At 39.2% G+C, this 268,513-nt stretch overlaps 4 protein-coding genes across 9 annotated transcripts; 3 read left to right on the forward strand and 1 right to left on the reverse strand.

Annotated features, from left to right (window-relative positions):
- Positions 1 to 2,522: 2,522 nt before the first annotated feature.
- Positions 2,523 to 123,147, forward strand: LOC124137081 (protein trachealess-like). 2 transcript variants are annotated; one of them, XM_046503233.2, is made up of 14 exons: positions 41,935 to 42,209; positions 42,342 to 42,407; positions 51,237 to 51,344; positions 79,279 to 79,517; positions 88,528 to 88,604; positions 100,400 to 100,489; positions 107,482 to 107,572; positions 109,620 to 109,721; positions 111,979 to 112,088; positions 112,530 to 112,723; positions 113,480 to 113,586; positions 115,411 to 115,558; positions 115,944 to 116,056; positions 119,931 to 123,147. In XM_046503233.2, exons 1-14 carry the CDS (start codon positions 42,181 to 42,183, stop codon positions 121,331 to 121,333), a joined length of 2,877 nt encoding a protein of 958 aa, XP_046359189.1. In that variant the 5' UTR covers positions 41,935 to 42,180; the 3' UTR covers positions 121,334 to 123,147. The 2 variants fall into 2 exon arrangements, with proteins under 2 accessions (XP_046359190.1, XP_046359189.1); XM_046503234.2 differs by lacking the exons at positions 41,935 to 42,209; positions 42,342 to 42,407 and adding an exon at positions 2,523 to 2,835.
- Positions 123,148 to 141,025: 17,878 nt separating this feature from the next.
- On the forward strand, positions 141,026 to 150,276 carry LOC124137082 (U11/U12 small nuclear ribonucleoprotein 48 kDa protein-like). Of its 2 annotated transcripts, none has more exons than XM_046503236.2 (9): positions 141,026 to 141,097; positions 141,960 to 142,106; positions 143,124 to 143,240; positions 144,452 to 144,515; positions 144,891 to 144,923; positions 145,645 to 145,824; positions 147,055 to 147,179; positions 147,828 to 147,949; positions 148,687 to 150,276. In XM_046503236.2, exons 2-9 carry the CDS (start codon positions 141,963 to 141,965, stop codon positions 149,348 to 149,350), a joined length of 1,449 nt encoding a protein of 482 aa, XP_046359192.2. In that variant the 5' UTR covers positions 141,026 to 141,097; positions 141,960 to 141,962; the 3' UTR covers positions 149,351 to 150,276. The 2 variants fall into 2 exon arrangements, with proteins under 2 accessions (XP_046359192.2, XP_046359191.2); XM_046503235.2 differs by lacking the exon at positions 141,026 to 141,097 and adding an exon at positions 141,144 to 141,272.
- A 7,962-nt stretch (positions 150,277 to 158,238) lies between these two features.
- Positions 158,239 to 209,962, reverse strand: LOC124137013 (mitogen-activated protein kinase kinase kinase 11-like). The gene is made up of 8 exons (XM_048403896.1): positions 208,745 to 209,962; positions 180,815 to 180,995; positions 173,104 to 173,252; positions 171,810 to 171,985; positions 171,394 to 171,631; positions 169,225 to 169,368; positions 168,819 to 168,998; positions 158,239 to 165,895 (listed from the first exon to the last, which is right to left on the reverse strand). The coding sequence occupies exons 1-8, from the start codon at positions 209,445 to 209,447 to the stop codon at positions 164,685 to 164,687; spliced, it is 2,982 nt and encodes a 993-aa protein (XP_048259853.1). The 5' UTR covers positions 209,448 to 209,962; the 3' UTR covers positions 158,239 to 164,684.
- Positions 209,963 to 209,977: 15 nt separating this feature from the next.
- Positions 209,978 to 260,659, forward strand: LOC124123943 (pecanex-like protein 1). Of its 4 annotated transcripts, XM_048403895.1 has the most exons (38): positions 209,978 to 210,239; positions 220,148 to 220,338; positions 220,662 to 220,807; positions 221,367 to 221,480; positions 222,352 to 223,527; positions 224,776 to 224,916; positions 226,172 to 226,237; positions 227,321 to 227,525; positions 228,777 to 228,934; positions 229,619 to 229,727; positions 231,083 to 231,418; positions 231,624 to 231,777; positions 232,492 to 232,524; positions 233,086 to 233,257; positions 233,981 to 234,091; positions 234,723 to 234,814; positions 235,798 to 235,937; positions 237,402 to 237,516; positions 238,317 to 238,415; positions 239,308 to 239,458; positions 240,270 to 240,405; positions 241,294 to 241,471; positions 242,537 to 242,645; positions 243,420 to 243,549; positions 244,112 to 244,170; positions 245,051 to 245,266; positions 245,938 to 245,997; positions 246,417 to 246,610; positions 247,279 to 247,509; positions 248,762 to 248,898; positions 250,563 to 250,710; positions 252,137 to 252,288; positions 253,466 to 253,544; positions 254,021 to 254,295; positions 254,648 to 254,757; positions 255,826 to 256,016; positions 256,644 to 256,720; positions 257,016 to 257,151. In XM_048403895.1, the coding sequence occupies exons 1-37, from the start codon at positions 210,087 to 210,089 to the stop codon at positions 256,671 to 256,673; spliced, it is 6,297 nt and encodes a 2,098-aa protein (XP_048259852.1). In that variant the 5' UTR covers positions 209,978 to 210,086; the 3' UTR covers positions 256,674 to 256,720; positions 257,016 to 257,151. The 4 variants fall into 4 exon arrangements, with proteins under 4 accessions (XP_048259852.1, XP_048259849.1, XP_048259850.1 ...); XM_048403892.1 differs by lacking the exon at positions 256,644 to 256,720 and having other exon boundaries at positions 257,016 to 260,659; XM_048403893.1 differs by lacking the exon at positions 256,644 to 256,720 and having other exon boundaries at positions 248,762 to 248,868; positions 257,016 to 260,659.
- The last annotated feature ends 7,854 nt before the right edge of the window (positions 260,660 to 268,513 follow it).

Here is a 268,513-nt window from a genome sequence, read left to right on the forward strand (position 1 = left end):
GCAATAATCTTGGACGCGACGTTAAACCCCATTTCACCTCACCTCTTCTTCACATCCATTGAGAACATCATCCTGAACATCTTGCAACATGGAAATCGGCGCTTACATACCATATACCACTGGATACAAGACGCAACGTAATTGTTGTAGTCCACGCTGTAGGTTTACAGCGGTCGTCGTTTATTCGATGCTCTTGAATCTGGAGTGCCGATTCTATGGATGTTGCCATATTTCTATGGACATACGACTCTTGCTCAAAAGTTGTTTTATCAGGGTTACAACATTCAAGGTCTCAGTAAAGGTACCAAAAGAGCGCCCGATGCAATCCTTGACTTGTACCATACGTTCCCGTGTTATTTTTAGGTGAACAGTTGACTTGATTTTGCATGACTTTTGTTTTGTGTTTGTGGCGGGTGCCACCGATGGGCAGGCTACGCTGACCTTTTCGCGAACACCTGGTGTCATCACTATTTGATAGGGATGCATGGACACGTGTTCATGACATGGTCGGAATTGTACAATCGACCCTGCTTTTGGCAGAAACATCTTATGATTTGTTTGTTTGATGTTTAACGCCACACTCAGCAATATTCCTGCTATGTGACGGCGGTTTGTAAATAATCGAGTTTGGAACAGACAATTCTCTGATTGATATCATAAGCATCGATCCACGCAATTGGGTACGATGACATGCGTCAACCAAGTCAGCGAGCCTGACCATCCGATCCCGTTAGTCGCCTCTCGCGACAAGCACAGTCGCCTTCTAGGGCAAGCATGGGTTGCTGAAGACCTATTCTAACCTCGGATCTTCACGGGTTGAATTCTAATGGATATGGAAGAGCCTGTTATTTCTATGGAGTTAGCCAATACGTATAACTGAGGGAGAGACCGTAAACTCACTGCAACATTACAAACAATGCATGTACGTTTGTATTAATATACACGTGGGGGTGTAGCGTATGTCTTTATTTTATCCTAAATATCGATGTCATTGCCAGAGATGTTAGATTCTCGCACATCATATGGCATAACACATTACCAAAACCAATAGAAACGCGTAATTGAAAACTGAAGTGGCATATTAAGACATAATCCATTTGAAATCACGTTACATAATATGAATGACAGAAGGCGTCCCTGCGTTCTGGTGCAAAGCATTGTTGTCCTCTTCAAATGTAAAAAGAAAATTATGAATTTTTCAAAATATATTGCAATCTTGGATTATAAAACTAGCTGTTCTTAATGATTCCTCCCATCTTAATGCTGACTGCATTGGTTGAACAAAGTAAATGTTCTTGTACCATGGTTCGTGGGTCAATTAGAAAAGATTAATCTGATCCAATCCGCAGGTTTTGGCTATGGTATTGCAATACGTTTAGACGTCACAATGGCAGTAGAACGGGACCTATCTTTGAACATTTCTTTGGGGCCAGCGGTGGAACAGGATACGCTCGCCATTTCGCGAACACCTGGTATCATCATAGAAAGTGATTCATGGTCATATGCTCTGCTTTTAGCAGAGATTTCTTGTGAATATGGAAAGGGTTTTGTCGTTTCTATTTAAACCTATATTCTCTACTGAAAACTTACAGAAATGAGTAACTTTGGGAATATTTAGCTATGACATTGATCCCCGTTTTAAAAATGTCTAAGATACTACCCATACCTCTTGGGAAGTTGAGTCATACCATATGATGCTAAGAAGCAATGGGGAGAGGGTTCAAACAACTATTGCCGTGAAACAGCTACAAAACATGTCATTAGATTATCGATTTCGGGTTTTTTATTTCAATAGAGGTATGTCATTTTGTAAACAACATTAAATGTGTCATAAACATTCAGAACTGATACGATTTAGAAAATGACTATTTTATATGGAAATATATGATAAACGATGCTTAGGTTTTCGTCAGGTGTATACATGGTTAACGCCAATCACACACTTATATATTATTATTAATATTATCGATCAACCTTACAGGTGTCAGTACCAACGCAACGTCGTTTATCTTTATTCAACAAAATAGAGTAGACAACGTTCGGTGAATGTATTTTATCTCTAATATTTAGCTGAAATACAACACTGTTATACCTATAAACAAAACTTGCCATTGCAACAGTACCAAGATAGTTGCAGATGAAACAGTTTCTTAACACTTTAATAATCAACTCACCTTGCAGCAAGTTCGGTTGGGATTTATGAACAATATTATGAGGTTCACAAAGACGACAATTCCACTACTGTCATGGAGTGAGATACACATGTTTAATGCGTCTTTAACATGTTAAACAGTTACTACCGAAAGGCAGCTGTCAGTTGGCAGACGAGGGTAAAATCTAATTTCCAGCATCGCGATACAACGCCCAACAGCCAATGAAAAATATATTCCTTGAGGGAGGCGGGCACACCGCTCAAGTGGGTTGAGTACAATTGCCGATAGGTGTCGCTGGCAACAGTAGCAGACGGCTCTCTCTGACAGCGATACAATGTGTTGTGTTCTGAGCTCTACCAATGGAGGGACCGTGTCAACTACGGGATAACGCTTTTAATAGGTGTTTGTGAAATAATTAGTGACGATTGTATCGATCATGGGGTCATGATTCGTTTAATCGCACTTGTTTCAGTCGCTGCCGAAGCGAGCAGTGTGTGATATACCCGCGTGGTAGCAGACAGTCGCAGTTTGTTTACACTTTCCAACTTTTAAAACTTTTACCTCGCTGTTTAGAATCCAACTTGACCATGAATGAACAGTCATATTTCCACTGGGAGTTGCTACGTCAGCCTATCCAGGCACCTGGTTTCGGGATGGGCTCTGGCTTTTTCGACGTTGGGAGGTAAGTTAGTTTAGCATTTGTCAAAATTCACCTCGAGGAACATGTCAACTGCTGTCTGTTCACAGATGTTATAAGCATAATAATGCCATGCAACACGTTAAAACACTAGTTTTACTGAATACAATCTATGGATAAAACAAATATGTTTATATAAATATTTTGGATACCTTATTATGATAAAAGTTAAGTATACATTATCCTTGTATTCAACTATCAAATAATTAGTGGGTATTCATTTTTGTGTGAAAGAGGACATGTTAAAAATATGACTCCCCAAAATAACAACTCGACTCGGTCTGTTAGCTGGATATAATAACTCATATATTGTTCACCTCCTTATACAATGTACGTAATGGTAAGTAGTTTCATAAGGGGCGTTTTTCTTACTGATTACGACACTAATCGACACCATCGATTACTTCAAGAAATCGCATGTATTTCGTTCTGTCATAACTGTCTTCTATGAAGTGAACGCGAGTACAGTATGTCAGAATTAATAACTGATTTATATTCTTTTAAGTATCAGTTTTTAAGTAAAGGGGATATTTAATTCTTTAGTAACTTTTCAAATACGTGTGTATTTGTTATATTTTACATATTAATTAAGCATATATACAAAAGTTAAAACATCTGTAATATTTAATCATGAACCATTTAACAACGCCGCTCAATACAATCGCCTGTGGGCAGAAGTCATATATTATCTTGAATAATGAGGATTCTTTTGATGTAGCAAGTGCCAGCTTCCGAGAATGTCATCACATGTATGTTACTTATAAAAATGTAGGACAGCCTAGGGCTAATTTTGCTGACGTTTTAATATCTTAACATCCAGGGAAATATCTGTATGAAATTCTATGTAAGTTAAACATTGTTGTTGGACAACCCTTTAAAGATATCACGCCTATGTGTTCTGATAATGGCATTTTCGGTGAAACCTGTCCACAGACGAAATAGCAACAGTGACTCAAGAACAAGATCTAATAAAATTATCAAGAGAAAACCAACGTATCACCAAACTCCACTTGGCGTTACAATATTTTGTTCTTTCATTTCTCTATTAGAATTAACACAGAAACGTATTGCTAATGAAGGCGTTTAAGGTACAAATTCAACAGGGCTGTTAAGAATTGATATATAAAAAAAGGTGCAATGAAAATAAAAATGACAACGTGTTATTTGAACACATTTAAGAATGTTATATTTCGGGTAACACCTTCTTAGTTAAGTACGGATGCTCGTACTTTTTTTGGTTGAGTCCCCTCGGGGGTTCGACGTGTTATTTCTGATGTAAATTTCCTTGCTGCCCAGGGTAAAAAAAGTAAATTAATATCCTTTTAATGCATTTTTCACTTAAAGCAATGATGATGTGTCAGCACACCTGTGAGATGGAGGTTCTCTGCTGTGATAAATGTAAACACAATGTGAGTTATTACTACATGCACGTGATGGGTTCGTTATGAATCACATGCAAGATAGGACACATGTGTGTGACTTTCACACTTTCTTTGTCACTTCTGCAGTAGAACCCATGGACATCTATCGCCATAACGCTGTGCAATGCAACAAAATTATGCATTTTACGAACAAACTGACATATATCCTCATAATATGTCACATTTCAACAAAATTATGCATTTGCATTGAAATGTGAAGTATTATGGAGATGGATATCAGTAGTTTTCTCCACAGGGGCGACAAAGGCGGTGTGAAAGTCACATCGCAGGACAAGATATAGCGGGGACAAGGGGAGGAGGTGACACAGGGGAGACTCCGAGAAACATCTCAAGTCACCTTACATATATTCTCATACATGCGACACATTGTTACTGTATTGCCGAGACGCCGGTAACTGTTAAACCTGTAAGAAGCAAACACACTAGCAACGTTTGTCAGTTATAAAATCAACCACGGAGAAATAATAGTACTTTTACAATTACTCTGGTTTCTGAAAATAAGATAGGTGAATTAATAGGGTAAACCTATAACACATCATTTTCAAAATATATATATATATATATATATAAGTAAACAGTAACAAAAATGTATACACGTCAGTATATTACACACATTAAATTTTAGATTTATTTCAGGAACATATTGAGGAAAAACCGTTTGCATTCAAATTTATTAATGACATTCTACAGAATATATATGCAGGTAAAAAGCTGCTTCCGCCGGGTTATGAGCAAAACTGTCAGTGTCAGGTTATATGTAAATCAATAAACAATTTCCCGATTGTTTCTAAATCCCGCCTTTAGTTACTTAACAAGTATTGTTTCGTATGAGAAAAATGTAACATGTATTGCGGAAACTAAAAATTATTAAAGTCATATGTCATCCTCACACGGTCCTCAAAAACAAATGATTCCATATGAACAGCACACTTGTTGTTTACTGTAATTATACAAGGGGTGCCCGGAGGGGCTAAACGTTAAGGTATAAAACGAGAGCTCCAAGAAAATTTATCACCTGTTTCACTAGCATATCTTAACATGTTAAATGGTTTCGTTTTGAAAAGAAATGAATCATATGGTTTAAAATGTAGTATTAGGAACTGACGCCAGCAACACGGGAGCAGTTGTTTTGTGTAAACTCTTAGGTTAATTAATTCAAATTGTCTCAGATCTCAACGGGATAATTATACCTGTGTTTGATCATTAAATTTAATAATCCCTCCACGTGCATTAATCACAGCGTTACCGCGATAATTGGACGACGTGCAATGCTCAGTATAAGATGTCAGCACTTTATATACAACTATAGATATCTGCATTTATTAATTTTCCTGACTATCTTAAAAGGTTTGATTTAAAAAATAAACTGTTTGCAAGTTTTAATTTATGATTTTCTGCTAGTTAAGAAAGATAATATGTTATTGCAGTGACTGACAAAAAGAGGATATATACATACTATTTAGTATGTATATAGTTATGGAATAAAAGAGGATATATACTAGTAGGTATATAGTTATGGAATAACAGAGGATATATACTATAATGTATATAGTTATGGAATAAAAGAGAATATATACTAGTATGTATATAATTATGGGATAAAACGTATCTATAGGAAGCAATAACCAAGAACCGCTAACATAGTGAAAGCATTAACATGACAATATATAATTTATTCTATGATGCCTTTTTTGTGAATGTATATGAATAGATTTGACAGTGTTATATTTATTTGATTGATCATCCATCAATAAGGCTTTAGCAGCATGTTACATCTCATCACGTGTATCACTGCTTATATGATCCAATAGATTTGAAACAAATCTGCCGTGTCTCTCTTACCATGTAACCGTACGAAACTCGTACCCAAAGTTTTATTTAATAGAAAGTGGTATATTTATATATCATGTACCAACATCATATATTGAGAAGTTATTAACACCAAATAAAACAAGCATGCAGAAACAAAGTAAGGCCCGACTGCCAGGAGTATTGCTCAGGGCATGGTTTATGATAAATCACTTGCATTCTCACACACGTTTCTGAAGGTAATATAATGAAACCTTGTATTTAAAAAGAAAGAACGGTTATGAGAACTTATTGCTGATTGATTGCAATTGACTCGATGGTAAGTAATGCTGTTCCGTTAAATATATGATAATGTATAACCTATAATTTGTCACATTTCATCGGAAACAAAACGCGTCAAACACTATGAGTAACTATGCAAAAACTCAGGCGCTTGGGAGTTTCCAAATTGTCAACCTATTCCGATGTGGAGTTTGGAGTATAAAATGCGAAACTTTGTGTTTACTGAGCGCGGGTTTGCAAATAGTGTCGTGATTCCGTGAGCGGTTGACATGTCGGCGTTGAGCTCCCTCTCAGCGAGGCTCCGTCCCCGCTCTCCGTGGAGGGACGACGAGGGCTTCAGTCGCCTTTGGTTGTAAGACACTTGGTCGTCCACCGTCCGCTCTGTCTCTCCTCTTCTATCCCCCCCCCCCCCCCCCCCCCCCACACACACACACCGCAAACCTTCTCTCTCTCTCTCTCTCTCTCTCTCTCTCTCTCTCTCTCTCTCTCTCTCTCTCTCTCTCTCTCTCTCTCACCGATGGTGGTATCCTGGAGGCCTCATTACCTTACAGGCATCATAGCTTGTCGAAGAAATAATACAATTAGGGAAAGAAATTCGGAAAAGTGAGGCGGCGTATTTGTTTGAAGGAAGAAAATTGTAATTTAAATTTGCATTTTTATCAGATAAAGTTAATGTCAGGCTGTTATTTCAGATAAAAAGTATTATTGTATTTAAAAATGTAAAAAAGGGAGCAAAACATCTCCACATTTATTAGGTGTAATTTCACATCAACAAAAATACACACATTTACATACATTACCTAAAACGGTGTAAATATTTTCGTGACGCACAATGAAAGTGCATATGCGTAAAAATGAAACAAGCTGTAAAAACGAGACATTTTTCATATTATTATCTAGCGTTTCGTAAATATATGTTTTGCTTTAAATATGTTGAGTAATGTTCAGTGTTTCAGGAGATTAAGTCAGTCATGTATTTTGTTATACGATGTATAAAATAATTAGAAATGTATTAAATCATCACAAAAACACACACTGTAGGTCGACACAACCTGTTCTCGTACACATATGTTTGCAGAGTTCACAAAGCTAGGACAACCAGCTTATTATATAGTATTCAAATATGCTAATCTCTCGTATCTCTTGTCTTTGTGTCCGTCCGACCTTCCCACTGTCCCCTGTCATGCCTGACATACAATGTGTGTCCTTCCGCCAAGATATATAGTCCCATCAGTAGATTTTATTGCCGTCCATGTCTACAGTGGTGGTTTTGAAACGCGGCATCCGCCTCGATGAAACACTAGCTATCTGTCTGAGAGCAACGTCATGGTCCATTTAGACCGTTTCGCTGATACCTACGTCCAGAGAGACCCCACAAGTACTGTGAGATATGGCCGTTCTGCCAGAATACAATCTTCAACCTCGACTGCAATTCCTTTTTTCCTAAAATAGTAGGAATTAATTTTGTTAATTTACATGTCAGAGTAGATTATGAACAGGTTAGTTCACATGTTGAAGGTCGCTCTCACTGGCTCACCCACTCGTCGTGCACCTATACGCGTTATGTCATTAACGTGGACAAACAACCAATGTTAACATTAAAATGAAATGCAAACAACATATTAAAACGTGTATATTGATATGTTATATGACCAATGTGGATTAACAATATGAGAACTTTATTCATACTGAACATGATCTTTGTCATCTTCTGATTCGGACCTTTTCGGAATTGCCCTTTCTTCATAAACATTCTATAAACTATAACTTTCCAATACAGTAATTTATTACATTATTTCTCTAAACATCGGTCCATTAAAGACCGGACACTGGGCTAATCTTTTCAAATAACATGTCTAACACATCAAATTGTCGCTTGGGCCTTTCATTTTAAACCTCATGCCTAGATATGTGATTTAGGTATTTCTAATTGTTTTCACACCCTCACCTACACACCATTGGAGTCCGTTGTTTTTATACCATACGTTTTTATGTCGAAAAGCCAAGAAGTTGCTTCCGATTATCGTCTTTGTTAGAATGAGAAAGTTTACAGCCCTTGTATTTCAGTTATATGACAGTTTGTCAGCTCGATGTGTGAGGAAAACCTGAAGTGATGTTAATTTTTGACGTTTACCACTTTAGTGTAACCCACGAGCACGCGTTGTTGCTAACAAACCAGGATTCTTAATGAGGTCGAAACTGGGTTTCACATCATATCCTATCATAGAATTCTGGCATTCCTAAGGGACGCAACTCTGTACAGAAAAAATGTTGTGTCTTGGGCCACTGGGCCACCCTTGCGCCCTACTAAGCTAGACACTCATTATGTTGATCATAGTTTATTTCGAACATGTTTATCAAAATGTTAGAAATAGACAATATTTTACGGGGACATTAATGTAAGAGGCACACCCTCAACCTACTATTGTTCATCAATTATTTAGTGCAATTTAAAGGCAAAACACGTTCTGTATTCACTTGTTGTATACAAATTGGTAATTTTATATTCCATATGCGTTTGGTCTTGTGTTCTATACGACGATGCTGTCAGAATAACAATACGGTTGTATGAACGTTGAACAAAATATAAGTGCAATCAAGCAATGCCAAACTGAATGTTAGAAGTCTTCTGTTATGAACTAACACACGTGTTTGATCAAAGTTATGGTTACTGCAGCTTACGTCACTGCGGTTGGCCGTCACATTCACAGTGGCATCGTCGTTTCTTCATTATTGTATTCAGAGTAAGGAGACATGCCCTAGGAAGCAATGCCTTTTGTTATACGTTTTAGTAGAAACTATATACTGGTAACATATTTACATCAGTCCGCCTGACTGATCACAGATCACCTTTTCGCGAACACCTGGTACAATCATTATATGATAGGCATCCATAAACACATGCTCATGATATAGTCGGAATCGTACAATCGACTCTATGCAGAGATTTCCTTTGGATATGGAAAGGGTTTTGTCTCTTTTGTTAACACATCTGTCCCGCCGCTTGCTGCCCTTCGATATAGAACATGACAAGTGTCTGCGATCTTAACGCTTCTATTTTTCCTGAGGCTTGGGACGATACACCAAATGTGCGACCCAGTAGGTATCACGATACCTTACTTACGATCAGATATGTATCATGATCCTTGCATATGCTCTTATCTGGGGTCCCTAAGCCATCTTTTTCATAGACAGGATGGCCAAATACCTGATTTACACTCGGCAGTGTGAAGCATGGGACAACGGATGAAAATATTTACGTTTTCACTATAAACTTTCATTACAAATTAGCGTTTAGTATAACAGTTATTAAAGCAAACATTTAAGGTAAGAATCGCACTTAGTGTGCGACTGTGATCGATACTTGTATTGAGAAGTAAACATAGCGAGCCCCCGATGCATCGGTGTATCGTCCTAGCACTACTTTTCCTCATGTTAATTAACTGTGAATTTGCAGGTCTGGACTTCTGTTTATGTAAACCACGTGTACTACCACCCTTTCCATAATCATAAGATATCTCGACTAACAGCTGAGTCCATTGTATGATTCCGACCACATCATTAGCGCGTGTGTATTGATCATTATGAAATAGTGATGATACCAAGTGTTTACGAAAGGCGGGCGGATCCTGCCCAACGGTGGTACGCGTCATAAACACATTAAAGGCAAGTCAAGTATTCACCTGATGTTAGTGTCCTTGATCTTCATCATCATTCTACATTGTAACCATATAGAGTCAGGTCCCGTTAATCCGACATTGTTGATTGCATATGATTGTGTCGGATTAACGAGTATGTCGGATAAACGAAATTAAGTAGTATCAACGTTTGTGATCGAAAATCTATATTCATATTGTTATGTTACATTGTCAGCGGAATATATTTCTAACCATGCAACCTCTAAAGTTTATCACAAAACTACGGTTACGGGCTGTATGACTGATTCAAAATACTTTAAAAAGCATCGCCTGCAATGGAATGGAAGTCGCCAGTTTGTAACCAGTGCCGCAAAGCTCAAGAAAGCTGCTTTCTTAGTGGCTAATGTCGACTTCCTCCTTGTCATTTCATTGGTCGGTCAAAGTTCGCGAGAGGTCGGTCTGACGTGACCTGTACGTATCATATAATGATAATGATGATAAGGTAGTTAACGTTCTATGCATTATCAAGTCATGTACACTCTTTGCATACATTGTAAATTGTAGCCACGTTTGGGTAGGTTTTTGTTAAACTCAGGGTGAATGCTGTTTTGAAAGTTAATATCACGCACTGCTATAGTTATATGATTAATAGGCTCACAGTACGATGTGATTCTAGCAAATCACGATTATATTGGAGCAATAAAATCCAGGTTCATGTGAACAGTGTTTTATACACAAATTAGTTTCAGAATCTTATTCAAATGAATATTTATCATATGAGAAAAGGAATACATTGTTATAATAACTGACAGAATAATAAAATTCTATCATATCTAACATTGTTTTTGGGAATGTGATTGTAATATATATAAATCAGTCTCAATTAACTGCCGAGACAGATTCTATTGGGCATTAAAATGCAACATAGCTGTTAAAGGTATATAACTTGACCACTGGGAAAAAATCAGTGATGACACCAGGTGTTCGCGGAAAGGGTAAGCATTTCAGTCCTACCGCGTGCATCCGCATTCGCACAATTTGCATACGAAAGTAAGTGTAAACAAACTAGACAATTTAGTGATAGATTAGAAAACCCAACGCATTTACTGATTTTGCTGAAACTGGAAAGAATATTTGTGAGTTTTGAGTTACGTCTTCAGTGTACAAGTGCAGATATTCGGCTGCTTACAAAAGAAATATGTTTAAGATATATGTTCGTAACTAACCTGGTGTTTGGATGATATGTCACATACGACAATGTAATCCCTTTTAGATTTATTAACAAGTCGCAACAAATACTATAACATGACATGTATGGTAATTTTACACCATATATATTCTTTCTTAATGGGTAAATAAAAGCGACACAGCCCTTTACATAACCATAAGATATATCTTCTAAAAGCAGAGTCCATTGTATGATTCAGACTACATCATGTGTTTATGAATCACCATCAAGTAGTGATGATTCATGGTGTTTGCAAAAAGGTTAGCGTATCCTGCCACACTGGTGGCACCCGTCATAAACACATACAAAGGCAACTCAGTTAATGCAGGCTTTGCTGTTTGGACGAGGTCATTTTGATACTGGCGTGAAACACATAAATATAATGATTTCAATGGGGAAATTGATCCGATTGGAAAGGACGGGTATAGTCGGAATGAGAGCAGTGAACCATCTCTTATATCATACAGCACCAGTCGTACATTATATATATATATATCCCTACTTAATTATAATCAGGCCGTGTATTACGTTTACTTCCGTTTGATGTATTTCTATTGCCTTCCTTAAGCATGTTGAAAAAAATGTTGACCTATGTAACGTGGTACTTCTTATGACTTCGTTAAAAGATATCGCAGGTAGCAAGTAAAGAAACTAATGCTAACATAAAACGTCAACAACTGAGAATTATCAGTCTCGATTACCTGCCCAAACAGATTTCATTGGGCGTAAAAGACAAAAGAGCTTTGAAAATTGCATGAATGGACCACTTAAATCTCTGATGGTACCAGATGTTCGCAAAAATGGTAAGCGTGTCCTGCTCAATAAACCTAGAAGCATAATCGGAGCGAATCAGGATTCGAAGCCACAATTATAGGTTTCTGGCGTGAGCAAGGGACACAACTCTGCACAGCGAATTGCAGCGACTTAGACTGGTCCACCCGTGCGCCTCTCTATAAAGACACCATGACAACTCAGATATACTCTGTCTGAATTAGGATTTTTTAGTGGAAACCAAAGCTTCATCCGTAGACAGGATGGATGTTTGGCTGATTTCTATTCTTAAACTGTTGTGTCTTGTAACGTGTATTTTAATGGTCAATATAAAGCGTTCTTGGGTTGCTCATGAAGGTAAAGGCAGGAGGCGTTCCGACATGGGAGGGGATGATCACAAGTGGCACGGTGGATGTTCAATAATAACAGGTTACAAACAAATGAAATCTTCTTTAGACACATCCATTATTTATGTTTGCCAGAAGAGGCAAAGCACAACACGAATATATTTTTTATCGAACAATATTGAAAACCTTTTCTTGTTTATATTTCGGAGGTAAACTGGTCGGCACGTTCCTCTCATTCTGCATGCTTAAGCGAGAAAATCTTATCTTCTATGTGTTTATATGGTGTTGCGTTTACTCATTCATATATTCATTCATTTACGGTTTCTTCTGATCATGAGCATCAAACCCTAGCCACAGGTCGGGTCGAGATTTAACGTTTAGTTACCCATACCTGTAAATATCAACTGTGCCTAACATAAGTTGACTTACACAAAACAAACATTCGCTAGATGACAAATGCCATTGCTTAAGCGGGTCGTGTGTTGTACAGTACTGTTTGTTTGTTTGTTTGATGTTTAACGCCGCACACCAGCTATATGGCGGCGATCTGTAAATAATCGAGTCTGGACCAGACAATCCAGTGACTGACAGAATATATATCCGCGTCTTGTGATGCAAACTGCTTAGTTAGTTGGTTAAACCTTTTATGAATTCTTAGTACAGTAGGTTCAATTCAGGCATGAAATTAGTGCAAACGTTAATTACAGTGTTAGTATTTTGTAATTGAAAGAATACATATACAATGTACTTCTCAAAATAAGTTTAAGATTGGATGGAAGGCTTGTGTTGCAATACCTATTATCTGTGACTGATTTACTACATATAATAGTAATCATATACGAAAGTTATTTAAATTCCTTTGAGTGTTATACCATGACAACATAGATAGTGGCTTTTTGTCAAACATTTGAACATGTCTGATATTTTTCATACCACTACTTCAAACCTTTCCGGAGCTTTTTAGAATTTACGTTTCCAATGGGCCAATAAGATACGTTAACACAAGAACTTAGGTACGACTGTAACATACATTAACATAAGAACATAGGTACCACTCCCGTAACATACGTTAACACAAGAACATACGTACCACTGCCGTAACATACGTTAACACAAGAGCATACGTACCACTGCCGTAACATACGTTAACACAGGAACATAGGTACGACTGCCGTAACTAGGTTAACACAAGAACATAGATACCACTGTAACATACGTTAACACAAGAGCATAAGTACGACTCCCGTAACATACGTTAACAAAAGAACATAGGTACAACAGCCGTAACATACGTTAACACAAGAACATAGGTACGACTGCCGTAACATACGTTAACACATGAACAAAGATACAACAGCCGTAACATACGTTAACACAAGAACATAGGTACCACTCCCGTAACATACGTTAACACAAGAACATAGGTACAACAGCCGTAACATACGTTAACACAAGACTATAGGTACGACAGCCGTTACATACGTTAACACAAGAACATAGGTACAACAGCCGTAACATACGTTAACACAAGAACATAGGTACCACTGTTGTAGTCCCATTTAACAAAAGTAAAATACGTTACCACATGATGATGGTACCATTGGTATTGGGTTTGTTTTTTAAGATGAATGTAATATAAGTTAACACTGACAAAAATGATGCTTGATAGCTTATTGAAGGTGGAAAGATAGTTTAACACGGTGGTGAATGAGTGGTGATCAATACTGTTCATCACGCTTTAGCAGCGCTCACGTAACATTAGGTGAGGTGACATCGGGCCTATTTTCGCCAACGATGCTTTCCTACAATAAAACGTTCAACAATGCTGTAGGTTTTAACATGCATTGTGATTGCTCAGATTTGTTGCAATTTATTCTCTATGGTAGGTCTGTTTGTATAAAAAGTTAACCCAAAAGGAAAGTAACGGTGTCCAAGGGTTGACATGTAAAAGATACCAAAGCTTGGGGCATCGGCTGAACCCCGTTAAACCCGACAGTATCATTCCTGGTGACGTCATTTCGGACATGCTGCAACACTGGAATTTCTGCAACAATTAAGACAGTCTGCGACAGATTACATCATCACAATAGTTTCATAATTATACATATCTACTATTGCTACCATATTACTCACCCTAAAATGAGGTGAGTTGATCTGAAATTGGGTTTAACGTCGCAACCAAGATTATTATATATATATATATATATATATGTGTGTGTGTGTGTGTGTGTGTGTGTGTGTGTGTGTGTGTGTTCGGCGTGCGTGTGTGTGCGCGCGTGCGTGCGTGTGTGTGTGTGTTCGTCCTGATGCCGATATATTGCTATATTGCACTGAGATACCATGCCGCAATGTGACATGAATACCCCACTCAGACACACTATACTGACCCAGACAAGACTAGTCCTTGTTTTAGCCCCTTAATGCCGAGCCCCAGACAGGGTTACAACAAGTACCATCTTTTAACGTCTTTTGGTATGAACCTATAGTTGTTCACTGTCTGCTTAGTAAACACGTAGTAAATACGTCTAGCTATCTCCTATATGGTTTGTATTCAAGGCTTATTAAGAAATGTTTTAATGACTATTTCTCAATGAAGCGAGTACCAGGTTCTGTTTACACTAACTGTATATTCTCAGTGGTGTCAGGCGGTTTTGAAACCCTGGAAAATTACTGCTAATACTACACAACGCAAAGCTATGTTAAACTATTTATAACATCTTTGGGGACACAAAGTAGGTTAAATAAAAACAAAAACCGACATGTCCAAAAGTACTTGTGCTATCTTGTGGTATGTATGTAAGGCGTAAACCCGGAACAAGTGTACATCGGGGATACTTAAACAGCATCACCGCTCGATGCGCCGACTTGACAGTTGATGGTACACATATGCCGACCAGGAGACTGCAAAGGTGTCAACAGCCTAGCTGTCCTGAATAGACACAGAATTGTTGAGAGGCGATCCGAGCTTTTTCAATACCTAAAAAACTATTTTATGTAGAGGGGAATGTCCGAGTAACTCTCCATTGCTTAAAAATAATGGAGCAGAGGCCCATTATTTTTAAGGAATGGAGAGTTACGAGGATATTCCCCTGCTTAAAACTCATCCCAACTTTTCCACTTTGACAAAATATTCTGTAGTTGAAAATATTTGAAAAATTCAAATGCTGCTTCAAGATAATGTACAGTTGACAAGCAACTCTCCATTCCTGAAAAATAATGGAGCGTTCAAAATATAGAATGACGTCACAGATGTGTTTTAATGGTAAAAAAATGTATTTCCATATGCGGACACTAGGTGTCCTGGCCCTGACTATATCACAGCATGTCTTTGATTATTTACTTAAGTGAAATATATTCATCTGAGGTTACATTTCTGGCAACCTCGGTCGAGTCTAGTTAACCATTGTTAATCAAGCATACCTTGGGGCAGAAACTGAAATGAAACACATTAAATGCTGCCTTCGACATAATACAAACATGCTGCCAGAAGCATCTTCATTCGGACCCCGTTATCTCGAATGTATAGGAGTCTCAAACCTATTCTCCGGTCCCGACCGCACCACTATGTAGATACATGTACATATATATTTGACAGCTTCTCTCGTATATCTTGGACATGCATTGCTATAACAGGATGTAAACCAGTGTTTTATTGCTTAATAACGTTGTCATTGTACCGTTTCTGTTTGTTGTATTATAAAAGGACAGCAAAATTCAAAATAACGCGTAGAACGTCAAACATACATATGCAAAATCAACATCAGTTGCATTTTAGGATTTCTTCTGGACCCGCCGTGATATTGCTGGAATATTGCTAAAAGCGGCGTAAAATCAAACTCACTCACTCAATTCCTTCTGGATGTGTCTGGGGTATCTACATGGCATTTGCCTTCAATGATCTGGACAATGGTTTCAGAAAAAGAAAAAAAACTGTTCTGTATTAAAAACAGAACATGTCTTCAACTTTATTGTACTCTTCTCTGGCTGAATTTATTTAAAACATTAACCTTCCGGATGGGGAGGTAACTCATCTATCGGCTTCCACTGTGTATACATCTACGTTTCTGCACCATGTTTAACCGCTCAAGATCGTATCTTCAGATCATCCCTTATAGATCTACACATATTTTTAACTCTTGATATTTCTATAAAGCCACTGAATATATAGTTGTGAAGTAGGACGTGTACATGTATTCTTCACTACTGTAGTGTAATTTGTTGTATGCATCAGGATTTGTTTGTTGATATTTTGTTTATAATGCATTTGTGACTGACAAACATTTTTCTAAATTCTAGTCATTTGATAATTTCAATAATTTTATTTAAAACAGACAGTGGGAAATTAACATACTCTTATACAATATGCTCTTATACAATAAGTAGTAAGTATAAATGTGATATTTATAACTTGGGAATGTAAAACATATTTAATTCTGATTATTGTAACACCTTATTTCAATATGCATTATACATGTTATAGATAGTTGCCCATTGATATGCACTTTCTATAAACGCGTTTGGATTATTATAATACACAACGAAATGCACTTCGCCGTAAACATGCTTAAATTCTAAACATGTTTAGATTATTGGGATGTTATGTTTAGATGGTCTTTTGGCGGTGAGACGATAGCTCATTTCATTCTGGACGTGTTTAGATACAACACACCAAATGTGGATTTCGTTTGGGATTTTAACACATTCCTAAACATGTTCAGATCTGAACATGTCTTGTATGAGCTTTCATTCTAAACACATTTTATTGTGTATTTATTGTCGCTTATTGTGGGAGGATATCCGACGTTGAACAAATACTTCAAGTCCTTGTCTTCGAATTAAATAGATTCATTAGAACGCGAAGGTAAACCGTCCCTACATGTTATAAGTGCATAAAGTACTGGCAATCAGACTACCCGGTATATAAAAAGTCTACATTGCCCAGAGTGACGGTGTCGCTGTGCTCTCGGGAACGAGGTATCGGTGTGTGGAGTTTGGAGATTTTAGCGTGCACACAGTCTTGCGAAGTTTCGTTGTTAGCGCACGTCATTGAACGAGTGTGATGCTGCTTAGCGTAACACATACTGTGGTCGTACAGACAACCGTTAATACAGGTTTCGAAGCAATCTCATTGATATCAGATATTATACTCCGATACTATACCTGTCTATGAGAACAGAGAGTTATCGTATCGATCTTCAAAGATCCGATTTGAATGGTTTTCGGTCATGCTTTTATGAAGAGACAACCAACTGGCAGAATCACAATGATTGCTAAGATCTTTTATCTGAACATACACAGTTTTAGATATGTTTAACTTGTCACCTTTGCTGATGCCATCAATTTAAATCTCCCCTCTCTACCTAGTCATGCACCCTGTACCTTAAACCACCACTAGAAATGTATTAAATAGATGAATTGTTCGTATTGTATTTAAGGACAGGGTATATCAATAATTTCCAGTCAAATTATGAACGGGCTAGTTTTGCAAATATGCACCAGTGACATGTGATGCGCGGTTTCCTGTGTGGTGGCGCACCAATACACGGGAATTAATATCAACAATACAACTTTGTTTAGTTAACAAATGTTGTACAATGTCCACGCACTCACTCATACGCACTCAATATATGCAGCGTTAGAAATTGGCACCAGTCCTGTCGTCCTTACCAGACTGCCCAATAGTAAAGGTATCCTAAGGACTAGTAGAAATTGGCCCATTTTAAGGGGTTTTCCTTTATGTTATCATTATAAGGACTAGTGGACAAAAACTGTTAGTTTCTAACCCTGTATATGCTAGTATAGATCGAACTGGCACACAGGTTAAATGTGCAAGCATCGTTCATCATATAATGTGAATATGTCTTCATAATCATCTTTTCTGCATACACATGTCCTATGTAAATATAAACACAGGGGTAGTCAATGCCAACAGAAAAGCGTCGGAAACAACCAAAGGCCGCAAATTCAAATGGCTTCCCGTTGGGTACACAATGAATATCTCTCTACAATGTATAGTTAGAATATGCTTAGGATATGTCCATAACATCGTACTGTTCATTCATTTTCAGGATGACACGACGTTGATTTTAATTTTCAGATATCTTTAAACTTTGTTAATATATGAACTGCTGGACAAAAGAATGTATACACCTGTGTGTGATGCTGGCTCAAAATCAAACAAACATGAAATGATTATTCGATGGTGATATATTTAATACGAGTATTAGTTGCAGTTGTCTTGGAACTTAATTTGCAATGTTTCGGCGAATGCTTTTGCCTAGTTTGGTGTCAAATCCAATTTTTAGACTTTCTTTTGTCCGTCAGTTTAAGTAACGCTAGCCTTTTTCCGAGATAAGTGCCTGTATTCACTCGTAGTACGGGTCATGAACGATGTTGGGAATGACTGAAGTTTCAGTTTCATCGCTATTTCATTGTTTTTTTATATCACGGACATGCGTTTAGATGTTATATCACATATACTTCATTCCTTGTCATGCCCTATTGGCGAATAATGATTACGTTTCCAATAATCAAGTTTGAACAGGGCGGACCAGTGATGAATAGTATTAGTATGTCCAACGCCATCAGGGTACGATGATGCGTAATTATTGTTCTGTTACATTGTTGTTTGCGCCGTACTCAGCACTATTCCAGCAATATACCAGCACATGCCTTCAGGGAATAGAAGATGTCAATACCGTACAAAGATAAAATGTACAAGGGTGTAACACCCATAATGCGCCGTGTAATAACATCTATAACTACCATGAATATAAGGATATCTGCACATCACCTGACATCACACACACTGAACACTATATTCTTGCCAGCGGAAATACCATATGTGATAACATATATACAACATACCAATACTATCAGTACGGGGACACCTTCACGTTGCCATGTTTCAAGCATGAGCGCGGTATTGTAACGAGCCAATTAGTTGGTGCACTCTTCGTGTTGACAACCGGCATACACACACGCTTTAATGTCTCCTCACCATATTTGTAAAGCTGACATTAAGTGTTGACGAAACCACTCACTCAGTACAAAAAATGTCCACCAATTCCTTACCCCAGCACATTGCTATATTTCCTCAAACCACAACTCACTCACCGGAGGGGATGACAATTTGACAGCCTCTATATACACTACGGATGAAATTATTTCCAATAAACAAAACCGATGTTCCTCGATCTTATTTCAAATAAAACATAGCCATGCATATAGATGGGTTTTATTCGAATCAATCTGTATTTCATAGCCAATAGGATAATGTGAGCGTTTACTCCAAAACAAGCACTGAGACTCCTCGAAGATAGACGAATACTGTTCTTATTACGTGTATGGTTAACCTGTATTTTTTGTTGAACTGTAAATGTACATAAGTATGTGCGATAAATACTCAATATAAGTTTCACTTCAAGCACCTATCGAATATATTTTTAATTAACTATTTACATGCATTTTCGCCTGTTAAATATGTTTTGCGTTAAACTATTTCGGTATGCCCTAAAAATGGTATACAAATAAATGTGACATGGGAAAGAATAAAGTATTTTCTTTACGTAACTCTCTTAAAGTCTAGCGAGTGAAGTAGCAATATTCGCATAAAAAACAATCGAATATAAATACATCTCACATATTTGTTCTGTTCATTATACCTTTGTTGAACGCTGGAAAACAGTAATACTTTCTAAACATGAAATACACATTAGCATACATGCCCTCATTAAATGGTGCTGTTTTGATCTAGTTATTTTGTTACTGGTTTAATAGACCTGTACACATATGAAATACTGAATGATATGACATTACATGTGGATGCTACATTGTATAATTTAATACCCGATTTTTTCTCTCTTTCTCTCTTTCTCTCTCTCTCTCTCTCTCTCTCTCTCTCTCTCTCTCTCTCTCTCTATATATATATATATATATATATATATATATATCTCTCTCTCTCTTCTTAAAATAATTTCTTTTCACTTATTACAAATAAAATGACTTGCAGGTGGAACTCTCATTTAAGGAAAGAACTAAGAAGAACATAAAATCAAGTCGTGGTTGTTCTTTTCTGTACGGTGCATGTACCGGTGGTGTATGTGTAACATTCGATGAAGGATTAGTGGACTCCAGCATGGGATAACGGATAAGTAGAAGGTCACACCTCAGCCTTAACTACATGCATAACGTTTACCTGAACAAACTGCGTTCTAAATGCACGGACAGATACAGTCAGGGTTAGTCCGGGATAAGATGGTTTTACATAAACATGTTAAAAAAGACATGTACTCTGTTTAGTATTAAATATTGAGAAAACGAGTAACAATTTATCTTACCCTCTGGCTTAAATATACAGTTTTATCCATTTCATTGTTGATTGTTGTACCGCGTGAACCTACGATAGTCCTGCGTTATTGACTCAGGTGGAATAAGACTACTTTTAACTCAGAGTTCCGCGAATTCTAATTAGCTAGATTCGCGCAGATTTACACCTCTCAGTCTCTGTGATGTGCTGACGATTTCGCCCGATTATGCAATGTATTTGCCGTCCCCACTAAATCCAAGACCGTCAGCTCAAGCTGCAGCATACGCCAACAGCTGCACGTGCATATACGATGCCGAAGAAGGGGGGAATGGGAAGGGCTGCATTTGGGATATACTCGCTGGAATCTGGTTCTTCATATAATGTCGGCGGTATTGTCCATAGATTTGGCTATACATATTCGATTGTAACGAATTCAAAGGTTCCTTTGAAATTCTCACTATAACGAGTTCCTATGGGCCTTTGATATTCGGCTACAGCAAACTCCAACGCGACTTTGATATTCGGTTATAGCGAAGTCCAGTTGGCCTTTGATATTCGGTTATAGCGAACTCCAAGGGGGCCTCTGGTATTCGGTTCTAACAAATTCCAAGGGGGCTTTGAAATTGATAACTCCACATTTGAACTAAGCTCGTTGTTAATGACAGAATATACTATTTCTTGTCACTGAATCAAGTCATACATTTCCTTGGCAAACGGCATTTTCAATTTTCATTCTGAAATACCTGAGGCTAAATATTTGTCAGTATTTTCTGGGACAAATTATCCTTTGTTTTATTTTTAAATCCCACTCCCAAAGAATATCAAATGGTCGGTGCCTGAGGCAGTGGAGGACGGCTCGCCTTTAAACATCTAAACATATCTGTTAAACATTCAAAGAAATCCCTGTCAGGGTACATTAATTATGTGCACACATAAACAAATAAGCTTGAATGGTATTACTGCTTGTTTTCCCGTGAACCATCTTTGGGAAGCTTAATACAATGTAGTTTATCTCAAAGTTATAAATAACCTTTCCACCACACTGGCAATAAGATAATAGGCCCCAAGAAGAAGTAGTCAGAAAATAATAATTCAATATTTCAACTTTATTGCATCGCAGGATTACAATGAATATAAGAGGCCTTGGTATCAATATATACGTATGTATGTTCTTTGTTTCATTTCCTTCTCTATAGCAAGATGAACATTTGCTCGATTCTGTTCTCATTGTGTGCTGTATAAGGATCAATGACTGAAATGAAAGGTGCAAATATAGTCTCGATTATCCACAAAAACAGATAAAGGGCAAAAAAGCGATGAACATTATATGAATGGATCACTGAAAAGGTGGGGTGAAGTGAAATGGAGCTTAACGTCGCGTCCAAGATGATTGCACTTATATATCACGTGCATACACGTGCGCATGCGTATGTGTGGCTGCTTGTACTAGTCCGAACAAATGCCGATTTTATAGTGCTAGCCTACTGAGATAACATGCCGCTGTGTAACATGAATACCACACTCAGACACAGTATACTGACTCCGATCCGACTAGTCCGTGTTTAAGCCCCTTAATGCCGAGCGTCAAGCCAGGTAACAACAAGTACCATCTTTTAACGTCTTTTGGTATGACGCGGCCGGGGATCTGGGCGGACGCGCTACCACTAGACCACGGAGGCGATCGGAGTACTGAAAAAGCTATTTACAAAGTTTTGATGTCTCTCTGAAAACATTTTTCTCAAAGGTGAGCCGGGAAGTAGGACCTTTTATTGTTTTTTTTATTGAGAAAAGAATGTTGAGGGAGGAACACTTTTTATATTTTCCCCAAAAAAATACCAACATACACAACTGGGAACTATTGAACTCTTTAATACAATGTCAGTTGTCAGTCATAGATAACAGTCTCTGCTTCATATGATGGGGAACATTAAGAATGTTTTTCATTGGCAATACAAAGTGAATGACGCTCAGGATTTAAAGGGACACGTCGATTCCCGAGAAACCTTTCCTTTTTACAGCCTAAACAAGGTGCGTCCATATACATGTAGGTGTGACCACCATGTTAAAATTGTTTATATTTAGCTATTTTGAAGACTAAATATAGCATGGCCTAGCGATGAATGGCTTTTCGCCGTTTCGCGACTTGGGATTCGAAAAATGGGCTTGACATTCTACCCGTATTGGGCGATCGAACCCAGGTTTTTGCTGTAACGAACCAGCACTTTAACCACAAGGCTACCCACCGGGCCTAGGGCTGTCACTTGAGTGCCTGCTCAAGAGTGCCGCCAAAGAACAATGAGGTAATGTATCATAAGTTCTGCCCGGTCAAACCTTCCCTTTAACCATAGTGTTGGCAGTGGCAGTCAAGCATTTTCTTACAACCATCAAATAAACGTATCGTACTGCATATCGTATGAATACTCTGTGACACTGATTATCGTATGAATATTCTGTGACAGTGTTTACTTTATGAAAAATTCTGTGACATTTCTTACTGCATGAATACTCTGTGACATTGCTTATTGTGACAACGAAAATGCTCGCTGCTGTATATGTACATGTAAACTGGGAAAATAAATAAAATAATTAAATCAGACGGTTACCTTTTCAGAAAATCGGTATTTTCATTCTTCTGCTTCCTTAATGATGCTTTCCCCGTGATGGTATCCGTTAGCGACTCGCGAATATACACGTGTGTATAAACCGTTCTTTATGAGCTGCATGTACATTGACATCAAAATTTGAATCGGACTTAAAATGCCCTCGGCTTGTATATTACTGAGCATCAATAAACCTTGTAAATGTGATCGCTGTGCCGACATGCGTCTCTGTGTGTCGCAGGTCGGTGTGGTGGGGACGATGTTGAACGAAACACAGCTTCAGACGCAACATTTCCATATTGCATAGCGTTAGTGTACAAACGTCAGAGGAACTTGGGTATTAAACAAATATTAATCCATCAATTTAGAAAGCTATGTTACGTCTCTACACACACATACATACGTGTGAGCACACATACACCACCGACGCATGCACACACACACACTAGTTCCATTTTCTCCACATAAAATCACTGGGATAGATATTTCTCTGATAAATACTGTTATGGGTCAATGAATCAATGAATAGATGTAACATAATCAAACAACACGCACACAGACACAGACACAGACACACACACACACACACAAACACACACAGACACACACACACGGACACAGACACACACACGGACACAGACACACACACAGACAGACAGACACACGGACACAGACACACACACACGGACACAGACACACACACTCAGACACAGACACACACAGGCACAGACACACACACAGACACACACACACACACGGACACAAACACACACACAGACACAGACACACGGACACACACACAGACACACACGGACACAGACACACACACACACACACACACACAGGCACAGACACGGACACAGACACACACACACAGACACAGACACACAGACAGACAGACACACACACAGAGACACACACAGGCACAGACACACACACAGACACACACAGACACAGAGACACACACAGACACAGAGACACACACAGACAGACACACACACACACACACACACACACACACACACACATTCATTTGGTTATCAACTAGACCGCCTCCGTGGTCTAGTGGTAGAGCGTCCGCCCGGAGAGCGGAAGGTCCGGGGTTCGATCCTCGGCCGCGTCATACCAAAAGACTTGTTGTTACCCTGTCTGGTGCTCGGCATTAAGGGGCTAAAACAAGGACTGGTCGGCTCGGAGTCAGTATACTGTGTCTGAGTGGGGTGTTCATGTTAAACTGCGGCATGGTATCTCAGTGTGCTAGCACTATAAATCGGCATCAGTCCGAACTAGTACAAGCAGCCACACACACACACACACACACACACACACACACACACACACACACACACACACTGAATGATAGATATGTCATGCTCAAACCATCGACGGAGTGCCTTGGGGAAACGTTATAGGGTGGTTATCGCATGTCACTTTGAATACAAACCTTTGATCGCTGTGAAAAGTCATATAATATTTAATTCAGCCTAGCCTATATACAATTGTGCTTTTGGGTCACTGGGTTGCATTGAAAAGTGTGTAAATGTGATACATACAAAAAGTAGCATCACGTTACCAGTTGACAATGTTTATTATGAGCATTATACAGCAACCGAGATGCTCCTTTCATAAAATCGGTATTTGCAGTTGATAACAATCTTTTTAATGTAACCATAATAACAACTTTACGGAAATGATCTGAAAGATATAACTACGTCAGTTCGTTTTTGGTAGAACAAAGAAACACTAAATGAGTTTTATTTTTCTATTCTATTTTCACTAATTTGGCGTAATCTTAGGGCAGTATCAATTGCCAATCTACCTTCATTCTACTTCATTATACATAAGCTAAAAAGACCAGGCCTGGGTCGAATGAATACGTTGCGAGGTGGTCCATGTAACGTTGAACACACAGCATTGAAGGACTGGTCACGTGTAACGTTGAACACAACATTGAAGGACTGGTCACGTGTAACGTTGAACACAACATTGATGAACTGGTCACGTGTAATGATGGACACACAACATTGAAGGACTGGTCACGTGTAACGTTGAACACAACATTGAAGGACTGGTCACGTGTAACGTTGAACACACAACATTGATGAACTGGTCACATGTAATGATGGACACACAACATTGAAGGACTGGTCACGTGTAATGATGGACACACAACATTGAAGGACTAGTCACGTGTAATGATGGACACACAACATTGAAGGACTGGTCACGTGTAATGATGGACACACAACATTGAAGGACTAGTCACGTGTAATGATGGATACACAAGATTGAAGGACTTGTCACGTGTAATGATGGATACACAACATTGAAGGAACTGGTCACGTGTAATGATGGATACACAACATTGAAGGACTAGTCACGTGTAATGATGGATACACAAGATTGAAGGACTGGTCACGTGTAATGATGGACACACTACATTGAAGGACTGGTCACGTGTAATGATGGACACACAACATTGAAGGACTCGTCACGTGTAATGATGGATACACAACATTGAAGGACTGGTCACGTGTAATGATGGACACACAACATTGAAGGACTAGTCACGTGTAATGATGGATACACAAGATTGAAGGACTTGTCACGTGTAATGATGGACACACAACATTAAAGGACTTGTCACGTGTAATGATGGATACACAACATTGAAGGACTGGTCACGTGTTATGATGGACACACAACATTGAAGGACTAGTCACGTGTAATGATGGAACTGGTCACGTGTAATGATGGATACAAAAGATTGAAGGAACCGGTCACGTGTAATGAAGGATTAACAATATGAAGGACTAGTCACGTGTAAGGATGGATGCACAACATTGAAGGACTGGTCACGTGTAATGATGGACACACAACATTGAAGGATTAGTCACGTGTAATGATGGACACACAACATTGAAGGACTGGTCACGTGTAATGATGGACACACAACATTGAAGGACTTGTCACGTGTAATGATGGATACACAAGATTGAAGGACTGGTCACGTGTAATGATTGACACACAACATTGAAGGACTTGTCACGTGTAATGATGGATACACAGCATTGAAGGACTGGTCACGTGTAACGTTGAACACAACATTGAAGGACTGGTCACGTGTAACGTTGAACACAACATTGATGAACTGGTCACGTGTAATGATGGACACACAACATTGAAGGACTGGTCACGTGTAACGTTGAACACAACATTGAAGGACTGGTCACGTGTAACGTTGAACACACAACATTGATGAACTGGTCACATGTAATGATGGACACACAACATTGAAGGACTGGTCACATGTAATGATGGACACACAACATTGAAGGACTAGTCACGTGTAATGATGGACACACAACATTGAAGGACTGGTCACGTGTAATGATGGACACACAACATTGAAGGACTAGTCACGTGTAATGATGGATACACAAGATTGAAGGACTTGTCACGTGTAATGATGGATACACAACATTGAAGGAACTGGTCACGTGTAATGATGGATACACAACATTGAAGGACTAGTCACGTGTAATGATGGATACACAAGATTGAAGGACTGGTCACGTGTAATGATGGATACACAACATTGAAGGACTGGTCACGTGTAATGATGGATACACAACATTGAAGGACTAGTCACGTGTAATGATGGAACTGGTCACGTGTAATGATGGATACAAAACATTGAAGGAACCGGTCACGTGTAATGAAGGATTAACAACATTGAAGGACTAGTCACGTGCAATGATGGATACACAACATTGAAGGATTGGTCACGTGTAATGATGGATACACAACATTGAAGGACTTGTCACGTGTAATGATGGATACACAACATTGAAGGACTGGTCACGTGTAATGATGGACACACAACATTGAAGGACTGGTCACGTGTAATGATGGACACACAACATTGAAGGAACTGGTCACGTTTAATGATGGATACACAACATTGAAGGACTGGTCACGTGTAATGATGGATACACAACATTGAAGGACTGGTCACGTGTAATGATGGACACACAACATTGAAGGACTGGTCACGTGTAATGATGGACACACAACATTGATGAACTGGTCACGTGTAATGATGGATACACAACATTGAAGGAACTGGTCACGTGTAATGATGGATACACAAGATTGAAGGAACTGGTCACGTGTAACGATGGACACACAACATTGAAGGACTGGTCACGTGTAATGATGGACACACAACATTGAAGGACTCGTCACGTGTAATGATGGACACACAACATTGAAGGAACTGGTCACGTGTAATGATGGATACACAACATTGAAGGACTGGTCACGTGTAATGATGGATACACAACATTGAAGGACTGGTCACGTGTAATGATGGACACACAACATTGATGAACTGGTCACGTGTAATGATGGATACACAGCATTGAAGGAACTGGTCACGTGTAATGATGGATACACAAGATTGAAGGAACTGGTCACGTGTAACGATGGACACACAACATTGAAGGACTGGTCACGTGTAATGATGGACACACAACATTGAGGACTGGTCACGTGTAATGATGGACACACAACATTGAAGGAACTGGTCACGTGTAATGATGGATACACAACATTGAAGGACTGGTCACGTGTAATGATGGACACACAACATTGATGAACTGGTCACGTGTAATGATGGATACACAACATTGAAGGAACTGGTCACGTGTAATGATGGATACACAACATTGAAGGACTGGTCACGTGTAATGATGGACACACAACATTGAAGGAATTGTCACGTGTAATGGGGGATACAAAATACAACAAAGGGACACCTTTCAACCGTGTACGTCATGTAAATACAAAATTGCATTATAGTTTTACGATTCATTTGAAATGAATGTTATTAATTGGATTAAGATATAATTTCAGATGATTAGCATCTTGTCATTTCTTTCGTTTAATAACTGTCTATCGTAATTTATGTATGAACGATTTGTTATCTCGTAGTTCTTGCTTGTCCTTTTCGGACCAAAAAGGCAGGTGCTGAAGTACTAATTTCAGTTTTAATTGACTAGGAGCTAGGTGGCAAATCTAATGAAGAATCGAACAGGCCCCTGGTAAGCAAACGAAGTTGGTAGAAAAAGTCCGGCCGTTAACTTTGAAGTTAGGAATGGGATTGGAGCGGCCTAGGGGCCGGTATTGACACGCACCTTACACCACACGTGAACAAAGCGAGAAAATAAGCTGGGCAATTTTCTACCGTGTGCCTTCGCATTCCAAAGTAGTCCATCTAATCAGGGCTTTTAATCCGTGTATCAGCATCAGAAATGATGCAAAACTGTGTAGATACAATCTAGGAGCCGTGTGCAAATTCTGGGAGAGATTTTTGGGAATTAAACTGAGATGTGTGGTATGTGTCCGCGACTTGTTAAATTGTTTTAGAAATTTACTAACACGTCCATTTGATTTCGATTTTCTTTGAAATGAAAACTGTCTGAGACGGCTGGCGTTGAATGCCAATGCGCGGCAGTACCTGTCGGAGCGGGCCGCCACCTCGAGATCTGTCACAGGTGGAAACGACCGGAACACACCTACAACACAAGAATACGTCGCAAAACAAACGAAACAATTAGTCGCTAGAAGGACTCGCAGTTAAGTAGGATGAGAAACAACTACCTAATGGTGTAGTGGCATTAATTCCTTCGGTAGTAAACTTCCTCAGCTGTCCCTAAAAGCATGAGTAATTCTTTCGAGATTGACAGGTTCAAGTCATTCCAACCGTGTACTGTCTACAATTACGGTTTAACACTGAAAATGTGTAATATTCTCTACTGGTACTTTTCCAACAGGCACAGATTTATGTCTTTATTATCCATTTGCACATAATGGTCAAGGATATAAATTAAGAATAACCTGACACATTGGATCTGGAGGCAATTTAACACCAAGCAAAAGATATAGCTGTATTACTGCCTCAAACACTCGCATAAGACGTCATAATGGAACGCACAAGAAAGGATAACAAAAATGTTATGATGATCTATTGCCTGGCTTTGGCTAAACAATGTAACATAATTTCAAATGAAATGTGAGTTTTATTGCCCAAGGCATATAGAAACTTATTCGAATTATTAAAAGGTTATAAATATATTGTAACAAATGTATTTGCTGTGTGTGCATGTGTGTGTGTACGTATGTGTGCGTGCGTGTGCGTGTGTGTGTGACAAGCATTATATTGCTACATTACTACGCAAACAGGTATCACATTTCTACACAACTAGCAAATAATTTTATATATCGTTTTATGACCTCTCAGTTTTGAATAATATGACTAGTAAAGTCGCTCTACAGTCATAGTAATTATGTGGTATACATTAGCGTTATATAGTCGGATTATAAAAATTTACAATGAAGCGTTGACGGTAGCCGTGGTATTTATGTGTGTTAATTAACATAAATGTTGATACTTTCCAACAACGCAAAAGGGACTGGAGTGAATATACAATTTGATCAACAAAATATGATTGTGGGATAAATATGAAATAGGGTAAACTTAATCGCAGTGTTGGCGAGGATGAAAGCGGAATATTAAAATACATTTGTTACCCAGATACTACAATGTTATCAAATTTCTGCTGCAATGTTTAGAATTCAGAGAAAGACATGGTCGAGGCGAAAAAATAGACATTACCAGGCAGACAATACATGTTGATTGAAAATCATATCTTGGTAAAGGGGTGTTTCTGTACACAGTGATATACGATGTATAAGCAACGAGGTCAGAAAATTATATGTTTTGTGCTATAAAGCGTTTTCGACCATATCGTGAAGTATATGTTAAAGCCTTAAGAAATCGATAGCTCCTGATAAGCTCCATGTTAGATAGTGCCATGTGTATTCAGGTCACCCATTTATGCAACTTAATTACTTACTGAAGACCGAATGTCTTTGTAGCGTTGGAAATCGAAGGCATGTTCTGATGGCCTTTTGAAATTGCAAGCGTGTCGTATCGTGTAATAATAACTAACCTTCGAACACAAGAGGCACACCATACTCATCTGCCGATAAAACTATACGACTAAGAAATTTAAGATGCCGTTAAGGTCTCTATGGAGCCTGCGTCACAGACAGACATTTCACTCGCCGAAGGTTGGTATATAATGATGTTTAAGGGCGTGCAATATAAGATGTTATAGCACCCTGGTTGCACTGTATGATGAACGCATGTTCAGGGCATGCATTTGCATAAAAAGTAAGTGTTTATTGCCTAACCCAGCACAGCGGTACTCCAGTATTAAACCAAGTGGCGTGCAGGAGGAAAGTCACATTTATTTACATCGAGATTTTCAAATGTCCACAAAGAGTGCATTGGGCATCGCTGCGCCCCTGAAGACTATTTCAATAAATGTATACGTGATGAAAAACACTGTGTCTACGGACCATATTTTGTTGATTATGTGGAAGGGCCTTATTCACTAGATAACGGCCTAGAAATTGCAGTGTATACTGAAATGTATGCAGAAAAATGATGTGGTGCCATGACACATGTAGTTTCAGGTTTAGCGTTTGAGTGGGTGTGTGTAGTGTTGCCATTTCTACAACTCAGCGCATATTTACAAAAATATATGTTAGTAGGGACATTATCACTTTGGTTAAAAGAGGTTACAGGAAAAATGTCACATAACACCGCTTATGATCCCCAGGGCTATGTAAGCAGTTTTCCGGGAAACAAATTCAAGTGGTTTAGAGTCCGCATGTCAACTAAAACTAAAACAGGACACAGACCATTTTTGGTATTAAAAAAAACTAAAGCTAAAAATTGAGTTGACACAAGACATGTTGTTTGGCCACAATTAAATTTATGCTATTGGATAGGTCTGCCAAATGTATGGATGAGTAACTGAACCATATTTTAACTCAGTGCAGGGCTGCAGTTTTAAAGTTCTTCAGTATGTAATAAATTCTGAATTTAAGAAGCGATCCATTGGTCAGTTTATTGCCGCGGAAACAAGTTTGCATGTGTAGTTTAAGGACAGTTCTTTGTCCATATATCAAAGTAGTTGTGGGTACTATGTACTGATTAATAAGAAGATATGATTTTGAACCAAGTCGGGCGTTTTGAATTGCGGTCCATGCTTTAGGTCTACTTTAGACATTTGAGTGACACACAAGGCTAAATTGTTGGGTCACAATCTATAGAACGTTTTTTCTTGTGTTAGTTTACAATGATCAACGTTCAATTCGGTGACGGAAATACACACACATGTGTCCCACTAAGATGTGATAACCTGTGAAGATCCGGGTTAGAATTGATCTTCAGCAACCCATGCTTGTCGTTAGAGGCAACTAACGGGATCGGATGGCCAGGTTCGCTGACTAGGTTGACGCAGTCCTCGTGTCCCATTTGGGTAGATCGGTGTCTACCCAATGTGCCTACAGTAAAATCATGAAATGATCGGGTCTGATGCTCAGATAGAGATGCACGACTGAAGATGACTATTACCTGTTTCACCTGTGATGGGAGATAAACTTGTCCACACTGAGACAACGAAAACAATGAAGGTATAATACTGTAATATTGCTGAATGCGGCTTTAAACAACAAACAAAAGAAAGATGTGATAATGTGTATTTGTTTGTTGTTTAACGCCGCACTCAGCAATGTTCCAGCTTTATGACGGCGGTCTGTAAACAATCGAGTCTAAACCAGACAACCCAGTGATTGACATCATGAGCATCGATCCACGCAATTTGGATCGATGACATGCATCAACCAAGTCAGCGAGCCTGACCAGCCGATCCCGTTAGTGACCTTTTACAATAAGCATAGTCGTCATTTACGGCAAGCATGGTTGCTGAAGACCTATTCTACCCCGAATCTTCACGGGTCAGATGTGATAATGAAGGCTATGTTGATTCATTAGGAAGAAGATCAGTTTATGTTAGTGTCACATTCTGGTATACGCGTTAAACAGAGTTTGATGCCATGAAATGCATTAAATTAATTAAAATAACACTGAATACAAAACACATATGAAAAATATATTACACAGTAGAGTACCAACGATACCAGCCCACGGCATACCATTCTGCACACACAGCAAATTGTACACAATGTAACATAATGTCCAGCTATATATAACGTATGGCCCAATATACAACAAGTACCATACATACATGTATGTTATAGAGGTCATGTATCGTGGATATATATATGGAACAACAAACAATATGGTGTCACACATGTGGAATATATGATCAATTCGTCAATTTACCTACCAACAAATCAAACAGCGTGACTTTATTACATACCTCAGTCACTGAGCAATAACATGTAGCCTCACGCTAGTGATATATGCATCTCCTTTAAATTGTATATTATTACCTCCTGTTTCATTTATAACAATAATTATTAAATATATCCTGATCATTCATAAATTTACTTGATTTAGGAGAGGCGTGCATACTTTGTTTATATTGTCTATTTCTCCGATGTGTTGTATTTACTTATTTATCATTGGTATATGCAAAATAAAATAAATCAAGCATACCCTATTGTGTTGACAGATACGCATGAACAGCAGTCTGTCCTTGCTGTTTTAGTCACGCATGCAACACGTGTATATTCGCCAGGCTACTGACCTGTTCATAACCGTGTCTGTGTCACACGATTGGGATCAAGTCAAACAGCGGCAACAACAAAGCCAAATATCAACATCTACAATTCTTTGGCAATGAGAAGGGTAACGTGAAATACATAGATAGTGTTACTAACGTTTTGTGATACATACTTAATTGAAACAAATATGATTGATTGGAAAAATAAGTTTCTTTGTGAAATATGTTTCGTAAAAAATATTATTTAACACAAATTCTCACAAACAGTGAAATATCAATTACTACGGGATTTGACATGCAATTAAAAGCAGTCACCCGGTATATTATAAATACTTTAGTCAAATTCGGAATCTATATATAGCAATACCTTACCCTTGCATAATGTATTGTATGTGTAATTTATAAAATTAACCGGTGTCTGCAAAGCCAGCATATAACAAAGTGACCCAGCTCTTTCGAGCATAGTGTTACACACACCCATACAGTGGAATGCAAAATGTTTCCGGTGCGATTTTTTTTTTATGTATATACATTAAAATTGATAGATTAAAGTTCAGTTCAAATTCTAGAGTCAAGCGATGCGCTATGATCTGGTTAGTGGTAGCCTACGATCATGATGTGATAGTGATAGGATTAACTGGGGTTATTATGAGACATTAAAGCCCGGAGGACTATCCCTCAATAGACATCCGGCTGGTATTGTATATGTGTGTACATGTCTATAGAGCAACTGAGCAATATATGCTGCTGTCAACCGTCGCCGCCCGTTCAGGTCATCGTGACCTAGCGCTGTTTTCCGGGACTTCTCAGTAGCAGGAAGTTGGACATATTCGACGATGTTAGCAAGTGAACGACACATTTGCAAAACGCTTGTCGGACTAAAAACAGATTAGTAGCTTTGGCCTAACGTCTCGTTACCTTATTTAGGCTACACGTGACACAGTCACCGACATCTTGATCGCTTATGTTATTTATAGCAAATGGGTCTGCTTTATTTTAGAAGTTAATGGTGATGAAGGCATGTGGTAATTAAATAGGGAATGTAATGAAAAGATTATAGAAGCTTGATTACCATACAACTTAAGAACGTAACTAGAAGATGTTCATATGATTACATTGAATTATGTGTAGACAACATTTTACCAAACAAAATTATAACTTCTTTGAGTGGCATTTAGAAGTTGGAATGGTAACTAAGACAAAATTGTTATGGATGAGCAACTTCTTAATTACAATTGGGCGACGTTTCGGTGTAGATTCTAACACCGTTATCAAGCAAATGATGTACAAACTAGGTATGAGCATGATATATATACATAACAATAGATAGATGTTTATATAACAGATAAGGTTGATGTACACTGATTGATATGTAGTTATGATAAACAAGTTTATACAAGAGATAGGGTTGATGTACAGTGATTGATGGGTATGGGGTATATCAATTATACACTGCCGGGCAAAAGAAAGAATACACCCATGTTTGATGGTGGCTCTAAATGAAACAAACAAGAAACGTTTATTCGATGGTGATGTATTTGATACGGGACGGGTAACATAGTTATGTTTTGGACCATAGTTTGCAGTGTGTCGGCGATTGTTAGTAACGTTTGTATAACGATTATAACATTTTGGTCTAATCCAATTTTCTAGGGTATATACTTCTGCCCGACATTTTAGCCTCATCCGGGTATTTAGTTCGTGCCTCCGTTATGTCTCATATTAGTGATCTGCACGAACAATAACGTTTTTTTACATCTCTCAGGAAGAAGTTTTATAAAAATAGTAATTATTGTCCAAATGAAAAACACGCGTTGTGGAATTTACATGTTCCTCTCCAATATAACGTGCGTTTTGTGTACAACATGACAGATATAGAAAGAGGAAAAAGGAGTATAGCAGACAGCACCACAGATGATAAACACAATTATATCATGTCATGTTGCATTGATATTACCTAGACTGACATTTAGTCCCAGAATTACGGTTATCCTATTAAAAAATATATATCCTTAAACGTCCAAATAAAATACAGATTGAGCCAAGAACAATGCTTGATTTCAGCTAGAGCTGCGGAAACCTAGATTTGCCACGTTATTCTTGCCTTGAGTTGGATTCTGTTTCAATTTATTCGCTAGGGTCTGGAAGACAGACCATGATATTACCTTGTTCTTGAATGGTGTAAAAGTCCTTTCACTGAAAGACTTACCTTTGTCATGTTATCGGCCTTGTGCTCCACACAGATTTCTAATGTACACTGTATTTGATTTGAAAAATATGAATACAAAGTGTATGATGCATGTACTCACTACAGTCTTTTCTTCAGGCTTACAGCTATAGAATCTAACATTTTGTGTACACTATTCCTTATAATGATAACATATAGCAAAACACTTACAAATGGCAAAACTTCTACTGGTCCTAATGATGCCTGAACTATTGGACAGTTTGGCAAGGACGATAGGACTTGTGCCAATTTCTATAGCTGCATTATCTCGTGGATCTAACTGTACGACTTGCACGTGTTCTGTTCCAAAATGCATGTGAAAATGTAAGAACAGATCTAATTCATTCCTTTAAAAATCAACAACAAAAAGTTACTGGTATGAATTTCATATTGTCTTAACAATTTTTTTGTTTCTAGAATTGGAAGCACAAAAAGATATTTCAGAAAGTGGGAAAAGTTTAGAACTGTTTAGAGCCTTTGTTTATTCTGCATGTATTAATATTTTGTATTTTACGTGATTGTGATGTCATACTTTCTGTACTGCGGACGGCAGGCAAATATGTTTCAATGAAATTGAACTCGTCATTACTCGTTTGTTTGTCTTAGACATTAGTTTTTCACAGATGATTTGCTTTTAATTAGATAGAAATATATTAATATTGGGTCAGAATCAAATTTACGATTGGTTAGGTCCGTCTTTTATCTCTTAGGAGAATGTAAGTAAAGCATCTAAATGCACTTTAATACACACACGGACGAATTCACACCTGCCAAGCCGCATTATAATGTAGTAGTAGTGTGAGTATCGTTCAATCTTTAAATTACCTTTATGTCAACACGATTCTCAGCGTTGTGTGAGTGAGTTATTTTTGTTTAACGCTGCTTTGACTAGTCGTTCAGTTATATAGCGGCGCGTCAGCTTGATGCGGGACATGACGCACGTTTAGACATTTACAAGTTTGTTGAAACTCACGAGCAAGAATATGGTGCTGACTAACCTAGAAAAATAATTACGGTGAATCGAGGATCCAAAAGACGAAGATAGGTTTCCTTGCACACCGAAGGGACCTAACTCCGCACATTTGCGGCGACTCATAGACTGGACCGCCCGTGCCACAAAATAGTTCATATTTGTTTGTTTGTTTGTTTGATGTTTAACGCCGCACTCAGCAATATTCCAGCTATATGACGGCGGTCTGTAAATAATCGAGTCTGGAACAGACAATCCAGTGATTGACATCATGAGCATCGGTCCACGCAACTGGGATACGATGACATGCATCAACCAAATCAGCGAGCCTGACCACCCGATCCCGTTAGTCGCCTCGTGCAACAAGCAAAATCGCCTTTTACGGCAAGCATGGGTTACTGAAGACCTATTCTACCTCGGATCTTCACGGGTCTAATAGTTCATAAAGCGTGACATAAACATGTATGTGAAGCTGTGACGGTGGTAGATCCGATACGTTCAGTGAATAACATACAGGCGAGATTTATTTACCATTTAACTGAAATGGTGCAAGCTCAAAAGCAACCCTTCATCACACGGTGGCCCAAAATGTCAGACCCTATCTAATCCCACCACGATCGACACATGTTTCTACCAACGGAGTTAAACATAGATAAACAGGCGAACAAATCGGCAAGGTAGTACAAGACGGGTCGACGATAGGTATAGACTGGCAAAGTTTTAATTAGTTTATTTTTTAAATCCGACGCCGTATCACCGCGTTCTTTTTAACTATCATTAAGTGAATATTTATGAAAAATGAAAAGTTATTATGAAAGGGAGTATTTTTCTTGACGTACTTAGGGGATGTGGGTAGTTTGTTTGGTTGTTTGTTGTTTAACGCCGCACTCAGCAATATTCCATCTATATGACGGCGGTCTGTAAATAATCGAGTCTGGACCTGGCAACCCAGTGCTTGACATCATGAGCATCGATTCACGCAATTGTGAGTGATGACATGCATCAACCAAGTCAGCTAGCCTGACCACCTGATCCCGTTAGTCGCTTCTTACGACAAGCAAAGTCGCCTTTTGCGGCAAGCATGGGTTGCTGAAGACCTATTCTGTACCCGGATCTTCACAGGTGGATGTGGAGTGTGGGTGTCTGAAGGTGTACTGTAGCACACCACAGCAGACAGCTCTTCACATGTTGCCACTCATGCATCTACTGGGTACTGCATCCCAATCTTGTGCCAATAACACGGAATGCAGACAGCTATTTATACCATTACCCAAGTGTACTCCTGATCAGGTAACATGATGAACCATTCTACCCGGGCCACTAACGCCCTCCTCCCTTGTAGATCAGGTAACATGATGAACCATTCTACCCGGGCCACTAACGCGCTCCACCGTTGAAGGTCAGGTATCACGATGAACCATTCTACCCGGGCCACTAACGCGCTCCACCCTTGAAGGTCAGGTATCACGATGAACCGTTCTACCCGGGCCACTAACGCGCTCCTCCCTTGTAGATCAGGTAACATGATGAACCATTCTACCCGGGCCATTAACGCCCTCCTCCCTTGATGATCAGGAATCATGATGAACCATTCTACCCGGGCCATTAACGCCCTCCTCCCTTGAAGATCAGGTAACATGATGAACCATTCTACCCGGGCCACTAACGCCCTCCACCCTTGTAGATCAGGTAACATGATGAACCATTCTACCCGGGCCACTAACGCCCTCCTCCCTTGTAGATCAGGTAACATGATGAACCATTCTACCCGGGCCACTAACGCCCTCCTCCCTTGTAGATCAGGTAACATGATGAACCATTCTACCCGGGCCACTAACGCCCTCCTCCCTTGATGATCAGGTCACATGATGAACCATTCTACCCGGGCCACTAACGCCCTCCACCCTTGTAGATCAGGTAACATGATGAACCATTCTACCCGGGCCACTAACGCCCTCCTCCCTTGAATGTCAGGTATCACGATAAACCATTCTACCCGGGCCACTAACGCCCTCCACCCTTGATGATCAGGTAACATGATGAACCATTCTACCCGGGCCATTAACGCCCTCCTCCCTTGAATGTCAGGTATCACGATGAACCATTCTACCCGGGCCACTAACGCCCTCCTCCCTTGAATGTCAGGTATCACGATGAACCATTCTACCCGGGCCACTAACGCCCTCCACCCTTGATGATCAGGTAACATGATGAACCATTCTACCCGGGCCATTAACGCCCTCCTCCCTTGTAGATCAGGTAACATGATGAACCATTCTACCCGGGCCACTAACGCCCTCCTCCCTTGTAGATCAGGTAAAATGATGAACCACTCTACCCGGGCCACTAACGCCCTCCTCCCTTGAAGACCAGGTAACATGATGAACCATTCTACCCGGGCCACTAACGCCCTCCACCCTTGTAGATCAGGTAACATGATGAACCATTCTACCCGGGCCACTAACGCCCTCCACCCTTGAAGGTCAGGTATCATGATGAACCACTCTACCCGGGCCACTAACGCCCTCCATCCTTGATGATCAGGTAACATGATGAACCACTCTACCCGGGCCACTAACGCCCTCCTCCCTTGAAGATCAGGTAACATGATGAACCATTCTACCCGGGCCATTAACGCCCTCCATCCTTGATGATCAGGTAACATGATGAACCATTCTACCCTGGCCACTAACGCCCTCCTCCCTTGAAGATCAGGTAACATGATGAACCATTCTACCCGGGCCACTAACGCCCTCCATCCTTGATGATCAGGTATCACGATGAACCATTCTACCCGGGGCACTAACGCCCTCCTCCCTTGAAGATCAGGTAACATGATGAACCATTCTACCCGGGCCACTAACGCCCTCCTCCCTTGAAGATCAGGTAACATGATGAACCACTCTACCCGGGCCACTAACGCCCTCCTCCCTTGAAGACCAGGTAACATGATGAACCATTCTACCCGGGGCACTAACGCCCTTCTCCCTTGTAGATCAGGTATCATGATGAACCATTCTACCCGGGCCACTAACGCCCTCCTCCCTTGTAGATCAGGTAACATGATGAACCATTCTACCCGGGCCACTAACGCCCTCCTCCCTTGTAGATCAGGTAACATGATGAACCACTCTACCCGGGCCACTAACGCCCTCCTCCCTTGTAGATCAGGTAACATGATGAACCATTCTACCCGGGCCACTAACGCCCTCCTCCCTTGTAGATCAGGTAACATGATGAACCACTCTACCCGGGCCACTAACGCCCTCCTCCCTTGAAGACCAGGTAACATGATGAACCATTCTACCCGGGCCACTAACGCCCTCCTCCCTTGATGATCAGGTAACATGATGAACCATTCTACCCGGGCCACTAACGCCCTCCACCCTTGATGATCAGGTAACATGATGAACCACTCTACCCGGGCCACTAACGCCCTCCACCCTTGAAGACCAGGTAACATGATGAACCATTCTACCCGGGCCACTAACGCGCTCCTCCCTTGAAGATCAGGTAACATGATGAACCACTCTACCCGGGGCACTAACGCCCTCCACCCTTCAAGATCAGGTAACATGATGAACCATTCAGTGTCTCGCCAGTAATACGGCGAGTTTGAAAAAAAACCAGTTTGTAGGATTCTCCAGAGTCTTAGTGTAAATTAATTTAATATACGAACTTCGATGACACGACTATGACATTGAAATCTAAATACAGTTATATGAGGCTGTAGTTACCACTCACTCAAACATTGAATATTTTTAGTTTCTCAAAAAGGACAAAATAAATGAAAACAGGTTCACATTAATGCCAAGCATATTTCACCTCTATCCCATTCTACTGGTGCAGACTGAAAGGGGTAAAACACTTGACATGTACTCTTAAAACAAAATAGGGGATATAACTTAACATTTCCAAAAGTGTAAGGGATACCAGATTCTAGGCATAGTTGTATGATGATAATGAACGAATTGGGAACACATAACAACCGGAAGTGAAGTATGACAGTAGATGTTGTGACCGAATGTTCTGATTCTTGGAATTAACATTTATATTTCATGACCCCTTACCTTTTTCAAGAGTATACTTGCTCTGCGCTACAGTTAAAAAAGAGAATTATTTTAGCAGCGTGAAATTAGATCTATAAGAGCATGCAAATTAAAGATAATGCTTTTTCTAAAACTCTCAGTGAAAGCCAGAAGGTACTTTCATATACTTTGTAATAAGACTTTGTGATGAAAGTATTGAATATGGATAGATTTTGATTGATGGTATCAACTGTAAGCCATGAGAGAGAGAGAGAGAGAGAGAGAGAGAGAGAGAGAGAGAGAGAGAGAGAGACGCTTATTTAACTGAATTGTTACCCGAGTTATTGCTCATGTTCCTATCCCTGTCAACTAGACGTTTATTTTTCTATTATTAGAACTTATAACATGATCAAGTACAAACGTAAGGCACAAAATGTATATTGAGCATATCTGTGACACAGGTTGAACTTTTCACATGGTAGAACCATCTTTACCTTTATCTATACTAATACCAGCTCGGATCATAGACTGAAATATTAGAATTGCATTTCCCGAAGCCCCCAAATCAGAGTTCTGACACGTTTACCTTAATTCTGCATCAGTTTTGTCATAGATGACAAATTTGGAAATATAACAAACAACATATGTACACTTGTTTTAATTTTAATAATACATTTTTAAAGTTTTTAATGTTTTTTTCTTATTATAGTTATATTTAGTTGTTCAATGAGTAGAGACCAGCCCATGCATTGAAAATTAATATTATCACATGTTTTGATTTTTTTCAATTAAATTAAGCTATCTATGTTATAGTAAAATTCTCACGTGTTAAAGGGAATTTTTAGTCAAATATTTAAACTGGATGCAAACGGCCAAACGGTGAATTTACTCCAACAATTTAACTTTGAATCCTTGCGAGGTAAAGGGTCAATAAAAATATGTAAAAAAAAACACCAACCAGTTTGTGTGCTTTATCATTACATCGTAATATTTTAATTACGTGACGAAAGAAAAACGATGGCGGCAAAATAACGTGTCACCGTGAGGAGCACCCCCAAAAATCAATTCTTAGGTTAAACTGTAAGCTTTGGGACAATGACAGGTGCGCTGAAAGCTGGGTTGCCGTTACGTGTTTTGCTCGCCCACAATGCTGAGTGCGATTTACGGTACACTCAGGCTGTCGGTCCGGCCTACAAATAACTGACCCAGTTTTTCCACAGACATACACTCTATGCAACAGTCTCGTCGCCGGGAAACAGCCGTTACGGTCCGTTACGCATCAATTACGTAACATGACATGGCACAGGCGACCTCGCGCGACCGCAGCAAGCGTAACACACGCCCCTCAGAGAATGACCCGAAGTGAACTTTAAAGATCTGCTTTTACCCTGGAGCTTGAATTTCAGTGATGAACATTCGTCGTTGTAGATAACACATGCATTGTACCCATAGCCTGTTTAAATTGACATTCGAAAAGGAGTTTTCATAAAATTGCAATAAAACTGTTAAAGTGACTTTAGAAGACAAAACTTGACGTTGTTTCCTGGATGTGGATAATTGTCACCTAACACATTCTCGTCACCGTAAACAAATAATTTTCGGTAAAAAGTTACATTAGCAATACTGTAGTCCACTTCCTCGTCTCTTAAGGCAGTGATGTAACACGTGATTCAAGATAGGGTCGTGATAGTGGCTACCCTACATTTTCCGTGTCCTCGGGTTCGCAATCTGGAAAAGTACTTGTAATGACACGATAAACCTAAACGTGATTTCGTCACCACCAATTATCTACACTGGCAGATTTCTTGTCTATTTCGAATCTGGTGAAGGATTAATTATTAATAGGAAGTTATCCAATAGTGCAGCTTTAAATCAAGCTCTTCTCCAATCGAAACTGGTCGGTATCGCAACGTCTGTTCGCTTCGCTGCATGACATCGGTTGTGCGATGCGGACAGATTGTTTTGATCTGTTTTTGCCTTGATTGACCCCCCCAGGAACTGTCAGTGCCTTGGTCGATGGCGTGGGACCCCACGGAATCGTGTGGCACCCCCGGGAGTAGAGTTGGTGCCCACTGATGTCCTCTAAGACCGAGAAAGGGGACGGGTAAGATCGCGACTCGCCTTCATCTTGCCATATCACTGCGTCGCTTTTGACAGTAGTGTCGGGAGGACACGCATGACAAGCCCCTTAGACTTGTGTCCCTCTGGTAACAGTAAAATTTATGGTATATTGCAGGCACAGGGACACAGACATTGATCAGGGGGAGGGCATGTCCGTGGTCCATGATCGCGTCCATACACGGTAAGTTTGTTTACACTAACCCACTCACACTAAAGCGCGCCATTTTTGGGATTCCGGTAAACGCATGCTCCTTCCTTCCCACGTGGGACGTGAAGCACGCGAGGTGTACGCGACACCAGTGCTTAATTACCGGCTCCCTGCTTGTTATGTAACCGAACGATACAAAGTGGTACAAAGTGGAACGAGACACGCCATTACCCCCACCATGTGTAGCTTGACATACTGAACTAACACAATGTTAAACTAATGATGACCTATAAACAAATTGCTGGAGATGTGACGTAATAATCAACAATAAACAACAATCACCCTTTCAGATGTGTGCAGTTATTATATAGTCACCTTAATAAAACATTCTTCGAAGACAATAATGTTGACAATAAGAAAATGACTGTGATGTAATAGCGATGTGTACATATTGTATTACATAATGATACACTCACTGACAGCACGTGCATGGGGGTTAGAGGTAACAAGTAATTATGAAACATAAGGATATGATATTGATTTTATCTCCCACATACATGATACTGACTATTATAAACATCTGGTGTTTATTTAGTTGTATATATATAAATATCATTTACAGTATTGAATGTGAAATGTAAGTACAGTTCATGAAAATGATCATTTCTTATAGTAATGGAGAATAAAATATTATGTTTGAAAATAAATTTAAAAAATTGAATTTCATTAATATATGTGATGTTTGAATGTATCAGTAAATGAAGAAAATCAGATAAGAGCAATTTAATTTGAAATTCAATTACTATGTGTTTTAAACTTGTTTTATTAAACATATAAACTGAAGATATAAGCTATGGTGTGTTTCACAGTATCATGAGTAATGTTTCTTTTAGTATATCTTTATCGCTTATCACACATACAGATGTCATATGATACAGAATCAATGATAATGATATGGAATTGTGATAGTGGACTAGTTTGCTCCTTTGTTGTGTTGATGTGGGAAAACTATGTCATAATGGCTTGTCGCATATCACTGAAGAAAATTTAAGTGTATAAGGGAAGGGTGGGGTAGCCTTGTGGTTAAAGTGTTCGTTTATCACACTGAAGGCCTGTGATTTCTCAAATGGGTCCAGTGTGTGAATCCCAATGTGATATTGCAGGAATATTGCTGAAAGTGGCCTAAAACCATACTCACTCACTCACTTATTCACACAGTAAGTTCATAATTCCTTTGAAATATGTTACAACCAAGGATAAATTTAAACAAGCCTGCAATCACTTATGGTTTGGGACCATGGATAATGTTTTGAAAAAACAAGGGGAGCCTGGAGGTCCTTTAAAATGATACCTTATAACATTTGATTATGCCAAGGACCCCTCGATGTTGTGGTTATTTTTCGCACACTGTTTTGTATTTAATATTTAAGTGGAAAAAGACAAATTGTTCATCTCATGCACATACCGGTATGTGAGGTATATAAGAGACTGTAATTACAACCAGATACATTCTGTTATTACATATTAAAAACTCAGGGATTTACCGGATGCAAAATACTGCATAATGTACACATAAAAACTGAAAATGGACATAAAACAAATACTGGGACACAGAAAATATGTTTGAGAATGAATGCTGCTATTTTATCATTTAGTTCCACTTAAAATTTATTTCCGTACGGAAACTTGAAAAAGACAATACACAGTGGAACGCATCACAATCTTCTAGCTCTAGCTTCGCTTCAGTTGGGGAACTTGTATCTGTTTTTAAATAGCAGCTGGGGTAGTCTAGTGGTTAAAGCGTTTGCTCGTCACGCAGAAGACCCAGGTTCAATTCCCCACATGGGTACAATGTGTGAAGCCCAGTTCTGGTGGTCCCGGCCATGATATTGCTGGAATATTGCTAAAAGCGGTGTAAAACCAAACCTCACTCAAATAGCAGCCGCTGAGCATGCACAGTCCTATGTCACTTGTGGTAGAGTACTCTGGGACCTTTATTTTGTAGCTTGGGACTCCAATGTTTTTACCTTGGACCCCCAACAATTAAAGGCTTTGAGTCCCCTTCACCCTCAAAATACATAACCCATGTAAATCCCTCCAAACCTATCTCAAACTGTTACCCACATGTGACAGAGAGTTGCATGGGTAACATTTGGTGTACACAGGTTGTGAAAATGTTGTGTTTTTGCCCAATAAACAGTTACCATCTGTACATCTTCATACTGAAGGCAATATCAATGTGTGTGGGCTAGATGTTTGACAGGGTTATAGTGACATGGCTGCTGGTCCACTCAAACTTAGGCCATCTATCACAGAGGTAAACAAACCTCTTTGGTGCAGATTTCTGAGAGTGTGTGTTATAGTACCTAGTGTGACATAAGAGTTCCTGTGATATATTCAGTGTGATATAGGGTCAACGTTTGCTTTGTAGTGTAGTGTGACATAAGGGTCACTGTTTACTACATAGTGTGACATGAGGGTCACTGTTTGCTACCTATTTGATTAAGGGCCAGTGTTTTCACATTGTGTGACATAAGGTCAGTGTTTGCTACATAGTGTGACATAAGGTCAGTGTTTGCTACATAGTGTGACATAAGGTTAGTGTTTGCTACATACTGTGACTTAAGGTCAGTGTTTTCTACATAGTGTGACGTAAGGTAAGTGTTTGCTACATAGTGTGACATAAGGTTAGTGTTTGCTACATAGTGTGACTTAAGGTCAGTGTTTTCTACATAGTGTGACTTAAGGTCAGTGTTTTCTACATAGTGTGACTTAAGGTCAGTGTTTGCTACATAGTGTGACTTAAGGTCAGTGTTTGCTACATAGTGTGACATAAGGTTAGTGTTTGCTACATAGTGTGACTTAAGGTTAGTGTTTGCTACATAGTGTGACTTAAGGTTAGTGTTTGCTACATAGTGTGACTTAAGGTTAGTGTTTGCTACATAGTGTGATGTATAGGTCAGTGTTTGCTACATAGTGTGACTTAAGGTTAGTGTTTGCTACATAGTGTGATGTATAGGTCAGTGTTTGCTACATAGTGTGACTTAAGGTTAGCGTTTGCTACATAGTGTGATGTATAGGTCAGTGTTTGCTACATAGTGTGACATAGGTCAGTGTTTGTTACATAGTGTGATGTATGGGTCAGTGTTTGTTACATAGTTTGACATAAGGTCAGTGTTTGCTACATAGTGTGATGTATAGGTCAGTGTTTACTACACAGTGTGATGTATAGGTCAGTGTTTGCTACATAGTGTGATGTATAGGTCAGTGTTTGCTACACAGTGTGATGTATAGGTCACTGTTTACTACACAGTGTGATGTATAGGTCAGTGTTTACTACACAGTGTGATGTATAGGTCAGTGTTTGCTACACAGTGTGATGTATAGGTCACTGCTTACTACATACTCTGATATAAGGTTACTGATTACTATATAGTGGGACGTATAGGACATTGTTTACTACATAGTGTGATGTATAAGTAAAGGTTTGCTACATAATGTGATGTATATGACATTGTTTACAACATAGTGTGATGTAAAGGTCAGTGTTTACTACATAATGTGATGTATAGGTCAGTGTTTTCTACATAACGTGGCAAGTGTTATATGAGTTCAGTGTTTGCTACATAGTGTGAAGTAAGGTTAGTGTTAGCTACATAGTGTGACATAAGGTCAGTGTTTTCTACATAGTGTGACATAAGGTCAGTGTTTGCTACATAGTGTGATGTATAGGTCACTGTTTACTACATAGTATGATGTATTGGCCACTGTTTACTACATAGTGTGATGTATAGGTCATTGTTTACTACATAGTCTGATGTATAGGTCACTGTTTACTAAATCGTGTGATGTATAGGTCATTGTTTACTACATAGTGTGGTGTGTAGGTCACTGTTTACTACATAGTGTGATGTATAGGTCCCTGTTAGCTTTATAGTTTGATATGAGGTCACTGTTTGTTACATAGCGTCACCTTAGCTCACTGTTTACTACAGTGTGTCACATTAGGTCAATGTTTTCCTACATAGTGTGATGTATAGGTCACTGTTTGCTACATAGTGTGATGTATAGGTCACTGTTTTGCTACATAGTGTGATGTATTGGTCATTTTTTGCTACATAGTTGTATGTATAGGTCACTGTTTTGCTACAAAGTGTGATGTATAGGTCATTGTTTACTATATAGTGTGATGTATGGGCCACCGTTTTGCTACATAATGTGATGTACAGGTCACTATTTGCTACATAGTGTTATGTATAGGTCATTGTTTACTACATAGTGTGGCGTATAGGTCACTGTTTACTACATAGTATGATGTATAGGTCACTGTTTACTTCATACCGTGGCGTATAGGTCACTGTTTGGTACATAGTGTGATGTATAGATCACTGTTTACTACATAGTGTGATGTATAGATCACTGTTTGGTACATAGTGTGATGTATAGATCACTGTTTACTACATAGTGTGATATAAAGGTCTTTGCTACATACTGTTGTTATGTTACTCTTTGCAACTATTTGTAACACTTAGGTTGCTTTTTCCTGCATGTCAGAAGATCAATGTTTGCCACATATCATTTATAGGTGTTTGTGTTCACTACACATTGCAATAGGAGGGCCGCTGTTAGCTACTGTTTGTGATATACATCCCTTTCATTGTATCAATTCATTGTTTTGCCCTGAACAGGTATACCAAGACACAGAGGCCATGAGTTAGTGAAGTGCATTGAAGAGTGAAGACCTATACATCACACTATGTAGTTTGGTTTAAAGCAGCTTTCAACAGTATTTAAGTCATAGTATGATCCGAAAAAATATGTGTCATACATTCACAAATTTATTTTTTCTCAGTTGCTCTTTTTTCAAATCTTTATCTAAATAATACTGATAAAGTCATGGACATAAATAGTGTTTTGGTTCATGCCAGGTCAAGGTATTCATAATACAGCACTATCAGTAGGACCAACAATGCTAAGATAATGTTACTAGTGCAGATACTTTCCAACATGGGTCATACATGTGACACGTTGGAATGAAGGTGTGTCCATGTGGCGTTCATGCTTAATCAGAGGACAAGAGATAGGTAATGTGTTTCGCCTTTTCTGACAAAACAGTGTTACTGTCATGGGCGGATACAGCTTTTTTGAAAAGGAGGGGTGCACAATTAAGATTTATTTATTGTCTTTGGTGGTAATTTATACAGAAATAAAGATTATTTTAGAAATAAAAAGGGGGGGGAGGGTGCGCACCCCCGCACCCCACCTCTGTATCCGCCCATGACTGTGTAGGCAGTGCTGGTGTGTCCATGTGTAATAGTGAGTGAGTGAGTGAGTGTGTTTGGTCTAATGTCTCTTAGAGCAGTATCTCAGTTACATCACAGCATATCAGCTTGATGTGGGAGGAAAGTCAGATATATACAGGTGTCAGACATTTACCTCTTTGATGAAACAGTGTGTAATAAGACAATGACTGTCACTGAGTTAAGAATAAATGATATACATGTTGTGGTTCTATTTATGTGGTCACTACTAATTTCTAGTACCAGCTATAACAATCAGGGGTGGTCGGGTATCCTAGTGGTTTAAGCGTTTGCTCGACAAGCTGCAGACCCAGGTTCGAATCCTGACATGGGTACAGTGTATGAAGCCCATTTCTGGTGTCCCCTGCCCTGATATTGCTGGAACATTGCTAAAAGCGGCGTAAAACCATACTCACTCACTATAACAATTGGTTTTGGTTTTTATTATTTAAATCAACATTCATATGAAGAACAAGTTTTATCATACTTCTTGAAAATATTAAATATTTACAACAATTCCTAACCGGCGAAAGAACCAAACGTTTTTAGTCCACTTGTCCTTTTAATGATAACATATAGCAAGCCTCTTAAAAATGGCAATTTTCTACTAGTCTTTGATATACCTTACTATTGGGCAGTTTGCCAAGGACTATAGGACTAATGCCGATGTCTATTGCTGCTTACCAGCAGTAATATAGCTATATTACACTCACTCACTCGGGCGGTCGGGTAGCCTAGTGGTTAAAGCGTTCGCTCGTCACGCCGAAGACCCGGGTTCGATTCCCGACATGGGTGCAATGTGTGAAGCCCATTTCTGGTGTCCCCCACCGAGATAATGCTGGAATATTGCTAAAAGTGGCGTAAAACCACACTCACTCACTCACTCACTCACTCAAAGGCACTGTGTCGTGAGAAACCATTTCCAAAACAACTCTGTGGAATATGACCTTTGCTGTGGGTTCTTGGTCTCCATGACCTCCCCAGGTACCACTCAGTGGAGTGGTGGACACTTTAGTGATTCAAACTAGCTGTGTCATGTTGTTCTAGGGTATTCACATTGTCACCAAGATAAGGTTCTGGGCTTTTATGTTTCATATCTTACAGCAATTTAGGTTTTCAGGATGTAGAATGATTATGTTGCAAATATTATGTAAAGTTTTCATGCCGATGCCAGTTCAACTAGTCCTAAGGGATACACATAGTATGTTGGCACCACAATCATAGGAAATCTCTTCTAAAAGCAGTCCATTGTATGATTCCGACATGACTATATCATAAGCAAAATCATTTGTCAAAGTAGGCTATTGCAATTTCGACTTGAATGAATAGAGCTAACATGAACCAAATTGGTTCAAAGTTTACTTTCTCCTGTGCACACGCAAACACACACTTCACACACTACAAACATGCACAACACACACAGACACTTGCACATGTACATGAATAATCATTTTGTCGTAAAAGGTGACTATGTTTGTCATAAGAGGCGACTATGCTTGTCGTAAAAGGCGACTATGCTTGTCGTAAGAGGCAACCAACAGGATCGACTGGTCGATCTTGCTGACTTGGTTGATATATGTCATCATATGCCAATTGCGTTGATCGATGCTCATGATATCAATCATTGGATTGTCTGGTCCAGACTCGATTATTTACGGACCGCTGTCATATAGCTGAAAATTGTGGCGTTAAACAACAAGCAAAAAAAAACAAAAAAACATGAACGCGTAGTTAATAACACATACACAAACCACACCCACACGTACATGTACATGCGCATTGCTATATAAGTGCAATAATCATGAACGTGTAGATAATCACACACATACACACATCTCACACATGTACATGCACATTGCCGTCATAGAGCTGGAATATTGCTGAGTGCGGCATTAAACAACAAACAAACCAACATGCACATTGCTATACACATGCAGTTATCTTGAACGCAACGTTACACACCAATTCACCTCGATCAGCTGTGATGCAAGTTATGCAAGAGGACATGTGATCAAAATCAACAGATATCCCATGAGCCACTGAACTGTCAACCAAGCACTGGTATTGCTACAGGTGTATGCTCTACATTAAACTTTGTTTTAAATATTGAACTGAACCGCTTTTGTGTTCAGTGTCTGTGACCTAGTCAGTGTTGTTGGATAGGCTCAAGCTTCATCCACTATGCAAGGGTATATCAGGTATGTTGTCAAAATCTCTTCATACTGCAATGGACTCTTTGTATCTTTTTGACAACAAAACTGAAAATTATTTATTTTCATATTCTTTTTAATAATAGTCATTCGTTGGAATATGTGATATTTGACGTGGAGATATACTTTTTGAATTCATTACATATTCAGTTGTATTTGTATTATTTCACAGAAAAGCTTAAACATTGTTGCTTTTCCAGAGGGATGTCAAAGCCGTTTTTCTAGCAGAGTACTGCCGAAGTTTCCTTTTGTTTTGTATTCTACTTAAAACAGTTACAGAATGTTTGTTTGTTTGTCTATTTGTTTGTTTAACATCGCACTCACCAATACTCCAGCAATATGACAGCTGTCTGTAAATAATGGATTTAGACCAGATTTCCTAGTGACTGACCTTGTGAGCATCCATGAACGTAACTGGAATACGAGGACATGCATCAACCGTTAATTGCCTCTTACAAGCCTTTGTTAATATGATTGGAAACAAACATTGTTTCTTCAAAATATTTCTTTTCCAAGCCCCACTTTCTGTCAGTGTTAACATGTATACTCAGAGCAAAAAATCAAAATAGTTAATGCAAATAAGAAAAACTGGGGAAATATTATCTTATTGGAAGAATATAACTTTATTTGACAGAGATTGCTTAAATTTGACATTATCTTGCGTATGAATAGACACAATCGTTTCTTGTCAATAATGATTGAAAATCCCTTAGCAGGAATGCATTATATTAATGCAAATATGCTGTTGAATGTTCATATTGTAACCATGATTTAACATGACATCATTGATTTTTATATGAGGTCCTATTTTATTAAGAAGGACATGTCTGTAGTATGTACTGGAAAAAACCTAGAAGCGTGTGTAGTAGAGAGTCACAGCTTGGCTTCATGGCAGTGGTTAGTTGGCCCCATGGTGGGTGCTGTAGTTTATTGTGGCCTGCGTCCTGGTGGAAGAAAGTCCAAAGCACCAAAGCAAAAGTGTTCTTGAAATCAAATAATAGGAGCTTGAGCGATGATCCGTTGAATTATTTAAGTTGTATCTCTGGTGGTACGCTTTCACGCCAAGTGCAACCAGCCAAGGGGAGAAAAGGTGGATAATGGCATCTATCCTGTCTCACTGCATGGGTAGCTTTTTAAATGTATTTTATTGGTGCCTGGTGAGTATATGATAAGATCTTGTTGGTTGATATGTGAGTTATTACATGTTGGTACTAGTATTGGTTCATCTATACCTGTCGCGGATGGTGAAATGTGCTCTCTGTTTGTGTTGAATTATATAGTTCCTGTTACCATTATGAAATTTGCTGGGTTCCCTATTCACATGGTCTTACATCAATTTTTTGTATTTTCAGTGGTCACCAGTCGAATGCTCAGTCTCAATTATTTGCCACTGCTGGTTGTTCACCTACTTCCTATAAGGATGCCTGGATCTTTGACATGGCCAACCCAGCCAAGCACAGGTAGGTCCACACCTACGTTATATACCAATACTGCCAAGCACAGGTAGGTCCACACCTATGTTATATACCAATACTGCCAAGCACAGGTAGGTCCACACCTACGTTATATACCAATACTGCCAAGCACAGGTAGGTCCACACTTATGTTATGTACCGATACTGCCAAGCACAGGTAGGTCCACACCTATGTTATGTACCAATACTGCCAAGCACAGGTAGGTCCACACCTATGTTATGTACCAATACTGCCAAGCTCAGGTGGGTCCACACCTATGTTATGTACCAATACTGCCAAGCACAGGTAGGTCCACACCTATGTTATGTACCAATACTGCCAAGCACAGGTAGGTCCACACTCTCATTATGAATGATACATATCCACTGCACCTCCAAACCGGGTTCAAACGTAATTCGGACCATAATGCATTTGGGGCTGGTCACGTGACCCCTTTTGGAAACCATACCATGTGTTATAGATATATGGAAAGCTTTTGGAAATGTGCATTTGACACTATCACTAAATATGTCAAAACTACCAAAATAAAAACTTTATAGCCATTTGAAGTTATGAAAAATAAAAATTCCCAGGGATTTTTAACTGTGTATCAGTTAACGCCTCATAATTAAAGACCAAGGGCGAAAAGCCCTTAACAGTATGGCATCAGCAGAAAGAGCAGATCCTGGGCACTAATATCAATACAGACAAAGAAATGCCAGGGGGAATAAATGGTACAAAGAGTTTTTTAAAAAAAGGAATAAAAAGGAAGAAGTCTACTCACATACATATAACGTGGCAGAAGTCTATGCAGAACATTTCCCCAAATTACAGATACATTTTTGAGATCCCTAGGGTATCCCTGTGAGTGTGTAAAAGAAACTAGTAATTTGACCTACATGTAATTCAAGGGATTTACCTGGCTTATTCCGATATGACCCTAATTCTAAAAATAGTTGTTGTAACCCCAGGCTGTTATAAGGATATACCAACTGTGCAATGATTCCACACACTAACATACTGGAAATGTCAATGATGTGTCAAAATGAGATTTAGCAAGGTCTTTAAATGTTTAAAACAGCAGTTCTGGGTCTCAAACAAAGACCCCCGATTATTTTCAATAGAATGTGTTTCAACTGTTTGTTAATGAAATTATCAAGTTCTGTGCTTGATATTATTAAAGTTAATCACTTTATCAACAATACTTCTTTTAACAACAGTTGTCAGTACTGTGGTCCAAATATGGTGCTACAGTTTTTACTTAACCTCAGGTGTGATAATCATAACGTGGCCTAGTGGTTAAAGTATTTGGTCGTTGCACCAAAGACCTGGGTTCAATTCCCGACATGTGCACAATGGTATCCCCTGCCGTGATATTGCCTCACCAGTGTAATGCCTTTTGAAGAGCGGCAGTCATGCAACTCTAAGTGTTCATGGTAAGGGCTGCGAGCCAGGCACTGTGACATCACTCACTCACTCACTCACTCACTCACTCACTCACTCACTCACTCACTCACTCACTCACTCACTCACTCACTCACTCACTCACTCACTCACTCACTCACTCACTCACTCACTCACTCACCAGTGTAATGCCTCTTTAAGAGCACCAGTCATGCAGCTCCAAGTGTTCATGGTAAGGGCTGCGTGCCAGGAACTGTGACATCACTCACTCACTCAATCCTAACACCTCAACAGTGTAATACCTCTTTAAGAGCGCCAGTCATGCAGCTCCAAGTGTTCATGGTAAGGGCTGTGTGCCAGGCACTGTGACATCACTCACTCACTCAACCCCAACACCTCACCAGTGTAATGCCTCTTTAAGCTTTAAGAGCGCCAGTCATGCAGCTCTAAGTGTTCATGGTAAGGGTTTTGTGTTAGGAACTGTGACATCACTCACTCACTCACTCCCTCAACAGTGAAATGCCTCTTTAAGAGCGCCATTCATGCAGCTCCAAGTGTTCATGGTAAGGGCTGTGTGCCAGGCACTGTGACATCACTCACTCACTCAATCCCAACACCTCAACAGTGTAATGCCTCTTTAAGAGCGCCAGTCATGCAGCTCCAAGTGTTCATGGTAAGGGCTGTGTGCCAGGCACTGTGACATCACTCACTCACTCAACCCCAACACCTCAACAGTGTAATGCCTCTTTAAGAGCGCCAGTCATGCAGCTCTAAGTGTTCATGGTAAGGGCTTCGTGCCAGGAACTGTGACACACTGTCTAATTCTCTGATGCTGCCTGCTTGAATCGATCCGTCACACACAGATGAAAATGTTGAGGTTTGCAGCAGTCAGTTAAGGCTCTTTAAGTGGTTAAACTCCAAGTGTGCCTTGAATTAACAAAGAGCAGAAAATTCAATTTCTGGAGATTGTCCCCTCGTCGTAGCATCTATCTTGAAGTGGTGGCAGGAGTAATCAGCCGAGATCGTGTTGCCTGGTTACCTCTATATTCCTGCTAATCTTTTGGATCCATTGTTAACTCCTTTGTAGAGTGTGTGACCCATGTTTGACATTTTTTGGGCGACTGCATGAAAATTTCGAAAGGTTAACTAGGATGTTCTTTGAATATTGGGTTATCAAGGTCAGGGTCAATAAACTACGGCCTGATTAACAACTGCCGGCAGTTTTATTTCAAGGGAGGATGATGTGTCTCCTTGGACAAATTTCAAGATCATCATCACTGAAATAAAATTTTAATGCTTTCTTGGATGAGTGAAAAAGAAGATTTCAAAGAACCATTTTATGTTATAATAGTGAATGAGGAAGTGATTGATGATGTTGACAAAAAGTGATAGATTATCATGATCAAAGTCTACCCATGGTGCTGATTTTCATGATAGTCAGTGACCGATCTTTTGGTATTCTGGAGGGGGCATGGAATTTTGTATGGAGACTAGATATATTTTTCATTATAACTATGAGCCAAAATATATATATATATATATTTATTTATTTTAAACAACTTGCAACAGTGTATATTTTGTGGCTGACAATCTCATTTTTTTCAACAGTCTGAAACAAAATTATTTTTTGATAAAACCCCAGCCCCCCCGATTTTCAAATGGTTGGTCCCAAGTAACAAAATTTAATTACAGTGAAGGTTACGTACATGTGTAAGACCAGTAAGAAGACCTGGTATCAAAATCATGATAACACGAAAATGGTAAGATAATGATAACAATGTCATTTGTGTTAATCATAATGAAACTTGAAACAACAGTAATGGAGTATGTAAGGTTTCCCCTTGAAACACATAAGGTTCAGAGTCCAAAATAATTTGTTTTTTTGTTTTTCATATCTAGACTTACAATTAGTCTCTGAAATGAAAATATTTTACAGAATAAACAGTTGTTAAATTATCTTTATAAAATATAATAAATAGGAACCAGGAGACTCTCTTCATTTTCTGAAACTGCAGTAATCTAGACTTGCTAACTACTATAGACTTGCTTCGGATCATTGGATATATTTGTTTCACAAACCTTCATGTAAAATATTTTATATGTATGTCTCATTTTGCAAATGTTAAGTTGTCGGTAGTAAATTATATTACAGATTTAAGACAGTCACTGATAATATATAAATATGCAAAGAAACAATATCTCTACCTTGACAGGTTATTAACTGATCTGCAAATTTAAAACATTATTTGACGTATAATTTGGAAGACGGGTAGTCCCTGACCACATGGACTTCTGTGGTTATGTATACCGTGGTTGAACATCATGTGACTAAAATAGAATATTTTTAAAAAAACTTGTTTCAGGGTTTGTATGACAGATATCTCATATCCTACTGACCCTACTGACCCAGCAATCAAACAGGTCAAACAATTCTTGACCATATTTGTTTATAAACCAACAAAATGTCGATGATGATGGGTATCACTCCATAGTGTGTCCCTATCATTTCATCTATAAGGCCTTATTTTGTCGGTTGGCTTACAAAACAGACCAACCCAAAAAATGACATTAGAAAAATGACTTTTTACAAAAATATTTTAGTTAGGTAAAAAGAAAATAAGTGCTGTTCATAAGAATATGTGTAAAAATCTTAATTCTAACCAAAAAAACAACCAGTTATCTTTTGCAATCGTTTTGCAATCATAATTGTGTGATGGTTTGACCTGCAAGTTCATTGGTAGCAGTTCTAGGCTAGAAGGGGCGGTCAGGTAGCCTAGTGGTTAAAACGTTCGTTCGTCACACCGAAGACCTGGGTTCGATTTCCGACATGGGTACAATGTGTGAAGCCCATTTCTGGTGTCCCCCGCCGTGATGTTGCACTCATTCACTCTAGGCTAGAAATGGGATTTTAAAAATATATTTTGCTCGACCACCTACACTGAATTTTAGATATTCAAAAAATATTTTGTAGTCCAGCTAATAAGAATAAAAAGCCTAATGAATGTTGACTATAGTTTGATCTGCAAAGATCAGTGTGCCTACTCTACCCAGTTCTGAAATGTCATGTCCGGTATGGACAAGCTAATATATTTTTAAGGATTATCTGATCTATGCTTGTTGTCCCTATATGACAACACGTAACATCATTAAACTGATTTGAATATCAGTATTCTTCTAATCAGCCATACTGATTCTGCCAATAGGTAATATATCCAATATACTGATTCACATGTTGGTTTTCCCCTTATCTTACTACTACTACTACTACTACTACTACTAGTACTACTACTACTAATAATAATAATTACCAACGGGATCAGGTGGTGAGGCTCGCTGACTTGGTTGATGCATGTCATCGTATCCTAATTGCGTATCAATCTCTAGTTTGTCTGGTCCAGACTTGATTATTTACAGACATCCGTCGTATAGATGGAATATTCCTGAGTGTGGTGTTAAAACAACAAAGAAAATAATATCAAATATACTGATTTATATTTAATTATCCTCATCATTAATGGTTCTAATTCACATATCAGTTTATTTCTATTTAAGAAATAATATCAAATATACTTATTTATATATGTTCCCCACATGAATAAGCAGCATTAAGGGCTCCCATTAACATGTGAGCTTTTCCTATTTCACAAGGATTATTAATGGTAAAGACTGCCCCTTGATGCCACTAGGTACCATATAACCCCTCCATATTGTGGGCAGTTGCTTCCAGTAAGGACTATAAGACTTCCATTTCAAGTGATGATAAATGTACTGTGGGTGTAGACTCCTGTCAGCCATTAAAACCCAGGTTCTGCTTGACATTTATGGTGGCAGGGTTACCAAGTGAGATTGTCCAGACAGTGAACCAGTAGCCTTGAAACAACTGTAGTAGCTTATGGATGCCTTATGGCTGATGAGAAGAACTTGCCAACATGGGAGACATCTTTCAGTCTTACAGTTTTCCTACTCTTTATGTTTGGAAGTGGGTTATCTTTGGATGAGTGGTGTCGATTTTACTACAGTCTCATTAAAATCAGATCTTAGTTCTCACTACTGCTGAGCAATGACCTGAGGACATCCCAGTACAGGTCACTTCAGCACGACACTTTTGCGAACATTGACCGACCAATGAAATTACTGACAAGAAAACGATATTAGCCAATCGGAAAACAGCTTTACCAAGCTATAATCGGCAATAGTTGCAAACTGGTGACTTCCTCTCCAGACTATGCTTTATCAATATTTTGACAAAGTTCTCAATTCAAAACTTGAAAACTGAACAAAAGGACATTCTGGAATGTCTAACAGATGGCCGACAGTACTTCCCACATCTCTGTTGCTCAAATGTTTATCCAACTGAAGTGAGTGATAGACGATGATTTTGACGGAATCAGTCGTACAGTCCATAATTGTCATTCGGAATGCCCCATGTTAACCTTTTAGAGGTTACATGATTAGAAAACACATTCTGACTGTCAGTTTCTCGATCTGTTAAGTAACGCTCTGATTGGTCGGATGAAAGGTCGTTCTGACATGACTCGTAATGGGATGTCCTCAGGTCTTTGTGTAGCGATAGCGAGAACTAAGAACTGATTTTAATGAGATTGATTTTACTGTGGAAGAATATTTCCTAAGAAAATCTTCATTTCTATAATTCAGCTATGACATTTTGAGTTGTACACCAAAAAACATTCTGTCCCCAAGACCCAAGAGAATAAATGAAAAAAGGAATCCAATTCAAGTCTAGAAAGACTTAGCAAGTCTAGATTGCCTCAGCTCTAACTTAAGCATTGTTCTGATATTCATTTAGATTTTATTTTTATTTTGAAGATATATATATTTGTAAATAAGATGACACATTATTTCTGGGACTAAATGTTAGTCTAACCAGAAATATACACTGTAGGTTTAACACTGTACCCATGTGGGAATAGAGCCCAGGCTTTGGCTACAACCTGCTCCAGTTGCCTTTTGAAGTATGTAAATCACACACATATGTAAATGTCAAGGTTAACCACCCCCAAGTACCAGATAGGCTAAATGTTTAGGACCCTGTATTCTCTGTATTTAATACTCTGTCAGTAAAGTGTCTGTCCATTTTTTATGACCTTCCTAAAACTGTACGCTGATTCTCTTCCACCCATTGACTGTAGTTGGCCATAATGAGATCCTACACTAAAGTTCCTAATTGTGGCTCTTGTTTATTTGTTTGTTGTTTAATGCCACACTCAGCAATATTCCAGCTATATGACGGCGGTCTGTAAATAATCTTGTCTGGACCAGACAATCCAGTCATTGACATCATGAGCATTGATCCACGCAATTTGGATACGATGATGTGCATCAACCAAGTCAGTGAGCCTGACCACCCGATCCCGTTAGTTGCCTCTTACGACAAGCATAGTCACTTTTTACGGCAAGCATGGGTTGCTGAAGACCTATTCTAACCCTTGTGAAGTTTCAGAAGCATGACTTATAGTCATTCCCCACTGCTCATCATGCAGATTACACATGAATTAGAGGCCCTCAATGGCTGCTTGGTACTGATATAGTAATTCCGTCGGAGGACATCTTAGCCTTCTCATCTATGAAGGTGCTGATCTGTAATAGCACAGTCTAGGAGGTTTCAACTTTTATCGACTCGTGTTGAAGATGTTGATGTATTTCATATCAAAGGAAATGAGGGTGAGATTTTATTCATAATCCAAAATCATTCAGCCAACTTTTTTCAGTTCATAAATAGTAATAACCAGTGTGAAAAGTATAGCTAATCAGCTTCAGTGGCAGAGAGTTAAGTGATGTTATTTGATTGTGATGTTATGGTAATCAATATTCGACAAAATGGTCTGCAAAGTATTGTGACTTCATTGTAGCAACATCTCCTAGGAGAACCTAACGGCTAATATGCTGACTCCACCTAGCATTATCCAGATACCCATGAACATAGTTTTCAAACCTAGGGCCATTCTGTTCAGAATAGGTCCCCAGCACTCGCTCACTCGCTCGCCCACCCTCCTGCCTGCTTGCATGGTTGCTCCCCCAAACACTGATTAGCCCACCCACCCACTCATTCACCCGCCACCCACACACTCCCTCACACCCATCTTTAGGTATACTTCTTAATGAAAAACCATTTAAGGTTGTCATTTTCATGAATTCTTACATTGCCCATTAAGTTGTATGCAGAATCCTTTGATGTGTTTTACAACATCTATCATATAGGTTTGAGAATTCCCCCTGACAAAGCCTGTATGAAAAGTGAAGGCTCATTTATCACAGGGGGACGTAAATGTCGACAGGAGGATTGTAATGCACCTCAGACTATGGCCAACACAATTTATGTTTCTGATTGAGATAAGGAGTAAGTATGGTTTTACGCCGCTTTTAGCAATGTTCCAGCAATTCCACGGTTGGGAACACCAGAAATGGGCTTCACACATTGTACCCGTGTTGGGAATTGAACCCACGGCTTCGGCCCTCCGCCCAATTTTCTGATTGCGACTAATAATTAATATATGTTCCAACTTATCTTTACAGTTTCAGATAGATAAAAACATTTTACTCAGAAGCCAATTATTACAATGATTACCATTGAATAGTGTGGAAAAGATATGGAAGATAAAGCCTTAATGTTTAAGGCTTGTTACATAGATTTGTTATCATTTTTATGAAGGTTCAAGTAACAGCACATGCATGATTTTACCTTCATCCATCACTTATTTTCTGAAAGAGCCACCCAAAATATTGTTGTTCTTTCTTTGTTTTCCAATATATTCTAATCAATAAATAGGTGTTAGCTGAAAAAACTTGAAATATCGAATAAATTCAATATACTGCCAAAATAAAATATTAGATTTTCGGCCTATTTTTCCATAAATGTGAGGCTGGAGGCCTTATCTGTACTGTATAGATGTGTATTGTTAAACAATCTGTTCAAGGCATCTGTGCATGTCAGATGTCGACATATGTCATGCAGCATGGATGTTTTCTGAAGTAAAAAAAGAAGTTGACTCGCACAGTATTTTGCTTTGTCTGTAGGTACATTGGGACAGTAAAATGGTGATATTGGTTGTTTGGTAGTTAGATGAGCAGGGATGAATATCTTATTATTTATTTTTACGACCTAGACAACTAAATTTGTAAAATATTAACTCCAATTTAATAACACATCTCGTTGACGTCACGACTTATTAACGACACAACCCAACAAATGATAGACTGCCTGAACAGTTTTGTTTAGTTTACAAAAATCAGTACTTCTTATTCATTCATATTTCCTATGAATAAATTCCTCTTATGAATTATTGTGACATTTTGTCCTTTGTGCCAAATATTTTGATTGAAATTCATTGTTTTTCAGCAAATTATCTCCAAGATGTGATTTGCTTGAATATTCATCACTGGAAAATGAGAGCAATTATTTCGCTTCATTAGTCCATATGTTGGGGGTAAATCCAAGCAGATCAAAGTGACTTAATAAAACTGTGAGCAGTTAACCCCCAAAGTTGGCAAGGGGAACTACGGGGTTAAATTGACTAGCTCTTAATAATAATCAATGAATGATTTGTTGTGTAGCTAGGCTGACTGACCGTTGGGAGGGGAAAATCCAATTAACCCAAGAGGCGTCTCTCTTTGGCAGTGATGATTACTTTCTACAGAAAATAACCACTGATGACATCGTGTGATTTAATAATGATAGGGACAAGCCTGTCGCTCAACTTCTTATGTCCTCGATGTCCCTAGAGCCGCAGCGGCCCCCGAACAAATTCACGTCTTTGTGTGTGAAATTAGTTTATCAACATACAAACTATCTGAATAATCTAATTACTCAATTATTGAAATAGAGTGGAAATAAATTACCAGCTTGTTAGAGACCATACTAATCTAATCAGGACCTGAAAATGAAGTGAACGCTCCAACCCTTCTGTTTCTGGTGTGGTAATGGAGTGAAATACAGATAGATATTGTGGAGAATATGGCAGCATTTATTCTGAGTAATGGCATCACTTGATTAGGGCTTAGGTCGAAAATACTTCCCAACACTTAAATTTGTGAATTAAGTAAGAAAACGAACACTAATCAAGTGTTGTTGGATCTTGGAGTCATCCGAGGCGAATTTATCACATGAATGACCGGAGGGATTTTGTCCATAAGCATATAAGTTAAGAGCGGATGGGAATGTCATTTTGGGGAAGGCGGTTTATGTTGTGATGATGGTAAGCAGGTCAGAATTGTCTGTCAACCAGAGCGGTGGTACCGAGTATGTTTCATGTGTTGGCTGCCTACACCGCTTCAGCACACGTTGAACCAAAATTTCAACATTCCTGGTGAGTTCCGTTTCAAATTGGTTTATAATAACAGATTAGTTTTGAAATACGGTTTTAGTTGAAATTTAATCTAAAGCCATTTATGGTCGTGCTGATGACGTTGTTGTTTTGTTTGGTGTTTATTAGACTTTATTAGTTTTGGTGGTACCTAGTCTTCATATTTTCATTCTTTGGGGATGCTTTCAAAATATGTAATCTTGGGATATTCTTAGGGACTTTATTGAATAGTTTGTCATGGTAGTATTTCTAAAAGAGGAAATGTTTTGAGCGTATCCAGGTTTGTACATTGAATTTCACTGTATGTTTATTAATTACAGAAACTTTGGTTGGTATGAACAAGAATGGAAAACAAAATGATGTAGCTCACTATTTATTTTCAAGCAAGCATCTAGTTTACGTTTGGTTGGGGGGGTGGGGGTGATGTCGGGTGTGTGTGCAAAATAGTGCTGAATCTGTTTAAATTGCAGGATGTTTGCTATTTTTGCAGTACAAGTACAATGGGATGTCATTGATTGAACATTTTAATAATGATGTACAGATTAAGAAGTATCATGATACATTGATATCTCAATTAATAATCATATTAATTATTCTGTATAAATGAATTAAGTAAATCTGCACTTTAATGCTTAATTTGGACTGGGCTGACCCATTTCATGTTTAAAATTGAATTTTCTGCTTCCTCACTGTCCATCTTAACCATGGTAATCTGGATAAATTACACCGTTTCTGGGGCAGTGAATTATAAATTTAATGTCAATATTTTTGAATTTGTATGAGCACAGTCTCGATATTTATTATTTTGTATTAATACAGTATCTATATTCATAATTTGTGTCAATACTTTATCAGCATTAAAAAGTTCCTAATACATCAAGTCCCGTGAAGATTCCGGGGTAGAATAGTTCTTCAGCAACCCATGCTAGCCATAAAAGGTGACTATGCTTGTCTTAAGAGGCGACTAACAGAATCGGGTGGTCAGGCTCGCTGTCATGGTATCCCAATTATTTACAGACTGCCTTCATATAGCTGGAATATTGCTGAGTGCGGAGTTAAACAACCAACCAATATACTTTGACATCCCTACAAGTACAGGTATATGTTGTTTCCTTCTTATGCGTTGCAGACAAAGTGGCAGAGGCAAGTTTAAATACTTATAGATGTATCTATTTTTCTAATTCATCAAACATTAAATTGTAATAAAGATAGAGCTAAATTAGATCACATTTGAATTATGCTTACCTATTAAACTGTAGAAAATTGAAACCGTTCTTTAATCATTTAAGTAATAGTTAGTTTCATTTTGAATGGAGCGTGTTTCTCGTACTGACAAGAAGGAATACTGTAAAGCCAACCAGAATGTATAATTAAGGTTTTCGATATGCCCTTTCACATTAGATGTGTCCAGATTTAAGGAATATAAGAACTGAATTCTAAGAACATAGGTTTGTCTGCTACTATTGTGACATCATATAACTGTTGACAACAATGACAGATGTGTTATTATATCAGTTATCACTTTGTTAACATACAGAATGCTGTTCAATCACTGAAATCATTGTTATCCCCCCCCACGTAGAGTGGGTTGGTGGATATAGGAACTGAGTTCATCCGTCCGTTTTTCCATCCGTCCATCTGCATCTTAAAGGGGACAAATTTATGGCCCTTGCTCCATGCTTTTCAACCTGGTGCATACTGTGTAAAATGGGGAAACGTTTTCTCTTAAACTACGAAAACTACATGCATGGAAGTTTGCATGCTTTTATAAAAGATACTTATCAAGATTCAGTTAGAAAATTGGTGCCGTAAATTATTATTTTACAGAGTTATGGCCCTTGCTCCATGCTTTTCAACTTCGTGCATACTGCGTGAAATGGGGACAAGTTTTCTCAGGAACTACAAAAATTACATGAATGAAAGTTTGCATGTTTATAGAAGAGAAACTTGTCAAGACTGAGTTTGAAAATTGGCATCTTCCCGAGGCAAGGGCGTTAACTGACTGTCAAAGTCCAGTTTCCACCCTTGCTGAGCTAGGCTGGAATTTCTGGACTCGATCGTAGAGCCACCAGTGGCTATTACAAGTAATGTCCCTTCTACGTCCTTTCTATTGACCAATCAGATTCCACCTCTCATATCACTTACACTGGCGCCCAGTCAAGATGATCTGATTGATCATCAAGATGTAAATTGTAATAAAACGGGTCTTAGTTCACAAAGTGCATCAAAACACATTAGAACCATGATCAAAAACATGAAAAGATTTATAAAATATCTGTTAACACCGAATTGACAGCATGCATGCTTTGCAAATCCTGCAATCGACCAAAATCTGCACGGCAGTTTGCGAACTGGATGTCGAGTTCATTACACACTTTTGATTGGACTATGCATAGACTCGTTAGTACAGCCAAAATGTAACTCCATAATTCCAACCTAGTTCGGCAAGGGTTGAAAAGGGACTTTTATAGTCAGTTAACTCCCTTGCCTCGGGAAGATGGAAAATTGGTGAAAAGCTGATCAGTTGAAAAGCATGGAGGACAAGTCTTCTCAGAAACTACTGAAGTGACATGAAGGAAAGTTTGCATGCATATCTAAGAGATACTTGTCAAGAACGAATCTGATGACATAAGTGACGCTAGTGCCTCTTCCTTGTAGGAGTCTTCTTTTTTAGTTTATATTCACTACTATTTGAACAAATAAAATTCTAATGTGCCCCATGGCGGGGGATAGTGATAACACTGTTTTCTTGTTGCATGTGTGCTTCATATATACTTTAATTTACTTGAACTATTGGGATAATGATTGTTGATATGTCATATGATGTGGGAATTGCATGTAACACACAGATCCCAAACTGCATGAATGGCAAGGACAGTAATTATGTTTGTTTGAATCATTACAACATTGGCTGTTGTAGAAGAAGTTTCTCTTGACTATTTCGCCATGTACAAAAAGTTTTTGTCACAATTAAACCCTGAAATGTTAAAATTCAAACTTGCAATGCATATTTTTTGGGGGGTCAGTTCGTTGACAGGTAGGACATGTGAAATTCCCCATGAAGATCTGCTGCTTATTTAATTATTATTGAAACTTAGAAAAGACTCAAATTAAATAGTTATTTTCTAAAAGTTTTTCTTAGAAGAAACAAGACCCAGCAAGTTGGAACGTTTTCAAAAAAACATCCAAATTTTGTGTTGCTGTATGGTAGCTTGAATGTTTATCTGGTACTCATAAGTTTTTGCAGAGAAAAATGGGGAAAATCCATGTGGGGGTAGTTAAAAAAGAAGATCAGCATATTTAGTTCTTTTCTGTTTTTTAATCTTGATTAAACTTAATGGTTTTGACCATATCACTTCTTCTCACAGTACAGTCTGCAGAAGTTGTGTGATTTAGAATGGAATCATTTTTGTCCTGATGATAAAACATCCAACTGGCTGCCATGACTTCATTTGACATTTGCCCTTGACCATGCCCTAAAAGGCCGGGGGTATATAGTTATACCAAGGTTCCGTCCGTCCGTCGGTCCGTCCGTCCAAAAACTTTGTCCGTGCAATTTCTCTTAATTATTCAGTGGATTCATCTCAAAAAGAAAAGAAAAAAATTGATTAATTTTCCATTTTTTAATGAATTTTTCAAACCCTAACCCTATCCATTATTTAATTTGAAACTACTGACACACTAGGCGGGTCGGGGGTATTAGTGAGCCACGCTCACTTTTGCCCTTGTTTCTTGAATTATTGTGACAGCCATAAAGCTAAAAACCTTGATGCTATTAGAATAATAAAAAATTAAATGAATACTTATAAGATGTGTGTTTGTGTGTGTGCAACACACATAAGCAAGTTTATTCTTCAATCTCTGAACTTGTAAGTTAGTTTATTAGGCTTTGTATGTATGTCCGTGTGTATAAACAGCAGAGGAAGATTGTTACATAGATGCTGTCGTCTATTCTTGTTAAATAAGTTCATCTCATAGCGACCTCTCAGACGTGGTACTTTCATGATGTGAACATGTCATTTGGTCAGTAAAATCAAACGTTCTTCTTCACATTATGTGAGTGAGTTTGGTTTTACACCGCTCTTCTAGCAATATTCCAGCAATATCACGGCGAAGGACATCAGAAATGGGCTTCACTCATTGTACCCATGTCATTAATCGAACCCGGGTCCTTGGCGTGATGAGCTAACGCTTTAACCACTAGGCTACCTGACTGCCCCTTCATAAAGATGTAATTTCTCAATTGTCTAAAAACCACAGTGTCATTGAAGTAGACCGACAGTAGTTCTCTAAGGGACCCCCAGTAATTAATCTTAAGGATCCTTTTAAGTAATGAAATGGTGTAGTGTACTGTACCTTTTGATAATTACTTTAGAGCCTGGAATGAATCAATGATAGTGTGGACAGTGGTCATGATTGATGGATGAAATAACAGACATCCATAACTGCTCTTGATGCGCTGTAGGTACAATGAATATTGTTGTAGTATATTCTTTTCTGTGTTCAATCTCAACATTTGTGCGTACTGGATGCACATTTGTGTGCCGCGTAAATCCCTGGTTCTCTCATAAGGAGTTAATTAATTTTTCACTTGAGTGAAATAACAATTTTATATTTTCAGGTAAAATATGGTCCAGGTAAATACATTGAAAGTAGCAGCATCGTAGGCACAAAAGCTCACACACAAACACACACACAAGCCCCCATGCAAGTAAACACACAAAAATAAGCATATATGATATAAGTGGCAACACTCTAACCCCACCAGAGATATATTAACATCAAAAGGAATTTTTGGAATGAGAATGTTATTCTGTGGCGTCTTGTGGTTGTAAAAGGTTGACCTGATCTATCATAGCTACTTCCAGGGATTGTGGGAACAGAGAGAGTGTGTTGTGTACTGTCATCAAGCTGTGCAGAAACTTCTTGTGGTACACAGCATGTCATGGTGGTAGAAAATAAACACAAGTTCAACATGCACACTGAAAATCTTAAACCTGGTATGAAAAATGATCTGTGTAAACATCTGTTTATGTTTTCTTGACTGGGTAAACAGGGGGTAAAAGTGTTACGTAACTGGTGGCCAGATGACTGACGTTTCATGCAGTTTTTGTGACATGTTCGTCCTTCTTATGTTAATGAATTGTTTATTGGCCAGAGATGTTACAGAACCTGTAATCTAAAGTTATAACAAGTGGTATGGGAGATGAGGTTCCCGCTGAACGCTGGGAAAATCTGTCAGTGTTCTAAAGGGACATGCTTTGTATTGTTGTTCTTGGTTTAATGCAGTCTGTGATGTATCCATGCCCTGTCTCGTGCTGTGTGTCTTCATGCAGTCTTTGGACCCGTAAAGGTCCGGGGTAGGAGGCGACTAACGGGATCGGGTGGTCAGTCTTGCTGACTTGGTTGATGCATGTCATCGATCCCAACTGCATGGTTCGATGCTCATGATATCAATCACTTGATTGTCTGGTCCAGACTCGATTATTTACAGACCACCATCATATATCTGTAATATTGCTGAGTGCGGCATTAAACAAAAAACAACAACATTCTTGTTTTCTAAAAATAATTAAAATATGCTTAAATGTCTTGCACAGAGAAGGTTTTCTAAGAAAAACAAGTTTATAAATGTGTAAAGTTTCTATGTAGAGAGTTTCTTTCATAAAGCACTCCCTGAATGTGAAAATTATTTTTGGACTTTTCAATTTGGATGCATTTAGGTGCATGTCTAACAGAGAGAGGTCTATTTTGAAACCAAGTGATGATTTGTTAATGAATATGTTGTATGGAGTAAGCCTTGATTGAGGATAATTTTGATTTTGGAAAAAAGAATAGTTTACTTCAACTAACATCTCCTGAACCAATGTAGCCTATGATGCTTAAACATTGCATGGATGGTCCTACCAAAAGTGTCTCAAATATTTCTGATAAAATTCAGATTTTAAGGTTGACATTGCCACATAACAAGGTAGTCTTCTTAGAAACTACGAGACAAGAGAGCTACACTACATTAGGGTTTTGTAGGTTAGGTTAAGAATAAATATTTTTATATTCAGAGGTTGTACTTGTGTAAAAGATTATAAGTTTATTTTAGGCACTAACAGCTGCAATAAACAAGCCATTGTTGACGAGGTTGCAAAAATACATAATTTTAGATCTCAAAACATGAATTGTTGTTACCATTACAATGAAATAATATTACACTGACACCATACTGTCCTTTCACATCAAACAGACCACATTACAAAGCCAATTAAAATTAACACTCTCCTTACTAGATGGCGAAAGATTGCACTACATACACTGTTCAGCTTGCATTGATTGTAGAGGCATTGGTGGCCCAATCATCAATTCTCTGTGCACAGTCCTGTCCCTGAGAAACCTATGATTGTGGGTTCGAATCCCACTTGGCCCATGTTATATTTCTAGGTTTGTCAGCACCATACCCGTGGCCATGTTTTACCATAAGTGTTGAAGGTCTTAAACCTACATCACTTCGGGCTTTCCTCTGAAATGAAAATTTCGCTACCTGATATAACTAAAATCACTCACTCACTCATACACTTGTACCTGGTGAGCAGCAGTGCTTTGATCTCAACATGTAATTGACATTGTATACAGGAGTGCTGTGATGCTATTTCTTAAATGATTGATAAGCATCATTATACATGGATGTTTTCTAAACCCACAAATTCACATAAAAACTTTTAAAAGATCAAAAGAAATTCATGCAAATAATACCTCCATAGGTTTGCATTTATTGAATTCATTGAATTAAATACCTTGGTGGATATCAAAGTCAATCATGACGAGGTCCTTTTACTTCAAATTCAATTTCTTGAATGTCTATTGATAAGTTGCTTGTACATGTATGTCGCTTCATTTTCTCAGTCAGGATGAAAGGGATGGGTTATGTCATAATAAGTGTATCATTATTATTGGAAGATAAAAAGATGGACACACAAGTGACCCAGACAGTTATCATGAATGGACAATCTTTTTTCATTTTCCAAAAGGTTGCATTGCCTTTCTTTCTTGTGCGCTCGCTCAATGCCAAATAATCCGAGAGCCACTTAGCTCACTGATTGATTAAAAAGCAAATCCCATCCATATGAGAACCATCAATCACATTTCTCTAGTCCAAGGATCAACTTGATTTCTCGATGCCAGTTGGATAGGAAATTTATTCATAGGTACCTCATGCCTGTAAATTGTTGACTGTGGCTCTTTCTCCTCATCCATCAAATCTAGAGAGAGACCTGGCCGAGATGCTGGCTGTCTGGATCTAAACATGTAATACGCATAGTATACAGCGATGCCGACTGCCTGGATCTAAACATGTAATATGCATAGTATACAGCGATGCCGACTGTCTGGATCTAAACATGTAATACGCATAGTATACAGTGATGCTGCCTGTCTGGATCTAAACATGTTATACGCATAGTATACAGCGATGCTTTCTGTCTGGATCTAAACATGTAATATGCATAGTATACAGTGATGCCGACTGCCTGGATCTAAACATGTAATATGCATAGTATACAGCGATGCCGACTGTCTGGATCTAAACATGTATTATGCATAGTATACAGCGATGCCGACTGTCTGGATCTAAACATGTATTATGCATAGTATACAGTGATGCCATCTGTCTGGATCTAAACATGTAATACGCATAGTATACAGCGATGCTTTCTGTCTGGATCTAAACATGTAATATGCATAGTATACAGTGATGCTGACTGACTGGATCTAAACATGTAATACGCATAGTATACAGTGATGCCGACTGCCTGGATCTAAACATGTAATATGCATAGTATACAGCGATGCTGCCTGTCTGGATCTAAACATGTTATACACATAGTATACAGCGATGCTTTCTGTCTGGATCTAAACATGTAATATGCATAGTATACAGTGATGCCGACTGCCTGGATCTAAACATGTAATATGCATAGTATACAGCGATGCCGACTGTCTGGATCTAAACATGTATTATGCATAGTATACAGCGATGCCGACTGTCTGGATCTAAACATGTATTATGCATAGTATACAGTGATGCCATCTGTCTGGATCTAAACATGTAATACGCATAGTATACAGCGATGCTTTCTGTCTGGATCTAAACATGTAATATGCATAGTATACAGTGATGCTGACTGCCTGGATCTAAACATGTAATACGCATAGTATACAGTGATGCCGACTGCCTGGATCTAAACATGTAATATGCATAGTATACAGCGATGCCGACTGTCTGGATCTAAACATGTATTATGCATAGTATACAGTGATGCCATCTGTCTGGATCTAAACATGTAATACGCATAGTATACAGCGATGCTTTCTGTCTGGATCTAAACATGTAATATGCATAGTATACAGCGATGCTGGCTGTCTGGATATAAACATGTAATATGCATAGTATACAGCGATGCTGGCTGTCTGGATCTAAACATGTAATATGCATAGTATACAGCGATGCTAGCTGTCTGGATCTAAACTATAATATGCATAGTATACAGCGAAGCTAGCTGTCTGGATCTAAACATGTAATATGCATAGTATACAGGGATGCTGCCTGTCTGGATCTAAACATGTAATATGCATAGTATACAGGGATGCTGCCTGTCTGGATCTAAACATGTAATATGCATAGTATACAGCGATGATGGCTGTCTGGATCTAAACATGTAATATGCATAGTACACAGTGATGCTGGCTGTCTGGATCTAAACATGTAATATGCATAGTATACAGCGATGCTTTCTGTCTGGATCTAAACATGTAATATGCATAGTATACAGCGATGCTAGCTGTCTGGATCTAAAGATGTAATATGCATAGTATACAGCGATGCTAGCTGTCTGGATCTAAACATGTAATACGCATAGTATACAGCGATGCCATCTGTCTGGATCTAAACATGTAATATGCATAGTATACAGCGATGCTGGCTGTCTGGATCTAAACATGTAATATGCATAGTATACAGTGATGCTGCCTGTCTGGATCTAAACATGTAATATGCATAATATACAGCAATGCTTTCTGTCTGGATCTAAACATGTAATATGCATAGTATACAGCGATGCTGGCTGTCTGGATCTTAACATGTTATATGCATAGTATACAGTGATGCTGGCTGTCTGGATCTAAACATGTAATATGCATAGTATACAGCGATGCTGGCTGTCTGGATCTTAACATGTAACATGCATAGTATACAGCGATGCTAGCTGCCTGGATCTAAACATGTAATATGCATAGTATACAGCGATGCTGGCTGTCTGGATCTAAACATGTTATATGCATAGTATACAGTGATGCTGCCTGTCTGGATCTAAACATGTAATATGCATAATATACAGCAATGCTTTCTGTCTGGATCTAAACATGTAATACACAAAGTATACAGCGATGCTAGCTGTCTGGATCTAAACATGTAATATGCATAGTATACAGCGATGCTAGCTGTCTGGATCTAAACATGTTATATGCATAGTATACAGCGATGCTAGCTGTCTGGATCTAAACATGTAATATGCATAGTATACAGCAATGCTGGCTGTCTGGATCTAAACATGTTATATGCATAGTATACAGTGATGCTGGCTGTCTGGATCTAAACATGTAATACGCATAGTATACAGCAATGCTTTCTGTCTGGATCTAAACATGTAATACGCATAGTATACAGTGAGCTGGCTGTCTGGATCTAAACATGTTATATGCATAGTATACAGCGATGCTAGCTGTCTGGATCTAAACATGTTATATGCATAGTATACAGTGATGCTGCCTGTCTGGATCTAAACATGTAATATGCATAGTATACAGCGATGATGGCTGTCTGGATCTAAACATGTAATATGCATAGTATACAGCGATGCTGGCTGTCTGGATCTAAACATGTAATATGCATAGTATACAGCGATGCCGACTGTCTGGATCTAAACATGTAATACACAAAGTATACAGGTGTGCTGACAGTCTGGATCTAAACATGTAATAAGCATAGCATACTTTGATGCTGACTGTCTGGATATTAACATTTATTACCCCGGTATACAAAGTTTACAGCGATGCTGACTGTCTGGATCTAAGCATGTAATACGCTTAGTGTATCTAAACATGTGATACGCATACTGGCTTGCGACCAGTTATCGCCAAGGAACAAAACGAACTCTTGTGAGGAAATGTTTTTAAAAAACCCACCATAATCACCTTGCTCAAAAACAACTTTAGAAAAGACACGGTGTCACGTGACTTATGCACGAGAAAATATAAATCAAACAACACAATAATGCACTTTCAGTTTTGTCTATTCTTTCTACAATTCTGAAACCTATTAAAGCATTTTTTCCAAAAATGCATATCCTATATATATCGTGAAATCCATAGTACATAGTGTTATGGATGTAAAGATCGAATTTGGAGAATATTGTTTTTTGTCAGTTTGCAGATGACAAATTGATAATAGCATTTCTTATTCATTTTGATGAATAAAAAAATTGAGTGCGATATCCAAGATACTAAAAAATGTAATTTGTTTAACTGAAGTGGTGTGCGTGATCATGTGGCACGTGCTGTTAAGATGATGGCGATAACTGGTACAGTAAGTTGATGGGAAAGTTCTATTTCCACTGTTTTGATTCCCTATCATAGTGTTATAACCGAAATCAATTGGATCTTATTCCATGGACAGAAATAAGTGCCTTTGCTCATAGTTTCACAAAAATTAAGGTTATTGGTACAGTCAACTTTGTACACAGAATATGTCAGATATAACATGAAAATAATGGTTATAACTGGTCGGTGACCAATAGTATACAGCATATGTACACTGTCTGGGTCTGAACATGGTGTATACACAGCACACACTAAAAATGGTCTTGAATTGTGATGGCAAAGAATTAAATGGTACATGAATCATTTGGAAATATACTTAATGTTTTAAATGTAAGGCTATGTTACCTGTATATAGAATATGCTAAATTAATTTTCGAAGTCAACGTGCAGCCATCCTCCCGAGGCAAGAGAGTTAACTGACTCTAAAAGTCCAGTTTCCACCCTTGCCGAACTAGGCTGGAATTACTGGGCACGATCGTAGCGCCACCAGTGGCTATTACCAGTTATGTCCCTTTTAAGCCTCTCCTATGGACCAATCACATTCCACCTCTCTCATCACTTACGTTTGCTTCACACAAAATGGTGGCGCCGAGTCAGGACGATCTGATCCATAATCAAGATCTATATTGTGATAAAACGGGTCTTACATGGCGAAATGCATCAAATCATGTGAGCACCTTGATTAAAAACATAAAAAGATTTGGAAAATATCTGCTGACAACGAATTGGCAGTGCACATGCTTTGCAAATCCTGCAATCGACCAAAATATGCACGACAGTTTACGAATCGGATTTCGATTTCGGTGCGCGATTTTGATTGGACTATGCATAGACTTGTTAGTCCAGCCAAAATGTAACTCCATAATACCAGCCTAGTTCGGCAAGGGTGGAAACTGGACTTTTATAGTCAGTTAACTCTCTTGCCTCGGGAAGATGACGTGCAGCATGAAGTTTCAAATGTTAAGTTTAACTAGGGTAAATGTACAGCTAACCTAGCTCTACATAAGATAACACAGTATGTTAACTCCATTCTACCATGACAAAATTGTCAAACGTGAACTCTTTGTTGTTTTAGTGAAATGAAGCTATTGAGTGAAGTGGCTTAGGTTGAGTTAATGTTTTGTGTGGGTTGGAAACACAGATGATAGCCTTTGAACAAATTATGGCTCAAGGATATGCTTTTTGACATCAGTATACTATAAAAAGAAAACTAATCAAGCTTTTAAAGATTAGATCAACACCGCATGTCACTACTATGACATCACACCAATCATTGTGTTGCGAAAAGATATGTCACAGCCAGGTATGGTAAAACACAAAATTTTAAGCTCTCTGTTGTCCCTAAAACTTGAAATTGTCCAATCAGGTATGTTCCAAAATAATTGTAGAATATTTGAAATCTTTCCTTGGGAGTATATTGGATTATTAGTTGTTCATTTATTCAGTTTTGCAGAGGTCATTGTCATGTTTGTTTCTGTAAAATGTTGAAAAAAGCAACAAAACAATAACATTGTAAAAAAAAAATGTTTTATCAATAATCTTGTTTGACCAAAGCAATGATACATCAGCTCCTATTGTCACATTATTGGAGCCATTTAGAACGGAGAAGTTGCCCTTAAAACATCACATCAGGAGATTTTATCACAATATGTTGCAAGTGACTTCAGTGTCGCCGACGCCTTTTGAATCCGTTTGTGAACCTTGCAGGCTGTTGCTATGTAATTAGATCACTTTTTTTTCATAAAAATCCATATATGTAACAGTTGATAGCTATTTGAGGATCATGCCAAAGGATTAATTTTCTCTTTGTCTTTTAAATGATCTAATTTAGAATAGACATACAACAGTCAAAATTGGTATGATTACCATGGCTCTGATATGCATCAATATGCTCAATATATTGATGCATATGAGGGCAATTTGCTTCTCAAGTCAGAAGAAAAACAAAATCATAAAACAGCCACAAGTTTGTGTCACATGCTGAACAAAAACAAACAAGGCATCATGAATATCTTTGTGATATTTTTTTGTAGCGAAGACTGAGACTAAAAATATCCCCCCAAATATTCATGATTCCCATTTTCTTCGTTCAGTTTATATGATTATCTGTTAACCTGAGAGAAGAGTTTAAGGAGATAAAAATTCAGATAACATGGGCAGTGGAGAGGCCTATTTTTTAAAGCATTTATTCTTCATGCTAAAGTCCTAGGTTTGATTCCCGGCTTGGGTATACTGTGTGAAGCACCTTCATGGGTGCCGTTGTACAAAACAACATTAGCACTACGACTGTCGTAAGTCTATGTTAAGGTATGGGAGTTACACTCTCTGGTGTCCCCTGCTGTGATATTGCTGGACTATTTCTACAAGCTGTGTAAAACCATACACCTTCCCTCACACCCTCACTCAATCTACCTTTCATAAAAAAACTGAGTTCATATGTCTTGGGATAAATATTGATTTGGTAGTCAAACAGTACATAAGACATAATTGCAGACATTGATCGAAGTGAGCTTCTGGCTTTCTGGTCTGTAGCAGATGTTATTAAATGCAGATGTTATATCAAAGTTAGAGCAGAGCTTTGATAAGATAAAGTCATAACCCAAACCATCTATTTGCTTGTAAGATCAGTGTTTTCTTACCATCTTTTTTAAAGTTTATTCAAATTTGAATATTATCTCCAAATATTTGTTTAATATGAAATATATTTTATGTACAACATTATAATATAATATTATCTAGTTTGATATTTGGCCGAGATAAAAATGATTAAAACATTTATTTAAAATGAACACAAGATTTGAAAATGAAGAGACTTGTTTATGCAAGCATGGTTTTTGAACAGCTCAGATTCAGCAGACACTCGCACGCTAAAGAAGTTCCCGTGAACATGTGTCCTTAAATGCTGCCATTGATCTTGTTGAGAATTGATGATGAGAAACAACTACCAGGTATCATCAGAACTTTATTATTGAATTACTTGAAACACAAACAACAGCCTTCGTAAAGAGATATTTGTGTACCCTGACAAGCAAAAAAGCTAGCTCTTTACAAAAAGTCTACTTCTTTCCATAATTCAAGCTCAACAGCATTTGTTTTCAATGTAAATTGATTGCTTTGGAGGAGGTTCCCACCCTCCTGTCAATAACTCATTGCCAAGAGTATTGGTGTTGCAATTCATCATTCATCAAATGAGCTACGACAATCTTGCTTACGGCAAGAAACTACCACACTGGTGCAAGCATTCAATAAAGAAGATATAGCTCAATAAAAATGTCTGGTTTTGTAGCTTTAGGTCGTCTTTTGTTGTTGTGAACATTAGCGGACACCAGAAGAGGCAAAACTGGTGACGATGTGGGCTGGGAGGAAGTTGTTAGTGGTGTCAATGTCGCACTTACTCTCGTATCTGTGCACTCAACTGAGACAGGCATGTGCAGGACCTCACTCCAAGGAAGTAGCAACATTTTCTGTTTCCGTCAGTGCTCACTAAGAATAGAATTAGCGTTTATGACTAAGTGTCAATAGACATGTCGTTTTTACAACTCTAGTCGACATTTGCATTTGTGTATTGAAGTGTTCACCTTGGTGAGGGGGTTCTGGGTGTACACAATTATGCATTGTGTGGGGGTGGTGGTCAATGCCTATGTCATAAACTTCACTTGTTGGATGCCTAACAGGAAATCAATGCTGCGGTATTGCTGAATAATTACTACAGGAGCGCATTTCTTTTCCATTGACATTGACCGACATGATGAACATTATGTGAAACACACGCCTTTTTCATACACATTTTTGAACTTTATGTTTTAATATTTGTGTTTTTTAATAATTTTAAATATGACTTACAAAACTCTTTCTATAATCATAAGAATTATTATCAACTTCAATCTGGCACTTTTCATTGTTTTTAATAGTCATCAATTGTTCCAGTTTCATAAGGGGCGGTCGGGTAGCCTAGTGGTTAAAGCATTCATGCGTCACGCCGAAGACCCGGGTTCGATTCCCGACATGGGTACCATGTGTGAAGCCCATTTCTGGTGTCCCCCGCCATGATATTGCTGGAATATTGCTAAAAGCGGTGTAAAAATCAAACTCACTCACTCACACTCCAGTTTCATGAAAGCATCCAGTCTGTGTGACATAGGCACAAATAACATGCTCTGAACTGTTAATCACATTGTCAACATACTCAGACCTATTGGCGCTTGTTGGCATATGTCCATGCTCTGACACATAAAAGGAAATTGTATGTCTTTTGGAAAGATAATCTTATAATCACCAAATTGTGTATGCATCTGTGTTAGTCAATAAATCATTTGTAAATGACAATTTCTAGCCGCTGTTGCATATATTATGACATATTTATTGATGAAGGCTACTGACTTCATACAACCTAACCCATGAGGCATGCACACAGATGTCCTCTGTCCCTGATACACAGTGTCCTCACCTGCATCGGAACAAACATTCCGCAGTGTCAAAGTATTTGTGGAAATCTATTAGATTACTTTATGAATATGTCAGTTTGTAGTGCCTTCGTTTGTAGGTAAGTTTTATTTTTATAACGTGATATGAAAAATGTTGTGTTATGTTCTGCTCAATGATGTTTGTTGAGCTAATATAGCAAAACGACAAATTATCATTAAAGTGCCTTCCGGCCGAGTAGAACTTTGAAAAAGTAAACAGTTTATTAAAGTTTTGAAAGAGTGCATAAAACAGACAGCCAGCATAATTTCTTTTTTTTATTAATTTCAAGGTTGAGACATGTAGATGTATGAAAAATGTATGAAAAATGTTTTTTGAGATATATCATGTTATGGGATTTCAAGCCCCTAAGAAGTAATTCTTATTATGTGTCTAATAACAATCCCAATACACGAAAATTAAGTCTTGCATCTGAGAACATTTATTTCTGTTAACACTTCGATGGTCATATGACTATGTCTTGTTAATTTTATTGCAATAATGCCTCGCTTAATTTCATCAGTCACCATCTTGTTACAGTCACATGATTTCGAGCCCCTCCATTACAGTCAAGTTAAAAATAGATGCACAACATAGTCAGTCACATGACATTACAGACAGAAAGTTTACAAACATCTGCCGATACATAATCAGTACATACGATTGTTCCGATGCAAAATTATCATCAGATCAAATTTGATTCAAATGTACATTTGGGAAAAAGGAGGTTTTGAGGTATGTTTTCATTACTTAATGAATATCTTTCCTCGTGTAGCCTTATTTGCACCACAACTTCAGCAGCAAGTGGTGAATACTTTGAGCATTGAAGCGTCTACCTTGATTACGTCATTAAAGTGCGTGGTCACATATTGTTGAGGGGCTAAAAAAAACTTGAGACTAAAAAACATGTGACGTGTTGATATATGTGTTTGTAGTTAATTTCTCTCAAAAAGTTTGAAAATTCTGCCTTTTGTTTTGCATTTTAGACAAATCTGTCATTGTTATTGAAATGATGGAATTAAGCAGCTAGTTGTCAGTCATTTTAATACTTTTGATAAAATTTTGTAACAAAGTTTAATCTGATAAAAAAAATGTTTAAGAACTCATCATTAAGGGTTTGGTCCACTGTGCTTGCAATGTAAAATGCCTGTGCAATTTTTTAATAAAATAGGTAAAAAAGGATTTTCTTTGGTGTGAAATTTAACAATATGTTTTACTACAGAGACAATCAAGGTGAATGAAGGTGTTTTGTGGTGAATTTGTAGGTGTGGTGTTTGTTTCTTGCTTTTCTCCAAGTTATGAGAGGTGTTCACATGTTACACTAAATCAAGAGTATAGATATTTTGAAAATATAACGTCTCAACGGATATGAACTTCCAACAAAGTAATAATATGTCATATAGCTGGAAAATTGCTGAGTGCGGCGTTAAACAACAAACAAACAAACATTATAACCGCAGTTTACTGTATTTGACAAGAAGTCCTTTCAACTCTATATCTTTGTGTTCACTGATCATTCAACGGGCATTAATGATCATTCAACAGGCATTAATGATCATTCAACAGGCATTAATGTCAGAGGTAGTAATAAAGTTGTATCTGTCATTCATGTGACATCAGACTTGATAAAGTCACATGTCGTAGGTGCTGCCATGTGAGATATCACAGCTTTTATCTATCACCTGGGCCATCCTTGACACACATTCACCAGATCTATTACATAGTGTGGCTCCCTGCACTGCCTGGTGTGAGGAGTGCCATATCTTTCATCATCAAGCAGGTGGTGCAGGGTAAACACAGTAGGTGAAGGAAGAAGAAACTAAAGACTGACAGATAATGGTGATGTACAAATAAACTATATTATAGCATGAACTTGAATGCTGGTGTAGATCTTAAATGTATTCGCTTGAAGTGTTCACATGTGAACATAAAGAATCTAACTGTCACTTTGTCATGGTCGAATTTATGTACTTGTTTCGATTACAACCTTACCTATACTTGTTTGTGTTACAACCTCATTTATACTTAAGTTACAGCCTTTAATATACATAAGTTACATTCTTATGTGTTCTTCTTTGAATGGCAGTTAGAAGTGAAATACATAACAGAGAGAATTTATGGATTTCAACCTAATGATATAGATGTTGACATCTATAAATACTCTCTCGTAAGTATACTTGTTTAAATTAATACAGTAAGTATACTTGTTTAAGTTAAAACCTCATTTATACTTGTTTAAGAAAAGAAAACAATTGTACTTGTTTATGTTAAAACCATATTTATATTTGTTTAAATAAATACCATAAGATTACTTGTTTAAGTTAAAACCTTACTTATTCTTGTTTAAGTTAAACCCTTATTATACTTGTTTAAGTTAAGACCATAAGTATACTTGTTTAATTTAAAAGCTTATTTATACTTGTTTAAGATAAGAAAATAATTGTACTTGTTTAAGTTAAAAGCTAAAGTTAAAAAGGATTATTTATACTTGTTTAAATTTATACCATAAGTATACTTGTTTAAGTTAAAACCTTATTTATGCTTGTTTAAGTTAAGACCATAAGTATACATAAATTGCAAGCTTATGCATACTTGTTTATGCTACAAGCTTATGTATATTTTCGTTTAAGTTAAAACCTTAAGTGTACTTATATGTATTGTGTAAAACAGTTATGTGTTATCTTCTCAAAAACCACAATGCCTTGAGAGCTGACACTTAGGTTAGGCTTTTCTCTACTAATCGTGACACTTTAATTAGGTATTGAAAACCAAACTAAATTTAAAATGTTTAAAATTTGTTTAATTGAAAAGTATCATTATTATTTCTTCACAACATAGTATTTTCAGTTCACTTTGAATGTACCTGGTGAGCAGTAGTGCCTTTGCAAATATATATTTTGATACTGCAAGTTTGCAATTTTATTGGTTTTTATCAAGTGTATCAGCTTGGTAAAAAACTTCACAAATTTTCATATACTTGATCAAGTTGCAACTTTTTGCGTACTGAGAAATGTTGCAACTTAATATATATTTGATCAAGACACAATTTGAATGACATGTAGCATATAGGTACCCAACAGTGTATAACCATTGTCTCAATTATTTGCAGTATCCTAGAGATGAGGAAGGAGAAGTCACGAGATGCAGCGCGGTCCCGCCGTGGGAAGGAAAACTATGAGTTCTATGAGTTGGCCAAGTTGCTTCCCCTGCCGGCGGCCATCACAAGCCAGTTGGACAAGGCCTCCATCATCCGACTCTCCATCAGCTATCTCAAACTTCGAGACTTCTCAGGCCATGGAGATCCTCCGTGGGTTAGAGATGGTCCCCCGCCCAATAAATCTGTGAAAGGTGAGCCTAGAAACACCCTAAGAAGAAACTATGTCGAGTCGAGGGAGATTAATTTATATACATAATATTGTTTTGAATTTTCAAGTGGGTTTAGCAACTTTGAGTATGGATTTTTATCCTGCTTTTGGCAACATTCCAGTAACATCCCAGTGGTAAACAACAGAAATGGGCTTCACACATTGTACCCACGTGGGGAATTGAACCCAGGCCTTCCACATGACAAGCGAACGTCATAGCCTTCAGGCTACCCCACCGTCCTCAACGACTTGATTCCAGCTTGGAAGAACTGACAAATAGCCTTAGGTTACTCCCCCTTTTGTCATGACAGAACAGGGCCCACTTTCACAAAACAATCTTAGCGCTACGATTATCATAAGTCTATGTTTGAGTTACAAACATCATAGCGCTAGGATTGCTTTCTGTAAGAGTCCACAACCAAACAGTATTCAATCCAGTATCTGTGTCTGTACAAGACATTTTGAATGAAATGTCTGTCTTTTAATGATCTCCGAGAGTGAATCTATTTCGTTCAAATATTATTTGCATATTTAGATGACTACAAACACAAACTTAACAACACAGAGTCGTTTTCCAATTTGCTTTAACATAGTTCATCATGTTATACAAGTCACCCCCTTTGACCAAATTGAAATCGCTGACTGTCCCTTTTAAACATGCAGAACAATCAGTTGGTATCTCAACTGGTACAAAAGCATTATGTCAGTACTGGCAGGTAGAGCAAACCGATATGACATTACCAAAGACATTAGCGTCTAGACTGCAGTCTGATCAGTTATTGGCCAAGTAGATGTTGTTAGGTTAAAGTGTGCTTGAATAGATTGCCCCAGGTCTGTTTCCATGTGTGCTGATTTATTGCCACTTAGTTAAAGAATGAGACAGCATCATGGTAAATTCACACCAAATTGAGCAGAACGCCAAATGATGGCTGCAAGAGTCCTGCTCTCTCTCTCACCATTGAGGGCGCCCTCAGCCAATCAGAAACATTCTCTGGTAGTCATGTGGCAGCATTCCACCAAGAGGCTCTCCCAAAGGGGGCTAGTTAAGTACAAGATAAAAGTGGGATAAAAACTTATAAATGTAAGGGATGATAATAAATACCTCTCAGTGTATGGTTAACATCAGCCGCTTACTTCTGTTATTTTGGTGTTGTGGTACAGCTGGCTCACAAATACATGTATTAGGCCCCATTTGGGAAGTTGTTTGTGTTAGGCTTCCTGGCTCAATTTGGGCAATTTATTTCTGAGAAAGATTATCATAACCTGTTCTGTCAGGGGAACACACGAAAACCTAAAACTTATTCTGTTTGGCTGTATGTATGTCTGATAACTGAGGTGTAGGATGATTAACAAGGATGACATGTAACTGCAAGTTATTCTCTTGTGAAGAACCACCCAGAGTGGCATATTTTTTTGTTTCACTTTCTTAAAGATCAACTCAGAGTGATATACTCTTTTGTCACTTTCTTGATGATCCACCCGGAGTGATATAATCTTTTATGTCACTTTCTTGAAGGTCCACCCAGAGTGATATAATCTTTTATGTCACTTTCTTGAAGGTCCACCCAGAGTGATATACTCTTTTATGTCACTTTCTTGAAGGTCCACCTGGAGTGATATAATCTTTTATGTCACTTTCTTGAAGGTCCACCTGGAGTGATATGCTCTTTTATGTCACTTTCTTGAAGGTCCACCTGGAGTGATATAATCTTTTATGTCACTTTCTTGAAGGTCCACCCAGAGTGATATGCTCTTTTATGTCACTTTCTTGATGATCCACCCAGAGTGATATAATCTTTTATGTCACTTTCTTGAAGGTCCACCTGGAGTGATATAATCTTTTATGTCACTTTCTTGAAGGTCCACCCAGAGTGATATGCTCTTTTATGTCCCTTTTTTGAAGGTCCACCCAGAGTGATATAATCTTTTATGTCACTTTCTTGATGATCCACCAAGAGTATTATTCTCTTTTATGTCCCTTTTTGAAGATCCACCCAGACTGATATACTCTTTTATGCTCTTTTTTGAATATCCACCCAGACTGATATACTCTTTTATGTCCCTTTTTTGAAGATCCACCCAGAGTGATATACTCTTTTATTACATCACCTTCTTGAGGATCGACTCCTGGTTGTATAATTTCTAAGCCTCATCTTCAAATTTCAAGTCTATATAAAATAAAGTGTTCAAGTTTTCTCTAATCTAGATAACATTTATTACAAAATTTACTCTTAAGAAACTTATCTTTGTGAAATTGCATTGTTGTACATTCTTTGAATAGTCCCTTTGAACATATTCACAGGATAAGGCCTCAACATTAATGTTGAAATACCTATATCATTGTTTGAAAATGACCAAACATACTGATCCAACATGCCACCACTTTATACATGACTCGCTTTAAGCCAGTTCAGGTAACCCCTGTTGGGCCTCCCCTCTAGTGCGCACTTGATATCCAGTTTTTTAAATATATTTGAAATTACCCAGGATTAAACTTGCTAATCAGCTGTGTTGAGTAACAGGACTCAAAATAGACCTACAGCAGTTGCCGTAAATCACAGGGTGGCCAGATAGCACCAATCGTTTGTTTTGTGTGTATTTTGGAGGCTCCAAATCTCCAGACAAGCCTGCAGTGATAAGGGAGCCTTGACTGACACCTTTGTCAAATGATACCATGGTAATTCTGATTCGATACAAGATTTTTTTAATCTGAAGACTCCTGCAGATGATAACAGTTGGAGGCATGTTGTTTAATGTGTGTGTGTTTACAGTGTAATTGTATTTTCTGGAACAGTCTGGTACATTTCCGCAATGCATACATTTTCTTTTAATAATGGACAATTTTTGTGGGTGCTGTTTTGACATGTTTGTCATATAAAGTACATTTTAACTCATTCGTTAGCTAAAGGTAGAACTGAAAGCGATGTATGATCACAGATAGCAGACATCACACCTGACTTAGACATAAACTAAGCTTCAATGTTATTGCAGAGATGAGCACCATTGTCTTTTCCGTTACCATTCCTGATGTGTATGGAAAAAGAGTGGAAGATTTTAGCTGTGGCCTGGAAGTGCTTGTGTTTGTTCATATTCTTATGACAATATATTACAAGTGATTCGGTTCATTTGAAGGGCTACCCAAACAAGTTTTGTGGTATTTATGTTACCATACATTGAAAAACATTAGGTGCCGACCTTTGGACTACTGTTTCCTGATTGGCTAATAATCGAATGGGCAGGGTTTGTGTTGCATTATTGCGCTGAACAACGTAATTGATTGTGTATGGTTGTCTACGTTGTGTTGATGATTAAATAAGCAGTCCATGAAGCTATTACTGTTATTGTTGACATATTTATTTCTAAGAATTGACTTCATTATGTTTTTGTGTTTGTGGAGGTTTAAACCACAGACCTATTGGTTATATAGGTCTGTTTATAAACATAAAAACTGTCGTGAACACTTGACATCTTTATTTTCATTGATTTAGTTGCATAAGAATTCAGGATAACATTTGCCTGTTCATATGATAAGGTGATGTACTATTCTATAAAAAGTGCTTTCAGAAACCAATATTGATTTTCTCCTGAAACTGTGCAGACACATTGACCAAGTGATCCAGTGTTGTCGTTGGTATTTAGGACTTTCAAATTTGATCATTTCATTTGGCTTCCATATGAAACAAACATTACATACTGCTAGATGTTTCCTTAAAGGATGAATAACCGTCATATCAAACACCAAGAGAGATATAAAACTAATATGACTGATCAAAACCATAAGATTTGTTTTTGAAGCATTGTATTTTGCACACAACTTGAACCAATCCACTGATGGATCCCTAGGCTAATATTTATTGCCCCCAATTTTTTAATCTTATATACTACTCAAAAGAAGTTAAGGAACACCCGATTCTTTCATATTACTATGGTTAATATCTCAGATTATGACAGATTAACTATAGTAATATGAAAGAATCGTTTGTTCCTTAACTTCTTTTGAGTAGTATATATAACTATCTACAAACTATAAAATATAATCCAGATGGAGCCAAGAAGAATGCTTAATTTCAGAGAACTATCTGGATTTGTTGAATTGTTTTAGACTGGAGTTTGGTTTACTTCTTAATTTAATCTGTAGGGTCTGGGAGACAGATTAATGGATTCCCCACACCATGCATATAAGTGTAAATTCCTATCTATTACCTTCCTGGATTGCCTGTCTCTGATTTGAAAAACAAGTGTCCTGTTCACAATCCATATGCGGGGTGGTAGGGTAGCCCAGTGGTTAAAGCGTTTGCTCGTCACGCCGAAAACCCGGGTTCGATTCCTGACATGGGTACAATGTGTGAAGCCCATTTCTGGTGTTCCCCGCCATGATCATGCTGGAATATTGCTAAAAGCAGCGTAAAACCAAACTAACTCACTCACTCACAATTCATATGCAGACTAATGCTAGAGAGGGTGATGAAATATCACCTTGCTACAAAATGTATGCAGAAAGTGGCATAAAATCCCACTCACTCACGCTGCATCTACCTGTCAGTTTAGAAGTTATTCTACCTATAACAAAATATTTACTGTTAACTGATAACACCCATTCACAAAGCAATAATTTTGAGATAAGACATTTCCTTTCATTGAGGCAGAATATCTCTCAGTGAAATCATCCCAAATAATGAAATCTAAATAGTTAAAGGTAACTTCATCAGAATATACCATCAAAATGTCCAATAAACAATTCTATAATACCTTGTGTGAATGGGATATAAAGATCTCCATGGCCGATTCCATGCCACTGATAGTAGCTCAACAGCCTTTGTCAACGACATGCCTTGCTCATTCATGTAACTACAGCTGATAAAAGCCATTTTCTGATATGGACTATAAGTTAAAGATCTTGGCAGGAGATACTAAGGTAACCATACTATTCCCACTCCAAGAAAAGCAACTCTCCCCAGAAAACTCCCCCTGCTAGATAAACTGGGTGGTGATAAGGGGATATTTAGTGGTTGAGTTTTGACATTTATGACCGTCATCACAGCCGGTTTAAGTTGGCGTCCTTTGGCTTGTTGGCATCAAGGCAAATTGAGTGAGGGTGGCGGTGAACTCACAAAGTCAAGATTCTAAATTAATAAGCTTCTCCCTGCGATTTCACTCCCAGGTTAGGGATGATAAACTGTCCCATGGTAAAAGAAGATAACTTTGTTGGTCCAGCGATGTGAGAATTACTGCATAATAAAACATTTTAACTTCACGGATATTACGAATGATAACTGTTTATTGAGAAAGCAATTGCCCTCCAATCTCCTCGTCTTTGCTCTCCAGAACTCTTCTTTGGTGGTAAATAGCGCCAAGATGATCAAATACTCATATTTCTGCTGGAATTGTTTTTATTTTAGATTGATTCTCAGATTTAGTATTGTTGGAAACTAGTTTTCCGGCTTGCGTGTTAGTTTGGTTTTGTACAGATGAAATTGAGCGTGTTTTACTTTTCAATCAGCTCGGTAATACTGTACTTGAAGTTTCCTTCCAAATAGATTATATTTTGAGAAACTATTTGATTTAACAAGGTTTAGCTTTAATGAAAAATGATTTGTTTAATATTTTGTTTCAATTTAACTATATCTGCATCCTGTTTTTTCCATATTTTATGATTAAAGTTAGGTTTTAAAAATTATTCTAATTAGAACTGAAACTGTTTTGGAGAGTCCTATCAATTTTATTGACGACTGTGACATTCTGTTTGATATTCTTAGAAAAATACATGTAAAAAAGTATTTTCCTCACAACCTAACCAACCAAAAATAATTTTAAAATCAGTTTGGAAGTAAAACACTTTGACGCTTTGGTTCATTGTTACCATCACTTCCTGGTTCTCCCTTTACATGTCATATGCCTAGCCTCATTCACATGCATAGTCATATATTCAGAGTATTTTCGTAGATTTAATCATAACAAGGTCTGTCATTTCAACATAATGTAACAACAGTTCATTTCTTGACAGATTTGGTCAGTAAGTCAAGAGGCAGGAGGGAAAAATAAGTACTTAGGTTGATTTTTGGTTGATTATCTTTAAACTATAGATATCTTCTTGAAATATACACTCTAAATATACAGCAAATAGAACTATATGTATATTTTCAGTCAACGAAATGTAAGAGTTGGTATTTCTTTTTTTTTGTTAACTGAGGTTAACTGTATTTTCTTCCGTAATGTTTGTGAAACTGTTATACAGTGTACAAGATGACATACAATAAGACCACTATAGCATGGAACAGAGTATTGTTATAGGAGTACCGAAATGTATCTACATACGTACTCAACATATCGATGCTTTCAGTGAAAGTTGCAAAAAAATGTCGTTTGATCTCTGTAATGTACCGGTATTAATTTTTAAATTCTTCAAAATTTAGCATTTTGCTTTTGAAATTGAAATTTGATGGAGAGATTGCAGATTTAGTATATTTCAACATTGGCATCATCTAAAGGTCTTTCCACACTAGATAATCGCTTCCACTACTATATACAATAAAACTTTTGGGATAAGAAAACTTTATGGATAACAACTTTTGTTTATTGGATGTAGCGATATTTCCATGTTGATTCTTACACTGTAGTCAACATTTGTCTAGACACAAGGTACCTGGGGTATATGTCTATACAGAAAGTTACCTGGAGTATATGTGTATACAGAAGGTACCTAGGGTATATATCTGTATACAGAAAAGTACCTGGGGTATATATGTATATAAAGAAAGGTACTTTGAGTATATGTGTATACAGAATGGTACCTGGGGTATATTTGTGTTTACAGAAAAGTACCTGGGGTATATATGTGTATACAGAAAGGTACCTGGGGTATATATGTGTATACAGAAAGGTACCTGGGGTATATATGTGTATACAGAAAGGTACCTGGGGTATATATGTGTATACAGAAAGGTACCTAGGGTATATATTTGTATACAGAATGGTACCTGCGGTATATATGTGTACACAGAAAGGTACCTGGGCTATATGTGTATACAGAAAAGTACCTGGGGTATATATGTGTATATAGAAAGGTACCTTGAGTATATGTGTATACAGAAAGGTACCTGGGATATATGTATGTATACAGAAAGGTACCTGGGGTATATGTGTATACAGAATGGTACCTGGGGTATATATGTGTACACAGAAAGGTACCTGGGGTATATATGTGTATACAGAAAAGTACCTGGGGTATATATGTGTATACAGAAAAGTACCTGGGGTACATTTGTCTTGACAGAAAGGTACCTGGGGTACCCCATACTCTTGATGTTGTGAGTGAATTATTACTGGCATTTGATGTGTGGTTCTCACACATCATTGTGGAAGGGTCCTGGGTCAAATTGTTTCCCATGTAAATATTACAAACGTAGAGATTATTATACGAAAATGTGTGACATACTGATTTTACGAATTCAGCATTCTTCTATTCCCCGAGCGAGAGCGAGTGTAGTACATGAATTGCTACATGAGGTTTGAAAAATCAGAATGACAATGTTTCCAGTGTGACATCCTCCCGACATCAACAATGCCGTCTGTATGACATAAACAATACACTGGTGCACTTGAAGACTTATTTGCACTAGTGCATATACATTTTTTATGAACATGGATATTTCTGACCCTATGGGTAATTAAAAAGACTGTGATTATGTTGAATTTAAATAAGTCACTTTGTAAAAGGCACAAGTATGACAAGAAACGCGACATGTTACCACCAGATTTATAGGTGTTTTTCTTCAACCACTAATATATTCTTGCCAATAAAATCTGTACCAAATCTTCCTCAAAGCAAAATAATTTATAGAAGAGTATATCATGGCCCCTAACCTTCTTGAAGTAGTAAAACGGCCATGGTATGTCATTCATTTGATCATATAAATCAACAACCCCTTTTACTAGAATTCAAAGAAAAGTCATAACAATTCTTTATTCATCATTAATTCTATCTGAATCATGCTCTTTGACATTGTATATTCAGATTATTAGCTATTAGTGTCAGAAATGTCACCATTTTTGTTTTCCTGTGTTTTATTCCTGTTATCAAGGCCCATGATGACAGGATGTCCACTCAGTTGGTTTTTCCCCCAGGCGTATAGCTGATTCATGTCATCTCTCATCCCCCTGGTGACAATATGTCAGAGACAGGCTACAGTTTAGCATATAGTGGCGGACAGTCCTCTGGTTTGGGCAGACACTGAAATTATGTTTTTGTTGGAAGAAATTTGGCGTATAATTGATCAGACGCTCTTGACTGTAGCCCCGTCTCAGTGCCAGTGGTCAAGAATTGGTATTAATTGGAAGTCGTGTTCGGGGAATAAAATAGAATTAGATATGTCTTTGATGATTATGATAATTGAGTTTAGTTAATGAAGGGTTTAAGTTGTACATTGTCTTGAAGAATCAGTCCGAATTAACAGAGTCAGGTATCTTCAAAAGATGGTCATAACGACACACAAACTCAGAACTGTGGTGCTTAGCAATTTGGTAGGGGTGAATATTGAATTTTGGATGTGACAATATTTATTTTGAAAGTTCCCTTGTGGGTTTTTGTTTCATCAAGTGATGATTGTTGGCAACTATTTGGGTCTCACAATAAAAAAGATGAAGTCTGGTTTTAAAAAACCCCAACTAAAACACTAAATGTACAGTTTGAAAAATCCTTTGACCTGATAAAGGTGCAGAAAAAAATGGTTTTGCAGTTCAAAATGTATCCTAGAATTTGCCATAAGGGAAGGGGAGTCATTTCTTACTCATCGAGAGGAGTGCTGTACTTTGTATGTGCGGAGGGGTCAAAGCCACTCCATCTCACCCCAGCTAGCAGGCCTAATGGGAAGGTCGAGATTGCTCCACCCCCTCCAAAGGGCACAGGGGATTGGGATGGGGAGTCAGTGCTCACCTTATATTCCTGTAATATATATAAATAACAAATACGTCCAAATACGTTATTTATGTTCCAGGGCCATCAAGGAGAAGAAACTTGTCTGCAGTTGCCATGGAGATCTTTGAAACACATCAGGGGACACACATATTACAGGTAGCTAAAGTATTTATTACTATGATTCATGAGTATAGAAGTATAACTACTAATGATGTAGCAGACATTGCACCTGGGTTCAGTTCCACAAAGAAACCTTAGCACAAGACTACCATAAGCCCGTGTTAAAGTATGTGAGTTACGATCACCATTGCGTTAAGGTTGCTTTGTGGAACAGGGCGCCAAGGTGTATCTTATGTTAAACCAAAAACACAAGTCTGAGGTGGGTGAAATTGAAGTTATTTCACTAGACATGATGCTGAACCTTATATCTTTAAGGTGTTTATTCTTGGGGTGGGTGATATTGAAGTTATTTCACTAGACATGAAAGCTAAAGCCCATATCTTTAAAGTGTTTATTCTTGGGGTGGGAGATATTGAAGTTTTTTCACTAGACATGAAAGCTAAAGCCCATATCTTTAAAGTGTTTATTCTTGGGGTGGTTGATATTGAAGTTATTTCACTAGACATTATGCAGAACCCCATATCTTTAAAGTGTTTATTCTTGTCGTGGGTGATATTGAAGTTATTTCACCAGATATTATGCTGAACCCAGTATTTGTAAAGTGTATGTTCTTGAAGGAATATTCAGTGACCGAGACATATCTGTGTCTTGTTTAACATTAGTGACATCTGATGTTTCATCCATTATTAACATCAATGTCAAATTATCCCTTGACACAGTTGGAATAGAAGTTTCGAGAATTATCAATATTTTCCTTTTAGTATAGCCCACAAACATAGGCACACTATAACTGCATGTTAAATCATTATGATGATGTCAAACTGTTGTTGTTGCAGTTGATTCTGAGCCAGGAATTCACTGGCCATTCTCAAAAACCATTTTATCAAGTAAAACTGATGCAACTATAGGTCACTGAGCAAGATTATAGAGAAATTATATATCAACCATAACATGGTTAAGTCAGAGAAATCACTTGAATCCGTTGATTCAGGAAGTAGAATCAACAGATCATTATGATTTCTCCATTACATAATCAGATATTTTTATTTTTTTTCTAACACTGAAACAAATCAGCTTAGGTTGAAGTGTTTGAGGTTGTGTTTGTTAGCCTAATGAGCAATGTATTTGCCCATTATGAGGACGTCCAGTGGGCCATTCAACAAAGCGATCTTAGCGCGGCAGTTCTGTGAAGTCCCCTACTTTAACGACTTGTGACTGTCGCAGCACTCGCCATTGATTTATGGAACAGGGTCCTGGGACTCGTTCCACAGAACGAACTTTGCGTTAAGATGATCGAACTTCCACAAAGGGTTCTTGAAGCTACAACTATTGTTAGTCAGCTTCGCAGTTATGTTTGTCTTTGTGCTAAGATCGTTTATGCAGGTAGGCTGTGGACTTGTGAAATACAATATTCTTATTGCTAAAATTGTTAATCCAATGCATTACCTTAAACTTACAATATCTGTTAAAGGAATGTCTCTTTGACGAAAAGGGCCCTGAGGCCTGTTCCACAGCGCTAAGACGATCATAACTCCAACATGTAACATAGACTTGAAGCAGTAGTGGCATTAAGAACTCTTGTCGACTGGGGCCCTGGACTGTGGGTATATTTCATGATGGCCATTCTCCATGTTCCCTGTCCTGATATGACGGGAAATCTACTGTGAAAACCCTATGTAATCACACAAATGTTCCAATTGAGGCATCAATCTTTCCTCTAATTACAGTATGGTTAAGTTTCTGCTTAGTGAAATTCCTTACATGGTGTGCAGATACTGAGGTACAAGAATCTGTATTCATATCATTGTCACATACTGTATGATAGTCTCACTGCAGTGCGTACAGGTTTGACCAGATATAATATCTGTATTTACCAGGCAATAAATGAAACTGCATATACGTTTATCATATGCACAGTTTGTTTTGATATCTAGCATTTTTACTACTCAAAATAAGTCAACGAACACCGGATTCTGTTATATTACTAAGGTTAATCAAAATGGGACAAAAGAAGTTATAGAATAACTATGGTAATATGAATGAATCGGGTGTTCTTTAAATTCTTTTGAGTAGTATATTTATTCACACAATTGTTACGTGTGCAGAAACAATTGTATCCTCACATGCGACTGAACAACAGCAGGTAACAGAAAAAATGATTTCAGCTGTTTAGTTTATGTGTGTAATCACTTCAGTGACCACATAGCATTAATGAAAAGCTTTGTATCTGTTAGGAAATATGAATACATTGTAAAAAAAAGGTGATGCATGCAGAGATATTATCACAATGCATTGCTATGCTATTTGGGCTTAATTATTCAATTTTAACAAGTAAATACTCTGATATAGAGCAAATTCACTCTGCATACAAATATAGAAAATATAAAATAAAAAATATAAGAACTTTGAAAAAATATTATCACACCCTACACATGTTTATTATGGGGTTTTGTATAAATAACCATGTTTTGAATTACAGGTAGGTAATAGATAGAAAGAAATTTGAATTCTGACAACCTAGGAAATTGAATCTTGGCGACATTGTTTCCAAGAGTATGATAAGGCCTCGGAGAGCCATTACACGACACGAGTCCCCCCCCACTCCCCCCTCTCCATTCTATCCCCTCTCTATCCACTGTGGTTTGCTCATTGGTTTTCTGTCAAGCTTGTCTGATCACTTGTTGCGTCAGTGCCACTGCGGATTTTGTCTTATTACTATTCAATTTGCATATTAATTGAAACGAACGCAGACGATTTTTATGGACAGCTCGGAAATACCAAGCTAATGTGCGATTCCCAGTTATGATAGTGTAAATCAGCCCTCATAAAATACAGAGAAATATTTGAGGAGTGATTTAAAGTGTAATTTAATCTGCCAGTGTTAACTCTTTCTTGTAGCAGGCATAGATTGGCAGTTAAGAATCAATTAAGCTTTATGTCCTTATTCAGGCCTTTGCCATTACACCGGGATGGGATTTCCAGGCCCAGAGAGATTCGGGAAAGGGAGAAAAACACAGGAGTGGGAGATTCACCGAGATTTGTGTGATCTTATTTCAGGGTTGTTTACATATTCTTCCTTTATATAAACAGAAAACATGGCAGACTACATGTATGTGACAGCTTTGGGTTTGGGTTTTTATGTCCGACATAGCTATCATTATTGTTGAATCACTAGGAGAATATGTAATGCTTAAAAGTGTCATTTTTATGTTCGGAGATGAATTTAGTCGTCACTTCTGCATGACAGAAACTATTTCATTTGCATGAAACATTTATTTTCATGAAAGATTCGTCAGTTTTGTGAAAATGAACACGGAATATTATTTTTCAAAAGCTTTGGTCAGTTATTCTGCACAGGGAAATGACATGGTATAAGAATATGTATTGTTTTATAAGCCCTAACAGTATTATTCAATAAATTCCACTGAATATGAAAAAATGATTTCTTTTGCCACACAGTATGCTGCTGCCCCAAAAATATTTGATTACATGGTGAAAAATAGATGAATTCAAAAGCTCCAGTCATTTCTGCCAGCGAACAGAGTGGCCAAATTGTTTTTGGCTTTATTCAAATTTCATCAAAACACCCGAGATTAATCAACTCTATCAATTTGGAATAACTTCACCTCTCAAAGGTACTTGCAGCTCCTCCCCGTAATTTCTTTCCACCTTCCACTTTACTCAAGGATTCTCGTATTTAGGATCTTCAAATTGTCGGAGAAACAAATTTATACACATAGCCCCATGAGGATGGAACGTGAACGGAATTCTCCTACGAATGCGCATTTCTCCATGGGTTGAGTCAAGAAGTTTTTGCCGAGAAGGGAGAAGTCTCGGAATGAAGGGCTTTAATCAGAAGAACATTAATAACCATGTCGGAAACGGTGAATGGCATTTGTATTAAAGTGTTGATAGATTGCCTCGTGAGGGACCCTTCCTAATTAGCTCCATAATCAAATTTGAGCGAGTCATTATTGTTTGCGGCATCGACAATGAATTAACTTCAAAGGTGCTTGTCTCTCGTTGAACCATCATAACCCGCGAAATCGGGACGGGAAATACACTGTAGCGGAAACGTCCACTGCTACCACAGTTTCACAATCTAGTTTGGCTAGGTAACCTACGACATTGTAAATGAATTTGTTTCCTCCGTTTTTTACATAGCAGTTGTTTATTATTCAGATTTCATTTTCAAGTCGAAGCAGAGGGGGAACCTGGAGGAAAAGTTGTCACTGGAAGTGCAACGAAACTCAACGGGAATTGTTTGGATAATTCAATCGAGGTGTTGTAACGAGGTGCCGTAATGATTTGTCCCTGAGATTATGTTTCTCATTATCAGCTGTTTATACCTTGTGATTGATTGCTTTCAATTGTGCACGGCTGCATGAAATCTTGTTAGATTTCCTCAAATTTATCGAGCTCGACTTGGCCCTTTTTCTGATAATAGTTTGCAGATTGACTTAGTAGCGCGAATGGAGCTAGGGGTGTCACTCACACTAATGCCACGGAATAATTGAAAAAATCAATTTTATTTCCTCTTTTGCAATTCAGATTTGTGTTTTATAGCCCAATCTTATGTTTTTGGCCTTTAGAGTAGGATTTTCTATACATTTTATTGGCTTGCTAATCTACTCTTCTAGCACAATGGTTGTTTAATTACCATAAAGATAGGAAGGGGGGTTCCATGTTTGCTAAAATGTAATAACATCTTTTCCAAGCTTTCTTAGGTGTATCCTGCGCCACCATAAAGCTTTATCAGTTATCTTTATTGAATCCATGAGGAGTGGTCCGACATACGTAGTATGGTCGTCAGTGCATTGATCAATGCCATATAGAATCTCTTTTTCAAATCTTTAAGACTTTAATGTCCGAATATTTTGTGCAATCATTTTTATGAGTGTATCTATATTTGATGGTTGTAAAATATGTAACAGTGTAAATTTTACTAATGTTTTGTGAAAAAGGTTACTGAAAAAAACACTCTTCTTTGAATGAATATAATTTCCTTTATATGCCAGATGAAATAATGTTGTGCTTATGATTATGCTTAAATTAATAGGGTTGGTAAATACCGGTAGCCTTATTTTCTTTCAGTGCCACATTTATTCTCAGCCGTGCTCTTTGTTTATAAACCAAGTTAGGGTCAACACCTTAAATATCCGCAAGTTTGGTAATCAGACATACATAGGATGGTTGTTTGTGCAATGATCAATTTTATATACCTAACTCTTTTTCAAATTTTCATGACTTTAATGTCAGAATTTTGTGGACAATAGTATTTGTGAGTGTATCTATTTTTGATAGTTATAAAATATGTGTAAATTTTACAAATATTGTCTGGAAAAGGCAACTGAAAGAAAAACTTATATTTGAATTAAATTAATTTCCATTAAATTAAAACTTATGTTGAGGTTCTGATCACACTTAATTTATAAATAGGGTTTGTTTGTTTTCTTTTTGTGCCCCCAAATTATTCTCAAGTGCGATTTTGAAAACTAGTTAGGATCTGTGCCTTAATTAGGTCAAGTTTGGTAATCAAAACCCCATAATTATTTTAGGCCTCATTAAAACAGTATTGATTAATGTCACATTTCTGTGATAACAGATACCGTAATATTAAAAGTTGAACTGATGTTGATTTTGGCATTTAAGATAAGATACTTCAGGTGACAACTCTTTGCTCAAGATGCAAGGTTTGGATGAAGCAATGTTAAACTAATTGCCATTATCATCCACCTGAAGTATTTACATTCTGATTATCCTGATGAAACACTTGCCATGTATTAATTTCAACAAATCTAAAAACAGATTACGCTTCCCACTAAATGATAACAAAAATCAGCACAATAAACAGTTTAGAATCCATCAAATTATAATTTATTGACTTTCTTGATGACAAGGAAGTGTGTTTTCAATTTCTCTGTTTTTGAAGGTTAGTAAGTAGCGATTAGTCGTGAATCTATGGGCTTTAGCGTGATGTTTGACTTAGAAATCCATCGCAGGTGAGCAAATAGAAAGGTCACCAGACACGCTCAGTAAGGAGGGGAGACAAATACGCACAGACAGACAAAAACGCTTCTCAGAATGTAAAGTCTCACTTAACGATGCTATGTCAACGAGACTTCTTAATCACGGAGCTCTCCTTCCCTGCTTCAGGCTTCAGGTACTGCTTCCTTGAGCCAAAAATATTACTTTGGTGATGCGACTGTGTTATGGATAGTTTTACATCAGTTGTAGGGTAGACATACCTTTGGTGAAGTCTTGGGAGAAAGCCAGTTAAAATTGAATGTTTGTCAAAATGTTTTCCTAATTTAGTTTGGAATGTTGTCATTGAAAGAAAGATGAGGGATTTTACTAGGGCTTCAAAAGGGTTTATCTCTTCTGTGAGAGGTGATGTCTAGGTTTGGCAATGCTAAGGGATGGAAACGCTGAGAAGGTTGCTGAAACACCCTCGCTGACATGAGATTGCTTAACACTGTTACAAGGTGTATTATAGCATTATTTATAGGACTAAAAAAATTGAGCTATAATGGGACAGTGCAGATAAAAAAAAGAATTCTGACTTTGTTTAACTTTATTTCTTCAGTTTTAAAACATAAGAGGGGTGTATTAGAATTGTAGGTCAGTAAAGTGATGGATGTCTTTCTTCATCTATTGGAGTTAGCTGTAAACTTGACATGCATTTTTTTGGTTAATTCTGTTCAGCATGGAAGTGGTAACACAAATTTCTGGAAATAAATTAAATATGTGATTTAAATAAAACAAATCCTGTTTCCGTTTATGCATTTGGATTGGTCAGATGTCCCTTGTGTAATGTCGAAAGGTTCTTGTTTGTTGTTTAATGCCACACTCAGCAATACTCCAGGTATGTGGTGGCAGTCTGTAAATAATTAAGTCTGGACCAGACAATCCAGCGACTGACATCACAATCTCCACAACTGGATACAATCACATGTGTCAACAGAGTCTGCTAGCCTGACTCCCTGATCCTGTAGGTCGTCTCTTACTTGCTGAAGACCAATTCTAACCTGGATCTTCTCTTAGTTTGAGAGCTTCTGTTATTCATTACCTCTGCATGTCACTGCCTGGGGCGCTTCAGTGTTCTGCATGTCGAGTTAATCCACCCAACATGTCCAGTTTATCCCTCTCGGTCACTCACTCAGATGAAAGGAATATATATTCAAGTTGTGCCATTTTAAAAGCAATGTTATGCAAGATCAGGTCAGGTTAGGTCATTAGGGGGCCACACATTTGCTGTGCAAGCTGTTTTCATATTTTATATTATTGGTGTCACTATTAAGTGTTCTGCTGAGAGAGATTGTGGCCTTCTGTCATTCCTGTAAATGAAACCTTCACTCAAAGGTAATTTCATAGATAGTACATGTGCCTCCTCAAAATGTTGCACTTTCAGTGGGGACTGAACTACTATTTGACAGCAAGCGTATTGTATCTTCACTTCTCTGACACGTGTTGCAAACATGGAAGAGAAATACTGCAGTGTGGGGATGCTAAGCCAAAAATATCTAATTTCCATTGAGGGGCATATTATTGTTGATCTCAGGTACTTGCATCTGGGTCAGGTTCTGAGACATTTGAGAGTGGTGTTGTGTTCTAACTGCCATTCTCCAACACTCATGATGTACACTTGATGAAAATTCTACCATTACACTGAAGAATGCTTGATTCTGATCATGGTCATAGCAACATTAAAATCAGGTATCTAATTCCATTAATACATGACACTTTTTGTGGATAGCAACTTTTTTTTTCTTTATCACACAGTGATTATTTACAAACTGCTGTCATATAGCTGGAATATTGCTGAGGGTGGCATTTAACAACAAACAAACAGACATTACAACTGTTGCAAATTCCACACTTTCACATGGGCTATGGTAGACATAGCATTGTATTGTTGTAGTGATGAGGGGGGCCCAGTTGTCTAAGGTGCCGCGATTCGCTGTGCAGAGTTGCGTGCCTTGGGCATGCCAGAAACCTATGATTGTGGGTTCGAATCCCGGTTCGCCCCGATTGTGTTTCTGGGTTTGTCAGCACCTTACCTGTGCTCGTGGGTTTCACCGAAGTGGTAAAAGTCAGACCTGCATCACTTCGGGCTTTCCTCCCACATTAAGCTTACACACCGGGATATAACTGGAATACTGTTAAAAGCGGAGTTAAACCCGACTCACTCACTCACTCACTCACTCACTCACTCAGGTCCTCACCATACCTATCTGTAATGACAACATACATATTCTTCAATAGACTTGAACATCTTAACCAGAGACAACTTTCTGACATGTGATGTCGCTCTTCCTCTTGTTTCAAATATGATCACACAATAAAAACTAAAAGCTCATTTACATAGCATTGTATTGTTGTTTTGATGAAATTATGAAGGTCCTATAAATACATCATAGGCTCGGGGGTAGGCTTTTTTGTTGTTGTCAATATTAATTTTAGATATTGATATTTACCCCCTAGCATATAATGCAGGGGGATATAGTCATCATCTGTTTTTCCTGTCAGTCTGTCTGTCCATCCATCTGTCCATCCGTATTTCATTTCCAGAGCATAAATTGAAAACCATGAAAGATTTTTCATCCAAACTTGGTACATGTATTTACCAGGGGCTGAAGTGTTGCCTTTTGCTATTGAGCAGGCTGGGGGGGATTTGTCATCTTCTGATGACTCCTGTCTGTGCAAGAGTTGCATCATAACAATGATTGTGTCCATTTATTGCCAGGGATGATTCTTTAAAACAATTTACAGTCATTTGAGGAGTTGGATCATGTCAATTAGGGCTTTAAAAGTATGGGTACACATCTGTTTATACCCCTCAGGTAGCTATTTGTGGTGGGATGATCCACCAGTGCATCGGTGGATCGCGATTTTTTACTTCTCGATACAAGTATCCATCACAGTCACACACTAAGTAAAATATATCAATTAAATCTTTGCTTTACTGTTCCACTAAACACTAATCAGTAGTGCAAGTTAATAGTGAAAACATGAATATTTTCATTGGTTGTGCCATTCTTGAAGCTGCCAACTGTAAATCATCAGTGTGCCAGGTATTTGGCCATCCTGTCTATAAAAAAGGGGGCTTATGCACCACACATAAGAGCACATGCAAGTATCGTGATACATATCGGATCGTGAGTAAGGTATCGTAATACGTATCGGTTCACACAGTTGGTGTCCCAGCCCTAGTAGCTAGGCCTTCCCCATCCTCTTCACCAGCCCAAGCCCTCGACATACCTAGCGGTAATGACAACATACATATACTCCAATAAACTTGAACATCTAAACCAGAGACAACATTCTGACATGGGACGTCACGCTTCCTCTTGTTTCAAATATGATCACACAAAAAAAATTGAAAGCTCATTTCCATAGCAAAGACAGAAAGAAAACCTGTGTTGAAATGCAGTGTTGACAAGGGCCTGTGACAGAATAAGAGTTAGTTGGACAAATATTGAACAAATTCACCTCTGTTTGCATGAACTACATACATGTCTTTGAGCTCATCTTACGGACACTGACAAATTCCAGAGCAATTTAGGCTTTTGCAAACTCACTATCGCCAGCTCTTTATCAAGTGGAGTTTCCTAGCTTTTAATGAATTTACTAAGTCAGTGAGAATCTCTTGTCCGTAGTCCTGGGCCCACTTGCACAAAGCGGTCTTAGCGCTAAGATGATCGTAACTCCCATACTTTAACATATAGGCTTACGATAGTCTTAGCGCTAAGATCGCTTTGTGCAAGTGGGCCCTGGTAGACTATTTCTTCTTCTTTTCAAGCAAACAGGAACTGGTTCACTCTTTCCTTCCGTGGAGTTTTGTGGTTATTAATGAGTTATTGGTTTTCATCGTGTATAATTAGGATCTGTATGTAATCAATTTACGCTAATTATTCTGACTCGTTTCCCTCATAACATTGTGGCTCAACTGTTCATGTTGGAGGATAATTTAACACAGTTTAAGCTCTCAAACTTCTAAACTAACATCTTTAGTTTCACAGGAGAGAACAGCTATCTTTTTCAGGAAGACAGCCTCATTATTTTGTGGGCCATCACGATAAAACTGACATTTGTCCCGACTAGTACAAGCAGCCACACACACATATGCATACATGTCGCTATATAAGTGCAATAATCTTGAACGCAACGTTAAAACCCCATTTCACCTCACCTACAAAGTATCAGGGTCCCATTCCACAGTTAACAATAGTGAAGGAGTAAGTTAATGCTTTACGTCACATTGGCAATATTTCGGCCATATCGTGACGAAGTTAACAATAGAACTGAGATGATTTTAATGCCTATACTTTAACATGGACTTCTGACAGTCAGAAGGCGAAGGGATGGGACCCAGATCTTTAACTCATAGAGAATCTCACCTGAGAGTCTGTTGATATCAAATATAACAACATGAGTTGATACAAGCTTTTATCGACAAGTGTTATATTATATTTCGATATTTGATATCAAAAGACACATGGATGAGATTTTGTTTGTCATCAAAAATAATCCTTCCAACCTTTTCATTTTGGAAACAATAATAACCAACTTGTCTAAATGTAAAAAGTACATCGAGCCATTTTCAGTGGCAGAGATATTAGTGATGTCATTTGATTGTGATGTCATGGTAACCAATGGTTACTTTGGGTTAATGTATCATCATTCAAGGATATATCAATGTTAAAAGGCCTCTGCATCATTTGGTTGTTGCTTTTGTGTCAAACAAACTATCATCCTATCCTTGATACAGTTGCTCTGTTGGGTTGGTAGCATTCAGCCGCCAGAAACCTGGCATCCAAACACATTCATCAATGATTAACACATTCATCAATGATTAACACATTCATCAATAATAACACATTCATCAATAATAACACATTTATTAATAATAACACATTCATCAATGATAAACACATTCATCATTGATAAGCACATTAATCAATGATAAACACATTCATCATTGATAAGCACATTAATCAATGATAAACACATTCATCATTGATAAGCACATTAATCAATGATAAACACATTCATCAATAATAACACATTCATCAATAATAACACATTCATCAATAATAACACATTCATCATGATTAACACATTTATCAATGATAAACACATTCATCATTGATAAGCATTTTCATCAATGATAAGCATATTCATCAATGATAAACACATTCATCAATGATAACACATTCATCAATTATAACACATTCATCAATGATAAACACATTCATCAATGATAACACATTCATCAATTATAACACATTTATCAATGATAAACATTCATTATTGATAAGCATATTCATCAATAATAAACACATTCATCAATGATAAACACATTCATCATTGATAAACACATTCATCAATGATAAGCACATTCATCATTGATAAAGATATTCATCAATGATTAACATATTCATCATTGATAATGCATATTCATCAATGATAAGCATATTCATCAATGATTAATACATTTATCAATGATAAACACATACGTCAATGATAAATGCATACATTAATGATAAACACATCCATCATTGATGAACATATTCATCAATGATTAACACATTCATCAGTGATAAACATTATCAATGATAAGCATATTCATCAATGATAAACACATTCATAATTGATAAACACATTCATCGTGCCAGTATCGAACAAACCTGACTATTTGTGTGTTCAAATCTTCACTTTTCTACTAACTGGTCACTGCTATGAAAAGCCTTGCACACTACATGATATCATGAAGAATTGTTATGTTTTTCAACCTATTGATAGACTTATAATATTGTTGTTTATTTCAGTCGCTGGATGGATTTGCCTTTGCTCTTGCAAATGATGGTCGATTCCTGTACATATCAGAAACAGTGTCTATATACCTTGGTCTTTCACAGGTAAGAACATAGATAATAGTTTCGTAGGGCAAAAAAACAGCCTTTTACTTTACAATGTGTATTGGGGCATCAAAATAGAAGCTATTTTTTTAATTTCTTTATTATTGTTTATGCATCTTGGATGGACTCCCATTATGTTCTTAGTGCTGATATATGTAGATATGACAGGTGTTTCTGCCTGCACATGAAGTCAACTCTGACGAAACATGGAGTACACGTAAATATGACCAGACATGCTGATACTGGTAAGTCCTAAAAGATGTAGTGGTTCGGATAGGGCCCACGTGCCCAAAATGATTGTAGCACTATGACCAGTGTAAGTCATTGTTAAACAATGGGAGTTACAATAGTCGTAACACTGAGATACTTTTGTGCAAGTAGACCCAGGAGCAGGCAGACGGGCAATGTGTCTTGTTGTTTATGGAATATATATTTATGTTGAAAAGTCATAACAAATATGCAGTTAGAGCAGTATTTTTGAAGTTTTAGCAGAGAAAGTCAGTACAATATTAAGAAGAGGGACTTTATTATCAAGTTACATGGGGTCACCAGAACCATGGCCTTGGTTCAAGTCCTGAAGATATATTACGATTGAGGAGATTGTGAGAAACTAATGGCCATGGAAAGTTCGTTTAAAATCTGAAAGTTTTGTCAGAAGGAATGGACTTCTCTATGAAATGAATATCCGCAGAACATCATGCTGTGAATTTTCGACTTGTATTGACATTAAACAGACAAATGATCGTCCATGGTTGAAAAAGCTGCTGAAGTGAAGATGGTTCGATCTTGTTGAAATACGACTCCAGTGTTCAAGTAATCATGTAAATAGATGAAGGAAGGTTGCAAATAAATTCAAACACTGCTTTTGGAGTGTCCAAGAAGAGAAATGGGTCCTAGATTTATGGTAACGAATGATTGATCTTGGTTCTGATATGGAGGGGAAAAGTAGTCCTAATCAAGGCAGATAAAACCAGGAAAACAGCTTTTAGGAGAGCTGTTGATAAATAATAGCCATCAACTCCACAAACAAACGTTACCAAAATTGTCCAAATCACTTTTGTCATCGAAAATGGTGGAAAATTAATCAAATCTAATTCGATGATGCCTCCCTTGGTGCTGCAGTTGATTGCGAAGATGCCGAAAATTAATAATATCAGAGTTATCAATCTTTGGGAAGAAATAACATTACAAGCCGTGGAGTCATTTAAACGAGACTTAATCAAATTCCAGAAACAAAGTCCACCCCTCCATGATGTTTCTATAACCCAGTAAACCGGTTGATTTGCCGAGTTTTGCAGAGATCGTCATCTCCAGAGACTCCATGTTTAAAACTCTGGGCACATTCTGCCGGCATGGTAGAAGAACGATGAGAGGGAATTGTGGGCTTTTAGTTTATTGGCCCAGGGGGAACCAGGTAATGAGACCTTCAATTGTCACTTGGCAGGTCCCAGGGAGCACTTCATTCGGGGCCTTGACATCACGGGATTAATCGCCCCCTGAGACTTTCCGACTGCAAATGGAAACCTCTTGAGCCAGGGTCTGCCCCTGACAGGGCCATAATTGTCATCAGCGCACCCTTGCGGGGCCCTGAGATTGACCCGCCAATCAATTAACAGTTGGTTTGAGGTCTCATTGTACCTGCCGATAATAACGTCTACTTCTGTATGTGTTAGACACAGACCATCACTCAGGATGCTTTCTCAACTTACAAATTTGGGAATCTGTTTGTTTTGAGACTATTTCACTGACATGATACAATCACGTGGACTGAGAGAAGTTTTTTTTTAATGCAATGAGATGCTGCCCCCTGGTGTCAAGTTTTCATGGTCTTGGTACTCTTTGTAGCTTGACTTGAAATTTGCTGAAGTTTGATGTTTTAGAGATGTTTAACTATGAAAGTTTCATTTGTGTGAAACTACACTTTACAGTTATGATATAATGCCCTCAATGTTGCTATCAAAGTTCTTGATCGAAAATTGGACAACTACACGATAGATAACGATAAAAAAATGAAAAATGAAACATGAACGGGTCTAAATAGCACTGATTTAATCAGTTCACATCATTAGTGACGGATAAAGCCGATTGTTGGATTAACGAGTGTCGGGTTAATGAGATATACTGTATTTGATAACATGTTTTGTTTGGGGTTTTTTATTTCAAATTTTTCATGAGCAATTTGTGTAAATATTGGTACTTGAAAAATTCACTGATGCTTGTTTCCCGGACGATAGAATTAAAATATGACCTGCAAAGAATTCCAAATTATGTTATATTATCTGTACTGAATGAATGAATTAATATTGTGTGTCAAGAACCTTGATGAGGGACTTTCAACATTTATTCATGAGGCACCAACAACCCATAAATCTGATTGGTAGAATGTTGAAATATATGGGTTTCCTGATGATGTGATCAGTAAAACAGACATCACCTTGGTCAATTTATTACTAACATTACCCTACATTAAGTCATCTGTGATGTAAAACAATTTATGACATGATCATCCATTATTACATTGCCTCGGACTGTTTCACAAACAAATAAACTACAGAAGTGAACAATAGGCATGAACTAGCCAATCAGCATGATGCATACTTTTCAGTGATTTACTGAATCCCCAGAGGGTAATATCACAACATATGTGATTGTATCTTATCATGTGTAATTCCATATTCATGCAAGGATATCACCAAATATTTGATAACCTTTTTTTAAGAGATTCACTTAGATCAAAAGAATTGCAGCAGTTTTCATTATCAATTTTACTTCATCAAATACCAAATTTGATCATGTGGTCAGGAGTGATTGGAGGTTTATGTCCTTGAAACTTTGAAATGATTGTTATAAGAAAAATACAAACAAAAAGAAAAAGAGCATATTTTCATTCAAACAGTATTTCAATTATTTATTGTTTTTTAAACTTAAATTAATGGATATGACTGAGGTCAACTGTCACGTGACTACTGAACTTTTAAATAGATGTATTTATTATTCTATCAACTAAATAGGATCAAACATGTGATAATGCTTTATCTTGTTGTGTATGTACAATAGTCATTTCATTATAAAAAATGTTATCAATAATGCAGCTGTCACCTGATTTATAGTTGGTAAATAGTAACTACAAAGAAACTATATTATCATCCAAAACTGGCTCCATCAGGAGATATCGCTTGGGTGAGATCAAGCGATATCTACACTGTAGATATCGCTGCAATGAAATTGCATCACAATGCTTTGCAGACCATTGTGACGTCATTGGATACCATGACATCACAATGAAATGACATCACTAATGGCTCTGCTACTGAAGCTGTTAGCAGTACTTTTTACACTTAAGACACTGCTTATTACTGTCTACAAACTGAAAAAGTTGGAAGAATGATGTTGGATGATAAATAAAATCTCACCCTCGTGTCTTTTGATATCAAATATATCAACACTCCGAGTTTTCCCACTTTTATCAACTCGTGTTGATATATTTGATATCAAAAGACGAGAGGGTGAGATTCTCTATTTTTGTAAACCATGAAATTTATACAAAAATCTTTTATGAAGGCCATAAGCATTTTGCTCCATTGCTCCATTGGTCTCAATCCACATTCAGCTCTGTCCGTTGAAAGTAGCACTTGTGATTGGTGGAATTTTTATGTGACTTAAATTCAGATTTGATTAATCTGTTGGCTCTTCAGGTCATGAGGTATTTGCATAATCTTCAGCATTTGACAAGAAGGGGTCATCAATTCTCCTAGTTTAGCTATGCAGCCTGTAGGATATGTGAAAGAATCTTAAAATAAAATGTGATTTACAACTTGATTAAATTATCCAAATGGTTTTTTTAGCTGATGTATTTTGTTCACCATAACCATGGTAACAAATGCTAATTTCTGTATTCTGTTCTTCTTATTGTAAATTTCAAATGTGTTTACAAACAAATTTCTTAGATTGTTCTCCCAACCCACTTTTATTGGTCTACTCACCAAAAGTATGAACAATACCATTTTTAATAATATTCTGCTGGATTTCATTTTATTCAAAGAACATGTCCAAAGGAAATACTTACCTTGTGAATTATGAAATGAAAACAAAATCTTTCGGAAAGAAAATGTCAGTTCAGTTCTGCGCACTGAAAGTTGCAGTTATGATTCCTATCCATTTTCGTGTAAATGAGAATGACAGTGTGGCATTTCTGACCATCTTGATTAAGCAAACAGTGGACACTGCCTGAGATGTGCACCCAAAGACCGCCGTATCTGCAGTGAGCAGTGGAACAGATTGTCAATTAGTGAATGGATGGACAAGAGCAGTGAGTTAGATAATGTCCCTACTGAACATCATGGCCACAGCCATCACTGTCAGAGGTCTCCTTACAATGACGTAATGTGGAGATGAAGCAGGCACTGTCTTGTACCGACTCATTTAGCGTCAGTGTCACTTTAAATGGTTACCTTCTACTGACAAAAATAGTGGAATTATGCATTTTACTGTAAGCCTCAAAGTTTTTCACACTGCAGTGATACTTCTTAGAGGGGCATAGACTTCTTTATTACAATTAGGAGAGACGTTGCATTGTAGGTTCTAACACTGTTATCAAGAAAGTGATACATATATCAGTCAATATCAAGTATCATTACCTGCCCTTTACTCAGGGGTGAGAATCTTCCACAGTGACCACCAATTTGTTAAAATCTCATGGCTTCCCCCTACACCCCCCAAAATTATGGACCACGCTCCTTTACAAAGAAGTTTCAGCTGAAAAAGAAAATATCCGTTCTCATCCCTCTATACTAAGATTATTATTGGACTTTTAAGACCAAATTCTAGGGATAGTAATGAGATCAGCCTGTACCTATATCAAATGTTTTTGAAGCAATTTTACTAGCTAGTTAACACTTAGTTATCAGGCGAAGAGGCACCATGCATAAAACAGGTCTGGATTGCATAGAATGACACTAAAATGATTTTTGTTACACAAACTGATGTCATTTTACTTCAAATAATGTACTTGCAAATGTAAATAATAATTATAAAAAAGATGCTCTTTCTGAAAACCCAAACTCCACTCAATTAAGGTGTCTACCCTAATCCTTATTTACTGATTTTACAAATTAAATATGGTTCATGCAGTAATGATGGAAAATAATTCCTGCCCAGAATACCCACCTAAAATTAGGAAGTACATACCATGTAAAAGTTGTTGTTAAACACAAACTGTAACAGTTATTGTTGAAACAAACACTTTAAAAGTTATTGTATAACAAAACTGTAAAGGTTATTGAAAAACAAAAATATGTAAAATACAAATTTAACTGCTTGTCCTAAATGTCGAAAAAGATAAGCAACTGTAAATGTAAATGGTATTCATAACAGTGGTAAACTGTAAACTGTTCGATGACAAACAAAACCTTGGAAAAAAAGAAGATAAAAAAGTTGCTGTTTCACCATTAACTGACCAAATAAAACTTCAAGAACTCAAGAACCAGTTGGTATTCTATGTTTTTCTCAATACTGTTTATATATTTCCAGCATCACTTCTTTACTGGTGTCAGTGGATCTGAAAACCTTTAAATTAGAAACGTGTCACCCAACTTTTGAGAGTGGTGTTGCAATCGTCAAGCCGATTCTATGAGCTACCATTTGTTATCTGGTGCTGTTATCTGCCCTTCCAGAATCTTGCACTGAATGTTTAATAACTGAAACAAATGACAACATTAAGTGTTTTTTGAAGATTGAAAGATTAAGGATATTTTTCAGTTGATGTCACAACTTCTGATGGAATGTCAATGATAGATATTATTGATGTGAAATTTGAGAGTTTTGTCCTCTTGGTGAAGTAGAGAGTGTATTTTGGCTCCACAACATTTTGGGAACAATTATTAATCTTTGGGACAATGAGCCATCTACTGACTCAAGCTGATGGCAGTTGTGTGTGCATGTCTTTGGGATGGTGAGCCAACAGTTGCCTCCAGGTGTAGACAGTTGTGTGTGCAAGTCTTTGGGGTGAAGAGCCAACAGTTGCCTCCAGGTATAGACAGTTGTGTGTGCATGTCTTTGGGATGATGAGCCAACAGTTGCCTCCAGGTATAGACAGTTGTGTGTGCAAGTCTTTGGGGTGAAGAGCCAACAGTTGCCTCCAGGTATAGACAGTTGTGTGTGCAAGTCTTTGGGGTGAAGAGCCAACAGTTGCCTCCAGGTATAGACAGTTGTGTGTGCAAGTCTTTGGGGTGAAGAGCCAACAGTTGCCTCCAGGTATAGACAGTTGTGTGTGCAGGTTTTTGGGATTGTGAGCCAACAGTTGCCTCTAGGTATAGACAGTTGTGTGTGCAAGTCTTTGGGATGGTGAGCCAACAGTTGCCTCCAGGTGTAGACAGTTGTGTGTGCAAGTCTTTGGGATGGTGAGCCAACAGTTGCCTCCAGGTATAGACAGTTGTGTGTGCATGTCTTTGGGATGATGAGCCAACAGTTGCCTCAAGGTGTAGACAGTTGTGTGTGCAAGTCTTTGGGATGGTGAGCCAACAGTTGCCTCCAGGTATAGACAGTTGTGTGTGCATGTCTTTGGGGTGAAGAGCCAACAGTTGCCTCCAGGTGTAGAAAGTTGTGTGCAAGTCTTTGGGATGGTGAGCCAACAGTTGCCTCCAGGTATAGACAGTTGTGTGTGCATGTCTTTGGGATGGTGAGCCAACAGTTGCCTCCAGGTATAGACAGTTGTGTGTGCAAGTCTTTGGGATGGTGAGCCAACAGTTGCCTCCAGGTATAGACAGTTGTGTGTGCAAGTCTTTGGGATGGTGAGCCAACAGTTGCCTCCAGGTATAGACAGTTGTGTGTGCAAGTCTTTGGGATGGTGAGCCAACAGTTGCCTCCAGGTATAGACAGTTGTGTGTGCATGTCTTTGGGATGGCGAGCCAACAGTTGCCTCCAGGTATAGAAAGTTGTGTGCAAGTTTTCGGGATGGTGAGCCAAGCTGATGGTAGTTGTGTTTGCTTTTTCAGGTTGAGATGACTGGCAGCAGTGTGTTCGACTATGTGCATCAACAGGACCACCCTGAACTGGCAGAGCAGCTTGGCCTCTGTCTTCCACAAAGTGAGTTGCCACTACAACAAGCCGTATAGAATTGTCAGAAGATAGTGGCTATATACAGACTTAATAAATATGGCAGAATGTGTTTTGTATGCACACATCTTGTCATTGGGAGTTCAGTGATCGCATTTGGTGTATAAAGCATGCACTCCAATAAGCAGCCCCTGGTTTGTAAGTGTAATCTTTGTAAGTGTCCCAACTAAGACTGAACATGACAGTCTGTATTTTTGTGTGTATATTACAGATATTTTACAAGAAACAGAAGAGTGAAAAAGGAATGTAGTTGCCTAGTTACTATTATAAAAAAAGTTTCATTTTCACCGACGTTTGAACTAAGGTGGAGTGTAGGGGCATACCAGATACTAATATATCATGCAGAGACATTTTTCGTTGTTATGAAGCATTTATATTGTACACAGCAAAAAAACAATATTCTGATATATTATTAGGTGTTCCCTTACTTCATTCCCCCTGCATATATAACTTTTCCATAAAGAACAAAAATCCTTCATTGGAAACATGGAACATTTTGGGACTGCTGTGATGATGAAATGATTAGATCTAGAAAAAAGTTCATGTAGAGTATGAAAACTATTAATGCTAACAGAGGGTATTTGTCTTTCCTTGTCTAATAACTTTTATCTCAACGAGGGACCTGACAATACTGAATTATTTATATAATGTCAACTTTATCAGGGCACAAGAAAAGAAAGGACAATTGTTCTATTTATTATGTATTTTCTGGCTGATCTTCAAGATCTTACCCTGAAAACCATTATGGTATCCAAGCAGACTGAAAGAAGTTCCGGCATCAAGTGTTATTTTTTGTGCAAGTGAAATAACATGTTATTCACTCGAGTGAGATATCAATTTCATTTGTTGAGATAAATACAGTATTTTTTATCACTAGATGCATAATTTAGATTGATATTTAGAAACTGTAGTTTCAGCTAAGACAGAATTGATGTATGGATTTCAACTTTTGTTATATTCTTTCAATACGACATTTTTTGGTAGAGATGTTAGTACATTTACTAAACAAAATGTGCACTTTAGTAGGGTATGGAAATATGCTGGTGACATGAGAGCTGCTTTGTCTACAGAATATTTATTTGGATCATGCAAATTCAGATCGGTCAGAAAAACATGTGGTTAGCATTTTGCATATATTAACTGAAATTATTCAGTTGATAACAGGTTTTTTTGAGTGCTTATTTTGATATGGGCTGTGTCAACAGTTTGCCTGATTTCTACAAATAATTGTTTGGTTTGGTAAGAGTGCTCCTTTGCTTGTTGAGCTGTACAAATATAGATTGATTAGCAGAATATGAACATAGCGAGAGTGAGTTAAAATTGAATGTGTCAACAGACATATCTGAGTCATACAGCAGTCTAACACATACAACTGTCTCATGTGATAAAAGAAAATGTTCAGGATCAACAAATGTTCAGCTTTTATTTTGACAACTGAAGTTCATTTGCTATATAAAATTTTTAAACCATAGGATTAAAAAAGGTATTGCCTAGGTGTTCAGAGCCAAAACTGGCGATTATGTTTAGAACTACTTCCTTTTGACACATACCCTTGCAGTATAAGTCATGAGTCTCATCCCAGACCAGTCTTGTATTGCTGTGTTTAATTCTTTAAGTGTGGTGTACCAGTATTAAAGCTAGTATTTATTAAGCAAGTGATGCTTCTTAAAGATATTGACTGAGCATGGTTACAGTGTTGCCAAATTTGACACATCAGTGACAAAAATGATGTCTGATGCAATTCCCTATTTTTACTTGTAACATATGTTCCAGTGTTTTTTCAGGTGAACAATTTTTACTTGTCTTTGCATTTGTTTGTGATGGGTGCCATGGGTGGGACAGGATACTATCCCCTTTTTGCGAACACCTTGTATCATCACTCTTTGATAGTGATTCATAAACACATGCTCATGATACAGTTGGAATCGTACAATCGACTCTGCTTTTAGCAGAGATTTCTGATGAATAAGGAAAGGGTTTGGTTGCATTTTTTGTATAATTGATGATTTTGCTACAGACATATCAGGCAGCAACATCCCATCCCCTGGGTCCACTTCTGATGAGGGATCCTGCACCTCCAATGCTCCACGATCAGGCAGTCCGCCATTACATGACAGAGGTAGGTACCGGCCAGCTCAGATCTCTCGGGTCACACATCACTTGTTCCAGTACAAGGTACCAGATAGGGTAGCTCCACGATCAGGCAGTCCGCCATTACATGACAGAGGTAGGTACCGGCCAGCTCAGATCTCTTGGGTCACACATCACTTGTTCCAGTACAAGGTACCAGATAGGGTAGCTCCACGATCAGGCAGTCCGCCATTACATGACAGAGGTAGGTACCGGCCAGCTCGGATCTCTCGAGTCACACATCACTTGTTCAAGTACAAGGTACCAGATAGGGTAGCTCCACGATCAGGCAGTCCGCCATTACATGACAGAGGTAGGTACCGGCCAGCTCAGATCTCTTGGGTCACACATCACTTGTTCCAGTACAAGGTACCAGATAGGGTAGCTCCACGATCAGGCAGTCCGCCATTACATGACAGAGGTAGGTACCGGCCAGCTCGGATCTCTCGAGTCACACATCACTTGTTCACGTACAAGGTACCAGATAGGGTAGCTCCACGATCAGGCAGTCCGCCATTACATGACAGAGGTAGGTACCGGCCAGCTCAGATCTCTTGGGTCACACATCACTTGTTCCAGTACAAGGTACCAGATAGGGTAGCTCCACGATCAGGCAGTCCGCCATTACATGACAGAGGTAGGTACCGGCCAGCTCGGATCTCTCGAGTCACACATCACTTGTTCACGTACAAGGTACCAGATAGGGTAGCTCCACAATCAGGCAGTCCGCCATTACATGACAGAGGTAGGTACCGGCCAGCTCAGATCTCTTGGGTCACACATCACTTGTTCCAGTACAAGGTACCAGATAGGGTAGCTCCACGATCAGGCAGTCCGCCATTACATGACAGAGGTAGGTACCGGCCAGCTCAGATCTCTTGGGTCACACATCACTTGTTCCAGTACAAGGTACCAGATAGGGTAGCTCCACGATCAGGCAGTCCGCCATTACATGACAGAGGTAGGTACCGGCCAGCTCGGATCTCTCGAGTCACACATCACTTGTTCACGTACAAGGTACCAGATAGGGTAGCTCCACGATCAGGCAGTCCGCCATTACATGACAGAGGTAGGTACCGGCCAGCTCAGATCTCTTGGGTCACACATCACTTGTTCCAGTACAAGGTACCAGATAGGGTAGCTCCACGATCAGGCAGTCCGCCATTACATGACAGAGGTAGGTACCGGCCAGCTCAGATCTCTTGGGTCACACATCACTTGTTCCAGTACAAGGTACCAGATAGGGTAGCTCCACGATCAGGCAGTCCGCCATTACATGACAGAGGTAGGTACCGGCCAGCTCGGATCTCTCGAGTCACACATCACTTGTTCACGTACAAGGTACCAGATAGGGTAGCTCCACGATCAGGCAGTCCGCCATTACATGACAGAGGTAGGTACCGGCCAGCTCAGATCTCTTGGGTCACACATCACTTGTTCCAGTACAAGGTACCAGATAGGGTAGCTCCACGATCAGGCAGTCCGCCATTACATGACAGAGGTAGGTACTGGCCAGGTCTGATCTCTCCTGTCACACATCATGTGGGAAAGATGGGGTAGCTCTGAGGTCAACATGTTTGCGTACAAGACATTACCAATTTGTGTTTGATTCCTAAAGAGACATAACAAATAAAGCATATTTTTCTGAAAACATACTGAATGTTTTGTGGAGTACATAGTACTTTCAGTAACTGATAGTGACATGTCTATGATGGATACAGGTGTTGAGATGAAAAGAATACTGAAATACCACATTGTAACAGTGTGTGAAGTCATCCCACAGATGACATCCGTACCTTGTCAGCTTGCTAACAGGGTTAACCTCTGTGGTCATGTGGACAAGGCGTCTGACCTTAGATCAGTAGGTCCATGGTTTGAATCCCTGCAAAAAAGGTGCCTCCTTCTTATTGTATACACCTCCATGTTGGTGAGCTTAGGTGAAGGTCCCACGGGGAGATAACTCATTTCAGTAGTGCTTACCAACAACTGATATTTATCAAAGCATTGTGTAATGAGCATCAGAGAACTCAGAAGAGACATTTGTCAAAGTTCCAACATATTTTAATAACATGTGAAGGGTAGAAAGTAATTATGGCACCATGTTGGCAAATTCTGCTCTGAATGTTTAATGGAAAATATGGTCATGACCTTGGCTCCCAGACTAATAGCGATACTCTCAAATGTTATGTCTGCTTCAGTATTGTAAATATGAAGCAACAATCACAATTTGGTGTTTTCTATTGCAGGCTATGTGATGAACCCTAGTCCGAACAAAGGCTATGACAGGTGTTTCTGTTTGCGCATGAAGTCAACTCTGACCAAACGAGGAGTACACGTAAAGTGTGCCGGGTACAGGGTGAGCAGGACAATAGTTTCCACACAACTATAATGTACATGTCAGCTGTGTTGTGTCCTGAGACAGGCTGTCTCAGGGAACTGTAGATCATTAATATAAGAATTAATTTTCCAATTAGATATCTAGCTCAAAATTACAAGTGACGTAAGGTCTAAGGTGGTGCAATTTGCTCTACAGAGTTGCCTCCCTTGGTCTGTGAGAATAATACCAGTGTTGGTTTAACATGAATGGTAAATGTCTAGGATCTGGACTTGAAATACTGTTTGTAGTGACGTTAAGTGCAACTTGCTCTCTCACTATAAAAGCTTATTGTCGTCAGTATATACGTTATGTTATCTTCTTACTATTTTGTGAATGTTAAATGAAGCCCATTTCTAGAGTGTTTGAACTTTTATCCTGATGCTGATATATATATATATATATATATGCTTGGTGTTGCAGGTTGTGCATATTGTTGGACAGCACCGTCCCCAGTTTTCGTTTTCGGTGAATCGCAAGCATCCACCACCTGTCCTGGGGTTCATAGCTCTCGGGATTGCCCTTCCCCCGCCCACAATCACAGAACTGAGGATTGACAACGATACCTTTGTCATGAGATTATCACCTGACTTCAAAATCATCTATTGCGAACCTATGTGAGTTTAGAGATAATTATCTTTGCGAGGTACCATTTCTATTATTCTTTGATCAGGTACTGTAATTGTGAATTTATAGATGAAGAATTTTTTTTGTTTGTTGATTAAACTCCGCACTCAGCAATATTCCAGCTATATGACGGCGGTCTGTAAATAATCAAGTCTGAACCAGACGATCCAGTGATTGACATTATGAGCATCGATCCACGCAATATGAATATGATGACATGCATCAACCAAGTCTGACCACCCGATCCCGTTAGTTGCCTCTCACGACAAAGATAGTCGCTTCTTATAACAAGCATGGGTTGCTGAACACCTATTCTACCCCGGATCTTCACGGGTGTGTAGATGTATTTGTGTATTCCAATAGATGTACTGGTTATAACCCTAAGTCACTAATCTAAAACTGTGATGGCCACTTTCCTGTTTTTCTTGCATTTTGGTTCTATATACTTTTGGATTTTCAGTCACATAAAATGTCTTAACCATACCAAGGGTTGTCCTTAAATCATACCAGAGATAAGTGTTTCTTGAAGAGAGTTTGTTGCAAACATTATCGTAAAACACAAAATTTGTAGTGTGCTTTGAATGCTGTCTTTAATACTGTCTAGGCTAATTTATTTTTCAAATCAAATATTGGTAATGACATTTTTTATCAATATTAGCCCCAAACTTATCCAGATGATAGGCACTTTTCTGCGACAGAGTTGAAACTGTAAGGGAGTCTTTCTATCCACACCTTCTTCATTGCAGTGTCTCTGACCTGATGGACATCCAGGCGGACGACCTGACCAATGGCCTCCTGTATGACTTCTGTCATGCTGCAGACCTCCACAAGCTCAGGAAGGCACATGTAGACTGTAAGTTTAATTATACAGTCAAGTCTCATTAATCCGACACTCGCTAATCCGACAATCGGCTTTGTCCGACACTAATGATGGGAACCGATTAAATCAGTTCTATTTAGACCCATTAAACCGACAGTCTCGCACTCCCACTCCGACACAACTAATTTGCAAAGAATTTCTGAAATCATTCATTAATCAGTCCGTTAATCCGACACAGTGATCAGCGTACTCCGTGGTCATCTGCCCACGAGTACACAGCCCGTGATTCGATGCGAAACGAGTGAGCTGTTAGCTGCACATTACAACATCTATCGGATTTTCGATCATGAACATTGACACTACTTAATTTTGTTTATCCGACATACTCGTTTATCAACATGCAACCAACCATGTCGGTTTAACGGGACTTGACTGTACCTTTCTTGTGGTACTTAATACTTATTGGGAGTGGTAGGGTAGCCTACTAGTACAGTGAGTGAAGTCCATTGCTGGTATTCACCGCCATGTTATATCTGGCATATTTCTGCAGCATAAAACCTAACGTACTTACTCATGCATATAGTTGAATATGACCCACTTCGGCTTCTGAATATGGATGTCACAGTACGTTTACCTCACGTATCGATACATATTGCAATACTTGGGTCAAGATCAGGAAATTCTCTTATCCTATGTGGCCCGATTAGCAAATGGTTAATGCTTCGTTTTGTCCAGTTTGTGTTATGAGGGGTCCCCTGCGACGAAGTGGGGCTGGGGATACCGGAATCGGAGTTCATCCATCCGTCCGTCTGTCTGTCCTTCCTTCCATCCGCTTCTCAAAGGGGACAAATTTTCTCTAAAGTATTTCAGCTAGAGATATGAAATTTTACACACAAATATTACTGGTCATGATTGGAAAGGAGTTTGAAAACTGGTGTCTTTAATTCTTTTTGTACAGAGTTATGGCCCTTGCTCTATGCTTTTCAACTGCATGAAATGGGGAAAAGTTTTCTCAGAAACTACTGAAATTACATGAGCGACAGTTTGCGTGCTTATCTAAGAGATACTTTTCAAGACTGGTCCTGTAAACTATATTTTCTTCCCTTGCTGCATAATTCTAGGTTTTGAGCATACACAGTAAAAGCTCATGATCCATGTTATTTACAAAGTGCAGAGTGTCTGCAATGGGGACATGTTTTCTCAGAAACTACTCAAGTTAGCTTATCTAAGAGATACTGATCAAGACAGAGTTCAAGAATTGGTGCCATAAAAAAGAAATTCCAGAGAAGGGGGCTTTTTGTGTGTATTAATTTCCCATTTATCATTTTTTCTGATGGCATAAAGCAACCCTAGTTCCTATCTCTTCTTAAAGCTTTCCAGGACTCTTTTTTTCAAAGTTTATATTTACTACTATATGAACAGAAAATTTCTAATGTGCGCCATGTGGGGAGTAAGTGATAACGCTGTTTACCTGTTTAGTCCAATAGCAGAATGCAATCAAATATAGCATTCTGTATTGTGAATTGCGGTACAGTAACACTAGCCTGGGTAGTTGTCAGGCCCTGTGGTAGTCATAACAAAACAACACAAAAACAAACAAACAAACAAATAAGGTTAACAGTTGTGTTGAAAACTTCTTTCATCTGTCTGGATATACAGATATTTTATGGGTGTTTCATCTACTTTATATATTGAATGCACTGCATTGATCTAGAATGTACATCTCAAGTATCCTACTCTCTAATATCAAGAGAAAAGTTATGTTAAGGACACTTTTATTTTGGCAAGTTGATAAACAGAAACAAATTCAAATTCAGCTGAATTCAACCTTTTCTTTCATGTCTTAATCATTTTCAGTGTTAGCCAAAGGTCAAGTCTTGTCAGAGTATTATCGAGTGATGAATCGTCATGGCGGCTATGTCTGGATCCAAACCTGTGCTACAACCCTGTTTAATTCCAAAAGTATCGATGACCAAAATATCATTGCAATTAACTATGTTCTCAGGTAAGATATAAAATTCATCCATGTATTCTTTGATTGACCAAATATTATATTATCACTTTAAACAGAATTTAAGGAGAAAAATACCAGTTCCCGATGTCACTATATCATTCAATCCTGGACACTAATGGTTGAAAAGTCAAACTTAAACTGAATGATGGTATAAGTGTTGATTGCACTGATTGGCATTGATTTTTTCAATAAAAGTGTGTAAGTGTGGGGTGAGGGGGTATATATTTGTGACTGTGTTCCATTCATTGTGTTTTTAGAGAGGAGTTTGACAGTTTAAAAATGGCATGCAATTTCATTAGTTTAATCATAAATTTGAAACCTCTGCAACAACTGACTTAAGTGGTCATAACATGATTTCTGTTCTATGATGTTGCAGTGGTATAGAAAATGATCGGTTGGTGTTAGACTCATGGCAGCTAAATGGCAGGAGGACACTGGGGCCAGACCCCTCTGATCACAGCGACCCAGGGGAACTTGGATCTGATCCAGGTAAGCGACAAAATAATCCAAACTTGGGTTTTACTCAGTGATAAATTTAGCAAAGATGAAAATACTTGTCTTCTTCAATAATTTACACCCAGTTAGTATTCTAGGACAAAGTACCGCCCTATTACCCCATGCTTGTCATTGGAACTGGCAAATTGAGATGGTAACTATGTTTGAATGTCAGTGTGTCCATGAATGGTTACAATGTGTGACAGTATCAGTGTGTGAATAGATGGTTACAATGTGGGAGTATGTCATTGTGTCAATAGATGGTTACAATGTGTGACTGTCAGTGTGCCCATGGATGGTTACAATGTGTGACTGTGTCAGTGTGTCCATGGCTGGTTACAATGTGTGACTGTGTCAGTGTGTCCATGGCTGGTTACAATGTGTGGCTGTGTCAGTGTGCCCATGGATGGTTACAATGTGTGACTGTGTCATTGTGCCCATGGATGGTTACAATGTGTGACAGTGTCATTGTGCCCATGGCTGGTTACAATGTGTGACAGTGTCAGTGTGTCCATGGATGGTTACAATGTGTGACTGTGTCATTGTGCCCATGGCTGGTTACAATGTGTGACTGTGTCATTGTCAAGATTATAGGAAAGGCAGTTATGAGGCTGCATGTGAATAGAATAAGGCATCAAAATGAAAAAAATTGTATGACCTAAGAAAAATAATAAGGCATGTGAAACTTTGTTTAGAATACATTTTACTGTTCTATATTAACAGTGTTATACAATATTACATATTGCAGATTAAAATATATTGTTGACGTTTGATTCTTGTTACATGTTTCCAGTACTTTCATTCATGTTTGAATATCAGAGCTGACATCAAATTTTGTTAAGTGGCCATCTTTTTTGACATTTTAAACTGTTGACTACTTACCCAGTTGAGCTACAGTACCATAGCACCTGTTTCTCCTTGTTTCCCTTGTGGTGTTGTGATACTGATGTGGCACATTTCTCGTCAGTAACTTTCACACCTTGCTTTGTTTATTGTATTACAGAGTATTTATCATGTATGTATATGTATTTGTTGAATGGAAAAAAAGATGAGTATATGGCTACCAAACTGTAAACCTCCCAATGTTACAAGCGTTTGTGAACATTGTACTGGTGGAATCATAGTAGTTAAAATAGTACTGGGAGAAATCTTAGTCGTTAAAATAGTACTGGGGGAAATATAGTAGTTAAAATAGTACTCAGAGAAATTATAGTAGTTAAAATAGTACTGGAAAAATTATAGTAGTTAAAATAATACTGGGAGAAATATTAGTAGTTAAAATAGTACTGGGAGAAATATTAGTAGTTAAAATAGTACTGGGGAAATTATAGCAGTGAAAATTGTACTGGGGGAATTATAGCAGTGAAAATTGTACTGGGGGAAGTTAGTAGTGAAAATTGTACTGGAGGCAATCATAGTGACAAATATACTGGGAAAAGTGATAGTTTTGAAAATTGTACTGGGGGAAATCATAGGGACAAATATACTGGGGGGAATCATAGTAGTGAAATTTTATTTGGGGAAATCATAGTGAAAATTGAACTGGGGGAAATCATAGGAGTTAAAATAGTTCTGGGAGAAACTGTTGCAGTAATAATTGTCCTGGAGTAATCAAAGTAGTGAAAATGTGCAGGTGAAGGTTGTATTAGTGAGATGGTGAATACTGCCTCATGATCAGCTTCCAGTCATTCTCAGCTCAGAAGGTATGGAGTTAATGTGATATTTCACAGACATGAAGATGCGGTTTGGTAGTGGAAGACAACATATCAACTATTGTTACTACACGTCTCTACTTTTGTCCAAATTATAAGCACCAATGGACATACAGTCGACTCAGAATAGGTCCAGAGCACTTGAAGCTGGCCAACTGAGGATTGGGAGGTCAAATGTGAAACCAGATTGTGTGTCACTGTACCCCAAAGGATGGGTCCGATCTCCACTGGTTTGACGAGGTCGGACTGGATTATTACAGGAGGCCATAGTATCAGAATATTGCTGACTGTGGCATAAAACAGCATGAAGTCACTCCCCAGTTATATGACAATTAATTTGCTGTACTGCTGTCAGTGTTTTCAGCATACACACAAACAACTGACAGACAGACCCCGGAGATGTGCGGATATGTTGACAACCATTTGTCAGGGCTAGATGGCTATGAGATGGCCATGGGCTTTTGACATGTATCCCCCATGGGTAAAACTGTTGTTGTATAGCACTACCACAAGCAAAAGGGGCACCACCTTCACTAGTAAATGTATCACTATAACATTAGACGCTGTTCTCCAAACCTAGTCACTTCTAATTATATCAGTAAAGTTAGGTCAGATAAACTGTTTCCTTGTGTGAGGGATTACCCTTTGGCAAAAGTGACAAAAATGATAATTGAAATTATTGTTAAAGTTATTTTTTTAACATCTTTGTAATTTTGTTTGCAGTTAGTATTTCAAGGAGGATTTGTCTGGCCTAAAATGTACTATTTGAACAACTTACTGGTAATGTCAGGGTGGTTGGGTAGACAGTGATTAAAGGGTTTGCTCGTCATGCCAAAGACCCGGTTCGATTCCCCACATGGGTACAATGCGTGAAACCTATTTCTTGTGTTCCCACCGTGATATTGCTGGAATATTGCTAAAAGAGGCATAAAAACATACTCACTCATGCACTCACTTAATAATTCAAGTTGCCATCTTGGTTTACACTGCATTAGAAATTTTGAAGTCTCTGATTAAGATGTGTATTTAGGTGACAGTGACAGTGAAGTGTATTGTACAATATTATCTGACTGGAAGACGACAGGTACCTCAGTTTAAAGCATGACAAGTCAAGAACACCTTTGAAATATATCCTTTTGTTTGGTGATTGGGTTTATGTCTCACTTCATCTGTATTACACACCTCCTGTCAGTATTATACGACATTGCACATAAGAACATTTGGGAGATTATTTGTTTTCTTTTCAGATAGAAATTAGGCGATCAATGTGTTTGTTTGTTGGTTTACAGATCTTCTGACATGAAACATAACTCTAATGGTATGGAGGAAAATAGTATTCAGATGAACTATCACTCAAATTAGTTGGTGTTGAAAAGAATATTCATTGCGAAATACATGTCAAAGTGTTTACAGCAAAGTTTGAAGAGATGTAGACTGAATAGAGTTATGGCCTTAGATATGACATATCCAGTTGCCAGTTGTTTAGGCAGAACATGGGCGGATACAGAGGGGGTTTGCGGGGGTGCGCACCCCCCCCCCCCCTTTTTATTTCGAAAAAAATCTTTATTTCTGTATAAATTACCACCAAAGACAATAAATAGATCTTAATTGTGCACACCCCCTTTTCAAAAAAGCTGTATCCGCCCATGCAGGAAAATAACGACATTCATGTGCCTCTTTTGCCTCGAAGTTCAGATAGTGTGACCACAGTAAAACATGTTTATATGAAGACAAAGGTTTTTTTTGGCCACTGACGTTGTAAGAACAAACAAAATAATCTGTAAACCAACTAAAAAAATTAATCGCCTTATTTACATTTTGTTGTTTGATCAGAATTATTGTCTAAACTGAATGTGATTTGCAACTCTTTAACAAGACAGGTGAAAGCACCCAGTAAGCCTGTACGTAAATGCATTGTGGACAATTAGTTCTAATATTAGTTCCTGATTATTTTGGAAAGTCTTTATTTGTGTGACAGCTATCACTGATATTAATTAATATATAAAACTTTCATGCACAAAATAATTTTGGTTCTGTCCTTTCTGTTTGGTAAAGGTCTTCATTGAGAAATGTGTAATGTCTTGTAACGTTGTAGCTGTGACTTAGCTAAATGTTCCTGTTTATTGCCATATTGACTGTTAGCGTTCTCATTGTAGATGGCAGCAGTCCTGTAGACAGAGAGAACAGAACAAATGGCGACAGCAAATCTGAGAGTGCAGGACCTACTTCTGACCAGGACGACCGACTCAAATCTCCGTCCAGCAACGCATTAGGCGAGATGGATAACCTTGGTAGTGATGCACACAACAGCAAGGCCGGGCTTGACCGTGTGTTCTCTGACGAGTCTGCATGTACAGTTATAGATAGGGTAGATTCGGTTAGGGATGGGAAATTCAGCAGACGCAAGATGGAGAAGCCCCGCAAGCGTAAGAAGGAGTTTGAACTTGAGGACGACGACACTGATAAGGAGAGTGACATGATGAAATCTCAGAGGATTATCAGTGAGGACTCTCTCTGTGACTTTGTGGGCAATAATGTGGCTCAAGACTTATCCCCAGGCACCCGGAGCCCGGACATAGGTCCAGTGACTATGACCTCCGCCACTCCACAGGACCTGTCTCTCAAGGCTAATGTTGTAGGCAGCCAGTCTGTTGTGGCCATACATGGTGAAGTTCATTCAGACTGGAAGAGGGGGAAGGACATGGACTGCCATGGTGCAGTCACTCCCAACTCTGTGAAGGAACTGGAGGCAGTCATGAACCGCCATCTTCCTTCTGTTAGTAACCAAAGTGAATCCACTCAACATTTACGCTTTAGTGGTCAATCTGCGCAAAAAAAGTCCACAATACAATGGATAGGTTCCCAACATTCTAATAACAATACTGGGGAAACTCTCCCGGCTACAAATCTGCTCAGAACCATCTATGCCAATCGCGAATCTGTCATCCGCACAAATACCCGACCAGCCAGTAATTACTACAGTGAAATGCCAGTGAACATGCTGACCCCACCGGGCAGTGATGCATTCAAGGAACAGCAACAGCAACAGCAGCAACAACAACAGCAGCAGCCATCATTCATCTCCACAAAACCAACTGTAGCCAGCGGCAGCCACTACCCCAATGCCACCATGCCAAACTACACCACCACCCCTCTCTCTGTCTCTATGCCCAGTACAGCTGTAGACTCCTATGGCATGACTCCACCATCATCTGTATCACCTCGAGACAAACTGCAGTCGCCATTTGGTGACGTAGGAACGTATAATGAGTCGGGTTCAGCCTCGTGTGGAAACCTGGCTCCTGATTCATCTTCTTCCAGATTGGCGGCCAAACAAGCATATCAGTTGTCATCATCATCTTCGGAGTTCTCCACCTCCAAGTCAACCCCATCATCATCAGCATCTTCAGCAGCAGCAGCAGCATACTACAGCGTGTCATCCTTTCATAACAACCATACCTATCCTGAAGTTAACCACAATGGCTCTGCAGGGATCAACTCGTACGAGCCATGTTCCCGATCAGTGTTGTCATGGTACCCGGTTTCGTATTCATCATAACATTGATAATGTATCGTGTTTATCACATGGTTCCGGTGTAGAATATTCTGCTGCAGTATGGCATGTCTAGTCCTCAAGAAGACAATACACTGACATTTGTGAAGCTTTAGAGCACCAATCCACACAGGTTCTGTCTAAAGACCTCTTGAAGTCAAGGATCTTTTTCTAAACCAAACTTTTATTTTATGGTCTGAGACAAAAATATTCAACACTCTGCCATAAAAATTGTTATATCTGTATGAATCTTCTTAATAATAAGGATGCCATCTTTGGTTTCTGTACCAAAGTTCTGTACAGACTGTGAAATAGCATTTAAGATAATATTCCCAACTTTGAAACTGCTGTTGCCAAATATGGAAGGATGAGCATGCATCTGTGTCACATGACATGTATATTATGATTCCTGATTTGTACATGAATATTCATCAGTGAGAATCAACAGTCACCACGTCTATTTTATTAGATACACATTTGTCACATAAAAATCAAAGTATTCTATGATTGTCGGTGTTGCGATGTTCATGCATATGTAAGTGTATAGCATAATTGCTAGATCATAACCATATTTGACCAAGTCTCATCTTTCCTTAACACGGCACAGGGGCAATGGGGTAGTGCTTAACACATTCACTCATCACGCTGAAGGCCCAGGTTCAATTTCCCATGGAACAATGTGTGAAGCCCATTTCTGCCGTGGTATTGCTGGAATGTCGCTAAAGACAACATAAAACCAAACTCGCTCACCCACTCCTTTTGGCAAATCAGATACCAAACTGTTTTGACGTGAAAAGCTGCAAGATGTCACATATCAATGTTAAGTAAACCTTGAAGTGATACGCCTGTACACACTATACACTATACTGTATGTAGTACAGATGTAAAAACCTGGCAATTTCTGTGCAGTGGTTAGTGTGTTTCAAATGTAAATGTCATAGGCTATGGCATTTTAGCTCATCTTTGACCAAAACATTGAGAATCATGACATCACATGCGATCATGTTCATCATATTAATCCTGTAATCATGACTATCTTGTAATATGTTGATCTTGCGATCATGTGTCTAAGAATTTAGAAACTTATGCTTTATTTTCAAGAAACTTAGAAAGAAGAATTGAAACTTGACGTCTGCCTGAGATCCTCAGCTTCACTCTTGCCTTTTGCCTTTCTGCATTATTGAGGGGCAGTTGGGTAGGCTAGTGGTTAAAGCGTTCGCTCGTCACGCCGAAGACCCGGGGATACAATGTGTGATGCCCATTTCTGGTGTCCCCCTGCCGTGATATTGGAATATTGCTAAAAGCGGCGTAATACTAGACTCACTCACTCACTTTGCATTATTGTGTAATGCAGCTATTCCCCCGTCTTTTCGTGCCTGTTATCTCTGGAGTATTGCATTCACTGGATCAAACTGCTTCTGTTTTTAACATTTCCACACAAACTCTTTCAACATGTAGAAATTAAGGCTTACTTTCAAGCATTCTTTCTGTAAATTGCCCAAAGGAAATTTCTTTTGACACAACTTTAGTGATTAGTACCGGGTAACGATATTGCGAGGATTGAGTTCTTGTGTCATGCAGCCCATGAAGTGAGGCTACTCTTAACTCATGGTGTGAAGTGAGGGAAAGCTTTAACATTTGGCCAAACCTTTAAGTTTTTGGATTCATGGATTTATTTACAAAAAGTTCTTGTTGATAAATGGGGGAAAGACATGGCTTAAAAACATAAAAGAATTGGTTCTCAGGCAATGACTTTGAAAATAGTGTGGGTGGGCGTTGGCTTTTTTTTTTGCTTGTTTAAACTAGCATGTAATCAAATAATGAAGTGTGAAGTGAGGGAAAGCTTTAACATTTGGCCAAACCTTTAAGTTTTTGGATTCATGGATTTATTTACAAAAAGTCCTTGTTGATAAATGGGGGAAAGACATCTTTGGCTTAAAAACATAAAAGAATTGGTTCTCAGGCAATGACTTTGAAAATAGTGTGGGTGGGCGTTGGCTTTTTTTTTTGCTTGTTTAAACTAGCATGTAATCAAATAAACAGTTGTGTACCATCAAACTGGGAAAGGGCCTCCCTACATAAAGAACCATACAAACTCCTATTGCCACCATGACTATAACATACACAGTAAACCAGTGTGCATGTAAGGGGAAGTAACTGTGTGTTAGATTGGATTGCATTGTTTTTAAGTATTAGGATTTGTTTTTTGTTTTTTTTAAATGGAAATAAAACGAAACGTGTGTCAGACTTTATGATGATGAGGGCAGTCCCTGTGAACCAAGACTATTATTTCTTTTAGCCTTTTATATTTTTTGTTCTTCAGTAAGTTAGGTTTATTTTGATTGTTTGCATTCAGCAGAATTAGAAACAGAGCTACAGATAAGCAGCATATTTGTGTAAAATACCCCCCAAAATATTAAAAAAACAATTACTTTCAATAAACTTGCACACAGAAGCACATGCATTAAATGAAAAACTGAAATGTATAAAACCAGCACGCGTAAATACCCAATGAAAATTTTTCAGCATGCGTAAAAAGGAGCTAATTTCCGAAACACAATTACGAGCTAATTTACTTTCCGAGTCAAGCCTATATATTTAAGCCTTTAACAGTTATCATGATTATATACATCTAAAACATTATTTCATTTTTTTTAAATCTTAAAATGTTCACTCTTTTGGGGAAAAACCCAATTATGAATTATGAGTTATGAATAGATGAGTGAAAAAAAATTGGTTACCCAATGAAAAATGTAATAACCCAATTAAAATAGAGTAAAAACTCAGTTGCTCAAAAAGTTATCTGCAGCTCTAGAAAATAACCAAGGAGGTACAAGAAATTACAGATTATCTGTCCCTCGTGAATGAATGGTGTTTATCCTGAGACTTTGGCAAGGGACTTACAACATTAACTCTTGAGGGTCAGATAATCTGTGATCTCGAGTAGGTTATTGTTTTTATTACTCATTGACATTTCAAGAGAGAAAATGAAGAAACAAGTGTATGAAATATCAACCCTACATAGAAATGTCACTGTGAGGTAATCAATTTGTGATGTCACAAACAAAGGATGACATCATATATTTTTCTCAACAATGAAGCATTGTGACATCATATGGCTTCAATTGACTTATCAGCATTGAGAATACTAAAATGCACATATGCAAATATTTGAAAGTTATTACACACGATCATTCTACCCTTTGGGTAATTTTAAGAAAGTAGTGCTTTAGAGATTATGTCCAACATTTGAGGATCTGTAAACTATGTATTTTTCAAAAAGTCCTGCCTTATTAGCAATCACCATCAGTTTGTTGAAACTCTTTCAGATGCAAGTTTCAGTTTCTTCTTTCAACGTTTCTTGACTTCACCAAAGAGCCTGTTAATATTGTACATATGTCCATAGATAATCAGTGATCACCAATAATATGAAGACAGTTACTACATACACAAGTATGTGTTGTTAGATGTCAACAGGCATGAAAACAGGAATTATATCATCTTCCCGGGGCAAGGACGTTAACTGACTATAAAAGTCCAGTTTCCTCCCTTACCAAACTAGGCTGGAATAATGTAGTTACGTTTTGGATGGTCGAACGAGACTAAACATCCAGCTCATAAACAACATGGATTTCAACGTGCAAATTTTGGTCAACTGCAGGATTTGCAAAACACGTGTACCGTCAACTGGGCATTGACAGATATTTTGCAAATCTTTTCATGTTTTTAATCAAGGTGCTCAAGTGTTTTGATGCATTTTGCAGAGTAAGACCGATCTTATTACAATATAGATCTTTATCATGATCAGTTCATCTTGCCTGTTTGACGCCATTTTGTTTGAAGCAAATGCAAGTGATATCAAAGATTGAATCTGACTGGTAAGTAGGAATATAGAAAGAACATAACTTGTACTAGCCACTGGTTGCGCTACGATCGAGCCTGGAAATTCCAGCCTAGTTCCTCAAGGGTGGAAACTGGACTATTATGGTCATTTAAAAACCCTTGCCTCTGGAAGATGGAATGACATCAACATGGTCAGTGCAAAATATTTGGACCATGTTGGTCAACGTATTTTCTTACAAAATGTTTGTTTCTAATATTTGTCAATATTTAAGTTTTTGTTGTACCATCTTAATATAGAAGGAAACAGACATGACATTATCCTGACATTATATGGGAAAGCAGTTTATGAACATGTTGATACTATTATGGTAATATTGACTCTTTGAATAACAAAAGGATATTCTATACACCAAGACAATGGTTTTGATTTGTGTAGTTTGATTGTGTATGAATAGAGACCAGGAACTTTAATGTGATAAGCATGATTGTCATCTACCAAAGTCACACAATAAACTGGTTGCAGTGTAAGCCCTATGGTAACCCCGCCAGTCATGCTGTTGATAATGAGTGTAGCCAAACATCAGTCAAGCCAAAGTCAACTGTGTAGTAATAGCGTAGAAACAAGCTAGTGGTAGTGTTTCTTTTCACTTTCTAACTAGTGTTCCGAGTGTGATCACATACATATAGTTCATCAGCCTAGAAATGTGCTGTAGTCTTTGTAGAAGTCATCAGCCTCTTCTTGTCCAATAATTCCAGATGTTTTAGAAAGATATGCCCATTGTTGCAATAGTGAAAAGGTTGAACAAGAAAACATGTAGGGTATTTGTTTATAGTTTGTTTGTGTACCATAGTGGTCAGACCAACCTTTTTAAGAAGCAGATATAATACACTTTCCTGAGGTGTTTTTAAGAGACAACTTAAATGTTAGAGAACTAGGCTAGGCCGAGTGGCTTTCCTAGGAAGCATTGTTTGTATCAGATCCGTGATGTACATCAATTTATCAGGTATTGGTTAGCCTATTACACAGGGCCATTGCCTCAGTGTCACACAAGACACTTGTTACAGTGTTTTGACTGAGATTGGAAATGGGCACCAGACCATCGAGAGTATTTCAGGAAAATGTTTCATATATTGAAAACCACAAATGCTGAAATTTCTATTTCCCTTATTAAGTCTTAACACGTGGGTGGTTGTGTCGCGTAGAGGTTTAAGCGTTCGCTCGACACACTAATACCCTTTTATGATTCCCATGTGGATACAGTGTGTGTTGAGCCCATTTTTAGTGTACCCTGCTGTGATATTTCTGGAATATTGATAAAAGCAGCGAAAAACCATACTCATTCATTCATTTAACACAGGTAAAGGCTTGTTGTCAGGTATGAAGCTATCTGTCTGTGTGGTAAATGGTACCAGAGTTTTCCTGCATATGCATTAGGCCATATTTGCTCACCTAATGCAAATACGTTGCTACATTGCTTGAAATTTTATATATTTACTTTTAAAGTAAACCGTAGTGGAGAAAAGAAGGGTTGTGATTTATGCATTTCATATAAAACATTATTTTTGCATTTGAAATCCTTGAAAGCATTTACTACAAAGATTGTACATTGGCGCAAATCATGGAATACAATGTACTAAAACTTCATTGTTGTACAGTGTATGTAGTTACACTCCAAGGTATTGTATTATGTAGATCATTGAATCATATAATATCTTAGCATAATTCATTAGTTTGTAGTTATGGGCGGAGTCAATGAAATTGACCCCAAGTATGCTATTTATACAAGATGCAAGGGTACTGTTGTACAAAACAACCTTAGCGCTACGACTGTCGCAAGTCTATGTTAAGGTATGGGGGTTACGATCACCTTAGCGCTATGTTAAGGTATGGGGGTTAGGATCACCTTAGCGCTATGTTAAGGTATGGGGGTTACGATCACCTTAGCGCTAAGGTCGCTTTGTACAACGGCACCAAGGTCATTAGGATGTGCTTTATCCTCAAACTTTGTGAGGCTAAATTTCTTCTGCTTTGGATTAGTTCCAAAGAATCATATCCATTCCGGACACAGCAATGGCAGTTCTAGACAAGCATTTGTTCTTAAGTCATGGCATTGCGCTACGTTGTTGGCATTTTTTTAGTTTACTATGTTATTCACAATAATGTTGAGCAATGTTACAGGTCTTCGTTACCATGGTTACAGAGTGTTCTGTTGCATTCTTCATGACAGTGTTACAAACGCTGTGGGAATGATTATAGGTGTAAAGATTGAGGGTTTGTGTTTTCTTTCATTGTTTGAAAAAATTATTAGGCAATCAAAACAATCATGACAAAAAATACTGAGGCACTTAGGGACAAACCATTTGATATTTGGGAGGGGGTTGGTGTGTGAGGCGAGGTAGGAGTTTTATTAAAAATATAATATTTCCAGAAGATAATGTGGTCTCAAGTTTCAGAGAAGTATTGTTCACTGGATGTGGTAGATGTCCCAGAAAAGAGTTTCATCAAAGACAAAAGTTGCTTCTTTCTTGTCGCAGAGAAAAAATGTATGACTTGAAGCTTTGACTGAAAAAATTTATTGCCTAATAAAATTCCAAGCCTTCCAACTCCTCCTCGCCCTCATAAACTCCCCCTCTCAAATTTGAAATGGTCAGTCTCCTTGACCTGGAGAAGAGGAAGAAAGTAAATGGAACAGATTTTTATTATCAGTGTTATTCTTATAAACTTTTATCAATGATAGTAATACTATGACAGCAGTTACATCTGGCACCAACCGGTTTCTTTCTCCGTAACATTTCCAAAAAAATATGAAGTTTGTTTCTATTATTAAGAAATAGGATTTGTTATCACTTGAATTCATGGATCAAGTTGGAAATATTCAGATCATAAAGCTTGCCTAATCATGTTATTTGTTTTTGTTAATTACTTGTAAATTTTATTAAACATTTACAGCTTTTAGCAGAGTAATGCTTATTCTCTGCATAGCCTTGAGATGTTATAAGTGATCCAAGGGGCAACACAACGTGTACAACAGTGTCCCCTTGTACGGAAACTAGAACTGACGAATTTGTGTTCAATTACAAGCAACTATTCGTCACTGAATATCAATGGTCTAGTCACATAGGCTTCTAAAGTCAATGCAGAGGTTTTAACATGTTTCCATAGTGCTAAATTCATAAGTACTAATTCATATTAAAACAATTATAGTTTTGTAGTATCTACTCTACAAAGAAAAACATACTCTCATTTTTAGAGTAGAAAAACATGCATTTCTTATATTGAAATAGCTATTTAGTGCATTTTAAATGAATCTATATCATTTACACTTTTACCAAAAGAAACTGTTACACAAGGAAAGAATGATTTCTTATTGTTATGTGTGTGTCTGAGCATGTATGATGTTACCAATATTTCCTAAGTGTGACTGAATTGACATATTATATGTATAATCATGAAATAATAGCGTGACACAGCAATATTTTTGCAACAAACCATAAGTACCATTGCTATGTGTAAGTAATAATGTTTGTTCATGCATACATTGTGTACAGACCATCAAAATATCGGAACACCATAAACTTGTGTGTTATCTCCAAGCCTACATGGGGGCCAAATATTTGCTGTTTAATGTATGTATGTATGTCATTATCCAAACCTGTGGCTATTTGCCATGAATAAATTATATGAAAATATCAATTTTTTGTTGGTCGTTATATTTGCACCGTAAAACCCATACTGCTGTAGCTTGGCGTGAAGTCATCCCACAGATGACATCAGTACCGAGGTCTTTCATTAACTGCCCGACGAAGGAGGGCAGTTGAAAAGACCGAGGGCTTCTGCAAATGATAATGCCCTGAAAAATAGCGTTACCGTTATTATAGCTAAAATGGATGGAATTTGTTATCAAATAAAATGAAACAACAATATCAGTTTTGAAACATTTACTGCAATCAACACTATTGTCACTGACCCACTTTTACAAGTATGGAAACGTCATAGAACAAACCAGATGACGTCACTTTTGAACGTGATGTCACCTATCCCTATCCTATGACGTCACCTAACAACGGGCGTGATAATGGCCCGTGGTCAAGCAATATGAGGGCATTATCAAGCTACAGTGGCCCGCTCATTTCTGATAACACGGGGCGGTTTAATGATAATTCTATCCATTTTAGCTATAATGGGGGTTAACCTCTTTGGTCATGTGGACTCAGCGTTCGACCTGTATATTGATGGTCCGTGGTTCGATTCCCATCACAAGACTCAGAATGTTTACCATACATAGGCAGGTTTGGACCATGGACTGAGACAGTGAGGCCTACTATACATAGGCAGGTCTGGACCATGGACTGAGACAGTGAGGCCTACTATACATAGGCAGGTCTGGACCATGGACTGAGACAGTGAGGTCTACTATACATAGGCAGGTCTGGACCATGGACTGAGACAGTGAAGCCTACTATACATAGGCAGGTTTGGACCATGGACTGAGACAGTGAGGCCTACTAGACATAGGCAGGTCTGGACCATGGACTGAGGCAGTGAAGCCTACTATACATAGGCAGGTCTGGACCATGGACTGAGACAGTGAGGCCTACTATACATAGGCAGGTCTGGACCATGGACTGAGACAGTGAGGCCAGCTATACAGAGGCAGGTCTGGACCATGGACTGAGACAGTGAGGCCTACTATACATAGGCAGGTCTGGACCATGGACTGAGACAGTGAGGTCTACTATACATAGGCAGGTCTGGACCATGGACTGAGACAGTGAAGCCTACTATACATAGGCAGGTTTGGACCATGGACTGAGACAGTGAGGCCTACTAGACATAGGCAGGTCTGGACCATGGACTGAGGCAGTGAAGCCTACTATACATAGGCAGGTCTGGACCATGGACTGAGACAGTGAGGCCTACTATACATAGGCAGGTCTGGACCATGGACTGAGACAGTGAGGCCAGCTATACAGAGGCAGGTCTGGACCATGGACTGAGACAGTGAGGCCTACTATACATAGGCAGGTCTGGACCATGGACTGAGACAGTGAGGTCTACTATACATAGGCAGGTCTGGACCATGGACTGAGACAGTGAAGCCTACTATACATAGGCAGGTTTGGACCATGGACTGAGACAGTGAGGCCTACTAGACATAGGCAGGTCTGGACCATGGACTGAGGCAGTGAAGCCTACTATACATAGGCAGGTCTGGACCATGGACTGAGACAGTTAGGCCTACTATACATAGGCAGGTCAGGACCATGGACTGAGACAGTGAGGCCTACTATACATAGGCAGGTCAGGACCATGGATTGAGACAGTGAGGCCTACTATACATAGACAGGTCTGGACCATGGACTGAGACAGTGAGGCCTACTATACATAGGCAGGTCTGGACCATGGACTGAGACAGTGAAGCCTACTATACATAGGCAGGTCTAGACCATGGACTGAGACAGTGAGGCCTACTATACATAGGCAGGTCTGGACCATGGACTGAGACAGTGAGGCCTACTATACATAGGCAGGTCTGGACCATAGACTGAGACAGTGAGAGCTACTATACATAGGCAGGTCTGGACCATGGACTGAGACAGTGAGGCCTACTATACATAGGCAGGTCTGGACCATGGACTGAGACAGTGAGGGCTACTATACCAGGCCTGGCTGGACCATGGCCTGTGACAGTGAGGCCTACTATACATAGGCAGGTCTGGACCATGGACTGAGACAGTGAGGCCTACTATACATAGGCAGGTCTGGACCATGGACTGAGACAGTGAGGCCAACTATACATAGGCAGGTCTGGACCATGGACTGAGACAGTGAGGCCAACTATATGTAGCAGCCATAAAATATCTGAGTCCCGTGATGGGATTCAAACCACAGGCCTTCTGATCAGAGGTCCGACGCCTTGTCCACATGACCAAAGAGGTTAACCCTGTCAGCAAGCTGACAAGGTATGGATGTCATCTATTGAATCACTCCACGCCCTGCTACATACTCCAAGTCAACATGAGGCACGCCCCGGGCCGCATAGTAGGTTACTGAGACTTATTTTGCTCAAATTTGATATGAACGTGCTCAGCCCCACGTTGGGCGCCAATGTAACGGCCATTGAATTTCCGAGTCCCGTGATGGAATTTGAACGACGGGCCTTCTGATCAGAGGTCTGACGCCTTGTCCATATGACCAAAGAGGTTAACCCCGTCAGCAAGCTGACAAGGTAAGGATATCATCTTTGGGATCACTCCATGCCCTGCTACATATACATAGGCAGGTCTGGACCATGGACTGAGACAGTGAGGCCTACTATACATAGGCAGGTCTGGACCATGGACTGAGACAGTGAGGCCTACTATACATAGGCAGGCCTGGACCATGGACTGAGACAGTGAGGCCTACTATACATAGGCAGGTCTGGACCATGGACTGAGACAGTGAGGCCTACTATACATAGACAGGTCTGGACCATGGACTGAGACAGTGAGGCCTACTATACATAGGCAGGTCTGGACCATGGACTGAGACAGTGAGGCCTACTATACATAGGCAGGTCTGGACCATGGACTGAGACAGTGAGGCCTACTATACATAGGCAGGTCTGGACCATGGACTGAGACAGTGAGGCCTACTATACATAGGCAGGTCTGGACCATGGACTGAGACTGAGGCCTACTAGACATAGGCAGGTCTGGACCATGGACTGAGACAGTGAGGCCTACTACACATAGACAGGTCTAGACCATGGACTGAGACAGTGAGGCCAACTATACATAGACAGGTCTAGACCATGGACTGAGACAGTGAGGCCTACTAGACATAGGCAGGTCTGGACCATGAACTGAGACAGTGAGGCCTACTATACATAGGCAGGTCTGGACCATGGACTGAGACAGTGAGGCCAACTATACATAGACAGGTCTAGACCATGGACTGAGACAGTGAGGCCTACTATACATAGGCAGGTCTGGACCATGGACTGAGACAGTGAGGCCTACTATACATAGGCAGGTCTGGACCATGAACTGAGACAGTGAGGCCTACTATACATAGACAGGTCTGGACCATGGACTGAGACAGTGAGGCCTACTATACATAGGCAGGTCTGGACCATGGACTGAGACTGAGGCCTACTAGACATAGGCAGGTCTGGACCATGGACTGAGACAGTGAGGCCTACTACACATAGACAGGTCTAGACCATGGACTGAGACAGTGAGGCCAACTATACATAGGCAGGTCTGGACCATGGACTGAGACAGTGAAGCCTACTATACATAGGCAGGTCTGGACCATGGAGTGAGGCAGTGAAGCCTACTATCCATAGGCAGGTCTGCGCCAGTTAGGTTAGGAGGAACTGTACACTTGTCACACATCGACAGGACACAGGTAAAGACTTGATGATATTTATTGGCAACACTCGAAACGAACTGCGAAACCCAAGCGAGCCTCCCAAGACAGGCGAGCTACCAAGGGGAGCTAACCCTGCTTACATTAAAGCATGCCAAGCAAACCTGCGTTGGCGTGACTGTCTTTTTTTTCTTCATGATAAACGTTATCTAAACAAACCATAATGAAGGAAATAGGCGTGAAAAACAACTTGGTAAGTACACAATGATGTAATAAAGATCCAATTTCTGGTTAACCATGAAACCAATTGGTAAGTAAACCATCATAGGGTAGACTGCCCTCTGGTCGATGGGGATTATTCTGCCCCTCACAAACATAACATTTAATAAACAAACACAATACTTCAAAAGTCCAAAACGTATTCATCAAATCGCTTTGGTCGTTGACGTTGACGCGATGGCCTTGAAGTTGAAGATGACTGTATACCTGGGTCAAATAGGGGGTCAGATTGATCCGACGCAGAACTGATGTCGGTTGGGTGATTGTCATCAAACACGTCATTCTTAAGCGGTGGCAGAGAAGGAGTAGAAATTTCCAGAGGAATGTGCGGAGTCTCCGGTGTCTGGTGAAGTGTCTCAGGTGGGTCATCATCGATGTCAGATGTGTCCTCACTGTTCGCTGCATGCACACGTGTCTTGTTCCAAAGGGGGACTTTAAAACATTCTGAGAGCTTAACTCTGTATGAAGTGTTCCGCAGTTGGGTCCAAACGAACTTGCGGACATTGCACCAGAGGCCATCTTTGGTGACTACTAGGTAACGATTCCGTGCACATGTTTTATTGCGATCGTTATGAAGGTACACCAGGTCGCCTATCTCAATTTGATCAATAACAGGTCGATGACTCCGAGGAGCCTTGGATTTTTCACTGTGACTGTGTTTTTTTTGGCGATTAACATGTTGCTCTGTTATCAACTGCTTGTCGGACAGAGGCAACTGACAGTTTGTGAATTGGTCTCTCTGGGTCCACATCTCTCGAGAAGACAGGCCTCGTGAACGAATGCGTGTGTTTAGGCGGGCGACAGCGATGGCAAGAGCTGTTGGTGTAGTGGGGCCCCGTACAGGGTCTTGGCGCACAAGCTCATCCTCTAATTCTTGTATGGCCTTTTCAGCAACTGGGTTCTTGTTCACATTCTTCACTCTGCCTATTTCTAGGGTAATTCTATGTTGCTGGAGACGTTCATCCGTGACTAGACTGCTAAAGCCTGGGGCTGGGTCAGTGCGGATAACAGCGTGAGGGCCATCAAGTGGACGGAATTCAATGCAAAGACGAATCAATGCCTCAGACAGGGTGGAGCCACGCTCATCGGTAATGATGCACGCCGCAGTGTAGGATGTGACACATTCACGTAGAACGAGGATTAGTTGTCGTTCCCTGCGCATAACATCTGACGCAAATGCAAACCCAACAGTTTCAGGTGGATCACTGGTGCTTTGGTCCACAACAACATGAGGTGTCTTACGCAAGGAGGCGCACCGGTGACAAGATTTTGAGACAGTGTTTATGGATCTGTCAAGGTCCAAAGCAAAGAAGTATCTATGGCATACTTGCTTGAGTTGGTGTGCAGATGGATGATCCAGTTGTATGTGTAGGGCAGTCAGGACTCCGTCTAATACTTGTCTTGGAACAACAATGCACTCTCTTGGTGAACCGAGTGGCTCAGATTTTCAGACAACAAGCAATCCATCCTTGGAGATGGTTGCTGTATTTAGGTATCGTTTGACATCCCTGATGTTTGTTATCTTCTTGGATGGTCGGGTACCTTGGAGAAGATGAGCATGTGTTCGTCGAAGATCCTGGCACTCCTCTTGCAAGGAACGCCAAGCAGACCTGCTTGTGAAAGGAAGGCGGGTTGTTCCATTCATGATGTCCTCTATAGACAGTTGTCGAACAACAGAGCTTTCTGTGCGCTCAATGAAGGAGCAGATTTGGCAAGAGGGATTGTCACATTCTGGTGCATTTCTGCTTGCAAAATCAGATGGCACATTTGCAGAACCAGCGAGGTGTTGTATCGTTGCTTGGTAGCGGCTAACTGTCGATAAGAAGGTAGACACCCGAGGACTAGCAGAGAACTCCCCACGGCATAACTTCTCAAATGCCAAAACATATGGTCTACTGTCGGTAAGGACACATGCTTTGTGTTTAGACTGGATAATGAAAGGACTGAAATGCTTTGTAGCGATAGCAATTGAAAGGGCTTCCACTTCACATGGTAACCATGCGACCTGTTGTCGCCGAAGCTTGGCACTGAAGAATCCTGCTAGTCGTGGCGAGTCACTACGTGTTACATAAAGTGTTGCTCCAATTCCTGGCTTCCTAACAGCACCATCAGTTACAATCCAGAGTTGGTCATCGGGGTGGGGCAGTACTATGGATTGGTTGGATGCGAGACCAGTCTGTGCTGTTTTGAAGGCATCGAGCAAAGAATCAGACCACAGAAGCTTTTCACTAGACTGGCGACCGCCCACTTCAGCATCAAGTGGGGGAAGGAGTGTGGAACAACCAGGTATTACACGGGACAAGACCTTGTAAGCTCCTATAAATGACCGTAAGCCAGTCACTGTTTCCGGAGGTGAACAAGAAGCCAGAGTTGATATGCGGTGTTGACTTGCCTGAATGGATCCTTGGTGCCATTGCCATCCTAGGATGGTTGTTGTCCTGGGAGCAATGACTGTCTTGTTAGGAGATAATCTGAGATTGTTGTGTTTGAGCGCTTCAAGTACGCGTCTCCAATGACGAAGTAACTCATCCGGGCTATCATCACCACAATAAAGGTCGTCAGCAAGCTTAGCAATCACCCCTTCCTCTAAAAGATCCCCTAGTACGCGGCACATGAGCTCCTCCAATGCAGTTTCAGACCCCGGCATTCCCATTGCAGACCTGGCATATACTCTCACACCACGGAACGGGGTCACTACACCGCAGTATTTCATCGACTCCTTGGACAGAGGAATCTGATAAAAGGCATTGGTTAAATCTGTGGTTATAATGTACTTCCACTTGGCAATCTGTCTTAGAGTAGAATCGACATCAGGCATGAGGGAAGGTTGTGGCTTACTGTATCGTCCTACATCAGAGAAGGCGGTCACAAATCTGTAACCACCACTGGACTTCTTGATTAGGAAAGAAGGGTTGAGGTATTCTACTTGGATACCTGCATCTTCAGGTCGTACAAATACACCCATCCGCTCAAGTTCATCGAACTTTTGTTGGAGCTCAGAAAGTTTATCTCGTGAGTATTGCGGGACACGACCCTTCCGTTGTGGAGGTTGTACGGGTCCCATGTTAACAAATGCTTGAAAGGGGCCTGAAGCACCATTATAGCCATCGATATGTTGGTTAAACACATCGTCGAACTCCGTAAGTAGTAACTCAAACTGAGATTTGGTATCTTGCGGGAGGATATTGTCTGGGTCTACACAAACAGTGGATGAGAAACCAATGTCCTTAATTTGAGGGGACATAGTTGGTGGTAGCAGATGTGCCGGCTCAACATCATAATCAGGGTCGCAGTCAGGTATAAAAACTGGGCGAATCTGGCAAAAGTGCTCGTGTTTCTTGAGCAGTTGTGGAGTGTCTGACAGATTCGGGATCCTGATTTTGCCTGAGACGCTTGAGATAATTCCTAATTCTGGCCAAGTGGATGATAAGGTAGAGCGTCCAGGTCTGGTATCTATGCGGGGTTCTATGGCAAATGTGAAATCCGAAGGAGCAAAGCTTTCAGGAACCGGCACCTCAATAAAGTCTCCAGGCCATATGGTAGTAGAAGTGTCTGGGGCTCTGAGTACACAAGCTCGTCTCACAGTATGTTCGTCACCAGTTGTTTCTGTGGAACCGTATGTGTATGTCGTGCCATCACCAAGTATGATCTGATGTTTTGCAGGGCGTACTGCCACATCGTTGGCCTCCATAAATGGTATGCCTGCAAGGACTTCTACATCCAGGTTTTCCACCACAAGACCATTAAAATCGAACTCCTTGTTGTCGCGTGTGAAAAGGATTCTTGTCTCTCCAACGACCTTCAGTGGGGAAGAGCCATCTGCCTGATGGGCTGACTGAGAGCTAGTCTTGATGTCAGCGCCGAAGCCTGTTGCTGTTGAGAGGCGGATCATGTTACCAGTAGCTCCACTATCTACAGTGACTCGTGCCGTCTGGTGGCCACAGAAACAGTACATATAGGGCGACTGACGGACTTGCACACGAAGAGTGGAGACAGGTTCAGTAGATGGCACTGCACACGCATTTTCAACTGTATCACTAGCATCGTCAGCAGGGTCATCAAGTATACTGGCAATTTGTCTTGCTTTGACCATGTATCTCCGGTCATGATCTGGTAGGAACTTGCACTCGCTGAGATAATGAACGTGATCGCTGTGTCCTGCAGCTTTACACAGTGGGCATGATTTTTGAAACTTTCTACCCGTTTGTTGTGCTTTAGCAAAACGTGAGAATGACGAGCGCTGTTGTGAAGTGTTTGTCCTCATAACCTTAGCATCCTCTGCTGTGCGGATTTCATCTAAAAGTGAATCGAGAGCCTGTGAGATTTCAGGTTTCAAAGAGGAAATTGTTCGTGAGCGAAGATCTGTCCCATAACGTTGTTTGACGAGCTTTGGAAGTTCAACGTGTATCAGCCTCAGCCATGTGAGCACAACAAAATTTTCTAACGATGGTGACAATTCCTCGTCCTCTTCAGGTGCATTGCCATAGTGGGTTATTCCCCCTTCACGGCGGAGTAAACTGTCCTCCACAAAAGCCATTAGTCTCTGATACAAATCTTCCGGTCTCTCGTCATTTTCAAGTTTGATTTCGGCAAAGTCAATGAAATGAGCGCCGGTTGCTTGGAACCCGAAATGTAGGCGTATGGCATGCCATATGGCATCTACTGACGTTGAGGATTTTATTATGGTGTTCCGTGAAATTATCGGACAATAATTGGCAATCTGGCCGAGCATGAGCTCCAAACTGCTAACCTTTTATCTTGCAGTTCTTCTAACAGCTTCACGGACGTCTTCCCCGTCGTCAGTCATGCCCCTGAGTGGCGTGGCCCTAGTTTTCTTATGCCAGACTGCCCCGTCGAAAGAATTTACAGTCTCAATCTTACCGAGGCACCATTGCTTCGGGGCACGTTGAGCGTTGGCCATAATGACAGTCTTGTTTACTCTGCGTTATCCAGGCACTCTACCGCCTGACCTGTTGATCACGTTCAGTGAAAGTATGCAAGTACTACAGTTCGTTGTGTCGCCTGCTTCGTTAGACGTGAGTTCAAACCCGCTGCCACCACGCCAGTTAGGTTAGGAGGAACTGTACACTTGTCACACATCGACAGGACACAGGTAAAGACTTGATGATATTTATTGGCAACACTCGAAACGAACCGCGAAACCCAAGCGAGCCTCCCAAGACAGGCGAGCTACCAAGGGGAGCTAACCCTGCTTACATTAAAGCATGCCAAGCAAACCTGCGTTGGCGCTGGACCATGGATTGAGACAGTGAGGCCTACTATACATAGGCAGGTCTGGACCATGGACTGAGACAGTGAGGCCAGCTATACATAGGCAGGTCTGGACCATGGACTGAGACAGTGAGGCCTACTATACACAGGCAGGTCTGGACCATGGACTGAGACAGTGAGGCCTACTATACATAGACAGGTCTGGACCATGGACTGAGACAGTGAGGCCTACTATACACAGGCAGGTCTGGACCATGGACTGAGACAGTGAGGTCTACTACACATAGACAGGCCTGGACCATGGACTGAGACAGTGAGGCCTACTATACACAGGCAGGTCTGGACCATGGACTGAGACAGTGAGGCCTACTATACATAGACAGGTCTGGACCATGGACTGAGACAGTGAGGCCTACTATACATAGGCAGGTCTGGATCATGGACTGAGACAGTGAGGCCTACTATACATAGGCAGGTCTGGACCATGGACTGAGACAGTGAGGCCTACTATACATAGGCAGGTCTGGACCATGGACTGAGACAGTGAGGCCTACTATACATAGGCAGGTCTGGACCATGGACTGAGACAGTGAGGCCAACTATATGTAGCAGCCATAAAATATCTGAGTCCCGTGATGGGATTCAAACCACAGGCCTTCTGATCAGAGGTCCGACGCCTTGTCCACATGACCAAAGAGGTTAACCCTGTCAGCAAGCTGACAAGATATGGATGTCATCTATTGAATCACTCCACACCCTGCTACATACTCCAAGTCAACATGAGGCACGCCCCGGGCCGCATAGTAGGTTACTGAGACTTATTTTGCTCAAATTTGATATGAACGTGCTCAGCCCCACGTTGGGCGCCAATGTAGCGGCCTTTGAATTTCCGAGTCCCGTGATGGAATTTGAACCACGGGCCTTCTGATCAGAGGTCTGACGCCTTGTCCATATGACCAAAGAGGTTAACCCCGTCAGCAAGGTGACAAGGTAAGGATATCATCTTTGGGATCACTCCATGCCCTGCTACATATACATAGGCAGGCCTGGACCATGGACTGAGACAGTGAGGCCTACTATACATAGGCAGGTCTGGACCATGAACTGAGACAGTGAGGCCTACTATACATAGACAGGTCTGGACCATGGACTGAGACAGTGAGGCCTACTATACATAGGCAGGTCTAGACCATGGATTGAGACAGTGAGGCCTACTATACATAGACAGGTCTGGACCATGGACTGAGACAGTGAGGCCTACTATACATAGACAGGTCTGGACCATGGACTGAGACAGTGAGGCCTACTATACATAGGCAGGTCTGGACCATGGACTGAGACAGTGAAGCCTACTATACATAGGCAGGTCTAGACCATGGACTGAGACAGTGAGGCCTACTATACATAGGCAGGTCTGGACCATGGACTGAGACAGTGAGGCCTACTATACATAGGCAGGTCTGGACCATAGACTGAGACAGTGAGAGCTACTATACATAGGCAGGTCTGGACCATGGACTGAGACAGTGAGGCCTACTATACATAGGCAGGTCTGGACCATGGACTGAGACAGTGAGGGCTACTATACCAGGCCTGGCTGGACCATGGCCTGTGACAGTGAGGCCTACTACACATAGGCACATCTGGACGATGGACTGAGACAATGAGCTATTTGTTGACAGTTAAGTCCCAATACACAAAACAACTTTAGCTAATTTTAAACTTAACCACTCTGGATACATTAGTCTGAAATTAAGCCTGTTTCGCAAAATCAGTGTCTCAACCTTCGCATGAAGTTGAAATGGTAAGGCTGTATGGCATGGCGTGCTGAAACCATTTCTCGATATGCTGTTAAAAACACGATAGTTTAGGATTTCTTAGCCAATGTCTGACACAACTTATAAATGCAGACTTTTTCAATTTACATAATTGTCAAATCTAATTTCTAAACATGAGCGGTTACGAAACTACCGCTAACTTCTACCACATTGAAACCTACCTTTATTACAGCATAAGCCTACCTACGTGACGTATAAATTACCACCAAAGACAATAAATAGATCTTAATTGTGCACCCCCCCTTTTCAAAAAAGCTGTATCCGCCCATGATACATGTCTTGACAGTGTCAGTTAACTTTGTGTGTGGAATGTCAGGGGATGCCAATTCTCAAACACGGGTAGAAATGCCAGTTGTTACTGCATAATATTCATTCACAATGTCCTACAGATATAGACTCACTCTTATCTTACTTATATTTCCTTACACCCTTACTTTATACTTCAGTTGTTAATTCGAATAAGATTTTAGCGGTATATTCACTGTCGTTAAACTACAGCCTTCGTTTATTAATTAATGGATACCGTTTTCACCGGTTTTTGAAGGAGGTGTCCAATCGCTTCACAGGAAGTTTTAACAATACAGTAAAGTTTAATTCAAAGGTTTTATCCATGCAACCTGTCACATTAATTGGCTAGTTTTGTCAATACACATACCTCAGAAATTATGTGCAGATGACTATAAAGATTATATAAAATTAAAATAATAAAATTAAAAAAGTAGCCTAGCCCAGAACAATTCTAAATTTCCTAGAGCTGAGGCAATCTATACTTGCACAGTCATTTTAAACTTGAGTTGGACTTCTTGTTTAATTTGTTCGCTTGGGTCTGTGAGACAGACTACTAAAGCAAATACAACTTCAGTAAACACATTTCTCTTTTTTTAATTACAACTCTGTGTCTTTAGCCTAGCCATGCAAAAACATGTTGAACTGAAACTGTGTATAGGAATAGTTTGTTATCATTTCAAAGAAATATAGTATTGTCAGCATTATTCATATTAGATCACAAAGGATAATATATAAATCTATGTTCGAGTTAGGCAGTTCTTAGCAACATGTTTTCCGGTCTAGTTTTCCTGTTTCACTTTTGTAATGACCGTTGCCAACAAAGCTCCACGCACTGCAGAACTCACGTATAACGTATGGTAAATATCTGTAACGTTGTGAAGAGCTTAAGCGGGGTTTTGCAGGGCATGTTTCCTATGTTACTCCTGATGAACGGTACATAAGTATGCGTAAGACTAGCGGTGTATATAGTGGTTAATTCAACGTACACAAAGAGCCAGAAGCGCTCATACTCAGAGCGACCCAAATAGCCTTGCATGATATCTCATTCAATCATTCATCGGTTGTTTCAGAGGAGCAGTCATCTCGTTGCAACTTTTCTCTGCTAATAGTAATACTGATAATATGAAATAGGCAAAACCTCAGACGCGGCCTTTCCTGTGTCCCATTTACTATTGTTATCTTATGATATTACCATTTACAATTTGTATGAATGTACAGAGTATCAATCAATTTCACATGTTTAAAGACAATGCTTTTTTCAGGCATGTGTCACAGGCAGTGAAAAGTGAAGAATAGTATGTGATCATCTGCTTACAAGTTTCCGATTTTCAGCCACTATAGGTTCCTAAACCCCAACATTTCTCAGTAATTCTCCATAGTGTTGTGTGTTAGATCAGCTTATTATTATTTCCTGTATTCTATCTGGATACGTTGTCATTCAGACTTTGTCCCATTATGTAGATAATATAGAACCTCTAGCCTATAATGGAAGAAAATGAGATTTTATCTCTAGGAGTGTCTGTGGTGTGTAAGCTATGAAGACAGAGTGTTTTTACTAATGCATGGATGTTTTGAATTTTTTTATGTTGAGGTGTTTTAATATTACAGATACAAACATTTCTTTTCAATGATACAGATAATGTCTGATGCGGGGGCAGTTTCACTGATACAGGAATATTTGCTGATGTTAATTTATGATGTTCACTTGGTACTGTTTTGGTGACATGTTGGATGTTTTGCTGATGATGGTAAAATATTACAATACTGTTAGTTAAATGTTTTACTGATATTTTAGGGGATGGAGGACACAGAAATTGACAAGGAGACCATTACAGACAGAAGAAAGTATGTGGAAGATCTTAAGGAATTTATCACAGAATACCAAGATAAGATTTCATCTTTACTACAAACACTGTCATGGACACCAGAACATTTTGCAAAGGTAAGTGTGCTTTGAACTTTGTTGAAAGATATGTTACAGACATGACACATATAATGACAATAGCACTATCTTCCTGATATTTTGTTTAGCAAATAGGCTAGAATGCCTGTATCTGTATTTATCATATAATGGGTAGGTTTCTCGGCAGGATAAGGCCAACGGATAAAAACGATATCCGTTGGGGTCATATGTAGATAGAGATGCAAATATCAAAAGGTCAAGTAGGGATTACTTTCACTGTTTATAAACAAACATGGCGTCGAGTCAGAATTAACCATCGGGAATCTGGATAAACTACAGGAATAATTGCTATCATTATCAAAAGAACAGTCTAATATACTGAAAATCAGTGTCTAACTGTGACGTAGCTAAGGCATTTTATAAGTTTGGGCAACTTTAGAGAATGACATTATATGATAAAAAGGTTATCACGCTTGTGTGTTTGGGGATGGTAAATATCCTGTATTAGGAATAAACACGATGTATTTAGCTCGCCAAGGCTCGCTAAATACAATGTTTATTCCTAATGCAGGATATTTACCATCCCCAAACACACTCGCGTGATAACCTCTATATATTAGTCATGATACCTTGCACAGTTGTAATGCATAGCATATTTTATGACTTGTGAATAAAACTATTGAATAAACTATTGAATAGTGAGTAAATGTTGTTTAGCTTTGGATTCACAGATCATGCTTCAGTCCTTAACTGTCCAACTATATCCCATCTGTGAAAAAACAAACTCTGGCTTCAATAATGATGATATTGGAGAGTTAAAGAGCGCTTCCGATTTAGCACACAAAACCATGATAATGATGATAAGACTTTTTATTATGTTTGTATTGTGTCACAATTACTCATTGCAAAGTAACGAAACTAAGAAATGGCTACACTTATCATGCTTACAGCTCCTATGATTGATAAGGACATAAATGCACTGAGCCCTCTTTGTTACATTACAAAATAAGTATTACCCCAGTATCTGTGGAGTTAATTTGTGATTTCACATTTCAGAAGGAGGACGGAGTTGTCTGCCCCTATGACAGTGGCCATGTTATGCCAGCCTCTTCTCTGAAGAAACACACAGAAGTGTGTCAGTACACCTCTCAGGGATGCCCCAAGGAGGAAGTGGTAATCACTGTCATCACTTTCACATTCAACATGTTCAAAACATTTAATTTTTAGCTCACCTGACTGAAAGTCTAGTGAACTTATGTCAGGGCCTGCTTGTCAGAAAACCACCAATGAAGCTGAAACTTCACATGCTTGTTCCAGCAATGATGACACCTGAATGTGCTTAAGAGGATTGATTCGGAAATTTCAAAATGATGACCAAACATTTCTCTCCTCTTGAACATATTGAAGGTTTTTTTTCTTATGCTGAGTTTGTTTTCATATATTAGATATGTCACAGTCATGGTGCAGGTCTGACTATCACAGTTAATACATTGCCCAACATTGTGGTCATTCATGCCAATGTTATGCTGCTTTTTATAATTACAATTTTTCACATAGAATCATATTGATTTGAATTACAATATGCGACCTGGCATACATCATGGTTTCTATCATGTATTTGTTGACCATTGCTCTCTTTTAGTAACTTCCATTCAGGTATATCACATAGTAAACACTTGTCAAAGGTCAGTTTCTTCCAAACTGTGTTACAACTTGGTATTGAAATTATAAGCGAACATTTTTATTTGAATATATTACATTGTCACTTTTATTAATAAACTTTCAATATATCCAGAGTTGTTTTTTGAAATGTTTCACCAATATAATCACAAAAGATCTTAGGAATTGAATTTATTTGCAATCTTCAGTAAAGTGGTAACCTTGGAAATGATTTATCATGAAGTGCTCATCAGCAGACTGATAGTTACATACTATTGAGAATAGAATACTTTTAATGCATTGTCATAATTTCCAGCAGTATTTTAACTATTGATCATGATCGTTCTGCCGTTTTTATTTTTTTCATTATTTATTGTACAATTTTGTTGGTGAGTGTGACATGTTATGTGTTGGAACGTCAGTTACTCTTGTAATGTTCAGGGGCATGGATCTGTGGATGGCCCAGTTGTCTGCAATTCACTGTGCAGAGTTGCGTCTCTTAAGCATGCCAGAAATCTATGATCAAGGGTTCGAATCCTGCTTCACCCCAATTATGTTTCTAGCTTTGTCAGCACCATACCCTTGCTTGTGGGTTTCACCAAAGTAAGTGTCTGAAACCTGCATCACTTCGGGCTTTCCTCCCACATTAAGCTGACACGCCGCAATATAACTGGAAAATTGTTCAAACCCAACTCACTCACCGGGTTGTTCTGTTCATCATTCAGCATCTCCAGTTGCTGAAAGGACCCCCTGTCCCAGAGAACTCTGTAGTCCAGCCTATCAAACTAGGTGAGCATGACGTGACATGATATTCATGTACCATTGGTTTTTTTCATAAATGTGTCACTAGTCACCAGTGGTGTGAAATATGTTGATTTCTTTGGGGACTTTCTTGCATATTTGCTTAATTATTTTTATCAATATTTAGTTAGTGATTATCGATCTCTATTATCAATATCAATAGCCAGCCCTAATGTCAAGTGTACATTTAGATAGAATGACTTCTCTGGTTATCCCTGTCAAAAGTTTTTTAGATGTTTATTCTTTGACATTAATCCTGTTAGCACAGATTATACCAGAATAAGTAATGTAGCCTTTGTGCAGTGTTGTGTATTGCAAACTGGGGTTTTGCAGAGTAACCATGTCTCTGTTTGTTGTTTTCAGATGCAGAGATTATCAACAAGATAGTTTGGACAGGTAATAGTACTGATACTTGGTGGATTCATGATGTCAATAGACAACTGTCGCATGGGGGAAGAGTAGTGTAAGCTGACATGTTGTGATATAACAGAAACTGTTCCAAGTGGCACTGTTACAGTATATTTCAGGATGTAGGAGGGAGGGGGAGGGAATCGGCAGTGAATGACTGTGAGCAGTAGAGGACGTAACGTGTACGCGAGATGTCTCTACAAGTGTTATTAATGAAAATAATAACACAAAATTAAGTACAGTTATAGATCATTATACTTGTTATCGTATGAGATGAATAAAATGTCATAAGAAAAATAATAAATGGTCAAATTCGGAGAAAAATGTGCAAAAATGTTCTGTTTTTGACAGCGATTTTCTCCTATGTACATATTTTTCAGAAACTTACATGTAGTATTTTCTAAAAGCATATTCATCGTAGAGTTACAAAATATATGAAATGTTTCACTCACACCAACGCACACCCGTTTGCTATCGTGTTGAAACATGTTTACTTTCTTCGAAACTGCGCAATCCGTCTCGCGTTCAAGTGACTGGTCGACAAGCCGATAAAGGGAGGTAACCCGATGCCTGACTAATTTTTTTCAAATGGAACAGCTGTTTTGTTACACTAAATGTCTGTCTGAATCAGAATTGTGAGTGAGTGGTTACATCAGATGTGTCTGCCGTCTAAGCCTGTTGTTACCAAGGACAGGTGTGACTGTTGCAGCATCCAAGGGCCCACGTCAGATGCCGGTGAGTCAAGAGGACTACATGGTGAACTTCTCCCCGAGTGAACGCCTTGCCATCCATCAGTATGTGGCAGAGAGAGCCAAGCCAGCCAACGACTTGCTGAATGTGGAAAAGGATGAATTCCTCACCATCGACTGGCAGGCTGTCGTGAAGAAAGGTATTATATCTGTTCCTGTGAGGATTCTGTGAAAGACTTGGTCCTATGTTGGTCGTAAGGGGTGACTTAATGGATCTGTGACTTGGTTGATTTGTGTCTACATACCCCTTCAGCGTGGATCGTTCCTTATAGTATTGATCACTGGATTGTCTAGTCCAGACTCAGTTATTGACATGGGCGGTGGGGTAGCCTAGTGGTTAAAGTGTTCACTCGTCACGTCAAAGACATAGGTTTGATTCCCCACATGGGTACAATGTGTGAAGCCCATTTCTGGTGTCCCCCGCAATGATATTGCTGGAATATTGCTAAAAGTGGCATAAAACAATACTCACACAGTTATTTACAGGTTGCCGTCATAAAGCTGGAATATTGCTGAGTGCGGCATTAAACAATAGACACACATATTATGTCAGTTATGTTTACGTCCTTATGATACAATCAACACTTCTGATAATACTCGATTACATCTCTAAATCAGTAGCCTAGAAATGTTGACAGTGAAACCATGTTAGTCTGAATGCTGTTAGCCCGGAAACCAAACTGTATGGACGATTACTCCTTATCCATAAGGGTCGATGGGGTAGCCTAGTGGTTGAAGCGTTCATTCGTCAGGCTGAAGACCCGGGTTTGATTCCCTTCATGGGTACAATAAGTGACACCCATTTCTGGTGTCCCCCTGCTGGAATACTGGTAAAAGCAGCATAAAACCATACTCACATACTTCTTACCCGTGATCTTCGTCAATACTTTGAGTTTGTCAGACCCAGTCGAATTCTGCGGTAAAATTACCAAAAGTCTGCTGTAAAAACATAATCATTTTCTCCTTTAAAAGGAATACAAACTCATTCTTTTCTTTACAAATTTTACTCTTTGGCTTTTAGACACTGAAACAGGTTTGTGTTAACATGTCAGCTTTATATACTGTGGGTATGGAAAATCAAATTCCAAAACATGTTGTTTACCCAGTATTCCTCTTGGCTGTGTGGAGAAATCAGACAGTAACAGGAAAATAAAAGGGGAAATCCACACAGAGCCGACTGGGTGAGAGTACCTTTGCTATCAACCCCTGGTTGACCGAAGTAGTCACATGCTGCTTTCAATACCACGAACTGCACCTCTACACTGTACACTCATTCACTTCGCTCTACCTGACCTAGTTAGTATTGGAGTAAATCAACTGATGCTGTAACTCAACATGATCAGTATAGAATGTCACGGCTGTTTTTGCAGGTGGTTTGAACAAGGACAAGCCAAAGAACAAGTACGAGATGCTGGCTGAATTACGAGACATGAAGCGGCGTAGACAGTCATACCGGGCCAAAAATGTTCACATCACGAAGAAGTCCTACACTGAGGTGAAGATTATTTCATGTCATAACTAGGCCAGACTAGTTTACAGAATATTCTAAAGATTATTTCCCCTAAAATACCTGAATGTGAGAGAATTATGACATATAAATCACTTTGACAAATATTGCAAACTATGGAGGAGGATTTCTGGAGTTCATTTCTGTGTCATATCAAAGCATTGACTGAGCAGCGTATTATCCAACCGTCTCACTGACTGCATCAAGTCTGCAACTTACTATGTTCAGACTAGTAATCTCAGCAACCTGGGAAGATTCCGGGGTAGAATCGGTCTTCAGCAACCCATGCTTGCCGTAAAAGGTGACTATGCTTGTCGTATAAGGTGACTAACGGGATCGGGTGGTCAGGCTCGCTGACTTGGTTGATGCATGTCATCGATCCCAATTGCATGGATCCTTGCTCATGATATCAATCACTGGATTGTCTGGTCCAGACTCGATTATTTACAGACCGCCGTCATATAGCTGTAATATTGCTGAGTGCGGCATTAAACAACAAACCAGCCAACCCTGTAAGCTCAGCTAACAATGACAGTCCACATATTAATAACACTAAATCCTACTAAAAATGGTGCCATGAGCCAAGTTCGGGTTAGTCGTCTCAAACGTATTTAGCACAGACTGTGTGTGTTGTAGATTATCCGTGAGGTGATACAGAATCAGATCAAGATGCTGGGTGGTCCGGAGACTGAGGAGTCGGTGAAGGAAACCTCGGACAGTGCTAAGGAGGAGCCACAGAGAGAGTCCTCCAGCTCAAGGTACACTGCCCCCTTGCCCCGAGTCCCCAGCAGTCTATGCTAGGTGTAAGAGGTGACGTGATGGATCCAGTGGGATGGTTGGGTGATTGTGTAAGCAAGGATTATATCCTACCTAAATATTATCCCGGGGGAAGTTTTATTCTAGAGTAGAGTATTTATAGGATTAAACACACTGGTATGGGTTCAAATTCACTAGGGAGAATCATCCTGACACTAGAGAATTTCATCCCCGTGATGAAAAATAGGGTAGGATAATATTCACTCTTACAATTGTGTGTCATTGTACACAAAGGGCATGGGTCATGATATCAATCACTGGTTTGTCTAACCCAGACTCGATTGCTGATTGTGGTGTTAAACAATAGACAAACAAATACAGCAGGATGGGAATCTCTAATCTGTATGTTTTCTGTCCTATATTGTATAATGACTGTACTGAGATGTATATCATATCCTGAGAAAGCCTGACACAATGCCTTGATTTGTTGTTTGCTCACATTATTGACTTGATTCTAACATACGTCTGCGGGTCCTGGTAACCATGGTAACATTAAGGAAGGACTAGTGACATTTCTTTGTGGACTAGCACTTTCCTCTGAGGTTGATCACAATTTCTAACCAAGCATTAGTAGATTGTGTGATGGACTATTTAGGTTTTCCTTGCCATGCTGCAAATATTTCTGAATTATCAAGTCTTGATAAGTCAATAAGTCATCCACTGTTAATTCTCTTTCTAGATTAGCAGATGTGCCAGACATGAGAGAAAGAGATCGAGAGAAAAAGAGAGATCGAGAGAGGAGTAGAGACAGAGAGAGGAGTAGAGATCGAGAGAGGAGTAGAGATCGAGAGAGGAGTAGAGACAGAGAGAGGAGTAGAGACAGAGAGAGGAGACGATGTCAGAGGGATGATGGAGAAAGGGAGGGACGTAGACACAGAAGAGTGGAAGAAGATAGGGATGACCGTAGGAGATATCACCGCGATAGATCGTCCCGCAAACACCAGCGCCGACGTCGGTCCCACGATAGGAGCGAGTCTCGGGGGCGGGAAGGCTCACGTGGGAGGGATGAGGTTGGGAGGGCTATAGGGATGGAGATCAACTCTGAAACAGAGGGTGGGCCCGGGGTGGAGAGGAAGACCGGGAGAGACCAACGAGAGATGGCATCGAGACAAGAGGGAGATGATGCTTATGACATTTTGGAAAGGGAAATGTTGAATGCTAAAGATGATGGTGAGGTGGCATCGAGAGTGTCGTCAGTGGGAATAGAAGATGGAGAGCTAGATGCTGACACTCTGGATGTAGAGCACACAAGGTCCCGGAAACACAAGCACAAGCATAAACACAAGCATAAACACAAGCATAAGCATAGGCGAGGGTCGGATTTTGTAGAGGCCAGTGAATAGCGATCATACCCAACTAAACTCATGTGGTATGTTTGAGAGAACTTGCTTCGTGGATGAAGTTATGTGATGCTGTGAGATGAATGGAAATGACAAAATGTAACTGAATAAATAATTCGAACAAATATTCATTCTGAAGCGTTGGTTACAAGACAAAGTTGCTGTTTTTTGTCTTGTGACAGGATAAAGTGGAGCCTCGGACATTCCAAATGAAGCTCTCTCCAACAGGAGGTTTTGAACAAACTATTTCCTTATTTGTGTGAAATACAATATTCCTCACATACCTTGCAAGATTTTTCATTATTTACTGTTTTCCTAGATGTGGCATGTCTTATTAATAGAGACCTGGCATCTACTCTTCCTATTTGGTTTTGACCAAGTAACTATTTGTGGCTTTGTTTCTATTTGAAGTTTACAATAACATTGAGTTCAAACTCTTTGAACAGCTACTTTTCTCTACGCTGATATATTCCTGTAAACTGATTTAGTCCTGTACAACTGTTTTAAGTTTTAATTTAAGGGACAATGCAAGTTCAACTCACTTTGTGAGTATTAGAAGATATATATTTTAAATGAATCTGTGACATGGAGTTTATGAGTCTTGTAGCCATAGTAACAGTGTATTTGCAGAGTTAATGATGCACATACTGATTCAGTCATATTGCTATGATTTCCCCCAGTCACTTCTTCATGTTCTAGATGGTGGTTGTGTAGGAGGTTAATGATGAACTGGAAGTTATCTCCCTTTTAATATTATCTCCCTTTGTGCAGTTACTCGGTGTGATGTTGGTGAACATGAAAACTAAACTTATTGATCTATACACCTACTGTGCCATTAGTACAGAGTTTGTGTGGCAGTGTTTTGGTACTAGAATCCTGGAAATGTTTATGAATACCATTAGGAGCAATAAACTACACTGTATTATTGATGTATCACGATATATGTTATGTATTGTAGTTTGACAAGTGAGTGAGTGAGTGAGTGAGTGAGTTGGGTTTAACAGTGCTTTTAACAGTATTCCAGTTATATCACGGCATGTCAGGGGGAGGAAAGCCCGAAGTGATGCAGGTCTCAGATGTTTACCACTTTGGTGAAACCCACAAGCATGGGTATGCTTCTGACAAAGCTAGAAACATAATTGGGGTTAAGTGGGATTCGAACCCTTGATCATAGGTTTCTGGCGTGCCTAAGAGACGCAACTCTGCACAGTGAATTGCAGACAACTGGGCCATCCGTGCCCCCTGAACATTACAAGAGTAACTGACGTTCCAACATATAACATAATGAGTATGGTGCTGACAAACCTTGAAACATAATCGGGGTGAACCAGTATTCGAACTCACAATCATAGGTTTCTGGCGTGCCCAAGGGAAGCAACTCTGCACAGCGCATCACGGTGCCTTAGACGACTGGGCCACCCGTGCCCCCCAATTTGACAAGTATCAACATTTACAATACTAGCTAAGTAGCTATACATGTATAAACATAACAAAAATTTTCATCTTACAACCTGATAATGGCAACCATGAGAAATTTATCTGGGTTAGAATAGGTCCCCAGTATCCTATGTCTGTCTTAGAGAGTGAACTAATTAGGATGGGCACATTGCTGATAGTGCTTCATTGTGATAATGTTGTTCGATGTTCATGCTGTCAACTGGTGATATGCTTAGCCCAGATTATTATGATAGTACTTATGAAATAGGATTGCAAACTGCATTAAATTGAGATTTTATGATAGGATATTCAACTAGAAACGCCTGTCCTTCCAGACAAGGCAAACAGTTTATTGACTTTTGCTTGTATAATACAAAGAAACACAAATAGTGCTGGAGTCCCTTTTGGTTTGTATGAATATATATGGAATTGCAGTCTCTTCATTTAGATTAATCAAATTAAAAAGTACTCACAATTCAAATGGTACACTAATTTATCAGATCTAAATCGCTCAGCTTTCGGGGGCACGGGTGGCCCAGTCGTCTAAGGTGCCGTGATTCGCTGTGCAGAGTTGCGTCCCTTGGGCACGCCAGAAACCTATGATTGTGGGTTCGAATCCCGGTTCGCCCCTATTATGTTTCTAGGTTTGTCAATACCATACCCGTGCTCGTGGGTTTCACCGAAGTGGTAAACGTCTAAGATCTGCATCACTTCGGGCTTTCCTCCCACATTAAGCTGACACGCCACGATATAACTGGAATACTGTTAAAAGCAGCGTTAAACCAAACTCACCCACTCACTCTCTCAGCTTTCTTTTAAAATATCTAAAGTCCCTACGTGTGTTCAATATATTATATGTTGTCAATCTGTTTCTTTTTGATCAGCTTCCATTTATTCATTATGCTAAGGAGCAGGAAATGTGTTGCATCTTTACCAAAGACTATCTATTATTGTGTCTTGCAGGATCCGCTACAACACCTGAATCCCTTCTCTCCCCCTTCCTCAACTGCATGGGGAAATGACAGTGTATTCCCTCTCTCATCCCTTCACTGTGGCTTTGTACGTCTGGTCCTCCTTTACAGCCTCCCTCCCTTGTATATTGTCCACTGTGTCAACCCTTCACATGACTTTGAGTGGAGACATAGATACTAGGGGAATATGTCAATATATACAACATGTACTACAAATATGAGGTCATTCAACACATGTTCGGAGACTCCAGGTATTGGGTATTATGTCATTTATACAAAATGACAATTTTTGCCCTTTTTCACCCCTTAATTGGACAGTCTCCATGGTCTAGTGGATACGCTCTGCCCGGGAAGTGAAAGAATGTGTTTTATGCCCTGTCCGTGTAGTACCAAGTGACATTAGAAGATGGTACTTGTTGTTGCTCTGCCTAGTACTTGGCATTAAGGGGACAAAAACAAGGACTGGTCTACCCGAGAGTCAGCATTCTATCTCTGAGTGGGTTATGAGCCGGGAACGCCAAATTAAAAAATTCAGATAGTTCTGGGAAAGCCGAACACCAATTTTGCTGTTGGTAACCAGGTGCCAAATCAATAGATTAGTTGTGATAATTGATAAAGCTCTTAGCAAGATCAAAACAAACCTGAAGATTGTTATGAATATGGACATTTTAACATTTTAAACATTTTAACGTTATTAGTTATGAGTAAACACGCTAGATAGTTATGGTATTAAAGGATCATTATTAAAATGGTTTGAAAGTTATTTGATGGATAGAAAAAAATTAAATCAAATGGCTCATATTCAAATTTTCGAAATGTGTTATCATGCACGTACAATTACAAACATTTCTTTAATACAAATTAAAGCTCATCATCCACTGTTGCCACAGACTTGGGTGCAGTGACCTTAACCAGGCTAAACAGACACACATTCAAAAGATTTATAACTGACAGCCCAAGCTGCCCTCGTTGTCACTATGAAGACCCGCAACATCATTTGTTTGTTTGTCAGGTAGCCTAGTGGTTAAAGCATTCGCTCGTCACGTCGAAGACCCGGGTTTGATTCCCGACATGGGTACAATGCGTGCAGTACATTTCTGGTGTCCCCCCGCCGTGATATTGCTGGAATATTGCTAAAAGCGGCATAAAACCATACTCACTCACTCACTAACTCTTTGTCACAATTATGATCAAATAAAAAGCAATTTATTATCCTTTACCTAAAAGGATATGATATTTATACAATACTAAACGGATGCGAAGGCCTATCATCTGAATTATATCAAGAAATTCTTTTATCTGTCTATACTTTCATAACAAATTCTGGTAGATTTAAACTTATTTGATACTCTAAACACATGATATATATTGTCTATAATCCCACCATTCTATCAAGACCGGACACTGTTGATTATGCTTGATAACTGACCACCAAGATACATCTGGTGTTATAATGTGTACACCTTGCCTTTCTTCTGTTACTTGACTTATATATAGGGAAAGATATCAAAATAAGCTTTGTCTTGTTTACCAATCCCAATTTTCAGTCGGAATAAAAATATGTTTATACACGTTTCAACTTAACATCAAATAAATATGAACTTCTCTGAACTTCTTCACCTGGACTAAACATGGATATGAATATGTACATTTTAGACGTTTTAACCTAACATGCATCAATATTGTAATGAAATTGATGAGTGATACGCCTTAGTTTTTGCATCATTTGAATGGTACCGGGAGTGTGATATTCCGTGGCAATGAACCGTGTCTGAGCCATTTCTTGTCACTGGAACGCAAAAAGGAGTTTTCCTCCTAAATATCAAATTTGTGGTCAGGCTCAGTGACTTGGTTGATGCATGTCATCGGTCCCAATTGCGGGGATCGATGCTCATGATATCAATCACTGGATTGTCTGGTCCAGACTCGTTTATTTTCAGACCGCCGTCATATAGCTGGAATATTGCTGAGTGCGGCATTAAACAACAAACCAAACCAAAACTGAATAAAGGTGAGCTTCTGTACCCGTGGTACTGTTGCGTCTTGCCATGTTGGGCAAGACAAAAACCTGTCAGGCCTTATGCTGGCTTGCATATTTATTTATACCTTCCAAGGGTAGCTGACAGTGCAGTATGTGTAGTTCTCCTGATGAACAGAATGCATTGTGTTGGTGACCTAGATCCAGGTGTACTGACTGACCTGTCCAGCACCTCTAGGGGGAGGGGATGGGGGGAGATAAGTGTGTTTGTAGAGTATTGGGGTTATCTACAGTGAGTTGAAGGAGATGTCTCTAGTGTAAACACTGCCCCGCTCCCTGACCTCGTCGCTGGACAAACAAAGCTCTACCTATCATAGCCCAACACGACTAGCACAGATAAGAGATTTATGTAGGCTGTTTAGTGTTGACAATCTTAGATATATGATAGGCAATCAGTTCTACTTCTGTACAATAGCATATATGTGTTTGCACTCGGAGAAAGTCAAGTTTTCTTCTTGACTTGTATGTTTGGAATAACTGTATTAGGTCGACACAGAAATTTAATTTATTTCAAGCATGTTCCCATTATCAATAAGAGCCTATATACGTATGGTTGACAGTTCAACAACCCCTGACATTAACTTTCAAATCATCCAAATATTTAATACTTTTTGTTTTATTGTGGAATGTATATCTGAACAAAGCTGTATTTTTTTAAGAATTGACTTTGTTTATTAATCTTAAATTTTACTAGATGTTATATAATGGAATTGTTCCTGAGTCACAGTCACTGAAGGACATGGTGGATCATTTTAGATTTTAGACTTTCAGATTGTTATTTGCTATATTTCCTTGTTGAAATGCAAGTTGACATACTATGTTTTTTAACGCAAGTTGCCCAGGCATCCTGAAAACAGCAGTCTAGAGTTTGTCCCAGAAACCCATGGTTGTGGGTTCACATGTGTGATTATCCCCCGCCGCGCGAAAGCGCGAAGCGGGGGATATAGTATTCACGACCGTCTGTACGTACGTCCGTACGTCCGTCCGTACGTCCCACCTGTTTGTTGCCGCGATATCTCAAGAACTAAACACTGGATTGTCTTCATATTTGGAACTATGGTGTATATACAGACTCCGCAGACACCAGTCGGTTTTGGTGACCTTGATCCCATTTTCAAGGTCACAGCAGACAAATCTGCTTTTAGAGTTTGAAAACGGTGTTGCCGCGATATCTCAAGAACTAAACACTGGATTGTCTTCATATTTGGAACTATGGTGTATATACAGACTCCGCAGACACCAGTCGGTTTTGGTGACCTTGATCCCATTTTCAAGGTCACAGCAGACAAATCTGCTTTTAGAGTTGGAAAACGGTGTTGCCGCGATATCTCAAGAACTAAACACTGGATTGTCTTCATATTTGGAACTATGGTGTATATACAGACTCCGCAGACACCAGTCGGTTTTGGTGACCTTGATCCCATTTTCAAGGTCACAGCAGACAAATCTGCTTTTAGAGTTTGAAAACGGTGTTGCCGCGATATCTCAAGAACTAAACACTGGATTGTCTTCATATTTGGAACTATGGTGTATATACAGACTCCGCAGACACCAGTCGGTTTTGGTGACCTTGATCCCATTTTCAAGGTCACAGCAGGCAAATCTGCTTTTGGAGTTGGAAAACGGTGTTGCCGCGATATCTCAAGAACTAAACACTGGATTGTCTTCATATTTGGAACTATGGTGTATATACAGACACCGCAGACACCAGTCGGTTTTGGTGACCTTGACCCCATTGTCAAGGTCACAGCAGGCAAATCTGCTTTTGGAGTTAGAAAACGGTGTTGCCGCGATATCTCAAGAACTAATCGCTGGATTGTCTTCATATTTGGAACTATAGTGTATATACAGACACCGCATACACCTGTCAGATGTGGTGACCTTGACCCCATTTTCAAGGTCACAGCAGGCAAATCTGTTTTTGGAGTTGGAAAACGGTGTTGCCACAATATCTCAAGAACTAATCGCTGGATTGTCTTCATATTTGGTACTATGGTGTACAGGCGGGGGATATTTCGTCACTCTGTGACAAATACTTGTTGTTTCTAGGTTCGCCAGCACCATACCTGTGCTTTTGGCTTCACCAAAGTAGGAAACATCCAAGTCCTGCATCACTTTTTTCTTCCCACTTCAAACCAACACTGGGGCGGTTGGGTAACTGAGTAGTTAAGACATTCGTTCGTCACACCAAAGACCTGGGTTCGATTTCTGACATGGGTACAATGTGTGAAGCCCATTTCTGGTGTCCGCCGCTGTGATATTGCTGGAATATTGCTAAAACAGCGTAAAACCATACTCACTCACTCACTCACTCAAGCCAACACTGTGATTTATGACTGAGATACTTGTCAAACCAAACTCACTTTAGTTGGGAAAAATATATTTTTCGCTGAAATTGAACTAAACTAATAGCAACATTATGGGAACCTTATCTCACAAAATCACTTGAGTATTAATGGAATCATTAGCCAACTGGTCGTGTGTAGTAAGATTGATATCTCTACAGGGCAGTCTTCATCTGGTGCTTCTTTAGAGTTTATCTGGAATTTGTCCACACAGGCATTTAATTTTTGGTTTTTGAGGTGAGGTGAAATGGGGTTTGGCTTGGCATTTAAAGTTTATTGCACTTATACAGGTGTGTGCGTGCGTGCTACGGACTGATGTCGACTTATAGTGATAGCCGACTGAGATACCATGCCGCAGTCAAACATGAGTACCCCACTCAGATGCAGTACACTGACTCCGAGCCGACCAGTCCTTGTTTTTAGCCCCTTAATGCTGAGCGCCACGAGTACCATCTTTTAACGTCTTTTGGTATGATGCAGCTAGTATTCGAACTCCGGGCCTTCTGCTCTACCACTAGACAACGGAGGAAGTCGTTTGTATTTGAAACTCTGGTGTTGAGACATGTCTGGGATACGTCCTATATACCATGTCTTGTCACTCCTGGTGACTGTTTTTGATAAACCCATCACTCAAGGCCATAGCCTTCAACTAGATTATTTACCCTCGAACTCCAGAACTATTACACTCTGTCAATATAAATAGGTACATGTAATGGGGCATGAATTCCACAGAAGACATCATTACGGTGTCATCTTACTGACAGGGATAACCTCTTTAGTCATGTGGTCAAGGCATTCACAGGAATTTTATGGTGTTTATAATGTCGTATCTGGTAATTAAGGCAAGGCTGCCAACTGTAACTGAATCGATTGGGGTATATACTTTTATGTCATAAACCTTGATTATAAGGTTAGGTAACCCAAGGATAGGTGATTGAACTGGTAAGATTTTGTGTTTCTTTGATGCTTCTCAGTCCAAAGTTACTGAGGGTAATTTTTATAGTAGTTGTGACTATGTTTGTTTGTTTGTTTGTTGTTTAACGCCGCACTCAGCAATATCCAAGCTATATGACGGCGGTGTGTAAATAATCGAGTCTGGACCAGACAATCCAGTGATTGACATCATGAGCATCGATCCACACAGTTGGGATCGATGACATGCATCAACCAAGTCAGCGAGCCTGACCACCCGATCCCGTTAGTCGCCTTTTACGACAAGCATAGTCGCCATTTACGGCAAGCATGGGTTGCTGAAGACCTATTCTATGTAGGCAGCCCCCTTGGTTGTTATTACATAATATGCTGAGTCTTGGCCAAGAAACATCAATACTTCACAGGTTTACACTACATTCCTCCAAGCAGGAATTACCACAGTCAGTCATACAAATAATAAATACTGAGGAAAGAATTACTAGAGCTATGCAAAGATAACTCTCGTGATTTAATAGGCAAAGTCCTTCACCATTGGACAAAGGTGTCCATCTACTCTTGCCACCAATCCTGCCATCTCTCATTGCCAATGGCAACTTGACAAGGGATGCAAGTGACAGCCATGCATGGAGGGAATCTAGGAGGCCTTTCTTGGCCCAGTGGCTGAAAAGCAAGGGAAGCCACTGTTGAGGTATCATGATGTTTAATGTTAGGAGCCGATTAGCAGTCAAGGGACAACTATCCTCACCAATGACAACCAAACCGGGCAACCCCGACTATATCTATGGGGATTGGTTCAAGATGGGTGTGGGTCAAGCTGGGGTACCAGATGTTGGCCTGTCCACATGAAGTCCAGGAATTCTTCCACAATAATCAATGAAAATATTCAAGTATTTCTTTGTTTAAAAAAAAATAGGCTTAAGGTTCTCTTTCCAAATTTATACCAAAATCTCTCAAAACTTCACCAAAAAGATTTTCTTGAACAAAACTCAATGCATATTGCGCAGCTAAATGGTTAATATACTTTGTTCAATTTCCAGAAAACATTGGAAAAAAAGTTTTCATGAAACAGTAATTTCCACACATCCTCTGTTGGGACCTATGCTGAATGTGATGTCTTGTAGAGAGATAAGAGTACAAAGAACAATCATAGATCACAAAAGACAGAAACATTGCTCAAATAGTTATTTATTTCAATTTTTTTCTGTACAAATTCCCATGCTCCACATACATAAAATATATTGTGGTAAATATAGTTCTTAATACAATCGTACACTTGGAGTCGGCTGTAGTTTGATCAGGTAGCCAGTTTCAGCCAGGACCATTCTTACAGCAAAGTACTGTCAACAATTTCATGAGGAGATAAGTTAAATGTGTCGCAATACACAGCAGGAGCTAATCATGATGAAGGTGTGCGGCGACAGCGACGGCGGCGGCAGCAACGAGGGCTTGGATACAGCGACAGTCTAATCTCTCCTACAGGATAGCATTGGGGGATCTAGCATGATGCACAAATGGGATAATACTCACACTTACTCTGAGGTATATTATAGTGTATATGAAAAAGCTTTTTACAGTTGAATATAAAACTATGCCGTTGATGATATGAAAAAATGCTAGGATGGTTTCAAGGCACTTGCTACTGACATACTGATGGAGGTCAGTTAAGGCATATGCTGTTCATTGATTCGTCCGTATCCATGGTTTCACCACTACACCATAGAGGGAAATATTGCCTGATGAAACTGTGGCCGACAATTGCCTAGGAATAGACTCTCATAGTAAAGTTTCAAGAAACCTATTGTTTTAGAATGAAATAATTCACACTGCAGTGAAATCTCAAGTTAGCACATGAACAAAAACTACAACTTTGGGTCGGGAGAGTGAAGGGTCAGCAAGTGCAGGTATAGCTTCTTGGAGAAGGGGGAAGCATGTAAAAAAAAAAAAGGGAATGGAAATAATCCGGGGAACCAATTTGAATTTGCCAAAAAATAGTCAATTCTTTGTTAATTTTGTAGAATACAGGACACCAAATGATTTACTTTTTTTATGTGCACGATTCATATGCTTCAATAATACTAATAATGTCTGTGTATGGTCAACTTATTTTACTCATTACGTTGATGTCAAGTTTGGTAATATTTTACAAATCCCATTGTTACATCCAGTGATTTCAGTGAGAATGATGAATAATTAATGACTTCGCATTTGCCTCTATGGCACAGCAGAGGTTCCCATGGTTACCGACAGTCTCCATGATAATTCTTAAACCTGGACACATCTTCAGGAGTATTGTCAAGTCTCACATCATGAGACTATTACCCACTATACTGACAAAATACTGTACCTGTGGAAGTCAGCCAACGGAAATGATTCACAGACGAAATACAGGAAAGTTTCTCTACAAGAACCAACTTACTGATTACAGTCTTACAGTACAAACCAAATAGAAAAAAAACAACTGAAAGTGTTACAGCAATAATTAAAATACACCTAAAAACAATGATAATGTTAGTACATCTGCCATTTACATTCTTTGGTTGGCTGAAATGATTTTCTTTGCAGTAGTTGAAAGGAAGACATACTTAACATTTTGGCAAGATAAAGTATGCTTTTACTCCGTTCTTAAAAACACAACACTAACACAACTTTGAGAAAGAAACATAACACAACATAGGACTGACAAGACATTAACTCACAATTTTGCATCTGGAAATGTAAAAATGCTTTTGGCTGATCGTGTAATTCAAACAATTGAAGCCTGATAAAGGATTAAAATACAATGGAAGTTATTCCACCAAAATCAAGCGAGACCATGCGACCAGCGCAGTTCATCTCCCTTCGGTGGGCTTGTATTCAAAAGGGGAAGTATTATCAAACTGTGGAGTTTGACGTCGTCAGTTTCAACCAACCAGTGTGTTAAGTACAAAAAGAGCTATACTTGAGCATAATAGAAAATGTACATCTCTTTGTCACAGACATTGCATGCTAACACATCCAGGACACACTTCTCCCGAGTGCGAACCCAGTGGCTGTGACCGTGTAACAAGAGAGTGTTTCTCGCTGCATTGGGTACAGTAGCTCTCCACACAAAAACACTTCAGGACAACTTGCCATACAACAGGCACCAAAATGATCATGAATATGACTTGGCTGGAGATCCCCTTCTTACAGCTGAACTTTACCCGTTCAAATATTATTTTCCACAACCTCAATCTTTGCCTAGCAAATCAATAAATTTAACATACAGTAATGAATAAGTTTCTTAAGTGTCTCTGGAAAACAAATTGTTCCCAATGAAATATGTCATCCTAGTTTCTGTTGTGGTTTTTAAAGCCAAAATAAAATGACTCAGATTTGGTTGTACCAACACCATCTCCGACATTGGTGAGGCACTGATGGAACTTAACCTGTAATTTTACTCACCAAAAAAGACGTAAAAAATGACATCTCTGAGAAGCCTGAAATTCTCCTTGCCCTTAGCAATAACAGGAGTCAAACTGACTCGAGCTAGTGGGTTAGAGATAAGAACCCTGGTGACTGAAGGGATCTCCCAAAGATGGCATATGATCTGAAGAAACAAAGCTGTGAAGAGAGCACTGTACCCAACACCTCTACTTGCCAAGACAAGAGAATACCCCATGACTAAACAGCACTGACGTTCTACTGAAGTACTCTCAGCTGGGACAACTTCATGGTAGAAGCGAAACTTTTCCATCACTCAAGTCTATAGCAAGCAGAGACAAAAAAACATACTGTCAACTCAAACATAACAATCACCAGGGGAGCAATATAATGTCATAATGTAATTTCTTGTTCACATGATCAGTACACAACTATCTAGTGCCACTGCCGGGGAATACGGTACCGGGAATACGACCTGACTTTGTTCCAGCATAACCAGTATTTCACTTAAATCAAACCATGTCATATCTTGAGCTGATGGTACCTTATTTTTTTGTGTACAAAATGTAATATGTTTTTCTTCCTTAATATCTTAAGTTTGTACAAATACCATTTGTAAAGATTCTATGTTGTTTTGTAAGGTAATCAAATTGTAAAGATAAGTGTTTCCATATATTACTTATGCAACTACTTCATGAAGGCCTTACTATCACATGAGTTAAAATCTTCAAAAGTGCATGTACATTCTCAAGTTAAAATCTGTTAAGAACACACTTCTAGCTGTATTGATGTGATATGTTAACAACAGTAAAATAACAAAAGATATGTCGCAAATATTCACACTATACCACATTCAACAAATCCAATCACATGATTACAACATTAACCGAGTCCTGAAACTGGAACCTTTACTGAATTAAATATGTACGCAAACACCTCAGATGGAGACTGTAGAAAACTTGTTGTCAGGGAATAGTATCTAATAAACAGTTCAAATTTGTTTGAAAAGAATGGTTACGGAAACACATTTGGAAGTGCTATAAGCAATGTGTCCCAAATTAATATCAATTAATAACTGTACAAAATAGTTTCAACACTTTAGAATCATTGACCAATCGCAGAAAATTTGAATCCATTTACATTGTAATTTTGTATAAATTACCAGAGCTTACATATGATTGCAGGAAAATACTTAAACAGATCCTGTTTTTACTTCCTATCTAACTTCCTTTCTACAAATGTCTCCATCCTGTTATCACTGTCTCAGGTCCTGGCTGTGCCATGCCTCCAAATACTCACAGAAACTCTACAAAGTGTATTTCACAATGGGAGATCGAGTCCATCATGAATGTACTCAACAAATGCTATAGAACTGTCCTTTCTCTCACTGTACAGACGAACCTATCCAGAGTGGTAGGGAACAGTAACGACAGCCTATAGAAACCAGGTACTCATTAATGCATTAATGCCAGCTGTTACAAGACTTAAGTTTGATTTTGTAAATCTACCCGACAGACAACATACACGCACAGTGGAGGCCCACTGCTACCATACGGGGTTACTATACTTGGTCAATTTTGGACATACACAAAAAACTGTCAGCATATAAAATATCTAGATATGTGAATACATTTTTGGTTGCTGCTACTGCTGTTTTGCTACTCTACAATTAAATATAATATTATATTTTCCATAAATGTACACTTTGTGAAAATGAGTTTATTTCTATACAATTATTAAGCTACCAGCTTAATTCAGCAGTACTTGCTTTGACCTTTGACTTGAAAAAAAAATTGAGAAGCAATGACAAAATATTTTCTATCACTTTGCAAACATTGCATTATTTTCATTGTGTAAATAAAATATACTGTGTGAGTAACATTATAGAATTGATTATGTCCTTTTCGAGATCAAATTGTTAACTGTGATTAATATCAAATCCTGAAAAATCTCTCATTTCAGATAGAAAGGATGAAGGACAGGATTTCTTTGGTTACACAGGTAATATTTACTTGCTCATGTCCAGTTCTGCTGTCTTGATATGTACAATAATAAAATAACTTGATCAATGCTAATAAAATCACCGTGTGCACGACAAGCACAGACTACCGTTGTACCAGCTACAAGGCACAAATTGATGATCACAGCTGAAAATAGATCAGGCAAAACCATTTTCCTGCTTCTAGACTTGCTCCTTGTCTACTTATCACCAACTGAAAAGTCATCAACATCTACTGTCATATTTGCCACCAACTTCCATCACAGCACAGTACTATCGTCCTCTCTTGCCAGGCTCAAGACGGGAGAGTATATAGTTATTTATTTTGGTATATATTATGTAAACCATCTGAACCAGATGGGAGTGAGTATAGCTGCCAGACATGTGTAAGTCTTCAACAGTTTCTGTCTGCGCTGCATCTCGCACAGATCTGTGTAGCTGTTCTCACAGTGATGACCAGATTTGTATACACACCTCATAGTCCTATGTTACAAGACTGACTACAAAATGAACAAAATATTAGAATCTATTTAAAATAATATTCATAAAAAATATAATAAATATTAATTTTTCTTATCTCTATTTTAGTTTAAATTTTCTTGTGTGAGTGAGTATGGTTTTACGCCGCTTTTAGCAATATTCCAGCAATATCACGGCGGGGGACACCAGAAATGGGCTTCACACATTGTACCCATGTCGGGAATCGAACCCGGGTCTTCGGCGTGACAAGCGAACGCTTTAACCACCAGGCTACCCGACAGTCCCTTAAATTTTCTTAAGAAAAAACTATAAAAAAAAGAGAGACTAATTTATATAAAAGATCCTACAAGTGGAAAAAACACTCTTACTACTTATCTGAATACTATCAAGTTGTTCAAATGACTGATGACATCGCTTAGTACTCCAACTTCGAAATGCCTCTAGAGGTCAATTCTGGGCATGGCGGTGAGAACATCCTACACAGTCAGTGACATAACATGGGCCAGTCACTCAGCTTTTGTACTTTCAGGCTCTCGATAGTGTTTGCATATATCAACTTAGGAATCAGCTTACACATAAATGCAGCATGTTGAGACTATAATAGCATATGTTACATGTATATACAAAAGAAGAGATTCATTTGATTTTTTGCATAATCTATGTGGATATACAATGAATATACACACCCAGTGAGCCTGAGACACAGCGTACTTCACTTAAACGAGGCAATGACTTATCTCAGTTTCATGTTGTGTTCTCAAAACATACATCGTTTGGTCCAATCGAATGCACAACACTGTTCGGGAGTATTGCACATGTTTCTACTGGTAAGTTAACTGTAAGCCTGTGACTATCAAGTATCACATTCAAACAGTGACAATTGTGGATTATCTGTGAGTGTGCAGTTTGTACTCCTGACGTGCATTATATAAATATTTCATAAATAAATTTCCAGTTAAAATCAAAGGCTTACAATTGACTTAAGAGAACTACCAGAATATATAAATTAGTTGACAATTACACTCCTACATGTATAAATGCATATCTGTGATGATGATGATGATGATTATCAACATGGGGAACATCATACGAAAGTAGAAACACGTACAAAGAATTTTTTTTGTTCACTTTAGAGAAGGACTATGAGATGACAAACGTAATGGGTATAGTGTTACAAACAGTTCTGATTACACGAGGAATAGTAGACTTGAGACACTAATCTAAAATCAACACAGAAACGGACGTGACGAACAGGCCCAGTTCAGCTTGGACAAGACATATATTGTAATATGATATAGTTTGTAATATCAACGTACACCTCTCAGAAACAAATAGCACTTGTAAGGTGAGATTTACATGCTTGGTAAATCTTCGAAAAAAGAGAGCACCTCTTATTTGCTCAAATTAATATGCTAAATACCCTAGAATAATACATTATAACATGAACCACATTTACACAGCTGGAAAACCTCACGTATACCTTCATTATCTAGAGTGTGGTTGGATATGAAACCTAACTGGACAAGAGAATCATGATAAAGAAATTGGCTTATATATTTCACTTTGAAGAGAAAGAGTTACCAATGTCTTGTGTAGAGAAATATCAATGGATATCAATGATAAAACTAACTGGCATTAAAATAGTCTTAAAAGAGTGTATGGCAATAGTTGGTATGGACAACTTCAATTTACTGCAAACTGACATTTCTTAAAGCCTAAAATATACTGTGTATCATTTCCAGACAAATTCTTTCTCTAGGTCTCTGATAGTGGGTTTTGTACTGAGAGGTTTGGGTTTAACAAGCGCCTCCCGCTTGTCCTGACTCTGTCCCTCCATGTCAATGTCTAGGAGGGTTTTCTGATGACGGATGTGAGGGGGCGTGTTCCCCGGAGACAGGCGGGAGCGGGTTGAGTAGAAGCCATTGTCGGGGGCAGTCTCAGAGGGGGTGACCCACACTCGCGGGGAATCCCGGCTACCTCCCGTATTGACGGGGGAGGCATACTTCAGCGCAGAACCTTGCTGCTGAGTTGGAGAACGAAAGGTGGATCCCACTTCGAGTGTGGTGGGTCTCTGAGGTGCCTCGCCACTGGGCTTGCGACGTGGAGGAACTGGCTGGCCTTTCTGGCTGTCTGACGGTCGCTTGTCAGGATTATACTTTGCAGAACGTGGTTCAAAGTCCAGTGGCGTATTGGAAGTGTTTGAGGTATTTGAAGGAGTTCGTTTGTGTGTGTAAGTAGCCACATGCTTGTCCGGGGTGAAATCGTCCTCGAAAGTTACTGACCGTCTTTGCGGGGTTTGAGATGCCCGACTTGATTCGTATGTACTGCCATCTGAGATCTGCCTCTGATATATAATGCTGCGATCAGCTTGTGACGGCGTTGCAGACACCCCTGTGCTATCACTTTCTGCATAAGACAACCGGTGCGGAGACGATTTTGATCCTATTGTGCTTGTAGTCTGCGAGTCCGGACTATCCCCATCCTGCTCTGTGAAATGTATTGGCCTATCAAAATTTTCATTATTCTGAACACTTGGTCTCTGCCGCGTCTGCACACCATGATATGTATGGCGGTAACCTGAGGCATTCGTGTAAGGGTGGTTCCCAAACATGCCTTCAGGCTCGATGAAAGAGTCACGCACAGCCCCTAAATATGCATCTCTTCTGTTGAGAATGAAGGAGTCCCTCTTCTTCACATTTCTCTCGTCCTCCGTAGGACCGTGAAGATTCGGGTGAATAGCTGAGGTGTTTGAGATCCTAATATCAAAACCAGTTGCCACTGCAGCTAGTATAACAGCTGCATTTAACAGAAAACTGTCACTTTTCTTTTTCACAGCATTACGCTTTAGAGTGTTGGACGACTCCGGGACACTGTTTGGAGACTGTGGAATGTTTTTGTATCGTTGCTCATTGGAAAAATCTGGCCACTCATCTTCTTCATCATCTGTAAATATATAAGAAGGTTACAGTCTATCTGCTACTACTGATAGTCAGGGTGAACTAGTCTGAGATGGAGAATGGACCCAGTTTGTAAATACATGAGGTTAGAATCTATACTCTACTACTGATAGTCAGGGTGTACTAGTCTGAGATGGAGAACTGACAGAATTGACATATAAGAAGGTTACAATCTATCTTCTACTACTGACAGTTAAGGTGTAATAAGTCTGAGATTAAGAATTTGTAAATTTATGAGAAGATTCCAATCTCTCTTTGACCAATAGTCAGGTGTACTAGCATCAGTAATTGGCACTAGTCCTATAGTCCATGCCAAACTGCTCAATAGTTAAGGAATCATAAGAACGAGTAGAAATTTGCCCTTATTGATGGTTTTGCTGTATGTTATCATTAGAAGGACTAGTAGAGGACTAGTGGAGTAAAACTGTTAGTTTCTATTGCTGCAGTTTGAGATTGAGAATTAATAGAGTAAACAATCATGCCTGGACCTAAACCTGTGTCAGTCAGTTCCTATGACAACCGACCCATAAATTCCGGGGTAGAATAGGCCATGCTTGCCGTAAAAGGTGACTATGCTTGTCGTAAAAGGCGACTAACGGGATCGGGTGGTCAGCCTTGCTGACTTGGTTGATGCATGTCATCGATCCCAATTGTGTGGATCGATGCTAATGATGTCAATCACTGGATTGTCTGGTCCAGACATGATTATTTACAGACCGCCGTCATATAGCTGGAATATTGCTGAGTGCTGCGTTACACAACAAACCAAACCAAAACCAAAACCTATGACAACCGTGAAGAGCAGGAGACCTGTTATGACCTTGAATATCCACATATTTGAGCAGAGCCATATTAAGAGTATGATGCAGAGTTTCAGATGGCCGTTAGTCACCGGTCATAGATCAATCAAATTTGATCGATGACAGATGGTTGGTTTAAGTAGTCAGACTTTTGACCGATAGAAATGCTAAGCAAAGATTCACATGTTTGCACAATACTTTCTGTACCAATTGTCAGTGAATCAAGCACTTCTCTTATCGTGACATTCACTGGCCAGATCGTATATATTCTTCCAATCATGAACGGTATTGTGTTGTTGTTATGGTTCATCCGCCAGTTTCGTTGATTTGTGAGCACACAGCATAAGCAATTTGTGTTCTGTTTATTTGACTTATTGACTTTTGCGATTGACTAAGTACATTTCTTGGGTCCAAGTCAGTGACCTGTGTACAGCTTTTGGTGTAAAACTCACTGGGTTGGATAAGGCACCCTTTCTATGTTGGTCCAAGTACAGTCCTATCTATCCCTACTGTATGCTGTACTCCCCAGGCAGCTGAAACCAGTGCATGCTCATCCATCCGTCGGGGTAATAATAATGTAGCGCCATGAGCTTTGTTTGTTTGTTTGTATGTTGTTTTACCCTGCGCTCAGCAATATTCCAGCTATATGACGGTGGTCTGTAAATAAACGAGTCTGGATCAGACAATCCAGTGATTGATATGAGCATCGATCCACGCAATTGGGATCGATGACATGCATCAACCAAGTCAGAGAGCCTGACCACCTGATCCCGTTAGTTGCCTCTTACAACAAGCGCAATGAGCAATTTGGTGCAATTGCAATTTGGTGCATCACAAATTTACTTTTGATTAACAGTATTATTATTACTTTTTAAAAAAGTTTGAAAGTCCAAGACCAGTAATGTCAGGAAAGACTTTTGACATTTTCTTGTGGATTTCCACTTTAACCATTAATATTAAGATCATATTAATCTTCATATTATTAGACTTGTAAACATAAAGAATATTTTCGACCATCATCTACAACTACAGATCATTCATACTATGAAGTAATATTATCAATATTATTTGGGTCTCATAATTGATATATAAATATTTTCAACTTCGATTTATTTCACATGATCAAGAAATTAATAAACCTTAGAAGTTTAATGCAGCATTTCTTCAAACCTTGCCTGCATAGAAATAAGAAGAAACTGTAAATCATGAAATTAATGAGAGCATGAAATTTATGCGAAAAATGTGAGTGTCCCTTGCTTGCATTAATAAAGTGTTGCCTTTTCTCTGTTTATTGTCAGGTCAGGTTCACTGCAGCTGGTAGGAAACAATGACACACACAACATAGCTTACAATAAACAATGTAATTGAGTGCTTTTTGTGCTTCTCACCAATTTCAGTGTCATGTGAGGTGACAGGTCTGTTTGCATACAAACGTTCATAACATAGCGTTCGAAATATGCGCCTGCCCGTAGGAACGTGGCAGGTAGATTTTGTGTCAGGCCCGTAGCTCCAAATTCGTATGAGACCTTATGGCCTGCTGTAAATTTATGTATCGATTTATTTGCCACAATAAGCTGCAGGGTATATTATAAATGAGGGCCTGCAGCTTCTAAAGTCTTGAGTTATTTCAAACACTGTCATCATCCATCTATGATTGCACGACTGTATGTTCAGTATAGCAAAAGCAGTCAGGGTGAGTACATAACACTGTTCATATAACTTTAAGCGATTAGTTTTTAAACATCAAAGGTAGGGCTTCAAAGTAAATGAGAATCAATAAGAAAAATCGAAGATCCATAACGATCTAACAGTTGGTCTATGACTATGCATGAATTTCTCTAAAAAGTCCTGCGCATGGGTGAGTGATTGAGTATGGTTTTTACGCCGCTTTAGCAATATTCCAGCAATATCACGGCGGGGGACACCAGAAATGGGCTTCACACATTGTACCCATGTCGGGAATCGAACCCGGGTCTCTGGCGTGACGAGCGAACACTTTAACCACTGGGCTACCCGACCGCCCTTCCTGCGCATGGATTATGACTTGTATAAATACATGGATCGTTGATATTATTTTTCTAAAAGTGACTGATCTGACACATTACTCACAAAGTTCACTCAAGGCCCCTATGTTGGAATGTCCACCACCAAGAGCCCGGAGACTCTTCTCCAAGTTGGGAGCACTCTTGGACCACCGGCCATCAGCGAAAATAATGGAAGAGCGCTGGTGCCGGTCCTTCTGTACTGAGCTTGGTCCCCACGTCTTCCCCTTCACACCATCCACAGGATCTGCAACATCGCATCCGCAGCCATATAGTACACATCGCATACATAGTCATACATGACACATATAGACAACAAACGCAATTAGGATTATTCATGGCAATAACATAAACTGACCAATATAACTTTGCAACAACAGAGATTCTGCGTATGAATATAGGTCACCAGCAACCCATGCTGGTCCTATTGGGCCCCATAATGACCCTGAGACAAGGACACAGTGTATTATTACATGCTATAGCCCTGAGTCTGGTGCCGGAGACGGGAAAAACATGAGCTGGGGAGGCTGGAGGACTGTCTGGACTGTTTGGACCGTACATCCCTCGTTTCTCTTGTACCAGGCCCTCCTTCTGTACAGTGATGTTGTGTCGAAAACCTGAAGAAAAAGCCCATGTCCTCGTTAAAAACATAAATTTGCACCTAAATTATCAAATATATAGGAATTATTACGTATCAAAGTCTGTCTTCAAATTTACAGGACAATAAGATTCAACAAATCTGGTGTAAGATGACAAAACTTATATATGTTGAAAGTTAATGGTTTAGTGACACTCACAGACTCATCCTGTCTCTTCTACAGCCTACCTGATGGTTCACTGATGATCCTGCCTCTACTAGACTTGACTCACAGACTCCTATCTCCTCTACAGCCTACCTGATGGTTCACTGATGATCCTGCCTCTACTAGACTTGACTCACAGACTCCTATCTCCTCTACAGCCTACCTGACGGTTCACTGATGATCCTGCCTCTACTAGACTTGACTCACAGACTCCTATCTCCTCTACAGCCTACCTGACGGTTCACTGATGATCCTGCCTACACTAGACTTGACTCACAGACTCCTATCTCCTCTACAGCCTACCTGATGGTTCACTGATGATCCTGCCTACACTAGACTTGACTCACAGACTCCTATCTCCTCTACAGCCTACCTGATGGTTCACTGATGATCCTGCCTCTACTAACCTTGACTCACAGACTTCTATCTCCTCTACAGCCTACCTGATGGTTCACTGATGATCCTGCCTCTACTAACCTTGACTCACAGACTCCTATCTCCTCTACAGCCTACCTGATGGTTCACTGATGATCCTGCCTACACTAGACGTGACTCACAGACTCCTATCTCCTCTACAGCCTACCTGACGGTTCACTGATGATCCTGCCTACACTAGACTTGACTCACAGACTCCTATCTCCTCTACAGCCTACCTGATGGTTCACTGATGATCCTGCCTACACTAGACTTGACTCACAGACTCCTATCTCCTCTGCAGCCTACCTGACGGTTCACTGATGATCCTGCCTCCACTAGACTTGACTCACAGACTCCTATCTCCTCTACAGCCTATCTGACGGTTCACTGATGATCCTGCCTCTAATAGACTTGAGTCACAGACTCCTATCTCCTCTACAGCCTACCTGACGGTTACTGTTTATTCTGCCTACACTTGACTTGACTCACAGATCCCTATCTCCTCTACAGCCTACCTGACGGTTCACTGATGATCCTGCCTCTAATAGACTTGAGTCACAGACTCCTATCTCCTCTACAGCCTACTTGATGGTTCACTTTTGTCCTGCCTCCACTAGATTTGACTCACAGATCCCTATGTCCTCTGCAGCCTACCTGACGGTTCACTGATGATCCTGCCTCCACTAGACTTGAGTCACAGACTCCCATCTCCTCTACAGCCTACTTGATGGTTCACTGATGATCCTGCCTCTACTAGACTTGACTCACAGACTCCTATCTCCTCTACAGCCTACCTGATGGTTCACTGATGATCCTGCCTACACTAGACTTGACTCACAGACTCCTATCTCCTCTACAGCCTACCTGACGGTTCACTGATGATCCTGCCTACACTAGACTTGACTCACAGACTCCTATCTCCTCTGCAGCCTACCTGACGGTTCACTGATGATCCTGCCTCCACTAGACTTGACTCACAGACTCCTATCTCCTCTACAGCCTATCTGACGGTTCACTGATGATCCTGCCTCTAATAGACTTGAGTCACAGACTCCTATCTCCTCTACAGCCTACCTGACGGTTACTGTTTATTCTGCCTACACTTGACTTGACTCACAGATCCCTATCTCCTCTACAGCCTACCTGACGGTTCACTGATGATCCTGCCTCTAATAGACTTGAGTCACAGACTCCTATCTCCTCTACAGCCTACTTGATGGTTCACTTTTGTCCTGCCTCCACTAGATTTGACTCACAGATCCCTATGTCCTCTGCAGCCTACCTGACGGTTCACTGATGATCCTGCCTCCACTAGACTTGAGTCACAGACTCCCATCTCCTCTACAGCCTACTTGATGGTTCACTGATGATCCTGCCTCTACTAGACTTGACTCACAGATCCCTATCTCCTCTACAGCCTACCTGACGGTTCACTGATGATCCTGCCTCCACTAGACTTGAGCTTTGACCGTGTTTTCCGATGCCTCTTGACGGGTGTGGGTTTGTTCATGACCTGCTGCAGGATGAGGATGTTCAGCTCCCGCTCCAGCAGGTCGATCTCTCGCTCTGCCAGCTCCTGCTCCCTCTTCTTTAGCAGCTCCTCCTGGATCTTCTGCTGCAACGCTGCCTTCGTCAGCTCCTCCTCCCTCGACCGCAACTCCTGCATGCACACAAACACAACTCTCAATGACCCTAAATCTTGCATCGTCTTTGAACAAGGCATAAAGCTCTTTAACATGACAAGAGTTACGTTTTCTCAGACATGACTACTAATACATGTCTTGTACTGCACCAAAGCATGCAGTTACAGCCCTCATGAGGGAGTGTGATTATCCCACCTTCTCCCTACTGCGTAGTTCATCAAACATCTGCTCGATCTCCTGCCTCCAGTCCTCCTGCATGGTGTGGAAGGACTCCTGAGGGGTGTTCATGAAGGAAGACTTGGCAATCTCCTCCAGGCGCTGCAAGATGGCCTGGAACGTGGGGCGTTCGTGGGGCTCCTGATGCCAACAATCTGATGCAAAGAGAGTGGGAATATTATGATATTAACAATAGTAACTAGATTTGTACTCAAAAACATCCTCCTATTTTTTCATACAATAGTTCATGTTGTTAGTGTAAATATGAAAACTAATAAATGACTATAATAGCCTTGAAAGATAATGGCTTCATGCAAAAAGATTTATTGGCTATAGAGTTTGGGCGGGAAACAACCCTTGTTGTTTGAGACTGCTAAATGTTTCCATGGAAACACAAGAAATATTATAAAATTGAAAACTATGAAAAGGCATGTGGTCATGTGCACATGTATAGTTTCATGCAAAATATTAAATGGCTAGAAAGTTATGGATCGGAAACGAAGCCTAGGGTTGTTTGAGACTAAGATGAAATTGTTTCCATGGAAACATAAAAAAATAAACTTTTTAAAATTGATGGGCACTGCATATATCAAGTTTCGTTGAAGGATACTGAACAGTACTCAAGTTACGGCTCGGAATAGGATGGAAATGCCAATGCAAAAGGGGGGTGTAACCAAAAACAATATGTCTCCCCTCCCTTTGGGGGAAGAGACATAATAAAAATCACCATCATCATCTTGTAATAATCACTTATAATGCACTGAACACCATGCAATTATGCATGCTATTACTAGTATTAGATCAATTAACAATTGTACTTGAGAGTTCATTTCATAGCAAGTGATGATGGTGTGCTGTGAAACATATCGACTAGCTGCAGGTTGGATAGTAGGTATAGTTCTAAGTCAGTCTAAGACGTGAAGGCATTCACTGACAGTACTTTTCAAAAGTGGCACATGTGATGGTAGTTTACCGCTCAGTGAAATTTAGGAAAATATGTCTGGTAGCGACAAACCACAGATCAGAATCTGGGATCAGAAAGCCACAATCAATTTATCCTGACTTTGTAAGGGACACAACTCTACAAGACATAACTGAACTAAATGTAATACAAAAATCTCAAAGCTGACAAGTTTGACATGTAACTTCTATAAATAAGCCTTAGAAACAGTTTTATCATAAACACAAAGCCCTGGTTGCAATATTAATAGCAATGCTCTTCCATACAAGGAAGAATCCTTCATGGCTTCCTGTGCTCATGGTGATCACCTACCTGCCATGAGGTCAGCAAAGAGATTTGGGCAGGTGCTTGGTATAGGCAGGGTGAGCTTGTTGACAGCCACGCCATATGCCACACCCAGTGCATCAATGCCCTTGTACGGGGTCTCCCCAGTCAGCAGTTCCCATAGCACCACTCCATAGCTGCAACACGAGACAGTTTCAACATTACACTTAGGCAGCAATCAGGGCAACAATCACCACAAAGTGCTCTCAGGATTCTCAATTGTAAGAACCTGAAAATGTTCCCCACGTCCACACTTGCAATTTTAAACTCATTATAACTATAAGGAGTATTCTTTGAAAGGTTGGTTGGTTTATTGTTTTACGCCACACTCGGCAATATTCCAGCTATATGACGTCGGTCTGTAAATAATCGAGTCTGGACCAGACAATCCAGTGATTGACAACACGAGCATCGATCCACGCAATTGGGATCGATGACATGCATCAACCAAGTCAGCGAGCCTGACCACCCGATCCCGTTAGTTGCCTCTTACGTCTTCTTTGAAAGGCAGGGTGTAACAAAGTCATTGATATCCCCACAATGGCAAATACTTGTCATGGATACACATATGAAACTTCACAAACTATCAAAAGGTACTTCACCACTAGGCCTATCTATGTGCCAAGTTTGTGAAGAAATATTGCATGTTTTTCAAGCTCCTGATATAAGCAACACTACCATTTTCTGTCCAAGTAAAACTTGTTGCTATGAAAACTCAAAAAAATAAATTTAAATCCCAAACTATCAAAAGGCACCAGTTCACCACTACAATTATCTATGTGCCAAGTTTGGTGAAGAAATATTGCAAGGTTTTCAAGATCTGCTACAGAAACGAGCACTGCTCTCATTTTCAATTCTCAAGTCAATTTGTTGCCATGGAAACTCGAACATAAAATCCAAAACTATCAAAAGGCACCAGTTCACTGCTAGACCTATCTATGTACCAAGTTTGGTAAAGAAATATTGTTCGGAAACAACATCTTGCACTGACCATTTTATTACCTCACGAAAAAGGCGTTGCAGGGATGATAATTATTTGCCTGATTGCTTTTCAAAAAGCTTAACAGAGCTTAAACTTAATGAACTTAATTTCTTCAGATTTTTCTACAATAACCCTCAGATAAATTAAGTAAGGGCTGGGTGGAAGGGAAAGAGAAAAGAAGGAAAGAAAAACTAAATGGAACAAACAATATCAACATGATCAACCACACCTACGCATATGGTAATGTAAACAGAAAAACAATTACTGTTTATTTTTCAAAAAACATAGGACAGATGAAATTAATCAATATTTGTTTTACAGGAAATGTTTTGTTTGAAATGTATAGATGCAGGAGGGGGAAAAAGAAAAAAACCCTGGAATTTGTACTCAAGGGTAACAATCAAGAATTCTCAAAAAATTTAGTCATGCTTAGAAATGATGATTTACCAAAGATAGAAGTATCATAAAAGAGTGAGTGAGTGAGTGAGTAAGTGAGTGAGTGAGTGAGTGAGTGAGTGAGTGAGTGAGTGAGTGAGTGAGTTAGGTTTAGCACCGCTTTTAACAGTATCCAGTTATATCACGGCGTGTCAGCGTTATGTGGGAGGAAAGCCCGAAGTGACGCAGGTATCAGACATTTACCACTTCGGTGAAACCCACGAGAAACATAATCGGGGCAAACCGTGATTTAAACCCACGATCATAGGTTTCTTGTGTGTCCAAGGGACGCAACTCTGCACAGCGAATCGCGGCGCTTTAGACGACTGGGCCACCCGTGCCCCCATATTATACAAGTATTTGTCACAGAGTGACGAAATATCCCCCGCCTGTACACCATACTACCAAATATGAAGACAATCCAGCGATTAGTTCTTGAGATATTGTGGCAACACCGTTTTCCAACTCCAAAAACAGATTTGCCTGCTGTGACCTTGAAAATGGGGTCAAGGTCACCAAATCTGACAGGTGTATGCGGTGTCTGTATATACACTATAGTTCCAAATATGAAGACAATCCAGCGATTAGTTCTTGAGATATCGCGGCAACACCGTTTTCTAACTCCAAAAGCAGATTTGCCTGCTGTGACCTTGAAAATGGGGTCAAGGTCACCAAAACCGACTGGTGTCTGCGGTGTCTGTATATACACTATAGTTCCAAATATGAAGACAATCCAGTGTTTAGTTCTTGAGATATCGCGGCAACACCGTTTTCCAACTCCAAAAGCAGATTTGCCTGCTGTGACCTTTAAAATGGGATCAAGGTCACCAAAACCGACTGGTGTCTGCGAAGTCTGTATATACACCATAGTTCCAAATATGAAGACAATCCAGTGTTTAGTTCTTGAGATATCGCGGCAACACCGTTTTCCAACTCTAAAAGCAGATTTGTCTGCTGTGACCTTGAAAATGGGATCAAGGTCACCAAAACCGACTGGTGTCTGCGGAGTCTGTATATACACCATAGTTCCAAATATGAAGACAATCCAGTGTTTAGTTCTTGAGATATCGCGGCAACAAACAGGTGGGACGTACGGACAGACGTACGGACGGTCATGAATACTATATCCCCCGCTTCGCGCTTTCGCGCGGCGGGGGATAAAAAGGAGGTTCATGTGGTTTTGTCAGGCACACAAGCTATTTCTTTCCGGAAATTCTCGGAAATTCTCAATTTCGAAGTTGAGAGCAGAGTGCAACAGGTCGCCCACTGTGTTACAATCATGACTATCATAGCCCTTGATAAGGTTAAAGGAACTTCGCAATTGTTAAACGAAAGTAACTTCACATAATGCAACAAGAAACGGCAAACAGTACATTCAAACTGTACAAAAACAACTAGATTTCTGTTGTTTTGGTCCATCGTATCCACTGCCATTACAAGCGTTTCTTCAATGGGCTTCAGAAACACACCAATTGCTGTTAGCAGAGAATTAGCCAATGGCTATGTGGCCTTCTCATTCATTACAGTAATGAATTGTATTTGGAATATCCTCCCTTATTTGAAATATTTTAACTATGGGAGAGAATTTATGGATGTCAACTTCTATATTATGAGGAACACAACGTTTCGGAGTACATGTATATGCTTACTCCTTTATCATTCACCTGATGAAGGAGTAAGCATATACTCCGAAATGTTGTGTTCCTCATAATAAAGATGTTGAAATCCATAAATTTTCTTCCTTATGTGTATCACATCTAAATGCCAAAATGACTTAACTTTGGAGCATTGTATTATTTACAGCGTTAGAAATTGGCACTAGTCCTATAGTCCTTACCAAACTGCCCAATAGTAAAGGTATCCTAAGGACTAGTAAAAATTGGCCCATTTTAAGCGTTTTGCTATATGTTATCATTATAAGGACTAGTGGACAAAAACTGTTAGTTTCTAACCCTGGTTTATTGTTCCAGTGGCTCTTTTCTTATTTTTCTAGCAATACGGAAAAAACTTGATCAGTGGGTTCTATTAAACAAATAAAAAAATGTGTTCCGTCTTTATTAAACAAAAGGAATACCGCTAGGTTTGTGTTGTGATGTCAAAAGATTACACTACTTTGTAAATACTTCCTTGCAGGATTACCAAGGACAAAAATAGCACTCCACATTTCCATCACGTGACCACGCACAGAAGAATGCCTTTCAAACGGACATCATTTTTCCAAATAAGGAAAGTAGGATTGCAGGTATTTCTCAGGTAGGGTTGTGATTCATATAATTGTATTTTTTCAGCTCATTATGAATCATATCTTGAAATTAAAACTTGAGGTATCTCTAGAAATATTTGCAACATGTGTAACATGGTGATAGCAGTTCCATGGCTATAGGATACACAGGACATACTGTCACCTTGTTGGATGAATGACAGGATGATAGACAAATACAATCATTTTTTTGCGATGGATGAACGGGAAGAGAGAGGTATAGGTGCATTGATGATAGACAGATAGAAAAGGATATATGTTTATACAGAAATACATCACAAAAAGGTCAAGAAAGTGTGTGAATGGGACTTTTAGAAATCGTGACAGTTTGTTGAGAAAAGTTTGTTGAGATGTTAGCCTACTTGAATCCATGGGGTTTGATCTGAAGTCAATGTTCGATCTGTATGAAAACACTTGACATGAGTTGGGGGAAAAGAAACCAGTCTCGACTTGAGCTACTTGTCAGCTGTCTAAGCTAAAGCCTGAGTCCAACTTCTATCACCCTAGTAAGTGTAGCCGACGACAGGCTCAAGGGATTCAAATTGGCACCAGCCTGCTTGCCCAAGTCAGTTTGTATAATGTTAAAGGTATCCCACACGCAAGTTGAATTTAGGCTTTATAAGTGTTGTGCAAATGTTATCACAATTCAAACTATACAGGGAAAGGTGCATTTCGGACAGCCCATTAACATGGAGTAATATACTGACACCGAAGTAGAAGGATAAGTTTAGACTCAAATGATTCTGAGACACTGTGAACAATTAAAGTCAACATCTTGCCAGGGTATGAACTAACAACAATACAGCCAGGCTAGGCTTACAAGTTCAAACTTCACTCAACTCTTTTGTATGGCTATACAAAGACATTCTAGCAAGTTTACCAGTTCCTTTTTCAGAGACTTAAACATGACAGTGTACTAAATCAACACAAAAGGTGATAAATTGTAGCCATGAGTGAGTGAGTGAGTGAGTGTGTTTTTATGCCGCTTTTAGCAATATTCCACCAATATCACAACAGGGGACACCAGAAATGGGCTTCACACATTGTACCCATGTGGGGAAACAAACCCGGGTCTTTGAATGATGATGATGAGTGAACACCTTTACCCACTAGGCCACCCCACCGCCCCTTGTACCCATGAGGAACATGGAAACAAGTCAGGTTTTCTACATGACATCAAACATATACTACTCAAAAGAAGTTAAGGACCACACAATTCTTTCATATCATAACAGTGACCTGCCATGACAGATTAACTATTGTAATTTGAAAGAATCAGGAGATCCTTAACATCTTATGAGTAGTATATCAACCACAGGGAAAACTACATGGCTCTTAAAGCACCTGTCACTTCTTCACTGCCCTTCATTGTTTTGACCACCTAAATAGACACATGGCAAAGAACACCTGAACAAAAAGCCTCAACCTGACTCCCACACAGCTGTAATACAGCCCACCTCTGATTAAGTGATTGATAGCGATGCGCTTTTGTCATCTTCACCAACGCATTTATATGTTTGCACAGTTTACCCAGATAAACATGAGGCTGTGTTCAGTGACTGTAACCCTGCAACTCCTGGCTCACCGATCTACTGGGACTAACTTGCTGTATACAATCAGAGTGAGATCGGATTACAACTTCACAAGAAAGTCTCATGAAGGGTCAGCACCTCAAAGATGGATGAATGAAATCCCAATGCACAATGAATACCACCTAATCTTTTCCAACAACTATAAAGTTACCCGTGTTTGTATTTGTCATTACCTGTGATTCATGACATATTTATTGAGAGTTTTAATGGATTTTAATTATCATATATTTGAAGACACAAACATATAACATTCTTCTTAAAATATCACAGAGACAATGATATTTTTATGAATTTTCATCTCATTTCTCATGAATTGAGTGAGTGAGTATGGTTTTACGCCGCTTTTAGCAATATTCCAGCAATATCACGACAGCGGACCCCAGAAATGGGCTTCACACATTGTACCCATGTCGGGAATCGAACCTGGGTCTTTGGCGTGACGAGCAAACGTTTTAACCAGTAGGCTACCTGACCGCCCCTGCAAGATGTGAACACAAGGCACATGCCTAGCTGGTCTGACAGTTCTTCACACAGAACCAAAGCTGTATTAGGATACCAACCGCCCCCATTTCTCATAAAGGTGACATAAACAATATTTGTGGTTAAAATTACAATAACCTGCTATATTTGTTTAAATCAAGACATAATTCTTGCTACATATTTCAAAAAGGAGTTTCACTGAACAAATATGTACATGTTATGTTCAGAAACTATGAAATAAGAATTGTAGCTTGACTTTCATTACTTGTTCCGTTCTGATGTTTCATGGCCATGTTGGGCCATGATTAAGTCACACTGTAGAGCACAGGCAAGGAATTTCAGTGTGATTTATGATACTGGTAGTTTTTCCCTATTCAAATCCCGTACATTACAATACAAGGATTGTCCTGTGTTTAAGAGTGTCAAGTGACAACATAACACAATAATTAATGCATACCTGAGCTGAAAGCAGGAAATAACCTACATAAATCCTAATGCTAACTCAGGATCGTCTCGCCATAAACTAATACCTGCTGCGTGTGACACTGTGCGTCTGAGATCAGATACAGAGGGGACCTCGAAGGGGCTACAGGGTATTGGGGAAAACACTGACAGATGCCAATCTTGCTGAGGTCAGATACAGACAGAGGGGACCTGAAGGTGTTGCAGGGTATTGGGGGAAACACTGACAGATGCCAATCTTGCTGAGATCAGATACAGAGGGGACCTCAAGGGGCTACAGGGTATTGGGGAAAACACTGACAGATGCCAATCTTGCTGAGGTCACATATAGACAGAGCGACCTCGAGGGGCTGGTGGCATTGGGGTAACACTGACAGATGCCAATCTTGCTGAGGTCACATATAGACAGAGCGACCTCGAGGGGCTGGTGGCATTGGGGTAACACTGACAGATGCCAATCTTGCTGAGGTCAGATACAGACAGAGGGGACCTGAAGGTGTTGCAGGGTATTGGGGGAAACACTGACAGATGCCAATCTTGCTGAGATCAGATACAGACAGGGGGACCTGTAGGGGTTGCAGGGTATTGGGAGTAACACTGACAGATGCCAATCTTGCTGAGATCAGATACAGACAGAGGCACCTTGAGGGGCTACAGGGTATTGGGGGAAATACTGACAGATGCCAATCTTGCTGAGATCAGATACAGACAGGGGGACCTGTAGGGGCTACAGGGTATTGGGGTAACACTGACAGATGCCAATCTTGCTGAGATCAGATATAGACAGAGGGGACCTGAAGGGTTTTGCAGGGTATTGGGGTAACACTGACAGATGTCAACCCAATCTTGCCGAGGTCAGATACAGACAGAGGGGACCTGAAGGTGTTGTAGGGTATTGGGAGTAACACTGACAGATGGCAATCTTGCTGAGGTCTGGGGGTATTGGGGTAACACTGACAGATGCCAATCTTGAGGAGATCAGATACAGACAGAGGCACCTTGAGTTGCTGGGGTATTGGGGTAACACTGACAGATGCCAATCTTGCTGAGGTCACATACAGACAGAGGCACCTTGAGTTGCTGGGAGTATTGGGGTAACACTGACAGATGTCAATCTTGTTGAGGTCACATACAGACAGAGGCACCTTGAGTTGCTGGGGGTATTGGGGTAACACTGACAGATGTCAATCTTGCTGAGGTCACATACAGACAGAGGCACCTTGAGTTGCTGGGGGTATTGGGGTAACACTGACAGATTCCAACCCAATCTTGCCGAGGTCAGATACAGAGAGAGGGACCTCGAGGGGTCGCAGGATGATATACAGATATATACAGACAGAGGGCACCACAGAAGAGACCAATATTCCACCAATATTCCAGCAATAACAAAGCAATTGCACCCATTGCTATGAGCCGAAGTTTTAACCAGTAGGAACCCATGTTCAAAAGAAATGAAAGCAAGGAACATATGAAGTAATGACAACATACCTCCACACATCACTGAACTTTGAGAAGCGTGATGACTTGATGACTTCAGGTGCCATCCAGGCATACGTCCCTGCCGCACTCATCCTTGTTGTCTTGTCCACCTCCCGAGCTAGACCAAAGTCGGTGATCTTGAGTGTCTTGTTGGACAGGTCATCCACATTGATGGTCTCCTTCAGTAAGACTGGAACAAATGACAGGATTGAGTAACATCAAACACAACTTCACACTACACGAGTAGCCTGGTCGGCATTATATCTGGCCAACATTTATTCCTATTGGATCCAACACAGTGCAGTGGACTGTCTAATCGGGCACTCTCAGGCACTATCTATAAACCAGTATTGTTCCGATCCGACATGATGCTAGTATAGACAAGTGTCCACTGTCTCTATTTCCTGAAGCCACTGTCTGTTCCACATGTTTTGTGCAAGGACCGGACGAGGTGAGGTGAAATTGGGTTTAACAACGTGTCCAAGATTATTGCGCTTATATAGCAATGTGCATGCACGTGTATGTGTGTGTGTGACTGCTTGTACTAGTCCGGACTGATGCCGATTTATAGTGCTAGCACACTGAGATATCATGCTGCAGTTTAACATGGATACCCCACTCAGACACAGTATACTGACTCCGAGCCGACCAGTCCTTGTTTTAGCCCTTTAATGCCGAGCGCCAGACAGGGTAACAACAAGTACCATCTTTTAACGTCTTTTGGTATGACGCGGCGGGGGATTGAACCCAGAACCTTCCGCTGTCTGGGGGAACGCTCTACCACTAGACCACGGAGGCGGTAGCAAGGAATGGACGAATGGTAGTGGGGTTGCCTTATGGTTTAGGCTTTTGCTGGTCCAGGGTTCGATTCCCCACATGGATACAAACACTACAGACCCGTGAAGATCTGGGGTAGAATAGGTCTTCAGCAACCCATGCTTGACGTAAAAGGCAACTATGCTTTCCAACCAATCAAGGATAACCAACTGATATTTTTAGTCTGTTTACTCCAGGGGCTTCAATGAATGATTTGAAAATTTCAGAATTTAATTCTATAAATGAAAATATTTTATTGATTGCATATTAATAGTGAATGTCATAACATGTCATTAGTTAGAGATCAACAGTTGTGCCAGTAACTTTTGAGTCTTCGTGGCCGAAATGGTCTGTTGGCAACATTTTAAAAAGCTTTTAATGTTAATATATGGGATATAATGACCCGAGCATTCAAGATAAGGTCACAGAATGTTTCAATATTTTGAATGCAAATTAGATTTGAAATATTTTTTCATTTACAAAACTGATAATCATGAGTAAATTTATTATGAAAAATAACAATTTATCACTGCATCAGTATAAGGTAACCTGAAAGTCATAAACAATAATCGATCACTGGAACTTTCCTCAATATTGGTAAAAGCTGTATGAAACCCAACTCGGTGCAACCAACACAAGGTGCATCTACTAACACATACTTCAAGGGACCTGTAAAGCTCGAGGTTAGAATAGATCTACAGCAACCCATGTTTGTCATAAGAGGCGATTAACGGGATCGGGTGGTCAGGCTCGCTGACTTGCTTGATGCATATTGTATCCCAGTTTTGTGATCGATGCTACATTTCACTGGATCGTCTGGTCCACACTAAATTTAAAAAAAACCTGCCGTCATGTAGCTGGAATATTGCTGACTGCGGTGTAAAACATCAAACAAACAAACAAACAAACAAACAAAACAAAACAAAACAAAACAAAACAAAACATACTTCAAGGCCTATCAATGCAAGATGTGAGTGAGTATGGGTTTATGCCGCTTTTAGCAATATTCCAGCGATATCACGGCGGGACACCAGAAATGGGCTTCACACTTTGTACCCATGTCGGGAATCGAACCCGAGTCTTCGGCGTGACAAGCAAACGCTTTAACCAGTAGGCTACCCGACCTCCCCTGCAAGATGTGAACACAAGGCACATGCCTAGCTGGTCTGACAGTTCTTCACACAGAACAAAAGCTGTATTAGGATACTACAAGTCAACCATGACACATCCAATATACACGGCTGTGCTTCCAACAACTGGCAGCCCCAAACAACCTGGCTCTGTAGCCAATTGGCACAAGCAGCCAGGGATTGATGACCCACATTTGGGTGGTACGGTTAAGTCTGAAGTAGACCATTGTACGGACCAATCAACTGCAATTACAACCTCAGAACACACAATTGTGAATACGTATCCATGAATATATTTCATTATACACTAACCCTGTATCACTAGTCTACCTTCATGCTGACATGATGTGCAGACAGTTCAGTATGTTTAAAACGAAATAGACTAGATTGAAACACACACATCTGTTACCTGAACTGTTCAATTTGAAGCTGTTATTTAAGAAAAGTAGTAATTGTGATGAGTATTTTACATCAATAGAGGTAAATGCTGATGGCTCTGATCATAAAAGCAGGAATATTACTATTACTAGAGGTATCAGATTTGTTCCTATTTTCGGAACGCTATCGACAGAACGCTATCTAAAAAATATTCTAAACTGATTCTTTTCATGATTGGTAATAATTAGGATGTCCTATCAAAAACTGATAAAATATTGTAAAAATTCAAAACCCTACTCAAGCTCATTTTTGATGGGCATAGCTGTTAAAGAATCAAATGGCTGATAAGGGGCAAGGTTTAAAGGCTTGAATATGTTGTATTGTAAGCATAGCAAATTTCAATTAAAGGTATTGATATGTTTTTGTTATAAGCAGTACATGGTGAAGGGATATGTTCGAGAAAAGAATCTTCAAATATATGATTGTTCCATTCTCATCATCAATCAATTATTAATCTAACCAGCTGCTGACATCTACTTAAAGAAACATAGGAAACTCATTCATACAGGTAACATATACAGGATATTCGGGTCACAATCAAATGTCCCCACTTGAAATACGGATATATCCATAGGGGTGATAGTAAGAACCTTTGTGTTTTCATTTGAATAAGAGAGGCCTTTCATTCAAGTTTTCAAAAATTCTAATAAAGAAATTTATACAAATTGTTCTTATGTGAAAGTTGAAGTGTGAAATGTGTACATGAAAGCGAAGATTGTCCATAAGGGTTTGGTGTAACAAGGATCTGCAACAACATACCTATCAATCATAATGCCAGTAGTCAGACAGCTTTATGTCCCTATAGAAAGGTCAGCACATGGTTCACAGACACCCCTTGTTCACAATAGCTAATATTTACTTTCACAATCCTATATTACAACATATTCACAAAATTATTTGCTCAAGTTTTTATACTGCTTAAATTCTTGAAATAAATCCTGTCTGTTTTCTCACTTAGTTGTTACATGAGAAACTAGGCAACTGGGCCAATAAGATGAGCTACAGAAAAGAGGTAAGGGCCTGGAGCTCACCCTTCCTAAATATATTGATGAAACTTGTACTAACCTCGAACAGTGTTTAAAGTTAATAATGAAAGTCAAGGGGGTCTTGTCACATATGAGGAACATACAACCCCACTGTGGTATGGCCCCGCAGCGTTAGAAATTGGCACTAGTCCTGTAGTCCTGACCAAACTGCCCAATAGTAAAGGTATCCTAAGGACTAGTAGAAATTGGCCCATTTTAAGGGTTTTGCTATATGTTATAATTATAAGGACTAGTGGACAAAAACCGTTAGTTTCTAACCCTGTATATAATGGGTGTGGCATGGGTGTGGCATAGCTAACAAGACATACACAGTCACTGACAAGAATACCCACATCTTAAGACATTGCATTCATTTCTACTGGCAATGGATCTCCAACCTGTACTATTTATAAACATTACAGACTAAAAGTAAACACGGTAAGCATGATGACTGCTTCAATAAACAAGATAAACTGGATATGAAGACATTACCGACAATCAACTGAACGCCCCTTTGAATGACTGGAATGTGTTGCCCTTGATATCAAGATTGTGGCTAACACTAGCTAGCTGCTGCGCATACTTTCAACACAGTTTCAATGGAGAAATATGTCACCCTACCTGCCGATCAAAAAAGACTCACTGACAATACAACCTACACATAGTCATTGTCCATGCATCAATAAAAATGTTTCAAGAACCAAATGCAGGAAGTATAAGTTGACATAGCCAGTGGTGGAAATAAAAGAAGGACCACCTGATGTTTATGTCAGTCTACATTTAGATGTTGTGATGTAAGTAATGTATAGAATCGAAGGAATCATTAACTGCAAGGCAGATATCTATCAAATAAATCTAAAATATATAATATTGTAAATACAGGAAGCAAAATTTCAGGTACCATATTTCATAAATTTACGATATTTGCATATTGTTACGAGTTGCAAATTGCATATTGTATATATATACTTTTTAAATATCATTCCTTGTTGTCACTGTGATAATGTCCATTTTTTCTACATGCTTTCACCTGTGGTTATATTTTCTTATGTACATATTTATTTTAATGTTACACATATATTCTTTTTTTCCATATTTTAGTGCTAATCGGCTGTGCAATATGAATTTCCCTGTAGATTATAAAGTATTATCTTATCTCTTATCTTTCTTATCATAATTTGTTAATGAATCCCATACAAATCTGTTGGCTGGCATGTACAGATATCATGATGTCACAATGTTAGATGTGACATTACTTGCTTGCCACATCAAAACTGACCCTGTTCAAATTAAAAAGTGGAAAGTCTTATAGTGGTCAAAAGACAGATCTAATAATCACACACACAAAATTTACCGAAACTTCTTGATTTGCCTTAGTCTGATCTTTCTTTCAATGAAAATCATCGGCTCCTTGAGGGTTAAAATATTGACAAATCTGTATTTAATTACGCAGGTTAATCCTGTTGTGACACTATCTGGTAATAAAAATTGTTCATTGTATATCTGCACTTATGTTTGTAATCTATTTTATTTAATTTTATTCAAAATTTCACTGTCAATAGTGTGTACATTAATTTCGGTGAAATCGTGTGTCCCCTGATCATGCTGATACCTACAAAATCTGTTATCCCGGTCCCATGGGGTCCTTTTTACAACACACCGTGACAGCGCCAACTTACATTATTCACAGCAACAACAATCATATTTTCCTTAGTTTCATTTTATACAAGTCTACACAACTAGATAAAAATATCCCCAAATGTGAAAAACTATTTTGATTTACATCAACTGCTGTCATCAAAGCCATGCAGAGAGCTAGCAATACGGTCACTTTCATGCATAAATATATATTATCGTGCATCTCATAGTCGCAGTTTAGTAGCATATCTATACAATTATGCAAAACATCATGTAAAGCACCAGTCTGTTCTGATTTCAGTGTTTGTTTAAAAATTAGAATAAAAGTCGGGTCGTGTGATGTGCAAATTAGCCTGTGGCATTGGTGTTGTTAGAAATTATGTTACTGCTAAAAATGATGAATAATTAGAAACTAGATGCAACTTTTAAGATATTACATTATATTTTCTTCAGAAAATGTTTATAAATTAAGTTCAGGTAGGTAGTTTGGTATTTTCATTAAAAAGCTGGATATATCAATTGTTGAACTGATCACCTGACATGACCGACAGAATAACAAATGTGTTTTGAGAAAAAATATTTGAAGTTAATTTTACAAATCAGTAGCTGAACAAAGAAGTGGTAATAAATCATCATTATCACACAAAATAAAGGTTAGTTATGTGATTTCAGGGTTACAAATTGGCACTAGTCCTGTAGTCCTGGCCAAACTGCCTAATAGTTAAGATATCATAAGCAGAGTGATAAGGACTATTAGAAACTTGCCATTTTCAAGTGTTTAGCTATTTGTTATCATTGTAAGGACTAGTGGACTAAAAATGTTAGTTTCTACCGCTGGATTTATGCTTATACATCAGTGGACTTAACTAACAGTAATTTACGGTCATACTGTTCCGTTGCACACTTGACTGGGGAAAAGGGGTCTAAAAATTATGAAAAAGGGTGTATTCAGGACAAAAGGGACTACAAAAATGGTCCTTTATACCTCTAACCAAGTGAACAATCAAACCTTGTTTGCCTGCATAACTATTACCGTATTCATGTGCTTTCAAAATTAGAAATAGGGGTCTCTTTTTAGAATATTATTTAGGTGAAAAACAACAGAGTTGAAAGATCATAAATTTAGTGGTTTATGCTGACAGCCTGAAATGTTTTATATATGACATATATTTTTCCAGAATTTAATTTCGCACAATTGAGGATGCATATAACACACATATTATACACAAATAAATAAGTCTTGTGTACATTGATCAATCAGAAGGGGTGCTAATTGGGATTGTTCACTAACCAACATATTAGCAAATATCGCTGTGGGCGCTTATTACGTCGAATACGGTATACCCAGTAAAATATATGGCTACTCCACAAGCATTTCAGTTGAATTCATGTACTTAATAATTATGAATAGTGCATCAACAGATTGTGATCAGTTTACCAATAGTCCGTTTCAAGACATTTTATTATCAATCATATGGTGTCATGATAATTGATAATGAAATAGTAACCTACATGATGACATACTAACCTACACAGAATATCTTTATTCCAAGTTTGTTCAAGGAGACAGTCTACCATATCACCTGCAGGATCCTTGCATGCTTATAATTGTAAATAAATAATTTTGATTTCTGTAAAAATGATAGGTAGCAGTACCAACTAGCCTAACACTTGTAAAGTTTCATGGAGATATGATAAAAGCGGAACCCTAACTTGAACATCAAAGGAACCCGTTCAGCACTTGCCTGATGTGCATATAAAGTGTGTTAGAAATTGGCACTAGTCCTATAGTCCTTGCCAAACTACCCAAAAGTTAAGGCAGGGGTAGCAACATTTATAGTCCACTAGTGCTTACAATGATAACATATAGCAAAACACTTAAAAATGGCAAGTTTCTACTAGTCCTTATGATACTTTAACTATTGGGCAGTTTGGCAAGAACTACAGGACTAGTGCCAATTTCTAACGCTGTTAAAGTATCCTAAGAACAAGTAGAAATTTGCCATTATTAAGGGTTTTGCTTTATGTTATTATTCTAAGGACTAGTGTACTAAAACAGTTAGATTTTATTGCTGTTTGTGAGTGCTGGAGTTAGTGAGTGTACAAGCAAGCAGTTAACACAACAGTCAGCAATATTCACAGCATCATTTAGTACAAATAGTAACAGCCTGGCTGACGAATATTAATCTCAAAATACCTACTGTCAAGATTCTGATAGAATAAATTATCAATACACCACCAGTGTCTGTGAAAGCTTATCTTTCCATTCAAGGTGACAAAGCAATTATCTACCAAACAGAAGGAACGATGTGGAATGCTGACAAGGGGAATCCAACAATCAACAATAACAGACCTGAACGTTCCCACAAAGATCTCCACCACCAGTACTCTCGTCAGCAAGTGCACGTCCATATATTCACGACAGAGTTCACTACAAGCCTTTTCACACCTCCTTGCTTTCTCTAATCACTAGCTTCAGGTAATGTAATGGTTATAGTTAACAATAAAGATTTGAAATATTCTAGACACTGTGCACACTCTCACTTATCCCCATCACAATAAAAGCTATGGTTCAAGTGCTTCCACTGTGCCTTACCATCAATGTGTTTTGTCCACGATGTGTGGTTACTGTTTAGGAAGCACATCATGTACCGGCACTGTATATCTGCTTTGTCATGTTCTCCCCAACCTCATACACATCATACAGCAACTGATTGTCACTACTTAGACCATTTTCACAACTGGTATCATTTATACATTCCCTCAAGGGAATTCTGGAGCTGTAAGGTTCCAAGTACCTTGTATTCTTTATCACTTTGAATTAATTTAAACCGTTCATCAGATCTGTCAGGGCAATCCATGATAACCATTTAATTTTGTCCCTTATATCCAACATCATGGAACAGCTACCTTCAGAGCATGATCAAAGGACATTTTTGTTCAGAAAATATAACAATGCAATAAATATAATTCATGGAAACTCGTTTGTTTTGTTTGTTGTTTAACGCTGCACTCAGCAATATTCCAGACGGCGGTCTGTAAATAATCCAGTGATTGACATCATGAGCATTGATCTACGCAATTGGGATCGATGACATGCATCAACCAAGTCAGCAAGCTTGACCACCCGATCCCGTCAGTCGCCTCTTACGACAAGCATAGTCGCCTTTTACAGCTAGTATGGGTTGCTGAAGACCTATTCTACCCCGGATCTTCACGGATCCATGGAAGCATGTAGCCGATATATATTTTAGTTTCACTTTAAGAAGTATCTGGATGGGAAAACAGTAAGTGTATTTATTTGATGTATCATTTCATATAATTTTGCGTACATTGTTGGTGCTTCACAAATTAAAAGACATATCAATATTGTGAACTAAGGGGCCAGGTGGCCTTCAATTCGTCAATAGAATCGATTGATTGAAAATTTTGCCACAAGATATCATTAGTGAGCAGGTTAAATTTTGTTTTAACACTGCCTTGAACATTATTTCTGTTATATCACAGCCCGGCACAGCAGCTTGTTGCTGAAGGAAAGTGATGCAGGTATTTTGACGCTTACCACTCATGAAGCCGACAAGCATGGGTATGGTACTGACAAACCTAGAAACATAATCAGGTGAATCTAGAATTCCAACCCATGATCACATATTCCTGGCACACTTATGGGATACAACTCTGCCAGGTGTATTGTGGCACCTTAGATCAATAGACGACTTCATGGTCCGTGCTTCCTACTAGACATGATTAACTCAGAAAAATACTGTAAATCGTTAAATTAATGCGTCTCCAACAGAATGTGACCACTGGTCCCTAGCCAAAAATGCGACTCAGTATGAATGCGACACCCCCTCCTCTCAAGCATCAGTGGATGTATATCTAAAGAAATGTCCTCTGTCAGGTTTACAGGAGAATCCTCACTTTAATCCAACCTTACATTAATCCAATCACACACCAAAGAGCACCGCTTATTAGCGCTGAGTAGAGTACTTCCACTAAAACAATACATGCGCTGGCTCATGTCGGCCTTTGACGCAGTCGCAAAGAACAAGGACACCGTGTTGTGTAGGTGACGTCTGTCTGGACGACAGTGATCAGTGATGACATAAGTGAGTAGAACTCTTGTCTTGAACCAAGCTGTGACAATTCACAGGATGTAATTAGAGTTTGAATGACATTTGTTACAAATTCTGCTCAATAAACAGTGATGTTGAATACATAGTTGTTTGTTTTCAGCATACGTCTAAGTTGGTATTTCTGCTATCTAAAATGTCTTATTGTTGATATAAATGCGATGTTTAATAATGCGAGGAAAGGCCAATCGCATTTTCGCATTTAATTCACCCTCGAGTTAATTTTAAAATTTACAGTAACTGAAGTCACTCAGCCGGTAATACATGTTCTAAGTACTAATGTGCTGAAATAAACACACAAGTTTTGCAATGATACAGAAATAAATAGAAAAGGAATAGGCATAATATTCACATCAGTCACATAGTAAATAGAAAAAAAACACTGGTCCCTCAGACAAATACAAAACATCAAAGTAAGTTTTCACGATTCCACAAATATTCAGTAAATCTTTTTCCTTTCATCTGAGGAGGAGAAATACTTCATACTTTCAACAAGCAAGTCAGACCACATGATTCTAAAATTACTGCCATGTTTAATGTCTTTTGTCTACCGTGTCAGCATATTTCTCTCACCCTGTCAATACATATCAATACAGCATGAAGTGAATTGCATATTGATGGCCAATCCTGTATTGAGGTACCAGTGCACTTGTTTTCTAGTTATTTGTCACACCTTAGACGAGGAAGACGTTTGACAACTGTGTTGGGCATACACCCAAGGGGATACATCAAATGGAATGTTTTCCTAAGCCTGAACAATCTTGTACAGAGATGCTATACAGATTTGCTAAGAGCTTCTTAACTCCATACACCATACAACATTCTTCTCCAGTCGTTCGGAATAATGTACACATACAACATACCTCCAATTAGTTCTACCCTTATTATTTCAAGAGGTGAGGTTAAATGGGCTTTGAAGTCACGTTCAAGTTTATTTCACTTATATCGTGATGCACTACTAGTCCGGATTAATGCTGGTTTTATACTACAGTGCTAGCCCTTTGAGATACCATGCCCCAATTTAACATGGATACACAACTCAGACACAATATACTGACTCCAAGCTGACCAGTTCTTGTTTTATTCCCAGAATGCCAAGCTACAGGCAGGGTAACAACAAGTAACATCTTTTAACACCCTTTGGTATGATGCGGCCTGGGAATCAAACAATATACCTTTAGCTCTCTGAACAGATGCTCTATCCCCTTGTATTTTAAGAATACCGTATTCGATGCTATAAGCGCTCAGGGTGCTCTCAAAATTAGAAATAGGGGGCTCTTATTAAAATATTAGTTGAAAGATAAATTTCATGGTTTATGCTGACAGCCTGAAATGTTTATACACAACAGATATATTTTTCCAGAATTTAATTGCCCATAATTAAGGGTGCATATTACACACGAGTGTGTATTATATGCGAATAAATAAATCTTGTGTACATAGATCAATCGGAAGGGGTGCTAATTGGGATCGTTCACTTGCCAATATATTAGCAAATATCGCCGTGGGCGCTTATTAGAACGGGGCGCTTATTATGTCGAATACGGTATACACAGTAAAATACACGGTAAATCAGGTTCACAGTCACACAGTTAAATATACCCATATCAATTCAGTTCACAAATTCATAGCAATGGGCTATTGAACATTCAGGAAAATGCCCAGGGTTAGTTTTGTTTGTTTGTTGTTTCATGCCTCACACAACAATATATATAGCTATATGACGGCAGTCTAAATAATCAAGTCTGGACCGGACAATAAAGTGATTGACATCATGAGCATCTATCTGGGATACAATGACATGCAAGGCAGACCACCCGATCCATTTTACGGCAAGCATGGGTTGCTGAAAACCTATTCTAACCTGAATCTCAGGGAGGATGGAGGAGCAAAATGTGATTGTATCAAAAATTAAAGAATTATCACAGAATGTATTGCCATGTCAGAGAGATTTCTGATAAAAAAACACAAAAAACCACTGAATTTCTGCATCTGGACTAGTTGCCTACAAAAAGTGGCACTGTTTTTCACTCAACAGCTGTCACAATGAATTATGCTTGGAATCTACAACTCCTTCCCTTCCCTTGCATCATGTATAACAAAGACAACATATATATTTACACACACATATTAAGCAAACCACCTGTAGAACACTGAACAATACAATTATCTTAGTAACCCACAATAACTGAAATGAGTTGTCGGAGTACCACTACTAGGCAAGCTCAACAATATTCCAGCAGTATGACGGTGGTCTGTAAACAATCAAGTCAGGACAAGACAATCCAGTGATTGATCCATGCATTTGAGTTATGATGACTGATCACTGAGCTATACCACTCATTTAGTGGCCTCTTACAACAAGCATAGGTTGCTGGGGATTTATATTCCATTGGTTTTGTTGCCTTGTAATAATAGTAAATAAAAGCCTACACCTATATGCCATGTAGAGCAAGCACATATATCAAGCATACATGTACATAGTGGATATATCAAGCATACATAGTGGATATATCAAGCATACATTGTGCATATTCCTAATACAGGATATTTACCATCACCAAACACTTGCCTGATAACCTCTATATATCAAGCATACATCATATATCTACGCATACAGGTATATACAGGTATAGGCAAGTATATACAAGTATATGTTACATTAATATCAAGTATATGATATAGCAGTACCAACAAAACATCTACCAGATGCAACAAAGTTGACCAGCCGGGCAGCATGATCAAGGGTAGAAACCTACCTGCAACACCTACGCGCATTATCAACAAGCTGAACAGTTACAATTTAACCAAAATACAATCAACTAGGTGAAATTATCCAATAAGGTAGATGTGTTTTATTTATTTGCTTATAATTTCTTAGAGATTTCAGATCTGAAGCAAGGTGGTACATCAGTACAAACAGTGTTCCTGCTAGCTTTTGAAACTGCCGGGCCGGGTGGACTGGCAACTCTAAAAATTACAAGTCCCACCCAATCTCTGTCAGTGTCAGTCCCAGTCCCAACTTGAACAAATAGAAATCGTATGAAAATTGCCTGTTTTTAATTTTTAACATCAATTTCAATGCAGTGTACTTTCATTTCTGAAGTAACTTATTTAGATCTACTCGTCACTCACACAACGTCCAATAATAATCTTCTCTTTATTAATCTAATATATCTAAGGCACTACAAATAGATATTTAACCTTGATGCAAAGCAACGTATAAGTTACTTGCACTAAAAAAAGACAATGGGAAACCCTGCTGATAACAGACAAGCTGACTTCGTTCGAAAAAATATAATTTATTGACTATCATCAAGGTTTTGTTCAACAACAAAGATTTACAAGATACCATATTTGCCAGTCCACAGGGACTGGCAGTCACAAGAATTACCAGTTCCAGCTTAATTTTACCGGTAAAAACTGGTAATTACCGGTAACCAGGAACACTGACAACTGACCCTGCAATGCCTGCCTGTAATACATACTACTCAAAAGAAGTTAAAGAACACTCGATTCTTTCATATGACTATAGTTAATCTGTTCAGGCATGCATGACAGATTAACTATAGTCGTAAGAAAGAATCAGGTGTTCTTTAACTTCTTTTGAGTAGTATACTCCAACTTTGGTAGGGACATTTGTGTTATGTTTTGCTATAAAGAAAGTCCTCTATGAAATATTGAGTACAATAGTTTGCAGTGAACACAGGGGTCCTGACTGAATACAGCAAGCCACATGGTGACTGATAATGATATTGTCAATCCAATACAAGCACATAAGGATGAAATTGCTGGCTTATACTGTTCTTTTTATCTATATTGAACGGACACTTATATGACACTGGCAGAGTAACTAGGGCAGATTAAACAGATACAAGTGCACTTTACTGCTGAGAGTGCTACCACAACACTGTGTGTACCTAGACGACCTAATACAGATATCGTCTTGGAGAAGCATTTCAACGTTTCACTCTAGTAGTTGGCATTTCAAGAATTTCGGTTTTGGTTCTTTTACAGCATGTACAGGAATAATCTAAGATAGCAGTCTGGAAACACTGAAAACATGGAATGTTAAGTAAACAACATTTGTTTACTCTCTGAACAGAATTATTTTCAATGTTTTCAAAATAGCTGAAAATAATCAGATGTTTAAAACCAAATGTTATTTATTTACCCATAAAGAAGGTAAACAAATTTGACAGATTTTCCTATTGCTCTAACAGACATGAAGATCAACGTCAATTTTCAACTTGTCCAACAATCTAACATGTTGCAGAGCCAGTTTTTACATCCTATCACTTAATTCCATGACAAAACAACAGTTCATGCTAATTAATATTTTGTTTCTGAATGCCTATTAAAATTCTGTAATTTATTACCAGGTATCACTAATTGACCCTGGCCTCCCGTTTACCTATCAGTGCTAATATCAGTGCTAATATCAGTGCTAATTTCCCGTTGTCCATAACTATCAGCGCTAATTACTGTAAATGTTGACTTCCATTGTCTATTGCTAATCACCTATCAGCGCCAATTATCTGCTTGTTTCCCTTGTTAGTTTCCACCTTTTGACATCTTATTACTTTTGTTGTTCTTACGTGTACATATATATGCTCTCTGCCTCATAGCATTCATTCACCTGATGAAGGAGTAAGCATATACTCCAAAATGTTTTGTTCCTCATAATAAAGAAGTTGACATCCATAAATTCTCTTTCTTATGTGTATCACTTCTAAATGCCTTTCAAAGACTTATCACACAGTATATTTAAACAACAAGCTGACATGTTAAGATGCTGACAACACAGATTGTCAAGCAGTATGCTGGTAAGACAGTCTGACCCATTTATTGTAAAACTTGTCTACCTATCTCCAACTCCTCTCATCTCCAGTACAACATAACTTGGCCGAGATGGGAGAAGTATACTGTTGAAACCTAAGGAAGGAGAGTAAGAATGAAAGCATATAAACTAGTGGTGGGACGATACACTGATGCATCAGTGGATCACGATTTTTTACTTCTCGATACAATTATCGATCACAGTTGCAACTATAAGTAAAAAATATTGATTCTGACCTTAAATGTTTGCTTTAATAACTGTTCCACTAAACGCTAATCAGTCGTGCAAGTTAATAGTTAAAACATACATTATTTCATTTGTTGTGTCATATTTCACACTGCCAACTGTAAATCGTCAGTGTGCCAGGTATTTGGTCATCCTGTATATGAAAAAGATGGCTTACACACCACAGATAAGAGCACATGCAAGTATCATGATACATATCGGATCATGGGCAGGGTATTGTGATACGTATCAGATCACACAGTTGGTGTATGGTCCCAGCCCTAATATAAACTGTGTGTTGCATGTTGAATTGGGAGGCCTGTCTACTACCACCCACTGGCTCACATTTCAGTTGCCAGTAGGAAAGGTATGTTGACTGGCTGATACCATCTTGCCATTCCCAGCCCTAGCCTTGTCCTTTCTAATCAACTCATCTTGCATTTGCTCGTCCCATGATGAACACCAGACATGTTGACTACAGTTGAGTTGTCAATACGAATGCATTTTTTCTTGATTGCTTTTCATCATTTTAACAGGTTAACATTTTTAACATTTTTACTCCTGGTATATGACAGTGGTCTGTATATAATAAAATCTGGGCCAGACAATCCAATGAAGGATACTGTGAGTAACGATCCATGCCTTCAGGAAATGAGGACAAGCTATCCATCAAGTCACTGAGATCCATAAGGTCACCTTTTAGGGACCGACCATTTGATATTCTGGGGATGGGCCTGAGATTTTGCACCAAGATTAGACAGTTTTCAGGTACAAGCTACAAAACCAGGTACCTTTTTTATTTAGAACTATAAGCCTAAATTTCTTTTTGTTTAATGATAACACCTTGCAACAATGTAATTTTTGTGGCAGGCAATTTCGGGGGTTTTCAACAGTCTGAAGCATAATTGTTTTTCTTAAGAATTCTACCACTGAAATGGTGGGTCCCTTGCTAACAGCATAGGTGACTGGGGATCGATTCTATTTCTAACCTGGAATCCCTACTGGGGACATGTTTAACAAAAGACAAGATGAATTAAATATAATTATGGTACTGACTCATAAAAAGAAGAATGCATGGCTTACAAATATAATTGTAATCTTACATCAGTGCGTCCTGTAGACTCAAAATAACAGCATCATTGACAAATAAGGTATAGTATGACCTGACTTGTCTGTTCCCAACACTTAGGAGTCACCAAACCCAAACTTAGCTCCTAGCATAATTTTCAGTTGAATAAAGAGTTATATATGCACTAAAATTAGCTGAGCTTACTAGTGGCTAAGTAACATTAATCATAAGTAACAAACACTGATGACATGATCATGTTCATACAACATCTCATTACTAAATAAACAAGTCATCATAGGCTACACTTAAACCATTGATATCTGTTACCAGCTAATTCTTTTAAGCTGCTGCTTACATTTAAATCAATGATAACACTTAAACCAGTAACAGTTACACATACCGGTAACACTGAAAACCGCTTCATTTCCACAATTACATCAATACCAAACATGCTCTAACTGGTGCTAGTTATCACACATTCATTGCACCTAGCAATTAATACTTTGCATAATATTTCCATAAAAATCATCAATTCATCCAAGTTTTCTCCACGTCTCTTTGCAAGTGCTGTAGTGGCTGACGGAATATTCAGTCAATAATTCATTCTTGACAGTTGATTATCGATCTGCAGCCACGTCTAATTGATGCAGAAAAAAATGTTTAGGAACTTGAAATTTATTCTTTTGAAATATTATTTCAATAAACATTACTTTGATAATGCAAAAATAAAATCTAATATAAAATTGCTAAAAATCATTACAAAGTGGAATTGAATTATATTACGTCAGTAAACATGGCAAACTGTTTCTCTTTCTCCCTGTCCGCCATAAGTTGTTTAAATATTAGACGATGTCATACCACACTTTATACATCAGTAGTGTTATGCAACATAATTTTTTTTATAAGAATTACAACTGATTAATAATCAATGTGAGGTGAGGTGAGGTGAGGTGAGGTGAGGTGAGGTGAGGTGAGGTGAAATGGTGTTTTTCGTCGTGTTCAATATTATTTCACTTATATAGCCAAGCACATGTATGGGTGAGTATGGCTGCTTGTGCTCGTCCAGATTCTTGGTGATTTTATAGTACTAGCCCACTGAGATACCATGCCACAGTATAACATGGATACCCCACTCAGACACAGTGTACTGACTCCGAGCTGGCCTGTCCCCAAAATGCCAAGTGCCAGGCAGGTTAACAACAAGTACCATCTTCAGCGTCATTTTGTATGACACGCAAGGGGATTGTACCATGACCTTCCACATGGGTCAGTCACTGTGTAGGCTGTCTAATAATTGATGTGAGAAGTCCTACAATTGAAATGAATATTCAGAGCGATAATCACTCTACTCGTTCTGCATGGTAAGATACTGCTATTAAGTCCACCGGGATTCTGACAGGACCATGAAGGATATATTCATGTTCAAAATGAAGGACAAACATCAAGAAGTCCATGTCATTAACCTAATGTTAAAGACAGAAAGAATTAGAGGGACCCATGAATAAAGTACAACAGCAGAAAACATCAAGGCCCCAGGATCCTCTTTAATTAAAAAAAATAAAATTCTTATTTGATGTGTCAAGTTACCGAGGTTTCCCCATACACTCTGTTGGCTTGTACATGATACGTCATGACACCAACACCATCAGGCCTATGTATACTACTCAAAAGAAATTAAAGAACACCCAAGTGGCCATGACAGATGAACTATAGCCATATGAAATAATCAGGTGTTCTTTACCTTCTTTTGAGTAGTATATATGCTTATGATGTTTCACACAGACTTATTTACAGAGTACATGTGGAATATATTGCATGTAAACATGGTAAAGGTTGCTGTATGTGGCATCCTGCCAACTGGTAAAACTGAACTGGAGTAAAGTAAACTTCATATATTTCTCTTCACATTATTCAAACTGCAGTTAAGCAGTATCAGAAATAAAGGTGGGCAATGATAACATCCATAATGATAAAGCTTTCATTTGTAACATTAGAATGTTCATCCATAATTTTAACACTGAATTATAGGGGCGGTCGGGTAGCCTTGTGGTTAAAACGTTTGCACGTCTCGTCAAAGACCCGGGTTTGATTCCCGACATGGGTACAATGTGTGAAACTCATTTCTGGTGTCCACCGCCGTGATATTGCTGGAATATTGCTAAAAGCGGCATAAAACCATACTCACTCACTGACTGAAATATCTTTTCAAAAAGGAAAGCTGCATGCTAAGGACACAGGTTACCTGTGCAGTAATTGTCAAGGACTGCAGCAGTCTGTGAGTAAAAGCTGGCTAACAACCCAACAAAGATAAAGATTGAATTCTAACAGGTAGTTGGATGACACTAACACACACCCCACCCCCAAAAAAAACCCAACAAGACAAAAACAAACAAACAAACAAAAACATAAACCACAACTCATTTCTGTCTTGTTATGTGGGTTGAGCAAAATCAGTGGGATCAAGTGATATTTTTTCGTATGCAAGTTATGCAGTATTCATGAAAACTTGACAACTGCAACACAGTACCAGCTGATCACAGCAGGCTTAGTGATTTTATTATTATTGCAAGACTGTAACACTGATCTGCTACAGAGTTGTTGCCTACCTGATGGTAAAAGTTCACAAGCACCCACTGGTCCTTCAAGGATTATAAATATACTAGTCTTGGACTAGCAAACTTATGATGAGCATAAAAAAATCTGTTGGACATAATTGTCAGGCTTTGGCCACAAGTAACATTAAATATCTAATTGCAGTGTAACGATACAGTACTGTATCCCGATACAAGGCCAACAATACATTGATTTAAATCCCTGTATTGCCATACATATGGTATATAACATTACAAGTTATACTGCTGTAAAGACACATGAATAACAACAGATTTTAAAATACTAAACGAAATTGTTCAACGTCCAGTTTACACCAAATCTCTGGGGTTTCTTTGTTGGCTAAAAATGCATAACATTCACCATGCCCCCTAGCCTATATGTTTCTGCCCTACAATATCCATCTTGAATCTCTGAAATGTGAAAACAAATGATTCAAGGTTATAGAAATAATATCAACTTATAAAATAAAAGTACTTATCGGGATATAAACCGTATATACACCTCTACTATTCAATGATACAAACTGAGATTGAACTTACAGTACAAACTGTCCGTTGTGAAGTCAACAACAGATGTGGAAGGTCAACTGTTGGCATGTGCCTGACGACTGATTATTGTTTATTACACAATTCAAGATGTCTTTTAGAACTTGCTTGTAACTATCCACTATTTGTGACAAGAACTTGACAATGTGATAACCAAATAATTAATGGATAAACCAAGGCCATCCTCACTGTAGTAGTCTGTTTTACAGACCCTGATACAAATATATCCAATACGGCCCATGCAAGTCTATAATGTTTGGCAAGTCAAGATTTCTGCAGTTTCAGGAAAATGAAGAGAGTCTCTGGGCCCCTATTTATTAATTTTTTTAAAGATAATTTAACAACTGCTTTTTTTCTGTATGATATGTTCATTTCAGAGACTAGATGTTAGTCTATCACTGTAGTACTAGGGACAAGTGCGTTTGCATGCCCATCCTTGAAAATACTAGTTGCTAAACTGAATTTTCAAAGTTAGGGCTGTAGCTAGTGTTTGGCTTACCTTGATTAACAACTAATATATCAATGTTTAGAAAAGGAGAAATGAGATGGGGGCCAATACCGTTTAAAACAGTATTACAGTCACATCACGCCATGTCAAATATGTCTCTTACCATTTTTGTAAAACCAATAAACAAGTATGGTGCTGGAAATCGAGGAATGATGATCAGGGTGAAGTTGGTATTTGAATCATATGATTCTGGCACACCTAAAACAGGCGTGGACACCATTGGTCACATCTAACTAATCCACGGGTCATTTTGGAGTATTAGCTTCTGTAACACAACTAGATTTGGTAAGAAAACAACTAATTCATCTAAATTTTAGTCCTGGGCCATAAAGTGGATGCCTCTCCCTGCTAGAAGACGCAACTCTGTACAGTGAAACTCGGAGTCCTCAGATAATCAGTCCACCCTTACCCCATTCTTAGAAAAGCAATGTGCAGCATAAACTAATTGTCCCAAGCCCAAGTGTCCTTTCGGTCAAGCAAGATCAGTTAAAACTAGACCATATATCAGTGTATACCAAGAGAAAAATCTACTGAAGAAAATGCAACAATACAAGTTCTGGCTAGTGGGTTCAAAGCATCTGGCACAGGCTAGAACATAAACTTGTAGCACATTCACACGTTGACAAAAGAGTAAATGCTAATGTAACTTAGATTTGTCATAAAAAAATGTAAAAGAAACATCAAATACAACAAAATTGGCCAAACCATTGATCCAAATGGCTTTCAGATAGTAGGCCTGGGACGATACAGCAACTGTGAGTATCACGATACCTTACTCACCATCCGATATGAATCACGATACTTACATGTGCTCTTATCTCTGGTGCGTAAGCCATCTTTTTCAAAGACAAGATGGCCAAATTCCTGGCACAACAAATGAATATATTTATGTTTTCACTATTAACATGCATGACTGATTAGTGTTTAGTAGAACAGCAAACATTTAAGGTCAGAATCAATATTTTTTTCCTTTGTGTGCGACTGTGATCGATACTTGTATCAAGAGGAAAAAACGTGATCCACCAATGCATTGTTGTATCATCCCACCACTAGTAGATAGCATAGGCAAGAAGCACCATGTTTATGATATTCTTTTTACTTAAACCCTCCACACATGCCATAGCCTTTTCATTTGGCCTTATAGATATATGTCAAAATCTCTTCATATTCATGCTAAAAAAAACTAATGCAACCTTAATCTGTTAAATGATCATTCATCTACATCATGCTACACACGTTTACTCAAACTCCAGATGTATTTCAAAGAAAAGACACACCCTTCCTCACATAGAAAATATCATTAAAATCCTTTTTAAACTTCCCATTTTCCTGCCAAATCTTTGAAAAGCCCTTTCACACATAATTAAATTTTCTGGATCATCTTTTGTGTGTTTCCTCCTTGTAAATTGAAGATGATCCGATCAACAGAGGCAGTGTGGGGGATCTCACACAACAAAGGTACACTGCATGATACTGAAGTTACGCAGTAGATCTAATCCCCTTATTACATTCCTTAGCCAACATTGCTCAAGTGTAAATATGTGCCAGACTTCAATTAATTCAATCATGGAGGTTTAGTATTTTGCATCAAAACATTCTGAAGGTTCCCTCGTGAAACTTCACATGTAGACTCTGTCAATTTCTTGTGACCAATGTACCATACTGAGCCCTTAAACAGAATGCAACCAAAGAATCATTTTCTTTTTAATATTGCACCGTAATAATATGACAAAGTAGACACAATTTATGGATAACAACTTCTTTAATACTGTAAAGGCGACGTTTCGGTATAGATCCTTATACCGTTGTCAAACAGACAGACTGGCCTTAGTGGCCTATGTTTATATATATTTTATAATAGAAAGTAACGGCCAAGACTCTTAATACAACAGTATAAGGATCTATATCGAAACATCGCCTTTACAGTAATAAAGAAGATGTTAACCATAAATTGTGTCTACTTTGTCATCCATCAACTTCTAAGTAATGCCTATCAAACAATTCAAAGTAATGATATTAGCTTTAAACATGTTGATGAGTAATTTCATATCTAAGGAACACACACAAAGAGATTGTCACTCGCCCACTCACACATTTTTCTTGGTATTGTCCCTATGCAACAGTATCTGGCCGAACAGGTATTTTTTATTTATAAAAATTGGAATAAATTTTCAACCAGTGCATTTTAGATAGCTATCATACCATGACAGATTAACTATAGTAATATGAAAGAATCGGATGGTCCTTAACTCTTTTTGAGTAGCATAATTTTTTTTATGGATGTTCCCAGCTGTGATGTTGGACGCAAATGAAACAATGGGACAGTGGGTTAACTGAAACCTAAGTATTGTGTTGTTTCAACTTGTTTGGCCCAATCTCATTAAAATCAGATCTTAGTTTTCGCTACCGCTAAACAAAGATCCGAGGACATCCCTTCACGGGTCACGTCAGAACGACCTTTCGCGATTTGCATTAAACATGGCTTAAACAAATTACTGTCATATCAAAGTGTCAGCAAGTGTTTTACCTTGACCTACAAAACTAGGGGTCTAGAGGACCCCCAATTACTAATTCCAAGGGGCCTTTCAGGAAATATGAGGGTTCTGTAAGTTTTGTTTGTTTGATGTTTAACACCGCACTCAGCAATATTCCAGCTATATGATAATCGAGTCTGGATCAGAGAACCCAGTGATTGATATCATTAGCATCGATCCATGAAATTAAGATACAATGACATGCATCAACCAAGTCAGCAAGCCTGACCGCCCAATCCTGTTAGTTGCCTCTTACTCCAAACATGAGTTGCCTCTTAGGTGAGGTGAGGTGAGGTGAAATGGGGTTTAACGTTGCATCCAAGATTATTGCACTTACATAGCGATGTGCATGCACGTGTGTGTGTTTGTGTGGCTGCTTGTACTAGTCCGGACTGATGCCTCTTAGGACAAACATGGGTTGCTGAAGACCCTATCCTGACACGGATCTTCACGGGTCTCCTATAAAGTAAAGTGGTGTGGTGTGGTGTGGTGTGGTGTGGTGTGGTGTGGTGTGGTGTGGTGTGGTGTGGTGTGGTGTGGTGTGGTGTAGTGTAGTGTAGTGTAGTTGAAATTGGCACTAGTCCTATAGTCCCTGCCTATTGTTAAGGTATCTTAAGGACTATTCCAAATTTGCCATTTCTGAGAATGTGCAGTACAAAAATTGTCCTGTTTTCGATCAGATTTTTCAGAATCATGCCTTATTATTGTTCATGACACAATAATATTATCATGAGACCATATGTTCGGACATCATACGTTTTCTTTCGCGATAACTCGCGCCATAACGAAGGATGTGCCGTCACACAGAAATCGTAAATACTCAGATGATCATGATGATAGATTGATATGAAGATAAACTTGTTGTTTATGTGATTAACAACAAAACTATGAATGTTTCTTAAGCGTCCGGAAAAAAACATAACACAGGGATATATGTTGTATTCATTTCTAATGTGTCTGGGGCATGGGGGAAGAAGTTTAGAGCAGTATATCTCGCAGATCTGGCTGGTAGCCGGGTGTGTGGAAGCAATGCCCGTTTTTAAAAGAAAATTTACTGCAGTAACCCACACTGACAGATGAACAGAAGCTGCTCAATTTTTAAACATGCTGTTTGAACAAAAACATTTAGCTGCATATTTATGTTTTCATGTTTACAGGCCATGCCTCACAATATTCATGAAAAGGCCCACACTTTTCAAGGCCCATGGGCCCACCTTAAAAAATCCAAGATTTATCACTGAATCAAAAACAAAAACCATGAACAGCCATAAAAAAACGTAATTAAAATTCTGAGCAACGCATGTCTTTGAATCATACTTTCTGTATGACAGGGAAATGCTGTCAACAGCTATAGTAGCTGTCAAGCCCTTATCTTATTGTGACAGGGTTTATGGCCAGATCGAATATATTCATCCAATCACAAACAGTATTGGATTGATTTGTTGTTCTAGTCAATCTGCCATTTTTGTTTATTTGACTTATTGACTTTTGCCATTGACTTATTACACTTCTTGGTTTCAAGTCATTGACCTATATACTGTCTTTTGTGTCAAAATCACTGGTGTGGTGTGGTGTGGTGTGGTGTGGTGTGGTGTGGTGTGGTGTGTAAGATTTAATAATTACCATAATCAAAAGAACTTAATATTTCTTGTCAGGAATTTGGTTCAAAGAATATTATTTGAGCATACATCGGGACGCAATAGAATTTTTTTTCTTTTCTGCGTCCATTCTGTACAATTGTGTGTACTGGGCTTATATTTCTGCATCACGTAAAACACTGCTAAATGTGAAGTACGGCCAATGGCATTCAGAGATTAGAGTTGTAACACTTTGATGCTGACATTCGAAGGATCATTACTGAAAATGGAACCATAACCACATGTACTTGAACAGTATTCCATTTATATTACGGCGTGTCAGCTTGATGTGGGGGGAAAGCCCGAAGTGATACAGGTTTTAGCACATTGACAACTGACCCGTGAAGATTCCGGGGTAGAACAGGTCTTCAGCAACCCATAATTGCCGTAAAAGGTGACTATGCTTGTTGTAAAAGGCGACTAACGGGATCGGGTGGTCAGGCTCGCTGACTTGGTTGATACATGTCATCAATCCCAATTGCGTGGATCGATGCTCATGATATCAATCATTGGATTGTCTGGTCCAAACTCGATTATTTACAGACCGCCGTCATATAGCTGGAATATTGCTGAGTGCGGCGTTAAACAACAAACCAACCAACAACCAACCAACCGACATTGACAACTTAGGTAAAACCCATGAGCACAGTTATGGTGCTGACAAAACTAGAAACATAATCGGGGGGAGCTAGATTCAAAACAACAATTACAGTTTTCTGGAATGCCCAAGCAAGGCATTCCTGCACAGTGCATTGTGGCACCTTAGTTGACTGGGCCACCTGTGCCCCCAAAATATAATATGAATTTGTAAGGGTATACAGGGAAGGTGGTCACCTAAGATAACAGAATACCTTTAAAACTTGTGCAGGAAATAGCTGTCTCTCTATAACAGGCTTATGAGACACTAGTATTAAAGGCTTTGTACGACCCAGCCAAACCTTTTGGTTTGTATCAGCAATGAAGCCACCTCATCGCTCATTTACATGATTAACATCATGAGAATTGGGTCAAGTGAATTTTAACAACTAAAGTGTTTATGTACAATTGCTATGTACTGTAAATCATTAAAATGTATCTAGAAAGAAAAATATATCATCTGCTGAAACTATCTGGCCCACATTCTATCTATATTTGCCAAAAATACTCCTTTTAAGAGTAACCAAATGTATTGATCACTATTCAGACAGTGTGGACTACAAAGTTGTCATTCTTCTGGTACCTTCGTATGCCCTCCATGTGCAGCAGTTCTAGACATGATAAGCAGGGGTTTTGATAAGCCTTTTAAGTTCACTTGCCCAATCTTGTCTATTCATCAATTTCAGTAGATTTCAATGTTAATATAGGGAACAACAAATATGCTGGACAAATACTAGTGAAATTTGACCACCCTTTTCATGCTTTTGCTGTCCCAGATGGCTGGTGATGTCATCATGATAAATAGGGACAATGCCACTTAGGGACACTTACTTCAGCTACTTGTAAACTACTGTAATAAATTGGTTACATTTCTGGCTATAACGATTTGTCTGACAGTTGCTTAATTGGCAAGAGGGACAAATAAATAATGTTAACTTGTTACTTATTAATTTTTGTGTGTAAGTTTTACTGTTGCAATATATTTCAAAATTCACAATTTAAAGGATACATTATGAATTGGGGTTGGATCAAAATAGGCTGGCAGATTCTATTCGCCAGACAGACTGGCCTTAGTGGCTTTGTCTATATTTTATAATGGAAAGTAATGTCCAAGACTCTTATTAATGGGCACAAATGCTCCTAAAAAATGTGTCAGTACAAAAAGGGAATTTGTTTTGTAATAAAAGTTTTTCGTATCAGGTTCACAAGTTAAGACAAAGCCAGGAGGATCCTGAGATTTTAGAGTATGGTGTATTAATGTAGGCATACCTTAAATATTTTATCTTTAACACAATGGCAAGGATCTCTTGATCATTATCATTAATTTTGAAAACAAATAGAACACCAGTTGTGAATGACCCCAAAGGTTTCGCCTTATCAAAATACAAATCCCATGCAGCTTGACTCCCCAACCAACTGTCCAGTACAGGTGATCCTGGGAGATCACTGCCCACTGGTCAACACAGGTCAGAGATAAGAAAGCATCATAAAACAATTAACTCCAAATAACAGCAGGAGATGGGGTCAATTAAGGCCAATGATCAGTGTATCTAGGATAATCCTATCAGGTCAATTACTTGTGTAAAATGCACTGAGCAGGCTGAATAAGCATCAAGCAAACATGCATTATGCAATGCGGCTGACTGCACAGACAAGAATAACAGGATTGTAGAGCATGGGGCGAGGTTCACTGTCCTCAGCAGGTGCTGCAGTTCGGTCAGAGTGTTCTGAAGAAGCAACTCAAATGGGAGATATAGTATTCTACAACAGTCTGAGACTTCAGCTACCAGTCTGAAGCCAGAGTCGAGTAAAGTTCTGTTCAATCTAGTAAGGTCAGCCAAATAAATACCACAGACTGAAACACACATCCCACATCTCATGCACGCAGCAGCATATTGATTGTCCAGGAATAATAACTGTCGGATGTAATCTAGAACATCTTGCTGTATCCCAAATAAATGTTGTGCAGTCTTTATTATTTTACTCTACAGTCAGCAATATTTCCGCCATTATCATAGCGGCCTGTAAGTAGTCTGGGACGTCACTGGAACATCATGGTATGCAACCAACAAATCATGACCACTGGATCCATTTAGTCATCTTACAGTTGATATATATACCCTTTCAGCTGTACTTCAATTGACAAAACCAGGATTTAAAACTGCTTAAAAAATAAAACTGATACCATTTTGTATAATAAATTTGAGTACATTAGTCTATACTGAATAATCATCTATCCTTCTGATACAGATCTATGAAGACAGTTTCAATATTGAATCAAAACACATTAGTACTATGGGTAGTATTCACCCAAAGGCTACAATGGATATTTAATTAAAATTGTTGAGACCATTATTTTAGTCAAACTGTCCAAACTATACTTCATCTATGTTCTATACACTAGATGAATGTTGTTATTTGATATGTTATCGGAATAAGTACTGGTGGACTAAAACAGTTTTTATAACTGGAAGTGATCCAGGTCTCAGACGTTTACTACTTTGGTGAAACCTATGAGGACAATATAAGTGATTAATCTGGGATTCCAAACAAGGAATGGGACAATTTTTTCAAAATTTGGATTTTTAGTTAAAGTACTTATTGTCTAAAATTAGGATGCATTATAGAATTGCACTCAATGCAATAGTGTAAAAATTTGTCCTAAGCCTTTTCGATCCTCTTTATTGGTCATGTTATTAGTGAAATAGAAGTCACCCATACAAAGTGACAAATACATAGTTGGTTATAACCATAACTTCATGTACATGAAGTGGGAAATTTATAATAACATTGGCTGCAGACTTGGGGCCGAATATCGGCCTCTGGGCAAACATACATAAATCCATGAGTATGCTGAGAAACCTAGAAACATCAACGGGGCAAACCGAGATTCAAACCCAGGATTATAGGTTTCTTGCATGCCCAAGGAACACAACTCTACACAGCAAATGTCGTCAACTCAGATGACTGGGCTACCTGTGCCCCTGTAAATGTTTTAGGAACTAATATCATGACTATCTGCTGAGTTTAATCCTCTTACTTTTCATGATCTTCATAATAACAAAGGTAATTAATCACAGTATTTCATTCCATGTTCATACCACAGTGTGCAAAACAAACGGTAGACCTATGGCCAGAGGCAATCAATATTCTGATCAGTCTATGATGTGAGAAACTAAGCTGGACCGACTGTCTATGTTGATTAAATTGAAGGATCAGTTATAATGTCAGAACGATAATTTTGTTTACACATTCTAACATTGTCCAGACTGCTCATCTTGTTGATTTGACAACATCTACTCATTTATCCAGCTTAAAATGCAACAAGAAATATGTTCAAAAAAGGTCTTTAATTCTTGCTCCCAGATGCACCATTTGCAGTCTACATTTTAAAAGTCTTAAAGGGTGCATGCCCCTGTACTCCCCAAGAGGGACGAATTGAATAGCGTCTTGTGTGTTGGGTGGTCCACCATCAAAGGTTCTGGGGGTACCAGAATATATTTCTTGATAGCCCAATGGGCTACATGTGATACTTCTTTGTAGTCATACACTGATGCCAGTGACATGGTCCCCATTTCAATACTTTCAATAATATGAACATTACAATCAATTATGTTATACATGTTCATGAAATGCACATGTAATTTTCCTGTCATTCTTACTCTTAGATAAGTTAGAATGAAATCTACTCAAAAGCCTTCATAATTGGTCTTCTCCACATGTGCATGAAGCAAACTACACTGAATATATTTAATATTATATTTCAAATTCTGCAATGCTTAGTGTCAACACACACTTGATTTCACTCATGCGGCTATGTGGCTTGTATACATGGTATGTGTAAAAACAATGTCAGCTGTATGTAGCAGCTTTATCCAATATATTTGCATTGGACTGTTTGGGTGAAACTGCATTGGACTTTTTCAATGTAATTTCTGAAGGTATACAGTGTATCAGTCAACACTTGTGTTGTGTCTTTTGGCTATTCATTTAGGATTGTTATTAGAAAGCTAACATCAAAATGTTGTTTTGACAACAGTAAGTTATTGTTTAGATATATGAAGCACTTAGCAGATGTAACAGATAAATATTTCTATATATACTGGATAACCTAAATTAACTGTGTTATGTTTGAAGATAGTGGGAACTTACTGTTGCTTGACTTGAGATCTCTGTGTATCAATGGTAGCGGTGCTTCCTCGTGTAAATAATGCATTCCTTTGGCTATCTGAAATGCCCAATCAACTAATATATCTGGAGGTATCCGTCTTCCATTTAACACTCTGTTAAGTGATCCACCTGCTGCATATTCCATTACAAGACACAGGTTTGGTTCCTTGAGACACACCCCTCTCAATGCTGCAATATTAGGGTGATTTAGGAGCCAGAACAATTTGGCTTCCTTTCGAACATCGTCGATGACAGGCTCGTCTGGATCTTGCCTGGCAGCCTTGACAGCAACAGTTTCTTCCTTCCATATTCCACGATAAACTTTTCCAAAACCACCAACACCTATCACTTCTTCTAACTGTAATTCTGAGAAGTTGATTTCAAAGGGTCTGTCAGATAGTTTGTTATGAGGTACAAGGGCACAGTTGTCTGCCTCTTTGGTGACAAAGTTACTTGGGAAAATCCCAACATTTTCTTGAACTTTCCCAATCCACCACCCATCATCTCCTGAATACCGGGCATCAGTGGACAACACTTCCACCTGCACCCCTCTCTTTAGTGTCAACTCATCTTCTCTTGTGGCCTCATAGTCAAAGATGGCAGTCCATAATGGACTGTTATCATTTTCTTCCCTTCCACGAGGTCCATAGTTTCTAGAATTGGGTTCCATCGAAGCTGAAATCATAGCATTTCGAGTTCGATGGAATCAAATATGACCCAATCTCGCACAGAGAACACATATCTAATCCACCCTGGTGAGGTGGGAACCGACATGCAAATGTAGATTCTGACATCCAGTTTTGACAGATACAAAAACACGTTAAATTGTTAGTTTCAATACATCGATTCCAGCCATCACCTTTCCTAGAACCCAAAAGGCTAAGTCTGTGCCATAATAGGGTTCACCTCACCTCTGGATGCCGTGAAAATCCGTGTTTATCACCATTGTCCAGTCAATTTGGGCCTCCGCCGCCATTTTGTGTACTTTGACCTTGAGTTATGGCTATATGTGGATTAAATAACTTTTATCAGTGTTGTTACACAATTCAAATCATCTCCAAAACCATGAATACAAACTTCCCGATCTCAAATTGGATTACAAAGTAGGCAAAACAGACTCTTAGGGGCGAAAAACTCCGCGCAAGGTGCGAGAACTCCAAGTCTCGTTCAAACTCGTTGATCGCGTGATTACACGAGATTGTTTGCCTTGGGTGAATCCGGAAGATGGACGACGAGAACAAATGAAACGAATGAGAAAAATGCCTGTATTCGACGGTCAATCCACGATGGTGAAATAGCGAAACCATAGCGGAGACACCCATCAATGGGTTCCCATATCTTAGACATCCTTGGTCAGGGAATATGGGCTTCCTTGACCGGGGGGTGGTTTTACGACCCCCGTCAGAGTATCTTTTGCAACACTTTCCACCTTTACCTGTGGATGTTTTTCCTCGCATTTCCACTAATTCTACACCTTGTAAGTTGACTCTGTTGCTTCCCATCAACGTTTATCATGAATGATACTGGTATGATTCAAAGATTTGTTTGAAAAATTAATATTAACTCCCTTAATTACGAACTGGTGTAAATATGCATGGTGATTCCTGAAAATGAAATGTCATTGTCACATGTAGGCCTGATGAAGTCGAAGCAGTAAGCTATGGTATTATATCCAGAAGTATAAACTCTGCCCTTAATTCTTAAAATTGTGGTAAACGTGGTTACATTAAGAAGGTTTTTAGATATATTGATCAGAACATATTCTACATGTCCTACAGGTAGGCCAATTCAAATGTCAATTTTTGAGACTTTTTTTATATTAGATCTATATTTACCTTCTAGAAATACTATAGTACAGGCTGTGTGTAGCTTAATAATTGTGGACAGATTAGGTAGGGCAGGCTACCTGGTCCTCTACTGTCCTAACCTTTATGGAAAATAATCAACATCATTGGTTAATGTTCTGTGCTGAAAATACTGAAGCACAAAAATGTAAGTTAAGGTATCTATGCTTCATAAGTACCTAAGTTTGTGATATTTTCAAACATGCTAGCATCTTATCATATTCAGCATGTTCTATTCATTGCACCTAATGTTTTGTCCAACACTAGAAGACATATTTTAGGAACCATGTACAGTCCTTATTCAAGATTTAACAAGCAGTAGGATTCTTTGTTAATGCAGTGTAGTAAATTAACTTTAAATGATAGAATTACCTTTCCTTGGCATTGTGAATTCATACTTTTCCTTTAGTTGCATTTCAAACAAGTTTGACCTATTAATGGAGCGTGCTTTATGTATCTTGGCAGGTAGATAGCAACATTGTCCAGTTCAGCAGTTTTGTTTAATGTCAGTATTGCCCCAGGGTGTGTGTTTAATGGGTCTTATGGACCCCTGTTCTTTCAGGACACTGGCGGATGTTATGACATTTCAGGATCTTCAAGAATCCATAGCATCCTTAAAAATATAAACAATGATAATGTCATTGCTTACGAACTTTGCATTGGGGATTTAGTCACAGCAAACCTGAATTATTGAATCACTGCAATGTCATTATTCAAATTTGCTCTTGTCATATATGTAATTAAACCCAAAACCCCAAATCATACCTGTGCTCTTTGTGCTTTTCTCTCATACTGTCAAGTAAAAGTCATAACTATTTATTGCTCTAATGCTTAGTATTAAGGCCATTATGATATTCAAGTGATTATGCTGCCTACCATCGACAGGTTTTTAGATATTATTAATGTATAGCTTGTGCTAGTCACAATATGGCTGAAAAATTGCTGATGTGACTTGACATTTTAACCACTCACTCACTCTCACACAAAGCTGAGAAAGAGGTCAATGTCAAGGTTAATCATTGGTGCAATGTCAAGAATAATCGTTCATCCAAAGTTAGCCCCCCTTTTTAATCAAATATCTATATTATAGTTTACTTATGTCAAAGGCCACAGTAGATTTCACTGCCTATCACTTAGAAAAGATTAGTGAACAGAATACGTAAAGAAATATCCCACCTTGTAAGTGATTGCCTCTCAAGATGACCTTTATAGTTACTACATGAAATGCTGGTGGAATGTCTATCAAAGGTCAAGGTCATCTTTTGGGTTAATGTGAGATATGGTTGGGTCATTTATTTGTTGGTAATTGTTGAATCTAAAGCTGTTGTCTTGATTAAGGTCATAGTCAGAGCCCTATTTCACAAAACCTTAACACTAAGTGAGCATGAGTCTTAAGTTTTTACCTTAGACATTTGTAAGGTTGACATCCTCTGGCATGAAACCTTACTAAAGTTAACCTTAGTTATGATCAGAACCTGAGGCCAACCTTAACACAATAAGGTTTATATAATGTTTGTATTTATTAAAGATATTTTTTTTAAAAAAGGGATTTGTTTTATATGTCAGACAGAGGCAGCAAAAAATATTTTGTATCAATTATGAATTATGTGCATACTCCAATGTTCCATCTGCTCCCACACAAACATATAGATATATGTGTTAAGAGCAAGTAAAATCAACATAGCCACTTTGCAGATTTGGATACATTAGGGAATATTTATCCACAAACTCTTGTCCAAAATTAAAATTGAAAAACGGAAATACTGTAAAACAGACGAAGTCGTCCCCCAAATGAAAACTTCCACCACTGAGGGGATTCCCTTTACGAGAGTTATAATGGGTACCCGTTGTTTGAGGCATTGTTCAATTGCAACGATAAAGACAATCAGGTCAGTGCCCAGTCTTCCTGAATCTGCCTCAGATTTCTTAATACATTACATCTTTTTCTGTCTGCTCATCCATGTCGACAACTTATGTCACCTTAGTAACAACACTTTAGAGGCCTTCAGACCTCAGTTAACTCGGGGATTAATCCCTGAGGGGCATTTTTTGTGTGGAAAAGGGCCAAAGGCAGCTGGTGTTTTTTAACCCAAACATAATTTTAGTAATGGAACGCTGGTTATTGTTTAATTATTATTTTATTTATTCACAATGTCAAGATCAAAGGTCAGTTCAACAACGTATGCAATGTTTTTATTTTTCTAGGATTAACAGAAATAGCAGAAACAGTATATGTATAACGGCTAAGAATCACAGGATAGATAAACACAGCAAACGTATCAGCCAATGAAAACAGTTGTCACCGTTGTGTCGGTAGCTTTAAGGCCACTACCCCAAATATGTTTGTTTTGGAAGCTGATTACGGAGCATTTCATTTCAGCACTTTCACTTGAACATTTAAATACTTACTACTAATATTATTAATTTTTCTATCTCGGAAATTGACTAAATGTATCGAGGCATGAGTCTTTTTTTCGTCTCATATTCTTTCTGCGACTGGAATCATATTTTGTTAGGTCACAGGGAACTGCTCTAACTTATATACACCTTGTTTATCCAGAATTTGTTGTGCTATATTTTACCTAGGATTAATTAAAAACAATGTAAACACATGCAATTATAAAAGATAAGTTACAATTTGGTAGAAGTTATCCATAGTTTCATAACAGTTCTGTTTAGAAATTACATTTGACGATTATGTAAGTCTAAAACATCGGCACTTACAAATTGTTTGAAAAAGGCAGTGAAATCTAAACTGTCCTGTTTTTGACAGTATCTCAAGTAATGATTTCAACAGATGTTGCCATACTGACATATGATCCCAACCTTAGCGCTAAGGTTGACACACTAAGTTAATTGCTTTGTGAAATCAAACTTCAGACTAAGGTTGCAAACACAAATTGACAATGTCTGAATGGCAAACAACAAAGACCAAGCTGTAATATTGCTGTGGATATTTTATATGCCCTGTTTTTTTCTGAACACTTTTTATCTACATCCAAAGAGTATCATGAGAGTATTTGTGTTCTGTATGGGTTTTCATGTGGTCAGTATTTCTGAGTGAGTGAGTGTGTTAGATTTTAGGCAGTTCTTACTAGTTTTGGCAACATTCAAGCAGTATCATGGCAGGGGACACCAGAAATGGGTTTCACACATTGTACCCATGTGATGAATCGAACCTGGGGTCTTTGGTGCGACAGGGTGGTCGGGTAGCCTAGTGGTTAAAGCGTTCGCTCGTCGTGCCGAAGACCCGGATTCGATTCTCGACATGGGCACAATGTGTGAAGCCCATTTCTGGTGTCCCCTGCTGTGATATTGCTGAAATATTGCTAAAAGCAGCATAAATCTATACTCGCTCACTACTCTCTCACTTTGGTGCGACAAGTAAACACTTTAACCACTAGGCTACCCTACCGCCCCCACTATTTCTAAAACGAGGCAGTAAAAAATTAAGCTGAAACAAGCTGACATCTTGATTCTCCGAATGTGACCAAAAGGCAGACAGGTGTAAAAGCACCATTTTAACTGTAGTTGTCAAAAAGACCGGGATAAGTGTGCTTATCCCTTTAAAGAAATATGCTTAAAATAACAATATTATTGACTGCAATAACACCATCAGCTCTATTGGAGCATACTAGAGGGGTTCAATAGGATCATAGGATTACCAAGAGTTGGGTTGAATAGATTAAGTGAATTAGATTTACAAGTAAACTAGCTGCAAAAGATTTAGATTGCTATTTAACTGTCACAAATTGTTTTAAAGTGCAATTGTGCAAGTAAACATGATTAAAGAAAAAAGAAATCAATTTTACCTATTTTGCAGAGTTGTAGTAGGAATCCTTTGTGATGTGCATTATCAGATATGACACTCCTTTCTGTAAATTAGACTTCAATTCTTTGCCTTACATTCAATGTAGGTGGTCAAATTTTTAAGAAAAAAACAACTTTCAGATTGGCATTGCTACTTCTGAATGAAAAACAAGCCTGTATGTAACACATCATGGAAGTACGACAGCAAAACATTTACAAAAGACAACCAATAGTTTTTTAGTTAGAACAAAGATTTTTTACACATATTCTGATTTTCTAATCAAAAGTTCATTTTAGTCGCAATGTCTATTCTCCACGACAAGTTCACCATTCAGGCTTTGTAACATGGCTGATTGCATATTATCATACCCAGGTCATGCTTTATGTCACTAGTTTGAGTGGATATGTTGACGTCATACACCTGGATAGGTTGACGTCATACACCTGGATAGGTTGACGTCATATACCTGGATAGGTTGACATGGTATACCTTGATAGGTTGACGTCTTATACCTAGATAGGTTGACATGGTATACCTTTATATGTTGACATCATATACCCGGATAGGTTGACGTCATACACCTGGATAGGTTGACGTCATATACCTGGATAGGTTGACATGGTATACCTTGATAGGTTGACGTCTTATACCCAGATAGGTTGACATGGTATACCTTGATAGGTTGACGTCTTATACCTAGATAGGTTGACATGGTATACCTTTATATGTTGACATCATATACCCGGATAGGTTGACGTCATACACCTGGATGAGTTGACGTCATATACCTGGATTGGTTGACGTCATACACCTGGATAGGTTGACGTCATATACCTGGATAGGTTGACGTCATGTACCTGGATAGGTTGATGTCATATACCTGGATAGTTTGACGTGGTATACCTGGATAGGTTGACGTCATATTCCTGGATAGGTTGACGTCATATACCTGGATTGGTTGACGTCATACACGTGGATAGGTTGACGTCTTATACCTGGATAGGTTGATGTCATATACCTGGATAGTTTGACGTGGTATACCTGGATAGGTTGACGTCATATTCCTGGATAGTTTGACGTCATATACCTTGATAGGTTGACGTCATATACCTGGATAGGTTGATGTCATATACCTGGATAGGATGACGTCATACACCTGGATAGGTTGACGTGGTATACCTTGATAGGTTGACGTCATATACCTGGATAGGTTGACATCATATACCTGGATAGGATGACGTCATGTACCTGGATAGGTTGACGTCATATACCTGGATAGGTTGACGTCATATACCTGGATAGGTTGACGTCATATACAAGGATAGGTTGACGTCATATACAAGGATAGTTTGACGTGGTATACCTTGATAGGTTGACGTCATATACCTGGATAGGTTGACATCATATACCTGGATAGGATGACGTCATACACCTGGATAGGTTGACGTGGTATACCTGGAAAGGTCGACGTGGTATACCTGGATAGGATTGTCGTCATATACCTGGATAGGTTGACCTGGTATACCTTGATAGGATGACATGGTATACCTTGATAGGTTGATGTGCTATACCTGGATAGGTTGACGTGGTATACCTGGATAGGTTGACGTCATATACCTGGATAGGTTGACGTCATATACCTGGATTGCTTGCTGTCATATACCTGCATAGGTTGACGTCATATACCTGCATAGGTTAACATCATATACCTGGATAGGTTGACGTGGTATACCTGCATAGGTTGGTGTGGTTTACCTGGATAGGTTGACATTGTATACCTTGATAGGTTGATGTGGTATACCTGGATAGGCTGACATGGTATACCTTGATAGGTTGACGTGGTATACCTGGATAGGTTGACGTCATGTACCTGGATAGGTTGATGTCATATACCTGGATAGGTTGACATCATATACCTGGATAGGATGACGTCATACACCTGGATAGATTGACGTGGTATACCTGGATAGGTTGACGTGGTATACCTGGATAGAGTGACATCATATACCTGGATAGGTTGATGTCATATACCTGGATAGGTTGACGTCATATACCTTGATAAGTTGATGTGGTATACCTGGATTGGTTGACGTCATGTACCTGGATAGGTTGATGTCATATACCTGGATAGGTTGACGTCATATACCTGGATAGTTTGATGTGGTATACCTGGATAATGTGACATCATATACCTGGATAGGTTGACGTCATATACCTGGATAGGTTGACGTCATATACCTGGATAGGTTGAATTCATTGCCTGGATAGGTTGACCTGGTATACCTTGATAGTTTCACATCATATACCTGGATAGGTTGACTTGGTATACCTGGATAGCTTGATTTCATACACCTGGATGGGTTGATGTGGTATACATGGATAGGTTGACATCATATACCTGGATAGGTTGACGTCATATACCCGGATAGGTTGACGTCATATACCTTGATAGGTTGACGTCATATACCTTGATAGGTTGACGTCACATACCTGGATAGGTTGATTTGGTGTACCTAGATAGAGTGACATGATATACCTGGATAGGTTGACATCATATACCTGGATAGGTTGAAGTCAAGAACCTGGATAGGTTGGCTTCATATACCTGGATAGGTTGACGTGGTATACCTTGATAGGTTGATGTGGTATACCTGGATAGGTTGATGTGGTATACCTGGATAGGCTGACATGGTATACCTGGATAGGTTGACGTCATATACCTGGATAGGTTGACGTCATACACCTGGATAGGTTGATGTGGTATACCTGGATAGGTTGATGTCTTGTACCTGGATAGATTGATGTCATATACCTGCATAGGTTGACGTCATATACCTTGATAGGTTGACGTCATATACATTGATAGGTTGACGTCATATACAAGGATAGTTTGACGTGGTATACCTGGATAAAGTGACATCATATACCTGGATAGGTTGATGTCATATACCTGGATAGGTTGACATCATATACCTGGATAGGATGACGTCATACACCTGGATAGATTGACGTGGTATACCTGGATAGGTTGACGTGGTATACCTGGATAGAGTGACATCATATACCTGGATAGGTTGATGTCATATACCTGGATAGGTTGACGTCATATACCTGGATTGGTTGACGTCATACACCTGGATAGGTTGACGTCATATACCTGGATTGGTTGACGTCATGTACCTGGATAGGTTGATGTCATATACCTGGATAGTTTGACGTGGTATACCTGGATAGGTTGACGTCATATTCCTGGATAGTTTGACGTGGTATACCTTGATAGGTTGACGTCATATACCTGGATAGGTTGACGTCATATACCTGGATAGGATGACGTCATACACCTGGATAGGTTGACGTCATACACCTGGATAGGTTGACGTCATATACCTGGATAGGTTGACGTCATATACCTGGATAGGTTGATGTCATATACCTGGATAGGTTAACGTCATATACCTGGATAGTTTGACGTGGTATACCTTGATAGGTTGACGTGGTATACCTGGATAGGTTGACATCATACACCTGGATAGGTTGACGTCACATATAACTAGAATATTGCTCCCGCATTCAGTTTGTGAGTTGAACCAATGTGAAGGGTTTGAGATTTCACTGATTGTTATTCATAGAAGATGCTTTTTATGTTATGAGAAGTATTTTATTTCCATTTATAAATACATCATATGCCAACATAAATCTTTACAGGATTTTTTATTTGTACACAGTGAAGTTGATTTGTTATAATATTTATTCATGTCATTGTTACATCAGTAAGGAAATAATGATGCACCAATAGTTTCAGTTTTCAAGAGAGTAATAAATAGGATAAAGTGAAAAAATATGTCAATGATTTAATTGTAAAGTGACATTTATTATCCCCCCCACCATGAAGGGGAGGGGGATATAGGAACGGGTGCTATCTGTCCGTTTTATTTGCGGAGCATAACTCAGAAACTGGTTAAAATTTTATTATGAAACTTTGCATGTGTATCAAACACATGGTGGACTGGTGACTTTTGATGTTTGGATGTGTTTCCTTAGCAGTCCCCGACTTCGACTCAAATACATGTTTTTTTAGTTTCATTGTTTTACTTCGTACGGTGGCTACACTGAGGACAAGTCTTCTCAGAAACTACTGAAGTTACATGAATAAAACTTGGCATGCTTATATAAGAAATACTTGTCAAGACTTAGTTAAAAGATTAATGCCATAAGTTTTCCTTCTTCTGGCGTTACCCACCCTTTCTTCATGTATATTCACTTGTACAGTCAAACACTTGTGTTGAACATTGATGTGTGGAACTTGAGGTTGACTTGAAGTAAAAGCTTTGTCCCTGTGTATTCCTTCTTTATTCATCATTTTCGGTTGTCAAACCTTGGATAACTCAAAGTATTTATGTAGGTCCCTACAACTTCGACACAACAGTGTTAGACGGTATATAAACAAACAAAATTCTAACGTGACCCATGACTGGAGATTCAGTAGTGATAACTGTGTTTTCTTGTTAAGAGTGACTTTTGTTCCATAGTGTAAGTTTTACAATTTATCATTGCTCAACAATGAGTCATTTTATATGTGATTGTTGAGAAGTATTTCTAGCTGAAACTGTATTGCTAGCTGAAACTGTTGCGATATATTGCAATACATAGTGGCAATATTACAATATTTATTGCAGTCTAGCAACTGGTCCAAAGCAAGATACTAGTAAAAGTCTGTTTGGCCTTGTGAGCTAAGCTTAAAACAGTCCATATAATAACACTAAAGTCTACTGAAAATTATGCTAAGAGCAATGTTCAGGCTCGTAGACTCTAAGAGTTTCTTGCACCGATATTGATACATGTTGAAAATGCCTTTTTAATAAGAAAGGATAATTTCAAGACATAGATATTGAGTTGCACTTTTCAATAATAGGTTCCACTAGTGCATGGTTTATATAGCTAAACTGATCCCTGAGTTTCCACTTCACATGTTTAAGAGACCTCTTTAAGAGATAAATATGTTTGTATAGCTGTTGACCCCATGAACACGGAACAAGCTGTCATCTTAAGGACAGAGGGATGGTTTAGTGCACTATGTTGCCCTGTTTTCTATCTTCAGTATTAGGACGTTTTGCACAGACAAGTCCTAACATTATTTTTTTTGTGACACAAAAAGACTTTACAAATGGATAATTTACCCTGAAATTTTGTGACCTCCTTCAAAGTAATTCATCTGTTTATTGTTTGAAAAATAATTGAAATCTGTTTGAAAAAACATTGTGTGTGATATATTTATGATCACAAATCCTTGTTATCTCTCTTGCAACTATCATCTGCTTCTGGTCGAGGTGAATATGCTTGATTCCAGAACAATGTGAACGGAAATATATATGAATCTGCATGGCCTGGAATTTTGGAGAGGGGCCCTTGAAGTTCTTTTGAAGTTCTGTATGGACCCTGATATTTGTCAATCAACTTTATTCATTCAGTATTGTAGGCCATAGGCCCATGATACAATGGTAATACAGGTAGTTGGAGACTCAGGGTGCCAGCTTGTTTCTAATACACATTGCTTTACATATGTACATCGATAGGTTTTTAATGGTGTATTCGTTAGTGGACAACATTAATACATTAAACTTGTCTCTAGTATGTTACAAGTTTAATGTATTAATGACGTCTATAATGATAATTGTCTTGTCTGTATGATGTCCCGTCGAAGTGATTCCTTCATCCATTCTTCCCTTGTAGACCTTGAAACCGTCAGTCCTGGTATGGACAGTGTACTGTGGAGTCATTGCCTTGCTGTTCCTCCTCGTCAAGGTGGTCAACTTCAGGCTTCATCATATGTATGACACCGGTGATGTGGATGAAGATGAGCCTAAGTCGGACAAGGGAAGCAAGGCCGGCTCCACTGATTTGGCTAAAAGTATTGAAATCAGGTAATTATAAAGGAAAAGATTATCAAGCTTTGTGATTGCTTTCAATTTGTTGTTCATTTTTCATATTTTTTACTTATCCTGCATTACACCTTAATGCATTCACTGCTTACCTTACAATCATTTTGTTTCATTTATGGTGATGGTCCATTCATTTTCTAGTGCAGTAATCAAATAGTATTAAATTATTATTGTAATATACAAGGCTAAAAAAGAAACTGAAATGAACATATCATAATCGTGATTAAAGATATGATTTTGGAGTTTTGACAATTATGTGACTGTTTTTGGTGACCATTATGATCAATACTGACCATCTATTTCAGGGATAATGCAAATTCTGAAAGTATTGAAATGGTTCAACTTGACCGAAGAAGGGAGACAACTCCAGCTTTGGAGGGTGAACATGGATCCAGACTAGAGTTTATTTCTGAAATAAAGTCAGCAGAAAATTCAGGAGCCCACACTGACAGTAAGATCCTCTCTCAGAATGTGTTGCATATTGTACTCTATATTGGGTAGACACACTGTCTTTGAAATGTTGCGATGGAACTATTTGCACATCAAGATTGGTTGGTTGGTTGGTTTGTTGTTTAACGCCGCACTCAGCAATATTCCAGCTATATGACGGCGGTCTGTAAATAATTGAGTCTGGACCAGACAATCCAGTGATTAATATTATGAGCATCGATCCACGCAATTGGGATGGATGACATGCATCAACCAAGTCAGCGAGCCTGACCACCCGATCCTGTTAGTTGCCTTTTACGACAAGCATTGTCACCTTTTACGGCAAGCATGGGTTGCTGAAGACCTATTCTACCCCGGAATCTTCACGGGTCTGCACATCAAGAACAGTGTTGCCACATTACCAGTGTTTCATTCATGATATTGATTTATTTCAGTTTATAAAACAAAATTTGATTTTAATCAGTCATACTAATTGATTGGAATTCTTTGTTTGGCCAAAAATCTTTTCTACAGAATTTCTATGTCGTACTTTATGATTTTTTATCTTGTTTTCTTTTCAGTTAAATCATCTCATGGAGTTGCTCCCCTTGCTGAAATCGAGGGTGATGATTTCAGTACCGAGACAGGGTCAGCGTCCAGACACAGGCCAGACAGCACAGAGAGCAGTCTGGAGAGTATGTCATTCCTACACTTAGCACTTCCAACAGTCTCCTGTCAGAGTATTAGTTATAGGGATCACTCATTTCACTGCATGTCTTGGACAACCAAGTAGTATGAACAGTACTGGCTTGCGAAATAAGGAACAAATATTTTCATATTTGGTGTGTCATTGTCTGTGTCAATTGTTCACATTATGAATGTTAACTTCCCAGTCTCGTTAAAGTCAGAGGTTAATGCTAACAAGGCTTCACTGAAGATCTGATGACATACCATTACAGGTCACATCAGGACCACCTTTTGCAAACTTTGACCGACCAATGAAATGACGAACAGGGTGGTGACATTAGCCAATCAGAAAGCAGCTTTCTCAAGCACTAGTTTAAGTTTGGTGACCTGCTACCCCGACTACAATTTTTTAAATATATTTTGATTAAGTTCTTGATTCAAAATTTGAAAACTGAAGAAAAGAAATTTCTGACAAACCTAATAATGGATGGGCAAGTTTGTAAGACAGTACTTCCCGTGGGCTATAGAGATAGACTGTGAATTTGACTGAATGTTGCACAGCCAGTAACTGTAGTTCAGAATGCCTCCATTAACTTTTTTGAGGTTGCATGATTAGAAAACACATTCAGACTTTCACTGTTGCACAAAGATCCATGTTTAATGATACTGGGAACTTTTTTTGGGGGGGGGGGATACATCATTCTTTTAAGAACAAGTAGGTATTGTTTTGTTTTAGCTGCCTGAGTCCATGTTACTTTCAAAAAGGCATGGGCGATCAGATCAGATCTTATCAACAGATTTATTCTTCATTTGAACACTGGATAAGTGATGTATGTGAACTTAAAGTGAATTTCTATTGCAACACAGCTTCTATTTCAGGTGCCCTGAAGTCGGACTTGCCACATTCCATAACCACCCAGGTTGAGGTGGAGATCAACCCACACATCCCAGAAAACACTCCATCTGAGAAGTCAGGCAGTAATCCCCCAAGATTGAGGGAAGAGAGTGACTCGGATTTATCCCCAGAATATATTCCAAAGTTACGTTTACGCCGAGAAAGACGAGCAGTTCGCAGATCGAAAAGTGCTCTTGAACCTAGTAATCCTGGTTCTCAGCCTGAGCCTAAATCAGGGGGGATGCGGATGTCCCTGCCCCCCCACGCCCGTGTCCCAGTGAGTGCTGAGCAGCTGCAGAGACAGATCAGTGATGGGCACATGGTGATGAGGAGACTGGCCTCCGATTCCAGGATGGATAGCCCAGCTATCAAGAGACAGGAGAGGCATGAGGCTGTGAGGAACAGACTAAGGACTCCAAGTACTAGATCTTTAGAATTACTCAAAGAGAACTTGCCAAAGAGATCCCAAAGTGTAACAAATGATGCCCTTCCCCATGAACAGTTAAGACCTGTGGCTGTCAGTAGAAGTCCGTCACTACCCCGCCCAGCATCATTGTCTTTAACAGCTGGTGGGAGCAGGCCTCGAATGGTCCGACATAGTCCCCAGTCTAGTGTCAGTGACTCTTCAGATCTTAGTCTTGGTGAAATATATATCCCCTCTATAGCAGAGAGGCCGACTGTTCAAGGTCAAAGGTCAAGACCAGGGAGTGGGGGAACATCCAGTTCTGCTCACACATTAACAGAACGAGGGTCAAGTCCTGCAATTTCAGGTGGAGGTACAAAGAGTAAAGATTTTGGAATATTTAAGATCACTCGCTACTTACAAAGCTCTGAAGACCCTAGCAAGAGAGCCAATCATTCGACACAGAGCAGTGTAGTAGGGTTAGACTGGTTGTTCAGTACAGACAGTGAGTCAGCCACTTCGGGGGACAGCCATTCCCAGACTGATGTGTCCGAGTCTACAAGCACAATAACCAATGAAGGGGAGAGCTCGTATGACGTGAGCTCTGACCAGCACAATGCAGGGTATCAGCCTCTGGCAGGCCTGGAGTGCACCACAACTCCCAGTAGCCCCAGCACTGATGAGCTGGAGGTGATGAGAAGCCAGGGAGCTATACCCAAACACTACCAGCGCAGGTCAGGACCCAGTGCTGCACCAGGTAAGGGCTTCTGTGCTTGTACTGCCAGCATTTAATGACATTGTATCTCAGTTTAAATTAATGTTGTTAATATTTTTAAATTTGTTTGTTTTCAAGATTTCTGTTACAGCCATGTTACTGTTACTTTCAGCATGTTCAGTTCTCACATCCAAATGTTGTTTAACTCCATAGTTGATCCGGGGCGGTCGGATAGCCTAGTGGTTAAAGCGTTCTCTCATCATGCCGAAGTCCCGGGTTCGATTCCCGACATGGGTACAATGTGTGAAGCCCATTTCTGGTGTCCCCCAGCCGTGGTATTGCTGGAATATTGCTATAAGCGGCATAAAACCAAACTCACTTCCATACTTGATCCTTTCACTTTGTGTTAGCCAAGTGTTCTGTTTGATCCCCAACATGGGCACAATGTACAGAGAGTGTGTACTTTATGTGATTCACATGTAACTGGAGATGAATTTCATTATATATTTAAATGTTCACACTGTATGTACAAACGTAAGTCATTCTTTAAAGAGACACAAGACCTAACCTTGCAAAACCAGTCACTCTCAAAAAAAACTTAATATGTTTTTAAAGGCCCCTCAGAGCTCCAGATAACTTTTTGAGCAATTGGGTTTTTACTCAAAGGTTTCTATTTTAATTGGGTTATTACATTTTATATTTGGTAACCTATATAATTTCACTCATTTATTCATCACTCTATTGGGTTTTGTGTGAGTACACATTTTGAGATTTAAAAAAAATTAATAATGTTTTAGATGTATACAATGGTTCTAAATATAGGCTTGACTCGGAAAATAACTTAGATCATAATTTTGTTTCGGAAATTAGCTCTATTTTACACATGCTGAAAAGCTTCATTGGGTATTTATGTGTGCTGTTTTTATACATTTGAGTTTTTCATTTAATGCATGCGTTTCTGTACATGGTTTTGAATATTTAGGGGGGATATTTTATGCAAATACACAGCTTATCTGCAGCTTTGGCCCTTTTATAAGAAACTCTACTTGAACATTGTCATCCTGCTGTTCATATTGTATAGTAGAATATTCTACTTGTAGTTATGTACCACCGATGGTGGTTTTACGAAAGTGACAGGCTTGTGATATAGAGATGTACAGTATGTGTTCCCCCATTCTGTAACGGTTGGACTCTTTCAAATCAGCTTTGAACGCGAGCCATGTATGAGTGTTAGATAACCAAATGTACTGTGAATAAAATGATAAAGAGCAACTTCCTCTGTACAAGCAGCAGGTGATATGTCCACCAGCCCTGGCTCAACAGATCTATCCGACCCAGAAGAAATCAAAAAGAAGTTGATAGAACTCCTCTGCAAATCTCAGGACCACCCAGAAGAACTTAAACGGTTCCGAGAATATGTTAGGCTGCAAAGTGAGTGGGCCCCAGTATGATTTTATTGTTAGAATAGCAACAGTCTGCCTCTTATATCGAGAATATTGTTTGGTCAGCGAATAAATAGAGAATCTCACCCAAGTGTCTTTTGATATCAAATATATCAACACATGTTGATAAAGGTGTAAAAACTCCGAGGCATGCATTTGATTGTGGCATCATTGTGATGCAATTTCATTTTTGCTATATCTACAATGTTGATATCACTTGATCTCACCCACGCAATATCTCCTGTGGGAGCCAGTTTTGGATGATACATGCATGATTACTACCATCTACTGAAAATGATGGCAAGAGTTTGAGGCTAGTAGACTCAGGCCTGATGTCACAGACTGATGTATTATTTGTAGAGGATTGATAATGTGAAACCCATGCTTGCCAAAACAGGTGACTACGCTTGTTGTAAGGGGCAACTAAAGTCAGGCTCGTTGACTTTCTTGATGCATGTCATCGTATTGTATAGGTCAATGCTCGTGATGTCAATCACTGGATTGTCTGGTTCTATGCTTTGCAGAGTTGTGTCCCTTAGCTGTACCTGGAACTTATGATCTTGGGTTAAAATCCAGGAAATGCCCTGATCATGTTTTAGGTTTGTCAGCTCCATACCAGTCACTTCAGGCTTTCCTTCCTAATCAAACCATGATACAACTGAAATACTATTCAAAGCAGCATTAAACCAAAGCTCACCCTTTCACACTGTTAGATTGTCTACTTATGGCAGAAATTCAATAGTTTGTAAGTTTGTAAGATCTGCCAAAAGCCAGAAATAGTACTAAGAATCCCCTATGTGTCCTAACCTGGATCTGAGTGTTCCACATATGTGGAGATTATTATACAAGCTTGTGCATCATCATATTGATTTTACGAAACGAGTGTCAGAATTCTTGTATTTCCCGTGCGAGAGTTATAAATTTGTTATTACCCATTATTTCTTAATCCTTTGGAGCTAACCATGAGAAAAATGCACAAATCACGAGTGCCGTCTTAGAAAAGCAGACCTGTCGAATGACGTCAATCTTCAGCAATGACATTGTTTCTAGCGTGATCATGGTGATGTCATTCTGACCTTAAGTCACAATAAGATTTGCATGACGTCAACAATGCCGTCCACATGACGTAAACAGTACACTGGTGCACGTGTAGTGATATTTGCACGAGTGCACAAACGATTTTTATGCACTCTGTTATTTCTAACCCTTTGGGTAATAAATAATAATACTGCCCATGATTTCAGAAAACCAGAACAATAACAACAATGATGAGCCGGACAAAGAGAAGCAGGAGGAAGCATCTAAAGCAGGTCAGAGACAACTAGGAAATCTACTGTACAACACATGTACAATATATATCATAGAGGCTGGCATTCTGTCACGTAGGATAAGGAATGAACATTGGGACTTCCATTTTTGTTGATATTATGTTACACTATGAATAATCAGTTAACTCATATTTTTTCCCCAGCCAAACCAGGAATATATGTAAAAAATGTTTAGCCCTTGAAAGCCAGCTTGTTTCAGTGAGAACTTCAGTGTCAGTTTTATGGGTATAGTTTGCGAAGCCTTCTTATTGACGATTTTGTATAGCCCTTGAAGTGATATTCATCTATCACATATTTGTTTGTAGAAGACAGAATTGGTGACTTATTTCAGTATCCAAAATGAAGTTTCAAATGATATGAATATCATTTAATAAGGTTTTAACAAGATATTTTTCCTTTTTTAGTAAATAGTCCATGCAATATCATTGGAGAAAGTATTAAAAATACAATCGAAAAACAAACATAGGGCAAATTTAATCTATTTGATCCCTGTCTGCTGTCCCTCTAAAAAAAAACTACTGGGTTTTAAAATCGTTAAAAAATTAAATATTTTACCACGAACTGGTCATTCCCTCTAAAAACACAAATGAGCTGCTCTATTGGAACACCCTGTGGTGATTCTGGGTGCCCACATTGCTCCATCTATATGCGTAAAATATGCAAGAAAATGACCATTACTGTGTATGTGTTTAATTTTCCAAATTTAACATTGAAATTTCTTAAACCTCAGAAGATGATAACTCTCTGCTTAATTCCCCAGTGTATTGGGAGAGTCTTGGCTGGTTGTGTGTCATCATGTGAAAAATTGTTTTTTTGCTATTGCTTTAAAATATGCATTGGTGGTGTGACAAATATAGCAATGTGTCTAGCCGAGGCCTTATCGCACCCATGTCCTGAGTTATCCCCCTTAAGCCTCTTTCCTCAAATGTTTCTAGAGACTATTCATTGTTCGATGATATTGATTATATTTTTGGTCGTGACTGCCGAAAAATTGGTTCCTGTTTAAATGACTTGACCTCATTCTTGTACATGGATGAACTTTTACGCCTAACCCTGTATTTATAGAAAAAATAAAGCAAGAAAGTGAAGATAAGGGGAAAGCTGTTGAACAGGACAATGGGGCGATAGGAGGGGCCCCCGGGGGAGGGACCCCTGCCCCCAACAACACCGACGAGACTGAGTCCAAATCCACCACCCCCACTGAATTCTCAGCTCTGTTGCCTCTTACAGGGGAGAAGACACCAGATAATAAACACCGGAAAGGAGTAAGGTAGGATGGCTGCTCACTTTCCCTTGCTCGGAGCGCTTACATTGCACTTCTGTGATTGGACCATAAGTCAGCAGGCCTTGTCTGTCTTCCCATTTCCCTTCTGTTGTACTACTTTCCTGAAAGCTTCTTTCACAACTTAATATTTGTTTCTCAATTTAATTCTTAGGTTGGATATTTATGTAATGTAACTACTAGGCTGTAGGTAAAGCATGGATTTATCCAGGATTTCAAACTAAGTGCCTTTGGCAAGCAAATTGCGACAAAAATCATGATATTGTGAAAAAATTGATTACTTTAATGTTTTTGTGTTTGTAATTTCTGAAGAATTTTTTAATTCAAATTGAGAACTTTTGCTGTCATTTGCTGCAGACCTCTGAGCAGCACCAGATAAATCCTTATGAATCTAACACCAGATGGCACATTTTGCAGAAAGAAATGTTTTAAGTATTATCTGTACATCTGCTATTGTTATCAAAGGAATATGACTGTAATGAATATTAATATATTGCACCATGTGAATAGCATTACTAGCTTGTGCGTGACTGTTAGATGCTAGATGCATAGATCCTTGTTTGATGATGAGAAGAGCAAAATATATTATCACTATTGATTATACTGTTGTTTGGTGGTTCTGGTTTTAGTTGAGGGCTTTTGGATGGAGTCATATTTTTTTTATCTTTATTCCATATTTTGGTATGAGTTGAAATGGGGTCATGCTGTGTCACCAAATTATCCATGCTGTTCACTGATTCCTGAGTGCACTGCTAATACATAACACTACAGTACTTATTTAACACCATTCAATATAACCATTCCTTTTCTTTATCATTTGTACAACAATATGTTCAGATGACATGGGGGCAACTGGGTGGCCTAGTGGTTAAAGCACTTGCTCTCAATGCCACAGTCCCGGGTTCAAATCCTGCACTTGGGTACAATGTGTGGAGCCTGTTTCTGGTGCCCCCTGCCGTGATATTGCAATAATATTGCTAAAAATGCCGTCAATCAATACTCACTCACTCACAATACACTACTCTTCATCAAGAACACAATCTGGTTGTCTTGAAAACTTTGTAATATTGCTGACTGTGGCATAAACCTCGCTCACTCACTCACTCATACTTCCCAACCAGGGATTTATATTTGCGACCTGCATCCTCCACTGCAGTTTAACCATCTGTGACTTGAGTAGGCACTAACCCTGTTGCCCATTATGTATATGTATTTGTATGTTTGTGCGTATACCTAAAGGAGGCGTGGTGCTAAAAAGAGACTGGCATCGCGTCGACGCCGTGACTCCCCACCAGCAGCAGCCTTGACAAGCCTCGTGATGAACACCGGTGGCCATCTTGCTACTTCCCATATGGATACCACAGATGGTGCGGTCCACTACTTCCAAGATGAGAGTGGTTAGTTTCACTCTATCATCATCAGTTTTACACTCAAATATACTACTCAAAACAAGTTAAAGAGCACCCACAATTAGAAGGCTGAGTGTTGCAATTCCACCAGCCATGACAGATTAACTATTGTCATATGAAGAAAACGGGTGTTCCTTAACATATTTTGAGTAGTATATTTGTGTTCATGGGCACTTTGCTTTAAGTTGTGACATGCTCGGTGAGTGTTTGTGCTGAAAAAGGACAGAATATATAATCTTCATGAGCAAAATGTCCAATATATGATAATTCATATGCCCAAACCAATTGTTTGACATGCACACATTAAAATATTCTTTTTCCATCATGATCAATATAGTGATGTAACAGAAAGAAAATTAAGATCCCTTTTTCCTTCATTGCAATGTTGCAAGGCAGAATAGGCGCCAAATACCCAAACCTTGTTCTAGAAGGATAACCAATGTATAATGGCACACTACAGAAATGCAGTGACATTTGAAAAACAGTTTTAGATAAATTATCTACTTCTTCCAACTGCATAGGATTAGAAAAAGACTTAAAACTGTCTTCCCAAAGGATATCAACATTAAATATTGCAGGCTGTGACACAGTGAAGATATTGCACAGCAAATCCCTTTCTATGACTTCTTTTCTTTGTAAATGTAAGATGTGCCATGCTGTGATGTTTAATAGGTAACTGGCTAACATACACCTTCGGTGAGAACAGTTCTGGCGTTGCCTTGGGGATGCTGGAGAACCAGCAAGAAGAATGGCCGAACCAGGAACAGCATAACAAGACCCAGTAAGTTGTTGATCATCACCAAGGTTCATACACCCTTAAAAAGGCTGTGAAATTTAAATTCCTATCTATGTATTGCTAAATTTTTAGTGTCGATACTGTATCGATACAAATTTAATAATATTGATGCTACGTTAATAATTCAAACAGAAACCTTTACATTTAGTAGGAATACTATGGTTGTGATGGACCATGAGAAGACAGGACATTTAATTTTTTAACATAAATGGACTAGCCGAGTTCATATTTAGCATTAACTTGATTTAACTGCAGATCTATACACATACCGAATTATTCATTTTATTATTGATCAAGATTTTGATATATAATTGTACATTGAGTCGATATATCAATGCTAAAATTTCCAGTCAAAGGCTAGGCTTGCTTTCTGTTGAAGCATTTCTGATGCTTAAGTCAAATAAAAGTTCTTTTGGTCTTGTAAGTTCAGCTAATAATAGGCCCTGTTGGGAATTCTAGGTGAGAATAGGCCCCCAGCTACCTATGCTGGTCTTATGAAGCATCTGGCTGGTCAGACTCATTGACCTGGTTGATTGTGTGTCATCGAACTCTGATGGCATTGACCATTGCTCGCAGTATCAATCACTGGATTGTCAAGACTTGATGACCAGGTTGATTGTTTGTCATCAAACTCTGATGGCATTGACCATTGCTCGCAATATCAATCACTGGATTGTCCAGACTTGATGACCTGGTTGATTGTGTGTCATCAAACTCTGATGGCATTGTTCATTGCTCGCAGTATCAATCACTGGATTGTCAAGACTTGATGACCTGGTTGATTGTGTGTCATAAACTCTGATGGCATTGACCATTGCTCGCAATATCAATCACTGGATTGTCCAGACTTGATGACCTGGTTGATTGTGTGTCATCAAACTCTGATGGCATTGACCATTGCTCGCAATATCAATCACTGGATTGTCCAGACTTGATGACCTGGTTGATTGTGTGTCATCAAACTCTGATGACATTGTTCATTGCTCGCAGTATCAATCACTGGATTGTCAAGACTTGATGACCTGGTTGATTGTGTGTCATCAAACTCTGATGACATTGACCATTGCTTGCAGTATCAATCACTGGATTGTTTGGTCCAGACTTATTTACAGACTGCTGTTATGTAGTAAGAATATTGCTGAGTGTGGCATTTAACAACAGCTAATAATAGTCCACATATTAAGACTAAAATCTACTGAATCAGTTGTAGCTTGACAAGTTCAGGCTGGTAGACTTTGCACAAACTGGTGATGTGGCTTCAGAATGTTAGAAATGGTATGGAAATGTCCATGCCTTTTGTGTATTCAGACAGAAGACTTATACTCTTTCTATTTCCACAGATGGTCTTCAGCCTCAACATGCTCCGACTCAACAGTAATCCTCGACTCCCCGAAGCCGGAAGAGCGGCCTGATTTGTTTCATGACCTGGCTCTGCCTGGCCCTCTGGGGACAACGGATGAAATGCGGACTCATAGTGCACTGCAGTCCTATGTCCAGGCCCTGCTGGAGAGTGGTCGGGGCAGACCAACCATCTCCGACACCTCGTCAGATTCTGACACAACACACACTAAGTCAAAGAAGGAGAAGCCAAAACATTTCTACAAACTGTGGTTGTTGAAGAAGAAGTTTTTGAAAATCCGTTTTGATAGACTTGCCCTTTTGGCATTGTTAGATAGGTAAGTTGATCAATTTCCTTTTGTCTGTTTGCATGCAACCAAGGGGTGCTCACGGGTTTAAGTACCCAGTACAAGATTGAATATTCTTAAGGTAGCGCATTATATTAAGAGAATAATTACAAAGTTTCTCCGTCATTGTTATAGCTGAGCATATTTTTCAGTAGTCTAGCCAACTTACCTCAAGTAAAGCCATGTTGTGTTGCAGGAGCTTGTCTGTGTTTGAGAACATTGTAGCTGTGCTCATGGCAGTGGCTGTCGGTGCTCTCGGTGCTCTAGTCTTGTCATGCAACTTCTACCATGACATATGGATATTTGTCTTCTGTTTCATCATTGCCGGCTGCCAGTACTGCTTGCTCAAGGTAAGCAAAGCTTGCGGCATTTGGAGGTTATACTATATAAGATCACAATATGTTGGTTGTTTGAGTTTCAGAGTCAGTGGGGTAGCCTAGTGGTTAAAGCGTTCGCATGTCACACCGAAGACACTGGTTCGATTCCACACATGGAATGGAAGCTCATTTCTGGTGTCCCCTGCTGTGATATTGCTGGAATATTGTTATAAGCGGTATAAGCGGCTTACTCACTCACTCACTCACTCACTCACTAGACCGAATAGCAGACCAGTGTTAGTGTCAGACAGTGTTGTCAATCGGAAAATAGGTGATCTATGTAGCTTCTAGTATAGAGTAATAACTTAGCACAAAGCATATAAACTTTAGGAAGCCTATCAGTAAATAGGTCATCGTATATTGAAATTAAAGCAATCGCTCGTCACTCTGAAGGCTCGAGTGTGATTCCTAACGTGCAGTTCATCCATTTTCTTTTTTATTATCGTTATTTTAGAGACAGTGTAAAGGCATCTGTGTACATCAACTGCATGTCAACGGATTAACATGAAGCTTGAATGTTTCTTTAGGACAATGTACATGGTTTTTTCTCCAGCAAAGCAAGGATGAATAGGCACCTGACAGCTTTGATGATATTTGTGTAGAGAGTCTTTAAACTGTTCTCAGCATTATGATTTGTGTTCGTCACGACTATGAGTACTTCTAACTGTGTTCAATGTCTCCCACCAGAGTGTCCAGCCAGATGCCTCCTCCCCAATGCATGTAAGTACCTAGTATACAGAACACACTTGCACATGACACAGATACCAATAAGATCGTGGTTGTAATTGGTCTTAAGCTACCCATGTTTGTCGTAAAAGCAGCGTTAGAAATTGGCACTAGTCCTGTAGTCCTTACCAAACTGCCCAATAGTAAAGGTATCCTAAGGACTAGTATAAATTGGCCCATTTTAAGTGTTTTGCTATATGTTATCATTATAAGGACTAGTGGGCAAAAACTGTTAGTTTCTAACCCTGAAAAGGCGGCTAACAGGATCAGGTGGTCAGGCTTGCTGACTTGGTTGATGCATGTCATCGCGTTGAAATTGCGTAGATCAGTGCTCATGATGTAAATCACTGCATTTCAATATTTAAAGACCCCCATTATATAGATGGACTATTGCTGAGTGCGGTGTTAAACAATTAAGTAAAACACAGGGTGTCCTTGTGCGCCTTGAATGTGGAAAAGTAATATTAAAATCAGGTCAGTTATCAGATTTAACGGCTCTTTCTTGCAAACCTTAGGAATAATTGCTATTCTGACACATTGATGTGTGTTATGCAGGGCTACAACAGATTGATAGTGTTCAGCCGTCCATTCTACTTCTGTCTGTGTTGTGGCCTGGTGTTGTTGCTGGACTATGCAAGTGACCGCGTCGGGAACCATCCCATCTCCATATACGGGATGCCTTTCACAGCTGTATCGTCTCTCATATTTGCTCGAGATTTACTCAAAAGTAGGTAGACGTTTTTTTATTATTATTTGAATCAATAACAAATCTAGCTATCTGGTTTGCCAGTTGCTGTCTTGTTAAAAAACTACAAATCATATTGCTTGAACATGTTTAAGGTGTGATTGTGATGGTTATGTCTGCTAATAGTCAATGTTTCATAAACCAATATGATGTAAAGGTAGTACTTATGTGTTTTAAAACAACATTCCCTCACCACTATTCCCGTGACTTTTGAAACTGCCTGTACTGGTGGACTGGCAACTCTAAAACTTTTGTCAGTCCCAACTTTCAACAACGAAAAAGGATGTATGAAAATTATGCATCATGTTCAATTCAATGATGTCATCTCTTAAGTAACTTGGTTAGATCTACATGTCATTCACACAAAGTTCAGTCAAAAAGTTCTCTTCTTCTTTTTTAATATTTTGGGACTAAATCACTACAAGTATATATTTAACCTCAAAGCAAAGCAAAATGTTATTTCCTTGCACTAAAAATAGACGAGGGGAAACCCTGATGGTAACAGACAAGCTGACTTTGTTCGAAAAATATAGTCAATGTTTAGTTCAACAACAAAGATTTATAAGGTAGGTTATTTGCCAGTCCATAGAGAGTGGCGGTCACATTAATTACCAGTCCAAACCTCATTTTACTGGTAAAAAACTGGTAATTTCTGGTAAACACTGTTCACTTTCTGACATTTTCTGATTGTCCCTTTCTCTCCAGTTTTCATCCTGTGTTTCCCGCTGCTGTTTACGGCGGGGCTTCTACCTCAGGTCAACACATTCATCATGTACATGCTGGAGCAGATTGACATGCATGTCTTTGGGGGCAATGGTTAGTATGTCATGTTGTATGCAAATATAGATGCTTAGTACTACACGAGATCAAGGGCTGATGCAGCATTTTTAAAGGAGGTTTTACTGCCCACAACATTTTACATTTGGTTTTCAAAGGGGGCAGGGTTGGGCCTGGACACCCCCCCCACCCCTCCTTCTGAATCCACCTATGGACATAATGTATTGTTTCAGATAATCCCAGATATCCCATGTATGTTATGCTACCTTTTGTATCGCCTTCATTGCCATTGTTATCAAACACATTAAAAAAATGGAATGCTTCTTGATTGTCCTACACATTTAAATAAATGTTGGCCACTAACAAACACTGCCTTTTGTTAATTTTGTTGAAATTTGTTAAATTTGTTAAATTTAAATTTAAGCAAAGTACTGGATAATGATTATGATACCTACTTCAAATCAAGCAAATTTCTGAGAACAGTAGCCTTGTCATGTAAGGTACTTCAAGTCTCGGTGCAGAGTTACCTCCCTTAGTCGTGTCAGAATCTGACAATCGTGGGTTCGAGTCATGGGTTCCATTTGCCCTGATTATGATTCTTGATTGTCAGCACCACTGTGTTGAGTGTTATTTCTCCGGTGATGTATGTGTGTTTGTGTTTGTGTTTCAGCAACGACAGGCCTCGTTGCCTCAGTGTATTGTTTGTGTAGAAGTGTGTTTGCTGTTGCCCTGCTCTATGGCTTCTGTTATGGAGCTCTCTTGGTGAGTACTACTTGTTCATTGAAATACACTTATGGTAATGACAATAATCTGGTGTTTTATTACATAAGTTGTCATGCTATTAGTGAAAGAAACAGTTGTCATGTCAGCTAGAGACTGCCTCCGTGGTCTAGTGGCAGAGAGGGGCGGTCGGGTAGCCTAGTGGTTAAAGCGTTCGCTCGTCACGCCGAAGACCCGGGTTCGATTCCCAACATGGGTACAATGTGTGAAGCCCATTTCTGGTGTCCCCCGCAATGATATTGCTGGAATATTGCTAAAAGCGGCGTAAAACCATACTCACTCACTCACTCTAGTGGCAGAGCGTCCGCCCGGAGAGCGGAAGGTCCAGGATTCGATCCCCAGCCGCGTCATACCAAAAGACGGTTAAAGATGGTACTTATTGTTACCCTGTCTGGCGCTCGGCATTAAGGGGCTAAAGCAAGGACTTGTCGGCTCGGAGTCAGTATACATACTGTGTCTGAGTGGGGTATTCATGTTAAACTGTGGCATGGTATCTCAGTGAGCTAGCACTATAAATCGGCATCAGTCGGGACTAGTACAAGCAGCCACACAAACACACACATGAATGCACGTCGATATGTAAGTGCAATAATCTTGGACGCGACATTAAACCCCACTTCACCTCACCTCATGTCAGCTAGAGAGGTTGGGTAGACATGTGGTTAAAACATTCGCTTTACATATTGATGACTTAGGTTTGATTTCCCCAAATGGGTTCAGTGTGTCAAACTTATTTCTTGTCTTCCCCTCCGTGATATTGCTGAAATAGTACTGAAAGCAATGTTAAAGCCATACTCACTAACTCTCTCAATTCAAGAATTGTATCAGTTATTTAACAAACATTATTAGTTCATTAAGTGTTAACTTACCTTAGTTTCAAATGCAGCATAAATGAGACTGATAATGGTTTTATATGTGTCGGGTATCAAAATGCCTTGAGATTGACTGGAGTGTTTGTTTTGTAGGGGGTGGGAACGGAGCATACTTGTGGCAAGACTGTGGAGCGGGAGGCAGCTCAGAATGTTCTGTTCTCTGTGTTCTGTGGTGTCCTGGTCGCTGTCTCATATCACCTCAGTCGAAGTGCAAGCGACCCCAGCGTGCTCTGGTAAGTTTCTGCCTTGACCTGTGCTCTGGTACGTTTATGCCTAGACCTGTGCTCTGGTAAGTTCCTGCCTTGACCTGTGCTCTGGTAAGTTCCTGCCTTGACCTGTGCTCTGGTAAGTTCCTGCCTTGACCTGTGCTCTGGTAAGTTCCTGCCTTGACCTGTGCTCTGGTAAGTTCCTGCCTTGATCTGTGCTCTGGTAAGTTCCTGCCTTGACCTGTGCTCTGGTAAGTTCCTGCCTTGACCTGTACTCTGGTAAGTTCCTGCCTTGACCTGTGCTCTGGTAAGTTCATGCCTTGACCCATGCTCTGGTATGTTCATACCTTGACCCATGCTCTGGTAAGTTCATGACTTGACGGCCACCCGCCTCCGTGGTATAGTGGTAGAGCGTCCGCCTGGAGAGCGGAAGGTCCGGGGTTCGATTCCCGAGCGTGTCATACCAAAAGACGTTAAAAGATGGTACTTGTTTTTACCCTGTCTGGCGCTTGGCATTAAGGGGCTAAAACAAGGACTGGTCGGCTCAGAGTCAGTATACTGTGTCTGAGTGGGGTATTCATGTAAAACTGCGGTATGGTATCTCAGTGAGCTAGCACTATAAATCGGCATCAGTCAGGACTAGTACAAGCAGCCACACAAACACATGCACGTCGGTATAAAAGTGCAATAATCTTGGACGCAACGTTAAACCCCTTTCACCTCACCTCACTTGACGGGCGGTCAGGTAGCCTAGTGGCTGGAATATATAGCTAAAAGCGGAAAAAACCTCACTCACTCACTCATGACTTGACCTATGCTCTGTTGCGTTCATGACTTGACCTGTGCTGTGGTAAGTTCATGACTTGACCTATGCTCTGTTGAGTTCATGACTTGACCTGTGCTGTGGTAAGTTCATGACTTGACCTCTGCTCTGGTAAGTTCATGACTTGACCCATGCTCTGTTAAGTTCATGCCTTGACCTGTGCATTGGTTGTATTGGTAAGTTCATGATAAGCATCAGGTGGGTACAGTGTGTGACAGTTTTGTGGAGCAAGTGAAAGCATGATTAGGGTCTCAGTGGGCAAGCAGTTTAAACCACGAGGCTAGCAAGTGCAGGGGTGCTGAGGTGGTATCCTGCTAGTGACCAGGTTGTTATGGACCAACAATGTTGACAAGTCTTCACAGTGTTGCCAATACTTTTAGTGTACTTTTAATTCATGATAGAACAATGTTTTATCTTGAAATAAGCCATGCTTCGCTCTTCATTGATCTTTGCAATTTATCCCGTAGCTATGTTATATATATAACATTATAATAATTATATGTGTTATTTGTATTGATTTTGTTAACCCTAGAACAATATGGATAATAAATTGATACTGATGATAGTGTTGACACTGAAATAACTAGAGATGAAGATGAAGGCTAACAGTTGCATGAAGCGTGTGTAGCCAAACACTAGTGTCATTTTGTTGTATACACTTTTCCCAGGATGATGATCAGGGACTGTGTTGTGCGACGAGAGGAGGAGAAGACGGAGGAGAAACAGGATGACAAGGAGGAAGAGCTGGTTGATCCACTTCCAGGCAAACTGAAGACGTGTGTGGTCAGTAATAGCTGTGTCACCTCATTAATCTTGTCAACCCATTCTTGGCATCTTCCCGAGACAAAAGAGTTAACTGACTATAAGAGTCCAGTTTCCACCCTTGCCGAAATAGGCTGGTATTATGGAGTTACATATTGGCTGGACTAACGAGTCTATGCATAGTCCAATCAAAATCGCGCAATGAAATCAAAATCCGGTTCGTAAACTGACCTGCAGATTTCGGTCGATTGCAGGATTTGCAAAGCATGTGCACCGCCAACTCGTTGTCAACATATATTTTCCTAATCTTTTCATGTTTTTAATCAAGGTGCTCACGTGATTTGATGCACTTTGCGATGTAACACCCGTTTTATCACAATATAGACCTTGATTATCGATCAGATTGTCTTGACTGGGCACCGCTGTTTTGTTTGAAGCAAATGCAAGTGATATGAGAGATGGAATCTGATTGATCCATAGGAGAGGCATAGAAGGGACATAACTCGTAATAGCCACTGGTGGTGCTACGATCGAGCCCAGGAATTCCAGCCTAGTTAGGCAAGGGTGGAAACTGGACTTTTAAAGTCCGTTAACTCTCTTGCCTCGGGAAGATGATTCTTGGTGGCCTCCTGAAATATTGCTGGAAAGCTGCATTAAGCCATACTTACTCGCTCTATAATCTTGTCCATAGTAAATGGTTTAAAAACAGTTTCTCATGCATTGATATCTCCATTGTGAACCAATACATCACCAGTGTTGTAAAGACATTGTGAAACTTGTATGAACAACATGTGTGATGTGTCCTATTGGCTGTGTTACAGAGTGAGAGACTACAGTCAGATCTGCTGGTGTGTGTGTTCATCACTGTCCTCGTGTTTGCTGTCCATGTCAGTACTGCCTTCACCAGTCCTGTGTTGCAGGTAACGCTTATATCCTCATATATTACCCAGGTGCAGTTTACTGTTCTGCAATGCTGATTGGTCAGTTAAAGCCATGTGACATCACAGTGCTTCATTGTCAAGACAGATATGATATGATGTCATCCATTGTTCATGACATCACAAATTGATTATGTGAGGTCATCTACACAGTGTGCTGTTTTCAACTTTTTCTCTTTAAAATGTCAATGAGTAATAACCTACTCTCTGAATTACTGATCGTCTGTCCCTCAAGAATGAATGCTGTAAGTATCTCACCAAAGGCTCAGGTTTAACACTATTCATTCACTCAGGACAGATAATCTATCGTTCCTTGTAGCTCCTTGGTTGTTCTCTAAGTCTTGGGGATGGTCGGGTAGCCAAGTGGTTAAAGCGTTCGCTCGTCACACCGAAGACCTGGGTTCAATTCCCTACATGGGTACAATGTGTGAAGCCTTTTCTGGTGTCCCTCGTCATGATATTGCTGGAATATTGCTAGAAGTGGCGTAAAACCATAACTCTCTAAGTCTTGCCTGAATCGTGTTTTCAGTCACTTTTACAGTTAAAATCTCAACTGGTCAGCCATCAGTGGAGTTATTCAACAAGAAGTTGAAGTAATCAGTTTGTCACAATTTATGCAGACATCTTTGTGAGTACAAGATGGGATACTACTCCAAGTGGCATTGAGCTGCCCACCCTGACCTCTGTGCTCTGCTGGGGCGGTCGGGTAGCCTAGTGGTTAAAGCGTTCGCTCATCACGCCGAAGACCCGGGTTCGATTCCCGACATGGGTACAATGTGTGAAGCCCATTTCTGCTGTGCCCCACCGTGATATTGCTGGAATATTGCTAAAAGCGGCCTTAAACAAATATTCACCCTCTTAGCTCTGCTTGCAGCCCCTCCTGAGTGACATCTTGTATTACCTGGCGGCCAGCCTGGGACTGGTCATCCACTACATCATCCCCCAGCTGCGGAAGGAGATGCCCTGGCTGTGCTGCTCCCACCCGGCCTTCCAGAGCAGGGAGAGGAACTACTTTGAAGTCAAAGGTGATGTATACCCTCAACTCAATAACTCAGTGTCCTGGCCTTCTTTTTACTGGGGGTGGGGGGTGGGGGGGGAATATGGTCTTAACCTTCATGTCATTATTTTGGTTTGATAGTTTTGATGCAAAGTAATGCGGTACATACAAGGTCAATATCACCATTCGCCCGGGCTTCTAGAGCAGGGAGACCAAATATCTTGTCAGTCCCATGGCTTTCTTACACTATGTAGGGGACATATATAGTTGCATATATTTTGGTTTCATAATTTTGATACTAAGTAATGAGGTACATACAAGATAATCATCACAATTCTGTTCAAAATTTAGCATGAAACTCAAAGGGCCTTTTTTCATAACCCTAATGTAACAAGTTAAAGGTCTTCAGCAACCCATGCTTGTTGTAAGAGGTGACTATCACTTGTTTGCCTGGTACAGACTCCATTATTTACAAACTGTCGTCATATAGGAAATATTGCTGATTTCGGCGTTAAACAAGAAACAATAGGGGGTCTCACCATTGGAGCAGACCTCAAAGACCCCTTTAATTTCAAACATTTCCATTGCTAATGCAGGCAGTTCAATTGCTAGTGCAGGCAGTTCAATTGCTAGTGCAGGCAGTTCAATTGCTAGTGCAGGAAGTTACTTTGAACACTTCATTTTTAAGGTGAATAGGAATGAAGTGAATATTCAGCAGGATGCTTGTTACTTAAGCCAGAAGGTTTGGTTATAACCTTATATTAAGTATCACAGTATCTTATGGAGGCATTTGCCTCCTGAGGGAATGGTACTTATGTGTTTCTCTTTTATTGCTGCAGAACCAGCCAAGGTGATGTTGTTTGAGAAGATGTACGTGTGGCTGAGATTCTTCGAGCGCAATGCCATGTATCCTGTTGTGTGTCTCTGTGCCTTAACTACCTCAGCTCCATACATCGTGTGCAAGTTCAAAAACTTGTAAGTTCATGTTGTCGTAGTTCTCACTGAATTGGTCTCCAACCTCATGCTAGTTAAATACAGATTGAGTGTAGTGATTTGGTTAGTGATGTTGTTGATTGAGTGTCATCTCACTCCTGCAATGCCACTGAAGTAATGCCGGCTGTGGCGTAAAACAAGATTCACTCACTCCTCATTGTGACCTGTGAGGATTCAGGTTAGATTAGCTCTTCAGCACCCCATGCTTGTCGTAAGAGGCGACTATCGGGATTGGGTGGTCAGGATCGCTGTCTTGGTTGTTGCCAGTCATCGTATCCCAATTGTGCAGATGGATTCTCATTATTTCATTCACTAGATTGTCTGGTCCAGACTTGATTATCTACAGACCGCCATCATATAGCTGCAATATTGCTGATTGTGGCGTTAAACAACAAACAGACAAACAAACACTCCTCATTGTGATGGATGGATCAGGCCATTGAGTCTAGCTACATGGATATATGGCATCAAATATATACCGAGAGAAAACAGGGATTGTGAGACGTTAGGACATTTGCAACTTTTAATAGGATTTTCTTTTATTTCATTTCCAAATTTGAAGAAAATAATTCGCCAGTTTTTGGATGACAATCTGCGATGATCACTCAGTGTGCTAGAAATGATCTGATTTCATAACCTGAAAAAATCCACCTGCTACATGAAGATGGAATAAGCTCAAATATACCAGGTCATACAAAACAGAAGTAGAAAATCTAAAACCCCACCAACCCATGAGACCCATGGACAAAATATATGTTGCTTGTTCACAGGACTTGATGAGTTTATTTGCAAGTATCAGTCACCAGACAACATACAAATAGATGAACAAATATGGTTCAAAATTTGATATATTGTTTGTATTTGTGTCAGTATTGGTCCCCTGATCGTGGTGGTGTGTGCGCTGAAGATGCTGAGGTTTGCGTTCTCGGACACCCCCCGACAGTACATGATCCTCACCTTCACCGTCTTCTTCTTCAAGTATGACTTCAGGTGGTCATCCGAGAAAATCCTCATCGACTATTTCTTCATTTCCATCTTATTTTGCAAGGTGAGACTCTCTTGATGCAGTTTGTCAGGAAATCCCCAGTGATATGTGTTTGGGAATATAAAACTGTGTAGGCACTCTCGGGTTGTATGTGTCCCTAAGAGGAGGTGGTTACTGAGTGTCTTTGTACCTGACAAAGTGGATCTTTCCTTGTGCTGTAAACAACTGGTTTGTTTGCCCCAAACTTAATTATTTATAGGTTTTTGGTATATGGTTTTTAACATTGCAGAATGACCTACAACATTCACTCACTGACTTAGTATTCATTTAAGATTTACTTTTGGAGGTTTGGAGATATGATGAGATTGATATGTTATGAGATTGTTATGATATGATATGATATGATATGATATGATATGATATGATATGATATGATATAACATGATATTGTTATGATATATATGATATGATATTGTTATGAGATTGATGTGATATGAAATGATATGAAATTGTTGTGATATGAGATTGATATGATATAAGATTGATATGATATGAGATTGATATATGATATGAGATTGATATGATATGATGTGATATATGAGATTGATATGATAGACCATTGTCATGGACACTGAGCCCACTTACGCAACATTAGTAAGCTAACAAGGGAAGTAAGGCTATGTTTAGCTAGGGGAATTATGACAGTGACAACACTACAATAGTTTTTAAAACAGGGCCATGTTAACTCAGTCTTCAACCTGATTCACTTGTTACTATGAGTCTTACAAGTCAAAACGTTGGTACCCCTTAGGGATCCAGGTTAGAACTGCTCCCCAGCAACCTATGCCTGTTGTAAGAGGCAACTACATAGATTGTGCCTCATAACATTGATCACTGGATTGTCTGGTCCAGACTCAATTATTTACAGGCCACCATCATATAGCTGGAATATTTCTGAGTGCGGCATTAAACAACAAACAAAAATTGATTCTGAAGACTTAATGGTGCTTGTTGGAAGAATGTTTGAATGACCTCTTTCTTATCTGATTTAATTAATTATGTATGTAGGAGTATTTGAACACATTGCAATGATGAAGCACTTTGTGATGTGACATTCTTCTCTTTCAGTTCTGTGATCTGTGGTTGAAGATGAAGTTTATCATAACCTACATTGCCCCGTGGCAGATAACTTGGGGGTCTGCCTTTCATGCCTTTGCACAACCTTTTAGTGTGCCTCGTATCCTTTCCTGATGGTGTCACCGAGTCCGAGATTATCATGGACACTGCTTGTCCGAGTTTTTTAAATTTACCCCAATATTTCCAATTGTTTGATTTCAAAATGTAGTAATGTTACAGAAGCAATCAATTGTTCACGAAGTCCGAGCCACTTGGAATAGAGTCTCAGTGCAATTTTTGTCATTACTGTATGTAATATTTGTTATCGTCAGAGGAGTCTACTTTCACTCTAAAGTATTAGTACACATGCATCTATCTTCGTTAACTAATCATCACGATATTTCATGATTCTATTTCAAGTGGCAAGGAATATGGTTCCATAGGGCTAGGATTGCTCCCCCACCTGCCTGTACTTGTCATAAGGGACTACTTCCTGGAGGTGGTCCTTGCTTGATGTGTGTCGGCGTACCCTGATGGTGTGGATGTGGTTCACAATATCAATCACAAGCTTGTCTTGTCCAGACTCCATTATTTACAGGCCACCGTCATACAGCTGGAACGTTACTGAGTTAAATCTTTCTGGCATTAAACATCAATATGAGCAAACATGTTTTTGTTCGCCCATCGTGTCTAGACTTGAGTGAATCGCTAAAAATTATTGATTTCAGAAAGAAATAATTGTTTTTGCTTTGAGAAACTTTCGCTTATGATCAAAACAAACTTTTCAAATGACTGAAATTGAACCCTTTTTTCATATTTGTTATTCTAAACGGGTGACTACTTGACTTAACCATATTATAACATTGGTATATATATGCTCCTTGACTGGAATCAGATTCTGCAATGTTGTTTCTTCAGGCAGCTATTTCAGCTTTTCTTTCCACCCCTCTAAACCCATTCCTGGGCAGTGCTATTTTCATCACATCCTATATCCGACCAGTCAAGTTCTGGGAGAGAGACTACAAGTGAGTCCTCATAGTTACCAGAGTTAGTGTTCTACCTACAAACAGGTGCCTGAATAGAATTGTCAACTAAGCTGTAAGCTGTTCATCTGCTTCTGGACCAATTACACTCTGCTAATACCGTATTCGACATAATAAGCGCCCAGGGAACTCTCAAAATTAGAAATAGGGGGCTCTTATTAGAATATTATTTTGGTCGAAAAAACAAAGTTGAAAGATAAATTTTGTGGTTTATGCTCACGGCCTGAACTGTTTATATACGACAGATATATTTTTCCAGAATTTAATTGCCCATAATTAAGGGTGCATATAACACACGAGTGTGTATTATACATGAATAAATAAGTCTTGTGTACATTGATCAATCGGAAGGGGTGCTAATTGGGATTGTTCACTAGCCAATATATTAGCAAATATTGCCGTGGGCGCTTATTAGAGCGGGGCGCTTATTACGTCGAATACGGTAGCTGAAAAACTTCTCACAACTGCTTAAAACCCAATTGCTCGCTTGTTTAAGGTAATGAATTGTATGTCCAGTGTTGAGCTTGAGGTCCTATGGTTTCAGCACCAAGAGGGTGGATCACAGCAATACACGCCTTGCCTCACAGATCGAGAGAAATCCAGGTGTGTTTGCTTATCTTGTACCAGTTGTGAATCCTTCAGAAAATAACCTTATGGTGTAAAAGGTAACTTAAAGCCTCATTGTCCTACTGGAAGACTCAACACTTATTCATACACTCATCCATCCATCAAGAAGGTATATTCGATGTCTCCATTTCATTTGAGTATTCATCATCATTCTGCCATGACATTAAATGATGATCTATTTTGATTGGTTAATTTTCTGAATTTGAAGTGGTTAATGAGCGATAACCACTTCCGACAGCATCACTGCACTGAATACATGAGCAAGAAAAGAGTCTTGTTTTAAAAAAGCATTTTTGTATTGGTATTAACAATGGCGATAAACCGAGTTGGTTTTACATTTTGAGGTGATTCATGATTGATTAAATACCACAAAGTGTAATATTAAGCAGTATTTAATCAATGAAGAACCACCTGAAAATTTATATCAGAATAGGTTTATCTCCTAATTATACTTGAATAAATAAGCAATCATTCCTCAATGAAAGAGGGGCACAGGTGACCCAGTCATCTAAGGCGCTGTTATTCGCTGTGCAGAGTTGCATCCCTTGGGCACACCGGAAACCTATGATTTGTGGGTTCGAATCCTGGTTCGCCCCGATTATGTTTCTAGGTTTGTCAGCACCATACCCATGCCTGTGGGTTTCGCCTGAGACCTGCATCACTTCGGGTTTTTCTCCCACATTAAGTTGACGCACTGTGATACTGGAATACTGTTAAAAGCGACATTAAACCCAACTCACTCACTCACTCACTCACTCACTCACTCACTCACTCACTCACTCACTCACTCACTCACTCACTCACTCACTCACTCACTTAAATGAAAGAATGAACTGTTTGTTTCCCGCTGCTGCAGGTGCTGATGACAACAACCTCAACTCCATCTTCTATGAGCACCTGACTCGGTCGCTACAGCACAGCCTGTGTGGGGATCTGATGCTGGGACGCTGGGGCAATTACACCCAGGGAGACTGCTTTATCATGGCCTCCGACTACCTCAACGCTCTTGTACATATCATAGAAACAGGCAACGGGCTTGTCACATTCCAGTTGAGGGGGTTGGAGTTCAGAGGTAGGGCCACTGAAATATATATACATGTAATTGGTAATAACAATGTGTTGTGCATAGTTTGTGTGTGTGTCAGTTATGAGTCGAGAAATGCATATATTACAAAGAAAGTAAAAATATTGTATTCAATTTTTTGTTTTGTTTTTGTATTACGTAATTGAAAATATTATCTACACAGGAGATATATAATATATTTTCATTTCTTTGTAATTATCCCCCGCCCAACAAAGTTGGTGAGGGATATAGAAACGGGCTCCGTCCGTCCGTCCGTCTGTCCTTACGTCCGTCACGTTTCGTTTCCGGAGCATAACTCAGAAACCGTTCAATATTTTTTCATCAAACTTTGCAGGTCTGTCAGGTGCATGCTGAACTGGTGCCTTTTGCGATTTAGAAATTTTAGACATTTTTATTTTTACGTTTCCTTGGCAACAAGATGGACTTAGGTTACAAACTCTTCTTTTTTTCACAATTTCCATGACAAGTTCCACCTCGGTTAAAAAAGGTTAGGGTTTGTTGAGATTTAATTATGTCATAAATTCTGCAACAGGGGTGGGGGATATAGCCACGTTAGTGGCAAAACTCTTGTTTTTCTGTGTTTAGAAAAGGAATGTGTAACATGCTAGGGCAGGGTACCACCTTGCAGTGTACTATTGTTGATGATGTCTGTGTTACAGGTACCTACTGTCAGCAGAGGGAGGTGGAGGCTATCACAGAGGGAGTGGAGGAGAATGAAGGTAGGTCCAACGTCCCTAGCATCATGATGCCTTTCAGGACCCTTTCCCACAGCAAGATCTGAGTGCTAATTTACTGGAGCTACTTGCACGTTTTTACCCAGTCACCTGTATAAGGCAAGACAAATCAATGCACAGAGGTCCATGCCTTAGACGTGCAAGAAACCTGCTATTAGTAATATAAGTAATATTCTCCCTGATTATGTTTCTATTTTTTTTAGCGCATCCTCTGAGTTTCACAAAAAGTGGTAAACGTCTAAGACGTGCATCTCACTCCCTTGCACATTTTTACCTTTACACTAACAGTCTGTTGCCTGTGAAGACCTATGTCTCCCTGTTACTATATTCTGTTTAGTGGGGAAGTGAAACTAAATCTGTGATGGAAGGGTCAAGGTCACTGTGGTCATCCTATCTGTTTTCAGGATTCTGTTGTTTTGAGCCAGGCCACTTACCCCATTTCTTGTCTCTGAACGCGGCTTTCAATCAGCGGTGGTTGGCATGGGAGGTTGTGGTGACAAAGTATGTACTGGAGGGCTACAGCATCTCGGACAACAGTGCCGCCACAATGCTGACAGTCTTTGATCTCAGGAGAGTGCTCATCACGTATTACATCAAGGTAAATTATCAAATAAATAAAGTTAGAATCACATTGCCCAGTAACACCTGACTGAAAAGTGGTTTGATCTCCTGCAGGGTCATACCAAGAGACAGCAAAAGATGGTACTTGTTGTTACCCTGCCTGGCACTAGGCATTAATGGGGTTAAAATAGGGACTGGTCGGCTCGGAATCAGAATTTTGTGTCTGAGTGGGCTAGCACTATAAAATCAGATTAGTCCTGACTAGCACAAGCAACCACACACACACACATACATACACGTCACTTTTTAAATGCAATAATCTTGGACACAGTGTTAAACCCTATTTCACCTCACCTCACATCACTGAAAAGGGGATTGTATGTTTCCTGGCTTATTGTGTGTCACCATTTCATACACCACATATGTGGAGTGTTGCTGATGCTGTCGACCACTAGGTTGCCTGGTCAAGACTTGTTTGTTTAAAGGCTGCAATGATATGTCTGTACTACTGTCGACTGCAGTGTAAACCAACTTTTGACATTCACTTGGTAATTTTGTGATATAACTGATGATATATAACTGATATGGGCTGGAATATTGCTGAGTGGGGCATTAAACAACAAACAAACAAATGATACAGCTTGAACATTGCTGACTGGCAGTTTATGACCTCTGTAGTGACCATACTGTATTATTAATCTACAGAGTATAATATATTACACTGTGCGGTCACCGAGACTTGAGCAGTGGCTGACAGACGAGGCCATCAGGGAGGCTTTGCAGACCACCACCGATGATGACTACACCGACCTTGACCCCACCTTCAACATGCATGTAGATGACGACTACGACACCAAACTGTCCGGCATTTCCAGACGCTCCTTCTGTGCGGTGTATCTTCAGTGGATACAGCACTGTGCATCACGCAGGGAGAATGTAAGTGTAGAAACATACCTGTTGGTTTATGTTGGTGGATTGTTTGCCACCCATTGTAAAGAACAAAATAATGTCCTTTTAGATTGGGGGCTGTGGGGTAGCCTAGTTGTTATCCACGCCGAAGATTCCCCACGTGGGTACAATGTGTGAAGCCAATTTTCCTGTGTCCCCAGCTGTGATATTTGCTGGAATAATGCTTAAAGTGACGTAAAACCATACTCACTCACTCAGTGAAACATTTTTGGTAAACAAACATCATGATGGCAAATTGTGCACTTTAACTGCAATGAAAACAATTCTGTTGATGTTGCAGTAAGGTTTTATCATTGCAGTGATAGTGTTTTATGAAAACATTTTGAATGACAACTTGTGCACTGTAACTGTAAGGATGTAAGAATCTGTAGCTGTGAATCCACATAGAGATCCGAGTTAAAATACCGTATTCGACGTAATAAGCGCCCCGCTCTAATAAGCGCCCACGGCGATATTTGCTAATATATTGGCTAGTAAACAATCCCAATCAGCACCCCTTCCGATTGATCAATGTACACAGGACGTATTTATTCGTGTGTAATACGCACAATATGGGCAATTAAATTCTTGTAAAAAAAAAACTTTCGTATGTAAACACTTCAGGCTGTTGGCATAAACAACGAAATTTACAATCTTTCAACTCAAAATAATATTCTAATAAGCGCCCCCTATTTCTAATTTTGAGAGCGCCCTGGGCGCTTATTACGTTGAATACGGTACCCATACTTGTGCCCCATAGAGATCTGGGTTAGAATTGGTCTTCAGCAACCGCTGCATGTCATTAGAGGCGACTTACAGGATCAAGTGGTCAGGCTCGCTGACTTGGTTGATGCATGTCATCTTATCCCAAATGCTTAGATCGATGCTCATGATGTCAATCACTAGATTGTCTGGTCCAGGCTTGATTATTTACTGAGCGCTGAGTGTGGCATTAAGCAACAAATGTAACTAATTGTCACTGTCAGAATCTGTATTGATGTAGTAGGGCCTGGGTGCCGTTGTACAAAGCGATCGTAGCCCTAAGGTGATCGTTACTGCCATACCTTAACATAGACTTACAACAGTCGTAGCGCTAAGGTTGTTTTGTACAACGCCACCCTGGTCAATGCAGCCTGCTCTGTATGTGGAAAAGTCCAGATATGGCATCCCAACTTCCTTGTACTAATATGTGAATGTCCTACTGTGTATGGTGCTGTGATGATTGTACCGTGTGTTGCAGAGTGTGGACAGTGATAAGGGCTCCATGCTGGTATCTCTGTGCTACAGCCTCAGTCTCCTGGGTCGCCGTGCCCTAGCTTATGCCTCTCACAACAGTGCCTCAGCAAGGTCAGTCCACAGGAGTCACAAGTTTCAAGCGTGAGTTAGTTGACGTTAAGTAGCCCTACTGCTGTGTAGCATACACATGTACATACACCATCCCAGTCAGTCATACACAGGCACATTACGTATGTACAGAACATACATAACATTGCTACATACATATATATATACCTCTAAGAGTCTACTGGTCAGGTTCAGAGACTTGTCGGATTGTGTGTCATCGAATCCTATTGAGGCTATAATAAATTAATTACTAGATTATTATCCCTACCCCACATCTTTGTTATTTCTGTGATCTATTATTCATACCAAGGTGTCCAGTCTTAAACTTGACAACTTTAATAAAAAATAAAAAATAAAAATCCTCCCTCCCCACTTTTGAAAAAAAAGCTGATTATAATCTAGCAACTAATTTATTATGGCCTGATAGTGTGGTGGCTGACTGCATTGTCACAAAGTTACTACCTTGACACAAATCTTCTATGCTGCCTTTGTTATGTCATGCAATTCTTCTATGCTGCCTTATATTGTGCAAATCCTATATCCAGATGTTAAAGAAGTTCCTGATTGTTTCCCTTCTGTTGATATCTATGTGTGTGTAGGTATACTGCAGTAGGGCTGTTGTATCTCAACTCACACTGGAAACTTATCATGCCTGTGAGGGAGGTATTTCATTGTTAGAAATAGTGATGTGAGAGAGATTTACTTTAATAACATTTCAGGGCTACTTCTTGCCCTTCATCAGGTGAATACGGATACCTCTTCCCCCTTCGTCATAGTATCAGTATTCACCTGATGAGGGAGCAAGAAGTAGTATCAATATTCAACTGATGAAGGGGCCAGAAGTAGTATCAATATTCATCTGATGAAGGGGACAGAAGTAGTATCAATATTCATCTAAAGAAGGGGCCAGAAGTAGTATCAGTATTCACCTGATGAAGGGGCCAGAAGTAGTATCAATATTCATCTAAAGAAGGGGCCAGAAGTCGTATCAGTATTCACCTGATGAGGGGGCAGAAGTAGTATCAATATTCATCTAAAGAAGGGGCCAGAAGTCGTATCAGTATTCACCTGATGAGGGGGCCAGAAGTCGTATCAGTATTCATGTGATGAAGGGACAAGAAGTAGTATCAGTATTCACCTGATGAAGGGACAAGAAGTAGTATCAATATTCACCTGATGAAGGGGCCAGAAGTAGTATCAGTATTCACCTGATGAAGGGACAAGAAGTAGTATCAGTATTCACCTGATGAAGGGACAAGAAGTAGTATCAGTATTCACCTGATGAAGGGACAAGAAGTAGTATCAATATTCACCTGATGAAGGGGCAAGAAGTAGTATCAATATTCACCTGATGAAGGGGCCAGAAGTAGTATCAGTATTCACCTGATGAAGGGACAAGAAGTAGTATCAGTATTCACCTGATGAAGGGGCAAGAAGTAGTATCAATATTCACCTGATGAAGGGGCCAGAAGTAGTATCAATATTCACCTGATGAAGGGGCCAGAAGTAGTATCAGTATTCACCTGATGAAGGGACAAGAAGTAGTATCAGTATTCACCTGATGAAGGGGCAAGAAATAACATCATTACAAAGAATAAAGATATTGTTATCCCTAAAAATGTTTCAAGTTCTAAATGCCTATCTAAGACTTCATATGAAAGATAATTGCTTATATGGGTGTGTTTTATGTCTTTCAGTGTTGATTTCTTCCTGTTCGGCCTCCATGCCCTGTTTAAGGGGGACTTGCGGATCACCTCTCAGCGGGATGAGTGGGTGTTTGCCGACATGGAGATGATGAGGAGGGTGGTGGCACCAGCTATCAGAATGTCACTCAAACTCCACCAGGTAACCTACTAACGATGGACCTGTGGAAAGTCCGGGTTAGATTTCACCCCAGCAAACAATACTTGTCCAATGATGTTATGTATTGGGTGGTCAGGTTGGGAGACTTGGTTGCTGGCGTGTCGATGGCATGGTTCGTTGCTCATAATATCAATCACTGGTTTGTCTGGTTTGACTTGATTATTTACAGGCCTCTGTCGTATTGCTGGAATATTGCTGAGTTCAGTGTTAAACAACAAACAAGCAAATTTTGATTGATTATATTGACACCTTTATCAAGAACCAATTATGGACCAGAGTTTATGTTCGCAATAACGACCACAGCCACAATATAGCTTGGACTTTTCTTATCAAACAGAAATTTTGTGTTATTGAAGGTGCATGGCATTGTATTAAGTAATTGACAAATGTGACAAACACAATAAGTAAACAGTCACTTCATTTCTACATGAATGTCAGAATTCAGGACAGAAAAGGTCCTAAATAACCTATGCTTGTTCCTGCCCGAGGGCGGAAAGTTGGTGGTTGAATTCTAAATAGATGTCATACCAAAAAGACATTAAAAGATGTTACTTGTTGTTTCCTTGCCTAGCACTTGGCATTAAGGGATAAGACAAGGACTGGTCACCTAAGACTCATATACTGTGTCTGAGTGGGGCTTCCACGTTAAACTATGGCTTGGTTTCCCAGTGGGCTGGCACTATAAAAACGTACATACACATTGCTATATAAGTGCAATAATCTTGACAGCAACGTTAAACCCCATTTCACCTCACTTAACCAATGCTTTTCAATAGAGGTGACCCAGCTGGTTGCAGTGTGTGACCTGGTTGATTGTGTGTCACTGTGTGTGTGTGTGTGTGTGTGTGTGTGTGTGTGTGTGTGTGTGTGTGTGTGTGTGTGTGTGTGTGTGTGTGTGTGTGTGTGTGTGTGTGTGTCAGACAGTGTGAGACCTGTGAAGATCTGGGTTAGAATAGGTTTTGTTGTAAGAGGCGACTATACTTGTCATAAGAGGCGACTAACGGGATTGGGTGGTCACAGTCGCTGACATGGTTGATGCGTGTCATCGTATCCCAATTGCCAGGATTGATGCTCATGATATCTGGTCCAGACTCGATTATTTACAGACCACTGTCATCCAGCTGAAATATTGCTGAGTGTGATGCTGATGATATCTGGTCCAGACTTGATTATTTACAGACAACTGTCATCCAGCTGAAATATTGCTGAGTGAGTGAGTAAACAACAGAGAAACAAACACACAGTGTTAAGTAGTACTTGTGCATGCAACCACTGCCTTGCCTGTGAGTAGTTGATTATTTTCATGTTGTCGTGACATGGCTGTAATATTGCTGACTGTGATGTAAAACAACTTTCATTCACTTTACTTGAAAGAATCTGTAACAGCTCAACTTGTTTGACATTGCAGGATCACTTCACATCCCCTGAGGAGTATGAAGATCCCCGTGCCTTGTACGATGCCATCACTTCCCATGAGATGAACATGGTCATATCACATGAGGCTGACCCGGCCTGGAGGAATGCGGTGCTCTCTAATGTCCCTTCACTTCTAGCCCTCCGGTAAGGTCAAACCTAGATCTGCTCTCTAATTATCCCCCGCCGCGCGAAAGCGCGAAGCGGGGGATATAGTATTCACGACCGTCCGTACGTACGTCCGTACGTCCCACCTGTTTGTTGCCGCGATATCTCAAGAACTAAACACTGGATTGTCTTCATATTTGGAACTATGGTGTATATACAGACTCCGCAGACACCAGTCGGTTTTGGTGACCTTGATCCCATTTTCAAGGTCACAGCAGACAAATCTGCTTTTAGAGTTGGAAAACGGTGTTGCCGCGATATCTCAAGAACTAAACACTGGATTGTCTTCATATTTGGGACTATGGTGTATATACAGACTCCGCAGACACCAGTCGGTTTTGGTGACCTTGACCCCATTTTCAAGGTCACAGCAGGCAAATCTGCTTTTGGAGTTAGAAAACGGTGTTGCCGCGATATCTCAAGAACTAATCGCTGGATTGTCTTCATATTTGGAACTATAGTGTATATACAGACACCGCATACACCTGTCAGATTTGGTGACCTTGACCCCATTTTCAAGGTCACAGCAGGCAAATCTGTTTTTGGAGTTGGAAAACGGTGTTGCCACAATATCTCAAGAACTAATCGCTGGATTGTCTTCATATTTGGTACTATGGTGTACAGGCGGGGGATATTTCGTCACTCTGTGACAAATACTTGTTTCCTCTCTGTAAGGACAGTCTAGCTCTCTAATGTGCATTCCAGCCCTTGGATACAGGCAGGTCTAGCAGTGCTCTCTAATGACCCTGGTGGCATTAGGGTAGCCTAGTGGTTAAAGCGTTTGCACGCCACGCCAAAGACCGTGGTTCGATTCCCCACATTGGCACAAAGTGTGAAGCCCATTCCAGGTGTACCCTGCCGTGATATTGCCTGGATATTGCTTAAAAGAGGCATAAAACCATACTCACTCATTCTAATGTCCCTTCACATACAGCCTACCAATACAGACAGGTCTAGCAGTTCTCTCTCATGTGTCTTAAGTTCCTAACCTTCTCTGAGTTGTTGTGTGGCCTAGTGGCTGAATGTGTGCAACGTGTGAAGCCTTTTCGTCAAGCATTACTAACTGCTGTGATATAGTTGGAAAAATGTCTGATTGTGTGTTGAAGCAGCAATTTTTCACCCACTCATGCTATAACTGTGCTGCATTGTGTTCCAGTCATGTGTTTGATGAAGGATCAGATGAATACAAGATCATCATGCTCAACAAGAGATACCTCAGCTTTAGGGTTGTCAAGGTGAGGAGAGATAGTGTCATTTTGACAGTTTAGACCCATAGGTAAAAACACAAAATTAAGCACCATCTAAAGGTGGGAGCTCTAACATAGCTTAGTGAAAAGAGTGTGCTGAAATAGGTTTGGTCAACACTTTTGCTTATGCTTTTGATGTGGAAGGAATCATACACTCTGCCCGAAACTATTGAGTCTACTTGCCTGAACTTGGTTCTAAGCATTATTTTTGGTTGATTTTATCGTTCTTTAAGTTTAGTGAATACCCTTCCTCATAGCCCGATGTGATAGAGGTAGTAATCTTTCAATTATTAACAATGATAACTATTGTTTGTTATCTGAACTATTATTAGCTTAGGTTTGATCAGAATTTTAATAGACTAGACTGGTGGCTAAAGTAGCAGACTAATGCGGTGTTACTGTCATTTTGCCATGAGTTTGTTAGTGTGTCTGAGGTTCGTGAACTGTTACCACTACGTTTCCAGGTGAACCGTGAGTGTGTCCGAGGCTTGTGGGCAGGGCAGCAGCAGGAACTCATCTTCCTAAGAAACCGAAATCCCGAGCGAGGCAGCATCCAGAACGCGAAGCAGGCTTTGCGTAACATGATCAACTCCTCGTGTGATCAGCCGATCGGCTACCCCATCTACGTGTCCCCCCTCACCACCGCCTACTCCTCCACTCACCAGCAGCTGGCTGCCATCATCGGGGCAGAGTTCATCCTTGCCAATGTCAAAAGGTTCTTTCAAAATGTTTGGAAAAGGTGGGTTGATTTACTCAGATTTGGGGTTCAGAAGTCTGTTTTGTCGTCAATCTTGTTCCTGGTTCTGTGTCTCTGGGTGCTGTTCCACAAGGCTGTTGTAGAGTGTTATTGTTGCTACCCAAATAGTTCAACATCGTTTGAACAGTCAAACCAGGCATGGTGCTTGATAATTTTGTAAACGGGACCCTGTGTGAATACTAGATTAATTGAGCTAATTTGGGGGAAAAGCGTTATTATCTGCAGTTTGTGCATACTGCACATTGTTGCATAGTCAGCAAGAAATGTTTTCTTTTTAGTTTTAGAAGTGCTTATATGTATTCCTGTAAATGAAAGAATGGATTGTTTGTGTCAGATTGAGGCGGCGATGTGATGCAACGTGTGCAGGGGGTAGTTCAGCATTCCAGGACGACCACATGTACAGCGTCAGTCCCCCTCATCAGTACGCAGCAGCAGCAGCTCTAGGTAAGTAGTCCCCCTTGTGTTCCATGTGAAAACCCCAGCAGAATAGGTCCTGTATCCCCTGTGCTAGACCACATGTACAGCGTCAGCCCCCCTCATCAGTACGCAGCAGCAGCAGCAGCTCTATTTGGGTAGTCTCCCTTGTGCCCCATGGGGAATCCCCAGCCCAAGAGATCCTGTGTGCCCCGTGCTAGACCACATGTACAGCGTCAGCATCAGCAGCAGCTCTAGGTCAGCCTTGTGCCCCATCCTTGTGTAGATCCTGTGTCCCCAGTACAGTTCTGAACAGGTCTAGGTGAATAGTCCCCCTTGTGCCCCATGGGGAATCCCCCCAGCCCAAGAGATCCTGTATCCCCTGTGCTAGACCACATGTACAGCGTCAGCCCCCCTCATCAGTACGCAGCAGCAGCAGCAGCTCTATTTGGGTAGTCTCCCTTGTGCCCCATGGGGAATCCCCAGCCCAAGAGATCCTGTGTGCCCCGTGCTAGACCACATGTACAGCGTCAGCATCAGCAGCAGCTCTAGGTCAGCCCTTGTGCCCCATCTGGAATCCCCGGCAGAGTAGATCCTGTGTCCCCAGTACGAGACACTTCAACTGAGGATCAGATGGTTGTGATGTGACCTGGCTGGTTTGTGCCTGAGCATGAGTTGTTGCTTATGCTGTCAACCACTGGCTAACCCATCCCACACTCAATTATTTGCAGCAAAGTGCAGCCATGATATTGTCAACTGTATTGTCAAATGCAGCATAAAACAAAGTTAATTCAATCACTTAAATTATCAGAGAAGGAAAATATTACCATGTGCATAGTCTCAAGGATGGATATGTGCATATTCTCAAGGATGGATATGTGCATTGTCTCAAGGATGTTGTTTTTATATGGATCATCTCATATATTTTGTCGGGCGGTCGGGTAGCCTAGTGGTTAAAGCATTCGCTCGTCACCCGACATGGGTACAATGTGTGAAGCCGATTTCTGGTGTCCCCTGCGGTGATATTTCTGGAATATTTCTAAAAGCGGCATAAAACCAAACTCACTCACTCACTCACTCATATATTTTGTCGTTCAGGTTCAACATGTTCGGGCCCAGGGTCGACTCCCACTAACCAGCCTCAGGACATCCCCCTCCAGAGTCTAGGTAACCGAGGGAGCCTCATCTCCACCGCCAGCACTGCCAGCAAACCCAGTGCCCTGGCCTCTCTAGCCAACCTCATCGGGGACTCCGCAGCAAATAAAGACCCCCTGCCTCACAGAGTCAGGGTGAGGGCATTGATATATCATGTAGTAGAAACTAACATTCTTAGTTCACTAGTCCTTATAATGATAGCATATAGCAAAACCCTTAAAAATGGAACATTTCTACTCATCCTTATGATACCTTAACTATTTTGCATTTTGGCAAGGACTACAGGACTAGTGCCAATTTCTAGCGCTGTCAGATATTTTACTCCTATTCGATTCCTTTCTCCTTCAAGATCTGACAAACATTCCATAGGAGGTCACATCAGATATACCCTTAATCAGCCACTAAGTGTGAACGAGAGTTGAAATACTCTCAATATGAATAGGTGTAGCATTTGGAGCACCATATCTTTACGTTAAAAACAATTGTAAACAGGCAGTTCCGAATGGAGAATAATATAGGCCATGCTATATATTTTGTGGGTAATATATATACGCTGTTATTTCTAAGCCCTATATCATCCATGCCCAAGACGGTGTACTGTTGAGAAATTTTGTTTTTTTGTGTTATTGGGTGTGTGGTTAACTTTGCTCAAGTGATAGATTAGTTATGCTTTCTAGGCCAGCATGTTGACAAATAGATAATGGTCACTGCGATTCACATCCATTCCCCTTCTCCTTTCATCAACTGCCTCTGTGGTGCAGTGGATAGAGCATCTGCCTGGAGAGAAGTAGGTCGTGGTTCGATTCCCTGGCCGCGTCATACCGAAAGACGTTAAAAGGTGGTACTTGTTATTACCCTGTCTAGAGCTCGGCATTAAGGGGAAAACGACTAGCTAGGATTTAGTATAATGTGTCTCATTGGGGTATTCATGTTAAAACTGCAGCATTGTGTCTAGCTGGGCTAGCTAGCAATATAAAATTGTGCAAGTCTAGACTAGTACAAGTAGCCATAGACATAATCTTGCAGTGAAATAATCTTGCATGTGACATAAGGCCCCATTTCACCTCAGCTTGATATCTCGATTCCCATGTAGTGATTCAGTTTGTAAACCAATGTATGTCTATTTGTGACAGGTCCTGGACACCAGTCATGTGTTTGATACTGTCAACCTTGGAAGGAGAATAGATGTCCAGTGGCCAAATGAGGAATGGCGTCAGCATGGAGGCAAGAATACCTGGAGTGACTGGACGCCCTGTAAGGGCATGGAGGGGATTGTGGTTCATCGCTGGGTGCCAGGTCATCGCGACCCCAACCGGCGCTCTCATGTAGACAAAACAATATTATTGGTTCAGGTTGGAGAACATTATGTGCCAATAGCAGAGAACGGTATCACAGACTTAGGTGCGGAAGTATGACAGCGGGGGAGATGTGCTTTTACTACCTGTGATAATTTAAAATAAAGTCCTAGATTGTGGCTGTGTGTGTCCGATTGGGCCAGAAGAATAGTCAATGATCAAGCAGGAAGTGTGCGGCGGTAGAGTGATGAGCCACGGAGGTGTGTGACGTGTGTTCACAGTGTGAGAAGTTATGAACATACAGGAAGTACACTGTTTCCCTCTTGGATTCAGTGATATAGACGTGGGATTATGAGTGTCCAGTGTTATGCCATGGAGAGACAGGGCCAATAGGCACTGCGTGGAACATTTGTGGAAGATTGACCTGAGTGGAAACATGCCCTGAAGCTTTATTGACCTGTTACAGCCTAATATATTACTGTCAGGTTTTGAAATGTTTCATGTGACAGTTGTCTGCCTCTTGATGTGTGGATTGAGGATTATTGAACATCACCTTGTCATGCTTATGTATAGGATCCTCTTTAAATTTTCATATGAACTTACCAGTACTAGAAAGGTCAGATTATATATAAAAAAAGTGGTCATAGCAATGTTGTGTTTTTAGAAGGAATGTGTATACAATTATGATCACTGTTAAGTATGACCAAATAATAATTACTGAAAGTGCAATTGAAACAGATTCTGGTGTTGCCCCATTGTTCTATGATCTAACCGGGTCAGAAGAATGGAGTTTATGTCTACATGTTCCGATGATTTCGTAATGTCATCGTCATTCTGGACCTACTACAGGTGACATGCCAAAGACACAAAAGGTTTAAGAATTCCATATGTGTTTTTCTTTGTCAACTAAGGGTTTATTTGTTTTAATTTCAAACTTGATTGATATTAGTGTGGTTGTGATTCCAAGCAGAGATCATGCAAGCTAAATATGTAATGCTGTTTTATCTGATTGAATCAGTCATATCCACATCAATTTTCAGAACCCTGTTTCACAAGGCAATGTTAGTGCAAAGACTAGTAGGTCTATGATTGAGTGCAAATAAAGTATAGGCTTTACAGTCGCTGCAACACTGAACAGGGACTTTGTGTTGTGGAACAGGGCCTTGATCAAATGTTTCAAAATCATTAGAGGATATAAGTTTGGTTAGTTCTAAGCTGTGAAAGTCTTCAAGATGGGGTTTTCAGAGCAAGTGTGTCCAGGCTTACTTGGTTTTGCTGTGCTCAATTACTTCACCATATTTACATATCTACTGGAACCTGCTGCTGGGCATCAGTGTGTTGGTTTATACATGGTTGATACTGTTAAGTTACAGGGTCGCAGTGTTGTATAAATATCATATTCAACTGTTACAAGCTCCCCGGGTGCTTCAGAAATTGACAAAGGAGGGCGCTTGTTAAAACCATACACAATGAGTAAAGTGTGTTTTCAGAGATCGAGCAGTTGTGAACATCAATGGAACTTAAAAGCTTTGTATAATAGTTGCAAGGCAATTATGTACCCTCCTGCGCTGCTGTTTTCTGTAATATACACAAGAAAATGTGGACACTCATAAAACATTCTGTCTTTGTAGGGTATACTTATAGAGATTAAAAACAGATAGGTCTTGACGATGTTCAAGGCCTTATTGGAGTATGGTTGGTAACCTGGCGAATACAGTACTGTTACTTGTCGTCTAATCAGTGACTACCATCCAATGTGTGACCGGGCAGTAAGTCTACAGTAATTCGAATCTTTCTGGGCTAAATTAGAATGTGCAAGACTATTGTGACAGTTTTTCCTATTAATCTGACAATAATTTCATAAATGATCCCCAAATATGAAGGGCATGTTTTGCTTTTGCATATTACCTACTGCCTACAGTAAGTCTTAAGAAAGACAGTCTATTAATCTCCATTGTCAAATGAGTCTGTATTTACACCTGTCTTAAGAGACACACTTGTCAGTAAACCAGTAAATAACAATTTCATATTTAGAAACAACTATTTACAGTGGAAACCATGATGTAGTCATGTAGAAAGAAAGAGTTTAAGCAAAACTGGCGAAGTAAGATGTTTAAGCTGCAAGAAATTAATTACTTGTTTGTCAGAAAGAGTGCAACCCTAGCAGGCGCAGGGCATTGTCATATGGAATATGGTTCTATAAACATTCTAAATGGTTCCAAAATATTTCCCTGGCCCAGAAAGCTCACAGTGGAAAGAGAATTATGTAAGGAGAAATTGTGTATTTCCATAAATAAATTTTAAATATCAGACATCTCAACAAATATCAGCGTTGGTGTAATCACCTGCAAAGAGAACTTCTTGATTTCTGTTCTGTATATTAGAATATGTTGTTATCACATGGTGTGGGTGGGGGGACTCTTGATCTATTCCATGCTTGTCACCAGAATCTTATTAACAAGGAAATAATTTGTTGTGGCAGTCAGTTTAATTCCACTTTGGTGTAAAGATAAAAAGAAAAGTGACCTTGTGAGCAGAAAGATGTAAGAAATTGATCTTATTGGTTTTAAAAATATTGTTGTGAAATTTTTTTATCTTCTTAATACAGTATGTAACTATGTACTAAGTAGCTAAATTTTAGATTTCCAGAAGCTTTTTACGTTAGAATAACAGCACAGTCTGAACTGTCACTTTTGTATGATGCTTTACAGTTGGAACAGATACCATATCAAGGGGAGATCACTCCGAACACCAAACCTACAGGCTCCCAGGAGTCCTGTGAGAAGGGGCCAAAGAGTACTGAGATTCATACGAGTGTTCCATTAAGGGTGATGATTTATTTAAACTTGCTCAAGTATATGAGTGTGTTTACTGATGGACCATGCTCTATTATCCTGTGTAGTATGTCTCCATTCTATTAGAATATATGCTCTGGACCCAACACATCTTCATCTCAATCTGTCTAATCTTTCTCAAAACAGAATATCTCTCTCTCATGAGCTTCAAATCAAGAACCAATCAAAATATCTCTTATAACGCAAGTTCATCATAGACCTACATTAAAAATCGTAATCTTTTATGTGAAAACCTTTGATGTTTTCCTGAGTATTTTAGCCAGGGGAGGAATGTCATTAAGCTACCAGCATTAGACGGCGCGCAACAAGGTAAGTCAAGTATATAGCTTGTTTTGATCATGACATTTCATTGGATGGCTATTTATTGTTGTCATTCAACCCAGACTCAAAACGAGTCGCTATATGGCTGAAATAATGCTGATGCAACATTAGATTTTAAATTTTACCTCACTCACCCAAAACGAAGCGAAGATTGTGAATGGGTCCAAGGTATTTATCCTAATAGAATGGAGGTCTGATATGATTGATAATTGAGGATGCTGGTGGACCACAACTCTGCCAACCAAAGATGTAGTTTTAAAGAGAAGGATGTTCTTCTGTTGTGTGTGTTAATTGTACCTGAGTGCAGACATAGAAACTCCGATGTTACTCTCTGTGAGACTGTGCCTCTTTCATTCTTACTCCGATGTCATGTATGGTGCTTCACACATCATATGCTCATGTTTAAGCTGTGAAACTGTAGCTATGTACTGCTCTCCTTTTACTACTATTGGTTAGGGAATGTTCTTTTATTATAGGAGAGAGAGAGTGTGCGTGCTAGAGAGAGAGAGAGAGAGGGTTTGGGAGACATGAGAATATGAGAAAGAGGGGGTTTGTCACGATGTATGAAAAAATGACAGTTTTGTTTTTCAAATAAAACATGTCATAATTTAAACATTCAGGACTGGTCATTAATTTGGTGGGTGGGTGGGGGGGGGGGGGGGGGGGCGGTTCAAAGAGCTTGGAGTTTGCAGCTATGTTCACAAGCACTGTTCAAGTCATTTTGAAGAATAGCTTTGACATTTTTTGTATTCCTCACTTCTTAACCACATAGGGGCGGTCGGGTAGCCTAGTGGTTAAAGCGTTCGCTCGTCACGCCGAAGACCCGGGTTCGATTCCCGACATGGGTACAATGTGTGAAGCCCATTTCTGGTGTCCCCCGCCGTGATATTGCAGGAATATTGCTGGAATATTGCTAAAAGCGGCGTAAAACCATACTCACTCACTCACTCTTAACCACATGGTGACAAGTACACTGAGATATGAACCAAAACACATACATGTGTTACATAGGTTAGTGTGATCACCTAGTGGTTAAAGCTCCCTCACTGGGTTCTGTCCCTTATGGGTACAATGTGTGAGGGCCAGAATTCCTTTGAATACCTTACCTCTATTACACCATAGCCATTCATTCTTTATAAAATCTTTAGACATTCTCTTCAATGCAATACATATCTAATAGTAATGAGGAAAACTATCCTCTGTACTAATGGTGTCTCGGGGTGGTTGGGTAGCCTAGTGGTTAAGCGTTCGCTCGTCACACCAAAGACCCGGGTTCGATTCCCGACATGGGTACAATGTGTGAAGCCCATTTCTGGTGTCCCCCGCCGTGATATTGCTGGAATATTGCTAAAAGCGGCATAAAACCACACTCACTCACTCACTAATGATGTCCCCCACTGTAGTGTTACTGGAATATCGCTCAGAGCAGCATTAAACCCAGCTCACTCACTCACTCACTCACTCACTCACTCACACTGAAAGCAACAGTGGCCATGGAAGGAAAAGTTGACATGTTCTTGTATTCTGGTTCTCTGGTCAACACAAATATCTACTCACTGCCAAGAGAAATGTAAACCATAGAAACATATAGAGCAATATGTACGTTAAGAAGAGATGTTTCCAATGTGTACCAGTTCATGACAAAACTAACAATCACTAAAGTTACCACAGAGTGTCTTTATTCTTATCACTATATGCTGCAGGTGATTTCCAAACTTTACACCTAATTATGCATGAGACAAATGGTTCATCTTGAGTCATCGATCTATCACATCACATGTTATGCGTTCCTGTGCATCGGCTCACACAACATACCAGTATATTAATTTTGATCGATTCATTTGGCATCTACGGGGTAGTGGTGGCATTGCCTAACGGTTAAAGTGTTCGCTCTGCGTGCTGTAGGCCTGGGTTCGATTCCAGACATGAGTAGTGTGAAGCCCATTTGTGTTGTTCCCCATCGTGATATTGCTGGAAATTGCTAGAAGCTGTGTAAAACCATACTCACTCATTCTCTCAATATGAATTGTTACTTGAACAGTACTTGTGAAGGGTTTGACTGATACAGAGTTTGTATCTGATTCTATAAGATCATTAATGTATGAGGAATTCATGGTGACGTATAATTGTTGAATAGCACAATCAGGGCAGTACATAGCCACACTTTTGCAGCTAGCTCATATTGTTGATCCGAGTTTTCAGTTCTCTTGTTATCTTGGACGGAGACGTCGGGACTCTTACCCACATGTTCTTTTCTCTCATCATGGCAGTCTACCATGTACTTGGATTAAGGGGATTGCCCATTTTAGTTCTACTTAATGCCTTTTGTCATGTCATTTTTATAGTTAGTATTTATTGATCGTTCATCAAAACAAGAACAATCAAATCTCACAATGATGATTAGCACAGTTAGTCATTGTGTGATGACAAAAATGATTTATGGAGTATTTAATATATTAATTGTGGTATGACTTTTTATTTGTCTGACAGTGAGGTTTGTTTGTATTGCTGGTTGTTCAGATGTAGGTAGAGTTTATTTATGGAGCACAGATATTTTTCCCAAACTGGTCTTACCAGTTTCCTGGCTATGCATATTTACACACAATGACAGTCACGTACCTTTGAAAAATGTCACGACAAAACTGAGGATCTGTATTTTGGAACCTGTAGAAGGGAGATTGCTGTTGTGATTATTAAGTTAATCTGAACACTAGACCGTGGTGCAGTCGATACAGGATTATTCTGGGGTCACTCAAGATGATGATGTTGATAATAATAATAATAACAAATCCATTTATAATGCGTCAGATCCCATTTACCAAGTGAATGGTCATGGTGCTATGGAGCATATTATTACCCCGGTCTTTGGTTCAATGTGCACTCAAATTTCATTCTAAGCCCCCTGGGGATTATACAAACCAACGAGGGGCTATAAGGTTGGCATTACCATCTTATCCTACCGGGTACCCATTCACTGCTGAGCAAATAGGGGCATATTTCCAACAAAGTCTCTTGCTTAAGAGACACCATATGTAACCTGTGATTTACGGCTGTTGGTAGTGGATGGTACCAACTAAAAAACAACAAGAACAGACAGAACATACAACCTACTTGCCTTAGTATTTTAAAAAATTGGCTGGCCAGTACTGATCAACATGTACAGCAGTAAGGATTGGATTTAGCGTATTCGACGAAATAGGTGCCCAGAGGCTCTCAAAATTAGAAATAGGGGGCTGTTATTAGAATATTATTTGGGTGACAAAAAAAACAACAGTTGAAAGACCATAAAATTTGTAGTTTATGCTGACAGCCTGAAATGTTTATATACGACAGACATATTTTTCCAGAATTTAATTGCCCATTATTAAGAGACATATAACACACAAGTGTATCATAAACGAATAAATGTTGTGTACATTGATTGTTCACTAGCCAATATATTAGAAACTATCACCGGGGGCGCTTATTAGAGCGGGGCGCATGTTCAAGACACCTTGCCATAAAGATATAGTATTGATCAGGTGATTGTGTTCAGGTCATGGCACAAACACAAACAAATGATCAAAAGAAAACTTCTACAGTTGGTCAGTCTAGCCACTGTCAAACAGTATTATTTTGTATAAAGATCTTTAGCCAAGGTTCTGAATAGCAGTGATCAAAATTATAAGATTGCTTTGTGGTTAGACCCAGTGCTATAGAGACATGATCAGATTCTTTTGATGATTTCTGGTTCAGCTAACAAATTCCTGGCCATGAGAAAACAAACAGGCAGCTCCGACACTGACTGCAAATCTGTACTAAGTCATGACAGATTAACAATAGTAATTTGAAAGAATAAGGTTGCCCTTAACTCCTTTGGAGAAGTATATATTAGCACAAATTACAAAGATTTCACTTTCTAGCTCCTATCCAAAAGAACAGATTTCACAATTAATGTAAGTCACTCATTTTCTAATTAATGTTGCTTATCGTCCATCAATATTAAGTTTGTTCACAACCTGGAACAGGTTTGATCTGTTCCCTTCAACTAAGCCATCTTAGCTTTGTGCAGGCGACATGGTGAAGATGAATATGTCTTGGTTCAACTGGTTTTTTATCTTCAAATTTTCTTTGTTCCTAAATTTGTCATATTTGTAAGGTGACACATTAAAGTTACGTTATTGCCTAAGTTTGAAAATATTGACCTGACTTTATCATGTTGACCAGAACTTTCTTTCAGTTCTACAGAAATCTGTTGACAAGTTCTAAAATTATAATTTAAAAAGCAAAATGGCAAAGCATACTGCATAAACAAATTCTGACTATTACAATTATATATATATTCTCCAAATTTAGTAATATGTAAAAATTGGGTGTTCATTACTTCTTTTGAGTAGTATACTTCAACCGTCTGCATATTTCTTGTATCTACTTACGATAAGAAATATCACATAGCTTCTATCATGGGCACAAGTATTTGACTGCATTAATATCCTCACGAATTGTGACGCCCATCTTTGCAGGTCACGCAGAAGCAGTGGCACTAACACATCTACCATAGAAACAAGGTACAAGCCTGTAGTCATTTAAGATAAGCTTGTACACGGTTACAGGTGCAAAAGTATCAAACCTTTGTTCAGTAACCGACACATTTACTATGCAAACATTATCTGATTATTTGGCATGTAAATGAGTTCATTACCCCAGATCATACGTGACCTCGAGAAATCCTTTCACTAATTTTGACATTTTGTCCCCTGCACATGGTTGTATATAGTTGGATTTCAAAATCCATCTTAACTGAAAAAGTATTTTCTTAAGTTGACATTCATGTGTATATTTTGTTTATTATGGCTTATATGATGAGTTTTGTGCCCAAGTATGTTTGTCATTATTGTCTCAGTGTGTTCTTATTGTGTGTGACTGCTATCGACGTGCGTTGACGAATGTGTGGAAAGTCAAACCATTGGTCGGCTGACTGATCTCAGATTTTATCACCATCTGTCATTTCTTGCTTTTTCTTGCTTCACAACCAGCTGGTCGTGCAGTAGGGCAGGCCAGTGGGTAATGTATTGGCTTCTCTCAACAACGACCCATGTCCAATCCTCCATGTAGGTACATACAATTCAAGCTCATTCTTATGTCCCTCAATGATGGTAGGGATGCAATACCACAAACAGTGGCATAAAAACTCACTCACTCACTCAACAACAGATTTGAGTTTTTTTTACTTTGATCTTTGAACACTCCAAAGGTAGGTTTAATTATATTGTTCATAGCAACAACCATGAAATGTCTGTGAAGTTCTTCATAACAAAGTTATGACCATTAATAATGAATATTTGTTGTTTGGTATTTTGATATATATAAGACATTTAAAAACCTAAACTTACTTTGGACATATTTTCATTATTCTCCTAATTTTCCTACTCATCTCTCGTTGAATTGGAATTTTAGATTGTAAACAAACAACCTATACAGTCCCGAGTGGAGTGTGCAACCCCCTTTTGAAGCACACCTAACATTTATTCATGTTAACACTTTAAAGGTGATTGGGTCAACTGAACTTATCATTGATGATCTCACCGAGTGAGATATTTTCAACAAAATTATCCAATTATGAACACAAACTGACAATCACAACATGCACCCCTTCTTTTCCAAAAAGCTTATCCACACTTGCCAGTAATTATCAGAGTTGCATATTAGTTCATTTCATCTTCTGAAAGTGCTTTTTAACTTCAAAATGAGGCATGTGAAAAAAAAATTTAAGTGTCATATGCACACCCATATTTTCTTTTATACCTTCATGAGCTTTTGATCCGTCAACCTGATTACAAATGCCTACGTTTTATGTATCAAGTTCATACTTCTTCTGTTATCTACTGTGAACTATTTTTTCAGAGCAATACAAGCTGTAACACTGATGGTATCTGAGTGAGAGGTACACACCACTGGTTCAAAGTACATATCACTTGCATGAAGTCATGATTGGGAAGAGAATACCAGTCAGCTGATAATGATTGGCATCCATTTCATATCCAGATAGACATCTAAAGGACTGTAGACTGTCACATCACTTCAGATGTCATACAAACTTGGATTATGTCCTTGTAATAGATAACTCTATTGTTTAGATAGTTCTCAATGACTTCAATCTAGTTCAGTGACATTGTCATCCGATCATTGTTTTTGTACAACATGCTGTAATTGCAACGGTTTGACACTTAATGAAAGCCATGTGTTTAATTGGCAGTGACAGTCTTTATATTGAGCGAGATTTTGAAGAAAACATATACAATCATTTATGCTTCATGTGTCAAATTTCAGTGCACTTTACATCTTTGGAAATAATTTTGACTTTAGCCTGAGGGATTTTTATAGAACTTTTTACAATCTGATTATTTCAGCAGGGATCTTTCCCAGTTCAATTTGTTAATTATATTTTTATTTTTTTTTCACTTTACAGACCTAGAATGTGATATCATAAAATTTTAATAAAAACAATTCTATAGAATTTAAGCCTTGAGAACGATGATGTAGTTTCTAATCATAATCCCTGCTAGTTGAGGCTTTTTAATAACTAACCGTTCTCATGTCCTTTACAGTAGATTCACGGCCCTTGCTCTATTAAGAGCTGCTAATTAGTCACTACAGAATTGATTGGTATTGCGATACCTTTCCTGGTCATCTTCATGAAACTATTAATATATCACCGTTTGTTGTTGTATAAGTGCATAATGAAAGTATATCTAGATTTTATACTTTTGACTGAGTGTATATAGCATGTCCTTATGTGGCTGTACACACATGTAAATAATGACTGTAAGGTGTACAGAGTCTTGTATGTATAAGGGCCACTGGATGGGTGGTTCACGCCAATAAAATGTCAAAACTACGCTTGTTTGTTAACTGTATGTGAAGTGTGTGGTGATATGTCACATTTTCAACTTCCAAGAGTGAAGTTCTATTGCATCTGGAACGAACCATTTTATACCCACACTGACTGTTACTTGTCTGCTGTCATGTATTTTTAACCCTCACCTTCAATCTTGCGAGATTCATCGTTTTTAATAAACATTGAACATATTCCACATTTGTTAATAGCATCCAATCAGTGTGACATGTTCAAATGTTATTACAAAGTCAACATACTCAGACCTATTGAAGCTTGTTGGCATATGTTCATGTTTGACACCCTACATACCTAGGTGACCAACATAATGACACCAAGTACCGTATATATTATTACATATCAGCTGATTAAGGCAGAGATTACAAGCCTACCAAATGAAACCTCTCACAAGAAACAAACCTTAGCACTGTAATTCTCACAAAACGTTGCACATTTTGAACACTATGCCTTTGAACAACACTGATTTAATAGATCTGAGCATGATGTGTGGATAGGGCTTCCTAGTTTGGATCTTTTCAAAAGTTATAGTGACAAGGGAATGCACTTTGTGTTGCTTAATCTAATGAAGATGTAAAGTTGACAGTTTTTCTTGTTGCTTAAGTTTTCCATGATATCAGTCAGGTCAGAACAGAGTTGGGAGACCCAACAAACATTCACAGGCAAGTATGGCCTTGGAACATATGCCTTTTATGGTCAGTCAGTGACAGCAGTTCATACCACACAGTGCAGCAATGACATAATCTTGTTTGTGGTTTGGTGCTTACCAATAGAGCCTTAATAATGAATGTCTGTTGAGAAAAATAATCCATATTGGTCTGAAAGTAAATCAAGTGTCATTGTGGTTGGCCATGTGAGGTCTACTGTTAGAGCATGATGAACACATGGCATTGAGAAAGAGGCTGCATGAGGTTTGAAAACTAGTACCAACAGTTGGTGGCAATAACTTCTAAATGTACATGTATATAACAGTCATTTCTCAAAAAGAGGAGACATTTGTTCCTACAAGACATCTTTATTTCCATTGTAACTGGCAATTGTGCCTCGAGGATGCAAGTTAGCCATCACAATAATCACTTCATGAGAAACTGCTCATATTACAATTAATACATTTATCATCCGGATCTGACACAAGAACATTAAATTAAATTATTCAGTTTTTCAAAAGAACGTCATTCTGGTTTAACACCACTTTTAACAGTATTTCATTTATATCTTGACATGTCAGCTTAATAAGAGAAGGTCCTAAGGTCTTGCAAATGAAACTA

Source organism: Haliotis rufescens, unplaced genomic scaffold (assembly GCF_023055435.1).
Source record: "Haliotis rufescens isolate VD_foot unplaced genomic scaffold, xgHalRufe1.0.p SCAF_3, whole genome shotgun sequence".
Taxonomy (NCBI): Eukaryota; Metazoa; Mollusca; class Gastropoda; order Lepetellida; family Haliotidae; genus Haliotis; species Haliotis rufescens.

Excerpts from the sequence above, each read along its gene's own strand:
- LOC124137013 (XM_048403896.1), bottom strand. The coding sequence starts at position 209,447 with ATGATTTCAGCTTCGATGGAACCCAATTCTAGAAACTATGGACCTCGT. Across the intron at positions 173,253-180,814 it reads AAGTTCAGTGATGTGTGGAG|CTATGGAGTGGTGCTATGGG; the intron begins GTATGTTGTCAT and ends CTCGTGTTGCAG. Across the intron at positions 171,632-171,809 it reads AACTACGCAGTAGGGAGAAG|GAGTTGCGGTCGAGGGAGGA; the intron begins GTGGGATAATCA and ends GTGTGCATGCAG.
- LOC124123943 (XM_048403892.1), top strand. The coding sequence starts at position 210,087 with ATGGGTTCCCATATCTTAGACATCCTTGGTCAGGGAATATGGGCTTCC. Across the intron at positions 223,528-224,775 it reads AGGACCCAGTGCTGCACCAG|CAGGTGATATGTCCACCAGC; the intron begins GTAAGGGCTTCT and ends CTGTACAAGCAG. Across the intron at positions 234,815-235,797 it reads TCTGTTATGGAGCTCTCTTG|GGGGTGGGAACGGAGCATAC; the intron begins GTGAGTACTACT and ends TTTGTTTTGTAG.
- LOC124137082 (XM_046503236.2), top strand. The coding sequence starts at position 141,963 with ATGGAGGACACAGAAATTGACAAGGAGACCATTACAGACAGAAGAAAG. Across the intron at positions 143,241-144,451 it reads GATGCCCCAAGGAGGAAGTG|CATCTCCAGTTGCTGAAAGG; the intron begins GTAATCACTGTC and ends TTCATCATTCAG. Across the intron at positions 147,950-148,686 it reads AGAGAGTCCTCCAGCTCAAG|ATTAGCAGATGTGCCAGACA; the intron begins GTACACTGCCCC and ends TTCTCTTTCTAG.
- LOC124137081 (XM_046503234.2), top strand. The coding sequence starts at position 2,741 with ATGAATGAACAGTCATATTTCCACTGGGAGTTGCTACGTCAGCCTATC. Across the intron at positions 2,836-51,236 it reads GGCTTTTTCGACGTTGGGAG|TGGTCACCAGTCGAATGCTC; the intron begins GTAAGTTAGTTT and ends TTGTATTTTCAG. Across the intron at positions 112,089-112,529 it reads TAAAGTGTGCCGGGTACAGG|GTTGTGCATATTGTTGGACA; the intron begins GTGAGCAGGACA and ends TTGGTGTTGCAG.